The 240254-nt window shown below is 38.3% G+C and overlaps 10 protein-coding genes across 19 annotated transcripts in view; 6 read left to right on the top strand and 4 right to left on the bottom strand.

The window, feature by feature from the left end:
- Window positions 1-23438: 23438 nt before the first annotated feature.
- On the top strand, window positions 23439-28358 carry LOC125778717 (transmembrane protein 134-like). Its single transcript, XM_049457838.1, has 2 exons — window positions 23439-23532; window positions 24697-28358. Exons 1-2 carry the CDS (start codon window positions 23439-23441, stop codon window positions 25182-25184), a joined length of 582 nt encoding a protein of 193 aa, XP_049313795.1. The 3' UTR covers window positions 25185-28358.
- A 4090-nt stretch (window positions 28359-32448) lies between these two features.
- On the top strand, window positions 32449-37426 carry LOC105227117 (uncharacterized). Of its 2 annotated transcripts, none has more exons than XM_049459240.1 (3): window positions 32449-32760; window positions 35167-35329; window positions 35400-37426. In XM_049459240.1, the coding sequence occupies exons 2-3, from the start codon at window positions 35257-35259 to the stop codon at window positions 36944-36946; spliced, it is 1620 nt and encodes a 539-aa protein (XP_049315197.1). In that variant the 5' UTR covers window positions 32449-32760; window positions 35167-35256; the 3' UTR covers window positions 36947-37426. The 2 variants fall into 2 exon arrangements, with proteins under 2 accessions (XP_049315197.1, XP_049315196.1); XM_049459239.1 differs by having other exon boundaries at window positions 32449-33170.
- Window positions 37427-39191: 1765 nt separating this feature from the next.
- LOC105227118 (FACT complex subunit spt16) lies at window positions 39192-44323 on the bottom strand. Of its 3 annotated transcripts, XM_011206324.4 has the most exons (10): window positions 43908-44059; window positions 43652-43835; window positions 43262-43525; window positions 42899-43198; window positions 41666-42843; window positions 40731-41597; window positions 40399-40667; window positions 40195-40342; window positions 39830-39943; window positions 39192-39612 (listed from the first exon to the last, which is right to left on the bottom strand). In XM_011206324.4, exons 2-10 carry the CDS (start codon window positions 43718-43720, stop codon window positions 39441-39443), a joined length of 3381 nt encoding a protein of 1126 aa, XP_011204626.2. In that variant the 5' UTR covers window positions 43721-43835; window positions 43908-44059; the 3' UTR covers window positions 39192-39440. The 3 variants fall into 3 exon arrangements, with proteins under 3 accessions (XP_011204626.2, XP_029406432.2, XP_049315186.1); XM_029550572.2 differs by lacking the exon at window positions 39830-39943 and having other exon boundaries at window positions 43908-44323; XM_049459229.1 differs by lacking the exon at window positions 39830-39943 and having other exon boundaries at window positions 43652-43982.
- Window positions 44324-44877: 554 nt separating this feature from the next.
- Window positions 44878-47894, top strand: LOC105227119 (histone deacetylase HDAC1). The gene is made up of 5 exons (XM_011206325.4): window positions 44878-45069; window positions 45657-45769; window positions 45836-46767; window positions 46825-47126; window positions 47189-47894. Exons 1-5 carry the CDS (start codon window positions 45027-45029, stop codon window positions 47251-47253), a joined length of 1455 nt encoding a protein of 484 aa, XP_011204627.1. The 5' UTR covers window positions 44878-45026; the 3' UTR covers window positions 47254-47894.
- Window positions 47895-51186: 3292 nt separating this feature from the next.
- Window positions 51187-211329, bottom strand: LOC105227121 (axotactin). Of its 7 annotated transcripts, none has more exons than XM_049459219.1 (20): window positions 211097-211329; window positions 170230-170874; window positions 169876-170128; window positions 167046-167265; window positions 163049-163184; window positions 159178-159462; window positions 151773-152303; window positions 148748-148944; window positions 116337-117202; window positions 111033-111247; window positions 110493-110892; window positions 96284-96531; window positions 95708-96178; window positions 93978-94178; window positions 90368-90979; window positions 82769-82950; window positions 82149-82439; window positions 81582-82071; window positions 79953-80125; window positions 51187-52073 (listed from the first exon to the last, which is right to left on the bottom strand). In XM_049459219.1, exons 2-20 carry the CDS (start codon window positions 170855-170857, stop codon window positions 51522-51524), a joined length of 6951 nt encoding a protein of 2316 aa, XP_049315176.1. In that variant the 5' UTR covers window positions 170858-170874; window positions 211097-211329; the 3' UTR covers window positions 51187-51521. The 7 variants fall into 7 exon arrangements, with proteins under 7 accessions (XP_049315176.1, XP_049315177.1, XP_049315175.1 ...); XM_049459220.1 differs by lacking the exon at window positions 211097-211329 and adding an exon at window positions 210912-211062; XM_049459218.1 differs by lacking the exon at window positions 211097-211329 and adding an exon at window positions 187020-187038.
- LOC125779001 (uncharacterized) lies at window positions 105347-106189 on the top strand. Its single transcript, XM_049459271.1, has one exon. It carries the CDS (start codon window positions 105617-105619, stop codon window positions 106121-106123), a length of 507 nt encoding a protein of 168 aa, XP_049315228.1. The 5' UTR covers window positions 105347-105616; the 3' UTR covers window positions 106124-106189.
- LOC125778998 (uncharacterized) lies at window positions 131249-132487 on the top strand. The gene has a single exon (XM_049459264.1). The coding sequence runs from the start codon at window positions 131447-131449 to the stop codon at window positions 132143-132145; it is 699 nt and encodes a 232-aa protein (XP_049315221.1). The 5' UTR covers window positions 131249-131446; the 3' UTR covers window positions 132146-132487.
- On the bottom strand, window positions 154882-156388 carry LOC105227120 (uncharacterized). Its single transcript, XM_029550583.2, has one exon. It carries the CDS (start codon window positions 156146-156148, stop codon window positions 155015-155017), a length of 1134 nt encoding a protein of 377 aa, XP_029406443.2. The 5' UTR covers window positions 156149-156388; the 3' UTR covers window positions 154882-155014.
- Window positions 211330-228489: 17160 nt separating the features above from the next.
- Window positions 228490-240254, top strand: part of LOC105227122 (uncharacterized) — a 266518-nt gene continuing 254753 nt past the window's right edge. Inside the window, exon 1 of the mRNA XM_049459215.1 lies at window positions 228490-229994. The gene's annotated coding sequence lies outside the window, so the exon portion shown is untranslated. The remainder of the gene's footprint in view (window positions 229995-240254) is intronic.
- On the bottom strand, window positions 238516-240248 carry LOC105227161 (uncharacterized). The gene has a single exon (XM_029550560.2). The coding sequence runs from the start codon at window positions 239726-239728 to the stop codon at window positions 239342-239344; it is 387 nt and encodes a 128-aa protein (XP_029406420.2). The 5' UTR covers window positions 239729-240248; the 3' UTR covers window positions 238516-239341.

Here is a 240254-nt window from a genome sequence, read left to right as displayed (position 1 = left end):
TGCCCTCCCTCATAGGTTTAGGTGAATCAAAGGTACTCATTAAGAAAACATGAAACCGGTCAAATCTTCAGTTCCACATATACATAACTCACTTTTTATGGGCGCGAATTAAAAATTATTATTTTATTCAGCTTCCTTAAGTTTAATCGAAATAAATAGCAAATATTGAATTAATACCTAAGGCGCAAATGTTAATTAATAATTTTATTTACATTTCATGCCAATTGTTGTTATTGACTTAAACCAATTGTTAATGATTTGTTCACATCTATATTTTTGCAATCGTACATACATATGTATGTATGTATGTGCAATTGTGGACGTCTCAATAGAAATGTGCTAATTATTGATATTATATGTACATTGATGGAAGAACGTGTTAATGCGCTTAAACTGTTAAACAAACAAACACACGTTAGATCTATATAAATTCGTAAACATACATATATACATACATATGTATATACGTGTTAATTATGAAGAGGCAAACTTGTTTAGCTTACTGCAAATAAACTAGCAGCAGATCGATTCTTAAATAAATATTTGCTGATAACGTTAAGCTCTGGCTCAACTGTTATTTAATGAAGTGCCGATCATTAAATATATCCAATAAATGTGACAGATGACTTACCCTTTCGTTGTATGCATTGTAATTGACAGTAAATAATTACTCAATCGGCTTGATCTCGACTTTCATTGCATGAAAAAAATCGACGGCGATTTGACATATACATTAACGTCAAAATTTCGATTCTAAATATCGAAACAACACTTTTCTTGTAGGCAATTTGCATTCATTTACTGAAATGAGTTCAGAGATGTTAAGACCCAAAAAAGTCTTAGGGTAAATGGAAGGTGGCGTTGATATATACATACAAGACATCGGAATTAGCACATCTCTTTGATGTTTACATACAGCAAAGCAATATGTGAATTTTTACATCAAGCAGAAATGTACTATAGCCTTCAATGTGCGGAGCGCTTCAAGTTTAATGTCTGCAATTGACTCTAAAAGGTTTCCCCGAAGCGGTCGTTTAAATTTGCTAAATAGCTGGAAGTTGCACGAAGGCGTGATATTCCATGGCGCCCAAAAGTGGAGGTCTTCCTCTTCTTTTCCTCTGCTTCTCCGGTGGCTACTGCGTCGAATACTTTCAGAGCTGGAGTGTTTTCGTCCATCCGGACAACATGACCTAGCTAGGGTAGCCGCTGTCTTTTAATTCGCTGAAGTATGTCAATGTCGTACAGCTCATCGTTCCATCGAATGCGATATTCGCCGTGGCCAACGCACAAAGGACCATAAATCTTTCGCAGAACTTTTCTCTCTAAAACTCGCAACGCCGACTCATCCGTTGTTGACAACGTCGAAGCCTCTGCACCATATAGCAGGACGGGAATTATGAGTGACTTATAGAGTTGGGTTTTTGTTTGTCGAGAGAGGACTTTGCTTCTCAATTGCCTACTCAGTCCGAAGTAGCACCAGTTGGCAAGTTGCAACAGTTGCTAAGCTTCAAATTTTAATGTCTGCAATTGACTCTAAAAGGTTTCCCCGAAGCGGTCGTTTGAATTTGCTAAATAGCGTTGCACGGAGCTAAATGAGGCGAACGCGGTGGTTGCGGTATGATATTGCATGGTGCAAAAACCAAAAGTTGTCGGTCCATAATTCCGACTTCTTTTTACGAATATTGTAAAAATCACCGAATTCACTAAATGTACTTCAGAAAGACAAGCGTATACTCAACACTAATGATTATTTTTATGTGACATATGGCTCAGATGTCACTGTTAGTCATACCAGCCTAGCAGTGAATTAAGATACAAAACGGTAATTTAGTACAGGAGATCAGAAGCCAGTGTATGTATACATCTTTCAAGCCACTAAAGCAACTTGCTGAGAAGAAGTATTTTTAGCACCTCTTCAAACTCTGTAAAATTGGGTAAAATCAAATAATAACCACGCCCACTCCCCATATAATCGTAACGTTTAAAATGGCTTAGAGTCCGAGGCAATTTCACAAATAAGATGGTAGGGAACAGCTTCAAAAGCGCCCATGTAAAAATGGACCAATGGGTGTGCCACCGCCCAACTCGGGGCAATTATGTGGACCTGACTGCCTATGACTGACTTTTTACCGAAAATAGCGATCAATCTCTAAGATAAACAATATAACTTCGAAACCGTCTTTTTCTGCTAATTATGTGCCCTGGTGCTAAAACTACTCGTAGATTAAGTCAAGCCATGTGTTCCCCTAGCCTCCATATACCTTATATAAAGATTTTGAGTTATTTTCTTAAAATCAAAAGTTAATGCTGTCAGTCTAGATCTTCCCATAATCCCAATGTACGCGATAAAATGGCGACTTTCTAACAAAAACGCTATTTTAGTTTTGAAAAGGTTTTAAAATAAAATAATATTTTTTCTTCGATTATTACCAAATGAATATATTCTAAAATTTCAAGTTGTTCGGTTTAGCCGTTTCGGCGAAATTTTCCCCTCCAACCCTGAAGATTCGGAAATATTTTAAAAAATATGCAAAAAAATCAATCAAGTTCAGAAATGGATTTAATTTAACTTAAATACGATAATATTCAATATATAAAATTTGTAAAAAGGAGAGTATTTTTGTTTAACTTCTAATACCGCCTTCAAGGACATGGCTTGAATTAACAATTTACAATAATACTTGCATATACCTAAAAGCTAGGGATTTGCAAAGCAAACAAAGCGACAAAATGACGAGAGCCCATGCAGACTGTGAGCTATTGTGTCCAAAATGAATATACAAATACATAAAAAGAGTTATGTTGTGCCGTGGCTAAACTAAATATTTTTTTTACTATATTTATTGCCGCCTGAAAGTGCCTAAATTACTTTTATTACTTACTCACTATACTCGTAAATAAGTAGCAGAGGCTTTTTACGTTATTATATTTTGTTGAATTATTCATTCTCCCCATTCATTGTCATTGGCTTGCCTCAGGTGAATTCATGTAACTATATGTACTATGTGTTGTTGTACACCAGCATAGCGCACTTTTATGTCTTCAGTTTCATTTGTGCACCTTTCGTTTGTTATGTGTACCCCCCTTATATTAAACTGCTCATCAATTGCCCCGGTTATTTGTGGTAAAATGCGACAATATTGCACAATATGTACATACATACATAGATATGTCATTAGTATGAAATAACGCTGGCTTGTCTCGACGAATGAGTTGTCATCTCTCCGTAACCTTATGCCGGTTTTTAAAATTACGTAATTTGTAGCAGCAGCTAATCTGGGGAGAAATCGACTGTACACTTAGTTAAGCGCAGAGTTTGAATGAACCTTTTTATATTTAAAAGGTTGTAGGAATTAGAGTTGGGTAACATTATTCGAGAAGATCTTAGTTATAATATGTGGACTGATTGATTTTATCAATTTAGACACCAGATTTTACTATATCAGTTTTAACATTTTTACTAACTTGCATTGAGCTATCTTCCCCATATATATTCACAGTAGGGCAAAAGTCACATCAAATCAGTAATGCCCACGCAATACAAACCTCTATACCAAACTTTCCAACGAAAAACAGCCATTTGTGTGGGGACAATTCCGTTTCATCCTCAGAGTGGAAAAGAAAATGTGTCCAAGATTTAATGATCATCTCAGTCAATCTCTTTCCAATCATTTTGATATCTCATTATCTATCTTATTTGGTTTAAAGATTTACTAACAATCGATGCTTAAATAAAACTATTACAGTCTGAGCCAAATCTTGTGATAAAACGTTAACGTTGGTTGCACTAAAGCTACAATACTATTTACAAATAGAAAATATTTCTTGCAAGAACCTAATACCGCGCCCGTTCAGTGTATATGGCAGCTATATGCTACAGGGATCCGGTATCGGCGGTTCGGACAAGCTTCTTGAGAAGCAAAAACATCTGCAAAATTTCAGATGGCTATCTGATGGCTAAAAAACTGAGGGAGTATTTCGCATATATACAGATATACCGAGGAACGGACATGGCTAAATCGACTCAGCTCATCTTGCTGATCATCTATACATATTACAGGCACTCTGCCGTTCCTATCTGGATGTTACAAACTTCGTGGCAAACATCTGAGGAAATTGTTCAGGTCACACTGACATAGTATATACATAGATGGCTGATTTGTTAGATAGCTGATCTAGAGAGATAGCACATGGAGTTAGCAAAACGCTTAGTAGCCAATACAAATTTGCAAAGCCGTTTAATTTCCATTCCTGCTGCAGATAGTGGTTCTAGGTTGCCTTTCTTGCTAGCTCATCAGCTATTTCCTGGGATTCCGCTGTGGCCTGGCGCCCTATACCAGTCTTTTCACAAATACACTCGTTGCTATTGATAGCGAGGTTAGGCACTCCTTACCAAGCCTGAACGCACTGTTAATGAGTTGCAGACTAGGATCGCCGGCTGCACTCCAGAGCAGTAAATCTACTACTACCCTAATTACTGCAATCCTGGCTTGGGAAACACTGCAATAGTTAGGAACTCTGAAGCCTGTGTTGATAGAGAGCTCCTGATAGTAAACGCCTACATCATCCTTCCCCCCAATTTTTTACCCATCCGTAAAGAAGCCCACTGCCCCTCTCCTCAAACGGCTCCTTCCCACCCCCAACTCCCTCGCCGGTACATGGGCAGAGAAGGTACCGCCAGAGTTCGGTTTGGCGACTTCATGATCCAAGTGATCCAGTATGAAGTCAAGTGAAGTGTGTGAGGATTTCTAAGTGTTCAGACTTGTGTTCTTTTAGGAACCCAAAGTCTCCGAATCTGATGTCAACTTTCGCAGCCATAGCGATTCTACGATGTCTACTGGCTCTATGTGTAAGATGGCGTTAAGTGCCATGGTTTGAGTGGACCTTTGTGCACCACACATTCGAATGAGCGCCACCCGTTGAACGCCCTCGAGTTTTTTTTCAAGTATGGTCTTTTCTAGAGCTCTCCATCACATAAAGATTCCATAGAACATAATGGGCTTTTGGATGGCGTCGTAGAGCCAGACGACCACTTTCAATGGGAGACCCCACCTACAGCAGTATAAAGCAATCGATGACTTCTTTGCTCTCTCTGCGATATTCTTTATTATTTCTTTCCACGAAAGCTTCCTATCCAAGATGACTCCTAGATTTTTCACAGTATCCCTAAGTTGCAAGCGGATGTCTTCCATTTGCGGCAGCGGTGCCACTGCAAATTTGTATTTTTTGGGTTGATGGCGAGACCACTTCGACTGCTCAATTTGTTACGATGCTGAGATACTCTTGTGTTAACTCGTACACGTTACGTAGGAATTTTACATTGATCATAAGTGCTACATACATCGTCTGCATTCACCCGGTTTCCCTACCCACAATCCGTGTCAAACACTCTGCCACACAGCTGACAAAAAATGAGGTGTATGAGGTTTGATACGACCCGATCGTCTAGAACAGTTACGACTGCTTCCGGCAGCTCCCTCAACATCAAGGAAGATCCCAATAACCAATTTTTTAACCTTAAAACCATGACACATACCTACTTATGTACCAGTCCATCAAACTCTCCAGAGTTTTTAGTAAGAAGGAGGAGAGGCTGATAAGGCTGAAGTCCTTGGCTGTTACATGAGAGCCCCTATCAGCTTTCGGGATGAACGTAACTCTGACTCGTCTCCATAGCCACTGGGATGTAACCCAGACCGCTGGAATGATACCATCTGGTCCCGGGGACTTGAAAGGTTTGAACGAATTGTGCATTGAGCTTATAAGTAGTTGCCATACAAACACCGATAAAAATCAAGATAAAGATATTTTTATACCCTTTATGCTATAAGAAATTCGGTATTAGAGCTTTAATGCAGTCGAAATTAACGTTTTTCATTGTTTTCTAAATATAAACCAGCTATTTGTTTGACACTCTCGTAGAACTTTTGTTGGAGAGCAACAAAATTACCCTCCCAAAAGTTTATAAAAAGTACATTTGTAATATTTCGTAAAATAATAGTTTATTTGAAAAATTTAAATTTACTAAATTTAGAACGGCTAGAATTCCGGACGTGTTTCCTCCCGCTATCACGTTACATAAGTAGTTGGAGAATTCACCGGAAACTTGTGGAAGCATTAAGCCAAATTTAGATGCACACGCCCTTAAAGTATGCGACATCTGCTTTTGACTATTGTATAATGCATATACATACATATGTATATAATATATAAGTTTTTATATTTGAATTAAATATTTACGACGACAATATGGGTTGAGTAACCCTGTGTGAAATACTGAATGTATTGAATGAAATCAAACACACTTGTCATGTAGGGATTGTTTACAGTAAAATTGTTTATCGCCAAATATGTTTCTTCACGTATGTAAATATACATATATATGTACGTGTGTATACTACTTATATAAGAATAGTTCTACGGTTATGACAACAGAATGCGAAATTTCACAGTTTCTATCAAAACTTACAAATTGCGCTTATTTCCGGGCGGGAAAAAGAATACAATAAGAAAACCATATAAATAAAATAATAATAAGGTAAGGTGGCTTCTCGATAAGTAAAATGTTCGAATGCATAAAAAAGCATACAAAGAGTCGCACTTAGCTTAGCAGTCAATCGAGCAACGATTAAGTAGTCAGACTTGCAACTAAATACAAAAGTGTGTGTGCGTGCATTACACAGCGCGGAAGGAAGGTGGAGCGTGCCAAGACGCCGCCACTAGACATCCGATATGTGGAACGTGCGATTATTTATGCGCTTGTCCGTACCGGTGTATGTGACTTTATATCTAAAAATAATAGACTGCTTATTATATATTCATATGTATGTACATACCCTTTAGGAAATGCAACTGATTTCACTGGAGCGCTTCTTCATGCTGGATTTGCCTTGTGCACACCTTTGCCTTCTTTGAATTACATTATTTAAAGCAAAGCTGATAAAATAAACAAACGATAAACGCTTGGCGTAGCTCAACTTATGTAAATTATTTCGCCTTGCGCATTACAGTATCTTTCTTATATACTTTCGTTGTAGAAATTGAAATTTTCCTAAACAATTTAAAATAAATACGAGAGCTATCTATGCGAGGCAAATGCATTTGCTATGCACACTTGCCAAAGTGGCATTTTATTCACCGTCCGTACGACGGGCGCTGCCATCGTTTGATCTGTCATGCATGACGTGTGCTGTATTTATGGCTGCTGGCCAATCAAATAGCCAAGAATGTAAACAATCTGCCAGACAAGTAATCGCAGTATATATGGTATAAATATATGCATATATTAGGGTGGATAAAAAAGACGAATATTTTTTTCGCTTCGTATACTAAAAGTAGGTTCTTACACAGCTCTAAGAAAATCTTTTCTATGCATATAATAGGGTTTTCAATTAGAGCGTTTTTTAAGCAAAACAAAAGTCGATGCTGCTACAATTTCACGTTCGATATTCGTACGAAGTTCATCAATCGTTGCTGGCTTGTTGGCATAGACCATAGACTTGACGTAGCCCCACAGGAAGTAGTCTATCCGCGTCAAATCGCACGACCGAGGGGGACAATTGACTGGGGCATTTCGTGAGACCAAAATTTGGTTTTTCAATAAACCGATTGTGACATTCACTGTGTGGCCTGTGGCGCCGTGCTGTTGGAACCACTTATTGTCCAAGACCATATCATGCAATTCGCAAATATATTAGGTTATCGTTGAGCTGTAGCGATTTCCATTCGCAGTAACGTGCCGATCTTGATCATCACGGAAGAACTACGTTCCAGTGATGCAGCCGGCCCATAAACCGCACCAAACCGTATACCTCACTTAAATTTTTTCGGGATGCAATGCTGACTCATGGAATACGTGTGGATTGTTGCCTGACCAATAACGCATATTTTGGTTATTAACGAAGCCATTCAGCCAGAAATTAGCCTCATCACTGAAGATGATTTTTTGATGAAAATCCGGATAATTTTCAAGTTGTTGCTCAGCTTATTTCACCGACATACGACGATTCTGGTGGTCATGCGACTTCAGGTCTTGCGTCATTGGGTTCTTGTAGACCAAGATCTTTTCGAAAAAATCATCACAGAGTGGTCCAACGCTTGAGAAGGACGTGTGAGAAACTGATTTGGATCTTCCTCAATTGATGTGATAGCGGCAGCAATATTCTCGACACTACGGGCAGTTCTTTGCCTCATTGGCTAGGGAACTTTTTGTAGTGTGCCTGCGGATCCAAATTTCTAAACTAAGCGCTTAATTGTTGATCTGACAGGATGATTATGACGACCATAAATTGAACGTAGCGCTTGTAAAGTTGAGGCCACTGACTCCGGATTTCGGTAGTAAATTTTAATGATTTCGACTCATTATTGGATTGTATATCTCTCCATAATGAAATGGCAAACCTTACTGAAGGGAAATGCTAAAAGAGCGCTAAAGAATATGGCGTCTTTTCCCATCCCTATCGGTCTACTTTTTTTAGCGTCCCTATAAAAAGCCTTTACAATATAAGTGTAAGAGATCTGATGAAATATCGGTCCTTTATATACTATTATCGTTTTTTTAATATATAGTATTATAACGGTTGTTTCTTTTGACGTCTTTTTGATTTTTTTTTCGAGACAACCGCAACGATCACTTGCCAAAATATTTTTTAAAACATATTTTGGAAAATTCTAATTTTTTATTTTAAAACCACATTTTTTATATGAAAACCACACGATTAAAGGAACACCATTTATTTATGTATAATCAATTTTGTACTTACTGTTGTTTCAGGCACTGAATGACTATAATATATACTTGTAGATATGTAAGCACATATACAGATTTGTACGAGATTGTATCGCATTCATGCCTTATAATTAGGGGTATGCGAATCCAGTTCGATTCGAGTCGAATCGAATCCTTAGATTCGATTCGATATTCGAGTCAAATATCGAATAGTTTCGAACTATTCGAATACTTCGAATTATTCGAATAATGCGAATATACGGGTCGAATCTCGGATTGAATAATTTAAATAATAATTTTAAACGAAAATGACAAATGTACGTCAGATGCATGACAGAGATTCAGATTCTACTTGCGCTAATTAAAAAATCATGCAAATAGTCAAATATTAAAATTATTTGAACTATTCGAATAGTTCGAGTAATTCGAATAGTTCGAGTAATTCGAATAGTTCGAGTAATTCGAATAGTTCGAGTAATTCGAATAGTTCGAGTAATTCGAATAGTTCGAATAATTCGAATAATGCGAATATTCGGGTCGAATCTCGAATCGAATAATTCGGTTCGATTCGCGTCGAATAATTCGAAATTTCGAATATTCGCATGCCTTATAATCACTAATCGGCAGGTACGACGCAATACTTGCGAATTCGCTGAAGTCGATAAATGACGTTGACAGCATTGGTAAGCGACGGGAATATTTCAGCAGTTAATCAACACTATTTATGCTATGTGATTCACATCTGTTGCTTAGTTTCCTTTTCTTTGTGCAATTCCGGAAAAGATTAACGAATATTTGGTTTAACGTTAATGAGTTGCTTTATATTTCTTGAAATACCACTAACTTGAAATCTTGAGAATAATAACGAAGTAAGTGTTAGGAGTAAGCAGCAAACAAGCAACTTAAGATTCTTTAAGGTTAGATTTGGAAATAGCTTCACTGATGCACTCTCTTTCGTTTCTTTCTGTTTGGCAACTGAGATCCAGAATCTTAAGATTGCAACTTATTCTCGTATGAAAAATAATAGTATCTTCACATATTCGGATTTAAAATTACGAATATACCAAAACACAACTCTTTGTGAACGATCGACAATTGCTGCTGAGTTTCTAGTCAACTTCCAAGCTCAGGGTTTCGGATCGCTCTCTGCGAGTACTGGTGTACTGTTTTGTGTTTTGGGATAGTATTTCTTGCTGTTTCTACCACCGCTTATGTTTCGTCGGGTTTTGTGTCGTCGAAGTGTTAGCCCATTCATAATCATGGTGGAAGAGCACTTTTTCTTAGTCAAATGTGATCGTTTTATCTGAAATTTGATGTCGAATCGGCCTAATAGTTCGGCATGGTACAAGGTTTATGCCCTCTCCAGGTAGTCAATGTAAATATCAGGTGGAGAAGAATCTGGTCTCAAATAGCGAAATGAAGAAACGACTGTTACGACTATAACCTCGTTAGTGGTGTCTACGCCAGTAAAAAAGTATATACGCTGCTCATTTGTCTAAACCACCGATATCAAACCACTATAGCATATAGCTGACATACAAGGTCTGTCGAAAAAGAAACAGAACTTTTTAAATATAACTGTTTCTGGTGGCGCCACCTATTGGTGGGTATATGAAATAAAAAGTTTGATCTCTTGTTGACATTTCGTAAAAATTTTAAGACAACTGGATAACTACAATCGATGTTATCGATCAAAAAGTAAAAAGTGACAGCAGCTTTTGGTCGTCGATCGTAAAATGCATTTTGAACAAAGAGCAAATATTAAATTTTGTTTTCAACTTGGGAAAACGTTTACTGAAACATTTCAAATGATGAAGTTTATGGTGATCAGTACCTATCCCGTAGTAATGTGCATGAGTGGTTTACGCGATTCCAAGAAAGTCGTGATGACCTCTGTGACGAGTCGAAACATGTCGTCTTCAGAAGTCAAAAATAAAGACAATGCTGACTGTACATGGAGAGTTCGTCACACCTGGCCAAACGATGTTTTACCTTGGTGTTATGAAGCGTCTTTTGCCACGCATTCGTCGTGCTCGACCACAATACCGTGAGGCAGGGTCCAGGCGCCTGTTGCACGATAATGCGCCGTGGTCGACGCTTGTCACTGATTTTTTGACAAAAAACTCCATATTAACCATTAATCACTCACCCTACTCACCTGATCTGGCACCCTGTGATTTTTACCTATTTGGAAAACTTCATTTGCCCATGAAAGGACACTGGTTTCAGGACATTTCAGGTATCCAAAAGGCGACGACTCATATTCTCAAAAGCATTCCGAAAAATGACCTTAAACACTCATTTGAAATGCTAATTGACCGGGCTAAACGCTGTATCGAAGCACAAGGAAACTACTTTGAATAAAAAAATATAACTTTTGAAAAATATTAATTTTTTGTTGTTTTTTTTTTAACAGTCCTGTTTCTTTTGCGACAGACTTGTACAAATTGAACGATGAAATATTTGTCCTTGTGTAGAAAGCAATTTTATTTGACGAAATATCTTTTCGAAATTTGGCACAGTAAAATATCCGAAGAAATTGTTTTGATCGGAATAATATAGTATACTATATAGCTGTCATACTAACTGCCCGAACAAAATCAAGGTCAAAATTTATTATACTCTTTTTGCTGCAAGTAATGCACTTGTTAAGGGTATTCTAATTAACAATTTTTCTGGTTTTGTTTTATATTTATATACATGTGAATACATGGTACATATACTCGTATATACACCGCTAGCTGTATACTTGCATATAAGTAGATTGTATTAAAAATGCCTTGGATTGGAGAGAAAAGTGAAGAAAGTAATTAAACTGATAATGTGAACTTTTAAGGAGGAAAATTTTAGCGGCCGATTAACAAGACCGTCGTCTGAACGCCTGAAATCCTCAGCAACCATATAAGTTCATGTCTAAGAAAAGTCCACAAATAAGAGTACATATAAACTTGCCAGACTGAAAGAGTGCAAGAACTGAACGAAAATTGAACTGAATTTAAAATCAGCAACTGTGCATTCATCAAAAGCGTGTTTGCTGTTGTGTGCTTTTGAGTGTAGGACGCATAATCGCAGAGACGAAACCCACTCGCACAAAAACCTGTCCCATGCCACATGCCACCAAACACCAGCAATACTGTGGAAGCAAGAAAATATGCAACATTTCATTTAGTTAATGCAAACAAACGACCAGCATTGCCTAAATGAAACGATTGCGGGTGTGAAAACACTGCACTGTGAAGATGGGTCTGTGAACAGACTTTCAGAACCCTGTAGTTACCCCTACCATATATGCATACGTATGTATACGAATGTAGTTATGTATATAGCATATGAAATTTTTAAATTTTAATGAAAACCGACCAGGGCAGCTTGCATATATTGAAATGCAGAGCACCAGGCCGCGAAATGCAGGCGAACGACCGAGACGAGTTCGTTTAGCTGTGTGTGGAGCCCAGCGGAAGTCATTTGCGTCGCTATGGTGTGTTGATAGGGAGTGAGCTAAGTGCTCTAGTAAGCAAGGCTGCAAAACGATGAGGCAACGATGTGCAACAGATTTTTCAAGTTGAGCCACAAAGACGGCGCTCGCACGAGTATTTGAGGCGGCACTTACGATCTCGTTGATGTATTCATTGCTTGCTTTGCACGCCCAATATACCATACTGGGGCAATGTCATTATGCGTTTCGGCTGCTACTCGTGTTTTCTCCGTTCTGTTCTGCTGACAATTGTGCTTGGTGTTGCAGCCGCATTCTGTCGTTCGTTAAATACTCGTTATCAGACATGGCGTCTAATATAGCGATATATTTATACACATTGAATGGCTCTGTCAATTTCGTTTTATGATTTTTTTTTGATAAATATTTACACAGCTTATGATGCCTAGGTTTCATCGATATGGGACTTTAACGTTGTATTTCTTTGCTTTAATTAAAATTTGGGCCTTCTAAGCGATTGAGTCTGAGTAAACATTTAGTCCGTTCAGCTGCTTTCCCGGCTTTGCTACCATCGGAATGAATTATAGGATTTGTGAGCGGGCCGAAGCCGTTGGAGAAGAGGAAGAGGTGCAGTGAACTTTTTCAAGGATGGATCAAAGTTAGGGAGGATAGGAGGTGGAGTCTTTTGTGGGGGTTTAGGCTACCAAACCACTATAGTGTAGAACTATAGTAGATGTACTGTTCCGAGGTGCAGCTTCTTTCACACAGCGATTCGCCGGAAACTATAAAGCCGATGAGCTTTTTTTTCCGATGTTCTCAATGGACTTCCAGTAAGTTCGGCAAGCGCTAATTTATAATCGGAACTTGTGCGGCTACGAAATCCTTCTGGCCCAAAGTTAGAAGTGAGAGGCGAGGCTAATTGTTTTGTCGGATACTCTTGGCCAAAAGGGAAAAAAGGAAGGAAAGCTAGAGGAAAACCTCTCGCCACTTTCTCTTTTTCCTTCCGGCTTTTGCAGCCTGAGATTGAAATATCTTGGTAGACAGGACTTCGGACGATGGGCGTGGCACTCCCCATATTTAGGTGAAAATACATACATATCGCGAGACCCACCTGGCCGATTTCAACCAAATTTGTACATGCAATTTTTATAGCATTCTTATATTGCAGTGTGAAAATGGGTGAAATGAGACGTTGGACGCCTATTTCCCTTATAACACAATTTTAAATTCCATTTGAAGCTTTCACTTTGCAGTATTCAAATCAAGAATGAACAGCTATATCAGGTTGAAACGTTATGGCTAAAAATTGACTGAATAGAACCAGAACTGCTCAAGCCCCTAGGAATATGTGGACCCACTGCTTATAGTTGACATTTTACCGAAAATATCGGTCAATGTGTGGGATATATAATCGAAATTCAGAGATAATCCTTTCCTTAGTAGTATATCTGTGTGTCAAAAAGGCCTCGAATCCGGTCAATACTTCTCCCATATACCTTATAAAAAGATTTTCGAACTTTCGGGTGACTTTATACCTCAAATATCGGCCAATATGTGAGTTAGCTTAATAACATTAAGAGAGCATGTTCTTATAACGGTGCACATTTGTGCTTAGAATGAATAAAATCGATTGAAAACTTGCTCTAGACCCCATATATTTAATAAGCCTTTTGTACACGAAGGTATTACCCCAGCTTTGCAAGTTGTGATAAGTTAATTAATTAATTGTTTTTAAATATATGTGTGTTTTCTAAGTGTCGCCTGGGTCGCATAGGTCTTATGATTGTTATACTTTAAGGGAAAGAAATCGGAAATGGGTGTTACCGCTTTGCAGTATATGTATAGTACTTACTTTTAATTGAGAAGAAGTAAACAAAACAGCTGTTAATAACGAAAAAACCCTGAACAATATCTAATCCAAGGAAAGTTTATTGGTAGAAAACGGCCCTATGACTTAAATATTCAAATAAAATTTGAATTAGTAATTGAAAACTTTTAATTATCGTAAAAACGTTATGAAAGCCAAGTTTTTAAGCCTTTGAGTCGGCGTTTAGAAAACACTGGATACATACATACATACAAATGTTCCAAAGCTGTTAATTTAGCCAAATACTGTTTTTACTATTGACGCCATCAACGCTACTAAATGGTCATTAAAACAAGTTTAAACGTGATCATTGGCGGAAATTATTTCTCGTCCGACCACAATAAGCACTGTCATGCATGAATGCGATTATAAGTGCCATAAAGAAAATTAAGATAAACTGTAGAAATGAATAAGAAGCAAGCAAGTTAACACACATGCACTTAATATTGTGTTTGTGTTTGTGTATGTGTGCTTACCGTAGACAATTTTTTGCAAAACGTGTCGAGATGAAATTTCAGCTTTTCGCTCGCCATATTTTTAGACAATAAAAAAACCAAAAAGTGAACCAAAAGTTTAAAAATCATTAACAATTGCAAGAGCTAGTCAAATTCGCTTATTAAACTGATATTATATAAGAGAGAGCAGCTATATTCTATAAGTATAGATAATTTTTAGTTTGCAAAAAAAAAGTTTCGATAAACTCTCTTTTTAGGGCACAATAGACGTATGGTCGCAGTGCATTCCTCAATTATTTATCTTAACTCTCTTTTTATACCCTGAACAGGGTATATTAAGTTTGCCACGATGTTTGTAGCACAAAAAAGGAAACGTCGGAGACCCTAAAAAGTAATATGTACATACATATACTTGTATATATGTATATACATACATAAATAATCAGACTGGCGAGCTAAGACGATTTAGCTTTCTATTCACGAAATTCGGCACGAGTTATTGTTCTGGGCAACGCTTTAATTATCTCAAAAAAAAAAAAAAAACAAATACCACATCCGTCATTCAAACTAAACGAATATCTTTGAGATATCTTCAAGAAATTTGGCATACATTTTTGTTCAAGTAAGCTTTACAACATTTTAAGAAATTTTGCAAATCGGACCACTATACATCTGCGGTCAAATTCTTAGTGTAGTGTGTAGGCGGGAAACTACTAAAAAAATAAGCGATATCGCCTTTATAAAGAAAAAAAAATACACAATAAAAGCCTTAATAAAAAACAAATTACAAAAAAAGCTCATTGTTTAGCTAATTTCAAAAAAATGTATGAGGAATTTCGGCGATGAAAACTTAAATTAAACCCGAAATTTCGACAAAGAGGTTGTAAAATGTATTTTTTTTTTTTCAAATTGGATGTTGTCCTTTTATGAAATTAGTATTTAGTTGTGTGACCTTTATTTTTTAGTATTACAGCACAGCGTTGTGGCTTTGGATCAACAAGTTTTTGGCATCTTTCGATGCAAATAGATTTCCATGCGTACACGGCCGATGTCGGCTTACATCGGGCTACTTGTCATCAGATGGTGTTGACGCCAGGGGACTGTGGCGGTCATTTCATTTCCTTGACATTCCTTTCCTCAAACCACCTTCTAGCAACTTTCATCATTGTCGTGCTGGAACGTCTAAACAAGCGGCATTCCTTCACTGGCATACGGCAACATGGTTCGCTGGAGTGTTTCGAAATGCGAATCACAAGTCATGTCTTCCTAAATCCAATAAATGGGTCGTATACCTTGCCAAGAAAAGCATGCTCAAAGCATGATACTCGCATCTTTATGTTTTTGTTGTATATTTCGGCTGGTATTCGGTTTTGGGTGGATGTCTTACATATTAACGCGATCCCTTTCCGCCATACATAACAACCTTCGATTCGTCCGACCATAAAATGTTCTGCCATTTTGTCGCCAACTAATTTAAATGGTCTTTGGCGAATCGAAGTATTTTTATACTCTTGCAACCAGTTGCTACAGAGTATTATAGTTTTGTTCACCTAACGGTTGTACGTATCACATTAAACTAAACGAGATAGATAGATATAGGGTTATATTTATATAAATGATCAGGATGACGAGAAAAGTTGAAATCCGGTTGACTGTCTGTCTGTTTTTCCGTCCGTGCAAGCTTTAACTTAGGTAAAAATTGAGATATCTTGATGAAACTTGGTATGCAGGTTCCTTACTACAAAAAAAATTCTAGTTCGTAGCTGGGTGTAATCGGATCACTGCCACGCTCACAAATCGCCATTAAACGAAACCTATAAAGTACCATAACTAAGGACTAAATTAAGATATAAAACTGTAATTTGGCACAAGGGGCACCCTTGCCTAAAATTTTTTGGAAAAGTGGGCGTAGCCCCGCCCTCTAATATGTTTAATGTGCATATCTCCTTAAGCACTAAAGCTACAATAACCAAATTCGCCCACCGCGAATATTACAAGAACTCCTACCGATTGTGTGAAAATGGATAAAATCGGATGTAAACCCCGCTCACTCCCCATATAACGGTACTGTTCAAAACTATTGAAAGCGCGATAAATGGATAACTATATGCGCCGGAAACGTAAAAATTTGCCGCCGAGATGGTATGACAAGGCTTTATAGGGACCGTGGTAAAAATTGGACGATTTTTGTGAATTCCCATATCTCGGGACAGGACTGACCGATTTCGATAAAATTTGGAATGTGGCATTTTCATATTATCTAAATCTAACAGATTTTAAAAAGAATCCCAAAAAAAAAAGATGTAATAAAAAAGTATGATCGATCATGTATATGTATTAAAAGAATGACTAGCACTACTAAGAATTTTACCCCAACTGTATTATATAGCTGCCATACGAAGTGAACCATGAAAATCAAGTTCTTGTACGGAAAATTCTTTCTTTGTGAAGGATATTCTAACACATTCCGTACCTCCAATCTTGCTCCGGTCGACACTTAATCACGAAATTTAGTATGTTGAGTAGATTATCTCACTAATTTGATTTCGAAATTGCACTTAGGCTACCGAAAAAAGCGCTTTGAGAAAGCTTAATTATTTTAAATATGATATTCTGTGAAATTAAGCAGTTAAGAACGACTTTATTGACCCAAATAATAATCCAATTTTGCACCGATTTGGAAATTAATTAAACTAATTGTATTCATTAAAATATAATTTCATCAAAATAGATGTGTAAATCCATAACAAAATAGTCGTGTTTTGTTTCCTTTGTTCGAAGCAAGCAAATCTCACAAAGCGATTCAACATCTTTTCCTGATTTCTTTGTCTGTAAATTGAATCGGTGTGCTAACGACCGAATATTGGTGTCATTAACCCCGAAGCTCTTTAATTATCTGTTAAATCAGCAGCAAATAAATAAATAATTTACACTCAAACATACATACATATATTTACGTATCTGTACACATGAATACGTCAAAATTTAGCGCTGACTATGAAGCAATGGCGATAAAACGGAGTCACTGATAGATGAAAAGGTTAATGCGGAATAAATATTTTTGCAGTACATATTCATAAAAATATTTAAACATGCACAAGTAAGCTTTTACTCAGTTATTGTGTAAACTTTAGTTATCAGAATTTTTAACTATATTATATAATACGTAAGCATTTTAATGTAAATACAATTTTTCATTAACGAATCTGCTGAATTTTTCGTCGCTGTTGCATTGGCAAATAACTTTTTTTTAACACAATGTGAAATAAAGAGTGAAGCTTGCATAGACATTTGCCGAAATGTGGCTGGATTATTAGTCATCAGTATATGTCATTATTTTGAATTTTAGTAATTATACCATCAAAAATAATTACCTAACAATGTTGCCAACAAGTAATTTACCAAATTGCTTTTGTTTTACATTATAACATATAAGAGAAGGAAAGAACCCGAGATGTGCTTAGTCATATTGGTATTGAATATGCACTTAATAACCTAACCGCCTATTGCAATTCTGTATAAATTTTGCCTTTCTGCCTACATTACTGTCAATGATGAAATTCATAATCAGCCAACAACTCGAAAGCATCGATTGCGTAGGCTGTGTAACAGTTTTTGTGATCATTGGGATTATGACTAATACTTAGGAAATTATTGTGACTAAGGAAAGACTAAATTCGGGTGGGAAAGAACACTATAAAGTATTTTGCCAATAAAATTCTTAAAGGGTGATTTTTTAAGAGCTTGATAACTTTTTTTAAAAAAAAAACGCATAAAATTTGCAAAATCTCATCGGTTCTTTATTTGAAACGTTAGATTGGTTCATGACATTTACTTTTTGAAGATAATTTCATTTAAATGTTGACCGCGGCTGCGTCTTAGGTGGTCCATTCGGAAAGTCCAATTTTGGGCAACTTTTTCGAGCATTTCGGCCGGAATAGCCCGAATTTCTTCGGAAATGTTGTCTTCCAAAGCTGGAATAGTTGCTGGCTTATTTCTGTAGACTTTAGACTTGACGTAGCCCCACAAAAAATAGTCTAAAGGCGTTAAATCGCATGATCTTGGTGGCCAACTTACGGGTCCATTTCTTGAGATGAATTGTTGTCCGAAGTTTTCCCTCAAAATGGCCATAGAATCGCGAGCTGTGTGGCATGTAGCGCCATCTTGTTGAAACCACATGTCAACCAAGTTCAGTTCTTCCATTTTTGGCAACAAAAAGTTTGTTAGCATCGAACGATAGCGATCGCCATTCACCGTAACGTTGCGTCCAACAGCATCTTTGAAAAAATACGGTCCAATGATTCCACCAGCGTACAAACCACACCAAACAGTGCATTTTTCGGGATGCATGGGCAGTTCTTGAACGGCTTCTGGTTGCTCTTCACCCCAAATGCGGCAATTTTGCTTATTTACGTAGCCATTCAACCAGAAATGAGCCTCATCGCTGAACAAAATTTGTCCGAAAAAAAAAAAAACCGAACACTGATTTTGGTAATAAAATTCAATGATTTGCAAGCGTTGCTCGTTAGTAAGTCTATTCATGATGAAATGTCAAAGCATACTGAGCATCTTTCTCTTTGACACCATGTCTGAAATCCCACGTGATCTGTCAAATACTAATGCATGAAAATCCTAACCTCAAAAAAATCACCCGTTATAACTGAATCCGAAATTCAGCGAAATAGTTTCCCAAAACACGGCTACAAAGAAGCCGAATACCCAAACGGTGATCCATATCGAGGTTCCATACTTTTTTTTTTTAAAGAAAAAACGGTGATCAATTTCGAGGTTCCATATTAAAAAAAAAACACAGAAACACAAAATTTAAAAAAGTTACAAACATACATACATACATACATACATACATACATAAATACATACATACATACATACATACATACATAAATACATACATACATACATGCATACATACAAGTGAAGCTAATAAAAGCGTATTAAAAATACCGCAAGACTTTTTTGACAACCCAATACATGTAAAGATTTTCGAACTTCCAGCTGATTTTATACCGCGTATATCACCCAACATGTGAGTTATCTCAATGAAAATGGGAGAGCGTATTTTGCCCATAACAGTGTATCTTTGTGCCTAAATTGGATAAAATTAGACGAAAACTTGACCTAGCCCCCCTATAACAAACATATACAAGATGCGTTCCAAAGTAAACGGGACTTGAAAAAAACAGAACAAATGTTTTTTTCGACAAAATCAATATATTTTATTCAAAATAGTCTCCTTCTGCTTCAATACAGCTTCTGCGTGGTCCAAAAGCATGTCAATCGAGTGTTTTAGCTGGTTATCAGGTATGGCCGCCAGTATGCCGGTGCAAGCCTTTTGAATGGCCTCTACGTTTGCATAACGCTTTCCTTTCATGCGCAAATGCATTTTTCCGCAAAGGAAGAAGTCGCACGGTATCATAACAGGTGAATACGGAGAGTGGTTAATGGTTAAAATGTGCTTTTTGGTCAAATAATCGTCCTTCGAATGTTGGATTCTGAGCAATTTTTGGTCGTCAGTCAATTTGTGCGGAACAAACCGTGCACACACCTTTCGTAAGCCCAAATGTTCGGTGAAAATGCAATAAACCGGTGTTTTGAAGATGTTCAATTTCATTTCCATGAATTTCAATGATGACTTCGGCTGATTTTTGATGAATTCACGCAGAGTTTCGATGGAGTTTCCGGTGATCACGGATTTTGGTTGGCCCACATGTTGATCGTCATTTATATCCTCACGACCACTTTGAAAACGTTGAAACCACTCGTGCACTCTGCTAGGGAATCATCGCCATAACTTGTTTCATTAATTGAAACGTTTCGGTAAAAGTTTTACCAATTTTGAAACAAAATTTTATTTTGGCTCTTTGTTCGAAGCTCATTTTCGCACCGACAACACAAACATACTGACACTTAAAACGCAATAACTTCACTTCCCATTCAATGAAATGTTATGAAATTCTCACTGGACAATCGAAAAAGATAGCAGATCCTAACGCACCAGTCGACATAGTGTTGGGGCCACCAGGGGGCGCTAGATTCAAAAATTCCTGTTTACTTTGGAACGCACCTTATAGCATTCGGCTGACGTTACTCCATATGATTGGTGATGGTATGTGGGGTACCTTGATAAATATAAAAAAATATTTTATTAGTATATGGTATATTAATAGTATGTAGTATTTGCAAAAATGAATTAAATCGGGTCGATACTATCCCAACTTTCTGAATTGTTCATGTCACGTGACAAGCATAAATGGGAAACAAATATATATAGTATATACATATATAGTTCACGTTGCATTGTTGCAATGTTGTGTTCAGATATCATTTGCATATATGACTAAAGTCAACAAAGTGTATTGCGCTACAACATTTACTATCATCTTCTTTACTTTTTGTAATTTAATAGTTATCAACATTTTCATTTACCTCATTCATCATAATATATGTAATATGTCATAACTAATCGCCTGAAGTTGCTGATTAATGACTGTTGATAATATTGTATCATTAACTGGAGTGGATTTCGAAAATTACATTTAATTATTACTTAATAAGTGTAAAATGAAACTAAGATTAGTTGTTAAGACTTTCAAGACCCTAACCAGAAATGGCACGCACTAACTTTAATGCTCAATCTGCGAGATCTGAGTTCTGAATTATATACCGGAGATAAGTGAAAGAAAAAACATAGGCGGACAAATCCACTGGAATCTCCGTACTTTGATTTTAGAAAAATAACTTTAATAAATTTTGAGGGCAATAGCTTTCACATAGTACATAAGTATATCACTTTTGTTGGTAAAAATATGTCGTGAATGTTCCACGGAAGCATTGCTTATAAAAAAAAGAGATCGTTGTAAACCTGAATTGGCATACAACAAGAAGAAACTTTAACTGAAGCTATATTAACCTTCACAGGTTGAAGTTTTCGTACAAGAACTTGGTTTCGATCGATCACTTTGTATGGTAGCTATATGGTCTATTGATCCCATCTAAACAATTTCCTCACAGATTGTACTAGGATCTTGGAGAATAATTCATGTCGAATTTTCTGAAGATATCTCGTCAAGCAATCCGATTTCCATACTAGAATTTCATTTTGATTGTTTAGTTTGTTTAGTAGCTATGTGCTATACCGGTCCAATATAGGCGCTTGCAACAAGTAGGCAGCTTCTCGGAGAGAAAAGAACGTGTGCAAAATTTCAGATCTATAACTCAAAAACTGGACTAGTTCGCATATGTATAGACAGGCTGATAGGCGGATATGGCACAATCGACTCAGCTCTTAACGGTTATAAGGGATAACGCTTATATAGTATAAGGTATACTATACATTTAGTAGTATTTTATATGGTAGGGATCAAAAGTCTGCCTTTTGGGGTGGTACAAACGTGGCAAATTTCCTTCTGGAGGTTACATTGAACTGGATTTATTTGTTACCGGTACTTATGAATCCTTAATTCTTTTTTCCATACATATAACTTGCTGTTGTTGAGAGCTGCAATTTTCCGCCTAAAGATTTTAATGAACATGTCCGAGTTCATTTTCCGTACCGACTGATAACCTTTATTACACATACTTTAGCTTATATAGCAATTGCAAGGAAGATTGAAAACAACTGCCAGAACAACATCGTTGAACCAGGCAGTGATGCATTACTGCATTCATCGTGTTTTCATGTTCTCTATTTACTTGCCACTGTAAACATTGATTGAGCGTTGCGGCTTTGTAAGCATTACTCGGCGAGTGTGAGTACATCGTGTCGATACGCGCGACTGCATTGCTGCACCATAATAGACCAACAAACCATCATCATATTTAATTATCGCGAAGGTTTGCCATTTAAAGGGGTGCATACTAAAATACCTAACTATAAAGTATATGATATTTTAAGGCTGGAGAGTGTACTATATGTAAATATGTCAGTATATGAACGACGGAGACTTGGCAGCGTACCAGTTGTTATTAAATAAGTATAAATAAATACGAGTTTGGTCGGCAATTGTCACACATTTGGCCCATAAACGGTGAGCTCCAATCAGTTGCATGATATGGTACTTAATCAATTACGCGCTGCAAACTCTGCTATGTGAATAATTTGGCTTCTTTGAGGCAAATTTTTTTTTTTTAGAAAGCACGAAATATTAAGTATAAAATGCAGTTATCCACCTATGGGTTTAATAAACGATTGAAGTTTTGTAGAGTATAGTTCCAACTGACGAAACTTGTTAGAAAGTGGCAGAAAGTAAGGTAAAAACGTCCATGTTTTTTCCTACATTTTCCAGAATAGCAATACTGAAGTTAAAGCATCTCGGCAGTCATCCTTTCGCCAAAGCAAGAAGCCTACCCGAACCGGTATTATCAGTTGTTCTTGTAACTGTTATCTAGTCCCCGTTAGGATAGCAAGGTTCAGATAAGTTGTCATTGAGGTCATCGAACGGCATGCCCAAGAAACGTGCTGTCTCGAAGGGGTCGAACTAGAGAGAGGGGGGGTAACAGATTTGTAGGGTTAGCAGCGCATGCAAAGAGGTGGTTATTGTCATGTGGGTACTCCTTGCATGCTGGATATATAGTATATTTGATATGTCAGGATCGACTCTGAATATGTTGGACCAGCTACAGTATCCAGACGAAGCTGCACAAGGATCACTCTCATACTCGAGTACGCCATTTACTGGGAGGCAGTCGGTGGAGGTGTTAGTGACTCCATTGGGAATGGCGATTAGTGCATGTCTGAAGTTTGCTGCGTCCGAAGACTGGTCGGCTTATTGTTTTATGTCGTCGAAGGATTTAGGAAGCACCTCTTGATGCTGCTAAGAGGCGGTTCGCTCCAAGCAGGTGACTGCACTGATGACTTATATGAAAGCATCCCAGCAGAAACTACTTGGAGAGGCCTTCATTATGGTCCTTAACTAGGAGCATACCGGCCTCACTATGCAGGTGTTCGATGGAAAACATCCTGTCGAGTCCGGAGTGCAGTGTCCTGCAAGTTTGCACCTTCATCGTCTGCATCCAGGTGACCATATTGGTGCGTCGTTGTGCTGCCGGCTAGCGACTTGAGGATTTGGTTGTGGCTATTTTCTTTGTGAGAAGTGAAGAAGCGCAGGCCGTCGAATGTCACACCTAAAAACTTTAGATTATTGACAGTCTGAATTTATATGCCATCGACTGCAATGTTAAGGTCAAGTTTTTACTCCTTCGTCCAGTTAGTGAATATGGCCACTGTGGATTTAGTGGGGGAGAGTGTTAGATTCCGTGGTATCCTGACGTCATCAGTGTACAGTTCCCTCTGGTGGTTGAGGGATTTTCGAGATGTAGAAGTTAAACAGCAACGGAGAGATCACCAGTTTAGAGTTTTTACCACGAAACAGTACGGATTATTGTCGGCCTCTCAGAGAGTGCATAGTCCACCTCTTCAACCCTGGAGGGCGCGTAGATTTTTCGATGTTCTCAAGTAGCGTTATATGTTTAACTGTCTCAAAGACTTTTGACAAGTCCAATGCTACGAAGATCTTCCTCTCGCAGGATGGTTGAGGCCACGAACTATATTGTGGTGCTATGCACTTTTGCGGATGCCATGATGGTGGCTAGCTAGACTCAAGCATTATCCGTCTCAACAATTGACTCAAAACGCCTTGTTTATTTATAAGGGTCTTTATGATCAAATTAGTGTTAGACAACACAAAGGATCGACGTTATAAGTTATTCAAGTGAGATCCCTTTTACAATCGACCTTTTAACCTAACCGAAGCCTATAAAAGTTTGCGAAACGATCATATAGCAGACTATTGAAGAAAAGTTCGCACGGTCGGCGATTTTTGACCTTTTGCTCTTCTTATAGTGATATTGTTATTCAAATGGGCTTTGAGTACGTGCTTGGCATGAGTTAAAAATTTGAAATATGAATTACCTAAAATTTTTTCTAAAAAAAAATATCAACTTGAAAAGTTCAAGCTCAGAAGCTTTCCTCGCATCAATAGACAATGAAAATTGGTAGTAAAATAATATTAAAAGCTAACCATACATTTTTACTCTTTATATAAATATTAACATTATTATTATGTTGTTTTTGGACGTAATTATCTTATTCCTATAATCACACCCCTCACTACAAAAATAGTAACGAGTATAACTTGAAGGCATGGCACGCATACTTTTCTGTGAGCTGTCAGCATTTTGCTATTTAAGTAAGCTGTTCTGCGTTTATTTGTGATATTTGTATGGATATATATACCATTTACACTTATACTATATATATACATATATTTGAGTGCTTATATTTACTTTACGCTAATTAAGACCTTCGTGTTTTGTTTACGTTTTTACAGAAACTACACCAAATACGCAGAGGATACGACATCGCGTGACAGCGACTCGCTGATCCAGGAGTACGGCAACATACCCACAGAGGAGACAAACACATACTGTTGGCGGCATCCGAAGGTGCGCGAAAACTGGCGAACTGTATTAGCGGCTGTCACCTTGCTGATTGTCGGCACTGGACTCTTTGTATTCGGCACATTCGCTGTCGCAGATCCGGCGAACACATCACAGGGTGTGGTGTTCTTTGTTGCCGGCTTAATCTGCTTCATACCGGGCGCCTATCACGTCGTCTACATTTGGCTGGCAGCCAAGGGATACAGAGGGTTCGACTTTTACCACCTGCCGTTGTTTACATAAAACAACGACGAAGCCAACACCGTCAACTACCAAGCTAGATGGGTAGACAACAATGACGATGACGATGACGACGGCGACGAAGACGACAACAACGACTACGACATGGGTGAAGGCATTAATCAAGACGTTGGCCATGGCAATGATAAAACCGATAGTAGAATGGCTTAATACGCAACGAAGTTGCATATGTCTCATATATGTACATGTACGCGTATGTTTATCCAGCATTCAGAGCTTGACATTATCCTTTGCTTACAGCGCTGTTTTGTCGTCTTAGAAATTTGCGTGTTGTGTGTTGACCGGCGGCATAGTCGAAATATACAAACATAGCTAATATTACGGTAGAAATAGTCTTCGCCGCGCTTAAAAAGCAGCTGATTTTTTTGTTACTAACATCACAACATCATCATTACATCTTAACTAATTTGTGGCGCTTGGAGTTTTCAAGGCAAACACACTAAAAAATCGTATTGCCTAGCGGTCGCTCACCACCACCATGCGTACACACGTCATTTTGTCGTTGTGGAGTTTGACTAAACACACACACATATACATACATACATAGTTTACTTCGGCCCGGTGGGCAAAGTGCACGCCAAATTTATATGACTTAGAAGGCTGCGTCTCTAACTCATCTTAGTATCTAGTTAAGATATACTAAAAAAACGCTTCTGATATTACATAAACGGTATACTATAGTAAAACGTAGAAAGCAATGAAACAATAAGTGTCACTCTCTTAGTTTTATTACACGTACGAAATTCTAAATTTCACTATCGCTGGTAAATAGTTTTCTATTTAGTTATGTATATTTAGCTGTGTAACTAAGTGTGAATTTCGATACTACTTGCGTAAGGACGGCTACAAATTGCATATGGAAAATGAACTGAACTAAAGTGAAATACATTAGAAGTTAGGGGGAACCGACAAGCGAAGTCGGCTGCTGTGAAAGGAGTTGGAGCTCTAGACGGGTGTTCGTGGGCATGCTGTAGTGACTGAACAAAGAACAAAACCAACATTTGTCATAAATCGAAGCACGTAGCTGGCATTTAATACAGTCAACTTAATATTTCGCTTATAAACCTGCGAAATGTCTACATAAAAATATAAAAATTAATAAATTAATAGTGTCCAAACGATTCCCTTGTAACATTTTCAAAAAAAAGTAATAAAAAATTAAATGTAAAATATGCAAAAGTTAACAACAACGCCTGCACGCCACTAAAAATTAAGAATTATAATAACAACTAAGCGTTTATGCCAAACTAAAAAGTGCACACACATTTTTAGGAAATTTAAGTAACCAATTTAGCAATACAAAGAACGGGCCGTTTTGAAAGCAATGCTGGCAAGAAATTAAAATCCTTTTTTAGCAAAACCTTATTACGTGTGTGCTTAAAATTACTGATTAGTACTGATTTGAAAAAAAATTTTTGATTCGTTTGAAATCGTTTGGCCCCTGAACAAATCCTATCACTGACCGAAAGCTAACTAAAACTAGTACACGAAAATTGTGCAGAGCATACCAACCCCTGATCTATTCACTGTTAAAGTAAACAAATCGCAAAAAATTGTTGCGAACACCGGTTCTCCATAAGGACTGCAAACCCTTGAGTAATTGGTTCGATCTCCCCCCACTCTCGGTCTCTGATGATGTAACGAAATTCTGTTTTAACGTCTCAATTATTCTATGTATCGTCATCTAAAATGCAAAATAACGAAACATCACTTTTCATAAGTTTCCAGGCGAAGGAAAAACAAAGTAATAATAAACACTCATTTTTGAACAAAATTTTAGTTTTGGTTATATATCCGTTATATATCGGTTATATTTGCTATACATATGTTATATGATATATTATATCGTAAGCAATAAAAAAACTCAACCACTCATATTGAAACAAAATTTGAGTTTCGGTTATAAAATGTTTATATATTGGTTATAAAATGGTTATATCTGCTATACATATGTTATATGATGTAGTATATCATAAACAATAAAAAACTCAACCACTCATATTGAAACAAAATTTGAGTTTCGGTTATAAAATGGTTATATATTGGTTACACATTGGTTTTTATTGGTTATGTCTGACAGCCGACAGTTGACAATAAAACAAAATAAAACTCAATATCGCCTTTTTTCATGATACGTTGTTTTGAATTTTAGCTGACGATATACTCGTAATTCTTCTGGCTTCTTGAAGCATCCCAAGTAATATCAACCGCAATAAAAACGCCCGTTCTTCTTTCAAGTCCATACTTTCGTCAAATTGATAATTATCTACTCGAATTTCGAAATCTCCTTGGTATGCAAATGAGTTCAGAGTGTTATTCATTGTAAGGTTATGTTTGGCAGAATACATAATAATAGAGTGTATTGTTGCGAGTGCATGTGTGTGTATAATGCGAAGACTTTCTTTTTGTAATGCATTTGTATAATTTTGAAAATATTGAAGAAATCAAATAAAATCAAGAGGAACGACATACTTAGCTTTTAAGTCATAATATTTAATTCTAAGTAATAATCAAATAAAACTCGAGCAGGCTTTGTAGCAACCAACTACATATGTATGTATGTACATAAGTGTATGTGCGCTGCAATAGCAGCAAGCCGTTCAATCGAATGTGTTACATAAGCTTAAGAATTAAGAAAACCAAAAAATTTACTTATATTTAAATATATTTTTTTATAAAATTTTTTCCTTTTTCGTTACGCCCCACAAGTTGAGAATTTAATTTTACCATTTTGTTTTATTTACATACATACACATACATACATACATGGTGTAAAAACTGCATTCGCATGCGAAATAAATTGTGGAAAAGTTTAGCTCGCTGCAAAGGCAGTGAAATGTTTGTAGAAAACGAGAAACTATGGCGGCATGCAAAATTTGCGAATTTTAAAACCAAATTTGCTTATTATTGTGTCGAGCACAGTACACTTGCGATATTTACTTTTAAATTATTAATTACTAATTATCATTAGCCTAGTATTTAGGTAATCGATCAATGTCCCTCCACTATTTCTGGCAAATACTTTTTTTATTTCGTTTAAAATTTTTATATCGATTTATATATACATACATATATATATAATGCATAATGTACACTTTTAATGCAGGCAATAAGCGATAATAAATATCTCGATTCTTATTTAAAGTAAAATGAAAATTTTGTTTTCTAATTTCCTCGGCAGAGCACGGGTAAAGTATCGCTTGAATGTTCCAAGTAATCGGTGCAGAGCTTATTAAAATATACGGCGATGAAAACTGTTGAAAAGAAGCTTCCCAATCAACTCTGACGGCGTAAATATTTTATACACCTTTATTGGATGAATCCTTCTCGCAGATTTTATTGAATTGGTAATACGAGTATTGCTAGCTTCATATTGGAATAGTTTACAACTCAACTACATTGCGATTAAAATAAAGAAAATAAAGGAGGTTTCTATTCTAAAAATAAACAATACGTTTAACTATTCAAGAACATGTTTACAAGAGGATTTTTCAAAAAACTATTTGCGGAGATATAGCAATTTTGCTGATCCGGCACCCAAACTGGTTCGGCCGGAATTAATCAAACAAGAGAACTTCAGGCGAACCTTTAAACGCGTTTTTCTCGAAACTATTATTTTAACAAGTAAGGAAGGGCTAAGTTCGGGTGTCACCGAACATTTTATACTCTCGCATGATAAAGTGATAATCGAGATTTCATTATCCGTCATTTACATACTTTTTTATTTTGCTGTAAAATTAATTAGAATTAAATTCTGAGAGATTTACCGATATTTTCGGTGAAAAATTAGGTTAGGTTAGGTTAGGCACTGAGTTCTTCGTGTTCGATATAAGGGACCTTGAAAAGTTATAGTCCGATCACGACAATTTTTCCACAAGGGATACCTCAGCTCAAATACCGTATTTGTGTAAAGTTTTATTCCGCTATCATCATTTGTTCCTAATGTGTATATTATAAAGAGAAGGCATCAGATGGAATTCAAAATAGCGTTATATTGGAAGAAGGCGTGGTTGTGAACCGATTTCACCCATATTTCGTACATGTCATCAGGGTGTTAAGGAAATATTATATACCGAATTTCATTAAAATCGGTAGAGTAGTTCCTGAGATATGGTTTTTGGTCCATAAGTGGGCGACGCCACGCCCATTTTCAATTTTTAAAAAAAGTCTGGGTGCAGCTTCCTTCTGCCATTTCTTCCGTAAAATTTTGTGTTTCTGACGTTTTTTGTTAGTCGGTTAAGGCACTTTTAGTGATTTTCAACATAACCTTTGTATGGGAGGTGGGCGTGGTTATTATCCGATTTCTTCCATTTTTAAACTGTATATGGAGATGCCTGAAGGAAACGATTCTGTAGAGTTTGGTTGACATAGCTATAGTAGTTTCCGAGATATGTACAAAAAACTTTTTAGGGGGCGGGGCCACGCCCACTTTTCCAAAAAAATTACGTCCAAATATGCCCCTCCCTAATGTGATCCTTTGTGCCAAATTTCATTTTAATATCTTTATTTATGGCTTAGTTATGACACTTTATAGGTTTTCGGTTTCCGCCATTTTGTGGGCGTGGCAGTGGGCCGATTTTGCCCATCTTCGAACTTAACCTTCTTATGGAGCCAAGAAATACGTGTACCAAGTTTCATCATGATATCTCAATTTTTACTCAAGTTACAGCTTGCACGGACGGACGGACGGACAGACAGACATCCGAATTTCAACTCTACTCGTCGCCCTGATCACTTTGGTATATATAACCCTATATCTGACTCTTTTCGTTTTAGGACTTACAAACAACCGTTATGTGAACAAAACTATAATACTCTCTTTAGCAACTTTGTTGCGAGAGTATAAAAACGATACCCTGATTTCTCAGGTTTTACCAAATTTTAAAATTTTTAGAGAGCCTTAGTTATAGATGTATGATGTTAGTTATAGATATATAGATCCATATCCTCAAATTCCAATTTTAACATTTTTGTTTTTTAATTCGAAACATACAGAAAAAACGGGACAAAACAAGAAGTCAGGCAGTCACCGTTTAAAAAAAATTCCAACTTTTCCGTAAAACCACACATTGTGACATTGGGTCTAATAATTTAATCAGCATCGAAATTGAATTCGATCATTGATACCGTCGATAGCATACTTACGATAAATAAATTTGCCAATATCGATACGGAACTTTAAATCTGTCCAAACCCGTAAATGAACCTATAATATAAACGCGTGATAATTTTTCGGGGATGTAATGGGGTATATTATATTTCTGGATAAGCAGTTACAGTTGTAGGACAATACCCATTTCGTATTCTTGCTTCCTCGCCCCGCACCCTGGAAGCGTCAGTAACCCTAGTGTAAGATGTGATAGCCAACCGTTGTGGAGCCTTGGTCATGGCTAAAAGAGAGGTATTTTCAGCGAAGTTTAAGGGTTCACAGAAGTCTAATTGCAGCGTCTGTTCATCAGAGGTGCGACTGCGAGTGGGCGTCTGTCTTGAAACAAGCGGTTGCGTATTCGCCACGTAGAAACCACTCCCAATGAAAAGGAAACAACAGTCTTGGATAAAATACCCCACTTTTAATGACGGCCACAGAAAACGTAGTGCATACTCTTCGAATGTCCGGTCTCTAAGTTGGGCAATAAAATCAGTCTTATTACTTAATTGTCAAACCTCGAATGACCAAAGATGTTTTTTATGAGCGGTTGGAGCGCGTTTATGACAACTGCTCCTGGGCAAAGAAGAGAACAGTCGGAAAATTCAGCGTCAATGGTAAAAACTCTTCAAATGGGATGAGCAGGAGCGACTACTAGATACCGGTACAAGAAAATTAATCAAGTTACTTGGCTGTCTCCGAATCGAAAAGCTTGTAACCAGATCGATCTTGTTGTGATAGGTGGATGACACGTCTCTGGTACCCTTGCCGTGCATAGGTTCCGAGGACTTAACATCGTCTCGGACAGTAGTCCGAGGTACGTCCCCGCTTCTGTGCAGCAAAGCTCGCCCGTTAATAAACACAAGTAGGTCAAGAAGCTACTACGAGTATCACAACCGATTAGTGATGGCCACCGCAAGGATGATGATGATCATTAACTTCGGCAAATCGGATAGAGAATATGATTGAACCAAATTCGTATACTTTTACAAAATAGTTGCAACTTTTCTTAACATATGAAACGGATGAAGACAACGAGAGCTTTGATCACTTACTACTACAACAACCATTGATATGCGGATCTTGTAAGCAGCGAAGGGTTCCGTAGGCCTCTTACTATTTATTGCTTTTTGCTGCTTGTAGCTGGTCAACGCTGGTCCAGGTAGTCCACTAGTGAACCACAAGAAGCCATTCTGCTAACCCATTCCCTTTCTGCTGTTAGGACAGACCTGTTCTAACAAGCTCCTCAGCCTTACAGTTTCATAAAATACCCCTATAGCTTGGTACCGAATCCAGTCTAATCGAAAAAAACTCGATGCCTGAGATAAGGAGTACAATCCACCTTTCCCAGGTCTGGAGCGCGTTGTCAGCGAACTCAAGGAATAGTGTACTCATGGCTCGCAGTCATCTAAGTATCTACTTTTTTTTGAGTCTGAGGGTATCTTTTGCAACCATACACATTGAGGCTATATCTACCAAATCATACATCCACCATACAAGTATATCTATGTATATCCATCGTCAATTTTTTCGCGAGTGTGATATTTTCCAGCGCCTTCCACCAAACAAAAACTCATAAGTACACGGTATTCAAAAAATTTCTCCAAGTATGAGAGCTACGTCGACCCCGTAGGCAATCACCAAGGGAAGCTGACATTCTCAAGCTTTTCCAGAAGATCAATAGCAATCGTGATCCAGAAACGTAGCGAAAGAGTTCCCCCTAGAGGGGTGCCCATACTTAAGTAATAAAAGCACATGATTCCATGGAATGTTTCCCTACAGTAGAAGTGGCCATTCAGGTCACATACAAAAAACATCATGATCCCTGTCACCAACGATACGTATTAGCGAATTTGACTAATTTCCCATATCTATTCAAAAATTAGAAATTGACGTTCTGCATGCCATAATTAAATGTAGAAAAAGGTAGACATGTAGGTAAGTGCTCTTTAAAATGAAGAAGCATATGAGTTCACGAGTGCAACAAAATTAAAGTCAACAAATGCCATTGAACTTAAAGGACAAAGGACTTTCTCTTGCAAAACTTAACAGTACCATTTGAATAACTGTATTATTGATTCAACAAAGTAACAATGCTTCCGAGTAACCCAGAACTACAGGACGTATACGTGACAGAGAGAATAACAAATATTTCTCAGCGGTTAATGATAACCAACTCGTTATACCGTTACTTTGGTTTGGGAGAATGGAAAGTTACTAAAGTCGCAAAAGCAATTGGCACGGAACTATCGAATTGCAGACCAAAAAATTGATTTGCACGGTGTTAATTGCAGAAATGCGACGTTATTAACGCAAATCGTAGTTTTGCATGGAGCCGTTAGCTCACCAATTACGGAGCACATCAATTTAAGTGAACAACTGTTGTAATTGATTACGAACGGTACAACTTCGGTACAAATATTGTGGATATAGAAATCTTGTATGGGTGTTTATGTACGATGTACGTTGAACGAATCTACAAATTGACTGAGTAGTATTTCTTATGCCTATGGGCAAGAAAGTGAAAGTTCTGAGTTGCAAAATTCAAGCCATCAACAATTTCAAAATTGAACTAAAAGTGCTAAGGATAAAAATACATTTATATTTATCTGTTGGTTAACAAAGTCCTAGTGTGTTTTGAAGAAATGTATACATAGACATACATATATTGTATAAACATATGTATTTAAGTGTTGTATGTATGGTTTATTTTTACTAAAGATAGTGGTTTTTGTGCTGTCGTTTCATTCGAATGTCAATTAACTTTTGTCTGGACAGGCGCCCTACGCAATTCTATTCTTTATAAATATTTGATGGAATACGTAAGTCACGAGATTGTATCGGTCATTGTTTTATGCCACTAAGGTGATCGGTTTTTGACCTCATTATGTTGTCGGGCTAATCAGCAATCGCTTTTTTTTTGACAATTCGAGAAGCCAAAATAAATTTATCAACACCCGCACTAGTAAAAAAAACGTAGCTAAGAGTCCTAGAAGCATTTGCCACTGAGACATGAAATATTTCGGTATACTAATCACTCAATTTAGCCAAAACATGCATAAGTTCCACCTGCGCTTCGTGCTTTTATGAAGTACCTATGCTTTACATCAATCGTAGGGAATAAATATCATATCCAGAACTGCCAAATTTTTAATTTAGTAGTCCAAATATAATTACTTTCCAAAACTAATTTAATATTGCTTCGATAATTGAAGGGTGAGGTGTAAGAAAGCAGGTAATAATGGCGATCGCTGAGGTGTAGTACTCGTAGTACTCGTATTACTATTTAAATCTAAATCTGAATTGGCATTGAGATGTCTTGGGTGCAGTGACCATATTTCTGTCATTAAAAAGTGTATATTTTAACTGTAAGCCGCTCGTAGGCAGCAGAGTAATTATCTGAGATAAAGCCGCCAATTACAGACGTAATGAGATTTCCAATAGGGATGTTATAAAAATAGACCGACAGGGACAGCAAACGACGCCATATTTTTCCTGTTCTTTTGACATTTCTCTTCAGTAAGGTTTGCCATTTCATAATGAACAAACATACGATCCAACAACGAGTCGAAATGGTTAAAATTTACTACCGAAATTCGGAGTTAGTGGAGTCAACTTTAAAAGCGTTACGTCCAATTTATGGTCGTCATAATCGTCCTGTCAGACGAACAATTGAGCGTCTAGTGGAAAAGTTTAAGTCCACAGCCACGGTAAAAAATGTTCCCGTGTTAGAGAGACAATCAATTGAAGAAGATCCAAACCAGTTTCTCACACGTCGTTGTCAAGCGTTGAACATCACTGTGACGTCGTTGTGGCAAATTTTGTGAAAAGATCTTGGCCTCCATCTTTACAAGATCAAATTGACGCAAGAACTTAAGCCGCTTGACACCAGAATCGTCGTATGTTCGTGAATTGTGCTGAGCAACAGCTTGAAAATGATCCGGAGTTTTATCGAAAAATCATCTTCAGCGATGAGACTCACTTCTGGCTGAATGGCTTCGACAATAAACAACATATGCGTTATTGGTCAAGCAGCAATCCACACGTACTCCATGAGTCACTATTGCATCCCGAAAAAACTACTGAGATTTATGGGTCGGCAGCGTCTTTGTGCAATACTTCCTTCATAATGATCCGCCCCAATTGGATAAAATGGACTTCAAACCTAAGCATATGCCAAGGTCATTTTTGGTCCATACCTAAAAGTTCTGGGCATTCATGGCCTCACTGCAAATCAGCCAATATACCTAACCTAACCTAGACTACGGACCTTATCAAGAATGCTGTCAAAGTTTCATACATTTCATACAATCATTCTCAAGTTATCGGCATCAAAGCTCTTTCGATATTTTTATTTACAAAAAGTGAATTTCGATTTTTGACAAGAAATTGTGTCCCGTTGGGGAAAAACCCCTGAATACACAACTGAGTCCAACCGACAATCTGCTGAATGGTTGTTAACTGATAAAAGTCGGACGACTTCTCCAAAGCGCCCGATAAAACAAACAAGGGTTTAATTAGTTTTTTAGGGAATATGTCATTTTTTTCATCAACAATCTCGATTATTGTAAAACAATCAAGAGACGAAATTCGTTCATTACAGATCGATTGACTGTCGAGGTTAATTTTAAAAGATTTTTCAATGCACGTAGTGCAAATTGAATCCGCCTGAAAAAAGATGGTGTAGGCTCGTAAAGCTTTTCGCTATGAATAGGTCTACGTCGAGAAAGTGTATCGAGATATTTATAATGTTAATGAAAGAACTAACGATCACCCTAAAGCGCAAATACATCCATATTATACTATAAATGTTTTCAGTTTCAGTGGATAGGCGGATATTCTTGTCTGTCTTTTTGCAATAGCTTGGAATATAATCATTAAAAATTTAACGGCCTTGTAAAACACATAATGGCGACAGAGTCAGAGCCAAGCACAGTTGAACATGAATCCAACGAGTCGGATGAAGACTGTGAGGTATACTGTAAGTCATATTTATAAACAAGCTATCACAATAAATTTGATTAGAATTATTGACAGAAATATAATTTTAGTCCTCAAACCAGTCAACGAGTACAACATCGTGGAGAAAATCAAAGAAGCGAACAAGGTTTTATTTGAAGAAACGACCGAAGTTAATGAGAATGCAGTGTGTGCGGATGCCAGCGACATAACTGGAGATTCAGCAACAGAAACAGAGGCGGGAGTTCCACTACGCAAAGTAACTTTCGCGCCTAATTTAGAAACTTACGAACCGGATAACGCGCTCTTGGAAACACTGAAACTTACACGTGAGTTCGAGGAAGCAGTTGCCGAGGCAAAGGAGCTCGATAGAAAATTGGCGACTATTTGTGAATATCAAACGATTACCGAAGAAACAAACGCCAACGCCGAAGAAATAACTAATACAGAAGTTGTTGAAGAAGATATGACAGATCAAAAAGTTGTAGAAACTCTGCCTTTAACAGAGGCAACACAAGAAGGTGACGCAATTATGCCGGAGTCAACAGTTGATGTTCCAAGCGCAATAGCTGCTGAGTCAACCGCTCAGCCAGATGTCGAAGATGATATTATGGAGGAGATTTGTGAAGAAATTGTAGTAATGGATATGGAAAATAAGGAAGTAAAACCCGATACAATGAAGATGCCAGTAGACAACCCGCGACGCATGGTAAAAATGCGTACATTTGATTGCGCCGAAGAAGATCCACCTGATATAAATGAAGACGAGCAAGACAATAAAAGTCTGACCAACCTACTAACTTCTGATGGTGAAGAAGAGTGCTGCAGTGCTGCCACATTCGATATTAACGACGCCAATAGCGACCTAGACGTAGATGATATTGAAGCGGATACGAGTACAAACGAAGCCGAAGGCAAAGTAAATATGCATACCGACGAAGAGCCCAACTCCTCGAACAACGATGTGACAAATACGGAGGGCTATGACCAGGACGATGATGACGATGATCTCTCAATTATAGTTGCCTCTTACCTACCCGATGATTTCGATCAGAAGCGCGTGAGCAGTGGTCGCCGCAAACCCATTAATAAATCACGGCGTTTACTCGCCCCATTAAGTAAGCGCTTTTCTTTCCGCGGTAAGTCACTAGCTCGTAATGCCATCGGCACAACAAGCCATGATGTAGATGGTTGTAGCAGTGGCCACAGCGCTACAGCACGAGCGCGCCGACCTCATTTACCCCCACCGGAAGTGACCGATTTAAAATTGAACTACCGCACCTGCTGCGAATATCGACGTCACTTGTCGCAGCCCGAGAAGCTACCCAAATACACGGGATATCTATCGGAATATGGACTGAGTCGCCAGCAACTCGAGGTGCGCGAAGAGAATTTGCAACGGCAACAGCGTTATGTGTTGCAGCAGGCATTGAAGGCCAACGATGCGGAGATGCGCAAAATGCAGGACAATGAACGGGCCTTCACCACATGGTTGCGCAATAAAATGCGCTTTCCCATCAATAAAACCCGCAACATGTTCGATGTAAAGCACCGTAGTCTAGATGCTGGGTTTGGGAGTGGCGCTGGCGCTTGTGGCGGCAATAGTGCTGTGCGTAATGCCAGCGGAAAACGGAAATGAAATGACTAGTGAAGTAGTTTATTTCAAGCATGAAGGATCTGCCGTGGAATAGTGAACCTATGTTTGAGCTGAGAATATTGAGAGGCAGGATAGCAAACACAACAAAACACCATGAATTTTGCTTTTGTATTTGGTTAATTGATTCGTTAATGTTATATTATCTTTTGTCTTGCTCTGGCCTATGTATTGATTGATTTTTAATTATAGAAAATGTTTTTAGTACTAGTGAAAAATTATTTGTTTTAAACTTTTTGTCCCAATTGGCTGCCGAGGCGAATTTTTCCTCGGCAAAGTCATTCGCCATAGATAGAAACAGGTAGTAATCACTTGCTGCCAGGTTCGGACTATAAAATGGATATATAAGCACCTTTCAACCACGCCCCACGGAGTTTCTGGCGGGGCACTATCCATGTGTGTGTCTTGGCGTTGTCCTGATGGAGCACAATTTCTTTCCTATTGGTCAAAATTGGTACGAATTTACAGTTTGACCGTCGAGGAGCAGCTCAAACTACATGATTTCCTGCTGATCTCATTAGTCACAAATCAAAACCTTCCTGGCCGTTAATTCTAGCTTGGCCTCGTTTTCGCCGGCTCACCGCGTTTCGACCACGACCATTGCTTGACGTTGTCGTCAGTAACGTACTTTTCATCATCAATAACCAACCGCTTCGGAAATGGATCGATTTCGTTACGATTCAGAGGCGATTCGCGGATGAAAATTGAATCCATAAATTTTTTTATGCTAACTCTTGTGAAAACATCAGTTCGGCTTGTTTTAGTACCCAGCCTTAGTGAATTGTATCCGAAAGATTTCATGTGTAATACTAACGTTCGAACCTTCAAAATAGTAGAGATGGTTCTCTGTTGTTGTTGTACAGGGTATATAATCTCCATTAGGATGATAGGGATTAGATAAGTTGTCATCGATGTCATCCAACGGTAAGCCCAGAAAACGTGCTGTTTCGACGGGGTTGGACCAGATGTGTGGGGTTAGCAGGGCATGCAAAGAGGTGGCTGGTGTCATGCGGAGACTCATTGCACGCTGGACATATGTTTGATATGTCAAGGTCTATTCTGGATAAGTAGGGGTTTAACCTGCTACAGCACCCAGCAAAAGCTGCTTTGAGCGTCAGGCAGTAGTTAAGGACCGGCCGGTCGATTGCCTTGTATGCAAGGATTTTGTTGCGGCTCTGTACTTTGGTAATAATCGCAGTCGTGTGAGGAGTGAAGGAGCACAAGCTGTCTTAAGTCACTCCTAAAATCTTAGGGTTATTGACAGTCGGAATCTTAACGCCATCGACCACAGTATTAAGATCAAGTCTATACTCCTTCGTCCAGTTTGTGAATATGGTCGCTGTGGATTTAGTGGGGGAGGATGTTAACTTCCAAGCAGCGAGGAAACGAGAAAGATCGGAGAGATAGCCTTTTACGTTTCAGCACACACCAACGATTCCATTGGCCGACGTCATTATCAAGCAATCATCAGCGTACGAGGTGATAGAAATTCCCTCTCGAGGTTGCAAGTTTCGAGATGTAGAAGTTAAACAGTAACGAGGAGGGGACACCACCCTGCGGAACCCCTTGTTTCTCAGTTTTGATTTTTTAGCTCGAAATAGCACGGATGTTTGACGACCGCTCAGATAGTTCATAGTCCAGCTCTTCAAACCTGAAAGTAGCGTAGATTTTTCGACGTCCTCAAGTAGCATTGTGTGATTAAGTGTGTCAAAGGTTCTCTGTTTCCTGTTCAAAAACAAAAAAGAACGCATTTGATGTTTTACGCTCAATTGAGGTATTCGTTTGCAGCTGTTACCTGCTCTCGAACGTTCTACAGCAAGCCCGAATGTTCTGCTAGCTAACGGAAACGTCGAAAGTGCTGGCCGGATTTACTTAAAATTTTCAGAGAATAATAAGATTATACTTTAAGGAAATGCAAAAAAATTTGGAAAATTCTGGCTACAACTAACACCATGAAGACATCATGAAAGGAACATGGCTGATTTTGACATTATTATGTTTATACATATGTATATTGTATTAACGTCAAATTGTTGGCTTTGTTTTCATCAAAGAAGTTTATATTATTAAACATATATTGATCATAGCCATGCTCGCTACAATAAATATTTGACTTTGCATTGAATATCAAATAGAGTTAACAGCTGAAATTGTGTATATTACACAATATTTCGCCCAAGCGCAGAACTAACGCTTTTATAACCAAAAGTAAAAATGAAAGAATGCAAGATTTACAAATGGAATATTGATTTATATTCAAACTTATTTTTAATGTTTATAAATTTCAATCTCTGTTAATAGCTAAATATACATTCTGCAATAAAACTGGCTGATTTTAGAGACAAACAAAACATACAAAATAATCGGACAGTAAACACTAAACAAACAGTGCATTACATGGTATTCATTCATTCTGTGGGACATTTTGGGCTATTTGTAATTGTATGTGTTACGCCGTTCTTGCGCAGTGTGTGTGGGCTCAGTGACGCGATTTCTTCGATTTGTGGCCATGGTCTCGACTGTCATCGCGCGACCGCTTGTGGCTGCTGCTGCTGCTATGATGACTGCCCTTATCTTTGCTCCTGTCCTTGTGCGACGACGATGAGGAATGATGCTTGTCACGACTGCGATCATGATGTTTATCCTTGGAGCTGTTTTTAGACAAAAAAACAAAAAAATTGATCAATGCAATGTTAAGAAATAAACTGACAGTGTTGGGAGATTAAAAAATTATATAATTTTGATGTTGTTAATCTTATAGATGTTTGAGAAAATCTTGCCAATTCGTAAAGAATGAGAAAATTTTAATTAGAAAAATAAATTTCGAAGTGTGTTTTGTGTAATTTGCATTTGTGGCGAATAACAAACCTATGCCCGCTCGAACTGGCATGCTTGGCAGATTTTGAATGTGATGAGTTTGAAGTTGAGGCAGTACTTTTACTCTTTTTACTTTGTCGAAGTTGCACTTCACGATCTCTGCGACTGCAGTAAAGTGATGTTAGCAAAATATAGAATTAAATATTTATAAGTACTTAAAAAAATGTATGAACATAGATCAGCTGAACAATAAGACATCAGTAAAAGGCAAAAATAATTCAATAATTTCAAATTAATTAATTTAATATTTCACTTGAAGCTTTTTTGAGGATAATTGGCGTTGTAGGAACGCGTCGAAATGACAGGATACATATTCGATTCTAAGTCAAAGCTTAGCCTATATTTCGATTACTCACCTGTGTTTTGAACTTTTCGAGTGTTTCTTTGAATCATAATGTTTGCCATTGGGTTTGTCATCAGTATACTCCTGATTGCGGTCCTCCTCGGCAGCCTCACGCTCCAAATCTGACCAATCCTTACCCGACTCCTCATCAGAGCCAAGTTCTGCGAAACCAAGTTAATATTATTATATATTTTTTATTTGTAAATTTCTTTTTTACCTTCACTATCATCGCTCTCATCCTCAGATGCCTCTGAATATTCTGAATCATCTTCATCTGACTCTTCGTCAGATTCGATGTCAGTAGGCTCATACGCCTCATCCTCTTCAGATTCCTCTTCCTCATTTTCATCTTCACTACCCGAGTCGGCGTCTAAGAACGTCCAACCGCCTTGCTCGAAAAATCCCTCCGGATCATCTGTGATCGTTTTCATAATCTTTGCCCAATTCAAAGACTGGATACCTTCAGAGTAACGGATATCACATGAACTGCGAACAAGATGAGAAGTTTTAAAATTTGTACTCATAGTAATTACAATATTTAAAGCTTACTTCAACCACTCCTTCACGTGATCCAGCAAATTCATTGGAATAGCGTTTACCATAGCAACCTTTCTCTGGTAATCTTTGAAAACGAAAATCATATCGAAATTTCGAAGATGAAACTGTACACGTTCGAAATGTACCAATTCGACATCATCCAGAGTTATAACGAATGGTGGCCACTCTGTTAGGTTCACCAAGCTGCCCGAAGTTGGCTGCAAAGTAACTGTACTGCGAAAAGGTGCACCAGGGAAACCCAATTCACGGAATGGCGTGTCGAATTCAACCTGTTGTTTGGTCATAGACTCGACTTTCTCGCAGAAACTTTTGAATGCCGTTTTCAATTTATGTCGCAATTCGCGCTCCGCCTGTTCAGCTGCCAAATCATCACGATCATGCATGTGCTGATGCTTGCCCAAATCGGTGGTGATCTCGCCAACCTCTGTATAGAATTGGACATCTACATGCTTCTTCTTGCCAAACATAATAGCGTGTTTAAGATGAAAATGCAACAAAATTATCATTTCACCATCACAGGGTTGGAAGAAAGCACTTTTAATGTTGTTATATAATATGTCAACTTTATCACCGCGCACAGAGACGTAGCGAAAGCCATTTGTGTGCGCCTCCAAACTACCAGTCATACGTTTGGTTACAATATTTGGACGTATGTATAAATCTTTCAGTTTAGGATTACCCTTATTCTGCGATAAAATCAGTGTATCTTGCTTGACAAGATCTTCTTTCTCCCGTTCTTCGGCTTCGCGCGTCTTAAATCGTTTCTGAACTTCCTTAATAAGGCGGAAGGTATTGTTTAGATTTGCTGATGGTGCAGTTACTTCGCCGTGTTCTTTCACGTTCGAAGAACGATAGGTGCTGATGAAGAAAGAAATAAATTATTATCAATATTACAAAAGCAAACTTGCTGAAAACTTATAACTTACACTTCCTTAAGGAATGTCGCCTCTGGTTGCGGGTATAGGCCGCCCTCATTGCGACCCATCGTTGCTCCTGGGTGAAAGAAATTGATACGTAGGTATGTGTACTCGCCCTCAACCGACTGAGAAATGTTCTTGATTGTGGAAATGTGGAAGGGAACTGGTATGCCAAAAATTGGCAGTATGACAGTTTCATACTTTTTGTCAACATATAATTTTAGTTCCTTTACTTCAGGTTCTCGTGGCATTTGACTGACAGATTTATAAGAGACGGTGTTCTTTCGCACTTTTTCGACTTCCTTAGACTCTCCCTGCTTAGCCAAACGTTCTTTTGCTTTTTCATTCAGAAGTTGAGCTAACTCTTTTTGATGTTGCTTACGTTTTTCCTCCGTGTTAGTTTCCGTACGTAATTTATTTTCAAGTACAGCATTACGTTTGCTTCGACCCAGTATCTCCGAGCCTTTGTCTTCCTTAACCTCTTCTTTCTCATCACCATCTTCCTCTTCGCTATCATCTTTTATAAATATTCCAATATTTTTTATTTTCTTCTTTGAAGGTGTCATTATATTGGCCGGTGCAGTGTCCCCTACCAGCACAGTATCGCCAACGAATAGGGCGTATGTTTTGCCTTCCTTCTCAGAGGCTTCTGTATTGGTGAGGTTAGCTATACCAACGTTCACATTGAATACCATATTCTTCCGCACTTCAGCGTGACATTTTGGTCCTATAACTATTGAGTTCTCTCGAAACTCAATTCCCATAGCAAATCCAAAAGTTTTAGTAAAGTTGTCCTGCAATTTTGGCTTCTCTTTCTTTATATATTCCACTGTGGTATCGTATATTTCATTCAACTTGGCGCCAGGTTTTAAGAGTTTTAAAATTTCCTCTTGCACATTAACAAGGAAATTGTAATTTTCTTGCATGGTATCGGTGGGGTTCACCAAAAAAGTACGTGAGATATTTGAGCAATAAAATTTGTAACGCGCGCCCAAGGAGCAAACAATAGCTCCAAAATGCAAATAATTCTTGTCACTTAGTGCTGAAAATTTCAAACTGTAAGAGCCCCCAGATTGTATGATAGGAGTATAACACATTTCTAATACTGAAGTGTCTACACCAGAAACGTACTTCTTGTCGGTAAGTGCTGATTCAACACCTTCTGAGAGTTTAGAATGTTTTATTTTCTGTAAAATTAAAAATTAGATTATAATGAATACAAATATATATGTTTATTTGTACCTTATCAGAGTCAATAATATCCATGATTTCGTCTTTCAAATATTTGTTAAATATATCCACAGATACAAGTGATGCTTTTCGAATATTATTAATTTCAGATTCGTCCTTTGTGCACATAATGTACGCTAATGGGGCACCAACATCTGTATTTTCAAAGCTCTCACTCTTTAGAGCAGCTTTCCAAGAATCACAAAATTCACTTGAAGCTAGATCTTTGGCAAAAACTCCCAACGTTTTGCCTTTATTAGATGATTTCATCGCATCTTTCAATTTATCGAAGTTATCCTTGTCTTTGTTATTCTAAAGCAAAATTATATGGATGTTTTATTTCGAATAAAAAATTAAGCTTTTAGTTGTTCTTACCCTATCGCGCAGCAATAGTTTAATATCAGGAACACCATCCTCCTTACAATTTTCAATCTGCTTAAGAAATTCAATCTTTTTCTTACTTGCCAGAAAATATACCGAGTCTTTAGTGAAAATTGATATCGTATCGGTGAGTTCATAGCCCAATAGCCATATCTCCAGCGCCCGTGACTTGGAGTAAACTATATCTTCATCAACTCCCACCACGCACATGATGCAGTCCACTTTTTTCAATATATCATCATGTGCCAATGTTGGTTCCTGTTGTTAAAAATAAATATATTTTTAGTTAATAATTTGTATTTATATATATGTGTACATGAATATATCAACACATATTTTTGTGCCAAATTCACATGGTTTCTATCTATAGCTCTATATACTAACCCGCCATTCCAAATATAATCTTTTAATTCGGCGCAAAAACGTGTCTTTGTCTAAAACGTAATTAGACATTTTGCAGCTGCTGATCCTTCAGGCCAGTCACTGTACCAGCACGTTTGTTTAATAGAAGAAATGAATGTAAAATAAATTGACGATAAACAAAAGTGGTGAAATACACTTTCGCGAACTGCAAGTAAATTCACAGATTATTGCTAACAATTATCTATATATGTATTACTGATTTTAACACTATGCTCACTGCAAAAATGAAGCTAAAATGCCGGTAATTTTATGCAAAAATTCCTCCAGACAACTCGCGTCTGCCAAAAATTGTTGAAAGGAAAACAGCAGCGTGAATCGAAAATTCGCCGCGAATATAAGAGTTGCATGTAATTACACTGAAATAGTAGTTTCTGAAATGTATTCAGTACAACTTTCAGGAATATTTTAAAAGATATAATGTCCTATATTGTTTTATACAGCGTTTTCAAGAGATATGTAGTGAGAAAATAAAACTTTTGCGTAACAGAGACACATTTTTCAATTTGTGACATTAAAATGCTCGTAATATTCTTATAATTTTGCTTCATTACAACCCTGACAAATCAGTTGTATTTGGTGGCGAATTCGATGTGTTTTGTGCGAATATGTGAATTCGCGCCAAATTTCAACCATAAACTGTTTTCGATGGTGATAATTCTTACACTACACTGTTTTTCAAACTGTAATACCAATTATTTGAATAGTGTTAAAGAATCGGTAGATAAATGAATTTGGAAGAGCTTATCGGTGAAGAGTTTCTATTAAAATATCTCATTAGGCAAACATCCGTATTTTGTGCTCTGAGTATGTGATTGGATTGGGATGAATGGGATCCATTATATAAATACTCTCTCTTATTGACATTCAAATTCTTCTGATATGTTTTCAGCTTTGATTAATAAAGAAGTAATTCTAATTCTATGCCTTATAGCAAACCGACCTTATTTATATTAATAAGTACATATGGAAAGTGTATAACATACCTTACATTTGAAAAATTCAATTTTTTTATTATTTTAAATAAATTGATGTTATCTTAAAATAGCCGTAACCTCCGTTCCACACTGCATACCTTGCTTATTGGTACCACTAGCCAAATACATCATCTCTAACTAATTTCGGACGAGTGGCAACGCTGTTGGTAGCTCTCTTTGCCGAGCATTTTGAGGTTTTCGCCGCATAAAGACGCGTTCGCTGTTTCTGTTGCAGTTATTCACTTAACGAAAAAGTTTCAGCAACGCGGTTATAAACAAAAAGGAAAAGTTGTAGTTAATAGTTAATTTTATTAAAATATATTCAATAAGTGTGCGTTAGTTATAGAATATTTGAAAATAACATGCAGTCACACAGCAAAAAGAGGGTTTGCTATTACTACGACAGTAAGTAGCTAAGAAATGTGTGCATTTGTTTGCTTAAGATTAATAAAAGTTACACTTAAAAACTAATTGGATAACAGGTTCAATATTTAAACTTTTAGCGAATACATGTGAAATACAACCTATATTTTTGTCAACAATATATACAATGAATAAAGCAAACTTTTTGCTTTGCGAAATTTTGTAAATCGGCAGTTTTATCTTGACTGTACACTGGCGCTAATTTGGCAGCGAACTTTATGTGAAACGACCATACTTTCGCTGTACATACATATGTATATGCGCTCTGCTAGCGACTGCACGTATTCACCCAACATTGGCCGGTCGTTCTTTGTAATACTGCGGTCGATTTACAGATTGAAAAGTGTGCTCAGCCTTACACGCGCAGACTTTCGTGTTATAGATTAAAATTTACGAGGCAGTAATGTTTTTTGTATCTACATTCAAAAGTATTTAATATTGCGGCTTCGTTAATGTTAATTTTTTAATAATTAATAAATTAAAAATAAAATTAAAAGCAAACAAATGTAATAAAAATAGATGGCTATATATTTTGAAAAATATATGAATGCATTTTCTGTATGTTTTAGGCGATATCGGAAACTATTATTATGGGCAGGGCCATCCAATGAAGCCTCATCGCATACGCATGACCCACAATCTGCTCCTGAACTATGGTCTCTATCGCAAAATGGAAATTTATGTGAGTAGTATACATATATTTTTGATTTTATAATTTTTTTTATACATAATACCGTTTTTATAACAGCGACCGCATAAAGCAACAGCCGATGAAATGACGAAATTTCATTCAGATGAATACGTACGTTTTTTGCGCTCTATACGCCCCGACAATATGTCGGAATATAACAAACAAATGCAGCGATTCAATGTAGGCGAGGATTGTCCTGTATTTGATGGACTCTATGAGTTCTGTCAATTATCTGCAGGTGGATCGGTTGCTGCTGCAGTTAAGCTGAATAAACAAGCGTCGGAGATTTGTATTAACTGGGGCGGTGGTCTTCATCATGCAAAGAAATCTGAGGCTTCCGGCTTTTGTTATGTCAATGATATTGTGCTAGGTATTTTGGAACTTTTAAAATATCATCAGCGCGTATTATACATTGATATCGATGTACATCATGGCGATGGTGTTGAGGAGGCCTTTTACACTACCGATCGCGTGATGACGGTGAGCTTCCATAAATACGGTGAATATTTTCCTGGCACTGGTGACTTGCGAGATATCGGCGCTGGTAAAGGCAAATACTACGCAGTAAATATTCCACTGCGTGACGGCATGGATGACGAGGCGTACGAGTCGATATTTGTACCTATAATATCTAAGGTAATGGAAACCTTCCAACCGGCAGCTGTTGTCCTACAGTGTGGAGCTGATTCCTTAACAGGTGACCGTCTTGGCTGTTTCAATTTGACTGTTAAGGGTCACGGAAAGTGTGTGGAATTTGTGAAAAAATATAATTTGCCTTTCCTCATGGTCGGAGGTGGAGGTTACACCATTCGTAATGTGTCAAGATGTTGGACGTATGAAACATCAGTTGCACTCGGTGTTGAAATAGCTAACGAACTGCCGTACAATGATTACTTTGAATATTTCGGGCCTGATTTCAAATTGCATATTAGTCCGAGTAATATGACAAACCAAAATACATCAGAGTATTTAGAAAAGATCAAAAATAGGTAAATCGTATTTATTTATTTGTTTTATGCACTAATTTTTTAATTAATTGTTTTCAGACTCTTTGAAAACCTGCGTATGCTGCCACATGCTCCTGGGGTACAAATCCAGAGCATACCAGAGGATGCTATAAATGATGAGTCAGAAGATGAAGACAAAGTGAATAAGGATGAACGCATAACTCAGAGCGACAAAGATAAGCGCATTGATCCTGACAATGAGTTCTCAGATTCAGAAGATGAAGGAGAGGGCGGTCGTCGTGACAATCGTTCATATAAAGGCCAACGCAAACGGCCACGTCTTGAAAAGGATGGCAAAACAGCAACAGAAAATTCCGACAATAAAGATGATAAGGATAAAAGTAATAATGCATATTTATATTCACGCAAGGTAATTTTTATTAAATCAACTTGTTTTTTACAGTGGACACAAATGAAGGCGAGGATACTCCTAAAGCTGAAGACTCGAAGAAAGAAAACAACATATGACGTGGCGGTCGCAATTGGTTATAGAAACCAATACAGCGGTCAACGAAATTTAAACCCAAGATCTTCTAACATCTTTAGCAACTTCTTCTTCCATTTATCCTTACAATATGTGGCGGTAGTGATGTGTTCGGTGTGGGAGAAATTCGTTGCTCAGGGATAGTGGAATTGAAAAAGATACGCTGCCGTCAAAAATTAATTTTAGTAACTTCATACTTCTAGTAAGTTAGTTAAGACTATGCACTATTAAAACATCTTACATGCCGAAGCATTTTTACATGAGATACTTACGTTTGCGTTCAATGAGGAGTGGAGATTTTTATTTAAGCTTTGTGACCAGATGACTTATTTTTGCTAGCTGCTTCGAACTTGATAACAGTAATTTACGCTATTTCCTAACGTAAATGTTTGTATTTATGTGTCATTGCTGTGTACACGTGGAATAACACACATATACCCGTTCTCCTGTCACACTGTCACATTAAACTAACAAGAGTGTAAAATATATACTTTTTTGTATAAAATATAAGAATGCGACGTAAAAAGAAAACAACTATGTAAGTAAGTCTGCATGTAACTTGAATTTTCTCAAGTCTAAAATCGTAAAAATAAACTGAGTGTTTTATAAGTGGATACAAACTATACTCAAGACTTTTCATTTTATGGCTGACAACTTTTCGAGTTGAATTTTTGTTCGGCCCTCCTTGAAAGCGATAATTTTAAATATCTTGGTGGAGCTTGGTACACGTTTTCCTTGCCACCAAAGGGAAGTCCGTATCCTCCGTAGGAATTTTTCTGCTGCGTCTTCGCTAAAATGCTACATCCAAACTCCACCTCGGTTAGGTATAATATATGCAATGGAAGAGCCATCTCAAGACTTGCTCAGACCTTAGACGAGTTACATGGCCCCATTCTCCCATTCTGATAATTACAGAACCTGGATGGAAGAAAACGCAGACGAGGAAGCTGCCGACATGTCAAAACACTGCACTATGGACTACAAAGGGATACTTCTTGATGTCTCCCATTGAACATCTGCACAGTTTCGGTCACATGCTCCCAGTTAAGGAGCATAATGAGTCATCTGCTTGAAGCGGAACCGCCTACCAGGGGCATCAAGAGATCCTTTCTTAACTACGTCGACGACATAAGACTATACACCGACAAGACTTCGGACGCAACTAACTTCAGATCTGCACTGACCGCCATTCACTTAAAAACCTTCACCGACTCCATATCAGTGAATGGCGTACTTGGAGACAAACCATCACCCATTGCAGACGACGAGCTTGAGTGGTTGCGAGAATCCAGAGTGACCTTTGCGCACCTTCATTCTGGATACTGCAGTAGGTTAAACTCCTACTCATCTAGAATTGATCCCGTCATATAAAATATATGTTCAGCGTGCAACGAGTCCCTGCATGCACTACCACCTCTTTGCATGCCCAGAAAACCCTACACATCTGACACCCCTTTCGGTATGGTTCGAATCCGTCGAAACAGCACATTTCCTGGGCCTACCGTTGCATGATCTCCATGACAACTTATCTGACCTTTACTATCCTAATGGGGACTAGATAACTGTTACAGCAACAACAATCTGAAAATGGGTGAAATAGGAAAAAGAGTTTGATACTACAGCTAGTGAGGTCAAGCAACAAGGCAATCTTTGAGGTCACTGATCTGCTTGAAAGACACAATAGTCTAGCAGTCTGAAATAAGAGTGTATTGAATGCTCCCGATAGAAAATTACCCTTTTAACCTTACCCTTGAGCTTCGATACATCTGTGAGAACACTCCTGCATATAGTGAAAGCCGTTCTTTGAATACGTTCTAGCTGATGAGAGACCCAAACGCTTCCCAATAGCTGTTATAAGGCGACTAATCCTCTACATTAGGTTTCTTTGCTTCTTTCTGTCAAAGATCAGGGCCAAATACTTAACCTTATCGACAGGGAGAAGTCACGAGCCGCCAATGAGAGAAGGAGAACCAGTTTCGCACCGTTAGCTATCACTTTGAGAAATCCTTGTGTTAACTCGTAACGGTATCTAGAAACCTTTAGCAATGAGAGCAACTTCATCTGCGTACACTGTCACCCGACAGCCTCGTCCTTCGAATTCTTTTAATACATTCATTTAGCACTATGATTCGGAGTAAAGGAAACATAACTCCGTCTTACAGGTTTCTTGCATTGATCTTCCGTAGAGCACGCACACTACCCAACCCCGTCATGACAATTCTCTTGCAGAGAAGACAATATACATTTGAGATGCTTGAGGTTCGACTCGACCTCAGATCTCTCTAGGGCACTAAGTATCGCTTATTACCGCACATTTTTGAATGTTCCCTCAATGTCGAAAAATGTGCCCACCGCATATCCCTTAAGCATGAGGCTTCCTCCAATTATGACACAACGTCAGAGCAATGCCTACCGATCTGCTTTGTTGTATTAATGTTAAGTCCCAATATTATGTCTCTCGGTATAATGCCTACCGATCTCCAAGGTCTTCAACAAAAACGAGGATAAGCTAATTGACCTGAATCTTTGGCATAGAGAGGGGCCAACCAGCTGCTTGTTCGCCAAAGTTGCACAGTTATAATGCCATCAGACACCGGCAACCTGAATTGTTTGAATGGATTTGACAGCGCTCGTCTAGAAGATGTAAAAAAGCTGTACCTTTCCCTGTTGAAAACTACTAAAAGTGCGATAATAAAAAAAAAAAATTCTCAAGGACATTAAATTTTAAACCCGAGTTGGTGCAAAAGGGCTGTACAGAAGTCGGTAACAAAATTAGACAACGGGCGTATAGCTTCCCACATTTAGGTGAAGGTTTTGACGCCAACTTCTCATATATCACAATTTGATATTCCATTGGGTTATTTCACTTTACAGGGAAAGAAATCAAGTACCAAAAATTATATCGGAATCAAAGTTTGTGCAAAGGATGCCCTGAGAGCTGGGCTCTTGCATCAAAAAACGGTCGAAATCGGACGGTAATGTTTGAAGTCAGTAGAATACGAGTAATTTTCGTATGTGGACCCAGGTACCTGAATAATATTTGACCGATAAGACCACGTTCAGTACGCAGTGCAGAAAATATAGCAGCCGTAGCTCAACGTGTACACGAAAGCCGTGGACAGTCGGTTCCGCGACGTTCGCAGCAACTCGGACTGACGTATGGAACGACTTGTCGCATTTACAATACGACTTGTGCAAGAACTGAAGCCGCTTGACCTTCCCACCCGCCATCGCTTCATTCTATGGGCTGCTGAAAAGTTCCAAGAGCATATTTCATGTCCGATATTGAAGCTCGTGATCTCGGCAACATTTAGTTTCAACCAGACGGCGTCACTTCTCACACATTCCATCAATCAATGGATTTATTGACAGAACACTTCGGAAAGTAGATAATTTAACTTTTTGGGCCGGTCGATGGGCCACCAAGATCGTGTGATATCACATGGTTAAATTTTTTTCTGTGGGGATATGTGAAGTCTAAAGTCTATGCGGACAATTCCGCTTCGATTCAGGCCTTGGAGCAAAATATCACGCCTGTCATTCGCCGGTTACCAGTCTAAATGCTCGAACAAGTCATTGATAATTGGGCTCAACGGATGGACCATCTGAGACGTAGCCACGGCCAACAATTGAAAGAGATAATCTCCCAAAAATATATGTCAAAGAATGTTCTTTCGAATGATAATAAAAATTCCTCAATAAATTTGAAGTTTCTGTGTTTTTTCTTTATAAAAAGGAGAGAACCTCGAAATGTATTATTCTTTATAACATAGCTCCCATAATCTATATATTATATATGATTATTCTAACAGACTTTATGCCGAATTGTGTGAGTTATCTTCATAAACTACAATATTTGTTAATAGAATTTTGGAATACTTACTTACCCCTCGAATCATTAAAAAAAAATAAAGCTGAACTTTTCAAAATCTTTCTTTAATATTTCTCTTTAATTTTTACTTACTGCACTAATTAATAACACTACGTACAACAAATTTTTATACACTTTTAGGTAAATTAACAGTAATAACATTTTTAATACTCTAGAAAATAAGAACATCTTTGGTCACCGAATGTTACGTCATGTCGATTAAGTACATACCTGAAACTGTCAGTTTACTTTTGAATAGATTAAATATACACATATCTACAAGTACATTTATAGTTTAGGACTAGGTAAGGCTAACGTAACACCGCACTCAGTTGTGTCTCAAAACAACTAATTTTGCGCAGTTCTCAGAACAGTGCAAGATTAGTCCAGCGATAAGACCGAAATGATGCTATTTCGATCTTTTGGCGGGAGATGAGGTCCGCCCAAATAACTGATTGGATTCCAGAATTGTCGATGTGCGTCGTCTATGAAGGCGGGCTTAACTTGTAGACGGGGATTGGATTTTGTGCGGAAGGGTACCACTGGCACATTATCAATTTCCATGGGAGCGGCAGCTGCTTCGTCATTGCCAGCAGGCAGCAGGGTACTTGGTGCAGCGGCACTATCGGACGTCGTCGCTGGTGTGGTCGGTGTTAGCATCGGACTCGCTTCATCATCGCCATCAAAACTACTTGTGGCACTTGGCTTATCATTCTCATGCGCTCCATTTTTCTTTTTGTTCTCCTTTGGCAAACTGAAACTCACAGATGGCAGTAAACGTCTCTTTGGCTTTGGGCTCATAATGCTGTAGGGCGGCGTCGATTGTGCGCGTTCGTAGGGTAAGGAGGCCTCTTTTGGTGGCGCATCAGGACTGGAGATGCTTGGTAAGCTGTCGCTGTCTTCTGGTGCATTGCTGCGGTGCTCTTGCGGTATCTGGGGGGTGTCGTGGAAAGGGGGTATAGGAAATTAACGTTGCTTTTGAAATTGAATTTTGGAATTTTTTTGTTTTGTATGAATGATAAATTTCGAATTTTACGGGAGTGCGTAAAGAAAAATGTGAAAAAGAGAGAAAATTAAAAAATTGATTAAATAATGAAAATGCACTAACACCAACATTGGCAACAACACAGTGAAGCGATAAATGCATGTAAAAATTATCGGAAAAGCTTTACAAAATAAATGCTTACCTTTCTTTGAATGTTTTTGTAATATAACGGAATTAAGACATACGCAAAAATAATAAAAATATATAAAAATTTGGAAGTATCTGTAAAAGATAATGAGTTTAATTAGCTATTTACAATATCCATATATACTAGGCATTCATGCAAAAAATTTATCCGGACTGGTCCTGCCTTTTATGTTGGAGCGAAGTTTGCTCTCCATATGTAAAATTTCTGTGTTTGGAAGCTGTTCTCATTTGGCCCATTGGGTTTCCTCTGGCACCAACTCAGTACATTTGGTAAAAATACAAATGTTTTTCAGCTCAGCTGCCCAAGTCTCTTAAGTTAGATTCCGTCTCATTCGGTTGAAGTCTGGGCGTCCACAAAAATAATGTTTCAGCCTCTCAGCATTCTCGACTCATGCTCTGAATTCCGCTGAACCCACTTTTTCAATATTTTTAAGGTAGGATCTCCCCTACAAGTGGAGGGTGTTTTCAACAGGACACTACAAAAGTAGACAGATAGGGACATCAAACGACGTCATATTTTTACCCGCTCTTTTGATATTTCTCTTCAGTAATGTTTGCCATTTCATCATAGAAAAATATACGATCCAACAACGAGTCGAAATTATTAAAATTTACTATCGAAATTCGGAGTCAGTGCCCTCAAATTTAAGAGCGCTACGTTTAATTTATGGTCGTCATAATCATCCTATCAGATTGACAATTTATCATCTAGAGAAAAACTTTGAATCCGCAGGCACAATACAAAATGTTCCCCTGCCAGTGAGACAAAGAAGTGCCCGAAGTGTCGAGAAGATGGCTCCCGCTAGCGCATCAATTGAGGAAGACCCCAATTAGTCTTTCACACGTCTTTCTCAAGCGTTGGGCAGCTCTGTGACGTCGTTGTGGAGAATTTTGCGAAAAGATCTTGGCCTACATCCTTACACGATCCAATTGACGTAAGAACTGAAGCCGCTTGACCACGAGAATTATCGTATATTCGTGAATTGGGCTGAGCAGCAACTTTAAAATGATCTGGGTTTTTATCGAAGAATCATCTCAAGCCAGGAGGCTCATTTCTGGCTGAATGGCTTCGTTAATAAGCAAAATATGTATCATAGGTCAGGTAGCAATTCACACGTACTCTATGAGTCACTATTGCATCCTGGAAAAATTACGGTTTGGTGCGGTTTATAGGTCGTACTTCTTCTGTGATGATCGGGTCCGGCACGTTACTGTAAATGGTAATCACTACCGCTCAATGATAGCCGAATATATTTGGCCCGAATTCGATGATATAGACTTGGACAATATGTGGTGACATTAGCTATACAACGAATGCCACAATCGATTTATAGAAAGCCAAGTTTGGTGAACGTGGTATCTCACGAAATGTCCCAGTCCATCGGCCACTTCGGTCCTACGAATTGATGCCGTTAGTCTCCTTCCTGTGGGGCTATGTCAAGACAAAAAGCCAGCGACGATTGATGAGCTTGGTACGACACGTGAAATTGCAGCAGTATCGGCTGATTTATACATGAAACCCGTCGAAAATTGCGTTCAGTGTCTGGGCTTCTGCAAGCGTGCCATGGTGGCCATGCAAAAGAAATCGAGTTCAATATTTAAAAAAAACTTTTGTCGCGCTCTTAGCGAAAAAAAATTTTTTTGGTATACCCTGTATCGCTAGTACTTCAAGACCTGAGGGGTTCCACTGGGGTTCATTGCTTCAAAATACCCTCGAAGAAGTGAAGAAGAAGAATTGTGTTTCTAGCTTCTCCAAGCGGGCCAACTCATTCGCCTTTTTGTTTTCTTCTATTCCTAAAGGAATAGGTACCGGGAGTCTAGTTATTGCCTCCTACATAACCAAATGCAGTGCGATTTTGTATTGGCGCTATGAATAGCCTTAATTGCCGCTAAACAGTTCACTGGAAGATTTATGGACTTGCTTCCTACTTACCACCTTCTTTTAGGCTAACAATTTCGGCTTGAAAATTCTGAATTGTTTTAATTTAAAGCTACCTTCCGCCTACGGATTACTATAGAAGAAACCCACTCTGGTTTCTATTCCACCCTTTCATCCTTCGATGAATGTGTACCTTTCGCCGTTGGAAGTGTCGATCACAGAACAATTGATCCTTTCTTTTCTACTAGGAAATGAAAACGTAGGGGTTTAATTCTTCCAATACATTCTTTTCATAATTACATTGCCAGTTTAGCTCGAGTTGCTTAACAAAGTCAACTATGACACCATACCCGTAATGACTCTGAGTCTGGCTTCAATGGCCTAAAAGCATGAATCGGTTCGCATTGCATCATACTTCACTTGAATACGTATGAGCCGGATGATAATCTCCAGAGCTTTTACTGAGGTAGTTTTCACTGCAGGTCCGTTATCGCCATTTGTCGGAACCGTCGATATCGGACCACTATAACATACAGTTGCCATACAAACCTAGCAATCGGTGGCATGGAAAGCTATTTTTATTTAATTCTATTTATGGAAGTTAACGGCTTTTTTAACGGTGCATCGAATTCAACGTTTTTTCTTGTTTCCCCTTACTTGCAAAATTTTAATTATTCTTTGTGAAAATAAAGTGAATCTTCCACAAAGCAAACGTTTGAGGTGCATTCGAACGTAAGATTGTCAGGAGAATAGCAGTTGGCGCTGCGAAAAGACGCCATTTCACAGTCAATACAACAGATGCGACATGGCTGCAGTCAACAATGCACTTGTTAGTGCAACAAGAGATTTACACATTTACATACATACCATATACAATATGTATGTATATCCATTATAAAAAATGGCGTTAATGCGGATGCCATTATGTCACTTGAGAATCACACAGCCTTTGCCTTTTGAAGGTCAGCTCACTTTTCCTCAGCTGCACGTTGCTTTCATTTCCAAAGATTTATACGAGTAGTACAGTTACAATGCCACCGTTTCAAATATTCTTTGTTTCTGATGGTTGCTCTTTTAACAGTCAAATGCTTGGTGGCATTTTTCCGCTACACATGCTGCAAAAAACAACCGAGCCAACAGTTTCAAGCACCATGAGCAAAGATTTCAAGTGTTTCATGACACTTATGTGTATGTATGTATGTATATATGTTTATACAACTGCGATTACATATATTCATCACCATTTGTTATGGTAAAAGTACTTGCTGTAAGTATACTTATGTAGTATACCATAGTATTTTATATGTCCCAAAATACCGTATATGTATAATACCGGTTAAGCTACTGGAATTTCGTAGCCGAAATTTAACTGGTTTGAAAATAACTGGTTTATACGATGAAACCGAGTTGGTAAGACCAATCATCAAATTTTAAATATTTATAGCTTTATTATACTAAATATAAGTTTATCAGTACAAATTTTGAATTTTTTGGAGTTATGTTTCACTAATATTACGAAATATGTCGACAATTGATAAGAGAAGTACTTTGAGAGACCATGTGAAAATCAAGAGAACACAGCCCATGTTAAGGTTTGCTGTACCGGCTTTTAAGGTAAAAATCTCGCCTCAGCCTAAACAAAAAGCTACTCATACATGTATTAGGCACTTATTAGATCGATCTGGTCATAAGGAATTCCAACCTGAAGTAGCTGAGCTGATTCTAATTTCAAAGTTTTTAAAGGTTTTCAAAATAAAGTTCTCTGTCCTTTAGTAGTAGCACCTTTTTATGTTAGAGATAGTCTCTTACATCGAGATAAATACCCCTTGTAAAAGAAGCTATAAAAGAATTTAGCAGTCGTTACCTCTATCGCTTGGAGAACCAACGTACTTGCCATCCTGCTGGATAATAGTCAACAATTTAGGTGAATAAAGAGTTTTCATCCATTAGAACTCCCTTTTCGATTTAATAGTTCTCACCTTCATTTTTGGAAAATATTCTTCATTGTACTTCAACATCATTGTTTTTGTTGGTATATTGTATTATTATCGTTTTAATAATAAGACAGATTTTAAATAAAACTGAAGACATTATTATGTAAAACAAGAAAAAACGTTAACTTCGGTTGCACCGAAGCTAAATACCTTTCACAAGTGCATTTCTGTTCGTAACTATGTGTTCAGTTTGTATGGAAGCTATATGCTATAGTTAACCGATCTGAACAATTTCTTCGGAGATTACATTGTTGCTTTAGAAAATAATATGTACCAAATTTCGTGAATATATCTTGTCAAATTTGAAAGTTTTCCATACAAGCATTTGATTCCGATCGTTCAGTTTTTATGGCAGCTATATGTTTTAGTGTCCGATATCAGCTGTTTCGACAAATGAGCAGCTTCTTGAAAAGAAAATGACGTTTGCAAAATTTCAAAACGATATCTTAAAAACTGAGGGACTAGTTCGTATATATACAGACAGACGGACATGGCTAAATCGACTCAGCTCGACATACTGATTATTTATATATATACTTTATAGGGTCTCCGACGATTCCTTATGGGTGTTACAAACTTCGTGACAAACTTAATATACCCTGTTCAGGGTATAAAAAGTACAAGTACAGTAAGCTGGGTCCGCTTACCGCGTAAGATGTGTTCCATCAAAGCGAAACAGTCCTAAACGAGACCATTTCAATATGTAAGCAATGGGGTAGGGAGGCGGGTAGAAAATTGGTTAGATGTCGATTATATGTAATTATTATTTTTCAAAAATATAATTTTTTAAAAAAATTAAACGAATATACTTATAGAAACAAATGTAATTATAAGTCAGATCATATTGTCTATTTTGGGTTTCCAATTTTCTGCCTTTTGTAAGAAGACATCTACATATGTTAATGTACTTGTAGTTGGCGTTCTGTTAAAAGTTTTTGATAAGTGGGTACAGCCTCTATAAAAACCCGTAGTGCTTTTGGACACCTGTCAAAATTCTGATCTTTTTCATTAAATTGGTTCATAATTTCAGTTACAAGGTTCAAAACACCTTAGAAAGTTTTGTTTCCTCTTCTTTAAATGACTACTGTCAAAATTTTTGTTTTCTTCTTGGTTAGCTAAGGCCTTGAGCTCATCATTACAAATATTAATTTCTTGAACTACAAGTATGTCTTCGACGTCTTCTACATTTACCCTATCTAAACCGGGTTTGCTTTGATAATATCACTGTTTCTTACATTATTTCACGCATATCGACCAAATGGCTTCGCTCTTAGGTAAATGTTTCCAAATGTTCTTCCATAATCCGTTTAAAGACCTATCTGTTATTTTATTCCAAGAGATGTTTATATATTCTACAGCAATCATGATATTGCAGTTTTTCCCCAGTTCTCTTATTGACTGCTTCTCTTCTCCGGCTATTTTTTCAAACATCTGATTTATTTACTTTTAATAGTATCTTACATTACCATTGTTTGAAAGGGCTAAATAATTTCCCTGAACAGAGGCGGATGGAAGACTCGCTTCACTTCTATAATTTTATGACCTTCACAGAATGCTTTGTGGCACTCATATAACACGTGATCTAAGTAGGGGTTCTTTTTCCAATAGCCTGTTTTTGACAGATATCGCGTGAGTCGTGTCAAGCTGTCATCTTATTTTTGTTCAGTATTATATATTTGGAATTCCACCATGAAAAGACTTACGGCTGAACTATGTTTACAAATCGTTTAACTTTATTACGAGAATACACGTTTTCTAAAGAATGTGTTTCGCGTTTTTCACTCAACTTATAGTCAACATAATCGCTCTACTAAGCGTACTATTCGCATCGCCTTAATCAATTCTGAGATCCAGATTTGCAAGAACTGAAGCCAATTGACCTTTCCAAGCGCTATCGCTTCACTTTACGGGCTCTTGAAAAGTTCCAAGAAGATTCGAGTCAAACTTTGTTCAGCGATGAGGCCTATTTCTGGTTCAATGGATATGTAAACAAGCAAAATTGCTGCATTTGGAACGAAGAGCAATCGGGAGAGATTCAAGTACTAGCAGAAAAAAACAACGGTTTGGTATGGTTTGTGAACCGGTGGAATCATCGGTCCATATTTCTTCAAAAATGACGCCGGTAAAAACATAACTGTCTATGCTGACCGTTATCGCACTATGATAACCTACTATTTGATGCCTGAAAGTGAAGTTCGTGATCTCGGCGACATTTGATTTTAACAAGACGATGCCACTTCCCACACATCGCATCAATCAATGCATTTATTGAGAGAATACTTCGTTGCGCAGATAATTTCACGTCTTGGGCCGGTCGATTGACCACCAAGATCGTGTGATATCACGGTTAAAATTTTTTCTGTAGGGATATATAAAGTTTAAAGTCTATGCGGACAATCCCACTTCGATTCAGGCCTTGAAGCAAAACATCACGCATGTCAATCGCCAGTTATCAGTCGAATGAGTCATCGAAAATTTGACTCAACGGATGGACCAGCCGCAGCCAACGGTTGAAAGAGATAACCTTCAAAAAATAAATGCCAAAGAATGTTTTTTCGAGTAATAATCAACATTCCCCATTAAATCCGAAGTTTATGTGTTCTTTCTTTACAAAATTGGGAAACCTCGAAATGGATTATTATTTATCTTCTTGGAATTTGGCATGGATTATTCACCAAGACAACGCTACAATCGTCTAAGAAACTTTTCAGATCGAATTAATGTAGTATATATGTAGCTGACATAAAGCTGACTGATCAAAATCAAGATCTTGTAATGAATTCCTTGTATTTGTTGTTGGAAGCCAAGCGGAGCGGAGAACTACATATGTCGTGAGCACCTTTGTTCAATACTTGTTTGGAAGTTACAGTAAGGCTTAAACAAGGTCTTTATTCTAACATTTACCATGACATGCATACATAAGTCCACGCATTTTACTGTCTTTGTAGGTGTCAACTTGCGGCAATCGTAGAGGGTGCGATAAAACAATAAAACAATGTTTGCCAGAAATAAAAAATGTTAATAGCCATTAAAACAAAAACTTTTGCCGTTGAAATATTTAGAGGGATTTTGAAAATTTTAAGGGTCCCGTTGAATGGACACGAGGCGAGGCAAGTAGGAAATCGGTTTATTTATGTGTGTGTTTCACGAGTATTTATGATTTTGGCACTAAAGTAGTAAATTCGTAAACAAAAATGATAATACAATAGCAAAAGTTTCCGCAATGCACTTATATATAATAAGTGTAAGTGTATGTGTGTGTGTTTGGCTGTGAAGCCCTGGTAACCAACTTTGTTGTTCAATTATTTGCAAAAAGTTAAAGTGGTGCTAGTTAAATTTCCGCTGCTGTGACCTTTAAAACTTTGCGCATCCACAAGCACGTGGTGCAAGCAATGTTGCAGTTTTTCATTTGGAAATGCATGTAATTAAGTTTAAGTTGCCAAACAACGTTTTTGATTTACTTCTTTTACAGTTACGCTACGATAAAATGCAGTGTCTGTAGTTATTTTTCCCTTTCTTATTCAATTTTACATTTTTGGGAGCCAGGGAAACGACTCAGAATACGTGTTGACAAGAAAGCATTTGTTGGTAGCGCCGTATCTGACAGCAGTTACAACAAAAGAAGCGTTTGTGTGTGTACACATTTGGATGTGTATGTGCGCGCTTACAGCCACACAGTTGCTGTGGCATGTTGCATGCTACTTATGGTATAAATTCGTCACACTTGCAACCGAGCAAATAATGAAAACCAACTCACAACAAATTTCTGTTTATTTAAATATATGTACATATATACAGTCATGTACTTACATACAAGTATATACACATATGTATATATAATATATTAAATATACATGCAAAACACTTACGATCAACGATGTGGTTACAGTGTCTAGGATAATGGACTTCACATTTCATATATTTCACATTGAATAATTAGATAGTGAGTATGATAAAAGGAGGATGGATGGACACTATTTGGCGCCAACTGAAGATTCCAAACGTAGCCAGGTCGTTTTCCAACTAATCTTTCCAATAGAGTGGAGGCTTTTCTCTCACTTTACTTCCCCGGCGGGTACTGCCTCGAATACTCTCAGAGCTGGAGTGTTTTCAACCATACGGACGACGTGACGTAGTCAGAGTAGTTGCTGTCTCTTAATCCGCTGAACAATGTCAATGTTGTCGTATATCTCATACAGCTCATCGTCCCATCAAATGCAATATTCGCTATGGTCCAATGCGCAAAGGACCATAAATCTTACGCAGAACCTTTCTCTTGAAAACTCGTAACCCCGACTCATCAAATGATGCCATCGTAAATACCTCTGCACCATATAGCAGGACGGGGTTGATGAGTGACTTGTAGAGTTTGGTCTTTGTTCCTCGAGAGAGCACTTTACTTCGCCTTGTCTGAAGCTTTGTTTGGTATCGAATGGCTCGGAGGATTTTCGCCGGTTTTGAGGAAGCTTTTGGTACTGTTCAACTTCAGTTTACACAGCCATATTAGTACTAGGATACCAAATTCAGACATCGCGGCAGAAAGGCAACATAAAGACAGTACAAAATGTCAAAGGCAGCTTTGAAATCGACGAAAAGGTGGTGTGTGTCCAATCTGTTTTCACGGATCTTTTCCAAGATTTGGCGCATGGTGAATATCTGGTGGGTTTTTGATTTTCCAGTTCTAAAGCCACACTGATAAGGTCCAATCAGACAGAACCTTATATGTGATGGTAAGAAGTCTTATCCCACGGTACTTGGCGCAAATTGAGGGGTCTCCCTTTTTGGGGATTGGTAAGAGCACACTTAAATTCCAATCGTTGGGGTTGCTTTCGTTCGACCATATTCTACAAAGAAGCTGATGTATGTTCCTTATCATTTCTTCGCCGCCGTATATAAATAGCTTGGCCGGCAATACCTCAGCTTGTTTGTTGTTCAGACGGGTAATTGCTATTCTAACTTTTTCATAGACGGGCAATGAAACGTCCGCTCCAGCGTTATCGATTCCACCTCCTGGTGCTGTGCTTTCATTGCAATTCAGCAGGCTGTAGAAGTGTTGCCTCCTTGCCGGCGCAAGCTTGCCAGCCAGGCTTGACTGTCAGAAATATTTTGCTGTGAACTGCCTGCTATGAACTGCCCTTACAACGAAACTCTTAATTCGGATCTGTTCTGTCAACAATTGGACAACCTGAAATAATAAATCACCCAAAAGTGGCCAGCTGTAGTCTGTAGAAGGAGAATTATGTTCCATTAGAACAACGCTAGAACACGAATATCGATAGTGACTGGCCTAAAGTTCTGTGAGATTACGTGGGATGTTTTTATGATTGTACCTTATAGTTCTGACATGCCGCCAAGTTATTACTATCTGTTTCTGTTAATGCCTAGTCATTTTGCACTTGAAAAATTTGCCTCAAGGGAAGCTTATGAAAAATGTCTGTCCCAGAGTTTAGCCAATAGAAGTGGTACTATGAAATCACCTTAAAAATTTCACCGAGTTATCAAATAATACGGTGAAAATAAAATTCTATGAAGATATATATGACTATATCCTATGAATCCATTAAGAGCGTATCTTTTGTTTAAATTTGGCTCGAACTGGTCCAACATATTTTTTTTTTTAATTTTTAATTTTCGGTACGAGTACAATGATTTTTATGTTCCTGCGACGTCCAATTTATCACGATCCTAAGTATTTAAGTGGCAAAAAGGTTTCAGTGAAGATTGTGAAGGCATCGGAATCTAGGGTAATGACATTCAACTATCAATCTTTGTTAAGAACGATAATAACGAAAACATTAAATAAACAGTGAAGGAGAGTTTTCAATCCCCGTGTTGACATGAGAGGAATAAAAACGAGTCTCAACATTTCTTATGGATCGACTTAACCGATTTAGGTTCAAGTTTTGGGTATGAAGTGTTTTGGATTTTACGAAATTTTTACGGCATCGCTTTGACTTTAGACGCATATTTCTCAGAATTGTTTACTCTACAAAACTGCCCAGCACAACAAAGTCGTATCTCACACCGGCGAGATAGTACGGGACTCTAAACCTCACTTTTACACGAAACTCGCATTTTTTTGTATATATCTCGTAAATGATAAGAGCTATAGAAAAAGTTTATATAACAAACTTGTCGGAAATTTTATTTGCTACAAAAAAGATCCAAAGTCAAAACCGCTATAATTAATACTTCTCGAGATATTCGACTTTTTAAGTAAGGCTGTATGGAATTTTCAAAAGCTTTTTTATTACATACCATCTGAAATTTTTAGGTAATGATTTTGACTGACTTTATGGTCAAACACAAAACGAGAGTCATCGCTCAGAAACAGAAACTGAAAAATTGGCTTTGAGGAATTAGCAAGTTGAGGCCATACAGGCCGAGGCTTATACTAAAATTGAGGTTTATACCGTATTGGCACAAAAAGAGTCGAATTGGAAGGCGATAATAAAGAGTCATTATAAAAGGAGGAGATAGTAGTTTTGCGCCGAAAATGGAATATTAATTCACATCTTGACTGTCATTATAATCGTTGAGTTTTGAAATATTCTCAAAGTTTTTCAAATACCAGTGGCCATGCAGCGCAGCAACAATTACAAAAGGCATTATCTGAGTTTGGTTGGAACACGGAACATATCAAGCTGCGATTTTGTAGATTTATTTTTTTATTATGAAAAAAATATAATGTTTTCGAAAATTGTGTTCCTATGATTTTGGAAATTAGTGTACACATACAATCAGATGACTGTGTATTCTTCATATCTGAGCTCTTCACATATCAGTGTACTTAAGTACTTGTATGCAATTATAAAAATAAACTTACATTAATGTTGGCTAATGCAAGAGATGTCTCTTAGAACTCTGTTTGTGGTTCTTATTGGAATGCGTTGTAACACAAATATTCTTTAGTAGATGCGTTTTATGTTAATCTTCAAGTAGAGAATCATAATATTCTTAACATAATTACATATTTAAAATGCAAGAAAATCACATGCTCTGCAATATTTTACAATTAATATTCAACAAATGTTCCATGATGAACATTGAACCGCCTTAATGTTTTGCCATATTCACACTTCGCACACACATTTTGTACGGCATGGCGTATGAGTGACATTTAATTAAAATTTATGTGGCGAGTCTAGAGGAAAATCGCTCCGCACTTAATTTTTTATTTGCGCATTGAATGCAACAACGCAATAATGTTGCTGAGTGGCAAGCAAGTGAGTTAAATTTTATTATGCACATATGTACATTCACCTACGCACACATGCGCACTAAAAGGTTACGTTCTCGGAAAGGCGTGCATTATAAGTCTTTTTCGTCCAAAAAACATACAAGTATAAAGTGCAAATTTGCTTAGCTCCGTTCCCGCACGCTACGTGACGCCTTCCGTTGAGGTGTTGATGCGTTTCGTCCTTCGTCTCGGCAGGTTCTAGCTGTGCGTGTGTGTGTGCGTCATGAAGTGATGATTGCTGTGCGAGTGCATCATGAATGGATGTGGCTTGAGTGACATTTAATTACGGAGACTCGCGAGTGTGTGTGTATGCGTGTGAGCATTTTTAAATGTTATTTACGAAAAATTCCATAAATGAGCAGCATTACCGGCAGTAAATTTAAAAACCACTGAAATCATTGTTTTATCTTTTATACTCTCGTATTATGTGGCTCAGTTGAATTCCAGATGTCTGTCTGCTCGACCATGTGTGCGTGATGTCTTTATTAAACTTCCACGCACATATGTATGTTCGTCAGCACTCTAAGAAGGCTGTCATTGTAAAAAGGGCAGAAAAAATTCAATCTATCGAAAGAGTTCTTCAAGGAGTACATATGTCCACGATCGAAAGACATTAGTGACTTCAAGAAGCTAATCTTAAAATCATATCTAGAAGGAGATGCCAGACTAATGATTAGTCACCTGATAACGGGATCAGATGAAAACTACAATAAGGTCTGGCTATGGTAACATGCGTAACATGGACCGAACGGCTTAATTTTCGACTTGACCTTCTCCGATATATTTTTCAGGTAATGGTAAAAGGAATAAGATTTCTGATAACGATTCTGATTTCTTATGTCGCTCTGAAATCTAATTCTTTTCACAGAACGACCGTTCTATTCGAAATGTCAAAAATCACAATTTTGTCTAGTCCTTCCATCATTACCTGTATTCATCTATATCTCTTTTGATGTGAAGGATATTATTACTTCGTTTGAAGGTTTTTTCTTGTTAATATATGCACCAACTTAGCATAAATTAATAAAATATAAATAACACAGATATTACTTGTGCAATTTTAAGCACCACTGCTCATTCTGTTAGCGATTCCATTGGAATACGCCGAATTTTAATTAATGTCCAGTGTCCTTTCACTTTATCTTCACATTTGATGACAAACTGCTGTTCACACAGACATGACAGTAAATTCAATTATCGTGGCTTGGTTAAGCGGTCTGCTTTGACTTAATGTTTGCTTCATATCTTTTGGCTGCTGCAAATCAAAAGCAATGCTTCGAAAATTAATGTTTTCCAAGTTTCGCTTTGTGGTTTGAGTTCATTGACGATTATGCACTTTTTATCTATAATGAGACTTGAGTTTTTCTATAATCTTAATGCCAATTAATATAGAGCAGAGCTAAGCCAGAGTAGCTATTTCTGCTAAAATGTACTCATTTGGTAATTAAAACAATGCGATTGGGCAATATTACTTGCTCATCGGCTACCAACTGACTAGTATACGGCTCCGTGTTAGTGATATCAGACGATACTTTCTTAGAGTAACTGTAATTAGAAAGTAATGCACTACACTTTGGTATCATATTAACCTTTCTGTAACATATAGCAGTGAATAAATAAGGCATATTTGGCAATAGAATACTTAGGAGGAACCTTAGGAGGCCTTAAACCCAATACAGTCATGTGGAAGTTGTACCGGATTACAGAGGCTATTAAGTCATGTCCGACTGGTGCGCTTAATATGGTACTGCATTAACAGTACACGTCTTTACTCGGAAAGTATCAGCTAGTGCTGATCAATGTTAAAAGAATTATGATAAACCATTTCAAGGTTAGATTTTAAAAGTCACTTTTGATGTAGACGTGAAGGAGGAGAGGAGGTTACCACCTCCATCAATATTGACGGGGCTTAAGTGGACTGCGGAGCAGGTATAAGTATTGCGGGGGATAATCTAATGATCTTGACATCTCTCTCTATCCAGCTACCAAACTCAGCCAGCATCTTCCAAGCGGAAGAACTAGGCATTGAGAAGTCCAGTGAACTACAGATTAATTTCAGCGTAGTCAACAATTGCAGGAAGGCTTTAAGCTCACCGACAGGTCGACTCCTCGTCTTGCCCATAATTTGAGTCCCTAGAAAAGAAGGCGGAAACTGGTTTTCATTTTCTATGTGAATGTTCAGCTTTATCACAAACCTGACACAAACTACTTGGTAACCATCAGGCATTCCATTGAAAGAACCAAATGGCTTGAGCGTAACGATGAAAGGGATTGGCAGGTTTGTTAGGTCATACGATTGTGCATCAAACTATTAATTGAGGCCATGATGACAGCCGTTATATGTAGTTACCTATACCAGACGGATTTATGTTGTGGCGATTTTATTTCAAGGGTACAGCACACGGTTCATAATATGCGGTCAATAAACAATACTCACAAAATATAATTTATTACTGAAAAATCCAAGTTCAAATACCAAATAATTAAATTATAACGAAGGAACTTCTTAGAGACTTTAATAATATTTATTTAAAATGTATGAAAGAATGCTAAATGTTTACAATGCGATTAATTCATCTTTACTTTTCGTTTATTAAAGTCAAATATCACAAAAAATATATTATTTACAAACGGTCACACTTTGAAATGCATGCGAAATTTAAGGAAAATAATGTGATTTGAAAAATAAACTAACCTAGGAGGAAAGGAGTCAAATAGGATATTCTTTATAGTAATTAATGTTGAAAAAATAATTTCTACCCCTGAAAAAAATTATAAACGTAGTTTATGGAGTCCACACCGGTTATAATCGTGCAAGCAGGTGTCGACTGGGCAATGATTGTCGCTGCTTACAATGTCATGATCTTAAGCTGCCTCCTATCAGAGTCAGTACATTGCAGACCGGCGGTAGATTGGAAGTACATAAAATTCCTATTGGCACTCGATAGAAGAGAGTGTAGGAACATGATGGGAATACTAGCTGGTCCCTGTTTGGTGGCGATACAAGCCCGCAGGATGGGGCTGGGACAGAAAATGTCTAGAGCAAGACATCAGGGAAACAATGGAGTATCTCTTGTGCAGTTGTCCCGCAGTAGCGGGACGTTGTAATCGTCTGGGTCCGCCCCGTATGATGCACTGGAGGAGGTATCGATAGCGAGATCGCACGTGAACTCCATCCATTATCCTAAAGGACGAAAACTGGGCTATACGTGGCTTATTGGCCTACAAGATTAAGGGCTCAGTAGGGTAATCTGGCCTATTTTTGGCCATTTTTTTTATAGAAATTTTTATTCTACAATAGAACTTTTTACACATATCATGAGGTATATCGTGGAGTGTATAAATAAATTTTTTCGGAATTTTTTGATGATATCTGTCGGAGAAATGGCTGGTGAATGAGATGCGTTTTTTCATTGGCGGCCACGATTTCTCATGTTTGAATCATCTAAAACACAAAAACCCAATTTATTTGTCAATAAATTATAAAATAAATAAGGACGATAGCCAGGCGTTTTGTGAACATTTAAAAAGGGAATTAACCAAATCGGTTGAGTAGTTCGACCGGAATCGTATTCGCCATTTTAAAAAAGTGTGTTTTGAAAAAAACGCGTTTAAAATTTGAGGGGTGCACGTCGCGCTCCCAACGTTGAGCGGTATTATTATTTTTGGGCCCTTTTCGAAACCTTCCAATAGTAAAGTGGGTCTCTATATTAATTCTAAGGGTATAAGGGAACAGAAAATGGAAAAAAATTGAAAAAAGATTACCCTACTGACCCCTTCACCCAATCTAACCTGATGTGGACGCACTTGGGTTCAAATAAAATAGAGCTACATGCGCTACAGGATTATGGAAGGAAATTTTCAAACTCGCCACCAAGATTGTGCGTTTTAATACAGATTTTTTGTGAGATTATGTGAAGTTGCTTGCTTACGATGATAATCCTGAGGTCCTTGACGTCAGCAGAGAGATGATTTGGGTTTTATTGGAATTTATTGGGACAACCGCGGCACTCATTTCCCGAAATCCTTTTTAAAATAGATTACAGAAAAGTAATCTTTATAATAAAGCTAAATTCTTGACCGTAACATTAAATTATATGCGTTTTTTTTCTTCTTGAAAACCACAAGTCTCCATTTACTAACTTATCGGGATAAAGAAATGTGGATAATCCATTTCATTCTCTCAGTTTTCGATATTATATACTCATATCTGTATTCTTATACTTTTGCATCTATATATCTATATATATATATGTATGTGTGTATGTATCCCTATGTCTTATTGTGTATAAGTTGTGTTATTGTTATTAAAATACAAACCAAAGTCAAATTTAAAACTACTTTTTGTTGTAAAAAATCGAGCATAATCATCTTTATGCTAGTTAACACATTTTTCGAAGTGCGCCAGTTATCCGGCAGCTATATTAATTATCTTAAACCATATAATATCTCTATGACTTTCTGCGTCCACTTGTTTGCCTTATATAAATGTACGATGATGCGATTGTATGAAACTATTTATAGAGCAGTTTACTTAATGTCTTTATGTATTTTTTGAAATTGTTTGCTTGTATTGTTTTTGTGTATGCGAGTGCGTGGCTCTCGCACCAATTTCATGTCATTGTCGCGCAATTTGCATTGTTTTTGTTGTTGCTTGTGTTGGCGCTGCCGCCGTAATAGCCGTTTTGTTTGTAGACGGGTGCTGTGATGGTAAGTTTGAGCGTTTCCGCATCCGCTTCTGCCACTGTCGGTGGTCCCCAGGACACTTGCCGTTTAACCGACGGCTTGCGTTCGACGCGTGTTGCGTTGGCTTGCAGTGACTGTTGCTGTTGTTGTTGCTGCAGCGGGGTTTTTTGCTGTCAATACATATGTATGTAAATAACTTTAGTGACATAAAGACATTTGCTGTTGTTGTATCGATAAAATGTCATTCCTTTTTGTGCAAATCATGCTTTGAATGCAAGTTAACTTATCGGGGCTTCAATCTCTTTTGAGATAAACATTATTATGTTCCGTTTCTTTTGCCCAACAATAACGGTAAAATAACATTTGTGCGAGTTTACGTATTTATAGTTGTGCGTTATGCCGTTAATTGGCTGTCATGCATTGCGATAGACTTATTCGATATACATATAACTGACGGTCCCGATTTGCTGAGAAAATATTTGTGTTTGCAGTAAATACACTTAAAGGTTATATTTGAATAGTAAAATATTTACAATGTAATAATAAATATTTATTGGTTATTTTCATGCCCTCATTCATCTTATCCTAAAGTGTTATCGAACATACGATATACTTCCATGCAAAAGTTAAAATGATATAATATTCCGAAATTCGATTTAGAAATTGTATTATATTTTAATAAGTTTCAGGTAAACTTTAGGGCATTAAACGCTTAATTTCAATTATATTAAGTTATGTTGTCTAAAAGACACTCGCGCTCAAACAAGTGAGTTCAATATGCAAAAAATGATTATTAAATTTTTAAGTATATTCGAAACTTTAAATGTTAAAATTCTATCTATACAAAATAGGTGTCGGTTGTTTCCCAAATTTATTGATTTTGTTTTTACAAACGCCTCTTGAAGTTTCATATTTGTCCTATAAATATGGCTCCAACTTAAAAAAAACTCTTTATTTTCAGTTTAATCCGTATTTAAAACATATTCCTTATCCCATATATTGAGCATAGTATTTTTTGATATTTTGCATTAAACAACTAAATTTTTCTTTTGAAAAGGTTTAATTACAATACAAAATTTTCCACTCTACAAAAAAGGTCTTAATAATTTTTTTCATAAAATCCTTCGTTTAAAAGTTATATGTCATTAAAGTTATACATCAAATAGAACACAACATGATGTACCACTTTTGTTCTCTTTGATGTTGTACACCTCAGCATTCTGTGTTGCTCATACGACATGGTGTAACTCTTTGTAGAGCGGAAAATTATGTACTACAATATAATTTTTTCCACGTAGGATTGTTAGTGATAAAATTTATTTTTACAGCGATGTTTAAGATTCTGTGCACATTTCATTTCATACCAATACTCCTTACCGAAAATATAATATACGAAAAGTTATGCGGAAAGTTTTATTAAAAGTCAAACGCAGAGTTATCTAGACTTACAGTTTACAAAATGTTCTGTTTTGTTGAAATTTTAATACCACAAAAGCTTTCAGGGAGAGTTTCGAGGGTAATAAACAACTGCTAAAGTCAAGAACATTGAACACGCGGTGAAAATTGTCTTTGAAAATAGTCATTAAAAATAGAGGATTATCGTTTCTGTTGCTGTATTGAGTGTGAAATGCATTGCCGACAGAAGATTATATGTCAATATGCCTATCAAGGAACACATAAAGAAAAGGAATAAGTTAATTGAAGTAGTTTTGGAAATTCGCTAATATGATTAATGGCAATCCCGGTCGGTTAGGTCGTACAAAAGTATACGGGAAAACGAGGAAACCCCATGAGAGCTTGTAGCCTTTTTTCGCAGCAATATTGAATATTAGTTTTAACTTTGAAAATACTTCATTTTATCAAACTGTCCAACCAAAACTTGCTCGGATATTCTGTCAAATATTATTTGATTTTTTCTCTGATTTAGAGTAAAATGGAATTTATTTAGCTAAATTTTTAAATTATAATATATATGTATATAAGTAACATATATCGTTATATATGAAAATTACGTATCACGTTCTTTGCCCACGATGGGCTTCTAAACTACTGACCCGATTTTAGTAAAATTTAGCACACTGTGTCCAGTTTGAACCAACTTAGAAGGTGGGTTAATAAAGTGAAAGCTCTATTAAATGAACGCTCTATTAAGCGGACATATCCATTAACGATGCACATTGTCCGATCCCACAATTTGTTGTAGTTATTTAGAAAGCAGCCTAAATTTTGTTATATTGTATTTTCCAATGAAATTTATTAACATGGACATACATATTTAAAACTAAACCTCAAGTACAATCCCTCGGATTCTTATACCAGCAAAATCGTTTTGGCCTTTATTCGTAAATCAAATTTTCACTGTATTAAATAGGTTTTTAAATGAATAATTTTATAAAATATATACCACAGCAACACGTGGCCGGACCCACTAGTATATGTAACGGGTGATTTTTTTGAGGTTAGGATTTTCATGCATTAGTATTTGACAGATCACGTGGGATTTCAGACATGGTGTCAAAGAGAAAGATGCTCAGTATGCTTTGACATTTCATCATGAATAGACTTACTAACGAGCAACGCTTGCAAATCATTGAATTTTATTACCAAAATCAGTGTTCGGTTCGAAATGTGTTTTATCGACAAATTTTGTTCAGCGATGAGGCTCATTTCTGGTTGAATGGCTACGTAAATAAGCAAAATTGCCGCATTTGGGGTGAAGAGCAACCAGAAGCCGTTCAAGAACTGCCCATGCATCCCGAAAAATGCACTGTTTGGTGTGGTTTGTACGCTGGTGGAATCATTGGACCGTATTTTTTCAAAAGATGCTGTTGGACGCAACGTTACGGTGAATGGCGATCGCTATCGTTCGATACTAACAAACTTTTTGTTGCCAAAAATGGAAGAACTGAAACTTGGTTGACATGTGGTTTCAACAAGATGGCGCTACATGCCACACAGCTCGCGATTCTATGGCCATTTTGAGGGAAAACTTCGGACAACAATTCATCTCAAGAAATGGACCCGTAAGTTGGCCACCAAGATCATGCGATTTAACGCCTTTAGACAATTTTTTGTGGGGCTACGTCAAGTCTAAAGTCTACAGAAATAAGCCAGCAACTATTCCAGCTTTGGAAGACAACATTTCCGAAGAAATTCGGGCTATTCCGGCCGAAATGCTCGAAAAAGTTGCCCAAAATTGGACTTTCCGAATGGACCACCTAAGACGCAGCCGCGGTCAACATTTAAATGAAATTATCTTCAAAAAGTAAATGTCATGAACCAATCTAACGTTTCAAATAAAGAACCGATGAGATTTTGCAAATTTTATGCGTTTTTTTTTAAAAAAAAGTTATCAAGCTCTTAAAAAATCACCCTTTATGTATACAAATTACGTGTCACATTTTGATCGGCACATTATGTTCAGTTTGATTCAATTTGCATTAAATTTTGTTTACGGAATCAATTTTCTGCTGCGGATACGTTGAGGATGGTACAGAAAGCCTTTGGTGATGAGGCTATGTCTAAAAAAATGTTTACAAGTGGTATAGTGAGTTCCAAGCTGGCCGTGAACGTGTCGAAGACGAAGAACGTCCAGGGCGACCATCAACCTCAACCGACGAAGCTCACGGTCAACAAATCAAAGATTTGGTGTTGAAAAACCGTCGATTAACAATTAGAGACCTTGCTGATGAAGTTGGCATATCGAAAGGCTCAGCCAATACCATTTTGAGGGATCTTTTGGGCCTCAAACGCGTCAAATCTCGACTGGTACCGAAAACATTGAGTTTTTTGGAAAAAAAGGCGTCGCGTTGAAGTGTGTGAAACGATGCTTTCCGACAACCAGGGTGTCATGAAATGCATTATAACTGGCGATGAGACTTGGATCTATGCTTACGACCACGAAACAACCGTTCAATCGAGCGAATATCGTGCCAAAAGAGAGCCGAGACCAAAAAAATCGAGCCAAAGTCGCTCAAAAATCAAAGTCATGTTGACTGTTTTCTTCAATTATCGCGGTGTTGTGCATTATGAATTCCTTCCAACTGGTCAAACAGTCAACAAGGAATATTATTTGAACGTTATGCGTCGTTTGCGTAACGCTATCCGCCTAAAATGGCCGGAATTGTGGAAAGACACGATAATGCACCATCCCATACTGCCCTCGTAATTCGTGATCATTTCGCCAAACACTCAACCCATATCGTGCCGCAACCACCCTCCCTCGGATTATTATACTGAAAATAACATACCCACTTTTATTTGTGAAGACTATTTTCACTGCAATGAATAGTTTATTATAATAGCATTAAAATATACCAGCAAAGCCTGGCCGGATCTACTAGTAAGTATTATATTACGAAAGTAAATACTAAATATTTAATTAACGTAACGAAATTCTCCTAATTTTCCCAGAACAGAATTAAATACGGAAACCGCAACTGAAATCCAAAACAGAAGCCATTTCGCTGTTTCACAGGAAAGTTTTGTTTTTGTAAACAAACTGAAATTAGCACATCATTAGCTTGTTTTGGAGTTTTAGGGGTGGCATATTATTTTTATACCTAAAATATATACATACATATATACGAAAATATATACCTCGTATACATCTATGTATATATTTTCGGTATTAAAACAATATGGTATATGGTTATATTTTTGGAGCAATTCAACATAAAATACTTACTCGTATACAAAAAAAATGTATATATTGGAATAGCATAAGTTGACAGATGGTATTTTACAGCAATAATCAGTAAACTACGTACATATGTATTAGCTTCAGCTTTCATTTATTTTAAGCTCTCGCTTTTCGGTTAATGTTTTAGGGGAAGTCCAGGTCTAATTAAACTAAGTTTGTTAGGGTACTAAATCGTCAACCTATGAATGTACATATATTTGCTGATTTAAAAGCGCGAAAATTGGGCGCTAAGAAAGTAAATATATGTTCGAACCAAATTCTAATATCACAGCTACATTTTATTGTGCCCATTATTTAGGACTCTCTTATACATAGGGACTAATGTTATTTATTTGTTAAAATTATAACAAAGAATTATAGAGTTATTAGTACGTATAAAGAGGACAGTTATATTTAAAAACGGAAGTTTTTCATAAAAGTTGGTCAGACTTAAACCTGAAATCCTTGAAGAACCATAATTTTGTAAAATACATTCTAAAAAATTTACCAGTTTAGGTCACCTATCTTATCAAGTTGAAAAAATGTTTTTCCGGATTGCTTCCAAAATGACAATGAACATATATTTTTTATACACATGTTAAGTGGAAAGTGTCAGATAGTGTCCATATGGTTATAAAAAGTGAAGTTTCGTTCTCCCAAGATATGGTACTCTGTCGGAGAAATACCTCTGAAGAACGAAGTTGGCGGCAAAAAGCATTTGATACTGACGTTTTTGAAAGCGTCTGGAGTGCGGCAAAGGGACTTGGCGAAGACGCCGTCCACTTAGTATCCGCTGTGCGGAACGAACATGCGACACAACTATGCACAGGACGAGATATAATAAAAATTGAAATTCACTGGTGGAATGAAAAAATCGCAAAGCTGAGGAAGCTCTGTCACTCAAAACGAAATCCGCCTCAGAGAAGCATTTGAATGCCAAAAAAAGCTCCAGAAGTCAGCCATTACCCGCAGCAAAAGGAGCTGTTTTGAAAAGCTCTATGAAGAAGCAAACATAGACTCGAAGGGAGCGGAATACAGAATTTGTATGTCGAAGTTTTAAAATAAGTCGCAGAAATGTTTTCGAAGCATTATTCCCGAAATATTCTTATATTAACCCATATTAGTCACAGAAGAAGAACTATTGGCTGTTGGTGGAAAATAAAAAACTCCAAAGCGCCTGAAATAGATGGTGTACCAAATAGAGCCCTAAAAGAAGCCATGTCTCTAAGACAGAGTGTGTTTGTTAACATGTATAAGGCGTGTATATTAGAAGAGGTGTTCCCCGATCCGTGGAAAGCACTGCGTTTGATGCTACTCCCAAAATCAAAAAAGCCACCAAAAGAACTTGCATTATATCGATCTCTATGCACGCTCGACACGATTAATAACTGTACGAAAGCATTGTAAGAAATTGCCTGGGGTTAGCAATCCAAAAAGCTGACGGCTTATCAAAGAGCAATGGAGCTTTATAAAAACGAGGTATTGACGTACTAAAAGAAGTAGTTGATACTGCGAAATGTACAGTAAGTGCGGAAAAAAAAACAAGTACAAAAAATATTGCGCGCTATTAACCCAGGATCTGAAGAATGCATTCAACTCCGCAAAGTGGGCAAACATGAAAAAGCTCTACACGAATTATGCGCCCCTCTTTATCTGTTACATTTTATAGTGAGTTATTTCCAAAATTGAAGATTGTTATTCGATACGGACGAGGACACTCAGAGCTACATTATCTCTAGTTGAGTACCGCAAGGCTCGGTTTTAAGCCCACTACTATGAAAAGTGATGTACGACGGGTTGCTAAGAATACCGCAACCAAAAATATGGAAACAATCACATACCGGATAACCTCATAGTGGTATTAGTAGCTGGATGACCTCTGGATCAAATGCAATACCTATGCATAGTTTGCTACCATGAGTTTAGAGCTGGCTAAATAGAAAACAGAAGCCTTGCTCATAAGCTCCAGGAAAATTGGAGAAAAGATATCGTTCATCATGGGAGAATGTGAGAATACTTCACAGCCATAGTTGAAGTATCTTGGTGTAACAGTGATCAAAAGACTCAAATTCAAGGAGCACTTGACAAATACGGCATGTAAAGCAAATAAAATCTATAGCAGATAAAGGCTGAGCTGACGATTTTTAATCTCTAAGGTAATAAGTTAAGTTATACTGTATGCGGTGGATAAAGGTACTAGACATAAAATCATATGCTAGACCAATTAACGCAGTGCATAGGCTTTCTGCAATACGCGTGATCCGAACCATTTCAATTGACGCTGCTGAGGTATTAGTCAGTATGGCGCCGATTGACAACCAGAGAGACGAATTTGCGCGAATATATAACTTATCAGAGACATCTACCGCAGTAAAAAGAGAGGAGAGAAGCAAAAGCATCGCAAAGGTAGCAACGGTGGCAAACTTCATCAAAGGACGGTGGACACACAGACTGATATATATTCGTGGATAGGTAGACAATATGAGGACCTGGATTTCCACCTGACCCAAAAACTAAGTGGCCATGGCTATCTATACAAGCATCGTCATGACTTAAGTCCATATCATACATAAGTGAAGTAGCAAAATAAGATATAACAGTGAATTCAACAGTTAAGTTGTCAATAGTAGTTAATACCTTGCTCTGGAAACATGGATAGGGAACGTTACAGAGACATCCAAAGGTTTATCAGCAATTAAAACTACAAACTGGCCAATCAAACTCAAGCCTTTGTAGGAAAAATTTTGACAAGGTATATTCATAAAATTTGGCAACGATTATTACTCGTAGCATCGCTAATATCTCCGAAGAAATTGTTCAGAGTAAACAATCTCCAGTTCTTTTCTGGATATGTAAAAATTGGCATAGATTTGTACCTAGGCCTGTACTGCAATCTGCGAACACTTTTATTCGCATTAAAACAGACCGGTAAATTTAAGAACCATGAAATCAAAACTTCAAAACCATTAAAGCGGATCACGAAAAAAATATAATTTCACTTATCCAGATTACATTAAGTCCTCTACAAATGAAGACACTACGCAACAAAGGATTGCATCCAAACACGTAAGCAGCTGGGTGAAGCGAGGAAGACATTGTAATTTTGTTAATGCGAAAGTGTCCAAAATTTGAACAAAAGGTGGCCATAATAAAGACGACACAAGAAATGACACAACGAAATGCACAACAAAAAGCAAATGAGTCCATTTTTCCAGAGCAATACGTAAAAAGAGCAACAACTTAAATAGATGACAACCAAATAATAGCGGAATGCATTTTCTTTCGAAGTTTTTTGTTTATTTACTTAAGTTTGCATTTTCATTTGTGTGCGCTGAAATACTGCTGAGAGAAACGGTAACAAAAAGTAAATGAAAGATAATTCAATGAGTTTAGAACGCAACACCGTGAAGACGTGCACTCAACTAAAGAGTGGCTGCAGAAAGGTAGGTATGAGACATAAGAAGAAAGTTATCGAAGTGCGACCTTGTTGTGCATGAAGTATTTGGACATTTTACTAAGTAAAATTACAATACAATTGTGGCATTGTACTACAGAAAACAGCGTACGCGTAGAGCTAACAATCGATTGTAGAAAATAGTGATTACAGAGAATGAAGAAAAAAGATCTTTTGTTCTAGACAAATGAAGAGCATATAAACTTGAAGGCATAATGCGCAATAAATTGAATTACTACAAGCACATCTGCTGAATAATTAAAGCTAGGATGTGCCTAAGGGTTAGGAAAAGATCTTGTCAGAAACGACAGAAATAAATACTACGACAGTTTTGTCTCGTTAGTTATTTTAGAGTTCGTTTGACAAAAAAGTACTGGCTCTTAACGTCATGGATAAAATAAGATTAAGTCTTTGTTTATAACTACTATAGAAGTTTGACAGTTAGTCTTGTTTATGTCATATTGAATGACAATCTTTTTTATGTCTTGTTTTTATTATCTTTACCTTAGTGAATAATGTGCATCTTCAGAGATGCTGTACAGTGTGTACCGAAGATGAAGACGCAGTCTCGAATAAGACCTGTATAAGTGCAACCACCGTTGCGCGCAACTTTGAGCTGTGCTCATCCACTTCTTGGACGGATCTTATAATAGTTAGCGGGCTTATAAAATCCAACTCGCGCAGGAATTGAAGGGCGACGCCCGTTTGGTGAATGGGTTCAAAAAGTTGTGAAGTTGCTTATCTACGCAGATAACGTCCTGCAAAGAGTGGTTGAAAATTAGGCCTCTCGGTTAGAATTATTCGAGCAAGTTCTGCCGATCACTTGCACGAAGTCGTATTTAAAACATAAGGGCAAACTCCTATAATAATGCTAAATTTTTGACTTTAAAAAGAAATTATATACGTCAAAACCTCATGTCAAAAAACAATACCCTTTATTTAGCGTGATGGGTAATGCACGAAAATTCTACGAAAAGATGAGGTGACTAACAAAAGATTTCAAGACCGCAGCTTCTTTTTGAAGAACCCCTAGAGATGAGCAGACGTTCCATTCGATCCATGATTCGTTTGCATATGTTGTTGTTGAGGACTAGATAACCGCTACAACTACATTTTTCGCAGGAATCATCCTAGCATTTATCTGCTTGAAGCGGAACCGTCTCTTAGGAACAACAAGAAAACATTCCTACAATATGTCGACGAGCTTCCTAAATACGAACGTCATTCCCAGCGAAGCTGTAAACACCTTAATCGATTCGCTCCCAAAGGATGGCGTCCTCGGCGTCGGAACACCACTCATCGCAGAACTTGAGCTCGAGCTGCCGAGTGAAACCGGCGTAATCTAGCGCGACGAAGAAGTTCGAATAGCAATTACCCATCTGAAGAACAACAAAGCAGCAAGGGCCGATAGATTGCTGGCCAAGCTATTCAAACACGGGAGTTTAAGTGTATTCAGCCTCTTCAACCTTGCATATAAGGTTTTATCGAGCGTATTGTGTGAAAGCACACCATCAACAAACTATCTGGGCCTTATCAGTGTGGCCTTAGACCTGGAAATCAGCAACTGACCTGATATTCACAATGCGCCAAGTCTTGGAAAATGTCTGTAGGATGAGAATCGATAGACATTACTCATTGTCGATTTCAAAGCTGGTGTTAACAGCACAAAAGCAGCTTTCTTTATGCCGCGATGTCTGAATTTGTTATCTCCGCAGAACTAATACGGCTGTGTTAACTGACATCGAGCAATATCAAAAGTTCCGTCAGGATCGTGAAGGACTCCCTCGACCAGTTCGATACCAAACGAAGTTTCAGACAAGGCGATTCCCAGTATTAACAGGCGATGGAACCTGTGTTAACAGCAGCAACAATGCCAGCCTCGAAGTCAAATGCAGAATTACTCTTGCCAACAGGTGCTAGTTCGAGCTGAGTCGAGTTGTGGTACTTTATGCATTGACCGTGGCTAATATCACATTTGATGGAACGGTGAACTGTACGAGTTATTCAGTGATATTGACATAGTTCAGCGAATTAAAAGACAGCGGCTACGGAACGGACGAAACACTCCAGCTCTAGAAGTATTCGACGAAGTAGCCATCGGGGGAAGCATAGGAAGAGGAAGACCTTCACCCCGCTGGAAAGAACACAGTTCACGAATTAAAAAAAATCAGGAAAAATTGGATAAGATGTTTACATATTATCTGGAGAGTTTTAGACGATTTCTCATTCTTTGTAAGAACAGTTATCCTCGCGTAGTTTCAGAAAGATCCAAAAAAGGAATGCCATAAAGCTTAAGTAAATTATTTACATACAATTTTTTACGAAATGGCAGTTTACTTTCAATATTTTCTATATTTGTTAAAGGAGGTTAATACATTTCAGAAGATTAAGGCATTAATTAAATAAATTTTTGAGTTCAGTCAAGCTTAAATGATTTCTTTCATATTCTGCAAGTAATCCTTGAAGCTGCGCAGAAGTTTTCTTAGTTTTAAGTATTCTTCATAGCTTAAAGTTATGAATATTTTTAATTCAATAAGTATATAGTAGAACTTATTTGTAATATTGCTGGGCTTAAAATTACAACAACATGCGTTTTAAGTAATATTTATTGTGTAAAACATATTAATTTACAGCAAAGCAAAATCCATCTATATGCATATATACAATATAACTTACCTCGTAAAAATATAAATTCTCACTACCATAATAAACAATACAGAAATGAATAAGAAATTGAAAGCACAGCAATGATGAAAGCCATTTAGAAATATGTATGTCGGTATGTATATTTAATCCATTTCCTTTATTTTATGCAAATAAATTTCAATTTACACAAATTTCAATATAAATATTTTCAAAATAGGTGCTTAGAAATGGCCATTGACTAAAAATTATGCGCAAGGCTTAGTGAGAAAAGTTTCAGAGCTGATTTTTCAACAAATTTGGTATCGATTAATTTGTTGTTGGCTTGGATTTCTTTGGTTGGTAATTTGCTCAAATTCGTTTTTAGTACCAATTAAGAAATGGATTAAATTCGTTCAATGGCACAAGCACAAACCGGATGCAACGGTAATTTTATATCTACAAAAATATCGATGAATGCGTGTACGAATATTTACGAGTGTTCGAAATTCTGCTATGTACATATGTGTGTGTATTTCCATTTTGTGCGATGTAGTTCGAAAGCAAAAGCAGCAGAGAGCTTTTAATAATTTATTTCACTTTAAAGTGAAAGTTTGTGGGGGAAAAGTGCGTATCGAAATTATGAAATATATATATATGCATACATATACATATATTTGTATTTAAATTTATATGATGGAAAACATATACCTTAATTATGACTATTTTAGCCAACTCCTGCTGTATTTGCTTTCTTTTGTATGTGAGAGCACATATGTGGTCATAAGAAGTACTATATACATATGTATGTATGCTTATACCATAGACAATAACTCTAGCAAAAAATGCGCAAGAAAATCAACATGCGTGATATGTATATGTATGTATATGTATGCTTGTATTTACATAAATATGTGTAGTGATATGTACAGTTGTGCATGTAAAGCTTAGCTAAGCTATGGCTCAAGCAATAAATCGACTTCACTGATGGAGCAAAGCGGTGCCAAACCGATTTGCCTAACACCCGCACCGTCCTTAGAATCAGAACTATAGCGCTTGCTTACCGTGCCATGGCCGTTCGCTGTTGCACCATTTGTGGCCGCTGGTTTCTTCTGTTGCGGTGTTCCGTCCACCAAATCAACATCTATTTGGGCAGGTGTTTGCGTCTCTTTCTCTAGATTTTGCTGCTGTGCTGGAGAAGGAGACTCGGTGCTTTTTGGCGTCACTTGGCTGGCTTCTAAGTTAAGAAAGGAAGAAAAAGAAAAATGGATTAAAATTTTTTTTTTTTATCAAAAGGTAATAAGCAAAACTTTAAGCATATATTATATTGAATATTAAAAAAAACGTTAATACTCTTTACACATAAGAGTTTCCATAAAAGAACTAGATTCGGATCCTTTAGTTTGCATGACAGATCTATAGTGGTCCGATTTTGACGATTCTAACAAATAAGTAGCTGACGAATGCAAAATTTCTTTATCTCAAGAACTGAAGGACTCGAGTGTATGCCGACAGACGGACATGACTAAATCGACTCAGCTCGTCCTGTTGATGATTGGGTTAGGTTAGGTTAGGATAGATGGCTGATCAAAGATCGCACATAGACTGCTATATGTGGTCCTTTGTGAAACCATAGAAAAGAACAACTCTAGTGTTCGAACTTATAAATTAGCAAAATACTTAGCAGATACAGCTTTGCACAAGTGTTTAATTTCAATTTCTGCCAGTTCTGTTGGATATCTGGTATGTGCTCATAGTAAGTTTTTAGTCTTTGCCACCCAAGCGCGGGACAGTCTGGAAACAACGCCGGTAGGGCAATGGCCTGTTAAAATCCTCTCAACTAAGATAAGGCCAGCCTTACTGAGGGCAAAGTGATTACAAGATCTCTTGCGATCGATCGCATGAAACGACGGTGACCCAGCGCTGACTAAGCTTCAGCGAAGCCCAGTTATCTGGGCGTAGAACACAAGAGGACACGGGAACACTGACACGCATCCATTCTACTGATAGCCATTCCTTTCTAGCTCAGTAGCTTTACAATTTCCTGTGATTCCGCTGTGGCCTGGCACCGAAACCAAACATATCACAAAGAGTCTCTATGTTATTGGTAGTGAGGTTAGGCGCTCTTTTATGGCTAGTAAATCTACTGCTACCTAAATGGCTGCAAAATCGGCTTGGAAAGCACTGAAATAGTCAGGAAACCTGAAGCTAGGTAAGATAGAGAACTCCTGACAGTAAAACCCTCCAAAAACCTTAACCCCAAGCCTTGACCCGTCCGTAAAGAAGTTCAGTGCGCCTCTCCTCCAACGGCTTCTTCCCATCCACAATTCACTCGTCGATATATGGGCAGAGAAATAGCCGCCAGAGTTCGGTTTGGCGAGCCCATGATCCAAGTGATCCGATATGAAGTCAAAGTGTGTTAGGATATCCATGTCAGATCTTGGAACATGAGCAACACTCACATACTCGTACCACAAATTTACTTTGGGGTAGTGTTGATAAAAGATCAAAAGGCTCCTACTTTTAGGCGAAATGGAGCTTGCAATATTGTAGGTGCACGGGCACCAACCCTTAAGGTCCCACCTTCCAAAAAAAAACATATACCGGCAAAATATTTAAATAGTCAGCTCTTTATATGCTACGTTCTAGAATTTAAGTTTTTATCAAAAATTTGTCGTAAGTTTTGTACATACCTTCATTTTGCTTCGGCGCCGTTGTGTTGGGTTTATCTTGTTTTGCCGATTCGATACTTTCATCTTTAGCTTTTGTTTCCTCTTTACCTTTCACGTTGTTCGGTTTTTCGTTTGGACTCTTATTTGCATCAGCTTTGCCTACAGGTTTTTCTTCGTTTGCGTTTGCAGTTTTCTTCTCATGTGTGTCCTCAGCGCCTTTCTGACTAATCTCTTTTTCATCCGTTTGTTTCTCAGGCTGGGCTGCCTCCAAGGCTTCATCTAAGCTTTTGTCTACCTCTGCTTTTGCGGCATCCTCATCATCATCTTCATCCTCTTCTTCGATGCGCGCGTCAATCTGACCCAATGGTATATCTCCGTTTTTCTTTGTGCTACCATTCTCTTTAGCCGGCGTTGCTGCACCTGCAACTGTTGCGGCACCAGCTGCGCTGCCATTTTTCAAAATACCCACCAGCGGAGCGCCATTTCCCGACTTCTTTTCATCTTGTGGCAACTGCAAGTGGCAAGGGTTATAAATTTCGGTTTAATTACAGTTAATGGTGTTCGCCTCCGTTGCATTGTTGTACTCACCACTTTGTAGGCGTAAGACTGTGTTCCCGCCACAGCTGGCGATTCATGCATTTTCGTCGCTTGTTCCTTTGACCATATGATGTCCTCGTCGGTCTGGCGTTCGATGCGTTTCTTATAGGCACGATGACTGCGGTACACCTCTATTAGGCAGCAAATGATTATGATCACGAAGAGCGACGTCAGCGTTATGAATACCACTTGCGTGGAGTCCTCCTTCTCGGAAACGTCGTAACCGAATTTGGCTACATAAAGGACGCGTTGCGGTGGATCTTCAACCCAAGTCTCGACGCTCTGCAAAAGGTAATATATTTTCATGAGTACCTACATAGGCCTCTGGAAATAAGCTACGCAATCAGACATTAGCAGGCTTTCACATATGCAAATCAACGCGCCAATCTACTACACGCCAAGGTAAGAACGAAGCAGAGCAACTGCAACTGGCCACCACGGTCCATTACAATTATGCAATTTTGATACCTTGGTGTAGTTGTTGGCTTTTGTTTGTGTTATTGTCATTTTGGTAATCTCGTTAAAGTGCCGTTACTGTTGCTTATACTTCAATGACTGCTGTGCATGCGGGGTGTCTACTACCATTTCCCTCTGCACTGGCTATTACTTACCGAGCTCACGTTGACCATTGGTTCCTGTGATGGCTGCTCCGAAATATCGAATTTGGCTATACACTGTGCACTGCGCAGACCCTGTGGGTGAATAACAGTTATGTTGTCGGCGCCTGATTTGGTGAAGAGCATATATTCCTCCAGCGGTTTCATCACATAATTATTCACTTGTATGTAAATATCTGTTGGCGATAATGGGAAATTGCATTAGTAAACCCCACACTTCCATGTACATTTGTATTTATGTGGTTATTACATAATTACATGCATTCAGTAAAATCACCTGAGGAGAGCAAGTCATTTAATTGAAAGTTGGTATCAGCAGTACATATGATGTATATATATATATATATTATACTTAATTTACTGCTGGAAATCAATATTGCTCTAATTTACAGTCTGTCAAGTAAGAGCGTGGTCGTGTTAATTAATATAAAAAATAAAAAAAAAAAAATTATATTAATAAAAATTATTTTATGAAACTTTCATATTTATATATACATTGTACACATTACAAACAATGATGCAATGTGGTCAATAATGTGTCCAGTCACCACCGGCGTCGATAATTCCCTGGCATCTCCGAGGCTTCTCCCAGGCTTGCGTGAGGACAGAACGTGCCCATATAGAACATTCATCAGTAAAAATGGCATTGCTATCAATATTCTCATGCGCCCAAGTGAGTTGCTTTGTTATAAGTTTTTCAGTCAGCAGAAGCTTCTTCGTTGTGTTGCGCCATTTCAGTTCATGAGTATGAAGAAGGGTTCGGATAGTTTCGTAGGATATATCTAAACCTTTTGCCATTAATTTTGCTTGTCCTTGCCGCAGTGTTAAAGCAGGATTCCGCGAACACATTTTTTTTTCACTATTATTTTTTCATATTTTTTGTTCACTTTTCCTATCGAACCACTTTCTGGTAAATCATGGACATTTTTAGCCACTATATATCGTTGTATCCACTTCTGTACAAATCCCTTCGATTTTCTCATATATTTATCAGCCGCGATTGCGACATTTTGGGACCTTTCGGGTGGATGCAAAGGAACACAGGTTCGTAGCGCGACGCATACTTTGCACTCATGGCGTTTAAAGTGATTCTCTTTCAAAAGATCAACGACAACTGAACCTTTGTTGACAATGCATCAAGGACAAACCTTCCCTCTATCGGCTCGCGAAAGAATTGGAGCGAAATCTTTCATTAACTGTCGGTAAAATCGCTCCACGCTCCTACTTGACAGACTGTATGTTAGTATTAAATTCTGGTATATTTCAAAAAATCTCTCGCTATTTTCATATAAGGAAAAAATATTTGTGAAATAGTTATATTGGGGATCGTGAAATTCCTAAATCGCATATTGGGCTTAAATACCGTTACAGATCTAGATTGGGTTAGTCTGATACGCTAAACAAGTGAAGGCAAGTTTTGGTTCTTAGCGCTACCAGATAGAGTGCCGCCACGCATCCATAATATTGTCTTGTATTTCTGGTGCCTTGCTCTTGGCATTTTTTCTTCGACAAGTTAGCCTTCCATAGCCATATTCCACAGTCCCTTCCATCAAATCTAGTAGGAAAACTGTGAATTTCTGCTGTACCGCTTTACACATGACTTTTGTACCCTAGTAGATCGTTTTATGGCATTTTGATCTTCCTTGCCGCGCTCCTGTCCAGATCGATGTGAAATCTTATGTCCTTAAGCAATCAAGACATAATCCCAAAGAGCAACATCTAGAGGAAACAGAAAATGTATGTACATACGAATTTTGATCGAAAAGATGAAAGTACTTTTGTCCAAAATGTTTTTAACGTCCTATTTTGAGCTGAAAGTTCTCCCATTCAAAAAATTTTGCAGAGACCGGGACATGTAATAGTCCGAAGGTGCCAAGTCTGGAGGATATGGTAGGTGTGGTAGCACATTCCACTCAAGTAACAAAAACTTGAGGTCAGATGATCAATGTAGAGAGTGAAAAAGGAGTGCCTTTGCTCTTCTCGGCATTTGCCTGATTTACCTTCATGCAACTTCTAGCTATTCACCAAATTCACATGACCACTCCGAGGACACCGTTTTGACTCAATTGGGAATGTAAAAGCTGAATCGAAGCAGGCTCTGATGGCCATCACGACGCAGGATTTTTCCAAGTGTTATGATAACTGGAAAATTCGTTGGTATAAGTGTATTCCAGCGGGAGGGGATTACTTTGAATGGAGATAAAATGGACAAAATTCCCTTTCTATTTGATCACAGTAGTATACCGGCTGAATTTCGCCTTTTCAATTTTACATATAAAGAGTGTTTTTTTAGACGCCTGGGTTTTAATGAGACAATATTTTGTCAGACTTGGTTTTCTTGACAATTGTTTGATTTATACGGTGGACTAATTTGTATAAATGTCTTATCAAAATGAAACTCATATTTTAATTTTCATAAGAAAATTGTATTCATAGATGAAGCTTATTTTTATTTGAATGGGTACGTTAATAACTTATCTCATTTAATGTCATTGTCGAAAGACTATTATGTTCTAAAAAACATTGTCTTGTGTGTTCTATGGGCAGAGGAAATAATCGGTCCATATTTTTTCATAAATGAAATGAAATAATGTTAGTCATTGAGGAACGCTATAGAGCCATGATTAATGACTTTGTCGTGTCTGAATTCAAGAATGCTGATGTGGACGACCTTTCGTTCCAACAATACGGCGAGAAAAGAAGGGAAAATTAAGGTTAACGTGTTCGGCGCGTTATTGTTGATATACGGTTCCAATTGCTGCAAAATTTGGTAGAAAAACATGCTCCTTGGCTAGCATTTAATTCAGCCAGTCGCGGTAGTCACATGCCCGAAATCAGTTTTAAAATACAAGTGCAAACCCTTATCTTTATAATAAGGCTTAATTTCTGGCCATAACATTAAATTCTACGTTTTTTATTTCTTCTTGAAAACTACGTGTCTAAAAACACCGTTATGTATGTACTTGCTAGTATGAACAAAGTATTGTAAGACTTTTTCATAATTTTAAAGTAAATTTCGTCTTCAATGCGCGTAGCGTTTCACGTTTAATGTCTTTAATTGACTCAAAACGATTTCGACGGAGTGATCATTTGAGTTTCCTGAATAGTCACAGGTGAGGAGCACAGGTGAATCGGTGTTTGCGGTACGATATGGGTTGAAAATTTGGCGAAAACTTTACGACAAATCTTCGGGACGGTGCATTGTCGTTGTGCAAAAACCAAGAGTTGTCGGCCCACAATTCCGCCCTCTTTTTACGAATAGCTTCTCGCAAACAACGCATAACACTCAAATACTGTTCTTTGTTGACAGTTTGGCCCATCAAAAGAATTCGGAGTTCACCACACTTCGATAATCAAAGAAAACTGTCAACATAACGTTTGTTTTTGACAGCTTCGACATGGTTTTTTTCGGCTTCGGTTCACCTTTGCAATGATATTTTGTCGATTGATGGTCGCAAGCATAGATCCGAGACTCATCGCCAAGCATAATACGTTTCGTGACATACTGGTAGTCGGAAAGCATTGTTTCACAGTCGTTGAGGCGACCAATCGTGCTTTCAATTTTATTAGGCCCAAATAATCTTTTAAAATGGTTTTCACTAATCCTTCTGATATTCCAACGATGCCAGTAAGATCTCTTACTGATAGTCGTCGATTCTCAAGCATCAATTCCTTAATTTTATTGACGTGTTTATCATCAATTGATGCTGATGACCTTCCTGGACGTGGTTCGTCGTCAATGTTTTCGCGATCCTCTTTGAATAATTTGTAACAATCAAAAACACTTGCTCGCGACAAACAATTACCACTGAAGGCTTTTTCCGACATTTTAAATGTTTCGACACCAGAAATTTGATTCCGCACACAAAATTTAATGGAGCTTCTTTGTTGAATAATTTCACTCAACGTAAAAATCGCCGAATGCACTTGATGTACTTCAGAAATACAAGCGTATACTACACACTAATGATTATTTTGATGTGATGTTTGGCACTGAGGTCACTGACATAGTTGTCAAATATAAATTTATTAGCTTAATCTCTATGTTTTAAATGAAATTCTACTACTAATTTTTAAATTACTTAATAGAAAAAGGGTTTTCAAGATTCCATTAAACCAGTCATTAAAAACGGCAGTGTTGACAATAAATTCAATAGCGAGACAGCGTTTCTTTATTTACGCTAACGACACTGTTTTGCTCATTTTGTGTCTTTACACTCTTGGAGACCATTTTTTATAGCCTTGAAGTTTTTTTGTTAACGATTTTGGTAATAAACGTACATCATGATGTAGCAGTAAATCTAAGAAGGCTGGTTGGTGTCGGAGAGCGGATATGAAGGAAGAAGTGCGAGAAAATCCATCGCTTTAAACTTGTCTGAAGTGCTTTTATTTCTTTTTGAACTAGTATCTGTGTATACACAAGCACACACAGACCTATGTGCTTTATTTACTCAGCCAGCCCGTCGATGGACGTTTAGTATTGACTTTTTCCTATTTTGGCCGCGCTGATGACCCTCAAAAGTTGTAAAAACTCTAGATAAAGCAGTTTGCGCTTCGATTCCGCTTATGTGCACAACAGTATATACATACATGAAAGCTTCTGTGGATGCGCTACGTCAGAATGAAGTGCAGCGCCGCCATGCGTATTCTCAAGTTTCTGATGTGTTTGTTGTTTTTGGCATGTGCATATGCGTAAATGGATATCAAGTACTAGCAACACAACAACAACATCGTTTAGCAAAGCACTGCTAAAAGCGGTCATGACTCAATGGAACTGCGCTTGTGGTTTGTATTGTGCGTTAGGCGTAACAGGACGCAACAACTTTAGTCCGTCAAGTGGACCCTCATCAAGAGTTTAGCGAAGCTTCAAGAATTAATAGCGCATTGCTGGGAAATTTATACCCGGTCTCTTGGCATACATAGTCAGCAGTTAAACCTATGTGTATATGTGTATATAAATACGTATATAATTACATATGTATAATTGAAACATATGTGCTTTGGCTGAGACTTAAAACAGTGAAGGAGAAACACAAAATTCTGCCAAAGACAACATGCATTAACAAATAATTTTGACGTTTGAGAGTTGTCTACATACCAAAGGATATACAAGTATATAAACACTGAATATTAACTGAAGTTGTTGAATAATGTGTAACTTATGGTCATGTAACTCAAAGGTTCTTCTCAACGGGTGGCCGTTTCCTTCAAACACGCTTCCTTCATGTGCTATTTATATTTTTGTTAATGACGAAAAGTACGGAATTGGGTTATATAAGCCCATTCAGTAAAGACAAATCAATAAGAAGCCTTTGTCGTACTTGACCTATAAGTAGTGCTTAGTTCTTAGTTACTCAACTGAAACACTAAACTTGAACATTTGACACACGTGGTCAATGAAGAGACGGCAAGTGTCTAGTATACAACAGCTGCTACAGGATGTTGAGCATCATAGAAATTGAAATTGAAAATATTTTGATGAGAAACTCTTCCACACTTCTCCCAGTTCACTCTGCGCTGTAAATAAAACAATGAAGTGCTTTTAGAAGTTAAAACTTCAAGGCCTGATATCATTCTCAACGAGCCCTAATAGAAAGTGATAAGGCTCTACCTTAACTTGTTCTCTGATATGTCCAAGGAAGAATATTCATCTGAATTATCTAATTATTCATCAATATTTATTTTGTCGCCTTCAAAGTTATCCCCACCAGATGTAATACACTTGTGTCAACGAGTCCAGTCCTCGAAAAACTTTTTGCAAGCACTTTTTGGGATGACCTTCAGCGACTTTAGCGAATTTTGTTTTATCTTTTCGATCGACTGAAAATAATCAAAAAAAAGTAATACGGAGCCAAATCGAAAATAAATCGTTCTTCCACAATGTCTATAGATCTTCTCACGCAAACGCCAAATAGAGCGGCTTTGGAGTGGTATTTTTGGTTTCGGGTCGTTTTTTCTCTCCATTCCGATGATTGTTGACTTGTTCAAACTCATAAATCTATGTCTCATCGGTAAATATAATGCTCTCCATGAAAGTAAAATCGGAATTCGCAGATCAAGCAATCCAAAAAGAACAGTTTTCGGTACACTTTTTGGAAAAAAAAAATCAGATGTATCGGGACGAGTCGAGCAAGAACCCGTTTTATACCCAAACGAACCACCAAAGTCATACGAGCGGATTCTCGAGAGATTTCGAGATTTCTTGTCATCTCCCTAACACTTGCCCGATGATTTTCAAGCACCTTATCCTTAATATTTTTTAATATTTGCATCAGTTGAAGAGAAAAGGTCGAACGATGTCTTGAACGATCTCTCGACCGTTTTTGAAGGCTTTGTGCCACTCGTTGGCTTGTGTCTCTGATAAAACTGATTTAACGTAAACCTTGTCCAACATTCCGGGTATTTTGACAAAAATTCATATCGGCGATTCCGAGAAAAAATACGCATTTCTTCGTGAGAAAAGGACGTATGCGAAATTTTACGGATATCTTAAAAACTGAGGGTTTGGCTTATCTACATAGAGGCAGACAGGCAGACGTATATCGCTAAATAGACTTGCCTTATGGAGTCTCCGGCGTTTTATTTTGGCTGTTAAAACATCATGGCAAACTAAAAATAAGTCCATTCAGAATATAAAAAGTCGAAATTAAAGCAATTACTCTAACGAAGTACAAATCAGAAATCAAGTTTTCAAGTCCCCAGTTTATTAGGTATAGCCGCTAAGTCAACTTCAGTGCCCATGGCTGCATTTTTATAGAAAATATTGTTTAATATGTAAAGATTATTGGAATAAAAAGAGCATCTTTTTCTAATAATAATGTGCCCTCGTATCAAAACTGGGTAAAATCTGGTCAATAATTCTCCTAACTAGTTAACCTAGCGATCTATACGTGAGAATATGGTATTTGTATAATTTTTTATGTGTCATACTGTAGATTGATGGTAGAAATTGATGAAGTCGGCCCATGAATTGAATATGGATGACATCGGTCGAGTCTAACCTCCATGCAATATATTGAATTTTGACATTTTTGGTTTCGTGATGGAGCTATATACATATATTTACAATGTCAGCGGAGAATATTTCTGAAAAAATTGTTTTTGCTAAAATTTAGGTTACTAAAGAAATGGGTTCTAGTGTAGATAAAACGAATCGGATAAGAATTATAAACGAAAAGAGAAGTGAAGCGGAGAAGATACGTCGATGACAAAAGAAAAAACTTAGGATGTAGAAATGCCGCCGTTGTTAAAGAGATAAAGGATTTTCGGAGACGTATAGGTTAAACTCTCGTATAGAGGATTATGAACATTATTTCCATAAGGAACTGTGGGTCATTTCTCATGGAGCATTATTAGTGTTTGATAACAAAACGCTGGTTAAACCATACCTACCTGATAGTCTCACTTAATTTGAACACTTAGTTAAATTTAACTTTCACGACTTTCACCTTACCAAATTCACCAACAAAATGTATGACTGGCCAATCATTATAAGCGGCAAGAAAATAGGCATTTTATGAGCCACTTATTTGTACTTACCAATCAATGCATGTGCCTGTGTTATAACAGAGAAGCCACAAAATAGCTACTTACTCGACAGACAGCCACTATAACTCTTGAACACAGCAAATCTCGCATCTGTTGTATTGATGCCACCAATTTGTACACGATTTCCACCCACATCACTCGTCGGCACCGGCGCACGTGTCTGTATCTTTGTCAATGGCACTTTTTCGCGGTCAATATACAGAGTGGCCTCACTGCCGTTGCGTATGTAGTAGATGGAGTGGCGTGCATTATTCAGAAAACTTCGATCGATGTGCGCCCCAACGGCCGGCCCTTCACGGTCCTCTTCGAATAGTAGATGGCCATCAGCGTTAATGGCTACCATCAGGTAATAACTGCGATCACCGGTCGGCTGCAATAACAACATCACACGGTTGGCACGCCGCAAATCGAACGAGGAGAATGCCAATTGCAGTCGCACGTAGTCCACTTTGCCGGTAAGCTCGAATTTACGCAACAACGTTGATTCGCCGCTAAAGTCCGCACCCTTCTCCTCCATGCAAAATTCACCCAGAAAACTGGTGTGTTCACAGTCGCATGTGGACTCCTGTTTGGCGAAATTCTCTTTACATATGCCGCCATTTTTGCAGGGCTCGGCGTCACATTTGATTTGGCAGTTGGGCAGCACACCTTCCATGGCTGTGGGGGAAGAAAGAGAATGGATGACAATGCGAAATATGCTATAGGTTATCTTTAAAACTATGCTTTAGTACACAGTTATTGTAGTTGTTAGTGATTAAGCGATGCGAATGCTATGATAAAGATGTTTTTATGCCAGCCATTGTCTAACTAATTGGTGATGATTGTTTTACTCAAAAATAAGTTGTCTCTAAAGGAGTCGGGGATGGCGTTTTATTGTATTATTTCATTAAAAAGTTAATTCGATAGCTCAGATTTAGGTATACCTATTTTTTGAGCTTCTGATTTCATGCGGTTCATCGCCTAACTTTCAAAGATCTCACTGATAGCTACACTATTTAAGCCCTGTATTGGATCCGGCATATCGGAACTTAGAATCCCAAAAGCCAAATAATTCGTAAGTCTCATAGAATGCTTTTCATTTCTTATATTTTTTCATTATTACGGAGACAACTTGCAGGTCGTGTGCATCTCTGAAACTGCGTTACCCTGATTCAATATTCGGCTTATACTGAAACCTAACTTACTCGCATTGGTATATTGAAAATCTATGTGCTGTTGCTCAGCGCCTTTGCGGCTACTCGCTACTTCGGCTTATCCGATTGACATTAATCTTTGGCAGTAATGACCATAAAGCGGACACACGCATATGTTTGTAAACATACCAAAAGGCTAACCGACATGCGCTTGGGAGCATGCTAACTAAGCAGCATAGAAAAATATGTAATATATGGTATATGTTAACATTAAGTTAGGTCGGGTTCTGGTCGGTTAGTGTAATATTTGATAGAGTTTTGTAGCGCTTACAGAAGACGCTTGACAGAAAACTAATTCTCAAAAGTAAAAACATTGAATTCTTTAAATTGCTCACTGACTTTTGTGCAAAATTTTTTTGGGGAATTGGATCTTATATATTTGAATCTAATTGTATTAGCGTAAGAATGCGCACTGGGGAAAGAAATAATAGGTTTAATATCTGATGACAAAGAATTATTTTATTTCGGCCGACCTCTTCAACTTCGAGATAATAGTCTAGAGTGCTTCACTTCTTAGCAGTTATTAACATCGTTGAAGTTTATTATTACCTATATATAGGATTTTGTTCGGGAAGGTAATATGACTGAGTCGATTTAAAAAAATTTACTAAGCAATCGTTACAATTATTTAAAATCTTTCCAAAATAGGCTTTTTCTGCCTGTATGCCGCGCTGCCAGCGCGATTTCGAAGCATTAAAGGCGTCACAGAAAGCATTCTCCAGAATAGCCTTGAGAGCCGTGGTGTATGCTGCTTGGATCCCTTCGCCATTTTTCAGGCAAGGAAACAAAAAAAGTTCAGGAGCGGGCCATATCTGGGCTGTAGGGCAGGTGCGAAAGCGTTGGGATGCCGGTCTTGGTTAGGTTGCTGTTCACAAAAAGGCGGTGTGAGACGGGGCATTGTCGTGGTGGAACTTCCAATCGGCTGCAATGTGTTGTCGGACCCGGTTAAACCCTTCGTTCAAGCCTCCTGAGAACTTCCACGTAAAACTTGGCGTTGACGGTTTGACCAGGAGGAACTCATTCATGAGGACGATGCCTTTGATGTCAAAAAATACAATGAGCATCGTTTTCACTTTGGATTTGCTCATTCTTTTCCGGTCTTCATCAGCGACCGAATCGAGTCGGTGCGCGCATACTCCAAAGTACAGTCGCGACGGAAGAAAAATCAGTCTTATTACTTTCCGGACAAGGTCAGAAGCGATGTTAGACTATCCGGGCTAATGGTTACCTTCTGTTTAGTATTAGTACCGCGTTTGGTAATTAGTCCTAGTCTCTAAGCCTGGCTCATTTAATTGGAAAAATATGTGGATTTGTTTCTCAGAGATATTACCGTCTTAATATGACTTTTTATATAGATTGCTCCATATGTCAGGATTAGTGAATGATTACCATATACATTCATATACCTATCTTTTCTAATTACCAGTTTTCTTCTGAATAAAAACTCATCCGCTCAGTGCCGTCAGTGATCGTCATTAAAATTTATCTTCCGTTTTAGTCACACATATGTACATCTCTATAAATGCTGGTTTTTGATACGTGTGGTTTTCAATGGGCAATGCTTTTTTCGGAGCTGGTCTTTTCGACAGGTGTTTGCCATTTAATAATTTGTAAATTGTGCAAATTTATTACCAATATTCGGTCGACATAATCGTCCAGCACAGTCATGGCTCGGCCTTGCACCACCTTTACTCTAGTGGGTAATGCGCAACCTCAGAGATGTCGTACATTACACACTGAATACGCTATAGCTGCTGTGGAGCAGAGTATCGAGGAAGACCCGAATGAGTTCAACCGTATTCGCGCACAACAATTGAAGCTGTGCCCTTTTGTTGAAGAAGCTTGGTTTGTGAACTTACAAAACCAACTCCAAGAACTACAAGAACTGAAGTCGAATGATCATCAAGAGCGTCGCACGTTCGGTGAATGAGCTCAAAACGAAATTCCTTTTTCACAAAATTGAGCCGTCCATAATGTTACAATCAATAGGAAATCACACAGAGCGAAATTTGATCAAATGTTTTCTATACCCGTTTTTAATTGCAAGTTCTTCTCTCAGAATTGTAGTCTGCGAAGTGGAGAATAATATATTATATTAATATTATTTTACCTTTTTTCAATTTCTAAACCCACCCTAACTTTCTAATTCGTACACTAATTCCTAGCGTTATATTTCCACATGTATACCACGAGCATAAGCATTAGAAACATATATATGTACGAGTATGTTTGCCATAAACGCATGCTCCCAATATGTCCTTGCACGATTTCACCAAAACCGATGCTGCAGTCACACACAAGTGCAAATCTCTTCCGCTTAGCTTCGTATGTGACTTTTTAAAATTGAATTTCCTCACCAAAGCGCCAAGTGTAATTTGTGTTAGTTTTACAGTTGCACATATACACACATACATACTATATATACGTAGAGTTGTGTTGCAATTGCATTTCTGTGTACTTACTGGGCGAAATATTCCGTTCGTTGATGTCAGCCAAGTCGATTAGATTTGTGCCAATTTTCAGGCCACGCACACAGCCAATATATCCCTGCAGCGCAGGAGCGTCCAGATTGGGCTTTAGCAAATTCGCAGGATCATAACCGCCAATATTAAATTGGAAGTACTCAGTTGGCGGTGCGGGTGGACGGTGTGGTGAGAGAACCTCTGTAAAATAGGAATGCGTTAGGAAATATGTTAAATGAAAATTTCCGGCTCATAAAATGGATGTTGTTGAAAAATAGAAAAATATTTTTTTAAATTTTTGATGATTTTTTAAATACTAAAAACATTGGATTTCGAAAATGGATTATTTTATTTTTTAGTTTTGGTATCAGTTTTCTGTTTCAGAATTATTTTCAAAATCGTTATTATTTTCAAAATCGTTCAAATACTGTTGCTGCTGATCATCACTTTTATCCTGAATCAGCTGTCAAGATTCTTTTAGCTCTATTTCGGTATCAGTGGAGGGTGCGAGTAAGATTATAAGGAAGATTAAATAGACGATTGAAAGTGATCCCTAGTAAGGTTTTTGCTTACGAAAATAAAATTACAGTTGAAACATGTAATAATCCTATAATTAGAGTGGGTTAGGCTAGGTAAAATAATTGTTCGAAGATCCCATGTAGACTGCTATATATTTTTGTGTCTTTAATTTCCACTCTCGTCAGTTCTGTGGGATGTCTGAAAGTATGCGCTCCCAAGTGCTTAAGCCTTGACCTCTCAAACGCAGGAAAATCAAGAAGGAAGTGTTGAGTTATTTTCACGTGATCTACTTCCATACAGCTTCTGCAAATAGTGTCCGGTAATATTCTCAACTTTACAGCAAGGACGCCAATAAGGCAATGACCTGTTACCGGCCTCACAACTAGGGAGAGGATAGGACTGAGGGCGAAGAGATCACTAGAACTTCAGCGATCGATCTTGGGCCAAAAGGCTTTAGTGAAAGCGCATGTATGGATGATAGCCCAAAACTGGCCAAGCTTCCACGAAGCCCAGATATCTAATAATAAAACTCCGACCCCCTCCAAATCTCTTGGAAGGGTTATGGAGTACCTTTCCTTGCTAGCTCATCAGCAATTTCTTGTGAGTTCGCTATTGCCCGGCACCCATGCCAGTCTTATTACGAGGTTGACAATTAAGTAATGAGACTGATTCCACAAAAACCGTATATTTGAAAACTATTCTACAACTCTGCCATCCCCTTCAAAGTAGTGCCCTTGAACAGCTATACAGCGATTCCAGCGCGTTTTCCATGCTTCGTAAGATTTCTGGAACGCTTCGACTGAGATGTCTGTAATCGACTCAAAATGGATTTCTTTGACCACCGATTTTATTGTGTGCATTGAATGTCACTTCTTTGAAGGGTAGAATGGTGAATTATTTCATTTCGTTTCAAATTAGCTGGTTGATTTATATTAAATAAAGCTGTTAGAGTTGATCCAAAATATCGGTGGATCTCTTTGGACAGATATACGTCAGTGGTGTTACCCAAAGACTTCTATAAAGTGCATCAGCTGATATATCGACGAATCGTTTTAAGCTCATCACAAATCTATTAAGGCTATGATTTTAAGAAACTTTAGTGTTTCCCTCTGCCACTGGTTCCTCTAATATTATGTATAAAACTTGATACCATTTTTGAAAAATGGACCAGTCTCAATTAAGTCAAAATCTACACTAGTTTTCATAATTACCCTTCTCCGGATTGACCCACGGTTTGTTGCTGTATTCATCCAATAGCATCATGCCTCTCTCCACGCTCACGCTCTGCTCGTTCACATGCATCGTGGTGCGCTGCTCCTCCCGCTCAATGGCCACCTGAATGCTGTTCAGGCTACTCACGGACACATCAACTATCGTCAAATTAACAATTGCATCGCCATAATTATAGAGGAAGACAATTTCGCGACCGGAGCTAATATACAAGTGCACGAAATTGTTGTAATGATCGTTTGCATACAAGACTAGCGCATTCGCATCGTAAGTGCGTAAGTTGATGAGTATGTCTTGTGCGAGTATGCCTTTGATAATGTCCCGTTCCTCATTGATGCCATAGATAGAGTAGGCGGCCGGTAGGAAGGGCGGTGTAGCAGCGGGTGTGCTAATGTAATTGCGCATCAAGAACGACTCACGTGTGATGAAAGTGAGTGCCTTCTCGTTGATGTCTGCAAAATGGAGAAGTTGAAATGAGAGAAAGATTTCAAATAAGCGTTTAGATTTCGTAAAGATTGAAATTCAAGTGAGCAAAGTTGCAAAGTGAGCGCACTTACTTGTTTCGCAGAATTCACCGATGTGCGCCCAGGGGTTGCTGCACACACACTGGAAGGTACTCCATAGTTCCTTGCATTGTGCGCCATTTTTACACGGCGACGGCACACACGACGGCTTGCAGTCTTTAATTATCTCCGAAAGATGTACGGACATATAGCTGTAAATGTCGAGTATCTCGCCGTTGACGACTAGGCCGCGGAAGCAACCAATTAGGCCAGCTTTAACAGATAGCTTCTTCAGCAGGTCACTGACGTGTCGAGTGGTTGTGTATTGGTAGTGTTGTTGGCATGAAACGAAAGCAGATAAAATGCAGGAAAATGTAAGAGTGTTTAAAGTGTTCTATATTAAAGCAATTTTATGTCGCTTGTAGTCAGGTCTAAAAGTTTTGGATTTCTTTTTTATTATGTAGCTTAAATGTATGCTTACACTGTACACTTGTCAAACTAACAAAAGATTGACAATTTATCAAGAATTGTATCAAGTCCACAGCTTTTTGTTATTCTGAGTCAAGCTTGATAAAATGTTAATCCTCAAAATGCAGCGCTTTTCTACACATACACAATTTTAAAGTTGCCAGAGTCTTATACAAGTAGATACAAGCAGTGAGGTTTTTTGTTTATCTTGTAGGGCTAGCTCATCAATATGATGAGGAGTTAAATAAGATTTTTGACTAACATCGCCATACTGTTTTTTGAAATCTTCCTCTTAATCTAACATAAACAATAAAATTCTAAAAAAAATTTATTTTCACAAATATTTTATTAGTGAAAAGCGATGTCGAGAGCATTTGACATGTTGCTAATTTATCAAGAAAAGAACTTTTTAGTTATGGCTGAATAGAAAAATATTGAAATTTTGACAATCGTGACAAATTAGCAAGATGATGAATTTGTGAAATGCACAAAATATCATACAGGCAAATCTCTCTAGCAAAGTATTGAAATAATTTTGCGGTATTAAGGCGACCTAGACCGCAACGGCATCTCTGCAATGGATTAAAATGGCCCAAGTATTAAATCTTGGCGCGAAACAAATCGCTTTGATCACAGAAGTAGAAAATCATGGACGAGTCGAGATGAAAGCTAGGCAAGGCCTTATTAAAGAGTTAATGAATAGAACATCAGATAATTAAATTGAATTGGTATTACCAGGCCTATTAAGTCATGTCTTACTGGTGCGCTTAACATGGTCCTACATTTACTACCCACAGAAGTTTTTACTTGGAAATTAGTTACCTTAACCAGCAGGTTCAGATTACATCCACCGAAGATTAACTTTCGGATGGTAATCTCTAGACTTGATTGGAGAAGAGGTTTAGTAGGGGAGGAGGATACTACCTCTATTTATACTGACGAAGTTAAAATGAGCTGCGAAATAGAGACGGAGTTACATTGACATCTCTATCTATCTCTCTATCAGGCTACCAAACTCACTCAGCATTTTACAAGTGGAACTACTAGGTATTGAGAAGACTACGGGAGTTCTATTGAATAACTACGGGAGGATACCGCAAGCTTCCATATACATCGATAGCCAAGCGGCATTGCTGTCCTTGAGAAGACCACAGATTAATTTTACAGTAGTTAACAAATAAAAAAAGGCAGATCAACTCCAATTGTTCAAAATATAGGCAATCAAAAAAGTAGAGAAGATGGCCAAGCTACATAGGTGCCTGTTTAGACGAGTTAATTCCATGCCCACAGAGAACGATCAAAAGCCGTTCCCACAACATTCGGGTTTACGTAACCGGAATGGACTCGGATTTTTTAACTTGTCACGGACTGTCAACTCAGCAGAACAAAGAATCAATAACAAGTTGGAAGAAAACAAAGCAGAAGTCCAAGTATGACAAGACTTGAACTAATTACTAAATAGGTTCTGGGATAGTATATGTATATAGACTTACAACTACTACATATAACGGAGCACTGGCTTTTTGAAGAGCATGCACTAAAAAGGGGTCTGCCTTATAATAATATTTGAATCAGCTGCAAAATAGAAGGAAATACGGAAATTTGTTTCCACTTATTCTGTGAATGCTTAACTCTTATCACAAACCCCAACACAGAACTTGGAGCCCACCAGACACCTTATGGCTGTCCACAAAAAGCATAACAGGTATATCATAACTAGATTCATTGCGAGCACAAATGGTTTGAGAGCAAGAATAAAATGAAATAGAGAGATTATAAAGATCATACTATATTGCATCAAAATGGCGCATCCAGCGTTTAGTGATCTCAGAGTACCTACCTTAGGTTAGGTTAGATGGCTGGTCAAAGATCACACGTAGACTAATAATGTAGTCCTTTGTGATGCCATTGAAAAAGAACTCCCGTGTTCGCACTTACAGATTGGCGAAGCGCTTTGTAGCCAATACATAATTACCTACCTTACTGAACAAGTTTTGGAAAAAGATATTTTTTTTATTCATAAATATTTTTCTTGGTGAATTCGGAAGAATCGGTAAGAATCATGGCTCTAATACCATTTTTAATCCCTTGTAAGGACTGAAGTATGAATCTTGGACAGTATTTCTCATATCTATTACCAATACATTTAACACTTGTGAAAATTTTAAATTCAAAGCAGTACAAATTTCTCTAGTAGCATATAGATTACCAAACATGTCTTGACTATAAATATGGAATTTATAATAACTTGTTTTCTGAAAACAAAGTTCAATGAAAAAGTTTGGTGAAAAAATCGATATTAAACACAAACTCTGAAGGTTATGTAAGCATAAAATGCAGATTACACTAAAGAAAATTACAATTCCATTAACTGTACTGTTTCGGCGATTTACTGAAACACAAGCCACACGAAGAGTTCACAGCAAATAGTAATAGAAAAAGAAGCTTTACAGACGCAAAAACTACAAATAAACAGTGGAAGTAAATAAATTTAAGCTGCCATCAAATTGCTGTCAACGATTTAACTTGAGAATGTAGCTCCATAAGCAAATATGGCATATATAGAGGGTGATCCATTTCGAGATTCTCTATTTTTTTGTAAGAAAAACACGCAGAAAATTCGATTTTAATGGGGAGTGTTTATTATAAATGTTATCATGCGCAAGACCATTCTTTGAAATTTATTTTTTTGAAGATTATCTCTTTCAAATGTTGGCCGCGACTACGTTTCAGACGGTCCATTCGTTGAGTCCAATTTTGGATCACTCGTTCGAGCATTTCGACTGGAAACTAACGAAAGACACGCGTTTTGCCAAAGCGCCAAAGTGCTTAATAGTTTCAATGGAATGCAAAAAACCCGGAAATAATCCTTGTACTTAAAGAAACTTTTGATGAGCGAAGATCGTGGTGAGTCGATTCGGCGCCGTTCGCAGCAAATCGGATTGACGTATGGGACGACTTGGGGCATTTTACGTCGAGATCTTAAATTGAAAGCGAAAATACAGCTCGTGCAAGGACTGAATCCGCTCGACCTACCCTAGCATCATCGCTTGGTTCTATGGTTTCTTGAAAAATTCCAAGAAGATTAGACGTTTTCGAGCAAAATTTTATTCAGCGATGAGGGCCATTTCTGGCTCATACCCATAAATAAAGAAAATTGCCGCATTTGGGACGAAGAGCAACCTGAAGAGATTCAATAACTGCCATTTCAACTAGAAAAAACATCGGTCCATATTTCTTCAAAAATGATGCCGGTGAGAACGTAACCGACCTTTGTTGCGCCATGATAACCGACTATTTGATGCCTGAAATTGAAGCTCGTGATCTTGGCGAATTTTGTTTGATCAAGATTCATTACTTTTACTATTTCAAGTAACTTTTGTTATACATCTAAAAGCAACACCCTATATAAAACCGTTGGAAAAGCAATTTTCGTTTTATTTGTGATTGTGAGTAAATATATTTGCACACATGTTCGAGTAGTTTTTCGCAAAGATCGTGTGTATAAAAAGTAGCAACAACTTTCGACAGTCTGCTCAGCCAAAGCCAACTGACCGTAGCGGCAACATCCTATTAAGTCATTAGCAACAGCCTGACTCCTCTATGCAAACACAGCTCCATGTACGTATGTACACATGTTTGAGTGCTGACAAGAAGAGCAAATACTTGCTTGTTTAGTTGAGTATTTCTCGTCATTTATGCAAAGCGGTATAAAAGCAAGTGGCGATGAAAATTATTCCAAAACAATAGGAGAAAGAATACACGAAAGACAAAGCGTCCATGTGGATGATAATGTTTTAAAAGCACACAATATTTGCTTAGTTGATTGGATTCAAGTTAAGTCGCATACTCCTGCAGTCAGTTTGATTGGGTTTGGTTGGAGTGAAAGGTGAGGCAAAGTACAGATTCTCAATTTTTTCCAACCAAATTCAAAAGTCATTGCTAAAGGAATGTTGGTTGTCTACATATTCAAGTGTGATTGAATGCCACATGCAACAAAAGAGTATAACACGGATTTTTTTCTAAATTATTTGGTAAATGCATATTTGGAGACTTTTTAACCACTGTTAAAGAGTGATTAATTTCAGGCGTTACAATTTATACTTCATGATACTTGATTAACCTCTTACTTGTGAAAATAAGCATAGAATATGATAGTAAAAGCTTTATAGAAAGATTTTTTGGAATATTTGGATGCCATTTGGTCTAATAACTATCCACATTATCTTAAAGTTATTTTGTAGTTTGCTTGCATCTTCCTCTAACATCCATTGCCTTAAGCAACTTTTATTCCATCCATTTTACCTCAATGCTGTTACGTGGTTCGCGAGTAAATTATTCTAACATCCATTGCGTCAAATAACACTTGTTTGAGCTGAATGGTTTGAAACAAATTATATGGACAGTGCGTTCACGGCTGCACTAATCATATTTTTCAATTCTTTCAATACCGCTCAGATAATGTTGACTGAGTTCTTCACATTTTGCAGTGAGAGATCGTGTTGGTGCAACGAATCACCTCACCTTGAGAACTTAGTACAGGAAAATTGTAAGCTAGATTGAACTTTTAAGAGCAACGAAGTCCATTTTCAATCGAAATTGCCGTATTTAGTTTACAGAAAACTGATTCGAAATTCAAGAAATATCATAGAATGACCGAAAAAAAACTATTTCGGACTGATTGGTCACCCAAATCTCCTTATTTGATTCTCCTTTAAATATTTTGGTGTTCATAATTGAACAGTATAGTCTAAGTCATGGAGGATGGAGCCATTAGTAGAAGTTCACGCAAGTGAGGAAAGTTCTCTGAACGTCATGCCGTGGGAGTGGCCTGAAACGATTATTTTACGTATGGCACAAGCAGCTTACGACTTCCGGTCTTAGACCAAGTATCCTTTAGAAAATAGACAATAGAATTAATCGAGGTATGCACTGCGACCTTGGGTCTATTGTGCCCTCTCCTAACTCACAGGGACTCACCAAGCCCCAACAAATCGATAAATTCTAGTATTTTGCTGGGAGCTAGTGAGTTGATGTGATCCCTATCCGGAAATGTAATTCCAAGGGCCTTAGACCAGCGTCTGCAGACTGCGATGCAGTCGATTAGCAGGTGCTCCGGGTTTTCAGGTTTCCTGTCGCAGAACCGGCAGTTAGAGCAAGAGGCAAGTCCTAGGTTGAACAGGTGCCTTTTCAACTTGCAGTGGCCGGTGTAGAATGCGACCAAGAGCCTGAGTTTGATCCTTGGGAGTTAAAGTATCCTTTTAGCAGCCAAAAGACATCTGTTTGAAGCCGAGTTAAAGTGAGAAGGCGAAACATTCCATTTCCAGGTTTGCGCGCTGGATTTGGGACCAAGTGGGTTCAGGCTGATCGATTTCGCCGGGGCCCGTAATATGGTTATCTGTAGTACTAGATTTCAGCATAAGAAAATTCGACAAGCTGTCTCCGGGTCGAAAAGTTCGTAACCAGATCGGGCATGTTGTGGTAGGTGGAAGATACGTCTCCAGTGTTTTAGACATGCGTATGCTTTGAGGCCCTAACAATGGCTAGGACCAACTATCTTGTTGCAGCCAAGCCAAACGCACCTCAACAAATGAAACTAAGGTTCGAAGGTCGAACAGCTGCAATCCCAACAGACAGCCGAGCGATTTCCTACTCGACTTACACTAATTGATGAGCTGAACACATAGCAGATCGTCCAGCTTAAATTATCGACGTTAATTATAGCTTTCCGGCTGCATGTGATGTCAGTAGGCCTAAAGTAGTTTTGCAGTTCTTTGAAGACCGTATGAATGAAAAGATTGTGTATTCGTTTTCTTCGGGGCTCTTGCACATGGTCTTAGCGATCTTACAAGTCTTTAAGGCATTCCTTCTCGCCTTGTTTCGTCTGTCAGGCCTTTTACAAATTTCATTCTATAACATTTTCAGTGACATACGTATCTCCTGTACTGGTTCGGTACCCAGACGGATAGCGGTTTTCGTATTCTCAACAGTTATTTCGTTTAGGCGAACACTTTCGGAGGTTTGAAGGGCCGCCTAATATCCAGATCCGAGAATGGATCAGGACGCCCACTCTATTGGGTATATTTGATCCGTTCGTTTATAAAAGTTTCGTTGAAGGGTCGCGTCTCTCTCTCTTTTTGTGAAACCTTCTCTCCCAAATAAAAGATGAGAGTAGGTAGTCTATTTTATCCATCAATCCTTTGCTTATTGAACTATAGTATGTCCGAAGATTATTGTAGAGAATTCATCAAACGCTATAAGTTTTGCAGTAGACACACGACACTCTGATTTTTTTGCAGTAAGCCAGCTATTCTTAAGAACTTCAACATTTAAGAATAACCTTAGTCCAAGCTGTTTATTAAATGATAAAATGGGGCAACGATTAACCTCTTCTACTCATATACGAAATAAAGCCGTCTTTATAAAATCAAATTACTCGAGCGAAATAAATTGTATGCATATGAAGGAGTGCTTACACAGTTCCTCCGGAGCGTATAAGTAACCTTCGGAAATGGAGAAATTTCGATATGCAAACGCACACACTCATACATACAAATAGATTCGGTGCATGATGTTAAGTGACACAACAGCAATCAAGTGCGAACACAAAAAGAATCGCACAAGTAAAGCACACAATGGCGGCCAACGATCGACTCATCAAGGAGCAGCATAAAAGAGCAGTAAAAGGCACTCATACACACACATATACTTATATATGTAGGGTATATGGTGTTTGCCATCCAAAAGTGTGCATGTGTAAGAAGTGGTCGTCGTTACGGCGCCCATGGGAGCGTCGGAAGCGTGAATGAAAAGTGCGAAGCAATTAAAAATTTATTTAATGCCATCACAAGCAATTAAGCGCTTTCATGCTGTGACAGCTATTGGCATGGCGCTAACGACAATGACGTTGTCGTCAAAGCTGGCAACAGCAACAGCAACAACAACAGCTACAACAAAATGGCACTTATAGGATGTTACAAAGCGGAAGCGCTAGTAGGTCTGTGCCGCATTGCAGCAGGTCTGCGCCATACCCGCGTAACGCGTGACCAACGTTATACACACACACGCGTGTGCATGCATTCACCTCAACTTCCGCTCGCAACGCATGCCGTGTCGTTGCTGCATTCGCATAAACGACTATTTTATTTAAAAGCCCCGCTGTCGTTGCCAAAAAGTGTTTGCGCTTTTTGCACTGACAGCAACATGTGGCGACACGCTTCATTTAACTTTGTTGCTCGGCCATTGTGCTGCGGCTCTGAAGCGGCCATTTTCGCGTACATTAAGAGCCTTCGCTAATATGTGCATTTAAATTGCTGCAACAACAAATGGTATGCTCAGAATTAGCATTGCAACAAAATCGCTTACTTTTGTTGGACTTCAATTCAGGAGTCATGCGATGCGACGGCTTATTGGTGTTGAAGCAAACAGTAACGGTAAACCTTTAAAACCACTATATTCAACAAAAATGTTGTTGGTTTGTGCACTTACCACTATTTCGTTGAAGACCTTCTAAATAAATGCATATATATATATATTCCTCTACTTCCCTCGGCGGGTACTCGTCGAATACTCTCAGAGCTGGAGTGTTTTCATCCATTCGGACGATTCGCTGAACTACGTCAATGTCATCGTTCTATCAACTGTCGTATTCGCCTTTGCCAATGAACAGAGGGCCATACATCTTCCGCAGAACCTTTTGATGATGAGCGACTTGTAGAGTTTGGTCTTTGTTCGTCAAGAGAGGTCTTTACTTCTCAGTTGCTTACTCAGTCCGAAGTAGCACCTGTTGGCACGAATTATTTCTGTGTTGACTTCTAAGGCTGACGTTGTTGTTTATGTAAATGTTGGTTCCAACATAGACGAAATTATCTACGGACGTCGGAGCCAAGTCGAATGCGACGACAGGAGATATTCTGTTTTGCCCTCGTTCACTATCAAGCCCATTTGCTTCGCTTTTACAGTTCGAATTATTTTCTGCAGGAGTATATTGAAGAAGTCATACGATAGGGAGTCGCCTTGGCTTCGATTGGTATTGAATGGTTCGAGAGGTGCTTCCTGATCCTGATGGAGTCGCCTTGGCTTCGATTGGTATTGAATGGTTCGAGAGGTGCTTCCTGATCCTGATGGAGCTTTTGCTCAACGTCCGCTTATGTAGTCATATTAGCTTTGCGGGCTTCTTTTCGTGCTGTCAAAATCGGCTTTAAAGTAGACAAATAGGTGATGTTTGTTGATATTCCTCTCACGGCTCTTTTCCAAGACTTGGTGTATGATGAAAATCTGTTCGATTATGGATATTCCTGGTCTAAAGCCACTCTGATAAGATCCAATCAGTTTGTTGACGGTGGGCTTCAGTCTTTCTGACGGTACGCTCTATAGAATCATTATATTCGGATGTTGAGATGTTGGCGCAGATTGTAGGATCTACATTTTTCTAGATTGGGCAGAGCACACTTAAATTACAATCATTGGGCATTCTGTCATCCGACCATATTCTAAAATTCGATCTACAGTAGCATTTACCTGCCATATAAACTGAACCATCGAAATTAATTTCTTGTATGAGAGTCTCTTTATATGTGAAGGGTGTTCTAGTTTCATTAAAACTGAAGGTACCGTTTTTTTTTTAATTTTTCGAAATAAAATAGATTATTGTATAATATTTTTTTCAAAAGGCTATTTTCTTTTATAATATAATCTTTTTCTATTGATTATTATTATCAACCATTCACTTGTTTACAATAAGTCCCCTAGAGCAGGTTCGTGCACGTCTACCTGCTTTTGTTTTAAGAAAATATATTTGTACCTGCGCATTTACATTGCATCCTTTTTACCTGCACCCTTTTCCATAAATTCTGCAGCATTTCAACCGACTAAACATTCACTTCGAAATCTTAGAGACGAAAGCACACAAAAATCAAAATGTCCAGCAATAAAAGTTTTGACAAGAGCGGCAAACCCACACTGGGGTACACACTATTTCTGCACTTGAGTGAGTTGAAATATCGTAAGAAAGGCATATCTGTAGTTCCCTGCTTGCCATTGATAAAATCGAAACTTTTAGTCACTGACACACTAATCGCACGCACCAAAGAGCAAGAAAATTTTACAGACTTAGAAGCTCTCCAAAAGGAACAAATATTCCGCCAACGCTTAAGACTCTCCATGCTGCGTATATTGCGCCAATGTCGATCAGGTCTGTCACATCAGAAGGATGTCATGGTAAAAACCACAACGGAAAAAGCGATAAAGAGAAGCCGAGATGATGAAAAGGAGGATGTCAAGCAACAGGAGCCAGAAGTAAAAACCACAGCGGCAAAGAGGCTCAGAGAGGATGTAAAGGCGGAACTTGATGTTAAGCTAGAGAAACCAGAAGATACACCAATTAATCAGAGGAAACGGACTCAGAGAGCTTTGTTTTTTAATTAGAATTTAATTTATTTAAATTTTTCTTATTGCTAATACCATATTATATGTAAAATATTGTAAATAATAAATAAGTATCAAGATAGTAACTAAAAGTTTTACCATTATTAAAAGTAGGGATTTAAGAAATATATTTATTATGGAAGGGATTTTTCCTATGTTCGTACTTTGAGGAACGAGTGTGATTTATGAGAATTTGCTTAGGGGGAAATTGTCATGAATATAAAAAAGTCATTAGAGAGAGTGTGCCTAGGTATCCCTTTTTATCTAAAGACGAACGAAAAGGGATTCAAAGTCTTACTGACAATATAAATCACGGTTCAATTGAGATTACGTACAAAACTGTCTGTGTCCATGGGCAGGTTTCCAATGCATTTTCAAGCTGTGGATGCAGATGTATTATTTTAGAGAAAAACTGCCATTCTCACTGGTAGTCAAACGTTTTTTCAACATCAATTGGATTGCATAAGAAGGTTTAAAAGCTTTGCCACGGAAAACAATATCTTATTAGCGAGATCCTTGGGCTTAGAGGCATCAAGTGATGTGAACTAGCCGAAAATGTCAGTGGCAGCGAGTGCCTGGGATAAACAGGCGCGTTTAGTTTTGAAAGAGCTCGATACAAAAGGATTCAAGAAACTAAACGTTCTTCTCAAGGTGTTATATGCACAGATTTGGGAACAGCGCCATGGATATGTGTTGCTTCTGTGACCAAAGAGGAGATACACCAGAGCACATAATGCTTGAAGACGAAGCGAAAGTCAGGCTATTGGGTAAACAAATCCGTTGAATGGAAATAGTGTAACCATTAACATAGGAGCTCTACTAAGCCCCTTTGATTTCACTGGTTTCAACTTGATAACAGAGAGGGCACAATGGATCACAGCTTGCAATAAAATCCTCAAATTTGAATCAAGAGAGGGTTATTTATTCGGTAATATTGGGGCCAAGGTCGATTTTTTTGAGGGGGACGATATAGATTTTGAAGAATAAAAAGAATCACTATTTTTTGCTCACATTAAACCTTCTCATCTTTAGTACATCTTCATTTTTAGCATAGTTATAGCTTACAACAACATACAGATGTATAAATGAACGGATTGAGAAATTTCCATAGATCAATTTGAGTCGCCATTCCTATATTTTAGATATATAATTCTAAACTTATTTTGGTGAACTGTCAGGAGAAAAAACATTTTGTACTTTTAGAAAATTCAAACGTTGCAAATTTTAACCTTAAACGAGTACTTAAGGGTATTACATTGACCTACTCTGCACATGCAGTTGTGCGCGGAAATTACTTGCAACACACTTAAATGCGCATTATTGCATTACTATTTCTCACTTTATTTCAATGTGATTGAAATGTTCTCCTTACCCTTCACTCCATCTTTCATTCACTGAACAAGTCAGTGAGTTTTATTGCTTATGCATTGATTGGCTCACTTATTTACACGTTGTCGGAATTAAAACACCACATGGAGGGCCAAAGAAGAGCATGCCAATTAAGCGCGAACGCCCATTCCTACATACATATATGCTTGGGTAAACAGCTGTGAAAATAAATACACCCAGCGGGAAAATGTTATTTCTGACGTGTTCTCGAGGGTTATATCTTATATTCTACAATTCTTACAACCAAAGGATATAATTAGTTGAAATATTCTCGGTTGATTGTTTTAAGACGTCTTCTATAGCGATAAATATAAAAAGGTGGATGATTTCATTCATATGAACAAAAAATATCTACATAATTTCACAATTCTCGGTATAAGGTCACTCAATAAGGGTCTAAGTTGACTGAATTCCCGAAGAAATAAAAAAATACAAATCGATAGACACCGTGACTAATATCGACGACGCAGTCCATTATCCCCAGGAGTTTTTAATTTTATTAAACGCTTCTGAACTGCCACCACATTTTGACTTTTAAAATTGGAATTCCAATTATGCTTCTGAGGAATTTAAGTCCTTCAAGCATGTGCAACGGGACGAGACTGCTTGTTAAGGAATTGAAGGACAATTTAATTGTAGCAACCATTATCACCGGCCTGGCAGCAGGTCAATCAGCTCATATACCGAGGACTCCCATGATCCCAAGTGATCTGCCAACCTCATTTAAATGACATAAATTTCCGGTGAAAACATCTTTCGCTCTAACTACAAGCAAGTTCCAAGGCCAAACTTTCGAATTAGTAGGGATTGACCCACGAAAAGAATATTTTACTAATGGCCAACTGTATTTTAGTTTATCGCGGGTCGGAGGTCATAAAAACCATTAACGCAGAGGTTCCCATATTTGTTATCTGGGGTTTGAAAAGTTATTGCCAGATTTTGATCATTTTTAGATAAGAGCACGCATTCCTCCAAGGTTATTTTTGTGCTTAATATATTGCACTGTATTGATTTATATTCTGTAAAGTGAAATTTGAAAATAATCGTGGAAAGAGGATAAACACACTCCTCCTCTTCGTCGAATTTAAATCTGCTTCTGACAGTGCGAAAAGGAACTGCCTAAATCTAGTACGGAAGTGTAAACTGACTAGTAGCTCCATCAGGATCGGTAAGGACTTCTCCGAACCGTTTGATCTCAAGCGAGGTTTCACACAAGGCGACCACCTATCGTGCGATTTTTCTAACCTGCTGCTGGAGAAAAATGGCAGAGCTGAATAGAGATGGTACAATCTTCTACAAGAGTGTACAATCGATAACATTAGCCATAAAAATCGAGCCGTTAGTAGTGCTTTCTTCAGGTTGGACGAAGAAGTGAAGGAAATGGGTTTGGTAGTGAATGAGGGCAAGCCGAAATATCTCCTGTCATCAAACAAACAGTCGTCGCATTCGCGACTTGGCTCCCACGTCACTGTTGACAGTCATTACTTCGAAGTCGTAGATAATTTCGTCTATCTTGGAATCAGCATTAACACCAACAACAATGTCAGCCTCGAAATCCAACGCAGAATAACTCTTGCAAACAGGTGCTACTTCGGACTTAGTAGGCAATTGAGTAGTAAAGTCCTTTATCGACGAACGAAGACCAAATTCTTAAAACTACGCATAATCCCTGCCCTGCTATACGGTACAGAGGCATGGACGATGACAACATCTGATGAGTGGCGTTACGAGTTTTCGAGAAAAAGGTGCGAATGAATGAAAACACTTCAGGTCTGAGAGTATTCGATGCAGTACCCGCTTGGCGAGGCAGAGGCAAAGACCAGGTGAAGAAAGACCATGCTGCACCTGAAATCTTCAGTTGGCGCCGAATAGAAAAGAAAGGAAGAACGACTGGCGCGCTGTTATAAACTCGTCAATAACCACGTAAGTGGTGCCTACGCCAATAAAGATTTTTTCGACTTGCATCCTTAGTTTTTAAGTGTAAACCAGGGTTCTTCCTTTCAGTCAACTGCAGAATGCTTTTACCTACAGGGTACTCATATGGTAAATATGGTATGTGTAGGCATTTAAGCATACCCTTTAAACATATACGGCTATAGCCGTAAATAACACCGTAGCTGCAGCTTAAGTTTGAAGTGGATTATGCGTGAATGCAAATACTCTCGAATATTCAAGTTCGTAGCAATGTGCGTAGCGTGAAGTTGCCGCCGCCGCCATCGCAAATGAGTGCTATTAATAAAAATTAAGGTAGTGAAAAGTCGAGCTGATTAATTGTAAAAAGATTGTAAAAGTGTTCGCTGTTAATTAAGGAGCCGTTAAGGTGATTGATTTGCGCCTTTTCCCCAGGCGCTTGAGAGAAATGCCAGAAATGCGCTGGATGTACTGAATGTGCACTTCAGGCCGCAACAAGCTAGTCCACACACATATCATATGCATGCATGTAAATTTGCTAGCGTTACGTCGCGCAGCTCGTAGTTTGCCTATAAATTTGCAGCCGGAGTGCCTGCCTGCCACATTTGCGTAAATCAGTTTTGACTGAATGGGCTCACAGTTAATGGCATACATTATAACTCCAATTAAATCGATAAATCCAAATTGGCATGGCATGATGTGCTCAACGGCAAGGGTAACGTCTACGTTGTCGCAGTATGCCATTTGTGGTCGCTTTCTTTATATACATACATGTAAATATGTAAGAACAAAGTGTTGCCTCGAGATGTGTGCGCCATATTTACATTTCCTGCGCGTCTGTTTTCCTTTCCGGTTTTCTTTTCCTTCGCAATAATAATTAAATAAAAATTGCTATAATAAATCAATGGAAGCATAATAATTGCAGTCGCCAGTGAAAAATTTCGTCGTAGAAGGAGTGAGCTGCAAGCGCTGGAGCTCTACCGTTTAAGTTTTTATCGTTGGTCAATATTTCGGAAATAGTAATATGCGGAACAAAGTTTATTTAAGCAATACGTGCATTTTTACTTACGCTGTGGCGCCGCCGATATACATGCTGCCCTCGAATGGTCCGAATTCCTCCTCTGGCAGCAGATCAACCATTTGATAGTCGGTATTTATCATAAAGCGCACGTGATACTCATTGTAGTCGATCCAAATCTTATGCCACTCACCGCCATTCAGTTTGCGATGCGAGTTAATTACCAGCTCTCTTGTTGTGCCGGTGCTGAGGGTGAAATTGAATGTCAGCTGATAGTCGCCGGTGAGTGCGACCATAAAGGATGGATGGTTCGGACGAATGGGTGGCTGAAAGAGCAGTATGGCTTTTTCGCCGGTAGTGCGGAATGAGAAGGCAATATCGCCCTTGCGCCAGCCGGGCACTTCGATGTACGACTGTGAAGTGGTAAAGGTGACAACATACTTCTGGGTGTCTGTGAGGAAATGTGAAAAAGTAAAGAAATAAAGCGAGGAGAGTGAGTAAATTCGGTTTTCGAAAAAATACAGTTTCCATAGCACATAAAATATAAATTAAACTGCGTTATTTAAAGCTCTCCTTTCTCCTTCAACTTACTTGTTTCAACACACTCTAATGGCCCCAGCGTAATGCGTCCTTGTGAGTCCTCCTCCAAGTCCTTTTGCTGCAAGAAGTACATATTCGTTATGCCAAGGCTGTGCGGTTCATTGTAGAAGCCCTCGTCAGAGTACCATTTGTTTTCCTTCACATCACAGTTGCATGATTGATTTGGGTCCACACATGTTTTATTGATGGAGCAAGGGCAAGCACCACTGTCGTCCCAAGTGTGCAATAACCATGTAAATTTCAAAAATAAACATAAAATTAGTTAACAATAGAAAAGTTTGGCTGCCTTGTGTGTTTTTGGAGTTAGAGACTTAATTTTGCTGAGTTCTTAGCGCAGCGCCACAACAAGAGCGTAGCCAGGGCACTGGAGACGGAAAGAGACTGTAATGCGCACCAGAATAGCTGTAACCACAGTAGTAAATACCAGTATTCATCTTGGCACTACAAGAGGCTGCCCACACTGTGGAGTGCTATTCTCCTTGTTATGGAGCATTGCCGTGGACGACGTGCTAGTTTTGCTAACTGACAATGGGATTCACTGACCATAATATAGGGATGGCATTGTTATTAGAGCCAGAGACAAATTCGAGGACACTCTCTGCGACTTAATACAAAAGATTGAAAAGGTCGGTGCAGTGAGGTTGAATTGAAAATGAACCCCTCTGAGACGACCCGGCTTCATGAATCTAACCTTTGCAGGCAGTGAGGTAAAGAGTACCAAGACGGTGAAGTATCTTGGTCTTACGCCAGATTCCACTTTGCGGTGGAAGCAGCATGTTGACCTGACCATGTTCAAAGTGACTAAAGCACTAATGGTGTGCAATCGACTAGCAGATAAATTCTAAGGCTGTAAGTCAAGGATTGTTAGGCGGTTACACACCATGATCTAGCGGCCGATAATCACGTATGGGATGCTGGCTCGGGCCTTAAAAGCTTCGCAGACTTCGATAGGACTCCAACTATCGAAACAGCAACGAATTGTATGCATCTGCATGTCGAGTGCAATGCGCACATGACCGACGGCAGCACTTGAGTCATGCTTGAGATCACACTACTTCACCTAGTAATCTGTCAGGTAGCCAAACACATTCTGCTCCAAATCCCAGCGGATGAAAGAATTAATAAATGAAATAACATTGGCTCTTCCCCCAAAGAGACATCATTACCAAAAGGGTGAACTTTACTAAGAAGTACAAGGTTATCCTTAACAGCAAGGCTGAATGGAACGATTCCACTGGTTAAGGATAGTTCAATCAAGTGGTACACCGACGTCTCAAAAACGTCGGAAGGAATCGGTGCAGGAGTCGCAGGGCCACACACCAAATTCTGCATACCTTTGGAAAGTTTTGCATTAAGATAAAACTCCAACGAATAACCATACTTAGCGGCACTTGAAGCAATCTCTGCATATGAGATCAAATCGCTACTGTTGCAGGAATGTGGAGAACGGCTGAAAAGTCTAGCGGAACCAAACCACGGTCACAAACGTATAGCCAGGAATGAACTGGCTGATGAGCTCGCCCGCTCCGCAGCATCCACTAACATGGTAAGACCTAAACCCTTCATCGCGGTGGGTCCTCATACCATTAAGGAGCTGTTCCGCAAGGAAGAAGGAGTAGACCGAGAGCGATATTGTCAACAACTTTATGACATGCGCCATGCCAAGTATCTAATGGATAGTTATAACCTCATCGGGTTCAAATATGTAATTAACATCCCTAGGAACAAATGCAGGCTACTTGTTGCATTCTACAATGGCCACAGCAAGCTGAAGAAGCTCTTATATAACATGGACCTAACTTCTTGAGCACATTGTAAGTTCTGCGATATGGCGCCTAAAACCCCACAATACCTGCTAGTTGACTGCAGGATAAAGGCCCTGGGATTCATGTTTCCAAACAGGGATGACATTGCGTCACTAGCAAGAGAGCACAATAGCCCAAGGTCGCGGTGCAATCCTTGCCTATATGACATAGTAATGACTATATAGTAGTATAATTAATCTTGCCACGAAGTCTGTAACACCCAGAAGAAAACGTAAAAGGTTTTAGAATTTGTATAAAAAAGATCAGCATGACGAGCTGAGTTGACTTTGCCAAGATCGTCTGTCTGTATATACGCTAGTTCAGGTCCTCAGTTTTTAAGACATTTTGTTCACGTTTTTTCTCTCTAAGAAACTGTAATTTAAAATGAACGTTCGGTATCAAGTGCCTGTATGGAGAATTAATTCATCCGACAAAATATCGCCATCAAATTTGGCAAGGAGTATTGTCTACATAAGTGATAATAGTGCAATCTCCGAAGAAATTTTCTTTGGTCCGGCTTGCTATGGCATATAGCTGCTATACAAACTGACCGATTAAACTTTTAAGAAATCTTTTGTACTTTTGAAGAGTATTATTATTATATCTTCGGTTCAACTGATGTTTTTTCTTGTTTTTAGTTCAATTTATTCCTCAACCCTTCAACCCTTAAAGCTCGAATACCACATTTAAGTAACTGTGTTGTACATTTCCCCAACTAATATCGTAATTTCCTTATGCAATTTTACAATGTCTGTCAAGTGTCACGTTATTATTCCCGCTGTCATTCTCTTACATACTCTCCCAGCCACTTTCTATGTTGGCATTACAATTGTGATTACGACTGTTGTCATTATCCAATAGAGTTGTGTGTTTATTAGTGTTGTTGCGTGTTGAGTCAGTACACAAATCATCTCTAGTTGGCATCATTGCTGACAGAAATTACTCGCTCGTATTCATAGACTACTGCAGACGATGACCAACGACGGAGACAACTGAGTGAATGGAAAAGTGTTGGCACTACTTGTGGCATTCTGCTGTTGATAGCTCACTGCTGCTTGACACATGAATTCGCATGCAATTACATATGCATACATATTCATGTAAGTATGTAAACATAATGCGAGTGAAATGAAGAAACGAGTGCAGTCACTCGCCGGTCGGTTGTTCATATGCGGGAAGGGGATGCGGGCATGAGGTTGAGCGCGTTCACAAAGTCAAGTCAAATTGTCGCTCAGTGCCTTACAATTTGCTTGCCGGGCATTGCAGCATGAGTGACAAGACGCAAATTGGAGCGCAGTCAGTTTATATTAATAATCAAGTGCTAGCGCTTAAGGTCTGTGCGACTGTCTATGCTACTGTCTGTGTTAATGTCAGTCAGCGTGACTGTGCAGTGTTTGTTTTCCTACAAATGTCAAGCAAACATTAAATTACGACTTCTGCTGGTAGTGAAATGTTGTGGCAGCCAACTGTACTATTGTCAATATTGTTGAAATGGTCATGTGAACGCTGATATGTGGGGCCAAGTTTGTTGATCACTCGCGCACTACAAGTATTCAGTTGATTTAAGTCTTGAAATGAAAAGTGGAGCAGATGTTTTAGGTTATTACTTTTGGAATTTCAATATTCTTAAGGAAAGGTAACGGTATGAGAGTAGTTTAATTCCTTGGAACATTTCTAGAACACTGCAATAGAATATACTATCCATCCCCGGAATATGGTTATTTTGAGCTATGAATTTTGATGCCTCCAATCCAATCAATAAGTATACAGATATCACGATTTTGACAATTTAATCTTGAACAACGCTTATAACAGTATTTATGACGTTGCTAGAGAAATTCTTTAACAATGTTACCATCACTTGCTAATTGTAGATGCCCAATTTCTATGTGAATATTGACGAAGTCTTGATTAATTGGTATTAGATTATGTATTAGGTGGCTGATGTCTCGAGCGGAAGATCACACTTGGACTGTTAAATCCTTTGTGAAGTAATATGGAAAAGCTCGTGTTGGTGGATATCACCTATCAACAAGAACGCCCTGAACTTACAATACTCAGATCTACTTAGGTATTTTATATATACACACTACTTTACATGGTTGTCGAAAAATTTGTGATCCAAGGTGTTTTTAATTTGGTTTGGCAAGAGCGGAACACTCGCGACTTGGCTCTCTCGTCACTGTTGGCAGTCATAACTTCGAAGTTGTAGCTAATTTCGTCTATCTTGGAACCAAAATTAACATCAACAACAACGTCAGCCTCGAATGCAAACGCAGAATAACTTTTGCCAACAGGTGCTACATTGGACTGAGTAGGCAATTGAGAAATAAAGTCCGCTCTCGACGAACAAAAACAAAACTTTATAAGTCACTCATTATTCCCGTCCTGCTATATGATGGTCAGGCATGGATGATGACAACATCTGATGAGTCAACGTTACGAGTTTTCGAGAGAAAGTTCTGCGAAAGATTTATTGTCCTTTGCATGTTGGAAAGGGCGAAAACCGCAGTCGATGGAGCGATGAGCTGTTCGAGTTATACGACGTCATTGACATAATTAAGCGAATTAAGAGACAGTGAATACACTGACTAGGTCATGTCGTTCAAATGGATGGACTTCAGCTATGAGGGTATTCGACGCAGTACCCGCCGGGGGAAGTAAAAGAATAAGGAGACATCCACTCTGTTGGAATGATCAGGTGAAAAGGACCTAGCTAAACTTAAAATATCCAATTGGCGCCATACAGCGAAGAGTAAGAACGACAATAAATAAGTTGAAGAAGGAAGGTGTTTTTTTAACTTGATCTGGCAAAAGGAGTATATTCGAGATGGAAAAGTTAAGATAATTCTATCTCATCTGCTTCCAAACAGCCAAGATAGATGGATTGTCATCCGGTAAAATATTCAGTCTTACTGCATGTGTCCTGAACGGACAACGTCCTGTTAGAATTACTACAATCATTGAAAGATGGATCTTGATCGATGGCGAAGAGTTCCCTAGACTTTTACCCCGATTTACCCTGGACCAGAAAGATCTGTGAACACTGTTGTTGATAGTTGATCAGTTATGGCAACTACATGCCGTAGTGGGTTGATTGGCGGTTCCGACAATAGTTCCTTGTGGAAAAAAGAACGTGTGCAAAATTATAGATCGAAATCTCAAAAACTGAGGAACTAGTTTACATACATATATACAAACAGACGGACTTGGCTATATCGACTCAGCTCGTCAAGGAAAGTTAATATAACTTGCTCAGGGTACAAAAATCGGACCGGAAAATAAATCATCGAAACTCAGTCGAAACTGTTAACATTTTGTAATGAAAGCTTCCTGTTTCCTTAAAAACCTACGATGATTAATTCCTTGCCCTCTTTATATACTAAATTATCACTATGTGGAGATATGACTTCTTCCGCACCTGGCACAAGGTAATCACTATTCTATTAAAATTTATTGTATACGAGTATATTGATTATATAATACATACCGTTTTGCATTGCCGAGAAAATCCACAGTCAGATTCTTGGCGGACGAAGTGAACCAAGTTGCCGAGTGCAGCTCCAATGGCGCCTTATAACAGTCATACTTGATGTACTGCGTACAATATAATGAATGTGAGATCAATTCCTGTAACATGTCTGGTGAAAATTCGCGATAACGAATATTGTAGCTAAAATCACTTTCGCTCGCCGAACGCACATCAACTTGACTCGGCAGATTGTGTTCGACAATAGTTTTTGTAGCATTCTCCAAGCTTTGGAAGTCGCACTTAACATGCGCCGGTGGAAATACACCATTGCCATCAATATCGATGAGATAAACATCAGATTTGGTGTATCCAAGCAGTGCCAGTTCCTCACAAGTCTTGCGATATTTCGTAAAGTGACAGTTCTTGCCGATGTAGCCGGTGTGTTTGCAGTCACACGTGACACGATCATCTTTCACGAAACACTTGCCGCCATGTTCGCAAGTATTCGGCCGTTTGCACGGATCAATGTAATTACAGTTATCCAACGCCACCTCGCCTACCACACGTTCCGTCTTCACAACGTGACGTGGCTCGATGAGATGACCATTTATTTCGATGTCACGTATGCAGCCGACCAGCCCAGAGGCGGCCGACTTAAGACTGCTGCCAATAATTAACTTGTCACCGATATTAAAAGTCAAGCCGAACATTTGACTTTGACGCAGATGGTAGTCGACGGTGAAAGTGATTTCGCCCGCTTTGTAGTCCAGCTCAACGGAATGCCAAGAGGTGGCTCTATTCACTTTGATCACCGTTGAGTGGGTGAGGTTGCTGCCCAAATCGGGCACTAGATCAAAACTCAGTTTGTCCGAGGAGAGGCGTATCTGTGCGCAAGCATATATTTTGAAAATCAGCGAGCATGTGTTGTTGTGCCGTTGCAATTTGGCACGCGAGCACAGTTGGTGGCGGTGTTGACGGAGGTGGTTGTGGTGGTGCATTTTCCAATTTTGTGTTTTTCAATTTCCGACACAGCAGTAGGGGCGTTGCGGAAAGTTGGGTCGGCGGATATTTAGTTTGGCATTTCCGTTGCCATTATCATCGTTTGGTAGCATTTCCGCGTGAACGGATGTCGAACGTTTAATAGAGTGGTGTGTGGGTTCGGTAATGGTGCATAACGAGAGGGTAGCATGAAATTAAAAAGGAAAATTCGTTTTTTTTAATAATTGTATATATTTAAAAATTATTTTATGTTACTTGAACTTAGTTTTAATTATATTTGTAGGCGAATACAAGTAAATAATAATAACAAAACATATCCACGCCATGCACAAACTGCATCCAATTCATACCGAATTTCACAATTGACACCTTAATACTAGGCCTTCCATTTGGGCCATAAAAGAACTCTGCTTCTAATGCTTCCAGCACATTTTGCAATATTTTTGAGCTTAACCTTGATATAAAGTTTTCTTGTAAACCAAATATTACGAAGAGAATAAAGAAGACATCGCATGCCTCATTCTGTTGTAGAGACGCTATAGCGAAGAGGTGGGGACCCTAACCAAAGGTGGTGTTGAAGCTCTACGAAACCGCCAATAATCTTCGAAAATGTATAAGTGAGGTGTAGGGCGATCGAAAAGGTCACACTCGCTAAGAAGCTTGAACGTATCCGAAGAGCGGCTCTCATCGGTATCAGCGGTTCACTGTGGACCATACCGAAAACACACTTACCGTGCGATTCTGTAACGTGAGACAGTCTCAAGTCTCTAAATTTGAGATTTTGAGTTAGAGTCAATTTTTGAGACTTGAGATGATTTTGCTATTCTGTAAGTGACAGTCTCAAAATCTATTACATTTCATTATTCAGAGATGTTTTTACACTTGAATGAAAATAAATATGTCGATAACATATATTAATTTTTCTATAACATTGTCAAAAAACATATTTATCAATAAAAATGAAAATATATGTTGACTTTGTTTCATAATATTTACGAAATTTATGTAAAATTTATTCATTTTTAACTTTTTCGTGTTTGAGTTGCTTACAAAATATAAAAATACGACAATCGATTAATATCTATGATGATCTCTATTCAGTATATTCAAAATGGCAGACAAGAGCTCTTTTTAGTTTTGTGACCGGCTAACTACCAGGTCTCAATATTTTGAGACTAACGCTAGAGACTGTTTAGTGAATAGTAACTAGTCTCAAATTGAGACTTTGCCTCAAAATGTCTCAAATAGAGACTAGAGACTGGTTACAGAATCCCGCTATTAATGCCATTTGGACACAGGTGCATTACTGCGAAGATCAATCTAAGGGTCAAAAAAGCTCCGTATAAGAAAGGGTTGTGGTGAAATTTTCTCCTCCTTCAATTGCATCTTTTGAAACTTGGACAATTTATTAAGAGATTACTACTGGTAGCTCATTCGCCGGTCACATACCGACGAACGATGTGTGATCGGGATGAAATTGTGGGAGAAGAGGCGCAGTGAGTTTTCACGCGCATTAATCAAATGGGGAAACTAGAAGAGAGAGTCTTCCATAAGGAGCTCTCCCAAATACTGTAATGTTTTTTAGATAGAACTGACTCCTGTTAAGGAAGCAGTAAGCTTACTGCTCCGGAGGGCAACCGTTTTCAGGGAGGTGAGCATACACTCCAACAGCAGAGCGGCAACATGAGTGCTCACCTTGCGATTTGTGGGCTTAAAATTAGTCAATGAATATTTTTCCTCACTAGAAAGGACATCAAGTTACTTTATCACCCTTACACCGCTAATATAAAAATAGGAATGAGCTTGATGTCCGTTGGCATCTTGCGTTCTAGCACTGCCTTGTGGACTTCGTGTGCGCATAAAATATATTAATAGACGATCAGCTCTTGTGCGACTGCGATCTCTTTCTGGTCTAAAGTAATACGTAAGAAATCGATTGAACTTCTAGTCGTAGGGGTTCTACTAAAAAACTCGAACACAAATAGTCAAACTTGTATGGAAGAAGGAGAGGTGGAAAATTCAGAAACGTTCTTCTCTATTGTCCAGCATTAACAAAGACCAAGGTCGAAACTTCTCGGCAGTCATAGCTTCAGAGAACAAGGAGACACGGTTGAAACTGGAATTACCGCCAATATACCTTATACTTATATATACACAAATACCCAGGAACCCAATTGAAAATCCAAATTAAAACCTAATTTTTTCAAAGCAGAAAATACTAAAAAGTGATATTTGAACTCAATTACTTATTATTTTATATTATTAGTCAATATTTAATATTTATTACTTGTAATTTTACAAATGACATGTATAACAAAATTTTCCTTAAATACTAGTTAAAATAAAATAGTGAGCAAAAAAGATTAGGCGCTCCGTGAACTTTTTCTATCCTCAGTACTTTTTCTCGTCACTTCGTTACTTGTTAATCTCTGTCGCTTAGGGTTGTTTACTTCATCGTCATCTTCCCTTCCTCGTATTACTGCTTTTGAATTGTTTCTACTTTCTCGATTACTCAAGCTCCGAACTATACATAATTTCAAAAAATCGCTGAAAATCTGTTCCTGCTTGAGAGCTTCATAGTCCATATCACTTTGAACCTTTGTTTGCGAGATTAGTGTGTCTGTGACTAAGAGTTTCGATTTGAGCATAGGCAAACAGCGACCGAAAGAGCGTTTTTTCGATTTCCTCAACTCCGTCTGGTGCATAAATAGCGTGTAGCCCAGTGAGGGTTTATGACTCTTCACAAAACTTTTATCGGCGGACGTTTGTATTTTCTTCTTAATATCAGTCATTTCTCTCATTGCTACGTTATTGGTTAATTTCTGTCGTTTAGGGTTGTTTACTTCATCGTCATTCTCCCTTCCTCGTGTTACTGCTACTCTGAAGTCTTTCTCTTTTTTCTGCATTAATAGCGAATTATTTTGCGACAAGACCCGGAATAAGGCCAATTTTAAACGATTGCTGTAAATCTTTTCCTTCATGAGATCTTCAAAGTCCCAATCATTTTGAACTTTTGTTTGTGATATTAATGTGTCTGTGACTAAGAGTTTCGATTTTATCAATGGCAAACCGCGACCGACCAATCGTTTCTTCCTGATCTTTAACTGCGTCTCGTGCAAAAATAGCGCGTAGCTCAATGTGGGCTTAAGACTCTTTGCAACACTTTTATTCGTGGACATTTTATATTTGTTATGCTTTCGTCTCTAAAGATAAGGTGTGATTGATGGTGATCTAGTAGAATGGCCAAACTTTATGGAGATCTAACAGGTATAAAATATTATTCTAAGTATTGCGCAGGTACCGCCTAACCTTAATTTGTTCGCAGGTTCACGACTAAAGCAGGTACGCGAAAGTTATTTACGGAAAATAATAGTTTTATTGTGGGCGGGGAAACCATAAGCACTAATAATACTATTTAGAGTAAGCTCATATCTTTCCATTGAGCACAAAAGGTATTGTGCAACACCTGAGCCTTGAAAAAGGAACAATGGAAAATGTTTAATTTAAATAATGTTTGTTTACACGTTCGAATTTCTCACATTAATAATTAAACTTTATTTATTTTGAGCGAGACATTATCAAATTTTGCAGATCCTTTGTGAAGGTTACATTTAGATAATCTATGTTTACAGGAGCACAGTAGATTTACTCGTAAATAGATTGTCGACATTATCATTCGCCGAGTTTACCTAAACATTTTAGTAATTTGAGGCGTGAGATTACCTGAGACATTCTGAACAACATAAGGATCTGACCTTCGCAATGTTTCCATAAATAGTGAAATTCGTTGCTAAAAAATATTATTTAGCTTTCAACTCTACTACGGAGGAGACGTCTCATACTTTAGCTAACCTCACTTTAGTAAGATCTAAAAATGTTCTCAAACAAAGTGCTGCCACTTTCTCCAAACAAAGTTAATGGAACTGACCAAGCGCCAACATTGAGTTACATGTTGTTTGTATACCGTCATAAATTGAAAAGTCGTGACAAACGATTCGAACAAAAAATAAGTTTGGCGCAATCGAAGTTGTTCGTAACCGATACACTCATCACTGAAAAGAAAAAGCATCTCTATCAACAAGGGGGCTTGCGCGATTTAGCTATCCTTAACCGGGAGCAGTTATTTTGTAATCATTTAAAAAATAAAGTCAAACATATGCTAGCTTGGAAAGAGATGAGCCCCGAAGAGAGAATGAAAATTAAGCAGGCAGCTTTAGCTATTAGAAAAGCAATGGAATCCCAAAACAATGAAGATGACAATAGTGCCAAACGACAAAAAATAGACGATTGAAGGGAGTTGAGGAAAATCGAGAGGGTCGAGCATACTAAACCAGATGGTCATCAGCATTTGTGTAATATTTAAATTTTACTAAAAATGTATCTAAATAAATTTAATTATTGTAAGCGAATTAAACAAAAACAAAAAATCCAAATTTTACTTTACTTGTCAGTTTATTATAATTCTAGATTTCTAGAAGCAATTATAGGATTGTGGTTCTTCACTTGTGATGTTGTTACAAAATTAAATTTGAAAACTAAATTGTTTCTTCGAAAATAACGAAATATTCTTCATTCATCCAATTCTCAAAATCCACAAAAGTTTTTCGATGTTATCAGCTAATAAATCAATGTTCAAAAAGCCCAGATATCGGTACAGGCTACCAGCGGAACTGAAGTATAAAGTATGATTTATTATCAAGTTAAGCTATCTCCGCAATAATCTGGGTAATTCGGATATTCTTTGGAATTTATAGTTAGGACAGTGAAAATTGTACAACGGATCACATGATGGCAGACTACTACTCGTTCTTAAAACAGTATTGACTGGAAAATTATAAAAGAGAAATATGCCATCTTATTTTTCAAAACAAAACTGATATTAAAAAGATCGCAGGTATTTAGTTTCATGTTTTCTGATAAAGGAAAAATAAAATAAAGTTTAAAAATTAAAGGAGAGCAAATCTTACATGAACACTATCATCACAAATAAATCCAAAATCGATTTTATACCTAAGGCAACAAAACCACTGTTGAAATTCATGGAAATGGAACTCATTTCGAACTCATCTTATAGCATCAGATGGCTCAGCGAAACGAACAAGCCATATAAGTAGAGGTGCTCCTTAGGGAGATGTCATTTCCTAGGATTTATATTTATGCGTGGGCCTGTCCGACTGATGCGCTCAATATATTCTTTCATCAGTATCAGCATGGGTTGAAAATAAGCTGCGGCATGGGAACGAGTGTGTATTCCATTGATCAGGAAGCCTCTATTTCTATCCGACTACCAAACTCAGGCAGAATTTTCCGAGCGGTAGTATTAGTCAGCAACTGCAGAAAGGCTTCAAGCTCACTGACAGGTCAGCTCCACTTATCTAAATTATTCAAATGTATTATTCAATTTGAAGTTATTTTATTTGCCGTCATCACGGCTTAGTTGTCAAGTATAAAGTGCTATTTTAAATTATTCCTAACTTAGCTCAAGCCACCAACCCGCATCGCGTTGTAGCTCCTCTGCTGACGTATTGCTGACCTTGCGCCTCGTGCATGGTGTTTGTTTACTTAGATGTCTGGCCAATGTTCTCACGCAAAATGTGCTGACTTAGCGACATGTGCAGAGTGGTAGGCTCTTATTACGACGGGAATTAGGGTGTGTCGTTTCTTCGCGATAACTCCTCCCCTTCTAAATGGGGAACGTCCTCGGTCCTCAAAGAAGCGGTTTTAATTGCAGTTTCAACGGACCTGGCTATGATAATCTCTCTCTTGGTCCTCCTTATCCTGAGAAGGACGTAAACAGTGAATGCCATGATTAATAAGACACCAATGGCTGAGAAACCTGTAACGTGGCCATAATGGATTGATCGCTGCAGGTGATTGATCCTTTGAACATTCTCTAGATTCACATGGTGAAGGTAAGAAGCGCTTAATATTTCTGTGTGCTGCGTCAAGTTGATTGTAGAAGCCCATGGAGTTTCAGGTTTTAGAGGCAATGTAGAATTTTCGTTATAAAAAGTCGTACCATTAATTTTTACGTTGTTTTTGAAGACCACGAGGTATGTTCCGTTGACCGTAATAGGGACCTCATTATTTTCCTCGATGACAGCCAATTGGTCATTGATGACAACAAGGCCGTCACTTATCGGTGAAATTGGTGTGAGGTTGTTAAATGTTGTACTGCAATTAGCGGTGTTGCGAGTCAGTAGTTGCAGAGCGCATGATGTAGTCGGAGATGGTAAGCAAAACGTTGGTGTTGTGTCGCTGCAGTTCTTTACGGCTACGGTATGGTTATAACACTTGGCTAAGATGGATTCTTCTAGGTGCAGGATTTGGTGGCCATGAGCTACCGGTAAAATAGTAATTTTCTTACATCTAAACATAGGAATCGGATATCTTATTAAAAAGTAAATTATGTTATTATACTGTAATATCTTAATTCTAGCTACTGCCATAACATCGGCCACGGTAAGGTCAGTGAAGTGCTCGTCTCCTGTTATGAAATTTATTTCGTTACTGTCTAAGAGAATGGGACTTAAGACCCCAATTTTGGCGAAAGTGACAGCTGTTATAATGTTATTTAATTCTGTAATAATTGCTCTGTTTCTAGCCAGTAGTATGTCATAAAGGTGACCGGTGTTTATTTCTCTTTCTTTTGTTAATTTCAGGATTTTATTTACTGTAATGGTAAGGTTATTGATTTCTTTCTGTACTTGAGTGTTTATGGTAAACTGTCTGTCCTGCGAGTTAATTAGCTGTTCTTCTGTGCTCATTAATCTATTGAAGTCGTCATGGTCAGGAGTTCCAGCAATGTATTTCAGGACTGTCCCTAGGGCATTCAGGCTTCTCGCCTGTCTGTGGTGAGCGTTTATCATTTGTATCAGTCGACTTATCTGGTTTATGTCCGCGTCTAGTAACTTCCTCATATGTGACTGAGGAAAGTGGTCTGTGGCATTAATTGTCTCGTCTCTCAGTAATTCGTAAAGTGTCAAGTTGGTAACATGCTTGATGTGTCCTGAATTTTCCCAAATTACAAGGTCCTCACCGACCACCGGAATGTACCTTGCATTGGTATAGTCGATTAACCTTCCTGTCGTTACCGATATTGATATGGCCAAAATTATGAAAATCCTAAAAACATATATGAAATTTTTTGTTAATTGTTTATCATTAGAAACGCCTAGGTTCTAGATTAAGTTTAACGAAGGTTGTCCTTATGGACCCTTCTCCCTTTTATTAAAACTGTTGTACCCATGTCTTTTTCCACCTCTTCCTCAGTATAAAGAGGCGTAAGCTTATTGCCTAGTCTCCTGTTATTTTTAACAAGTACTTTTTCTCCAACAGGGAACTCCCTATCCTGCCTGTTCTTATTATGAGTTGTTAGTTCTCTTTCCTGTGCGTTTCTTAAGCGGCATGGTATTTGGTTGTCATCTTTAATTGAACGAAATACGGTAAGGGGCTTCATCCCCGTTACTGTGTGAATGGACCTGTTATACTCAATCGTAGCTAAAAGGACAATTTCCTCAACATCATCAAGATTTTTGTCAAGTTTAAGGCATCGTGCTATTTCCATTAGTGTGCTATGAAATCGCTCCACCTGACCATTTGATGTACTATGTAGTGGTGGAGCATTCGCAATGTCGATATTGAAGTGATTCTTTAATGTAGCTTTGATGCTGTGTGAATTCAGCGACTTCTCATTGTCGCAATAAACTATTCGAGTACCGAAAAACATGTTGAGTAACTGAAGGAGCTGTGGTTTGACATCTACTATCGTTCTTGATTTCAACGACTGTACTATCGCAAATTTTGAAAACTTGTCGATGCACGTCAAGAAGAACTTGGACCCGGTAGAAAATATGTCAATGTGAAGAATTTCTCCACAATATGTTGGTATGGGCGTTTGAGCAATAAGCTGCTTCTTTGGGTGCCGATCATACTTCGCCCGCGAGCAGGTTCGACAATTTCCCACAAATTGTTTAACTTTTTTCTCCATTTTTGGAAAGAAGTAATCCTCTAGAATTTGTTTTGTGTTCTCCTGCGCTGCTCGATGCGCTCTGTTATGTTCTGCAGCGATAATTTCCTGCTGCTCATTCGGATTCGAAATGTCGTTAACGAATTTCTCCGTATGTCTGAATTTAACTGTTGGAAACATTTCGACCAGTTCGTGCTGAAACTGTGCAAGTGCATGCAGATCGCAGTGTATTGCGTTTACTGCTGTTGTGTTTACGGCCTCCTGTAAAAGTTCTAATAAATCCTTTTTTTCTCGGTAAGAAATGATATGCCTTGTCTTTTTTCCAAAAATTATAAAAGTTTTTCTTTGAGGTTCTGTACCTACCTCCACAATAATCTGGTTGCGGAAGCAATTTACCGGTTTTTCCGATCTTTCAATTGTATGGGTTGATGATTCCTCGCTATGAATTGTCTCGATGCTCGTGTTATCTAAAGCATTTATATGTTGCCTAGATAGAGCGTCTGCCACCACATTTTCCTTTCCTGGTTTGTAGATTAGCTTTGCGTTGCATTCGTCTATGAAGGCTTTCCATCTTTTAATTTTCGAATTAGGATTCCTATCCGAAACCGCAAAGGTCAGCGGCTGGTGGTCAGTATAAACATTAAGTTTTGTTACGCCGTACAGGTAGTTTCTAAGAGCTTTCAATGCCCATACAATAGCTAACAATTCCCTTTCATTGGTAGCGTAATGCTCCTCGCTCCCGGACAGAGTGCGAGAAATCATGGTAATCGGTTTGCCCTCCTGAGAGAGGACGGCGCCTATAGCATGAGCCGACGCGTCAGTAGTTAGGTCGAATTGTTTGTTAAAATCTGGATACGTCAGGGTTACATCCTCTGACGCTAAAATTTCTTTAATTGTTTCGAAGGTCTTTTTCTGTTCGTCCGTCAAATCAATTCTGATTTTTTTTGATTGGGACGCAGTAACTCGACCGTATTCGCCTCTCATGATGCTCGACAATGGTTTTGATATTCTAGCGAAATCCCTTATAAAACATCTATAATAACCCGCTAGACCTAGGAATGATCTGAGTCCCCTTAGAGTGGTGGGCTCAGGGAAACTTCGTATTGTGTCGACTTTGTCTGGACACGTTTTTATTCCTCCTTGTGAAACTAAGAACCCCAGGTATTCGACCTCAGTCCTAAAAAATTTGGATTTTTCAACTGACACTCTCATGTTGGCCCTAAATAATTCATTTAAAATTGATTCTATATCTTTCAGATGCTGCTGTTTGTTTTCCGAAAAAATAATAACATCGTCTACATAGACAAAACAGCTTTTCCCAATATGCTCTCTTAATACGTCGTCTATGGCGCGTTGAAAGATGCTCGGCGCGTTTTTTAATCCAAAAGGTAACCGGCAAAATTCATACTTGCCATTCTTGACAGAGAAAGCTGTTTTTTCCCTATCACGCTCCAATAGTTTAATCTGATGGAAACCAGATTTTAAGTCCAAAGTGGTGAAGTATTTACTACCACCCAAATTGGAAAGAATTCCTGTTATGTCGGGAATTGGGTATTTATCACCGATAGTTTTTTCATTGAGTTTCCGAAAATCTATAACTAATCTCTGCTTCGCCTGTCCGTTTTCGTCTACCCCCTTTTTCTTTACCACCCATATAGGGTTGTTAAAGGGTGATCTTGATGGCCGGATAACTCCATTTGCTAACAAATCCTTGATTTCTTTGTCCACGAAATCCGCTACACTCAGTGGGTACGGGTATAATCTTGAGTAAACTGGTGTTTCGTCCTCCGTGCGAATTGTTGCTATCACCTTTGTATTGTACGGTAGTGCCTCATTGGGGTCAGCAAAAACCCTATTCATCCTTTTGATCATTCTAGAAAAATCTTCCCTAACGTCTGTTGGTACTAGATTTGTTTGAAGCCTAAGATGGCTTACGTCATGACTGGAAATGAAGAAGATTTCCTCCTCACCAAAATCATGATTTATTGTATTCGATTTAAGGTCAATGTTCGCATGGACCCTGTTTAGTATGTCGAGCCCAATCACGCCATCAAATGATGTTAAGTCCGGTAAGATGAAAAATTCTGCCACTACGCCAAATATTTTCATGTAGCATTTTTCCCTTGATAGAAGTAACCCCGTGAATAGATTTTACAGAGAATGTGTCCCTGAAATGTTGTGTCCTTAAAGCCGGTGTTGGTTTCATATAACTCCTCGACGCACCAGTATCGATAAGGAGTTTCACTTCTTTCCCTCCTAGGAACTTTGAAATCCAGGGTAGGAGGGACCTTCCCCTAAAAAATTAAGTTGATCTAAACTTACGTCATCCGCCGCTTGTTCGGCTTCTGCACCGTACACTGATTCACTCTGTAGCTCAACTTCCTCCTCCAGATGATTAACACGTTGGATCTTTGGTCCTGTGTAACGTCCAGAATTTGCTGGACGTTTTTGTTGATAGCCCTGTTGCATTCTATTACTGTTTCCTTGATAGGCACCTCGGTCTCTGTCAAACGATTGGTGTTTAAATTTCGATAAGGATGGATCAATGTCCATTGGTTCCGCTCTGACTAGTCTGTCGTTGTCACGTCCGTTATTTACCCTTTGATTTTCCGTAAAATGAGGTGCATGTCCGGGTTTGTACTGCCTATTACTATAGTAGTGTGGGCTCTTATGAGCTGAGGGTGGATCATAAGTGTTTGTCCTATGGTTGTTCTGGCTTGAAATTATATTATTATTTTTTTTAATGTGGTTGCCCTCGACGTTCCTGGCAGCAAAATTGGCCGCGAACGCATACCGCTCATGGTTTGAGTCTACCTCCTGTGCTAAAGCAAGAGCAGACGGAAGGTCAGACGGCCATGAGGCGAAAAGAATGTCGCATAAGGGCTTCCTTAAGCCGGAAATGAAAACTCTTAGGGCATCTGCCCTATATTTCTCGTTTATAATTTCTGCCACGCTACTCTCGTAAGACATTATAGTCTTATTAGCTAGTAACGTTAGCTTCTTTTCTACCTCATCGTAGAATTCCAGACAGGACCTAGAACCCTGTCTTAAGGTAGATAATTCCTGCTCTATAAGATATACGGGACGTTTGTCCGCGTACGTAAAGTCTAAACGTGCTATAATGGCATTAAAGTTCAGCACAGTACTAAACGATGAGAGGACCGCATCGGCAGCCCCTCTTATTTTGTTCCTCAAAATGGTAACTGCTTGGTAGTGTCGTTCACTGCCATCGTACCTTTTGAACAGTTCATAAGCGTTATGCGCCGCCTCGCGCCATGACACATATGTGCCTATGTGACCATGAAATTCTGGAAGTGATTTGATAGCATCAAGCGTTATGTCACATGTCACTAGTGGATTTACAGATACCTTTAGATATTTTTCTACCTTTGGCCTGCTGCCTGTCACCTGGTTTTGGATTGCTCCTAACTTCCTATCGAACTCCAACCTTTGTGCTGCCAAAGCACTTCTAACTTCCGCCTTAATTAACTCGGTTATTTGTTCCGTGTTCATATTTGCTTTCTGACTTCCTAACTTTAAATTTCTAAAAAGGTCTTCCAGACCTTCACTCATTAATTTTTGTTCTGTCACTTTCCTTTATTTTATTCACAATTATTGCTATATTTATTCCAGGAAACGAGCATCTCACTTACCCTTCCATTGGATTTGAATAGATTAAAATTAGGTTCAGGTTCTTCCGGTTAATTGATCGGGCCAAAGGTTGTCTCTTCTTTAAGTCCACGCTGAGTCCAAGTAGTTGATTGTTGTCGATTTTAAGTGAGCCAACTGTCGTAGTTACACGAGTCGAGTTAAGAACTTTATATTTTTCTATTAAACTTTTCACTCGCGAGCCCCACGTTGGGCGCCAATTATTCAAATGTATTATTCAATTTGAAGTTATTTTATTTGCCGTCATCACGGCTTAGTTGTCAAGTATAAAGTGCCATTTTAAATTATTCCTAACTTAGCTCAAGCCACCAACCCGCATCGCGTTGTAGCTCCTCTGCTGACGTTTTGCTGACCTTGCGCCTCGTGCATGGTGTTTGTTTACTTAGATGTCTGGCCAATGTTCTCACGCAAAATGTGCTGACTTAGCGACATGTGCAGAGTGGTAGGCTCTTATTACGACGGGAATTAGGGTGTGTCGTTTCTTCGCGATAACTTCTATAATTTGGGTTCGCAGTTACAAAAATATTTTCGGAAACGAGTTGGATGAGTTGGCAAAGTCAGGAGCCTCTTTAGACGAATAGACGAGCGAAGCCAGTATTATGCCCGCTAGAAACGATAAAAAGGGAACAAATCGCAGAGAACAGATGGAACAGATTAACAAGTTGCAATAACAAAACTGACAGAAATTCAACAAAGGACTATCTAAGTCCAGAAATCGCATATGCAAGCTTACAGCATCACGTGACATTGTACTTTCGAATAACAAGCGCTAAAAATGTGCTGCCCCATAATAGTAGTTTCCGCAGCTCCAAGCAAGAAGGGAATGCGCAAATACTTTCCCATTTCTTATACGAATGCATTGCTTTATTATGAATCCGCAAAAAAATACTTAGAACCAATCAGGTATCAAACCTTTAATGGTTGTCCACAAACCTCTTAACGGACATAAGTAGTTTCATTGCGAGCACCAAATGGTTCGAGCACAACAATGAAATGGAATAGCAAGGCTATGAGATCCTAACTGGCCCCTGGTAGCGGCACACCTTTCTACTTAACTAGAACGTAAGAGATCGATTGAACTGCTCGTCCTTAGAAAAAAATTATTTTGTTGTATGAGTTCCACTAAATTGACGGTTGAGTTCAAATTACCAAAGTTGCATGGAAGAAGGAGAGATGGAATCTTCGGCCACTTCTCAACTATTGATCAGCCTTAACAAGACAGCTACAACAATTCTTTCATCACATCGTTATTGGTTAATTTTTGTCTCTTCTTCTTCGTCATCCTCCCTTCCTCGAATTACTGCTCCTCTACAATCTTTCTCTTTTCTCGAATCGAAGATCCGGACCATACACAATATCAAAAAATCGCTGAAAATCTGCTCCTGTTGGAGAGTTTCAAAGTCCAAATCACTTTGAACCTTGCGAGGTTAATATGTCAGTGACTAAGAATTTCGATTTTATCAGTGACAAACAGATTTTTAGAAGCAAATATGGGATGATGGTTCATGTAAAGTTCTTCACTTGTGGTGTTGCCACAAAAACAAATTTGAAACAAGAGCAAATCTTACACAACCATTGATCAATGTAAGCATAAATAAGTCGACCACTTTTGCAGCAATTGAGGTCGTATGACAGGAATAACACACCTACAAAAAATACGAAAACGATCTTGGAAGCCACATCGTAGGACCACTGCGCGAGATAATGGGTTCCTCAGCAGTTTTTTCAATAAATTGTTTGCTTCGTTGGCTGTTAGGGCATATTGCGCCATCTTCTTGGAACCAAAGGTCGTCAACGTGAACATCCTTCAATTCAGGTTCCAAAAAATCATTAATCATGGCCCTATAGCGTTCCACTGTGACTGTACTATTATAGCCGACAACATTTTTGAATGATTTCTTCTGCCACAGAGCACAAGAAACAGTGACTCCAAATGTGACAATATTGTTTATTATTTATTTTATGAAAATCAGTATCAGTGATCATCTCCTACTGAAAGTGCGATGTTGGTGGGTGCTGACACCAGTTCCTGCACTTTGTAAAATTTTGTAAGCGCGCAATTCAAAATCCTGGCAAATCTTCCAAAAGGTGGATGGACACAGCTCTACTTGTTACCCGCGGTGGCGGATCAACTCATTTAAGTCTCTTTCGATGCACAACGAACTCTCCGGCTACCTGTGCCGTTTGAGAAGTGCATAATAAATTAAAAAAAAAAACAGTTCTGGAAGTTTCGTATAAAAAATGAATGACCAAAATATGAATGAATATTTAAATTGCAAAATACCAAATATAAGGGAGCCTGTAATAGGTCTTCCTCTAGGACACGCCCACTATTATTTAGAGTAGTACGGAACCTTTTTACCTGAACCCAACAGGTAGGCAGAAAATATTACCAGTGACCCTCAGTGCAAAAGCTATAAAAACTAGAACAAATTACGAAACAACTATCATTATCCGATAATCGTTGCAATTGAACAGTCTATCACTCGAAATGCTTAAAAAACAAATTAAACATATCACAGTACCGGAAATGTTTACACCAACGCATCCAGGAACTCTCAGCTATACTCTGTTCTTACATCGTAACGAAATGAAGAGACACGGTGATCAATTTAACCGTTGTTTACGATTAACCAGGTCAAAATTTTTCGTCACAGAAAAGCTGATTACCCAGGTGACAGCACAGATGTATCGTCCAAGTGCTCGTGAAATCCAAATACTTCATCGGGAGCAATTTTTCTGCGAACGTTTGAGGCAACAAATGCAGCATATGATGAGTTGGCAGCAAATGAGCGAATCACTGAAAAAGGAAATTGTAGAGGCCGCCTCTGTTAAAAGAGAGGAAGAAGAACGAAAGCGAAACGAACATGTCAGGCGAATGAATCTCAAAGACAACAACGTTAATGCAAAACCAAACAGTACTTCTAATAACAAAATGATGGCAAAGGGAGCTGCACATTATGGACACATGACGAACCCATCAAGACTAAACTATGGCAAGACAAGCAGAACACCAAACGGAAAAGTGCAGTTCAAAAATTTGGCAAAAGCGACTCCGCAAAATCCGCATAAGCACGCAGTTGGAAACGGGGTTTCACAATTAATGGAGTTACCAGGAAATCGGCACCAAATAACGGAATACCGCAGAAAAATGCGTCAAAGGATGGCGCAACGTAAAAACTTTATTTGAATTGTTATTGTTCTTTTAAGTTCAAGGAATAGATGTTATAGACACTTTGTATAATAAACTATTTATTTAAAAAAATATATAAATTTTCTTCGTCTAACATATGTATATATTTTGGATAGTTTGAACTGATGCATCTACGTCTACATATTTAAGGAAATGTTCTAGAATCAATTCTTATTTCTTATAAATTACATGTGGTTTTCAATGAAGCAATAATTTTCTCAGAATTGGTCTTCTTGACAATTGTTCGATTTATACTCATTTCATAATACAAGTATAACTCTGGAGCAAAGTTTGCAAACGGGCCAAAATTAGAACATTCCTGCTTCGTAAAATCGTCACCGTCAATGTTAAATAAGCACTTACAATGGCCACTGTAGAATGTGACAAGTACAGTAAAGTTTTAAAAAAAAAATACTCATAGGTATGGAGAGTTTGATACGCGGATCTGCAGCAGCAGTAGGTCGAGAGTGGATTCATTCCATAGAGCTTTACTGGAAACGGTAACTTTAAAATCTATTCCTTGTAAGAAGAGCCATGTAGTATTTCAACACTATGGGCTTTCATTTGCTAGAACGACCGAAAACCTATAAATGCCATAGCTAAGGCCTGAATTAAGATATGAGCTTCAAAGTTGGTACAGGAGATCGTAGTAGCAAGCAGCAGCAGTGAGCAAATAAATTTTGAAAAAGTAGGCGTGGCCCCGTCTTCTAATAAGTTTAATGTAAATATCTCCTAAACTACCAAAGCTAAAACAACCAAATTTGCTCACTGCAAATATTTTAAAACCTCTTACCAACAGTGTAGTAATGAATGAGACCAGAAGACTCGACCTCGCTCACTCCCCATATAACGGTACTCTTCGAAACTGTTAAAAACGCATTAAGTTAACATCAAGTACGCCAGAAAAATTAATTTTTACCTCCGAGATGGTATGAGAGGGCTTTGTGGGAGTCGATGTGAAACGATGGGCGGGGTACCGCTTACGTTTTAAAGAAATCATACATATGTATGTATTTTGGGACCCTACCGACCGTGCCAAGTTACCAATAGCTAAAAATACTTAGTATCATTGTATATAAATTTTTTACATCTTTAAAATCATTGAGGAACTAATTAACAAAATTTTCCTTAAATATTAACATTCTAATACAACACGTCAGGATTTCTTATATTCTTATAACCAAGCTTTTAGGTCAGCAACCAGAAATAAACAAAATATACGCAAAATTCCTCAACTGCCAACTTGGGAATACTTGGTTCAAACTTTCTCGAAAGTTTTCTTCTAAGTACAGGTAGAATAGTCCCTAATATCATTTTTACCCTTGAAACATTGGTAATTAAGTATTTATAGATAGTGATTTGAGGCGTGCGCCTACCTGAGACATACTGAACAACATAAGGATCTGACCTTCGCAATATTTCTATAAATATTGAGACTCGTTGGTAAAAAATATTATTTAGCTTACAACTCTACTACTGAGCAGACGTGTCGTATTTTAGCTATCCTCACTTTACTAATATCTAAAAATGTCCTCAAATAAAGTTAGCGGAACTGACCAAGCGCCAACATTAAGTTATATGTTGTTCGTACACCGTCATAAATTGCGAACTCGTGCCAAAGTATTTACCAAAGAGTTAAGTCTGACCCAATCAAAGTTGTACATAACCGATACACTTATCTCTGAAACGAAAAAGCAGCAATATCAACATAGAGACTTGGACTTGGACAATTCAGGTATCCTCAACCGGGAGCAGTTATTTTGCAATTATTTGAAGAACAAAATCAATAAAATGCTAGCTTGGAAAAAGATGAGCCCAGAAGAGAGAATGCAGACGATTCAGGCAGCTAGAGCTACAAGAAAAGCAATGGAATCCCAAGGCAATGAAGAAGAAAATAGTGCCAAACGAAAAAAATTAGATGATAGTAGCTTCATGAAAACCGAGCAGGTCCAGCATTCTAAACCAGATGATCATAGTTGTTAAATCACAAATCAGCGTTTATTTAATATTTAAGTTTGATTAAAAATTCATGTAAATAAAATAAGTTATTTAAGTTAAGTATTTGTGTAAAATAATTAAAGAAAAACAAAGAAAATTGCATTCTTTCTATTTCACTTGTCTCCTAAATATCATAAATTTTCATTCTAAATATCCACAAAAAATGTCTCAAAGTTCTATGACTGATCAACTTGACGCTCAACTAGGCGCAAGGTGGCTTCCGATGTTTTTTGCTGTCAATTTTTTAAAAAATGAAAAACGTGCTTGTGGATTATGTTTATTTGTTCCGGCTTCAAAAAGCCCTACAAAAAGAAGCCTGGAGCGGTCAAATTAGGCGATCTTCCTGGCCAATGCAAATCGCCAAAAAAAAAATCGCGCTCAGGAGCAGTGTAGCGTACTATTGTTTATTTATGTGTATATCGCACGTGTTTACTACACAAATGTCAAAACAGAACTGACATTAGAGATCAATTGCAAAATTTATAGCATCTTCTGATAGGAGGATTACTTTTGCGCCACCCTGTACTTGGTATAATCTCTAATATGCTGTCCGTAAAAGGTAGACATCGATATAGCTTAATCGAGGTCGAGAGCGTTTCATTGGAGTTTAATGCTTATAAATGGAAGCAGAGTATTACCTAAGACCAGGGTTTCCCGGTTTTTGGTCATCCCAAAAATGTGTGGCCGGTTGAAAAATTATGTTATTTTAACAAGTGTAATTTAATATTGTACTCGTGCTCATGAATTTAGCTTTATTAAAAGTATAAGGTTTTGCCTTTGTGGCTTAAAAATGATTTTAAGGAAGCACTACAGCTGGTTCGAAAAAATTCCATACGTGAAGATGCAATATTTTGCAACAATAGGACCGTTGAACAGTAATAACTCGCCTCATAACATCATATGAATAATTCAGCGGTGTTAAATTACATGATTTGGAGGCCACGCCATGATGCGAGATATGCGTCCCAAAAAATTTCCTTTCTCTTGACCATACCTATTTCATGGCGCCGTCTGAAGGTTGTACATATAAACATTCTCCAATTCAGGCACAAAGAAGCACACTTTTGGTTGAATGGGTAGGTTAATACTAACTGTTTGGTGTTCTATGGACAGATGGAAGGATTGGTTCATATTGCTTTGTGGACGTCCTTTCCTACAAATAGCATGCGGTGGCGCATGCTAAACCACCAACGAAACCAAGATCGCGCGATTAACATTTTTGTGATTTTGCCCGAGCCGATTGACATCTTGAAAGAGAAGGTGCCTTACTGATGACACAAATTTTACCTTCACGGCGGTATTTGACCGAGATCATTTTTAAAACATAATGATGAATCGTGCTTTTATGAAAAAAAAAACTAAACTCTTGACCATAACATTACATTGTATGAGTTGTATATATTTGAAAACATCCTTTATAAGCTTTTATTTCGAAAATGTCTGGAAAGTAATGGGACCTATTTTCTTCGGCCGCGACTGTATTTCGCAGCGTGCGGGCACCGACTGGATTCGGTAGAGGGTATTCCTAGCTAATGAACGAGCGTTGTCTCCGATCACCTGAAGAGTCAGAACAAACATTTTCGCGCGACGTGTTTCTGCGAGTGGTGCCATCTGAAAGTGCAGCGAACGTTAGAGGAGAGGTACGCTATTAAATTCTGTGTGAAACTCGGTAAAACTGTGACCGTGCAGCTTACGCCCCGGCTTACCCAGTTGTTGCTTTAGCAAGAAGTGGTGTGTTTCGGAGGGCCGGGAAGAGGTCGCTGTTGCATGGGAAAATCCAAAGTGATAACGATGTTCATTGCCTTTTTGACATCAAAGGCATCGTCCATTATAAATTTGCCCCTTTTGGACAAACCGTAAACGGCAAGTTTTACGTGAAAGTCCTCAAAAGAAGAATAAATCGCGTCCGACAAGACATCACAGCCGCTTGGAAGTGCCAACACGACAACGCCCTGGCTCACACTGCTTTTCTTGTGTACAGCTACCTATCCAAGGCCGGCATCCTAACGCTTCCGCAGCCTGAAAAGGCCGATGAAAGGCAAATAATTATAAAATTATGTGAAGACCAAGGCGAATTTTTAGCAATTTTCTACTCAATTTACCCATTTCAGGATTTTCATTTACAACAGACCAAAATTATTAAATATATTTACCCTTTTATTTTTTGAATCTTCAGTTGATTTATAAAATAATACTAAGTCATTCGTAAATATCTAACATATCTAAAGCTTGTAAAGTTACCGGAGAAATGTGTTTAAAGCTACTATATTTAAAATTTATTATATTATTGTATATTAAATTTGTACATTTTTCAAAATCAGAAAATTTTCCTTAAATACTAATAGTTTAATACATATAATGAGAAAAATTAGGCTCTCCATGGACTTCTCTTGAAGTCAGTACTTTCTATCTCCCCCACGTAATTGTTAATTTCTGTCGCTTAGCTGTGTTTACTTCATCGTCATCCTCTCTACCTCGTACTGCTGCTACCCTGAATTCTTTCTCCTTTCTACGTAATAATCTCGCATTCCTTAGCGACGCCATCCTTAAAATAGACAATTTCAAACGATTGCTGAACATCTGTTCCTGTCTGAGAAATGCCATGTCCAATTCACTTTGAATCTTTGTTTGCGAGATTAGTGTGTCAGTGACTAAGAGTTTCGATTTTATCAGAGGCAAAATGGTACGTCTGCCGCGTCGTCGTCCGATCGTTCGTTTCTTACGGTATCTTAATTGCGTCAGATGCAAAAATACCGTGTAGCTCAACGTGGGCTTAGGAATCTCCGCAAAACTTGTATCCGTGGACATTTTATATTACTGATGCTTTCGTCTCTAAGGATAAGATGTGACTGATACTGATCTAGTAGAACGGCCCAACTTTTAAAGAGGTCTGACAGGTAACAAATAAATTGGATTATTTACGCAACTGATCTACCTCTTTCCTTCAGCTTGCGCGCAGGTAGGACGTTCTCCCTGGTTCACAACTAAGGCAGGTAAGCAAGGTTCCGTTATTTAGGCATAAATAGTAAAGATATTATCTAATTGTGATTGTGTAAACAATAACGTTAGTAATAATTAGGATAAACGATGATGAAACTTCGTATATGAGTTTCTTGGCCTGGTCTGTTACCACGCCCACAAGATGTCGTTAATCGAAAACTTATGAAGTGTTATAACAAAGACTTAGAATAAGCTGCTTTTGTAACCCGCCTTCTATGTTTAAAGTAGCAATCTCCTAAACCACTTAAGCTAAACAGTATAAACTCGTCAAGAACTTTGTAGCATTACATCACTTTCTATCATAATACCTCCTCGTATACTTTAAAATTTTGTGGAAGAGTATTAAAAGTGCGATAGCTAGGTAGAATGACTGTCTGCAAACATCTAGACCTTTAGGAATCCCATTGTGATACCGCCACAACTCACTCCATTGTCTCCTTTCTGAGCCTCCTGTGTTACTAATGAAGTTATCAGTGCAAAAAGTCTTATTTGATATAGTGTCAGAAAGCAATATATTATATATTAGGGGACAGGAAATTTATAGGTTTTTTCGAATCGCCGGGACTACACGGTTTATTCCCATCTCAATTACAGCTGTCCCAGAACTACAGTCTGGTTAGTAACTATTATTAAGGAGGCACTGTAATTAAACTGTGTTCCTTCGTTATGGAGAAAAGTCAAAGTTATATGTGTCCCAAAGTCGGACAAAAGCTCAAATACAAGACCCAAGGATTTCAGACCAATTAGTCTCTCCTCATAACTAAACCCAGAAAAATGAAACTGTTTCTAGCATGTGGATTCTAAAGAAAAAAAAAACCCTAATTTTCGTGGTACAGATATTGAGGTTAAAGAATAAACCCTAGTTGCCTTCTTAGACATAAATACCTGTAACTACCAGTCTGAGCGTACTGAGCGCGATTAAAAATCAGCACTTAAGACCTGCAAAAGAGTGGTGGCGCCCAGAAGAGGATTAACGCCTCGGGTGGTAGATCTTTGGCTTTACACAGTAGTTGTTAGTAGTGGTTAGATCGATTATGACATACGGTATATTGGTATGGTTGCCAATAAAGGAAAAGAAATACACGATACGACGTATGAAAGGATTACAAAGAGCAGCTAGTACAAGTATATGCATCAGTAGAGCTCTTTTTAATAAAAAGTTCGATATAAATTTCTAATCGAAAACTTGGTATAAAACACCACAAATTTCAGAGAAAAAAATACTTTAAACTACGATTTTTTTTTTTATTTTCTGTCATCAAAATAGAAGGGAATAATTTGGAGGCATATTATTGTGCAGTAGCAAAGTTTAACCAATGGTGACATCTATTTTACAATTATTTATGTATGTATGTACCCAAATGCGAGCATAAATGGGTAAGAGTTGTAATAATTGTGTAATTTTGATCGTATGTAAGTAAGTATTTATATCACAATTTTCATTTGAAGACTATTAAGCCTGCTGTTGCATATTTGGGTCATTTGCAAGTCGAAAGGTACTAACGTAAACATATACATGTAGATTATATACAAAATACAAACACACACGAGTACATGCAATTACATGTATGCCAATTTACGTTTATAACTGCTGAATTTTCACAAAATTCACGATAAATTGGTGAGATAATTATGATTTGGGAAAATATGCAGTTTCGGTTGAAATTGTGACATTAGCGAATTTCCAGCTATTTGTTGTGGATTTTTTTGTTATTTGTGTAAAAATTGTGTATTTTCGGTGACACTTTGACGTGCGCGATATATAAAAAAGCATCGATATATATGTAGGTAATACAAGTGAAGAGCTTTTTCGGATATACCACAGTTTCCTTTATGTATTTTCAGTTAATTTTTCAATACTTTCAAATTTGCTTTGAATTGGAAAATGCAAAAATATATGGAATGTGTATTAAAAGAGTGCAAAACATAAATTTAATATTTATTAAACTTGCTGCTGTAGTAGTAGTAGGTATATATGTCTAAGAAGGCAACTAGGGTGTATTCTTTAACCTCAATCTCTGCTACCACGAAAATTAGGGCCTTTTCCTTTAGAATCTACATGCTGGAAAAACAACCCTTTTCTCGGTTTAGTTATGAGGAGAGACTAATTGATCTGAAATCCTTTGGTCTTGTATTTGACCTTTTGTCCGACTTTGGACTTGGCAAGTTTGGCTAAACTATAAGTGGTTTGGGAAATAGCCACTTCAAACGTATTAGGAGGCGAAAATACGAACACTTAAAAAAATAAAACCACAGCTAAGGGTTACAAAAGCAGCTTATTCAATGGTGTTCACATGAGCTAGGAGCATTCTGCAACATCACAACACCTCATCACACGTCACATCACATCACGTCACGTCACAACACCTCATCACACAACAGTTCAGCACACACCACTACACACACACGCATCAAACACAGTACCTGACACCGCTCACTATTACAACACAACAACCACACGATCATTGGCGAGACGACTCGGATTAATTTAATATTCACCACCCAAACTATCAAAAGGGATAGATCCGAACGGGATCACTCTTTTTCTCGTTTCATCCGCAAAGTAAGTCGGTCGACCCGCAACGATACATTTATTTCTAACCGCAACCTCCGCATTTTTCCTTTTTTGTGACTTCCCGCCAAAGTGACGTTGTGACGTGAGTTCCGGATTTCGCCGCAGTGTCAGTGTGTGACAACAAATATAGAAATAATTAAATTGTTATACAAATAGAAAGAAAAAATACAAAATTAAAGTGAAAAATTAAATACAGTGTGAAATAAAGTGTTTTTATTTGGAATAAGTATACTACAAGTGTACAAGTAAGTATACTAGTATTACACGTCAACAAATGGGTACCAAGAAACACATATACGAAGTTTAATCTTCATTTATCCAAATTATTGCTAAAGTTATTGTTTACACAATCACAATTAGATAATATTTTTACTAATTATGCCTGAATAACGGAACCTTGTTTACCTAAGCATACCACCTTAGTTGTGAATCTGGGAGAAAGTCATACCTGCGCCCAAGCTGAAGGAAAGAGGTACCTGATCAGTTCCGTAAATAATCCTAGGTATTTGTTACCTGTCAGACCCCTATAAAAGTTGGGCCGTTCTACTAGATCAGTATCAGTCACATCTTATCCTTAGATACGAAAGCATAAGTAATATAAAATGTCCACGGATGCAAGTTTTATGGAGATTCCTAAGCCCACATTGAGCTATACGGTATTTTTGCATCTGACGCAGTTAAGGTACCGTAAAAAACGAACGATCGGACGACGACGCGGCAGACGTACCATTTTGCCTCTGATAAAATCGAAACTCTTAGTCACTGACACACTAATCTCGCAAACAAAGATTCAAAGTGAATTGGACATGGCATCTCTCCAACAGGAACAGATATTCAGCAATCGTTTGAAATTGTCTATCTTACGGTTATCGTCGCTAAGGAATTCGAGATTATTACGTAGAAAGGAGAAAGAATTCAGGGTAGCAGCAGTACGAGGTAGAGAGGATGACGATGAAGTAAACACAGCTAAGCGACAGAAATTAACAATTACGTAGGGGAGATAAAAAGTACTGACTTCAAGAGGAATCCATGTAGAGCCTAATTTTTCTCATTATATGTATTAAACTATTAGTATTTAAGAAAAATTTTCTGATTTTGAAAAATGTACAAATTTAATATACAATAAAATAATAAATTTTAAATATAATAGCTTTAAACACATTTCTCTGGTAACTTCACAAGCTTTAGATATTTACGATTGATTTAGTATTGTTTTAAAAATCTTACAAAAAGAAGAGTGAGAGAGAGAATATATAATATTTGATAGTTTTGGTCTGTTCCAAATCTGACAATAGTAAATTGAGTAGAAAATTGCTAAAAATTCGCCTTGGTCTTCACTCTATTTTATAATTATTTGCCTTTCATCGGCCTTTTCAGGCTGCGGAAGCGTTAGGATGTCGGCCTTGGTTAGGTAGCTGTTCACAAGAAAAGCAGTGTGAGCCAGGGCGTTGTCGTGTTGGCACTTCCAAGCGGCTGTGATGTCTTGTCGGACCCGATTGATTCTTCTTTTGAGTCTTTTGAGGACTTTCACGTAAAACTTGCCGTTTATGGTTTGTCCAAAAGGAACAAATTTAAAGTGGACGATGCCTTTGATGTCAAAAAAGGCAATGAACATCGTCGAGCCAAACTGTTAGGAACACCCTCCGCAGAATCCAGTCGGTACGCACACGCTCCGAAGTACAGTCGCGGTGGAAGAAAATCAGTCCTATTACTTTCCAGACATTTTAGAAATAAAAGCTTATAAAGGATGTTTTCAAGAAGAAATAAAACTCATATAATATAATGTTATGGTCAAGAGTTTAGTTTTTTTTTCATAAAAGTACGATTTCATCATTGTCAAAAATGATCTCGATCAAATGACGACCGTGAAGGTAAATTTTATGTCATCAGTAAGACACCTTCTCTTTCAAGATGTCAATCGGCTCGGACAAAATCACAAAAATGTTAATCGCACGATCTTGGTTTCATTGGCTGTGTAGCATTCGCCACCAAATACTATTTGTAGGAAAGGACATCCACAAAGCAATATGGGCCAATCCTTCTATCTGTCCATAGAACACCAAACAGTTAGTATTAACGAACCCATTCAATCAAAAGTGTGCGTCTTCGTGCCTGAATTGGAGAATGTTTATATGTACAACCTTTAGACGACGCTCAAGCCAATGAAATAAAAAATTTATTTCTACCTTTTACGGACAGCATTTTAGAGGTTGTACCAAGTACAGGGTGGCTCAAAAGTAATCCTCCTATAAGAAGATGCTGTTTTCGCTGGAGGAGTCATTTTCGTCGCGGGCCAAACGGTTACTGTAAATGGTGAGCAAAGATCAACGAGTTTTTTTGCCGCAACTTGCTGAAGTAGGATTGAAAACCATGTGGTTTTAACAGGACGGCCGAAAGGTCTGTCCCAAGTGATGGGAAATGCCATAAAATGGGATCAAATGATAATCAACTGTAGTAGCGGCCATTTACAAGATATCATATTCTCGACTTAATGTAAAGAAATTAAAAGACCAAATAAAAATAATCCACAAGCAGAATCAAAGTTTTTAATTTTTTTTTAAATTACAGGCAAAAAACATCGGAAGGTTATTTTTGCGCCACCTTGCGCCTAATTAAACGTTAAGTTGATCAGTCATCAAACTGTGGGACATATTTTGTGGATATTTAGAATGACAATTTATGATATTTAGGAGACAATTGAAATGAAAGGGATGTAATTTTCTTTGTTTTTCTTTAATTATTTTACACAAGTACTTAACTTATTTTATTTACATGAATTTTTAATCAAACTTAAATACTAAACAAATGCTTACTCGTTTAAATTTTACAACTATGATCATCTGGCTTAGAATGCTGGTTCTCGGTTTTCATGAAGCTTCCATCATCTAATTTTTGTCGTTTGGCACCATTTTCTTCTTCATTGCCTTGGGATTCCATTGCTTTTCTTGTAGCTCTAGCTGCCTGAATCGTCTGCATTCTCTGTTCGGGGCTCATCTTTTTCCAAGCTAGCATTTTATTGATTTTGTTCTTCAAATAATTGCAAAATAACTGCTCCCGGTTGAGGATACCTGAATTGTCCAAGTGCTGCTTTTTCGTTTCAGAGATAAGTGTATCGGTTAGGTACAACTTTGATTGGGTCAGACTTAACTCTTTGGTAAATAGTTTGGCACGAGTTCGCAATTTATGACGGTGTACGAACAACATATAACTTAATGTTGGGGCTTGGTCAGTTCCGCTAACTTCGTTTGAGGACATTTTTAGATCTTACTAAAGTGAGGAAAGCTAAAGTATGACACGTCTGCTCAGTAGTAGAGTTGTAAGCTAAATAATATTTTTTGGCAACCAGTCTCAATATTTATAGAAATTGCGAAGGTCAGATCCTTATGTTGTTCAGTATGTCTCAGGTAGGCGCACGCCTCAAATCACTAAATGTTTAGATAAACTCGGCGGGTAACAATGTCGGCAATCTATTGAAACTACCTACTATCTATAAATGCATAATTACCAATGTTTTCATCACTTTTCAAGGGTAAAAATGATGTTAAGGACTATTCTACCTGTGCTTAGAAGAAAACTTTCGAGAAAGTTTGAACCAAGTATTCCCAGGTTGGCAGTTGAGGAATTTTGCGTATATTTTGTTTATTTCTGGCTGCTGACCTAACAGCTTGGTTATAAGAATATAAGAAATCCTGACGTGTTGTATTAGAATGTTAATATTAAAGGAAAATTTTGTTAATTAGTTCCTCAATGATTTTAAAGATGCAAAAAATCTATTTACAATGATACTAAATATGTTTAACTATTGATAACTTGGCACGGTCGGTCGGGTCCCAAAATAGATACATATGTATGATTTCTTTAAAACGTAAACGGTACCCCGCCCATCGTTTCACACCGGCTCCCACAAAGCCCTCTCATACCATCTCGGAGGTAAAAATTAATTTTTCTGGCGTACTTAGATGTTGATATAATGCGTTTTTAACAGTTTACAAAAGTACCGTTATATGGGGAGTGAGCGAGGTCGAGTCTTCTGGTCTCATTCATTACTCCGCTGTTGGTGAGAGGTATTAAAATATTTGCGGTGAGCAAATTTGGTTGTTTTAGCTTTGGTAGTTTAGGAGATATTTACATTAAACTTATTAGAAGACGGGGCCACGCCTACTTTTTCAAAATTTATTTGCTCCCTGCTGCTGCTTGCTACTACGATCTCCTGTGCCAATTTTGAGGCTCATATCCTAATTCAGGCCTTCTTTATGGCATTTTATAGGTTTTCGGTTAATGGTATTTTATGGGCGTGGCAGTGGTCCGATTACGTCTATCTACGAACTCGTATTTTTTACTTCGGAACGAGCACACAAAGTTTCATATAGGTATCAGCTTGCATGGACGGACAGGAAAATTACTACAAACGCATCGCTGACTTCGGTACCAACTAACGCGAAAACTTTATTTGAATTGTTATCGTTCTTGAAGGTTTAAAAATTTTATATATTCGCTTAAATATATTGGCATATATAGATCCATTTTTTATAATAAACTATTGGTGCGAATAATAAATTGCGTTCGTCTAACATTCTGCAACTAGCTGGCTGCATCTGCGCGTCGAGTGCAATGCGTACATGACTGAAGGCAGCACTTGGAGTTATGCCGCAACTTACATCGCTTAAGTTAATAATCAAACCGGCAAACGTACTTTGCTTCAAATGACAGCAGAAGGGTTTGGTTACGGAAATGTAATCTCGTTCTAGCAAATGAAAGTACCCAGTGTTGAAATACTACTGGTGCTTCTTACAAGGGATATATTTTAAAGTTACCCTTTTCAGTAAAGCTCTATGGAATGAATCCACTCTCGACCTACTGCTGCTGCAGATCCGCTTATCAAACTCTCCATACCTTTGAGTATTTTCCAAGCAGAAGTCCTTGCTATAAGTCGGTGTAAAGAGATAACTGGCGCAGCTGTGCATAGAACGGCTGAACAGCATATCAGTTCGTAAGCAAGTGCACCTTATATGGTTGCTCGCTCACAAGGGTATAGCTGGGAACGAACTAGCTGACGAGCTCGCCAACTCAAGAGCTTCCACAAGAATAGGACAGGAACTCTGTTTTGCTACTGGTTCTCCTACCATAAAGGAGGAAAGTGTAGGCAGGGAAAAATATTGCCAACAACTCCAAAGCATTCGACAGGCTAAGTTGCTAATGAGTGGTTACTTGTCACATTCTACAATGGCCATTGTAAGTGCTTATTTAACATGGTTTTGACGGTCATCGGTTATAAAATGAGTATAAATCGAACAATTGTCAAGAAGACCAATTCTGAGAAATTTATTCCTTCATTGAAAACCACATGTAATTTGTAAGAAATACGATTTTATTCCAGAACATTTGCTTAAACATGTAGACGTAAAGTCAGTTCAAACTATCCAAAATATATATGTTAGACGAACAATATTTACATATTTTTTTAAATTTATTCGCACCAATAGTTTATTACACAAAGTGTCTATAACATCTATTCCTTGAACCTAAAAGAACAATAACAATTCAAATAAAGTGTTTACGTTGCGCCATCCTTTGGTGCATTTTTTTGCGGTATTCCGTTATTTGGTGCCGATTTCCTGGTAACTCCATTAATTGTGAAACCCCGTTTCCAACTGCGTGCTTATGCCGATCTTGTGGAATCGCTTTTGCCAAATTTTTGAACTGCATTTTTCCGTTTGGCGTTCTGCTTGCCTTGTCATAGCTTAGTCCTGATTGGTCCGTCATGTGTCCATAATGTGCAGCTCCCTTTGCCATCATTTTATTATTAGAAGTAACTTTTGGTTCCATTTTAATGTTGCCGCTGTTGTCTTTGAGACACATTCGCCTAGCATGTTCGTTTCGCTTTCGTTGTTCTGCCTCTCTTTTAACAGAGGCAGCTGTTACAATTTCCTTTCTCTGTGATTTGCTCATTTGCTGCCAACTCATCATATGTTGCATTTGCTGCCTCAAATGTTCGCAGAAAAATTGTTCCCGATTAAGTATTTGGATTTCACGAGCACTTGGACGATACATCTGTGCTGTCACCTGGGTAATCAGCTTTTCTGTGACGAAAAATTTTGACCTGGTTAATCGTAAACAACGGTTAAATTGATCACCGTGTCTCTTCATTTCGTTACGATGTAAGAATAGGGTATAGCTGAGAGTTCCTGGATGCGTTGGTGTAAACATTTCCGATACTGAGATATGAGTTATTTGTTTTTTAAGCATTTCGAGTGGTAGACTGCTCAATTGCAACGATTATCGGATAATGATAGTTGTTTCGTAATTAGTTCTAGCTTTTATAGCTTTTGCACTGGGGGTCTCTGGTAATATTTTCTTCCTACCTGATGGGCACAGGTAAAAAGTTTCCTTGTTACGCTAAATTACCGTGGGCTGACTTTGAGAAAGAAAGACCTATTACAGCCTCCCTTATATGTATATTGCCCTGTGTTATTGTATTGCAAATAGGTTAGAGTTAAATATTCAATCAGTTTTCTTATCCATTAATTTTTTATCCGAAACTTCCAGAACTATTTTAATTTTTTTATAATTTATTGTGTACTATTGCACTTTTTGAACTGCTCAGGTAGGCGGAGAGTTCAGCCTGCATTGAAAGAGACTTAAATGAGTTCATCCACCACCGCGGATAACAATTGGAGCTGTGTCCATTCACATTTTGGAAGATTTGCGTACAAAATTCAACTCGTGCAAGAATTAGATTCAGTCAGTAAGAGATGATCACCGATACCGATTTTCATAAAATAAATAATAAACAAAATTGTCGCATTTGGAGTTATGATAAGCCATATACATTGTTGGGACTCTGTTATGCCTTCAAAAGTCACTGTTTGGTGTGTTCAATGCCAGAAGGAATCATTTCACCACATTTCTTCAAAAATGTTGTCGGTTGTAATAATACAGTCAGAGTGGAACGCTATAGAGCCATGATTAATGATTTTTTGGAATTTGGAACAACAATATCAGCCTTGAAATACGACGCAGAATCACTCTTGTCAAGAGGTGCTTCGTGGTTTTGAATAGGCAATTGAACAGTAAAATCCTCTCTCGGCGAACAAAGATCAAATTCATGGCATGGACGACAGCAATATTTGATGAGTCGTTGTCACGAGTTTTCTAGAGAAAGTTTCTGCGGAAAATTTTTAGTTCTTTGCGTATTGACAACGGTGAATACCGCAGTCGATGTAACGATGAGCTGTACGAGAAATATGGCGACATTGACATAGTTCGGCGAATCAAGAGGCAGCGGCTGCGCCGTCTGGTTCATGTTGTCCGGATTGAATAAAACGCTCCAGCTTTGAAAGTTTTCGATTCAGTATACGCCGGTGGAAGTAAAAGACGAGAAAGACCTCCATTCCGTTGGATATATCAGGTGGAGAAGGACCTGGTATTTCGAATTGGCGCCAAATAGTGAAGAGAAGAAACGGCTGGCGTGCTTTTGCTAACTCGATTGTAAACGCATAGCGGTGTCTACGCCAGTTAAGAAGATGAAGAAGATTCTTCTCATGAATGTTTCCAGGTTTCAGCCTTCTTTATGTGAATGTGCAACATTACAATATATCGAAAGGGTTTTTATTTTGAAATGCGGTCGTGATAGATTTTCGAAACTGATTTACTTTTTATCACCCCTGTAGCATTATTCGACAGACTTTACTTTGAGAATGGGCGGAAAGGATAATCTTCATAATGGATGTATTTTCATTAATTTTTGATATACGGTAACTCTTCTCCTTCAATGTGAACTGTTAAAAATTGAATTAACGATTTTAACGAGATCGCACGTCAGTTTTTATTGAAGCAGGTTAGCTGCTCTGAAAATGACTATCGTAGGAGTTTCGACGTCATTTCTAGCTTCTAGACGAAACGTTATTCCACTGGTGTACACGCAAATCTAAGGAATATTCAGAATAGTATCAGGCGAAACTGTTCCAAGAAGACACTGCTATCGACTCTAAAGATGATGACAATTCGACTATATGGGGAAGAGGAAAACGGTCACAGGCTCTACCATACCAGGTCCGTTTCGGATTAAGTGGTAATTCCTCTTGAAGTAATTTCGCGGAATGGTGCGAGCTGACAGTTCTGGACTAAATAAAATTCCATGTCCGTTTCGGTTACTCAGACCCTACTGTCGCGGGAACGATCTTTTCTAAATTTTATCAGTTATACATTAACGGGGAATATTTAGCTTTCTTGACAAAATGAAATCACAGCGCAGCTTTACTAAGTTGTCAAATGTGTCCTTCGCCTTATTGCCTGCAATTTGATTTAACCCATTTAATTTGGATAAAAATCACACTGAAGCTCTGCGCCAAATCAAAAATGCTCACTCATTTCGCTCCATTTTTATTGCTGTAATTTTTCGATTACTACAGCCGATGAAGTATGCGAGCGAGCAATGAATGGAATTCCTGTAATATTTCAAAGGGATGGCGCTGGCACATTGCAAACGCCTCGACGATTTCTCTCCGCAATATCGACAGCATAGCAATTTCGTCTTGCAGTTGACAGCGGCATTATTAAGCTAGGCAACAACAACGACGACAACAGCAAAGCGTTCGATGTAATGCAAAAACTGCTGTGAACTGCAATTGTCACTGACGCTCAGGCGCTTATCCGAGCGACGCAAGCCAAATTCATGAACACGCACGCCATTATGCGCCCAAGCCCCGCTACACCGCTTTATATTTATGTATATGCATACATGTATAGGTGTATGTTTGGCATACATATGTATGTGCTCATGTATGTAGCTCTTAAGAATTCATATTAACGAAGGTTAGCAAATTTTGTTGTTGGCTGCTGCTGCTGCACTGCTCTAAAAGTCAGCACCCACATGCAGCCTCACACACACATATACATACTTACATTAACATATGCACGCACACTAAACGCTCTTAGAAATCATATAACGTTGAAATGTTCTCTCTGCTGTCTCATGCACGCACGCCCACACATACTTGTACGAGTATAGATGCACTGACACTTACCTCCCAAAATCCATTTCCGGATGCTGTTGTCACATCACTATACGCCAATACGGCTGCTGTACGACTACTCCGGAAATCGAATTTAATATTAAATTCTTCGGCGTGATTTATGGGCCACCAAATGTGAGATGTTGCGAAGGGATACGTAATGGGTATGACGTTGACTTCGTTCTCTAGAAATTCGGCCTCGAGGACACCTAGAAAATAGCAATAGTCATTGGCAATTTCACAAATATATCACTGCCTGCCTCCGTATACAGTTACATACTACTAAATATGCGCATAGGAAATTGTATATTAGACTTTTCAGCGAGCAATTTTCATATTGGCCCAGTACGTTTGTGCATATGTTCGCAATTAAAGTATGATTTATGCGAGGCTGCCGACAAACGCGTGTGAAATAAGCACGTTTTGTGATTGATCTGTGAGTTCCGTTGTAGATAATCAAATGCAATATGGTACTCAGATATAACACATAAATATATCAAACTCTTCTTTGTTTTGAGTGTGGTTAGGTCAGAGAGAGAGAGAGGGAGGAAGAGAGAGATGGAGGGAGAGAGCAAATATGACCCACTTTCAACGTGCCCATTTTCATTTTTCAAGAAAGCCAAAGAGCAAAGTATATATTGGTCCATATGTAAGGTATGTAAAAAAAAACTCAAAAAGCACCTAGTAACGGTATGCAGAGGGGGGATGGAGTCATGAGTAGAAGTTCAAGCAAGTGAGGAAAGTTCTCTGATTGCCATTTACTTGGGAGTGACCAGAAACGATTCTTTTACATAAAGATCAAGCAGTTCACGACTTCTGGTCTTTGGCCAAGTATCCTCTGGGTAGCCTAAGAACATCCGTTTGAAGGCAAAACGCCCCCAATTAATAATAACATCAGCCTCCATCAGAGAAGCCACCCTTTTGATGAGGACCACAGCAAAGGAAATAAGGACTATGATTTAAGTGCATGCTGCCTGGAATGTCCAGTCCCAGAATTGTGAAGGTGCCACTCCTTAGCTGTGTGAAGCCCTCGTGATAAAGATAAAGGCTGATGTCAGCGCCGTCAAAGAAGGGCAATGGGCGGGACAAGGACTGAGACGAGTACGACATTGTGGAATTTACTACAGTGGCTATACAAACGAGACCAAATTTGGTGTGGCATTCGTGGTGGGAAAGAGACTCCGTCGCCGAGTGCAGGCATTCACTGCGGTGGATGAACGTCACTTATGAAAGCTGCCTTCACTACGTTGTAAAAATCTTGCTTGGCGACTTTACCGCTAGAGTGGGTAAAGAAGGTATCTTTGGCACAACGGTCGGTAAATTCAGACGCCATGCTGAAATACCCCGAAATTGTTTGAGGCTTATCGACTTCGACGGGGTCCGAAATAAGGTTATCTATACTACCAGATTCCAGCATAGAAAAATACATTCAGATATATAGCTGTTTTCGAATATAAAGCTACCAACCAGTCGATAAATTTGAGATAAACGGAAAGCACGTCTTCAGTGTTTTAGATATGCGTACACCCCGAGGTTCTAACATTGAATCGGATCATTATCTTATTGTAGTCAAGATACGCACCCGTTTCTGTGCAGCAAAAAACGCATGTCAACAAACACAAGAAAGGTTCGACGTAGAGAAGCTGCAATCACAACAGACAGCCGAATGATTTTCAACTCAACTAGCTCTCCTTCTCTCTGAGAGAGTAAAGCTGTAAAGTGGTTTTCGGAGCTGGTACGATGAGGAGGGTTGTGTTGCAGTAGAGAGAAAACAGACTGCTTACCTCGCAACGTTACAATCGACCACATTACGTGCGGAATGGGATAGGTATTGACAGTTGAAAAGGGAAGCGAGACGCATTTGCAGATAAAAAAGAGAGAGGCCGATATGCATGAGTAACAAGAGCTTGACAAGCTGGCCGACAGGGATAATGGTTGAAAATTCTACGAGAAGATGCGGCGACTAACAGAAGGTTTCAGGACCGAAGCTTATTCTTGTAGAACCCCCAGAAGTAACCTAGTGAGTGATGCCCAGAGTATACCGAAAACATGGAGGGAACACTTCTCCAGCCTGCTGAATGACAGTGAAAGCTTAACACCAGGAGATGGTGAACTCGATTCCCCAATTGATGGCGATCAAACAGATCGGCGGGGCTGATGGGTTGCCGGTCGAGCGATTCAAATACCGAAACTGACTTTAAACTGTTTATGTTGCTATGTTTATTTTACCACATACTCGTATATGTACCTCCATTATGAATCAAAATTTAGTGAGTTTATGTTTCGGTCTGGGCAATTTTCTCCTAACGACCATTCTATTGATTGAAACCGAAGTTTGACCTATTGTCCGTTGGAATTTACACTTATATTGTTTGGAAATTATATAAAGGGGTTTGTAAATAGGATAGTATAATTTATAAGTGTCGTATCGGGCATTTTTACTCCCCTCTCTCGTGTCATGAATTGACATACGACTTGATTTAGTAGTAAAAGTACTTGAAAATCGGGTTCATCGAATTCGTTTCTGCGTAAAAAGTCGTGGAGGCCAATTGAATGATGTTATATTCAGAACATAATTGTATTGATTTTACTTCACATTAAATAAAAAACACTTGAATTTCCTTAGCAATTGGATTTTTTTTTAAAGAAATCATATAACTCTTATTGGAAAACCCTGTACAGTTTATGTAGATCTCAAAGATTTAACCGAAAATACGAAGATTCCGAAGTCTACATAACTTTTACATTAGTAATGGCAATGATCAGTGAAAACCAGCAACTGTAATGGACGTCTAACGTCGACTAATCAAATTCGAACTCTATATTGGGAAAAGCAGGTGAGTTAGTGACATGAATTCATATGTAAATGACATAAGCGAAGAGTAAATTTTGTATTCACGACTACAGTACCATACACAAGTAATGTGAGACCAAAATAAACTGGTTTGGAAATGCTCGATAAAAAGCTGAATTCTTGCGATATAAACATAAAATTCTTGTAATAATTTAATTTAAAACATTTTTGTCGTTTACTCACCGTGATAGTGCACTTTAGGATTACTCTTTTGTAGTTCATATAAAATCGATACATCATTATAGTAGACATACTTAAGGCTGCCAACAAAATTGTTTTGCGATAGCAAGCCCTTCTTCTTGTGTAAATCGGGACCGCCACCGAAGTAAATTTCGGGATCGAATAGCAGATTGGCGCTTGATGTAGCCGGTATATCGAGCACTTTCATTTGCTGATCAAGTATGATGCGCACTGTGCGTCGCTCATGGTGAATGGTTAAATTATGCCAATTACTACGTGTCAACTCATCAGTGAGCACTGTCGACAGCACGTTATCACCGAAATCCATTTCCACATGAATTGATTGATTTTTTATCGAGGCGGCGATGTATTGATGTTTGAGTGATTCGCCGCTGGCATAGAAAAGCGCTGAATCGTCGAACTGTGTGCGGAACATGAGGCTGATGCGGGTGTTCGAGGAGTGCACTCGGTCCTTCCAGTCGTAAATGCGATACGAGACATAGCTGGAGCCACGTAAAGTCATTATCGTTGCCGCTGTGTTGGTGGAGGAAATATAAAAATTAATAAAGTTTAGTTAAATGATTATTATAGTACAAATAAAGGGGAAAGACTTAAATATATGTATAGTATTTAGCCGTTCCCATTAAAAAATTAGGGTCAACAGCTCGATAGCCATCAATTTTTTTTATTAGGATTGACAGGAGCTGCATGTTCGATGCTATATCTACATTTGGTATCCCTGTAAAACTTATTTTATGGAGAATGACGTTGGGCACAACCATCAGATCCGCCAAAACCGAGAAGCACCTCTCTTTCCTTAATAACAGATACACCACAGTGGCACTATCTAGTCAAAGAGAACAGGGTGCGCAGATGATACTGACATGGTAAATATCAACCTGGAGAAAGAAGCGAAATAATTTGGTGTTGTTGTGAACGAGACGCAAGACAAAGTATAGGGAGTCCACATACAAAGATTTCTCGCGTCTTGTGAACTACGTCGTTGATGTTATAACGTTTTGATGTTATAACGTGTACAGGGTCCGGCACTCGAAGTGCTTCACCTACTTCTGGAATCAGCTGTTCATACATTTGCTGAATGATAGTTCGGAGTATTGTTCACAAGTGTACAAAAGCGTTTTGCCAAAAGTGAACGAAAAAAAAGTGACCACCGATGGAATTCAAACGTAATAGTCTGATTGCTTTATATTTAGCTGGAAAATCACAGCCAGCAAATGTTCGTGAGCTCAAACTCCTTAATATGAATAAAGTTTTTGTTTATCGCACCATCACTCGTTACAATGATACTGGCACCATCGCAAATTCCATGGAGGTGGTCATAAAAAGACTGCAACGTCACGTGAGATGGTTCGGAAAGTGAAGAAGCGACTTGAGCGAAATTTACGACGAAGTGCCAATGGAATGGCTAAAGAACTGAAAATATCCGACCACAGCGTCCGACGCATATTGAAAAATGAGCTCAAGTTCAAGCTTTACAAGTTCCAAAAGGCCCATGATCTCACATCGAAGCAGCAATAAGTAAGACTTGAGAGAGCGAACCAGTTGCTTCGCTTGGCCGAAAGCGGTCAAATCCCAAACATTGTGTTTTCTGACGAAAAAATTTTTCTAATTGAGTAATTCGTAAACTCTCAAAACGATAGGGTTTACTTGACCGACCGTTCATACGAGAATCTAAGTCATCGGTTGGTCACCAGGAGGCAACACCCGCCACAAATAATGGTTTGGGCCGCTATCATCGCAGATGGGCGCTCTCCAATTGTTTTCATCGAGCCTGGCGTCAAAGTAAATGCGACAAATTATCGGGAAAGTGTTCTGGAGGCTGCTTTGAAGCCGTGGAAAAACGAACATTTCGGTCGTAAACCACGAACATTTCAACAATACTCAGCACCGTTTCACAAAGCACGAGTGAACCAAGAATGGCTGAAAAACAACGTTCCGAACTTCTTTACGACCACACAATGACTCTCGAGTTCGCCAGATGCGAATCCAATGGATTATTCTCTCTGGGCCATTTTGGAGAGCAAAGTCCGAAGTAAAAAATACACCAGTCTCGAGATGCTAACGGAAGCCATTATCCCTGAGTGGGCAAAAATACCGGCAAGTCACATTCGGGCAGCTTGCGATTCGGTTTTTGACCGTCTCAAGGCCATAGTTAAGGCAAAAGGTGGTCATACCGAGCAAAAATGAATTGGAATAAAAATAATTTTCCAAACCGAATCGGTAGTTTTTTTAATTGGTTGCACTTCGAGTGCCCTGTGCCAGCTCCGTAAGGATGGTAAGGATTAGATAAGTGGTCATCGACGTCATCCAACGGAAGGCCTAGGAAATGTGCTGTTTCGACGGGTTTGGACCAAAAGGAGAAGGGTGTCAGATGTATGGGATTAGCAAGGCATACAAAGAGGTGGCTCGTGTCATGCGGGGACTCATTGCTTGCTAAACATATAATATGTTTTATATGTCGGGGTCTATTCTAGATAAGTAGGAGTTTAACCTGCTACATTATATAAAACGAAGCTGCGCAATTCTCACAACAGCCGGTTCTACGTTACCGGAATTGATCCGAATTTTAGCCGGCCTAGGGTTGTTATTTCGAATATCTACCCCGTTTAGATCTGTAAGTCTTGTGAACTACGTCGTTGTTGGCAGCTAAGAATTTTAACGACTTTGTCTATTTTAGGATCAGCATAAGCACCACCAATAAGCTTAGCTTGCAGATCAATTGCAAAATAACTCTTGTCTATAGGAGCTACTTTGGAATTTGTAAGAAATTGAGCAGCAGATCCCTCTCCCCACAAACAAAAATTATGCTCTATAAGACTCTTATGGTTCCCGTCGGAACGGTGGACGATAACGAACCGAGTTCAAAAGGCATTCGAAACCACAACTGTTTTTCGCAAGGTGTGCGGAGCCATTCGTGTGAGCGATGTGTAGCAAAGCGGAACGAATGAACTGTATGAGCTCAAGAGCGACCTGGATAAAGTTGAGCGCATTAAAATCCAACGAATGCCATTACCTGTACTATCATTTAATCTCTTTCATCTCTCTAAATTTAAATCTCTCGAGAAGTCGATTGAAAAACCTTCAATTTCGTTACTTTTTATTTCTATGTTTTAAAAGTATATAAAAACCACAAAGATAAGGGTTGGAGGACAGCAGAGTACAAACAATAATATTTTTTTTTACAAATTGTTTTAAATTTTCAAATTATTAATTTGAATTATATTTCAGACGGCAATATAAGCTTTGAGACCGCTGTTTACGACAACAATCTCCTTTTTGACTTTCCCATTTTTTGTGCCATAGTCCTGAGTGCACTCCAATACTCGATGGCCAGCAATTAACTCACCGAAGGCTATACGCTCGCCATTGAGCACGGGCATGGGTTTAAAGCTAATCGTAAAATTGAGCAAACCATATGGAAAGCCATTAGTTAGATAACATTTGGCAAACGAAAGAATGCAGGAACCGGAGTCGTGTCTTATCATGCTCATTTCATGCTGGAAATTTGATTTGCTCAAAACGCGATTTTTGACAGCGATCTCTCCCTCGAGCCACAAACCGGGAAAAATGCGTATAAACTTGAATAAGTCTGACTTGTTTTCAGAGCATGTGCGTGCAAACTCCAAAACCATTTCGGGGCATGCCTCCGTGTAGAGTTGTATGACAACGCGCCCTAATGGCCGGATGTTTTTCACTTCCAAGTCTAAGAAAATTTTTGGATGCAGTAATTGGTCCATGAGCAATTTCTCACGAATTTTCAGACTAACATGCGATCGCTCAAACTTCAAGCGGCTGCTGCTGCGTGCCGAAACTGGTATGCCAGACTTCGATAGCATCGGCTTGACATTCAAGAGGCGGCAGCCCAGAAACTGATTCTCCGTTTCAATGTCATCAATGCGACGCAAGAAATGATGCAGCTTGGTCTGTGAAATACGCTTGTGCGTGTTGTAGCTATTGCTCAAGCCGTGCGTACGTCGTATTTGATTGAGTCTCTCCAGCAGCTCTATATTTTCTTTAATGATACGCCGCAAAGCGTACTTGTCGTTACGCATGCCTCTTATATTTAGGTAGACATCCTTTTTGATATGAGGTGGACCAATATCGACGGCGCTGGAAATTTTACTGAGCGCTGCCTTGTGTTGCTTGTACATGAGTTTTTGCATGAAAGAGCCGCGAAAGAGACTACGCTGTCGTTTTCCCATTTTGTGCATATGTATGTGAGGATTTGTGGCGTCTGACTTCGTTGTTGACTGTTGATGATTTTCAAGTGAGGCTTGTTTTGGTTTAACGCGACAAAATTTGACTTCGAATATTCCAAATCCGTGAAACAATTTAGCGAAACAGGGATGCAGGCACATAAAGCTTTCGAAATCAAAGCGCCGCAATCATATTGTTTTTGGCGATTAATTCTTTCGATTATATGTAAGCCGGTGTTTTTTTTGTTGTGTGTGGCGATTTGAGCTTCTGATGGAATTTATGGAACAGAAATTTGTTTGTTTTTAATTTGATCCATTAACTGAATTTTTTAAAAATGTTTTCTGACACTTGATATAATTGACAATTTTCGAAATACTCTTCAATTTTTGTTTTACAGTTTTAGTTTTTTTTGGGACAAGCACGTCAGCACTGCCAGAGTTTAAGTTTAAGCCTACAATTTTACCAGAAGATTGAGTAAAATATTTGAGAATTGAGCTATTTACATGGAAGATAAACGTTCATATACAAATTAATCCATCAGCTTTACCATTCGGGTATTATTGAACTGCAGCAGGCACATAAATGCTTTACATTTATCGAATTTCTTTTATGCACTTGTCCCGCATTGGCAAGACTACGCTGTAAGCATCTGGAATCCCCACGGAATGATGCACGGAACAAGGTATCAATCGTGAGGCCACAGAATCTGTTGAAATTCGCGTCAAGTGCAGGCAACCTGAAGCATGATTTATTATCATGGATTATCTGGTATCCCAAAGAACCAAAACTAGTCTAAGCGTGGCCTACCAGGGCGACCAAATAATAATATTCATATCTGTTTTCAATATTTTTCTACAGATCAAATTATTCCTATTAAATGTTGAGTTAAATGGCCAATTTGTATACGCTCAAGGTTATGTTTAGTGATTTGTTCGCATAGACTTTAAATTCGATATTCTATCACTATAATTATGTGGAATGTCTTTCAAGAAAAATGTCAAGGAATCATAAAATTATGATTATAAAAATTACTACCGGAAACCGCAAGTTTGTTTGGATATACTTAAAGCTGAGTTTTTTTTTATCAAAATCATAAATATATAAGTAGTAGACTATTTGGCTCATTTGATAATTTAAACGCAATTGAAGTGATATTTGCTTTCAGAATATAATAGATGAAAAAACATTAACCTTGCTTGCACCGAAGATAGAATAGCCTTCACATAAAAAGAAGTTTCCAGACAAGAAGAATTTGATCGTTCAGTTTGTATGGCAGCTATATGCTATAGTGGTTCGATCTAAAAGATTTATTCGCAATTATACCGTTACCCCGAAAAATAACGGGTGATCCAAGTGAAGGTATTTTATTTAATAGCCTTTTTTTTGATAGATCGTGTGTGAGTGGTGTCAAGCTGCCATGTTTTTTTCAGTATTTTTTGGCATTTCATTGTGGAAAGACTTTCGCTTAAACAACGTTCACAAATTGTTCAACTTTATTACGAAAATTTACGTGTGAGTGCTTCTCTCAACTTATGGTCAACATAATCGACTTATTGGGAGCACTATTCACAACACCATCACCCATATTGAGACCCAGCATTCATTATTGCATAATATTCGACCAAATAAACCACGTCAAGCACGCAGTCTAGAAAATATAGCAGCCGTAGTTGAAAGTGTACACGAAGACCGTGGAGAATCGATTCGGCGCCGTTCGCAGCAACACGGAGTGAAGTAAGCAAGGGTTTGATGCATTTCGTCGAGATCTTAAATTGAGGGCGTGCAGCTTGTGCAAGAACTGAAGCCACTGGATCTTTCCAAGCGACATTGCTTTGCTCTAAGGGCTCTTGACAAGTTCCATGAAGATCCGACGTTTTCGAGCCAAATTTTGTTTATAGATGAGGTCCATTTCTGGCTCAATGGGTATGTAAACAAACAAAATAGCCGCTTTTGGGACAAAGATCAATCTGAAGAGATTTAAGAGCTGTCATTTCACCCATAAAAAACAACGGTTTGTTGTCGTTTGTGAACCGGTGGAATCATAGGTCCATATTTCTTCAAAAATGATGCCAGTGAGAACAAAACGTTCAATGGGGTCCGTCATTGCGCCATGCTAACCGACTATTTGATGCTTGAAATTGAAGCTCGTGATCTTGGCGACATTTACATTCAACAGGAAATTTCGCATCAACCGAATTGATAGAATACTTCGGTGAGCAGATAATTTCACGTTTTGGGCCGGTCGATTGGTCACCAAGAGGGTGTGATATCCCACTGTTAGATTTTTTCCTATAGGGATATGTAAAGTCTAAAGTTTATGCGAACAATCCCGCTTTGATTCAGGCTTTGGAGTAGCACATCACGCCTGTCATCCGCCTGTTACCAGTCGGAATGCTCGAACTAGTCATCGAAAATTGCACTCAACGGATGGACCGCGGCCAACATTTGAAAGCGATAATGCTATAGTGAGCGCGTCTGAAAAATGTCTTTACATACATAGACGTCATAGCCTTGCTTTGAGCAATATTTCATGTAAAGTCTTGTGAAGATATCTCGTCAAGTAAACAAGTTTTCCCTACAAAAAAACAATTTAGTTAAATGTCCGATCTGATCTGGACCCGTGGGATGGAGTCATGTGTAGAAGTTCAAGCAAGTGAGAAAAGTTTTCTGAGCACCATTAACTTGGGAAGGATCAGAAACGATTATTTTACCTAAGGCTCAAGCAGCTCACGACTTCCGATCTTGAACGTAGTATCCTCTTTAAGAAAACTATTAGAAGCTTTGCTAATAATAAGTTCAAAAGGATGATTTGATGCATATTGAGTCAAAATGGAAGGCGATCATAAATGCACTGAAGCGAAACACTTGCAATAAGCAAAATTTAAATTTATATTTGAAATTTGCAATTCCGTCTAAATTTTTTAACCACTTCTGGCAGACTTGTCGTAAAAATTATACGAAATATTGAATTTAAATGACCAAAGAACTGTTACTACATTCATTAAAAGTTTCGGACGCATATGTTGCTAACATTTTCCTAGCGGGTTTGTTCATACAAATGGTGCATCCACCGCAGTTATTCATGTAAACCATTTTCATTTAACAAACTCCTTGCTGTGATTTGTTTTCATGGTTTTTGAGCGGTTTTTATTTCTAACTGTTCTGTTCTAACTAATATTTAGATACTTACTGTAAATATCGCAGTGCTCGCCTTCGTAGGGAGTGCCAAAGCAATCGCATGAAATGTCATAATAGTGATTAATACAACGGGAGCCCACAAAACACAAATTGTGTCTGGAATAGCATTTGTCGGAGCAGCCCTCATTGACGTTCTCGTGCTTGGTGGCCACCAGCGGGGCGATGGGCAGCAAATCGGATGCTGCCTTACCCGAACTCAGCACCACATTTCGGATGCAGCCCACAAATGATTCAATGATATACTTGACGCCATGCAGTTTCTCCTCCGATGAAAGACCTGCGGTGCGGTGTTCACACAGTTCGTGTGTGTGTTCGTTCATTTGCAGGCAGGCGTTTGCGTGTGTGTTACGTATACGCCAGCGTGCACCACACATGGCCGGTGTTGAGCGAAAGAACGCAGCAGGTTATAACGTTTTGTGTTTGGTTAGTTGTGGTTATGGCATTGGTTTTTGTTATTGGTGTTGGTGTTTTACAAAGTTTTGGCCATTTTGTGCCATCGTTGTTTTGCGTTTAAAGTTGATTGCATATAGTTGTTGTTGTTTTCGTTTTTATTGTTGCGGTTGCGTTTTCCAGGTCCATAATGAAGATTAATTAACATGTAAGAGTAAAATAAAATGTTATAAATAAATTGTTTTACAATTCACTGAGTTTGAAACACATGAAATCGTGTGTTTGTGGGTGTATGTGTAAGTGTATATACAGGTGTGTGTAAGTGTAAATAAATCGGCGTGAGTTTGACTTGCAGATATTAAATTGGACTAGAGCGAAACCCCAGCAATACTAACACTATTGTAGACTTTTTGTTACCAACAAGGGCATTAAGTTTTGGTAAATAGAAGGACCCATCGCAACCGATATCAGCTCACAACCTATTACATGCTATATGGATGAAGCTTCCAAGATTCTTCTAGAGTAAATAGAATGGAAAAAGTTTGGGTTCTAAAACTTTTCTAACTTTATTGAAATTATCAATTTAAAATGTAATAAAAATGTAAAATATACTAGAGAAATCAACGGCTCGTAATCTTGGATTTGGATTAAGTTGTTTGACAGCTATATGCTATAGTGTTCCGATTTGAACTATTTCTACAAAATTTATTTTGGCGTAAATATTCTTAAAAAAATGTTTATTCCAATTGACATTCATTCAAAATATAGCTAAAAGGCTTGCAAACCAATCTGTTGAGATGTAGATAATACAAATTGTGTTCCAAAGTAAAGAGGACTTTTTGAATCTACTACCTTCTGGTGGTGCCATCTATATGTCGACTGGTGTGTTAGAATCTGCTATATTAATCGATTATCCAGTGATAATTTCATGACATTTCATCGATTGGAAGTGAAGTTGCGTTTTAAGAGTCAGTATGTTTTGTGTTATCGGTGCGAAAATGAGTTTCGAACAAAGAGCAAACATTAAATTTTGTTTTAAAATTGGTAAAACTTTTATCGAAACGTTTCAATTAATGAAACAAGTTTGTGGCGATAATTGCCTATCCCGTAGCAGAGTGCACGAGTGATTTCAACGTTTTCAAAGTGGTCGTGGGGACATAAATGACAATCAATATGTGGGCCAATCAAAATACGTGATCACCGGAAACTCCATCGAAACTGTGCGTGAATTCATCAAAAATCAGCCGAAGCCATCATTGAAATTCATGGAAGTGGAATTAAACATCTCCAAGACATCGATTTATCGCATTTTCACTGAACATTTGGGCTTACCTAATGTGTGTGCACGGTTTGTTCCGCACATATTGACTGACGACCAAAAATTTCTCAGAATTCAACATTCGAAGGACGATTATTTGACTAAAACTCACATTATAACCATTAACTACTTCCCGTATTCAGCTGATATGGCACCGTGTGATTTTTTCCTTTTCGGAAAAATGCATTTGCCCATGAAAAGAAAGCGTTATACAGATGAGAGGTCATTGAAAAGGCTTGCACCGGCATACTGGCGGCCATACCAGCCAACGAGTTAAAACACTCGTTCGACAAGCTTTTGGACCCTGCAAGAAGCTATGTATATTGAAGTAGAAGGAGACTATTTTGAATAAAATAAATTGATTTTGCCAAAATACCATTTGTTCGTTTCTTTTTTAAGTCCTTTTTACTTTGGAACGCACCTTGCAAATTTGATTAGTTGTAAAATAAGAAGTAAGTCCTTGAGGTCTTTGAAGAGATTTTTTATCCCGTAGGATTGGAAAATTGAGTACTGCCTTCATCTTATAATCCGATCTTCAATAATGTATGGTAAAATTGAATTCTTTGAATCAAAAATTGGCACTTTTGCCACTTAAGCTTCACAACTCTTGGTTCTCTGTAAAACGACGTTAAGTTTATGCGCTGCATGATGCTGGAATAAGTATGTCGTCCATATAATGCACCAAATCTTGGGAAATGGCTGTATAAAACGCAAAATATGGCTAGAGAATTACAAATTCCGAAAGGTAAATGGGTTTTGAGTTTTGAGTTTGGATCGAACGGCACATTGTAAAATCTATTTGCCAGATCGAGAGTAGAGAATATCTCTATACGACATGCTTTGTGGAATATGAATGATTTTCATTGCAACTAGTGATTGGATAAAGCGGTATGAAAGACTTTAGACAAAAATATTTTTGAAAAGTTTTATTTGAAAAACGGTATACTGTAAAAAAATCCCATTAAAGAGTTGTTCGGATGACGCACAGTGTAGGATACTCGTTGGAAAAAAATACCCAAGATTATCTGAAAAAATAGTTTTATATTTCACAAATAGGACCAAAGGTGGCAAACGTATTTAGAAATTGCGTAGAATGCATTATCGGGGAAGCAAAGGCAGGAAAAAGAAGCGCTCACTCTGTCCTATATACATATAAGGAGGACAGACCGCTATTGACCTGACCTTTAAAAAATGTAACCGTTTGTTGGAGTGATAGATGCTCTTAGAAAATTCGTGTGCTTATACCCAACAAGGAGTATGGATTCAGCTTCGATAATGGACCGAACACAAAAACGGGTGTCTGTGTTCGAGAATCCAAAAAGGATAAACACTGATAGGGGAACAGCATTTACAGCTAGGAGTTTTGAACAATATTGCGCTAAGGAGGGTATTCAGTATCTTCTTATTGCAACCGGCGTGCCACGTGGAAACGGACAAGTCGAGCGTACCAAACGTATTATACTACTATGAACTTTTGAACAATACCAACCAGTACCAAGTTCCCCACTTTTCGAATTCTAACTGGGTTAGATATGCGCACATCTAATAACATCGAACAACGAAATATGCTAAAAGATACATTTCTTTGGGAACTAGATGAGGAACGGGAAAGTATTAGAAAGAAGACTGCAGAGAAAATATTCAAGATTCAGGAAAAGTTTAGTATAGCTTTTAATTCAAAACGGAAACTAGAAAAAGAATACAATATTGAGTGGTGATAAAAAGGACACAGTATGACTCAGGTCTTAAACTTAAGGCAACATTTTTGAGCCGTATTCAGTGAAGAAACTACTTCCACATGGAACTGTTTCATGAACTTTGAGGATATTTTTAATTCCGTTTGCTACTAACATATTTTTTTACCTAATAAAAATTTAATTCTTTTAAATAAATTTTGGTATTATTATGAATGAAAATCGAGACCCACAGCGATAGTCAGTCTCACTATCTAGCCTAATTGAACCTAGTAACCATTTTCTTTCATATTTAAGTTCAAGTGAAGAGTTAGTCTCACATTTGAGTAGAGCCTTTCCCTTAAAATATACAACATTTCTATATACTACTTATTTTAAATTCTGCATAGCTCTATTCTGCGCCATGTCGATATTAGTAGGATATAATTCTGTATATATGCATCAAAAGGCTAAGTACTCACCTCCGACCAGCACCACAGACGGCAGATTCGTCGATACTCCATAGTTGGTGTCGTGGTTCAAGCCCTTCAGGTAAACTTCCTCTTGACTGTTGTCAACGCGTGCAATCAATCTTGCGCCATGGACATCGATGCGTACCTATATTGATCGATGGACAGCAAAGAAGAAACATTAGTTTGCTGAATGACCTGAGACAATCAAGGCACACACACACACACTCTCATTCAAACTCTTGGCACCACTTTTTACTGCAGTTAGGAGACCTTTATTGTATGTTTGGCTCATTGCGAGCTTTGGCGAAAGCCGTATGTGGGCATGCAAATATGTATGTATGTATATGAAATTTCTAAGATAAATGGAATCGACTGACATAGAAAGAAATTGATTTGTGGTTAAGAGGATGCATCAAAAAGGGTTAAACCTGAATAGAGTGAGGTTGTATTAATTATTTCATTTCAGATTTCTGAAACTGCGTAGCTAACTTGCAAGTGCCGCTTTGGCTATGGCAGCAAGAGGTTAGGAATCAATGAAAATTTAGATGTAGGGAAGGTATTTTGTATTGTTATATGTGATATGGAAAGTGCTTTTCGATTCATTTTGCTGTTAAAAACTGTTTTTCTTTGTGTAAACAACAGAACTGTGGTTTGGGAAAGTACTAAGTATTCAACGTTGGCACCAAACCGGACCAAAGGGAGAAGGGTGTCAGATGTGTAGGGTTAGCAGGGCACGCAAACAGGTGGCTAGTGTCATGTGAGGACTCATATCACTCTGGAATTTTGTTTGATATGTCAGGGTCTATTCAGGATAAGTAGGAGTTTAACGTGCTACAGTATCCAGAACGAAGCTGCACAAATTTCACTCTCGTTTCTCGTGGTAACTCGAGCCCATCGTCTTTAATTGGTGGTCGTTTGACTCCAAGTACGCCAGTTACTGAGACGAAGTCGGTAAAGGTGTTGATGGTGCCACGGTGAATGGCGGTCAGTGCTTGCCGGAAGTTAGTTGCGTCCGACGTCTGGTCGGCGTATTGTTTGACGTCGTCGACATAGTTGCGGAATAACCTCTTGATACTCCTGGTTGGCGGTTCCGCTCCAAACAGCTACCTAAAAGGATGATTTCTGCGAAAGCACCCCAGTAGGAACTGCTTGGAGAGGAGTTCATTAGCTCCTTAACTGGGAGCATTTGAGCCTCACAATGCAGGTGTTCGATGGCAGACATCAAGAGGCTTCCTTTCATAGTCCGGAGTGCAGTGTTCTGACAAGTTTGCGGCTTCCTCGCCTGCGTTTCACTCCCTCCACGCGACCGGATTAGTGCGGCATAATAAAGACCATTCCATTTTCGAACTTCATCAGATTTAAGCTGAAAGTACTTTCAACTTGCAATGTCTGACGCCTGCTTAAGTGCATTTTGCGGTAGAAGCAGCATCAACGTAAGTTGGCAATGCGCACACTTGTACACAGACACACACACACAAGACTTTTGTTTTCGATTCACAACTGTGAATGATTGAACTCGCATCAATGGTAGATAAATTCCTAAATTGCATTCATTTGTATTTGATTTTCTTCGCACACGGCAAAAGCAGGTTCAGAGAACAATAAAAAGATTGAAAGCAAAATTAAAATAAACGAAATAGAAGAAATGCAACAAGAAAATGCATTGAACGGGAGCATTATTAATGACTATCGTCGGCATTTTTCAAGAGTTCACCGAGTAGAACTTGATGAAAGCTATACTCATAAATTCCCCGACCTTTATGTGAATGGATATGAGTGAATAGGTAAATATGTATGTATATATGTTATGCTGGACGTTGAGTAATGTTGTTGCCACACATTGGTGCTTGATCGTACGGGACTGTGGGGTTTTTGTCACTTTCAACAATCAATGCCAAAATGTGTGATTGATAAGTAGGAGACAGTAGCCAGCAAAGGACTGTGATGCTTTTGCAAGAGATAGTGATTTGAGTACTCAGACAATAAGAGAAATATGTGCGAACTATTTGAAATGCATACGAATTTGTAAGCCACTGGATTTAGGCATGACTGGCAGGCCTCTATAGAGAGTGAATGTACTACATAAAATATTTTTTTGAATTGGATTCGTGAATGAAACTCATTTTCGAAGATTGTTGAGTTTAAGTGTACTTAGTCGGTTGGAGGCCCATAGTTCTACCGGGTGGTAATGAAATTAATTATTATTCTAACTCAGAGGATGTGGTAAAAGACCTGATTATTTTCCACGCCACCTGTTTAATGATTAAAGGATTGGTTGCCGTGGAATATATATGTCCAGTCAACTACCACTATCCAAGCTGCATGATGGGTGCATTACGCACTTGTCTAACGGCAGCACTTGAAGTCATGCTTGAGCTCACACAACTTCATCTAGTAATCGGTCAGGCAGCCAAACACACACTGCTACAAATGACAGCAGAAGGGTGTACCAGAGGTAAGGTAACCTGGTCCCAGCTGATGAAAGAGTTAAATGGTGTAATCATTGGCCTTATCCCAAGGGAGAGCATTACAAAAAGGTTAAGCTTCACCAAGAAGTTTAAGCCATAGCAGCTAAGCTGAATATAATGATTCCACTCTCGAGCTACTGCTTAAGGATAATACAATCAAGTGGTGCACTGATGGTTCGAAAACGTTGGAGAGAATCATTGCAGGAGTCACAGGATCACGCACCAAACTCTCCATATCTATGGGAAGTTTTTAGGCAGAAATTTTTGGCATAAGTCGGTGGTACGGTACATTCCTCGTCTATCAATCATCAATCCAGTCTCATCCGGCAGAGGGTTGGGTATTCGCAATGATAATGTTCCAGCTTCTCATCATCCTCCGCACCTGCTCTGCATTCCGCCGACGTCACCTTTTCCATTTTCTGATTTTCTGAAGGTGGGATCTTGAGGGTAGGTGCCCAGGCATGAGCCCTAGACTATTACTAAATTCCCTGTTGCATAGAAGTCGGAGGTTTTTGGTCTGTCTACCATCCACACTACCCAAAAGTAAGTTTGTGGTATGCCCTGTGTTGCTAGTGTGATTGATATGTGGTGACCCTCTTGGTTTCATTGCTTTAAACAAGCTGAATGGTCTGGATCAACTTAGGGGTATCGTGCTTCCAGCAGTACATGAGCGGGACAACTGGTCTATCTTTTCGTATGGTATTTCATATTATGACTGAATACTCAGATGAGTTACATGCTAAGAGTCTAGTTATTGTTTGTTTGTAGAATCTAATAAGGTTAGACTTGGTACTGGTACTGGTAAAGAACCTTAATTGACACTGTGAACTAGAAGGTTTATGGACTTGCTGGTTAAAGCAAAAGTCCCACTTTTGTCATGCCAACAATTTCGGGCTGCAAGACTGAATTGTAGTCATTTAGTTTGAAGCTATCTTATGCAGAAGAAGATAGAGAAGAAACGCGCTCTTGTTCTATTTTATCTTATGGAAACCATTGGAATTATTGATCCCAGAACTTTCGGTATATTCTTCTCTACTGGGGAGTGTGTTCCTTATTAATTACCTTTTCTTGGTCACATCACCAATCCGAATTCATTAACAAGATCGAATATGATATCATATCCGTGGGGACGCCGAGTCTGGCTCCAATGGCCTATAAGCATTGCATCTTGCTTAACTTGAATATGTATTGGACGGATATGGAGGATAACCTCGAAGGTTATGTCATTTTCATTCCGCCTATGATTCACAGCAGCACCTATCCCAGTGGTTTATGGCTGCATTTTTTCGATACTGCCATCCACCATAACACACCATAAGTTCATATGGTATGAATGATGCTTGAGTAGAGGCAATAGACTAGTAGGGGTCGTAAACCCCACTAAGGTTACTAAATTTAGTTAGAGTTATGAAAAAAAATGTTTACCTACACCCACACTTTTTACTTTATCAGCAAGAAAAGGTTTAAAGAAAGCTACCTACATTAAATACAATATCGTATAAATTAACAGATTGAAATAATGTATATAATAATTTTACCATCACACTGTGCCATTCGTCACGATTGAGTCCTTCGCCCACGGTAACGCTTGTCGAGTGCTTTCCAAAAACATGCACGACCTTCAGTTGCCCCTTCTCGACAATCACATACAGCGCATATGGATCCAAGTTAATGCGATCCGGATTTTTTACGTTATGATAAACGAGTAGACCGTGTGGTAGACGCGTTCGAAATTGAAATGAGATCTCTCGGCAAAGTCTAAAAATATATGCAAATGGAAATTTCGTAAATTATAAGCTTGAGTATTGGCTTTATTAAATATTACTTAAACAATATATACATATAAGGTTAAATAGGTCAGCTCAAAATTTTATACAAGTTTCTTACACTTGTTTGTAAATCAATTTCATCTCGCTGACTATACTGGGGTATTTGTTCGGTGCAACCATATTCGAGTTTTTTCTTGTTCTTAAAATCAATACTACATAGTATATATGTATGTAGATTTGAATAATTATATGTTTATAGAGCCAGTGTTGAATTCGGTATCGACTTTCGATGTACCTGGAGAGTAAACTTATTCAAGACCGCAGTAGACTGAGAAGTTTGGAGTTACTTCCTAAGGGAAAACTTTGTCTATGTTTCGGAAATCACTTTAGTAAATGGCCAGATTTGATCAAATTTTATTAAACCAGACAATAATATAAAAAAATATATATATCATTCTGTAACATAATAATTCTTACATTTTTGAAATGTATCCAAATTTACCAAGGGGTTTGAGTAAATACTTATTAATCTACGCATTTCGCAAACACATGTTGTACACAGGAGAGGCTAAAATTCATGATTAGTTGTGCAAACGCTAGCTGATTGCTGATTGATTGCCAGCTGGTTTTTGCATTTGAGTAAATAAAATGTATTTGGCATACTTGATAAAGATTTGTGTGCGTGTGTTTTTTAGTCAATTTCAAAGCTCTCAAGCACACGCTGCACAAGGCCCATCACAATGCAAGGCAAGCAATCAAGGAACTCATGCTGTAATCACTCATTATGAATGCTCTTGGAAGCAGCCTGGTCTGCCATTTAAAGTTGAAGGCTGCAGCCTGCCGCTTGCCTCAAATCCATAAGAACCAACAGCAATTTATAATATTTGCAACTCGATTCATTTGCATGTGCTCATCCATGAACATAGATATGTAGATATGTAGATGCTGCGTTTATATCTTATTCATATTGCTGATTTATGTACGTATGCATTTATAAATTCTGAATTCAACTTCTATGTACTCGTATGTATGTAGAACGTTTTTACTTAAATAATTTAGGTTAGGATATTTTAGTTACGATCAATGATGAGAGAAACAGAGTTTGCAATAAAAATGCCTAAACAAAATGAGTGATACTGTTAATTTTTAAATTTTTTGGAAAATGCTGGGGTAGTCAATATTTTGAAATACTCTATATTCTCTATATTCAATATTTGTTCTGTTTCGATCATTTTTAAAACCCCATAACTTTATTAAAAAGGATGATCCATTAATAATGATAAAATTAGAAGTTTAATAAATTTAGTAAGGTTAAATCAGGTTAGGTCCTGAGATCTATTTTAATGGGAATCTCACATGGACAGCTTAGAAGGCCGGTTCGTTATGATACCTAAATCTCGGAAATAATAGATCTTAAGACCCTTACCAAACGCCAAAGCGCTTTGATATCCTCAAACAATTTAGTGAGATGACAAAAAATAGCAGGCTATGTTTCCTGATTCGTAGAAGGTAAGACCGCCGTGTTTTAATCTCAGTCTTGCAAAAGCTGACAATAGAAAATAAAATGCCTTGATTTTTCCTTCCTTCTACACAACTATGACAGCTAGCGGCAGAAAAGATTTAAGCCTATGGGACAGCGTTCAGTAAGAACCTTTACGATTTGAGCAAGATAAACTTTGCTGAAGGCATGCAGTTTAGAACATCTCCTGGGTCGCGGTCGCACCGGAGCGAGTCTGATTATGAAGTAATTTGATATTATTTCTATATGTTATTCTATTGAGGCACTTCTTGATAAGTTTTGAGCCCACATTTAGCGAGCTCAGCGCCAGTATTACCGTACTATTTTTGGAACGAATGTTCTACACCCGAAAAGAAGCTGCACTTCGGAACAGTACATACATCTATAGCACCCTTGATAGCAGCCACTACTGTTTGAAAAATACTACAGTGGTTCAGTAGCCTAAAGCTAACTTTGACAAAGAGCTCCTTACAGAAAACTACTCTCCTATTTCCTCCTAGCTTCGAATATCCGTAAAAAAGCTCACTTTTCCAACGATTCCTCCTCATCTACATATCCCTTGTTGGTACGTGAGTAAAGAAAAAGCTGCCACGAGTAGCCTCTGCTTTGCAGAGATCCAAGCATTCTGGAACGTAGTAGGAGAAGAGAATTTTGACGTGCATTTATTAGGACCCATTTATACTCGTATGTTCAGCTTCCCTGAGCCTTGGAACACACTGGCCAAGAAGGATTGCATGCGTAAAAATTCGGAAACTTGAAAAGCAAATATTTTCGTCTATTGATGCACAGTGGTTTGGAATGAAACGTCCTAGTCTTTTGTTCCTTTTTCGGATTCTGGACATATATTTTGCTAAACACTTAAAAGGCTACAATCCTTCGTTTCTGAAAATATTACACATTGGTGTTTTTATGGACAAATCTCATATTATTATATTGACAACATTCCAAACTCCTTCACTTTCGATGTTGTGGATCTGGACAAGATAATACTGGCCTATATCTTCCAAGAAAATATTATCACTTTCTTCAAACATTATTTTCTATAAACTACATTTGTATTTTTTGCTTTGCCAATCTTACCTTAATTGAAATGTTTGTATAATGTCACCGTCCATTTGGATGAATGTGTTATTCTTGGCAAAGACGAATGTTTTCTCCTGACCCGTTTCGGCAAACGTTAGCTCTGGGCCACGCTGATCGAAAGGCACAGGGCTGGAGTCGGAAGCATCACCGCCGCCATATACAGGTCCCGCAGTGTTAGATGACAACTGCTGTGTTGACTCGGTGGTGCTGGGTTCACTGGTGGTAGAACGTAGAAAAGGAGGCAATGTGTCTACAAAAAAAAAAAACAAAAATAAAAATATAAATAAAATAAATGTAATATTTTTTAATAAAAATGTTTTGTTCGATTTTTTTCGTTTATTTTTTACTTACGCGGTCCTCCAATGCAATGATACAAGCACTCGGCCTCTGTGTTGAAACGATTCTGCGGATTGCCATCACAGCCGCCCCAAATGAAAGTGGTGCACTCGTTGGAGAGCGGCTCGTAACGCCATTTGTAAATGTATTGCTTGCAAGGACCCGGATCACCTGGCCCAGTGCACTTTTCGTACAACTTCTCCCTCGGCAATACGATAATGTTACTGCTGTTGCCACTGCCGCCGCCAGGCACACTGATACCGACCGCACTTGTGCCAGCTGCGCTGAGCAAATCGATATTGTTGCCGCCCGTGCCGACGGCTAGGCCGCCGCTACCGCTGCTGCTTATAGCGCTGCCGCTCACAGTGACGTTGCTCGCAATATTGCTGCCACTATTTATGCTCACATTGGGATTTCCTACGGCATTGTTGTTGCTATTGCTATTTGTATTACTATTGCTAACGGCACTGTTGCCACTGACATTGTTGTTGCTGCTAGTGGAGCTTAATCCAGCACCACTTTGTGCGGCAAGCGTATTGGATGCGGCGGGTAGCGCCGAGCAGATTAGGAACGCTTGCGTGAGGAGTAAAAGCAATAGGAGACAATGATGGTGCCGCCGCGCCATCACTATGTTGGACCGCATTGTGCTGAGTTTATTTGCTAAAAGGGTGAAAACTCATTAATAACATCACTGAATAGGGAAATGTCGAGCTAATGAAGGAACACATACGAACTAGTGAGGTTTCTGAAAATTTCAAATTTCTCAGTTAACGTTGAATCTTAAACTTAATTAATTAATGATTACTGTAAAGTACAACCCAAAATAATTTGTTGTTGAATCACAGTACAGTTTTTTTGTTCAACTAACAACATCAGGGCTATCCTCAACTTGAATCCAATCTATAGAGCTGTATGTATTAAAATCATTAGAAAGATGAATTGATGAGTATTATATTTCTGTCTGTCCGTTCGTCCGCCATAAGTTCTGATTTAGCTGCAACCGTCTGTCTGTCCATCTATCTGTATATATGCGAACTGGTCCTTCAGTTTTTGAGATAACGATCTGAAACTTTAGGCGCCATTTTCTTCTATAAAAGCTGCTCATTTGTCTGAACCGCCGATATCGGTACAGTATAGCATATAGCAGCCATACAAACTTAAAGATCGGAAGATGGGTAGAGTAACTGCGATTTAGAGGCTCTACTTTTCAACCAGACAGAATGAAGTACTTGGCGCTTATCCATCGGCTACCTTATGCAAGTAGTACTATTGTACAGAAGCAATTGAGAATGGGTGAAGCTCCTCACTACAAATGATGTTCTGGCTCTATGAAGCAGTAGTGAAGTCAATATCGTTTTGTGTGGTTCGTTGTCTGGCGCTAGGAAAAACCTCACTAGCTAAGCAGCTGAAACGGGTTCAAAGTAGGACAACACCAACAATGGCACTAATGCCATTCTAGACGTTGCACCTGGTAGGTGCTTGGCAGCGAAGGCCGCTATAAGACTTAGGGAAGCTGAGTATATGAGAAGCCTTAGGTAGGGAACTGCTTCGATTGAATTCCTCCGAATCTACATCACATCACCGCAGAACCTTTTCCTGGCGGTTCCTTCTAAGCTTAAATGCCTCTGAGAGAGATTGGAGAAGGGATGAAGTGAGCCTTACATGAATGGACAAAAGTTAAGAGGGAGACTAGGTAATGGAGTTTTTAGTCGGGAGCTCTCCATAAACTCTAGTTTATGACTACTAAAAAATGTATTTTAAGCGGAGATGGCTGCCAGCAGTAGATGTTCTGTTACGAAGTGTAGCTTCCTTCGGAAAGGTTTGCATTCACTCTGATAGCCGAGCGGCTATATGGGCTTTGCGTTCGCGGACTACACATTCACAGCGGAATCGCCGGAAACCTCAAAACCGATGAGCTTTGGAGGGGGCAACCTTTCCGAAAATTCTTCCGATTGAAAGCTAGTAATTTTTCTGATATCTTCTTGCGTCTGGCGTTGAACCTTTGGACCACCAGTCAGCTTAGCAAGCGCTGGTAAAAACCAGAGCTTGTGCGGATGCGAGATCTTTCAGGTCCACAGCGAACCGTAAGAGATCTCCCAAACTACTGGCTCTTAGCAAAGTCAATCTCGCCACGTTTTTAGGTATTATTTCTTCAAACACGATGCCGGTAAGAACGTAATGTTCGATGGCGACCGAAAGCTCGTGATCTCGGCGACATTTGGTTTCAACAAAACGGCGCCATTTCCGCACATCACATCAAAGAATGGATTTATTGAGAGATCACTTCGGTGAGCAGGTAATTTCATTTTTCGGGGCCGGTCGATTGGCTACCAAAATCGTGTGGTATCACACCGTTAGACTTTTTTTCTGTGGGGATATGTAAACTCCAAAATCTTTGCGGACATTCCCGCTTCGATTCAGGCCTTCGAGCAAAACATCACACGCATCATTCGTCAGTTACCAGACGGACGAAATACTCGCATAAGTCATCAAAAATTGTACTCAACGGAACAACCATCTGAGACGCAGCCGCGACAAAAAATATATGCCACAGGATGTTCTTTCGGATGATAACAAACATCCCCATTAAATGTGAAGTTTCTGCGTTTTTCTTTAAAAAAAAGTAGGGAACCTAGAAATGGATCACCCTTTACATATCTTTCTTGCTATAGCTATTGAATATTTGTTCTTAAGTATACTCGTACATATCTCAGCGCTAAGGTTTCTTAATTTTCTGAAATCATCATTAAAATGATGCAGTGAGCTATTAAAGCGCGGTCGGCACTCACGCGTGTAGAGTTTACGTGAGGGAATGACTGCACTTAGACGCAGATTCGCAAATCGTTTGGATGCTACATGCTGGAGGTCTGTGTATGACACTAATGAGACAATGTATATATATGTACATATATATGTATGTATATATGTATATATCCATTACTATAATCTCTTCATAACCCTGCCAAAGGCAGGAGAGAAGATTGCATAAGACTGAGACTGAGTGACATAAGCATTTGAATTTCTTTGTACATAGTAACGGTATACTATATACACGCAAGCATATTTAACAAAAGTTTGCCGAATTCTTATTAGTATAATTAAAAGGAAATTAAAATCTGAGTGAAGTTTCTAACTAGGGCGTTCAATGCTTGAGTGATTTATGTGGCAAAAATTACTTAATGTATGTGCTCCCAGCAAAGTATTTTAGTTATTACTTTACTTTGGCATACAAAACTCTCTCGTGGACCCACCACTGCTGGAGGGTAGTAACCCTTTCAAATAGTAACGAAGAGGCATGGGAGAGAACGACTCCCGTCCTGAACACTGCAGCGTCTTCAAAGCGAAGGTGACTGCCATAAAGGTAGCAGCAGCTCTCCAGCTTTGGAGCGCGACCTCTTTCACAGTAGTGAATGTCAAAGCCGATATTTAGGCAGCTATACCATAATATAGGCACAACTTTGCTGACCCTTTTCTCTAGCATGGATTAATTTTTTGATTATACTAGTTTAGATACAGCGGTATTGCAGATATAACTGTAAGGTTAATGAGCTTGATAGGATAGGTATGGTATTTCAGCCTCAATGACTGCGCAAGGGGAATGGGTAGGAAGGAGCTCCGTTGGCTACTTGTGGTTCACTACTGTCCTCACTTCAGCTCATCAAGCGTTGGTCAACTACCAGCAGTTGTGTAGTTACAAAACTCTGCTGGGTCTCTAGGTAAAGTGCATGGGATCTAATGAACTTTTTGCAAGGTCCTCCTTTCGAAGATCATCTTACCGAATGTCAGTCGTTTCGGTTGCTTGAAGGAAGATAAGATGGCATCATCTTAACACTTCTTCCTCGAAAGTTCTGCTTTTGTCAGATCAAGGTGAAAACAACTCGCATCTCACACTTTTAAACATCCAGCTGAAATTGTAAAAATGTATATAAAACACCTAAGCGGATTTCTGATAAGTTCAGAGCGTTTTGCCGATAACTGTTATCCTACTATAGGGGTGTTTTCTGCTGGCTGTTGAAGTACTGAAAGTACTGTGTATGAGAGTGTAAGTGTCTAAGTATATCAGCCATCTAACCTAACCTAACTCTCCCAAGTTTTATTACAAAAGTCTTTGGTTCTACAGATCCTCTACATCTTTTATGGAAAGAAGCAGTTCAGACTTCAATTCGAAAATTTGGTTTTGATTTCACAAACAAATTTTCAAAACAGAAGCAGACGCTTGATTTTAGACGAAGTTCGCCCAATTCACCGGCGACTATGGAAAAAGCAATGATGAGATCAACGAATTTGCGAATTCATGAGGTGAGACGGCTTAAACAAAGGATACTGGACTATTGTAAAACTGGAAGATACTATACTTTTGAAGTTTTCGAGTCGCCACATCGATCTATAGACTTAAGTCTACCGAATTCTTGTGTCAATAAGCTAACCCCAATTTCAAAAAAGGTGGTGGTTACAAGAAGTGTAGGAGTAAATTACAGCAGAACGTAAGTTTGTTTTAATCGCTATATATGCTTGAAAATTCTATAAAAAGATGCGGCGACTAACAGAAGGCTTCAAGACCGGAGCATACTCTTGTAAATATTCCATTGTTGGACCATGAAGAAGTTCGAACAGCTATTACCCATCTGAAGCACAACAAAGCGGCGGTGGCCGATAGATTGCCGTCTGAGCCTTTCAAATACGACGGTGAAGAACTGATAAGAGTTAGGCATCAGCTTCTTTGTAGAATATGGTCTGACGAAACATCGGATATAAGGCTCTAACGAGCGTGCTGTTTGCACTATCAAAGCCCACCTTCAAAAAACTGATTGGGCATTATCAGTGTGCTCTGGGCTTGGCAAATAAATAACTGTCCAAATATTTACCATGCGCTAAATCTGGCAAAAGACTCATGAAAAGGAGGTCGACACACACTACCTCTTCGCCGATTTCAAAGCAGCTTTTGACATCACGAAAAGGAGAATAACTCTTGTAAACAAGTGCTACTTCGAACTGAGTAGGCAATTGGACGATTACAACATCTGATGAGTCGACGTTATGAGTTACCAAGAGAAATGTTCTGCGGAAGATATATGATTCTTTGAGCTTTGGCAACGGCGAATATCGTGTTCGATGGAACGATGAGCTGTATATACGACGATATTGACAAAGCTCAGAGAATTAAGAGACAGCGACTACGCTGGCTACGTCATGTCGTCCGAATGGATGAAAACGCTCCAGCTCTGAAAGTATTCGACGCAGTATACGCCGAGGGAAGCAGAGGAAGACGGCGAAAACAGAGAAAGAAGAAGATTACCTGAGGCAATAATGCATTCTCCGAAGAAAGTGAACGATTGGAATCAATCTTTTGTATTTGTAAGTTGTATTATAGCTTCCGTGCGGCCGTAGTTAAGGTTTTTTGCTTTTTTCTTGATAATTGCTATATATCCTAACTCTGATACACGTTTATTTGTCAAGTGCTTTTCTTCACAAATACTCTCAAAAAGCATCATTGCATGAATCTTTGCTGGATGAAGCACCAAATTGAACTGACAGTTTTGTTGGAGCAGTGTAATTTATACTCGTATCACTGCCAACACAGGAGAACATTCCGTTTAATGTCATTCATGCCAAAATCACCGAATGCTTTCATCAACTTCCCAGGTAATTGAGTTGTAAGTTTTCGTAGAATTCGCTCATTTCGTGTGGCATTTTATACGAGTTAGCAAGCAGCAAACATTAGTTATTCTCAATTTTTGACATTTTTCTATTAAAATTGCATTACGGTTATTTAGGGCAAATATATGTCTGTGATATATATTATACATATGTTGAAATTATATCATCAGAGCTCGTTTGAAATTGGAAATATATACATACATATGTACATATATGGATATGTTTGTGGGACTTTCGCAAGATATTTTTGGAAAGTTTCGCTTGGCAACCGCAAAGGTGGAAAGAGTAAAATCCTTTATGTGTGCAACACTTGGTACTTTCATTGCAATCATGAGGTGGCGTTGAGTTGAATTTAGTTCTTGATGGCCATGAGATGAGTGAAGCTGAGTTTGCAAGTTGCTGATGATGATGTGAATCGGCAGCGAAGTTCGTAAACCACAAGTAATGCGGCCAAGAGCAGGAGCAAGTTGATGATTTTGATTTTGAGTAGGAAAGCTTTTCTAGTGGTAGGTAGCATTACTCAAGATGACTGGCATATTGCATGCTGCTTATAGCATGTGGCATGTTACAAGAGTTGCATCGATAATTGTTCATTTCGATGAAATGCATACACTTCCGTTTCCATTGGAGCTTGTTTCTTTTTCAAAGTGCTAAATTCACTGACCTTGACCATATCAGTGATAATAGCCAGGTAATGAGAGGACATTTTTCTTAGAAAATGAGAAAATGTTTTCAAATAGGGTGATATGAGTTATAACCGTAATATAGTTGTTGAAGACTTGTTCCAAATGAGTGAACTTAAGGAAGAACCCAAATTGACGGAAAAATGTTCAGAATGTTCAGGAAAAGGCCTTCAGTGATAATTATTTGTAGTCAGCAAGTATTTTTGATTGATAAAATTTATTCAAAGAGGGTCAAGTACGCGTTGACAACGAACCACATCAGAAAGGCCATCAACAATAAACATAACAACATAAAATATAAAAAATCGAGGTTATGTTGACAGTTTTCTTTGATTATGGAGGTTTGGTGAATTCCGAACTCCTTCCGACCGACCAAACTGTCAACAAGGAGGCTATTACAATACTATGCGGCATTTGGCGAAGCTGATCGTACAAAGAGGAAGGATCTATGGGCCGACAATTCTGGTGCTTGCACCACGATTATGCATCCTCGAATACGGCATTGATTCTTCCCGAATTTTTCACCAATATCGAGCCACAAATTTTGGCTATTCAGCAAACTCAAACGACTGCTCCGGGAAACCGTTTTAAGACAGTTGAAAACATTAAAAGTGAAAGCTGTTCCGGAAATTGACTTTAAGAGCTGTTTCGAGGATTGGAAAAAGTGTTGGAACAACTGTATTGCGGCAATGGGGTTTATTTTTAGTGGGACGACATAGATTTTGATAAATTAAGAATTTTAAAGTTATGAACAAAGACAAAGTTCAGGAATACGTGTTTTTAATTTTATCAGTTACCGACACTTTTGAATTATTTGGATATAATTATTTTAGAAACCTTCTTGTTTGTTCTTAATTGTAATGTTTGTTATCTTTATACTAGTAAAGATCTATATTTTATGCCTATATATCGATGTGATTATATTTGAAAGTTTCTTCGAAATTTTAAAGTTATTCTGGGCATTCGTTTCGGAGTTACAGCGTATTTGTAAGAATTCTTAATTAAGTCGCTTCGCAAATTTGAAATGTTTTTTTTATAGCAACGCTATTTTTTAAGTTACTGAGAAAAGCTTTTCCAAAACAGCTGGATCGATGGACTTTGAATTTTTACACAATAACAGATTTTAAATACAAATTCCTTTCTTAAGCAGCTTTGAAGTTGAAATTTCTTTTAAGAAAAAATAAATTTTTTACGAGTCTCTCTGTTATTATCATCAAAATCATCATCAAGTTTTACTTGGATTTCGGATTTGAGAAAATTTTAAGCATAGAAGTTTTCCTCACCAACAAACATTTTTTTGCGTAGATCGTCCTAGAGATTACGGATTAAGGGAATACCAAATTTTTCAAAATAAATAGCCGTTTAGTAAAGCAAATCACATTTTTCTATTGCACGTTGTTATATTCTCGCAAGATGTTGTTGGAGAGTATAATAATTTTGTTCGCCTAACGGTTGGTTGTATTAACTCAAAATAACCGAGATATAAATATATAAATGATCAGGATGATGTTACGATTTGAAATCCGAATAACAGTCTGTCCATCCGTCCATCCGTTGGTCTATTCGTGCAAACGACAAGTTGAGTCAAAATTGAGATACATACCTTTATGTATCTTCTTAAATATATTCCTTAGTACTCTTGTGAGATCGGTACTGTAGATGGGCGTATTATTTAATGGGCTAAAAATTGTTAAACACGGTTTAGTTTACATATTTTTAGCATTTAGCATACCGTGTGAGAGTAAAATTTGGTAATAACCACACACACTATTGAAGGGCTTTGTGAAATCAGTTGTACAAATTGGATAAAGGGCCTATCTCTTCCCATCTTTATATGAAATCGTATATCTCTTGAACAACTTAATCGATTTTAACGAAATCCAGCGCTTAACATTCTATGTTATTGTACGAAATTGGATACAGGAACAGCATAACCATGCCTTCTTCCCATATAACACAACTTCATATTCCTTTAGATTCTTTCACTTTCCAGTGTGCATATCCAACATCATTGAGTTATCAGTTACAAAGTTCGGAACTTACAAGTTCCAAAAGGCCCATGATCTCACACCGAAGCAGCAACAAGTAAGACTTGAGAGAGCGAAGCAGTTGCTTCGCTTGGCCGAAAGCGGTCAAATTCCAAACATTGTGTTTTCTGACGACGAAAAAATTTTTCCAATTGAGCAATTCGTAAACTCTTAAAACGATAGCGTTTACTTTACCGACCGTTCATACGACAGTCGAAGTCAACGGTTGGCCACCGGCCACAAATAATGGTTTGGGCCACTGTCACCGCAAATGGGCGCACCCAATTATCTTCATCGAGCCTGGCGTCAAAGTAAATGCGACAAATTATCGGGAAAGTGTTCTGGAGGCTGCTTTGAAGCCGTGGGCAAATAAACATTTCGGTCGCAAACCATGGACGTTTCAACAAGACTCAGCACCGTCTCACAAAGGGCGAGTGAACCAAGAATAGCTGAAAAACAACGTTCCAAACTTCATTACGACCACACAATGGCTCTAAAATTCACCAGATGCGAATCCAATGGATTATTCTCTCTGGGCCATTTTGGAGAGCAACGCTCGAAGTAAAAAATACACCAGTCTTGAGATGCTGAAAAAAGTTAGTCCGTGAATGGGCCAAAATACCGGCAAGTCAAATTCTTACGTCGAGAGAGACGTCGTGTTCCTACTTGCTTTATTAATAAATTTTTTAGTTCTTTTAAACCATGATAATTAATATTTTTTTTTGTGTTGATAGAAAAATGTTTACATCTACTCCTACTCCCGATTTAGGGCAATATTAGATTGGTGCCCGATTTATGATCACAATTTTACTATCCGACGAGTTGAATTCAATGTATAAAGATAGTTTAAACAAGTAAGGAAGGGCTAAGTTCGGGTGTCACCAAACATTTTATACTCTCGCATGATAAAGTGATAATCGAGATTTCATTATCCGTCATTTACATATTTTTTTATTTTCCTGCAAAATTAATTAAAATTAAATTCTGAGAGATTTACCGATATTTTCGGGGAAAAATTATGTTAGGTTAGGTTAGGCACTGAGTTCTTCGTGTTCGATATCAGGGACCTTGAAAAGTTATAGTCCGATCACGACAATTTTTCCACAAAAATTCGTACATGTCATCAGGGTGCTCAGAAAATATTATATACCGAATTTCATTAAAATCAGTAGAGTAGTTCCTGAGATATGGTTTTTGGTCCATAAGTGGGCGACGCCACGCCCATTTTCAATTTTTAAAAAAAGTCTGGGTGCAGCTTCCTTCTGCCATTTCTTCCGTAAAATTTAGTGTTCCTGACGTTTTTTGTTAGTCGGTTAACGCACTTTTAGTGATTTTAAACATAACCTTTGTATGGGAGGTGGGCGTGGTTATTATCCGATTTCTTCCATTTTTGAACTGTATATGGAAATGCCTGAAGGAAACGACTCTGTAGTGTTTGGTTGACATAGCTATAGTAGTTTCCGAGATATGTACAAAAAACTTAGTATATGCCCCTCCCTAATGCGATCCTTTGTGCAAAATTTCACTTTAATATCTTAATTTATGGCTTAGTTATGACACTTTATAGGTTTTCGGTTTCCGCCATTTTGTGGGCGTGGCAGTGGGCCGATTTTGCCCATCTTCGAACTTAACCTTCTTATGGAGCCAGTAAATACGTGTACCAAGTTTCATCATGATATCTCAATTTTTACTCAAGTTACAGCTTGCACGGACGGACGGACGGACAGACGGACGAACAGAGAGACACCCGGATTTCACCTCTACTCGTCACCCTGATCAGTTTGGTATATATAACCCTATATCTGACTCTTTTAGTTTTAGGACTTACAAACAACCGTTATGTGAACAAAACTATAATACTCTCCTTAGCAACTTTGTTGCGAGAGTATAAAAAAATGTACTTAGTCCTGTCGCTTGATGGGCTTAAAGTACACTAAAACCAAATCACTAAAGTTAAATCAGCCACACTAGCTGAGAACAAATGCTTTTAGCATTCATGCAGTTTGAAAATGCGCAATATTGAATGATAATGTCATCTACCCTTCATAAAGCGCTTTTTCGAAAACTACTAAAAATGCGATAACTCACGAAATAAATAACGAAGATATCATAATTGGACATTGGATGTGGCACTGGAGACTCTGTGACGAAATTTAATACCTCAGAAACTACTACAACCAATCAATCAACCAAATTTGATATATACATTAACCCGGAATTCTTATGTTTTACTGTGAAAATGCAAAATCGTAGTGTATACCATATATCAGAATTTTAAATTCCGTATGATTTTTAGTTCACTTTATAGTTTATAAATCGAAAGGCAAAGATGATATCGAAACAATATAGTCCTTTCCTTTTAAGGTATGCCTTATTGTCTAAAAACCGCATTTGTGTACACAAAAGTTGCTGGGATATACGAAGGTTACTCATACGTCCTGCTGTCCATCACAAGCAAGCAGTATTTGAAAGTTACTCATACGCCCTGAAGTATATGACAACCGAACAGTTTTGGGTACAAGGATTTTATATTTCTTGTTAACTTTCAACAAAGAAGTTGATTGAAGCCGATTCGATTTTATTGATAGACTATGTTTAAAGAGGACTCCCAGAAGGAAACGTCGAACGGAGACCCTATAAAATATGCAGCGTCTACCCGAAGGAATGACGTGATTTTGACAGCTTGTGACGGCCATGTTTGCTTACGGATTTGTTTACAATTTTGTCACTGTGTTCAGTAAGGTTTGCCTTCTCATCAAGTCACGTTTCACTTTCGTGCAACGCATAGAAATTGTCCAAGATTACTATGCGAATTCAGGTTCTCCGAAAAATTGATAAATCCACGTGCATAGTAAAAATTATTTTCTCAGATGCGGCCCATTTTCGGCTCAATGGCTTCATCAACAAATAAAATTACACATATTGCGGTGAGTCAAATCCCTGTGTGGTTTGGGAAACGCAATTTCATTCCTAAAAAAGCGCCCAGAAATGCCGTTACGATCATTTTGACCGACTTTTTTCCCATGAATTTGATGAAATCGACGCTGAGGATCTCTCTTTCAAACAACCCGGTGCGTCGCCTCATGTTTCCTGTCTAACCATGGACACATTGCGTGTAAAGTTTGGCGACTCTTTAGTATGGAGAAATGACTCAGTCAAATGGTCGCGAAGATCATGCGATTTAACGCCCCTATAGTTCATGTAGCACAACAATGGTTCGCTCGCTTCCGTAATGGAAATTTCGATTTACACTGATGGAATTATGTCTCCAGCGAGCAAACTGCTACATATTTGTTTATTTATTTATTATTATAAATATAAAAAAATAAGTTGAAGTTTGATTAGAAATACGAAAAAACTTTTTCGACTACACAAGATATTTTTATGCAATCAAAATTAGTGTCCTTTCTCCTACTTTTAGTTAAAAAGGTTATAATAACTTTTCCTTGAATTCACTTTACATAACCCATCGTCAAATAGCGGTGGCGTACTCAACGCTTTTTTGCACGTTTGCGGCTTTTCAAGCACATGTTCATACACGAGTACTCAATCGAATATCAGATTTAAAGCAAAGGACACTAGACTCACCGCAAATTAGAATTGTTGCGTTTTTCTGAAATAACCACTTGTTTACATTTATTATTTGCTGAGGCATTTCAAATTCTTGTAAAAACATAACATTTGCGTTACTAATTGAGAGCACATACATACATACATATACGTAGTTTGTACGAGTATAACCATGAACTAGTCACTGATGTATAAAATATATTAAAATATTCGCCATTTTCCCCTACATGATTTTGCTTTTATTCTTTTTTCACATACATATGTAGAGGTATTTAGACATAAATTTCTACGAAATGATTATCATATTTGTATTTAGGCACTTTTTGTTTATTTCTGGTATTTTTTAGGTATTTTTAAGTTATTTACAATTTTAATTTTTTAATATGCTTGAGAGCGATCAAAATTTGCACGTACGTTTTAGAAATACATGTACTATTAACTGCTCAGATTGCAAAACTTTTCTACACAGCACCTTTTTGAATTTATTTTGTTTTTGATGTATTTATTTCAAATTATGTTATATTTGTGTCTGTGAATGTTTTATTGTTTCACACAATAGCAAATAATTCCAAGGTTTGTATAAATACATAGTACCGCGAATTTTGAATTTTCATGCACAATATTATCAGGAAGGCATGCTACATTTTTTTTAGTTTGGTAGGACTATATGTAATAATTGCTAAGCGTCTGTATGTCTTATCGGATGGGGATTACTTTGAAAAGAACAATAGAGATATTCATGAACTAATAAACACTTATTTAAGAAATACAAAATTATAGTTTTTGAACAAACCTCTCAGATATTTTCATAATGATAAAGAAAGCAACTTATGACAAAGAATATCTTCTACCTATCTTCCAAACTTAATTTTTCTAACTTTGCTTTGCTCGTACTTCAATTTCCCCATCTCAAACTCCCATATGAGCTTTTAATTCAAAGTCTCTCTTATGCATTTAATTTTCGACGAAAAGGCAACATATGAAGTTAATGTTCAAAACCTAAAGTGATTAAACCAATATTGAATCCAATATACCAGATATTTAACTTGAGCATAAATAGTCAACCAAATTGATAGTTTCATACAAAAATTTTTAACTTAGTTCTTAAATTTTCTCGAATAATATCTTAAAAATGAATATGAAATTTCAAAGTGATTGGATTGATTGGAGCAAAGTGAATAAGTTTTGAGTATTTTGGTAATTGTCCCATGAATGCTTTACATTCGATATTTTTTCCCACAATGCACGATTTTAATTCACTTTTTCGAGTTTTGAAATTTTGAACACTATCCACTAACACCACAGATGAAGTTGTTTTCCAAAATTGTTATTTTTTTCATTTTATTCATTATTCATTTTATTTCATAATTTTTCCTCAAAAAATCACGTCTTTCCTCTCAAAGTATTTCCAAAAATGGGGAAATTGAAATTTCGAAAAAAAAATACTTGCTCTCCCCCCAAGCGGTGGATAAGTGCGTCGAAGTCTTCAGCACTGTTTATAAAGCTTCCCTAGAGAGCTCGTGACCAACGAAATAGCAATGGTAGTTGGACTTTAAGCTGTCACGACAACCTTAAACTAATCCTCGATGATAAGTTTCACCTTTCGAGTAATACTTCAACTGGTTCTACTTGGGGTGCCTAAGTTGGACTGCTCATTATTTTCGAGCCTTCAATGTATTCAAGTGCCCTGGGCCTGATGAAATTACATCAGCATTCCACCGAGCTGTCACTCTGTCATGCAATTAGCCATCTGTGTGAACTGCATTCGATTGGGATATATTCCTGCGGCTGGGAACTGACCAGGGTTACGTTCAAATCGATGGCCGTTATGAGATCGTAGCTCAATTGTGCATACACAATACAAATCAAACATCAACGAAGTTATCAGAATAAAACCTAGCACAAATAGTGCCTTCAAGTTATTTCGTCTAACGCGCAAATGGGTAGAAATCGGTACCCAATACAATTTACCATGGAAAGACTTAAAATCGTTTCATTTTATTTCGAAAATTTACATTCGGTACAAAATGTGTTTCGCGCTTCGCTCAACTTATGGGCAACATAATCGACCTACTGAGCGTACTATTCGCAACACCATCACCCATCTTGAGACCCGGCATTCATTACTGGTTAATATTTAACCGAGTAGACTACGTCTAGCACGCAGTGAAGAAAATATACCAGCCGTAGCTAAGAGTGTACACAAAAACCGTGGAGAGTCGATTCGGCGCCGTTCGCAGCAACTCCGACTGACGTATGAAACGACTTAGCGCATTTTACGTGGAGATCTTAAATTGAAAGCATACAAAACACAACTTGTGCGAGAACTGAAATGGTTCTTGAAAAGTTCCAAGAATATCCGACGTTTTCGAACCAAATTTTTTTCAGCGATGAGACCCATTCCTGGCTAAAGAGGTATGTATACAAGAATAATAACCGCATTTGGGACTAAGAGTAACCTGAAGAAATTCAAAAGAAGTCATTTTATCAAGAAAAAATCACAGTTTGGATGGGTGGAATCATCAAAAATGATGCGGGTGAGAACGCAACCGTCAATGGCGACTGTTATTTCAATTTGATAACCGACTATTTAATGACTCAAATTGAATCTCGTGATCTCGGCGATATTTGGTTTCAACAAGACCACACGTCTGGTGGCAGCATTCAGTGGATTTATTGAGGCAACACCTCTGTGAGCAGATAATTTCAAGCTTTAGGCCGGTCGTTTGGTCACCAAGATCGTGTGATGTAGTTAGATTTTTTGCTATGGGGATATGTAAAGTATAAAGCCTGTGCTTACAATTCCGCGTCGATTCAGATCTTAGAGCAAAACATTCGCCAGTTACCAGACGAAATGCTCATGGAAAATTGAACTCAACGTATGCACCATCTGAGACGAAGCCGCGGCAAACATTTCAAAGAGATAATCTTCAAAAAATAAATGCCAAAGAATATTCTTTCGAATGATAATAAAAATTCTGCATCAAATTTGAAGCTTCTGTATTTTTTCCTTAAAAAAACAGGGAACAGGGAATGGATCATCCTTTATATTTTACCAAATCACGCTCTTTATAAGTTTTTATCTTCGAGTAAAGCATATTATTGAGATAAACATCCGCGCATATATGTACATATGGAGGCACATATTTTTTAGGAAGCAGAATTTAAAATATGGGCAAAAAGAAAAAAGGAAAACGTATTTTCATATATTTGTTGCTACCTACTTATTATGTCGGCAGTTCCCTTCAAATCTACACTTTATACTTATTATTAAATTTGATGTAGATAACTTTTGACAAATAACAGAAAGAATAAATTTTCATTTGAAGATTTCGGAAGAAATTTTTCAGATGAAACACTAAAGCATATAGTCGCCATACAAATCGGCAAATCAAAATCAAGTTAAAAAAAAATCTTTGTATACTTTTTTAAGCTATAAATAATGCGTCTGTGGAGAGTAATATTAATCATAATTTTATTTCTTTGTTTGAAGAATATCCTAGTCTCAAAAATTTATCCTAAACAAATTGTATATAAATAATTTATATAAATTCTGAATTTTCCTGTACGAAAAGAAAAAGAATAATGTCGCCTGATAGAAGATCTCTCTCACTAAACAGGTATCGTGACCCTTCAACACACATGTCATCGTTTTCACTCTGCTTATAGAAGCTTGAACTCTAAGTCTTGTTGTTAATAGACAAAAATTTCAAAAAAGTTCCTTTAAAGAAGCCTAAAAAGGTCCCTTGCACTTCCTTACTTCTTTCGAATATTTTCACATTAATGGGTCTCATTACTCTGCATTTTATTATTTATAGTTTTCCAATAACTTTTTATAACGGCACCAATGTTTTATTACTTTCCCGGAACATTCACCGCAAACTAATTGCAGTGTTTGCATACTTCACGGCACATGACAAGTAAAGGTAGACACTTTATTGCAAAACTCTTTGACACATTTTGTACACACACATATATGTATAAAATATTTATACACTTTCAAGGATTGCGCCAGTGGCGCCAAGCAAAGCTTTATTTTTAGCGCAGAAGCGTCCTTAAGCGTTTGCCGCATTCATATGCTGCCACGTAACATACACACAAACACCAACGCAATAACGGCGAACGGCAAAAACGTTGAAAAGTGGGCACGGCATATAAATGGCATATAAATACAGGGTGTCACGCCGGCATTTACACACGCGTAGCAATGCTCATATGCAGTGGCGTATTCCAAACGCGTGTCCCAGGACGCAGGACATGAGTAAAAAACGAAAATAACGCAATTTAATTTGTGTTTGATTAGGCATTTAATGCTGCAAGGACTCAGCGGCGGCGATGACAGTGCAGGCGATGACACTTGGCAACACTAATGGATTTATTATTTTTTTGCTTCACTTCTTCACTGCTTTTGCTTTCATTTTTTTATTGGCTACGCACACGCATTCAAGCTTATTGATCCAAAAGAAATTGCGAAGAAAACAGCATGAAGTGTGGCAACATGCAAAACTTTTGCGCATATCCTGGCCACATATAACACATAGACATACACATACATATATAAAGGCAAACTTGACTTTGCTTGGCGAATTTCAAGGCAAACGAAGGCACCGATGGTAGGAGACGAAACTTTTTTGCGAAATATTTACTTACACACACAGCACTCTAATATTTTTACATATATGTATGTATGTTTATTACTGTTGGATTGGGTTACTCGAGTTTAACGTGCCACATTAGCGACATTGCATTAAATTTTCATACACTTTAGACGCCTTGGCAGCGCTTAGCCACCAGTTGGCAAATGCACACTTTCACACACATGGTCACATATATATTTCGAGACATACATATATATTTAGCGACATACACATTCACATGCACAAGGACTCGGCCTTGCTGTCGCGTTTGCTTTGCGCGTTGTCCTTGCTGTGCGCGCGCAAATCGCATGACATCACAGCAACACTTTATTTTTATTCTCACTCACTTGCCAGCTAGCGTGCTCACTGCCTTTTCGCTTTGCTATTTCTTTCACTTTTTATTTTGTATTTAATTTTATTTCATTTTAATGCACTTGTTTCTGTTATTGCTAAGCATTTCATTTTTACTTTTTAATTCACATTGGATTTTATGGCACAGCAGACATTAATTGCCTGCCTGCTGTATGCATATATACATATATATATAAATATGTACGTGTGCGCCACAACACAACAGCTGGCATATCCTTTAAGGACACTCTACGCTCAGCACTTGGCGCTCTCACACACACACTTTACACCGTGGCCTGTGTTGCTTTGTGCCGTTTTGCGCGTTCCCGTTCGTTTAGTTTGCTCAAGTGCCGCTTTCTGCTCCGTTTGACCTCCGACATACGACTAAATTTGTCGGAATTGGAAAAGTGGTGCCTGAGTGGCTCGATGGTTAAATAGCTGAATGCATCAGTGTTTACTACTTGAATGTGGTTAAGGAGCTAAGTGGTGCGGCAGCGGTTTAATTCAGCTGTTGCGCCATACCGTTACTTTGCGCGCACGCCGCTGTGCTCATTTGCATGTGTGCGTGTGTTTGTTCGTGTGTAGTTAATGTCTATGTGTGTATCGGTGAGTTAGTTTACTAGCTAGTTAGTTAGTGCGGCCGTTGGTTGGCTAGCGTGTCTAGTATTTATAAGCTAATGCTATAATTTCAGTACCATAAGCCGCCAGCAACGACAGTGACACCAACAAAAGCATAAAACAATGCAGCGCTGAAACAAACACATTAGCAATTCTCATGAACGACGGCGAAAGCACGAACTATCATACATACGGTGCACCTTGCTCATGAATAGTTGGCAACGCAGTGGATATCCGGGTGCGTGTGGCGTAGGCGGGTGCGCCACTGTTCCAACAAGGCGCACACACACGCAAAAATACTTACATATATAGAATACCCAGTCAACATTGAGCTTTTTCTTGATGAGACTCATAGGTTGTCGTGCCTTAGCGGCATCGCTGGATATTGTAGCATAGATGAGCTTGCAAGGGAGGCAACCTCGTTTCGTAATTATCAGGGTGAGTTGTCTTATTACCTTACGTTGCACTGCCGAAGTGTAGCCTCAAGAAAGTTTAGTCATCACTGGACAGCCGGCAGTATTTGCGCTTTCACAATATCATTCTGTTTTTGCATAAATGGTAGGGGAGTTTCTTGAGCTCAGGAGGAGCACATTTTATTAGTAACACGAGTTCTATTTCGCCATTTTTCCTTTGCTGTCCATTCGGTAAGTATAATAAGCTGCCGATTTCTGACTGTTATTTGATGATATTGATTTAATTTTGTGAAATAACGCGTGAGTCGTATAGCCTGACAGGCCTAAACAGCTGGGTGACAGAGGAAATCTTCCAAAACTCTGCAAAAAACTGTTGCGACTAACAGAAGATTTCAAGACCAGAGCATACTTTTGTAGAACCCGCAGAGGTGATCTAGTGCCTGATGCATGCTGAAATTTTGTAGGAAACACTTCTCCAGCTTGCTGCATGGCAGTGAAAGCAAGCCAGGAAAAGGTGAACCCGATTGCCCAATCGCTGACGATGGAGCGGACGTTTAATTGACCGACCGTGAAAAAGTTCGAATTCGAAATACACGTCTGAGGAACAAAAAAGCCGCCGAGGTCGAAGGTTTGTCGGCCGAGCTATTCAAATTCGCTATGTCTGGATTTTGTATCCCCGTGTGTAAACTGACGTTGAGCAATACCAAGAGCTGCGTCGCGATCAGGAAGAACCTTTCCGAGCCGTTCGACACCAAATAAGGTTTCAGATAAGGCCGCTCCCTAACATGTGACTTTTCAATATATTCTAGGAGAAAATAATTCGAGCTGGAGAGCTGAGTTACAATACTCTACAAAAATGTACAACTGCTGGCGTACGCCGATGATATTGATTTCATTGGCTTCAACACGCGTCTATCCTGTCATCAAACAAACAGTCGTCGCACTCGCGACTAGGTTCCCACGTCACTGTTGACAGTCATAACTTTGAACTCGTAGGTAATTTGATCTATTTGAACAATGTCAGCCTCAAAATCAACGCATAATAACTGTTGCCAACAGATCCTACTTCGGACTGAGTAGGCAATTGAAAAGTAAAGTCCTCTCTCGACGAACAAAAGCCAAACTCTATAAGACGCTCATAATTCCCGTCCTGCTATATGGTGCAGAGGCTTGGACGATGACAACAACCGATGAGTCGACGTTGCGAGTTTTCGAGAGAAAAGTTCTGCGAAAGATTTATGGTCCTTTGCGCGTTGGCCACGGCGAATATCGCATTCGATGGAACGATGAGCTGTACGAGATATACGACGACATTGACATAGTTCAGCGAATTAAAAGACAGCGGCTACGCTGGCTAGGTCATGTTGTCCGGATGGATGAAAACACTCCAGCTCTGAAAGTATTCGACGCAGTACCCGCCGCGGGAAGCAGAGGAAGAGGAAGACCTCCACTCCGTTGGAAGGACCAAGTGGAGAAGGACCTGGCCTCGCTTGGAATATCCAATTGGCGCCACGTAGCGAAGAGAAGAAACGACTGGCGCGCTGTTGTTGACTCGGCTATAATCGCGTAAGCGGTGTCTACGCCAGTAAAGAAGAAGAAGAACAGGTACAACTTCGAACTGATTAAGTAATTGAGAAGTAAAGTCCTCTCTCCACGAACAAAGCCCAAGCTTTACGAAACACTTATCATCCCCGTGGTGCAGAGGCATGGACAATGACAAAATCTGATTGGTTGGTATTACTAGTTTTCCAGAAAAAGGTTCTGTAGAAGATTAATGATTTTTTGCGCATTGGCAACGGCGAATACCGCATTCGATGGAACAATGAGCTGCACGAGATATACGACGGCATTGACATAGTTCAACGAATTAAGTGACAGCGACTATCATTCGCATATTTAAAAAACAGCAAAGAAATTTTTATAATCCCTAAAAAACTTCACCTTAAAAATCACTGGCTCGAAACCGGTTTAAGACGCATTGTGCCGCAGACAAAGTTGTACAGCAAGGTCCATAGAACGTTTTCCTACAATAGGACTTTTCCATTTTGTTTGGCTCCCTCTAAATCAATCCGCTTTAGTGTGTAATCTGAAGAATTAACCCCAAACCCCCCAATATCCAAACAAGTTTCCAAATCAGCACAAGCCCTTGCTACCAGAGGTCATAATTCATTAAAGTGCCTATCGTCGCAATTCGCGCAAGACTTGCTTTAGGGCATCGACAAGTTAAGCAGCGCACATACAATTTAAGAGAAGTGTAGATTTCAGTATCATGGGTTTGGTGGGAATTGTGAAATCTTCTCTCCCATAACGGTCAACGTATTTGTAGCGTCCATTACTGTATGTGTGTGTGTGTGTGTGTATTTAAGTGGTAAATTGTTTATTATCTAGTTTAAGTAGTCTGGACTTGGGTCACTGCTACCGTTTAGTAGCCCATTGCTGCTAATTCATATTACACACATACACACACCAAACATACATAAAACACACACACGCTAGCATTTGGTATTATCTTTATAGGTGCTCGGTTGGTTTATGAATTAAATGGATTGAAATTGGAAAATTACACCCACTTTAATGTCGCCATAAATTGTATATGAACACACTAACACAGGCACGCTGCTGGACACAAACACATGTACAATTCCATTGAAGTAAATAGAGGGAATATTCATTGTTTTTGCGGGTTCATTAAACGTTCGTGACTATGGTGCTCGTCTGTAATGTATTCGCATCAAATTTGATCAATGCTGGCAATAAGAAACTTTCTTGAAAGTGTCACAAATAAATTTCTTAAATTATTAATATCACTCAACACTCGTTTGAAGGTGGCTACAGAAGACTTTCCAAGCCAGTGTAGCTTGGTGAGGAGTATCAAGATAGCTGTAGTAATAAAAATGAGCTTTGGTAACTGAAAGTCCGGTTATGTCTAAATTTTAGCGGGAACGATAAGCACTAAATTCCATGCTAAGTTGAACCTCGAGTCTTTTAAGGCTATTTTGAGCACTACAAGTTTGAAAACATAAACCAGTTTTCCGACGAGAACTTGATTTTGATTGATCAGTTTGAGTGGCAGCTTTAAGCAATAGCGATCTGATCTGAACAATTTCCTGGGAGATTATACCATTGTGCGAGTCGAAGATCTGTGATAAATTACGTGAGGCTATCTTGCGCTCTAAAAAAGTATTTCTTGCAAGGACTTGATATGTATGATAGCTATAAGCAATAGTGGTCCGATATTAGCAGTTTCGAAGAAGAGCAACTTCTTTGGGTGAAAAATGTGCTATCGATATCTCAAAAACTGGTAGAAGAGTGCGCGAACATGGCTTAATATAATCATTTTTAGTATATATGTATATTTTTTAGGATCTCCGTCGTTTCCTTTTAGGCTTTTTAAACTTCATGACGAACTTAATGAACTGTTTGTGCTCACAGTAAAGCACAAAATTCTTCTATGGAGGTTCCCTTCGATAAATGGGACACAACTCTATTTCAAGAACCGCACCAAGTATCTTGGGGTAGTCTTGGACAGCAAACTGCTGTGGAATCACAACGTGAAAGAAAGAGTGAGAAAAGCCAGCAATGCTTTATGTACCTGGCGGCAGATGATCGGCACCACCTGGGGACTCTCTTTCTCTCTCATGCATTGGTGTTACACAGCTATTGAGACCAATTCTGCTTTACCGTGCAGTAGTATGGCGGAGAAGAATACGGAAATACAAATACAATGCAAAGAGTTTAGAAGCTCGCTGGAGCTTTAAGAACAACTCCAACGGCGGCTGTTGAAATGGTACTAAACCTGCCACCTATAGATCTCTTCGCTAAAAACTGCCTAACGGCGGACGACTACTGGTTGCAGGAGACTTTATATATGTATATTACATATAAAACTGACGACATGACCCCACTTTTCAACAGGAAAGAATGTTCAAAGTAAACAGAGAAAATGTTCGCTGGCGTAAAGGTGTTTTAGGTGCACGGAACACTAGAAACATTTATACGGATGGCTCGAAAATGGATGATGGAGTTTGTGCGAGAACATATTGTCCAAAGTTGGGAATAAGGTAACCTTTTAAGTTTCCGGACCACTGCAGTATATTTTCGAGTTGATGTCTTTGGTATTGCGAGAGCGGCGAAACTGTCCTCTAATGCATCTGCAGGAAATTCCAGAGTCAACATCTACGTAGACAGCCAAGCAGCAATCAAGGCAGTAACCTCGTATCGCCTATCGGCCAGAAGCGTCTTGAGAAAGAGGACAGCAGTGGAAAGAGTTGCCAGAATCAAGCAACTTCACTTCGACTGGGTGTCAGGTTATAAAGGCATTGAGAACACTAAAATAGTGGACAAGATTGACAAGAATGGGGTAAAGCTAACATCCAAAAACGTAATCAACTTTGGGAAACCCATGCATTGTCTTTACGAAGATCTCGACAGAAGCACGGTAAAGAAAATCAAAACCCGATGTAACGAGCTACTTGAGTGTAAAACTGCAAAAGTCAGGTGCAAAACGATAGTTCGGAAGTACACAAAACTCGTATTGGCACTCGATAGAAGCGATTGTAGGAGCTTGATGGCGACACACGTCCGCAGAATGGGACTGACATATTGAGAAGACTACAGGAAGTGTCTAGAGCAGGACATAAGGGAAACAAAGGAGCATCTCTTGTCCATTTAGCCCGCATTAACAAGACTACGCTTTAAGCATCTGGGATCCTCACGGTATGATATAATGGAGGGAGTATCGCTACTAACGGATGACTACTCCTTTTGAACTTAGTAAGTGTACTCCATTTGGTATCACAAAGTACAACTGGTCTATGCGTGGCTTATTGGCCTAATAGATCCACCTAACCTAACCTCACTTAATGTACTCTCTTCAGGTTATAACATATTTGTGCGGCAGTTTACAATTGGATCGTCTAATTTCGACTATTTTTTATGGATGCCAACTCCATTTTGGGAATGTATGTTATGACTTAGGTTTTGTAATCATCAAGCGCAGTTTCGATAGAAAAAATAAGCATTTTCATTAGTAGGAAATCAACTTTTAGTTGTGTTTTTCCCATTGAATAGAGAAATGTAGGAATCTCTCAAACCACCAGCGATACGTCGGACAAAAAAACGTGCAAAGATCACGCTTTGAAACAAAACTTCGCGCCTCAATATTTTTAAAATTAAACCATTGCTTTCGTTAAAAAAATTAATTATTTATGTCTAAAACTAAACTTCACAAAACGCAACAAGCTTATCTTTGTTTAATCGAATGATTATTCGTATATAGTATATATCATTTTGACATTCCGCGACAGCACTCATAGAGTCGAGCGAGTGTGCAATACATACACGACGTCGCTTGAAATTTCGACGTTTGCAAAATGTTCATTACTTCTTTTTAATGCTTGAGTAATGCTTGAACTTTGATCTGAGTAATTGAAAGAATTTTTGTGCGCCAAGACATGGCAGCCGTAAAATGCACTTAATTTTGAAGAAGCTTTCGCGAATGTATATAACGAAATATCATCAATAAATGTGTGCTTTGAAAGCGTGTGGGAGGTTGTCGGCGAATTTCAATCGCTGTCCAATTAATAATCATTTTAATAAAGATAATTAAGCGCACACAAAAGCTATCAGCAGTTGTTAACGCGAATTTGTTTTTTTATGCCGGAGGAAGTGAAGCGTCAATGATTAATTGAATTAGAAACGCTGATCGGACGACAGACAGCAGCAGGCACAAGCAATCTTTCGCGATTAATTGGATTGTCTGTTAGTTGAAATTATCAAATACTTTAAAAGTTGAATAATCTGCGAAGCTTTTGATTTAATGCCCAGCGTTGAGTAGAAGAAAAGCTATGCGTATTAAAATACGCTGAAGTGGACGGGGGCATAAGCGCTTAACAGTGAGACATTCTGGCATTTTGTACTTAGTATTTGAAACAGTAATTAAGTGGGTGGATGGAAAACAGATTATAGCGTACAAAATTATATTATTAATTCCTTGAAGGCTTTTAGTAGCTTCTACAAAATATGTGCCTGATATTGGACGTTTATAGCTTGCTGATAGTTGATATTGGTGTTGTTATAAAATCGAAAAAGATTTTGCGCTTTTAGACGCTTTCGAATTTAGATACAAAAAATCAGAGACTGTAGAGTAATTCGACAAAAAGGTGCGTGTCGGAATGACACTTGGATATAGAGTTTGCACTACGTGACCGATGTTGACTTTGCGCTGACCTATTTATAGATCGTTACGACACGAGTCGGCAAAATGTTGTTGTCAATTGTGAGGTAAAGATATCTTGGAAGTCTTTTGATAGAATTCTTAACTTCAGGTGGAGTAGAATAAGTCATGTTCAGTATTAGCAACGTAGCGAATTGAAGAAGCTACGAGCTTCAGCTTAACCAACGATTATTAAAATGTAAAAATAACGAATGCTTTTACCTCGAAATTTGTAACATGCAGAATGAGGCGTCAGAGACCCTGTAAAACATATATGCACAAGTATAAAACGGAAGTTTTTTAAGACTACAAACGTTAGTCTTTTGACAGCTGTTACTTGATTTGTACTCAATTTAGTTTGCCATTTCATAATAAATAGACTTACTCCGGAACCACGCTTAGGTTAGGTTAGGTTAGATGACTGATCTAGAGAGATCGCATGTGGACTTCTATAAGTAGTCCTTTGTGCAGCCATAGAAAAGAATAATTCCTGGATTCGAAAGTTAACAAAACGCTTGGTCTCCAATACAAATTTGCACAGACGTTTAATTTCCATTTCCGTCAGTTCGGTGGGATGTCTGAAAGCTTGCGCTCCTAAGTGTTTAAGCCTGCCAAACGCGGGACAGTCAAGAAGGAAATTTTGAGTTGTTTCCACCGCATCTTCTTCCATATACCTTCTGCAGATGGCGTCTGGTAAGATTCCTAATCTTACAGCATGGACGCCAATAGGGCAATGGCTTGTTAAAAGTCCCACAACTAGGGAGAGCTAGCCTTACTGAGTGCAAAGAGATCACTATATCTCTTCGGATCGATCAAAAGGCCTTTGCGACTGCGTATGTACCGATGGTGGCCCCGCGCTGATCAAGCTTCCATGACGCCCAGCTATCTAGCTTCAGCTCATTAGCTTTAAAATTTCTTGCGATTCCACTGAGGCCTGGACCTCTACCAGTTTTATCAGGAAGACACTCCGTAATATTGATAGCAAGGTTTGGCACTCCTTGATCAACCCTGAACGCACTTTTAATGAGCTCAAGGTTGGTGTCGCTGCTCTGCTATCTGAGTGGATGGTCACTTCTCTGAAGGAGGCTGCACTCCGAAGCAAAAAATCTACTGCTACCTTAACTGTTGCAATCTCAGCTTGGAAGACACTGCAATAGTCAGGAAGTCTGAAGATGAATTTGCCGCACTTCCTACCCACTACTCCCTCGTCGGTATATGGGCAGAGAAGGAGCCGCCAGAGTTCAATTTGGCGACTCCATGATTCGGTATGAAGTCAAATTGTGAAACTTTATTATCAAAATAATAGCTCGGTTCGCGTGACACATCGCCCACTGCGTTCAATGTTCGGGCATTACATGAAATTATATGTGGTTTAAGAATATCTACATTTGTCAGAACTACCGATATGGGAATACTACAGCAAATAGCTGTTATACAAATGGAACGATCAAAATCAAGTTCTTGTATGGAAACTTTTCGTTCCCATGACATTTGGGAGAATCATAACTGTTCCCGAACTTAGATTTACTCTGCTAAGGGCTAACAGTTCGGCTATATAAACTAAATTATTTGGAAATTTTTTAACATGGACTACCAATAAAGGGATTTATAAAATATATTTTTATTTATTGGCTTCAATTTCGAAAGCGCTAAAATAAAGCTTTTTTGACCCTTCAAAAAATAAAAATTTATTATGAATTTTCTATTTGTAGCGTTTTCTGTTGGTACAAATTTCACTTAGTCAACACGCTCGCCTTCACTGAAAGCGCAGCCGTCAATAAAAAAATCACAAATATTTGTATATATCTACTTTGCTATTTTCAGATCTCAAATTTAAATTTAGCCGTCAATGTCAAAGCATCGCTGACAGTGAAATGTGTTAGCAGCAATCAACAAGTAGCAACAACAATAGATAAGCCTTTTCTTGTTTTCATAGAAAACAGCTGACCAAAACAAAGGCCTCGCGTGTACATAGTTCGCATACCGCCACATTAACTCAGGCTTTTTTTACAGATGATTGCCATCACATGTGGCTGAATCGTGAGGGAGTTTCACGGCCACACTCTGCCGCTTAACCAACTCCGTTTTGTTTGCAATTACAAAAACAAAAAAAAACACTAAGTACTGGGAGTCTATAATGCGATGCTTCAGCCAACCAGTTGGCTGTGAGTTTCATTACCTCTGTCACGTACGAACTTGCCGGCGCGCGAAATGTGCCGGTGAATGTGTGTTGCTATGCTGCCGGCAGTGACGAGCACCTTTGATGACGACAGCGCTGTTTGTTGTTCCAGCATGTGGAGGTGTTTATGTGGCGCGCGCTCATGTGATCGGCTTGACAATCGACGCCGAGTCAACAGCGAATGTTAACCGTGGAAATGACGAAAAGAGCTGTGTGTGTATGTTCGTATCAGCTTTGGCGCGAATAGAAAATACTTCACAATCAATGGTTTTTTGTATGGCCTGTGTACTTACAGACCTACTCGTGTGCGTAAATATGTATAAATTAGTTCATTTCGTTCTTTTGTTTGTATTGTTTGCTTTTGTTGTGCCTCTCTGCTAATCGCCATTTGTTTTGATTACGTTTTCTAGCTATTGAGAAGTAAAAATTCAACCTTCATATGAAAGTATGTACACACATATTTATGTATGCATATATATATACAAGTACATACGTCTGCAGATATGAGGTGTAATCTGTTTCCGCGTTGAAAGATAGGTAGAAAGCCGGCATGTGAGCAGTTAAGTAGTTTTCGTTTGGCAAACAAGTTCAAGAGATAACTTCAGAAGTTTTTTGTTGGTTTTTGTACATGAAAACAAAAACAACAATATTTGCCGAATATCAGTTTTATCGTAAACAAGTTTGCAATAAATAATTCAATAGCTAACACGGCAATCTGCGTTTTAAATTCAGTTGATATTATGAAGAATTGACATCTGCCAAAAAATGATCCAATTTAGCTGGGAACTTTCTTATGAATTTTAAGTATGTACATATGCAGAGCTTAAATAACTATATTATATTATTACATTTAATGATAGAGTAATTGAGATTTTTTAAATGGGCTTCAAAGATTCCTCTCGGTGTCATTACTTATGAAAATATAACGGATCCAAGTAGAGGTACTTTTTTCAATAGCCCTTTATGACAGCTAACGCGTGAGTCATGTCAAGCTGTCATGTTATTTTTGTTCAGTATTGTTTGGCATTTCATCTTTCACAAAATTTAGTTCATGGTACTCTCTTGACATTATATCACAGTGCGAAAATCAGACTACAACCATGCCTACTTCCCATATGTCACAACTTTAAATTCCATCCGACTCTTTCCTTTCAAGTGTACTAAGATGCAATTGATATAACGGAATAAAACTTTGCACAAATAATGCCTTTAGAGTATTACGCTTTATGATCAATATTCATGACAACCTGTTCCGGCTTTTAGATACCGAATATGTGGACCCCAATTTCTACAGTTGGCTTTCGACTGAAAATGTCGGTCAATGTATGGGATTGAAATTCAGAGAGTATACTTTCCTGAGCCCCCATTTACCTAATATATAGATTTCCGAACTTCCGCGTGACTTGATGCTGTCTATATATTGCAAAAGGCATTTACTCATAAGAGTATATCATTTTGCTTAAAATAGATAAAATTGGGTGAAAACTAGACTTAGCTCCCATACAAGGTCTGTCGCAAAAGAAACAAGACTGTTAAAAAAAAACAACAACAAAAAATTCATATTTTTCAAAAGTTATATTTTTTTATTCAAAGAAGTTTCCTTGTGCATCGATACAGCGTTTAGCCTGGTCAATTAGCATTTCAAATGAGTGTTTAAGGTCATTTTTCGGAATGCTCTTGAGAATATCGGACTCTCGGTGTACAATACCCTCGGAATAGTAAAAAGAAATCAGCATTGTCTTTATTTTTGACTTCTGAGGACGACTTTTTTTCGGTGATGGCTCTCGTCCTCACGACCTTCTTGGAATCGCGTAAACCACTCATGCACATTACTACGGGATAAGCACTGATCACCATAAACTTTTTTCATCATTTGAAATGTTTCAGTAAACGTTTTCCCAAGTTTAAAACAAAATTTAATATTTGCTTTTTGTTCAAAATGCATTTTACGACCGATGAAAGCTGCTGTCACTTTTTGATCGATAACATCGATTGTAGTTATCCAATAGTCTTAAAATTTTTGCGAAATGTCAACAAGAGATCAAACTTTTTATTTCATATACCCACCAATAGGTGGCTCCACTAGAAACAGTTATATTTATAAAGTTCTGTTTCTTTTGCGACAGACCTTGAACAACTATTACCAGGATTTTCGAACATTCGGTTGATTGGTGATTTTATGTGAGGTATCTCAATGAAACCCAGAGAACATTATTTTAGTGTGTGGCATGATAATAGTAAATGGATAAAATCGGGTCAGTACTACTTCCAACTTCCATATATTGTATAGACATGTACCATATAATGATTTTCGTTTTTCTAACAAACATTATACATATATTTGTCAGTATATGAGTTAAATATAGTATGTGTATATATAAAATTGCTTGTATTCCAATCTTTTGGTTGAAATTTTACACCTTAAGGTATTTCTCTGGCTTTGATTCCAGCGAGGTGCTAGAATATGGAATGTCCGGTTGCACACAAACTTAACCCTTCCTTACTTGATTTATTTGCATTGCGCCGCGCACAGCTGCTGAAAACAACTATTATATGATCACGTGAGACTTGTCAATTACTTCATCATGATTTTCTTTATGTGTTTGTTTTAATTAAAAGCTTTGCTTTGCATATACGACTGACTATGTGTCATAAACCGCGGTTCGTAACACAATATGAGAGGTTACTCAAATCAAGTCTTTTCTATTTCATTTTAAATCGACGTAGACATATTTATAAAGAAAGAGCTGAAATAAAGAAAATTGCGTTTGTTTGATGTTTAAAGAAAATTTAAGAAATTCCAAATATTTACTAAAATGAAGTTCTTATTAAAATGGAATGTCCTTTTTTGGTATACGAAGTATGAAAAAACGTTGTTGTAATTAACTTTATTTTAATTGTATATAAACGAACTAGTAAACAGCATCTACTCTCTCACTAGCAATGAAATCATCAAATGTCCATTTGTTACGAAGTCACTGCGGACCAGTACTATGCCATAAAACACTAGTTTAACATGTATTCGAGCGGTGGTAGCCTGGCATTAAGTTACAAGTGAGTGCACGCTGAAGTATTCTAATGAGTTCGGCAAATATGAATGGGAAAGAGTTTACAATACATTGTACCAACAACTGTTCACATGCACGAATGCTTCCCATTTCCAGTTATGTGATCATAACTCATTTGACATTTGGGAAATATTTACGACAGTTATTTGTTCTTTACTACCGCCTCGGCCACTGTCATGTGTATCAACAAATACTTGCCTCTACATTCGTAAGTTTATTTGCATTGTATTTGGATGTGTAATTAACGAGCGCTAATGACAATTGTTACACCAATGACAATCGGTTTAAAATACGCACGCGGGCGGGGAGCAATTGCCAGTGAAGCTCGCTTACTGGAGTATACGATACACTGACAGCGGCAGCGACAATGACAGAGTGCACGACTAGCCATTAATATAGGTATCACATGAATATGACAAATTAAAAAGATAGCCAATTATAATGTTGTGTTTACGAATGGAAATACACTTTTATTGCTTGCGAAATAAGCTTAAACTCGCTTGAGTTAAAATGTGAGTAGTTGAGCTGGAGGTGATGACACTTTTATTAGGGCAACATTATATTATTTAGCTGAAAATGTATAAGATAGCAAGTGAAATAGTAGATGACAAAGTATTTTTAATTTGAGGTGAAATTTTGCATGAAGTTGTCTGCTCTCATCTACTTATATGCATGTATATAGATAGGAAAAAATCGTCTACGTTAGCCGCGGCAGTTGAAGTGCACTCCGAGAAAGTTGACTTGGTAAATTTAAATATTTTTTACAAATGTAATATTATAGGAACAAATGCGGGGAATTTCACAACAATCATTTCCCACATACTCTTTGCTAATAACATTTCGTTACTAAACAAGTAGAATCGTTGTTTGTGGTAAAACAGTGGTTAACTCAGAAGAAATTTCTCTGAAGGCATTTATAAAATATTTGCTAAATTCTTTATACCATCGCATTTATAGATGATATAGGGTATAATAATTTTGTTCACCAAACAGCTGTTTGTTTCACCTAAAATTCATAGAGACGAATATGGAGTTAAATATATGTATATGAGTTGAAACCCGAGTGACTGTTTATTTTCCCGCTCAAGCGATAACTTCATACAAATTGGTATTGCAGATAGGCAGAATCGGTTGATTACCAAACCCACAAAATGTTGTTAAGCGAAAACATATAAAGACGCAAATGTAAGCTCTAAATTAAGACACAAAATCATAAAATAGAGATTAAACCTATTTCTCACAAAACACTACGATAACCATACCCACTCCAGTCAAATCAATGTGAAATCCGTCAAAAGCATTAAATTCTACACCTGTGATAATTTGGGAGAGCTCTACAAGAGTCATTGTCAAAATTGGACAGTGGTCGTGGAGCCGCATAGCTTTAGATTGAATCCTACATCTCGGGAATTAATCGATTAATTTTCGAATTTTCTTGAAAGTGATCGAAATCAAAATACAAGCATGTCTACTTCCCATATATACAATTTTTAAATGAAACTTGCAGTTTACAACCTTGAGCATGTAGTGCCTCGAAACGGGATCATAATTTTTCCAGTATTTAATTACCGAACATGTGGACCTCAGTGCCTATGGCTGATTTTTATTACATAGGTAAAACTCTGAGGTGTATTTATAAATAAATGTAAGAGTAATTTGTTTCTTATAATAGTGTGATCTTAAGTCAAAACAGTGCAAAATCGGGTCAAAATAAAAATTTTCGAACTTCTGCATGACTTTATATCTAATATAAAACATCAGTATTAAGTGAACGTATAATTTTGGATATATTGTGTTTTAATGCTGAAGATGGGTACAATTAATCAACGAATAATCCAGCATATGATTTTCGTTATTTTAGCAGGCAATAAGCCAGTTCAGAGTATGTGTTAACTTCATAAAATGGCGTAAAGACATATTTTCGAATAAACTTGAGTATTGCTACAAGTTAACTCAGTCAGTCCCAATCTGATCCAGCACAAATACTCCCGATATAATGTGTTCGGCTTTCTTGGTGACTTTAAGCCGTTTTTGATATTTTAATCTTAAATAATGTGGTTTAGTGCTCACTATGAAAGAAATCGGTTTAGACCGTAAGCTCCTTATCCTTATTTATATGATATCTGTTTCACTGATCGATTTTTTCCTCATATACCCAATCTTTAGTTTCTTCGGGTGAGTTTAAATCACATACAAGGTCTGTCGCAAAAGAAACAGAACTTTTTAAATATAACTGTTTCTGATAGCGCCACCTATTGGTGGGTATATGAAATAACAAGTTTGATCTCTTGTTGACATTTCGCAAAAATTTTAAGACAATTGGATAACTACAATCGATGTTATCGATCAAAAAGTGACAGCAGCTTTTGGTCATCGGCCGTAAAATGCATTTTGAACAAAGAGCAAATATTAAATTTTGTTTTAAACTTGGGAAAACGTTTACTGAAACATTTCAAATTTTGAAAAAAGTTTATGGTGATCAGTGTAGGCACTGATAATGTAGTAATATAATATGAGTGGTTTAAGCGATTCCAAGAAGGTCGTGTGGACGAGAGCCATCACCGAAAAAAGTCGTCTTCAGAAGTCAAAAATAAAGACAATGCTGATTTGTTTTTACAATTCCGAGGGTATTGTACACCGAGAGTCCGATATTCTCAAGAGCATTCCGAAAAATGACCATAAACACTCATTTGAAATGCTAATTGACCGGGCTAAACACTGTATCGAAGCACAAGGAAACTACTTTGAATAAAAAAATATAACTTTTGAAAAATATGAATTTGTTGTTGTTTTTTTTTAACAGTCCTGTTTTTTTGTGACAGACCTTGTAAACATATAGTATATCTAATTTGAGTTGATTTCAGTACCAATATCCCGAACATGAAGTAAAATATGGTAATGAGATTAAGTGAGTCTACGATCTATAATATAGCTTAAAACGAGTAAGAAACAGCTAAGGCCTGAATTTGGAATTGGACGAGTATTATCGATAAACTATACATATAAAATGATGAGTTTGAAGCTTGACAAATAAATGTTTGCTGTTTTCTAGAAAAACTGGAATTCCGATATTTTGAATAGGCTTTAAAGTCATCGACTAAAGTTAATAAGTTTTTATGTTTCTATCTCCGCCTGACATTTTATTTTTTCTAACAGGATTATGTAAATAATTTACTAAAATGTTGCTATATACAACAATTAAGATCAAAATGTATTTCAAATATTTAAAATATAACCGAATATGTATGATTGTATGTATTGTCGTTTCGAAGGGAAGGGCACCAGCAACAGATCAGTCATCGTAATAAAACACTGAATGAATATGCAAATATATGTGCATTTAATAATTAACCCAAATGTTATCGATTGAAATTGTACATATCATTACTATGATTATTATTATTCGACATCGAAGTGCGGCAATTAACCGTTGTATAATCATATTAAAAGTCAACAATATCAAGAGCATGAGTTTGACATAAAAATATCTGTATTTGTGATTTTGTTAGCAGTGAGAGCTCACATTCAAGTCTCTACAAGTATTAATAATATTGTAAAATGCATAACAGTCTATAAAAGTAGCTACTTATATGGTATATGTATACATATGTATGCATAAACTTCTGTGAATATACGGGATTTTTAATAAAGACTTGTTGAGATAAGAAAGTGACGTTGCAATATGGCTTTGCTATGGCTGACGTAATAAATAAATTGATCTATGAAATTTGGTTGTCGAACATTATCTCTTTTGGTGTTTCTAATTTGCCATCAGCTGATTTTTATACCACCACAACAGGTTGACCATTGTCCAAATAATGGTGTTTGTAACATTTCAAATTGAACGAGGTAGATATATAGTTGTATAATTGACTAAAATGACATGGCAAGTTGAGCTCCGAGTGACTATCTCTCTGTCGGTTCATTGGCGCGTGCAAGCGATAACTTGAGTAAAAATTAAGTTATCTTGCTTACTATATCATATAAGTTCCCTGGCACCCACGTGCCAAGCCTACAAAATTAATATACAATGCTATAACTAAGTCACTAATAAAGATAAAAAATTGTAACGGGTAATCCAAGTAGAGGTACCTTTTTCAATAGCCAGTGCCTTTTTTTGTAAACTCATGACCTCTGAAGACCAAGTATGCGTTTATAGATACTGCCGATCTTTGTCTGATTTATTGAACCCGCTGGTAATGTTCATTTGAGTATTTCATCTGCACTCCCCAATCGATGGAGCAAATGTTCCATTGCCCGATCAAGAGGAAGTTCGAATAATAATTATTCGTCTGAAGAACAACCAAGCGGCGGGGGTCAATGGATTACCGACTATGCTATTCAAATACCGCGGCGAAGAACTGATAAGGAATATGCATTAGCTTCCTTGCAGAATATGGTCGGATGAAGGTTCTATTGGGCGTACTGTGCGAGAGACTGAAGCCTACCGTCAACAAGCTAACTGGACCTTCTTAGTGTGACTTTAGACGTGGAAAATGTACATTTGCCAAGATTTATAATATGCGCCAAATCTTGGAAAAAAACCCGTGACATGAAGATCATGCTTGGCAAATCTGTAGTTATTTTTAGCAACAACAATAAAGCACCGATTTGACTCCAAATTAAAGAAAAAATATTTGTGTTCGCAAATTGATTCAAAATGCCAATTCGGAATTTGCGTATGCAAATTAATCTCAAAATGTATGCGTAAATTTTCCCGAAACTAATAACTTGAATAAATGAAAGCAATCGGCAAAAATTCAAAGAACAAACAATACGCAGAAATTCTCATAAAAAAGTTGGTGTTATTGGCCTACTTGGTCTACGCGGTGCAGTCGGCCAACGTAGTCGTTGTAAGCACCTAAGTATGTGTGCCGAGGCATTATGCCAAATTCGTGCCGAAGCAAAGTCAACATGCAAACAAGACCAGAAGTGTAAATACTTGTTCATTTTTTGTCAATAATGCTAGAGATAGGAAAGCCAGGCAGCATTATCAGCATTTATGACATGCTGCGGCAGATGGGGGGCGGAAGCAAAAAAGCGCAATATAAATACTACAAATGAAAGCAAAAATATGTAAATATTGTGTGAGTATTACTTTTAATTAACCTGTTGTCAGGCTGCGCTAAGTACCTATTTGTTGTACCGTTATATAATCGAGAAGATAAGCGATGGATTGCAATGCGTTGGGTATTTTCCAAGTGCTTTTTCTACGTTCATGAACCATGCGAACATCCCGCATTTTTGGAGTGAAAACACAAGCATAACTTCAAGTATTAACCAGACTTAATTTTTTTATATTTTGCGTGGTAAAATTTGTTCCTTATCTTTTGCCATTCTTTACTTTATCTCTGTCTATACAATAGATTTAGATTTAGCAAAAAGCGAAATTAACTGTAAATATATTCATATGTATTAAAACTACGTGCATGTGCTGAATACGTCACATTCGCATAAAATATTGCGGCTAGCCGTGCAATTAAGGCGGCATATAAATTATTCAGAAATTCTCTATCATTATGTAAGCGAGCGTTTGTTATCTAAAATTAATTGGGCTCGTTGTTAAATTTCTACAATATTTGTTCATATAGAGTGAAATATGAAATAGATAAGATGGTTTATATAGGCACTTTTGTGGTACTTGTTACATCATAAATATGGTCTAAACTTTAATGACGGAATCAGATATTGTGTTGTATACTATGAGGCTACTTCAGTGCTAGAAACTTTTTTCCTTGTTTTACTATTTAAGGCGCCGCTAAGTGGTTTTTGGAGATTGCCACGCCCCTAGTAAGAATATCTGGGTGATTTAAGTCTCTAAATAATGGGCTACTTACGGAATTCGATAAGTCGCGTCGTCGAGGTTGGGCACTAATGGATGCCAAAGGATGATCGACATAAACTTCGAATGATGCATCTGTTTTTAATGAGAATCCGATAATAAACGAAAACTATTTTCACAGAGAAAAAAACTAGAAAAAATTTTAACTTCGGCTGCACCAATAATATTGCTTTTATACCCTTAACAGCGGCCTTATTTATAGCAGAAAAGGACAAACAATATTTATGTCCCAATTTTCATCGATCACTTTGTTGGTCAGCGACATAAGGTAAGTCCAACATGAACAATTTCTTCGGATACTCTAGTGATGTTTTGGATTACAACGGGTGATCCAGTAAAGGTACTTTTTCCAATAGCCTTTTCTTCAGATCACATGTGAGTCGTGTCAAGCTGTCATGCTGTTTTTGTTCTGTATTGTCCGGTATGTCATCATGAAAAGACTTACGCCTGAATAACGTATACAAAGCGTTCAACTTTATTACGAAAACTCGCGTTCTGTAAAAATTGTGTCTCGCGGGCTTTGCTCAACTTATGGTCAACATAATCGGCCTATTGAGCGTACTATTCGCAACGAAGTCACCCATCTCGGGACCCATTATACATTATTGGATAATATTCGACGGAATAGACCAAGTCCAACACGCAGTGAAGAAAATATAGCAGCCGTAGCTGAGAGTGTACACGAAGGCTGTGGAGAGTCGATTCGGCGCCGTTCGCAGCAACTTGAACTGACGTAAGCAACGACTTAGCAAATTTTACATCGATAATCTTAAATGGAAAGCGTACCAAATACAGCTTGTAGAAGAACTGAGGCCACTCGATCTTCCCAAACGACAACGCTTCGCTCTATGGGCTCTTGAAAAGTTTTCGACCCAAATTTTATTCAACGATGTGACTCATTTCTGGCTCAATGATTATGTAAACAAGGAAAATTGTCATCTTTGGGACGAAAAGCTACCTGAAGAGGTTCATGAGCTGCCATTTCCTTTAGAAAAAAGAACGGTTTGGTGTGTTTTGTGGGCCGCTGGAATCATTGGTTTGTATTTCTTCAAAAATGATGTCGGTGGGAACGTATCTGTCAATGGCGACCCTTATTACGCCATGATAACCGACTACTTGATGCCTGACATTGAAGCTCGTGATCTTGGAGACATTTGGTTTTAACAAGACGGCGCCACTTCCCACACATCGCATCAATCAATTTATTTATTGAGAGAACACTTAGGTAAGTAGATAATTTCTCGTTTTTGGCCGGTCAATTGGTCACCAAAATCGTATGATATCACACCGCTAGACTTTTTCCTGTGGAGATATGTAAAGACTAAAGTCTATGTGGACAATTCCGCTTCTATTCCGGCTTTGCAGCAAATCCACACGATGGATATCTCAAAAACTTGTTATAACAAGGACGGGTCAGCGCAATCGAAATCGAAAATGCGTCATATATGTATATGTATATGTATATGAAAGCTTGTTTCAAGAGAACTAGTTAGAAAAAATTGTTCGAAATATGCTAATATGTTAATAATAATTAATATCTCTAAGTACCATTTCATTTCATTTCCACTTGTAAACCACCCTGACAATATGAATTCTCAATTTAAAGTAATATTTTGTAGCGCCAACTCTGTGTTGTGATTTAAATCCAATTACTGACGCTACTTTCAATCTGAACTTTTACACATTTCGCAATTTGAAAAAAAGTGCGCTTTAATTAACACTTCCTCTGACTTACAGAGGCACAATGAGTCAAGTGAGCGGCTCGAGTTAAGGAAACTGTCATGTCACATGACACAAGTGGAGGTGTGCACATCGAGCACATAGCATTCAAATACCGATTCTTTTGTGGGCTTTCAAGAATTTCCTTGCTTCATGAATGTACTCACTTAAGCGTTTGTATGTATGTGTATGCGTGTGCATACAGCCGCGCTGTGTACTTGCAAGCGGCTGATTTGGATAAAGACATTAATCTTGATTGCAAATAATAACACTTGCTTCCTCACTATTCGACTTATATGGTATAACGAGCGGTTGCAATATGATGTACTTTAGTCCGGAGACATGTGAAAATCTCAGTATGATACTTAGCATGCTAACAACAAACCTTTCGATATATAATATTTTGATAAAACTAAAATTTTATCAAAACACAGCTCAAGTAGTAAGGCCGCGGGAGCTCCGCCGTCGCGTTGACGATATAGCTTGTAAATTTGTGCCACATTCGCTTTTGTGATGTATGTCGAAACTTAATACACTTGTGCAGTCATCTTGCAGGCGTTGATTGATCTAAAATGCGCCGCCATATTCGCATTAGTGAGGATCAGCTACCTTTATGCCGCTATGTCTGAATTTGTTATGCCCGCAAAACTACTACGGTTGCTTAAACTGACGTTGAGCAATACCAAAAGCTCCATCAGGATCAGGAAGGATCTTTCCGAGCCGTCCGATACCAAACGAGATTTTAGACAAGGCGACTCTCTGTCATGCGGCTTCTTCAATCTACTCCTGGAGAAAATAATTCGACATTGATATCATTGGATTTAGATAAGGAACGAGGGCAAAACGAAATGTCTCCTGTCGTCGAACGTCTCTGTTGACAGTCATAACTTTGAAGTCGTAGATAATTTCGTCTATCTTGGAACCAGTATTATCACCAACAACAATGTCAGCCCCGATATCCAAAGCAGAATAACTCTTGCCAACAAATCCTACTTCGGACTGAGTAGACAATTGTGAAGTAAAGTCATCTCTAAACGAATAAAGACTTCCTCTGACGACGAGTCCCTCATCACCTCCGTCCTGCTATATGGTGCAGTGGAATGGACGCTGATGAGTCGGCGTTACGAGTTTTCGAAAGAAAGGTCCTGTGGAAAATTTATGATCTTTTGCGCATTGGTAACGGCGAATATCGCCGTCGATAGAACGATGAACTGCGCGAGAAATACGATGCCATTAAAATAGTTCAGGGAATTAAGAGATAGCGGCTACGCTGGCTAGGTCATGTTGTTCGAATGGATTAAACCTATTCTAACTGTAGTCAAAACCATAATATATAATAATACTGATTTTGCTAGGCATACTAATAGTATAAAGCCATCCTTATTCTAATGTTGTCATACTTTGGCCTAAGCGTTGACAGTTCTTACTGTATTTTTGTCTTGCGCTGTAACGCTATTTCTTAAAAACACATTCAGATAAAAGCAACTCTTCGTTGCTCTTAGTAAGCAACCGCTGTAGGCATCGACCCACCTTAATTTATCATTTCGTTGCATTTGAATTGTCATCAGCACAGCTTGAAGAGGAATTGTAGGCATGCGATAAATTGCGTTTGAGAAGGCGTTTCATTGTTTTTTTATCCTTAAATAGAAGACAATTGTCCAGTTGAAACCAATTTGATAAAATCATGCAAATTTTCAATGAAATTCATTCACAGATGAAATCACTTATGTGTCAAACATATTCAAACAATTATTTACTTTCTATAAACAGAGTTGCTTAAAGCGCGCGGTAGATATTTTAATACGGTTCCAAATATACGGAATACTTATATGATTAAGAACAATTCTAGCTTATAGTCGTCATACAAACTGTTAGATCAAACTCAAGTTTTTTATTTAAGTATGTATTTAGGTATTGTGGTTCTTAATTGGGAAGGTGTTGCTGTCCAGCTGGGTAATGTCCTCGTGAGACTAAAGGCTGACATCACCGCCATCCAAGAAGTGCGATGGACAAGGACTGAGACGAGTAGATGCTTGTAGCATTTTCTGAAGTTGCTATATAAAGGAGTTCAAATTCGATGTGGGATTCGCGAATCAAAACGAATTTCTTCAATATATCGCTGACTTGCGCCCATGCCTCGACGGAAAAGAAGGACGATGTGTTCAAAGATGCCTTCTATGAACGTTTGGAGCGGACCTATGAAAGCTACCCCCCACGATGTCAAAAATTGTGCTTGGTTTAATTGTAGTATTAGATTCCAGCATACTCGGACCATTATTTCGTTGCAGCGAAGATACGCTCCCGTCACTGTGCTGCAAAACAAATCGCGGTTCGATGTGAAGGACTCGACTTGCACTCTTGCTCTCTGAGTGCACCTCGGTATAAGGCTCCTTAAGTACAGCTACAAACGAAACCATTGGTTTTCGAAAAAAAAAGAAGATCAACTGGTCCACTTCGCAACGGTTCTATCAACTTCAACATGTTCGGTATGGAAGAGATACCTACAATTGAAGAGGGAAGCGAAACGCATTTGCAGACAAACAAAGAGGGGCTAAAATGTGTGAGTACGAACACCTTGACAAGCTGGCCAACAGGGGTAATGCTCGAAAATTCTACGAAAAGATGCGGCGACTAACAGATGCTCTCAAGACCAGAGCTTACTCTTGTAGAACCCCCAGAGATGATCTAGTGACTGATGCCCAGAGCATGCTAAAATTATGGAGGGAACACTAATCCAGCCTGCTGAATCTTCATTTTCCCTTCTTATCTCCCGCTTATATGGAAGATAGGTACATTTTTTTTCTTGGTTGGTACAACTCTACTACTGAGGTCAACTGACATAAACAGCTGCTGTAAACATACTGGTTCTCAGATCGCGCTAATTTTTGGCATCATAATTCAAGACAGTTTTACCAACCTAAGAAAAAATTTACATGTCTTCCATATATGCGGCAGATTTTAATGAAGAATTCCCGATAATTTCTGGACAGGGTGTAGATCTAAAGCTATTGTAACCAAAAAATATTTCAGCATTTCTTTTGTTGTAAGTTGTGACATTACAAAGGTCGAGTTCAGGGAGGTCTTTCGAAGTAGTGTAAATAATAAGAAAGTTGTTCAAAATGTCTTTGTAGATACTTGACTTCGTTTCTTTGTAAGCAGTCACGACTGCACTTCATTAGGAGTATATGAAAAATTAGGTTAGTGCTCAGTTTCCCTTGCATTACAGCTGTGTATGACTCCAAAAAGAATAACGAATTCTTTGTAAGTGTTGTGCAAATATTCAGAGAGATCAGATAAGCTGGAATATAAGTTGAACATCGCGTGGTTGATGAAAGCAATTTCGGCTTCGAAAATGTTTATTTTTCGAAATTATAGAATGAGCTTATGTTTGTTGGAAATTATTAAGTGTCATTTAATATAAAAATAATAATCCTAATTTATTTTAGCAAAAATAAATATTGCATAAAATATTCTTTATAGAATAGAGGTAAAGAAGTAATCAATCATGTTGACAGCTACGAGACTCCACTTTCATTATAAATGTTAAAAAATAAAACATAAACAAATAATACATTTTATTGTGCAAACTAAATTAATAATTCCATTGGATAATTAGCTGACATCACACTGTTGAATGACACACACAGCCGCCGTTATATTTTCATACTTTAATTCGCAGAACTGTGAACTATTTCTATTTAGAGCTCAGCGCACTTACTGCGATCTTCAGACACCAGACACTACTTATTTCAGCGCTGTGCACTAAACTCGCATTCAAATTAATGGAATATAAAAAATATTTAGACTCTAAGCACAATTATTCCATTTATTAAATATTTAATGTGACACCAATGTCAAGCTGCATGACAGTTTGTAAGAACACAAACACCGTTAGATACACACTTTTACTTAAACTGCTGCGGAGCGTCGTGTGATTGATAGAATATTTGCTGCCTCCAAGTGCATTTACACTGTAATTTAGAATAGACACAACAACAACAATATTTATTTTTGTATGTATGTATTTTGATATATTTTTATCAAACTATAAAGGAACTTGAGTGCCCGAAACACCTGTGGCTATAAGATAAGCACAACGAACCACACGAACGCAGCGCAGAACCGCAACTGATAATACGCGGACCGTCCGATCGCGCTGGATCCCCAAAAAAACAGTCCAACTTTACTGAAATCGAGCTGCATTGTACACACACACATATATATGTGTATATGTATGTACGTATGCATGCGTGAGAGCGGTTGACTATGCGGAGCGCAAATGGCAAGCCGGCAAAAGCTAGCTGGAGCTACGCTAGTAGTTTGCGACACTCGCCGGTTTCTCGCATGCGATAAAAATGTTGGCGTTTCATGAATGAACGAGCTAAGTGAATCACATGCTGATTGTGAATATTAATAAATTACCTTTGCTTTCACACACACACATACATAAACTTTGAATATTATTTGTTAGTGTATGGTAATGAATACTTATTTGTATACTGTGAATGTACTCTTATTCGTATATGTGAGTATCATACATACATACATCTATGCAGCGGCAGTTTACAGCGATAAGCGCAGACTAACACTTGCAATATAGCACACGTGTGGCTTATTTTAGCAGACGCAGACATAAGGGAGATATTAATGAAATCAGTTGGTTGGTGATCCCCAGTACGTCATCACTGCCAACAGTTGCTACACTGAAAAAAATTAAATATATGAATTGTTAGTTTTTTCGTAATATGATCTGTTGTACTTAAACCGATCATAGGTTAAGTTCAGTGTCGGATGCTCAAGATGAGGGTCGCACTTGGCCTACTAGTTGTAGCATTTTTGCAGTCAAAAAATAAAATTCTTGTTGTGAGATATTATAGTCGTTGAGATCACTCTAAATATCATTGGTGGGATGTCTGAAAGTGTGAGCTTCCAGTTGTTTAAACCTTCATCTTGCAAAGGTGGGACTGTCAAGAGGAAAGTGTTGTGATATTTCAAACTCGCCTTCTTACAAACAGTTTCTACAACTGGTTTCCGGTAATATTCTCAATCCTAACGTGTGTACATCGATAGGGTAATAACTAGTTAGAACCCCTTTAAACAGAATAATTTTCTGACCTTACAGCATCAACTACTAACTATCCAGAAGTAGAACGCATAAAGAGACCGCAGCTCTGATATGTTCCCATACTTCTTATAGCAGTCATTGGTATCTATGCAAGTTTTACTAGAGCCAAGTGTAGAAGTTCAGTGAGGAAAGTTCCCTGAGCGTCATTCACTTGGGAGTGGCCAGAAACGATTCTTTTACATATGGCTCAATCAGCTCCCGATCCAAGTATCCTCTGGGTTGTCAAAAAACATCCGTTTGAAGGCGAGCTTAAGTGAGAAGGCAAATCATCCCTCCAAAGGGTTGTGTGCTGCGTTCGAGTCCTGCGACGTAAAAAAAACACCACAAATGCAGAGGACGCAACAGCCTCGAATAAAAGACCCCCTCTTGATTTCGAAAAAGGCAAAAGAACAGCTGGTACGATGAGGAGTGCCGTGTCGCAATGGAGAGAACACAGACTGCCTACCTCGCAACGTTACAATCGACCACACGTACGGGATGGGATAGATACCGAGAGCTGAAGAGGGTAGCGAGGTAAATTTCTTCTTCTTCTTCTTCTTTACTGGTGTGAAAAATCGCTTACGCGTTTATAGCCGAGTTAACAACAGCGCGCCTGTCGTTTCTTCTTTTCGTAAGGTGGCGCCAATTGGAGTTTCCAAGCAAAGCCAGGTCCTTCTCCTCTTGATCTTTCCAACGGAGTGGAGGTCTTCTCTTCCTCTGCTTCCCCCGGCGAGTATTGCGTCGAATACTTTCAGAGCTAGAGTGTTTTCGTCCATTGGGACGACATGACCTAGCCAGCGTAGCCGGTGTCTTTTAATTCGCTGAACTATATCAATGTGGTCGTTCCATCGAATGAGACATTTCGCAAAACTTTTCTCTCGAAAACTCGTAACGCCGACTCATCCGTTGTTGTCATCGTCCAAGCCTCTGCACCATATAGCAGGACGGGAATTATGAGTGACTTACAGAATTCGGTTTTTGTTCGTCGAGAGAAAACTTTACTTCTCAATTGCCTACTCAGTCCGAAATAGCACCTGTTGGCAAGAATTATCCTGCGTTGGATTTCTAGGCTGACATTGTTGGTGGTGTTTACGCTGGTTCCAAGATAGACGAAATTATCTATGTCTCCGAAGTTATTACTGTCAACTGTGACTTGATTGCCTAGTCGCGAGTGCAACGACTGTTTGTTTGATGATTAAAGATATTTCGTCTTGCCCTCGTTCACCACTAGATCCATTTGCTTCGCTGGGTTATCCATTGCGGAGAAAGCAGAACTAACGATGACGACTGAGCTAACTTTACATTGTCCGACCATGAAGAAGTTCGAATACTCTGGTGACTTTATACCCAGAATTTTCAAACACCTAGCTGTCTTTACTCCATATGATTGGTGATTGTATGTGAGTGCCTTAATAAAACCCAGGGATAACGATATTTTGTACATCACATTTTAATAGGATGTGCTACTGGCAAAAATAGATAAAATCGGATAATTTTCCCCTAACTGTCATATTTTTCTGAAGGAATTTCTTGGAATTTGCCCTTTCTTACTTATTTTTAATAAGTTCTTTGTTTCGATGGCTGTATGGCATGTAGCGCCATCGTTTTCAAACCAAAGGTCGTCCAAGTAAACATCCTCCAATTCAGGTACGGAAAGGTCATTAATCATAGCTTCGCATCATTTAAAATTGAATGTAACATTACAGTCGGTTTAATTTTTCAAGAAATGTGGACTAATAATTCCCTCTAGCCGTAGATAGAGTACCAAACGATGACAATGACGTTTCAACAATGGCTTGTGGATTATCATCATTCCAAATGCAAACATTTTAGTTATTAAAGTAACGGATGATTTTTTTGAGGTTTTCATGCATTAGTATTTGACAGATCACGTGGGATTTCAGACATGGTGTCAAAGAGAAAGATGCTCAGTATGCTTTGACATTTCATCATGAATAGACTTACTAACGAGCAACGCTTGCAAATCATTGAATTTTATTACCAAAATCAGTGTTCGGTTCGAAATGTGTTTCGCGCGCGTGTTTTGTTCAGCGATGAGGCTCATTTCTGGTTGAATGGCTACGTAAATAAGCAAAATTGCCGCATTTGGGGTGAAGAGCAACCAGAAGCCGTTCAAGAACTGCCCATGCATCCCGAAAAATGCACTGTTTGGTGTGGTTTGTACGCTGGTGGAATCATTGGACCGTATTTTTTCAAAGATGCTGTTGGACGCAACGTTACGGTGAATGGCGATCGCTATCGTTCGATGCTAACAAACTTTTTGTTGCCAAAAATGGAAGAACTGAACTTGGTTGACATGTGGTTTCAACAAGATGGCGCTACATGCCACACAGCTCGCGATTCTATGGCCATTTTGAGGGAAAACTTCGGACAACAATTCATCTCAAGAAATGGACCCGTAAGTTGGCCACCAAGATCATGCGATTTAACGCCTTTAGACTATTTTTTGTGGGGCTACGTCAAGTCTAAAGTCTACAGAAATAAGCCAGCAACTATTCCAGCTTTGGAAGACAACATTTCCGAAGAAATTCGGGCTATTCCGGCCGAAATGCTCGAAAAAGTTGCCCAAAATTGGACTTTCCGAATGGACCACCTAAGACGCAGCCGCGGTCAACATTTAAATGAAATTATCTTCAAAAAGTAAATGTCATGAACCAATCTAACGTTTCAAATAAAGAACCGATGAGATTTTGCAAATTTTATGCGTTTTTTTTTTTTAAAAAGTTATCAAGCTCTTAAAAAATCACCCTTTACATGGTTTATCCGGAAAGTAATAGGACTGATTTTTTTCTGCCGCGACTTCGTAGATCCTGGCTAACAAACGTGCGTCTGGTCAGAGTCGTTTGATATGATCAAGGAGGCTTACCCGTATGTTGCATTAGCAAGAAGTGCAGTGTTTTGGCGACACCGGGCCTTATTGGAGGGCCGGGAAGACGTCGCTGATGAAGACCGTTAGAATGAGCAAACCCAAAGCCCAAATTGTCTTTTTTGACATTAAAAGCATGAATTTGTTCCTCCTGGACAAACCGTCAACGCTAAGTTTTACGTGGAAGTCCTCAAGAGAGTCAAAGGAAGAGTCAATCGAGTCCTACAAGACATCGCGGTCGATTGGAAGTTGCACTACGACAATGCCTATTTACCAACCATGCAACGCGTTTGGTGGTCTTTCGGCTACAATTCATGCACGAGTTGGAAAAATCCTTCCGAGGATCTTCTGCGATGCTCAGCTCCACACCAGCTAAAACGTATTCAGTGCGTAATGTACGACGTCTCTGAGGATGCACATTATCCGCTAAGGTAAACGTGGTGCGAAAACGTTCTACAAGTATGGTTGATTGAAGTACTGACTCTACTGAGCGATTATGCCGACCAAATATTGGACGCAGCGAGCAATGCTTCGTCCGATCTGAACTCATATTTATACCTTGAACAGGGTATACTAAGTTTGCCGCGAATTTATTAAGACCCAGAAGGAAATGGCGGCTCCGAACATAGGAACTCTTCTGTTCTATGGCTTCACAAAGTACTGCATATAGCAGTTCACGTGCGATCTCTTCAGATCAGCCATCGGACGCACGGCCAGACAGACCTTGTAGACGCAAAAGATTGTAAGATAAACATTATGTTTTGATTTTCTTAATAATTAAATTTTTTTAGAGGAACAAGATATTGTTATTTTGTTTGACTTTTCACATAATAAAAGCTTGAATTTTACTACAACAACAGCACTTAGCTAAATGCTTAAGTTATCGGCAAAGTATCGCTAATTAGTCTTACACGCGCGCCAACTCTAAAGTATTTGTTGGCAGGTGGCAGCAGAAACTGTACCACAGAGGCTGGGGAAGTGGCTTATTAGCGTTCGCATCTTAGCAACTGAGAGCACGCTGCCTCGGCAATTGTTGGCATCCTCATAATTTTTACATCTGCACTTCTCGACTCGCCAGCGACACAGATTTGCATGCGAGCAGCGACGGCACTCGATTTAGCTGTGAAAAGGCAGCCGAAGCGTTTGCTTTAATTTTCATCGGTTTGGTAATTGAGTTCGACCTTGAATGTAGTTGCATTTTGGTGCATTTGCTGCTGTCGAATTCGAAATGTAATTAACGCTTTTCATGTTGGCCTCATTACATCATTACATATCGGCAAGTGCTATCCAATTACAGTATTTTCGCGTTTTGCAGGGTAATCACTGGCCGCCACCTTCCCTCTTATGTCAATGCTGACATTGCCAATTAATTTCCAGTTGATTGTGTTTATGAAAAAAACGAAGGTGTAATTGTGAAAAATTTTAATTCTAGCGTTGACATAATTTGTAATTGGCATTCCAATTACCGTCTGCGGCTTGCGTCTCCAACCCCTCTCCTGGACCCTATAATCCTGCTCGTTGGCGTTATTTAACATTTGGCGGCCCATCGACGAACTAAAGTGCACATACGAGATTTATTTGTCATTGTTTTGTGGTTTTGCGCAAACGACAATTAATTGTCAAACTGAAATGCGAAATTTAATTAAATTTAAAATGCAATTGTTCATTCATTGGTGGTATATCTTTTGTATAATGTGTGAATATTTAAATAAGGCGGAAATCGATAGTTATTTAATTACTTCCATTTTAAGCGAATGACATTCTATATGTAGTTACTACCTCTTCGTATACTCTAGAGTGAACTAACGGAATTAAGGAGAGAGAGAGAAAGAGAGAGAGAGAGAGAGAAAATCTTAACTTCGGCTATACCGAAGCTATAATACGAGCTATTCAGAATCGGTGGCGAAGAACTAATAAGGAGCATGCATAAGCTTTTTTTGTAGAATATAGTCGGACAAAATCATGCCCAACGATTGGAATTTAATTGTGCTCTGCTCAATCCACAAAAGGGGAGACCCCAACTACCGTGGGAGAAGGCTTCTTAACATTGTGTGTAAGGTTCTATCGAGCGTATTGTGTGAAAGATTAAAGCCCACAGTCAACAAACTGATTGGATATTATCAGTGTGGCGGCAGGCCTGAAAAATCAACAACTGACCAGATATTCACCATTGCGCCAAATTTTGAGAAAAAAGACCCGTGAAAAGAGGATCGACAAACATCACCTCTTTGTTAATTTTTAAGGTGCCTTTGTCAGCACGAAAGGGGGCATCCCCGCAAAACTAGCACGTCTGTGTAAACTGACCAAAAACTTCATCAGGATCGGGAAGGACCTCTCCGAGCCGGTTGATACAATACGAGGTTTCAGACAAGGCGACTCCCTATTGTGGGACTTTTTTAATCTACTCCTGGAGAAAATAATTCGAACTGCAGAACTGAATGGAAAAGGTACAATCTATTTACTACGAGAGTATACAACTACAGGCGTATGCCGATGATATCGATATCATTGGTCATAACAACCGTGCTGCTAGTTCTGCTTTCTCCAGATTGGACAAGGAAGCAAGGCAAATGGGTCTGGCAGTGAACGAGGTCATGACGAAATATCTCCTGCCATCAAACAAACAGCCGTCGCAATCGCGAATTGGCTCCTACGGCACTGTTGACAGTCATAACTTCGAAGTCGAACAACAATGTTAGACTTGATATCCAACGCAGAAAAACTCTTGAAAACCGGTGCTACTTTGGATTGAGCAGGCAAAGTCCTCTCTCGACGAACAATGCGGAAGATATATTAAGTTGTCAAATATGTCTTTTCGTTCTTCATGCAATGCTTTATAAAAAGTATTACAGTATTCGGATTTAGTTTAAATATGCGCCGTTCAGTTCGTTAATCTGTTTCCATCTAGACGGCAACTTCAGAATACCCCCCTCGTAGAAGCCTCCCTCCTTATTTGCGAAGAACTGGGACATCCACTTTTTACAAGCCTCTTTTGAGTTCAACTTTACACCAACAAGGGCGTTCGTCATGGACAGGAACAAGTGGTAATCACTTGGCGCTATGTCCGGGCTATCTGGTGGATGCGATAAAACCTCCCATCTGAACTCCCGTAACTTCTGACGAGCCATCAAGGAAGGCTGTGGTCTGGCGTTGTCCTAGTGGAACACTACACCCTTCCTGTTGGTCACCCTTCCTTTTCTGGACACTTCTGATCGATCGCCTGCTTCAAGCGGTCCAGTTGTTCACAGCAGAAGACAGATTTAAGCGTCTGGCCATATGGGAGCAGCTCATAGTAGATGATTCCCTTCCAATCCCACCAAAAACACAGCAAAACCTTCTTGGCCGTCAATCCCGACTTGGCCACTGTTTGGGACGATTCATCGGCCTTCGACCACAACCGCTTTCGCGTGATATTGTCGTATGTGATCCATTTTTCGTCGCCAGTCACCATCCGCTTCAAAAATTGGTCGAGTTCGTTCGTTTCAGCAGCATATCTTAGGCGTTGATTTGGTTCAGAAGGCTTTTTTGCATCAAATCATGCGGCACCCAAACATCAAGCTTTTTTGTGTATCCAGCCTTCTGCAGATGGTTTAAAATGGTTTGGTGACTAACTTCCATCTTCTGGGCGATGTCATAAGGTGCCACATGCCGGTCTAACACGATGTTTTCCATGATTTGATCGGTATTCGTCGTCACAGGTCTTCCGCCGGGTGGCTTATCCATGGTGTCGTTTTCACCTGCTCTGAATCGTCGAAACCATTGCCAAAAATGCGGAAGGGAGATATTTGACAACCAATATGATACTTTACGCTTTTGGCAACGGTGAATATATAAGACGACGTTGACATAATTCAGCAAATTAAGAGACAGCGGCTACGCTGGCTAGATCATGTCGTCCGAATGGATAAAAACACTCCAACTCAGAGAGTAATAGACGCAGTACCCACCGAGGAAAGCAGAAGAAGGAGAAGACTCAACTCCGTTAGAAAGACCATGTGGAGAAGAACATCACTACACTTGGGATCTCCAATTGGTGCCAAACAGGAAAAAGGAGGAACGACTGGCGCGCTTTTGTAAACACGACTATAACCGCGTAAGCATTTTCTACGCTAAAAAAGATGAAAAATATCTCATATCGCCGGTTCCGACAAATAAGCAGTAAATACAAATGGACAGACAGCCAAACATGGCTAAATCGACTCAACTCATCGCGCATCATTTTATAGGATCTCCGACGATTCCTTCTGCTTTAGACCCATAATTGCGTAGGCAAAGTTGTTCAGGATGTTCCGTGCAACACTCTCTAGAAAAGCTCTGTTCAAAGTGGCAGCAAGGCGCCACAAAAGCTATTATAGATTTGAGAAAGCACTTCCGGACTCTTAAATTGGAGTTCTTATGTTCATACAAAATTTATGTGTTAACTTGTTAACATGCAATTAATTACAAGTCGATCTGAATAACACTCAACTAAACAAAGTTTACATTGTTATACTCGTATGCTGTCAGATTCGCTATCGATTGCTGGATCGAATGCTTGACTAATGAACTGTCAAGCCTGTATTATGGAGATAAGAGGTTTCACATAAGTAAATACGCTAATACCCAGTTTTATGCTATGGCACGTTCAAGAAATGTTGTTATTTGTATAGGAGATGCCTACTTTATTAAAAAGTAAGGCTCAAACACAGCAACAGTTAAAAATGTGCAAGATGTGAGGAAAATAGTTTTGGTTTGTTGCGACTTGCTTTGTGAAGCTGCTTCAAAGATACACATTTTACTTGATATGGGTATACGAGTACAACACTTTCACTTCAAAATTACGATCCGATAGCCCTAACAGTGGAAATATCCAGCGGTTAAAATAAAATTTAATTTTAATATTTTTTATGAATGCAGCTGTTATTATATTTTTCTTAAGTAACGGGACTCAGTTCGTAATAGATTTTTACACATTTTTAAGAGTACTAAGACAATATTTGCCTTGAGAACACATATCTCCAGGCGGGATTCTTGTTTCGTCTATAATGTACCATAATCACTGAAATGTGTACCTACTCACTGATGCAAAAAAAAAAAAATATTGACTAACAACAACCGAAGACGAATATCGGTTATATAGTTATCATTACAGTCTTTGCTCACAAATTATAATACTTAGTAGTTAAAATTTCTATAAATTTGATTCAGAGTTTTTGTACAATACCTGAGATTATTTTTATTGTTTGATACTGTTATTTAAGGGTAGTAAGTGGTTGGTACTCTTTTTTCAAAATTTTGTTTTTGCATTTCCCTTAGAATTAATGTAGAAACCCACTTTACCATTGGAAGGTTTCAAAAAGGGCCCAAACTTAATAATACCGCTCGACGTTCGGAGCGCTCCTCAAACTTTAAACGTGTTTTTCTCAAAACACACTTTTTTAAACTGGCGGTCATGGTCGAACTACTCAACCGATTTGCTTAGTTTTTTTTAAAATGTTCACAAGACGCCTGGCTATCCCATATATATTCATAATTTTTTATAATTTATTGACAATGTTATCATAAAATTTATGTAAAAAAAACATGAGAAAAATTAAAAAAAACAAACGTTTATTACTTTTTTATTTATCAGCATTTTTTCATGATTCTAGTAGGGAAGATAACCATTCACGTATTATTTTTTTAAAGAATAAATTGAGTTTTTGTGTTTCAGATGATTAAAACATGAAAAATCGTGGCAGTGCCAGTGAAAAACCACATCACCCTGCCATTTTTCCGACAGATGTTATCAAAAAATTCCGAAAAATTTTGTTTATACACTCTCTTATGATATGTGAAAAAAGTTCTATTGTAGGATAAAAAAACTCTATGAAAAAAATGTCAAAAAACAGGCCAGATTCCCTTACTGACCTTTAAAACAAAAAGAAATCATCATCATTTTTGTCCCATCTTGAGCTTGCCGGCTTTATACTCCCAACGCTTCAGCGTTCTGATTCACACCATCAATAAATCTACAAGTATGTTTTGGTCTGTCTGCCTCTGCTTTTGTCATTTCTGTATCTGTCTATGAAAATTTTAGAATTTAGGAGAATAGTTTTTGTCGGCGCGAATAATTTGCCATTCCACTGTAGCCTGAATAATCTAATTATTGTTACAATATTTCGAGGTGGCTTAAGGGGAGAGTCACTATTTCCTTTCTAGCTTCAAAAATATTTCAAATTCCCATCTGAAACTTTGGGGACGTATTCTTGATTATTTTTAAAGAGATTTAAGTAAAAAAAATCGATTTTTTGAAGCTTCTAAATCAGGCTCCCCCCTTAAACAAAGTCTAAAGCCCTTGGTTATACCGCTGCTTTCATATACTACCATCATCACAAATAAGTCCGAAAATTCTGCGCAGCCTTTCGTTCAAATACTTCTAGCTTGTTTTCTTCAGCTTTGTATAACGTCTCGGTTTCGCTGGCATAGTTAGCACAGGGGCAGTCAGTGTGCTGCAGATTGAAATTTTCGCTGATCCCATGAAGGGTATGATGCTGTAGGTGTCACACTAAAGTAATATTTGTTAGCGGTTATGTAAGGAAATAAACTAATAAACTAAACTTCCGAAGATATTATTTATTACTCCTATTTCTTCTCACTACCCTCAAAGTTTTTGCAATTTTTCATTTAATTTTTCTTTTGATAAAATTTCTTTAAATTCCTTTATTAAAGAAATAGGTTACCTGCATAGGTTACCTGCATAGGTTACCTATAAAAAATGTAAAAATATCAAAATAACATAACAGTGTATACCTAACTCAGTAGCGGCTACTGTATTCCTTTAGTGTATTTCTTTAGTGCATAACTATTTCTTTAGCATACTTTTAGGCGCAAGAAAAGTTTAAGGCTTACTGTATTAATTTCAGATACACATTCGTATTGCTATGCTTAATTTTTATTTGCTACAAACTGATTATCATAACACGATGTTAAAACTCTATTTTAACTAACTTTTCTGGCATTATGGATACTTTGTAAGAGTTTTATAAATTTCAAATAAAACATAAATTTCAACTTAATTATATTATTGAGTATATTAAGGTGTTAGTTAGGGGTAGTCAGAATTTTCAAAAAATTATTTTTTTTTTTGCATTTTCGTTAAGTGTAATATCTTAAAAATAAAATAACTGTTATATCTTAAAAATAACTAACTGTTGATTTTTTCCCAAAAATTTAGACAACAATTTTCTGAGGCCGCCACTTTGTTATTTTTTGAAAAAAAAAATCCTTCGTCAGGCCCGAGTTCATCTATTTATATTGATTTTCGTGACTGCAAGTCAACACATTATATAATAATGCTATATTACCACTAAATACTGAAAATTCTCATTTTTTCGTGCCTCTGACTACCCCTAACCCCTTAAGTCTGCACCGAAGTTTGTAACACCGTCGTATAATCGGAAACGTCGGAATCTCCATTAAAAAGTATATGTAGATATCAGCACAACGAGCTGTGTCGTTATTGCCATTCTTGTCTGTCCTACATCTATCTGTATATACGAGAAATGTTGCATTTTTGCACACGCCTTTTTCTCCCCAAGAAACCACTTATTTTTTCGGAAGCGCCGAATCGGATCATTGTAGCATATAGATGCCATACAAACTAAAGCAGAAAATTAATATCAAATGACATGGATTTCCGTCCAAGGCAACGCTATAATCTCAAAATATACTTATTTATAGTACCCGCTAATCATTGGGACAAAGTACCCGAAAATTGTAAATAAAACGCATACAAATTTATTTCGTAGCTTTCAAAGTAATGCCTACCAGATGAAATAAACCTATGCCAACGATTTTTCCAAACGAAACACTTTTTTTAAACACCTCTTGGGACATAATTCAGCTTCTTCAGCGAATTTAGTTTTACGGAGCGGCAATTTCAGTTTAGGGAAAAAGAAAAAAATACACGAAAAAACTCTGCTTAATAAGGTGGTTGATCGATGGTATTCATTGCGTTTTAAATCCGGTACATTCGTGTCTCAATGCGATGGTGCATTATCATCGTGAAATCCATGAATTGTTCTTCCGCAATTCCGGCCGTTTTCGTACGGATGTTCTCACGCAAATGCCTCAATACGGCCAAATAGAACTCCTCATTGACCGCATGTCCCTCCGGAACAAGTTCTTGACGCACTAAAACACGAAAATCGATAAAAGAAATGAGCACTAATTTGATTTTTGAGCGGCTTTGGCCTAGTTTTTTGGTTTAAACTCGTTTTTTCTCTCCATTCTCATGCCTCATCGGTTGTTATTATGCTCTCCATGAATATGGAATTGGAATTCGATATTTCAGGCATGTCCAAAGCGACCTGTTTACGGTACTCTATTTAAAAAAAACCATTTCTCGCGAAACGAGTCGAGCAAAAACGCGTTTCGTACCCAAAATATTCATCTAAATCATATAAACGGACTCGCGAGAGATGTCGAGCTCTCTTGCCATCTCTCTAACATGTGCCTGACTATTCTCAAACACCATATCCTTCACTTTTTATATTTTCATCAGTTAAAAAGGTCGAAGGACGTCCAGAACGAGGCATGATTCAACGATCTCTCGTTCGCCTTTGAAGGCTTTATAACAGCCGTTGACTTGGGTCTTTGATACAACTGAATCACCGTAAGCCTTTTCCAATATTCGCAATGATTTCGCGAACGAAACTTGGTTAGAAATTCAAGATTTGAGACAAAGTCCTTGTTCGATATTTTTATCCATCGCAATACGCTACTGAGATGTACCAACTTAAGCAGCTGCTGTAAACAAACTGATTGACAGATCGCGTTCATATCTGGTATAGTAATTAAGAACAGTCCTACCTCCTAACTTAGCAAAAAACATTTTTGTGAAATATCATTTACCCGGAGAATTTAAATACAATTTCCGGGTGCTATTTTGTCACAATGTAAATTAAACGAACCAAATTACGTCCTTGTATGGAAAACTTTATTTTATTTGAAAAGGATGGATGGAACAACGGGACAGTCTCTGAAAAAATAATTCAGATCAGAACACTATACATACATATATTATATTTGCCATACAAACTGAACGATCAGAATACTCTTCTTGTATGAAAAACTTTTTAATTTGAGGTAATATCTGCACGATATACGAATTTGACATATGTAGATTATTGCCTAATGCAATAAAGCAATTTCCGAATGTATTACTTAGATCAGACCACTTTAACATATAGCTGCCTTACAAATTGACAAAGTCCATGATTAAGTCCAAACAAGAGCACTCATATAAACATATATCAAATGATAATTCGGATATTTTACAATTTTTACTTACATATGTATAAACATATGAATATTTTTTTGAATAACAATCGTGCTAACAACCGGGCTTTTCTTTACCGCAAAGTAGGTCGCAGCTAGCTAGAGTAAGCGCTAATAGCTAAAAGTAAGAACGTCAACAAGCGTATAACAAATAAATAACAGATAACGTATAGCAACCAAGAAATCATTTTCACATTTCACTCTTTAGTCCACTTACTAACCGACTAACAAAGCGGCAGCCAATTGTGAAATTGACAATGAAAGCAAAACACCAGTTAGCGAATCGATTGAGACTAGCGACGCAGACATTCGCTTTTGCGGCTGCCATTTCTTCATCAACTTTTGGCGTATTGGTTTTGTTACGGTTTCACACACCACAAAATAGGTGATATATATCACCACATAAATAAACTTATATACATATACATAAATGTATATATGCAAGTGTATATATGTATATGTGTATATTATGCAAATTTAGTTAGTAACTATGTACATATATTACCGTAAGAAAATTTATGAACTCTGCAGCGCATGAATACTGCGAAAAAGTGCTTGTTAAAATGTGACGAATACTGGCATGGCCCTCCCATTAACTTAACATAACTAACATAATGAGAGTTCTTATGAGTATTGAGGTTTCTCAGGTTCCGCATGTTTTACAAATAGTAACGGGTGATTTTTTTGAGGTTAGGATTTTCATGCATTAGTATTTGACAGATCACGTGGGATTTCAGACATGGTGTCAAAGAGAAAGATGCTCAGTATGCTTTGACATTTCATCATGAATAGACTTACTAACGAGCAACGCTTGCAAATCATTGAATTTTATTACCAAAATCAGTGTTCGGTTCGAAATGTGTTTCGCGCGACAAATTTTGTTCAGCGATGAGGCTCATTTCTGGTTGAATGGCTACGTAAATAAGCAAAATTGCCGCATTTGGGGTGAAGAGCAACCAGAAGCCGTTCAAGAACTGCCCATGCATCCCGAAAAATGCACTGTTTGGTGTGGTTTGTACGCTGGTGGAATCATTGGACCGTATTTTTTCAAAGATGCTGTTGGACGCAACGTTACGGTGAATGGCGATCGCTATCGTTCGATGCTAACAAACTTTTTGTTGCCAAAAATGGAAGAACTGAACTTGGTTGACATGTGGTTTCAACAAGATGGCGCTACATGCCACACAGCTCGCGATTCTATGGCCATTTTGAGGGAAAACTTCGGACAACAATTCATCTCAAGAAATGGACCCGTAAGTTGGCCACCAAGATCATGCGATTTAACGCCTTTAGACTATTTTTTGTGGGGCTACGTCAAGTCTAAAGTCTACAGAAATAAGCCAGCAACTATTCCAGCTTTGGAAGACAACATTTCCGAAGAAATTCGGGCTATTCCGGCCGAAATGCTCGAAAAAGTTGCCCAAAATTGGACTTTCCGAATGGACCACCTAAGACGCAGCCGCGGTCAACATTTAAATGAAATTATCTTCAAAAAGTAAATGTCATGAACCAATCTAACGTTTCAAATAAAGAACCGATGAGATTTTGCAAATTTTATGCGTTTTTTTTTAAAAAAAAGTTATCAAGCTCTTAAAAAATCACCCTTTATAATATCCATCTTCTAGAATTTTGTACCATGGAGCTTATATAATACGAGGTATGACAATTAAGTAATGAGACTGATTCCATAAAAACCGTATATTTGAAAATTATTCTACAACTCATCCCCTTCAAAGTAGTCCCCTTGGGCAGCTATACAGCGATTCCAGCGCGTTTTCCATGCTTCCTAACATTTCTGGAACGCTTCGACTGGGGTGTCCGCGAGTACCCTCGTCACGGCCGCCTGGATGTCCGTAATCGACTCAAAATGGGTTCCTTTGACCACCGATTTTGGTTTAGGAAACAAAAAAAGTCACAGGGTAACATATCGGGCAAATAAGGCGGCTGTTGCAACACGGCGATCCCTTTAGAGGCCAAATACTGGGACACGCTGAGGACGGTGTGGCACGGCGCGTTGTCGTGATGAAGGATCCAGTTACGAGCGATGTCTGGGCGCACCCTGTTGACTCGTTTTCGCAATCTTTCGAGTACTTGGCAATAGTAGACTTGATTCACAGTCTTCCCCGGTGGAACGAATTCTTTGTGGACGATTCCACGGCTATCAAAAAAGGCAATAATAATCGTTTTCACCTTCGACTTGTTCATGGGAGCTTTTTTCAGGCAGGGGGCGCGCGGAGACAACCATTGTGAGCGAGTAAGAGCACTATCACCATACACGACGATTACCTGAAATTGGTTAAGTAGTTCCTAAGCTACTGCTACTGCCTACTGCTATATGTATATAGTCCTTTGTAAAGCTTTAGAAAATAAGAACTTGTAAATTAACAAAACGCTTAATAACCAATACAAATTTACGCAGGCGTTAAATTGGCTTCCCTAGACCTCCTTAACGTCAAGAAGGAAATGTTGAGTTGTTTCCACCTAATCCCCCTAGCTCTGACCAAGCCGGCCGCTTGTAGTAGGATACGGCAGCACCGAACTGCTTCCATATTACTTATAACTTTTCTGAGGCGCCTTTCTTTGCTAGGCCATCAGCTTTACAAAGGCTTGCGAGTCCGATGTGGCCTGGCACCCATACTAGCCTTTTAACAAAGACATTCGATGCTATTAATACCAATATTAGGCATTCCTTGGCCAACACTGAACCCACTGTTCATGAGTTGAAGGCTAGTATAGCCGCTCTGCCAACTAAGTGAATGATTACTTCTTTGAAGGAGGATGCAGTCCGTAGCAGTAGTCTATTGTTACCTTAATGGCTGCAACATCGGCTTGGAAAACACTACAATAGTCAGGAAGTCTGAAGCTGGAGTTGATAGAGAGCTCCTAACAGCAAAACCTCTCCACCAACCTTTCCTCAACTCCCTCGTCGGTACATGGGCAGAAAGGAGCCGCCAGAGTTTAGTTTGCCGACTCCAAGATCCAAGTGATCCGGCGTGAAATCAAAGTGTTTTAGGATTTTCGAGGCATGTGTACTTTTAAGAACCCAGATTTGAGTCTGATAGCAACTTTCGCATACCATACATCTTTCGATGTGCAAGATCGCATTAAATGCCGTCGTTGGAGTGGACTTTAGTGCACCACACTTGCTGATGAGCGCCATTCGTCGAACAATTTCTTTTCAAGTGTGGTCTTTTATAGAGCGCTCCACTACATAAAGACTCCATAGAACATAATGGGCTTGACTGTGGTATCATAGAGCCAGCGGACCATTTTCGGTGAAAGACACCACCCCTTGCATAACATAAAACCATTAAGTTTATCTTATGTAAATATTGTTGGGTCCACAAAATCCATGCCTAACGCCTTAAAACTTAAAAGCATATCTGTGAGTCACAATTGGCTCAAAATAAAGTGGATACACAATAAAGTTGCAAAAAGTGGAAAGATATTTCTTGTCTCTTATTTAATTTACACTGTAAATAAAATTTGTCAATAGACTAGTTAGCAACTTAGTGCAGTCGCTTGCGATCAAAGTCACGAGTTGAAATGGAAAAACTTTGCTATTTTACAGTTAGCGAGAGAAAGAAACATTATACACACTCACACACACAGCAGTGTGTGTAAAGTCCGAAAAAAAGTGTTTGCAAACAAACGAGAATTATAAACTGCACACTTAATATACGAGTACGCGCTCTCATTTTCCATATTATCTCTCTCTCACTCTCTTTCTCTCTGCCTTACGCTCCACAAACACGCCAAAGAGACGAAAGACTCAAGCTACAAACTCGCCGTCCCAATCGGAACAAACAAATACCCACAGTCTCACTGCTTTTAGCCTTTCTCTTGGCCATTTACGCTTTTTTGGCTTTATCTGCGCCAACAACAGCAACAGCTACACTCGGCGGCGTGCACATTCGCTTTTGTATACGAATTTGGAGTATGCCAACCAACTGGTTCCGATTGTATCTGCGAGCGACGCTTTGTGTGTGGCGATCGTCGTTTCGTATGCGGCTGTGCCAGAACTTAGGGCAGCCAAAGCATTCGTTAGTTAACCGTTGTGACGGCTGAACGTGCAGAACGCGTGCACATCGTAAGCTCCGGATCGAGTTAGTTGTGTACCATATCGGGCCTTGAGTTGCTTGCAAAAGTGTAACGGTGGCTGAGCAAGTGGACGCAAACTGTGAATTTGACTCGAAGCGGTGTCTTTTGCCGACAGATTATTACACGCCGTCGCAGCTGTGCGTTGTGCCCCATTTTCGAGTGTGTGAGCCATTTAAAAGTTTTCCACTTTTCATCATTAAATATATTCAACCGAATTGAAATCGAACGTGTGTTGTGTGCAGTGCAAGAAAATTACAGCTTTGTGGTGTACTCGCGTATGCATGATCGCTGATCGCGTGTGGTTAAAGACGCCAGTAATTGCAGCCTATGGCGAACCAACTGACCAACTTTAACCCAGAAAAAGTGCATTGCTGACTGCAAGAAAAAAAAAGAAAAAAAAAACAAGAAAATAACCTCAGAGTCGCCATCGTCGTGTCCGCACACACACATTCGCTCGCACAGTGAAAACCCCAGCTCGAACTTGATTTCGGCAATTCTTCATTCTGCATTCTGCATTTCATTTTCGTTTTCGGTTTCGCGTCGCACCTCGAACGTCGAGCGTCGTCGTCACCCCGTTTGGGTTGGAAATTGTCGGATTGTTGGATTGTCGGCTGGCTGGGCCGCTCGCTTGCATTCTAGCTGCTGCAACCGGCTGGTGATGCTGGCCACATTAGTCTTCGCATTGCGCTTATTGGTGTCGTGCGCTGTCTTGGCCAATCTGCACAAATACCAACGTCCGCTGGATTTCGCCTGCCTGGCGATTGTGCTCGGCGCAGGCGCATACTACATTGACGCGCAGCTGCGCGAGTGGTTCTTTAGCGAGATCACACGCCTGTGCTAGCGTCTGCACGGACCGCGCGCAAGAAGCGAAAGAAGGGCAAGCATAAATGCCAATCAGTGAGGCAAAAGCATCAAAATCTATTTGCAATTCTAATTCAACTCAATTCAACTCAACGCGGTGTTGTATATAGTGTGTGCGCGTTTCTGTTTTGCAAGCATAAATAAATTATGCAATGGAGTTTTGAAAAAGTAATGCCATTAAAATGTCTATCGGCCGCAAAAGTGGAAGTGTTGCAGCAAAATTGTACAAGAAAAAAACGAATTGGAAAAAAATATTGAAATAGTTGTGCAAAAGTGCTGATTGTATTTGAGAACTCAAGCCATAAAAGTGTACGAAAAATTGTGTACTCACCTTTATAATTCACAATTGTTACACAATATATGATATTTCTTACGAAAAAATTTATAAAACCGTGAGATTGTTAGTGAAGTGGTACAAAAATATAAAGTAAACATATTTTTTGTGGATATTGTGCAAATATTTGTTGTGCTTTGTAACATTCTTTGTGTAAAATATTCAATACACGAATTGTGTCATCCAGCAGGAGATTGGATTAACTTGAAATAAGGTGAGTGAGCTATATAAAAATAATGCAATAAGAAATTTCTGTAATAAACTCTACATCGAGGTAGTAAATGGTGCCGAATTCGGATAAAATGTCGCTGCAAAAAGTCGAACTAAAGGACAAAGATCAAAGTAACCTAAAGAAAATACCTCGAAGAGGTATTATGATCGCCAAGAATCCATAAATATTTTTGCTATACTTGTAAGTTTCGTGTCCAGGGTTATGCATAAGTATTTCGCAGTATTGTGATATGGTATTTGCGCACCGCTTAAGTACATATATGGCCACTTGAAAACATAAAAATTTTCTTTAGAAAAGATAAAAATTAACATCTTTTTGAAGAGCTGTATATTTTTTCTTTCAAACTAATTGCATTTTCTTTGGTTCAAAAGTTTTCCTTTATCTGATTTCTTAAGAAAAATCCACACAAACACTTATAATCGATTAACTTTTGGAAAAAGAATATAGTTTTCCATTGCACACAAAAATAATGACTGAACTGAATTTTATTTTTGGCTCGGAAAATCATAATAGTTTATCGATTATTTCATTCCACAAACCTTAAAAGCCCAAAATATAATTTTTTCTATCGATTTATGTTATAAGGGGAAGTACTATTAGGATGACTGGGTTCCCAGCTCTAAGCTTAATGCTTTTCAAATCAAATGTATGGCCACTTCTTTATGAGATAAGGACGCCTGTTAAAATTCAGATCGATATCTCAAAAACTGGCAGACTTGTTTGCGTATATAAAGACGGATATGGCTAAATCTACTCAGCTCGGCATGCTAATCATTTATATATATACTTTATAATGGTTGATCCAAGTAGAGATAGGTACTTCTTTCAATAATATTCTTTTGACAGATCACGCGTGATTCATGTCATGTTATTTTTAGTATTTATTATATATATTTTTGGTATTTCATAATGGAAAGACTTACGTCTAAAAAGCGCTTATAAATCGTTCCACTTTATTACGAAAATTCATGTTCAATTTATAGTCAACATAAACGGTCTGCTGAGCGCAGTACTAATCGCAACACCATCATCTTGAGACCCAGCATTCATTGTTAGATAATATTCGACCAAATAAGCGACGTCCAGTACGCTGTGAAAAAAATATAGCAGCCGTTGCTGAGAATGTACGCGAAGACCGTGGAGAGTCGATTCGGCGCCGCTCACAGCAACACAGACTGACTTATGGAATGACTTGACGCGTTTTACGTCGAGATCTTAAATTGAATGCTTACAAAATACAGCTTGTGCACGAACTGAAGCCACTCGACCTTTCCAAGGGACATCGTTCCGACGTTTTCGAGCCAAGTTTTGCTCAGTGATGAAGCTCGTTTCTAACTCAATGCGTATGTAAACAAGCATAATTGGCGGATTTGGGACGAAGAGCAACCTAAAGGTTTGGCGTGATTTGTGGGGCGGTGAAATCATCGGTTTATATATTTTCAAAAACAATGCTATAATAACCGACTATTTGATGCGTGGAATTGAAGCTCGTGATTTGGCTCGAAATTCGGTTTCAGCAGAACGGCGATACTTCCCACACATCATTAATCGATCGATTTCATAAAAATTTGACGTTTTGGGCCGGTCGATGGCCACCAAGAACGTGTGATATCACACCGCTATACTTTTTCCTCTGAGGATATGTAAAGTATAAGGCCTATGCGGTCAATCTCGCTCCGATTCAGGGCTTCAGGGCTTCAGAGCAAAACAGCACGCGTGTCATTCGCCAGTTATCAATCGAAATGCTCCAACAAGTCATTGAAAATTAGATTCAATGGATGTAACATCTGAGAAGTAGCCGCGGCCAATATTTCAAAGAGATAATCTTTAAAAAATAAATGCCAAAGCATGTTCTTTCGAATGATATTAGAAATTACTTATTAGATTTGAAGTTTCAGTGTTTTTGCTTTTAAAAAATAGGGAACTTGAAATAGATCACCCTTAAAGACCTCTGACGTTACCGTTTGTATCTTATAATTATCTTGGCAAACTTAATATAAATAAATAACCGGTGATTTTTTTGAGGTTAGGATTTTCATGCATTAGTATTTGACAGATCACGTGGGATTTCAGACATGGTGTCAAAGAGAAAGATGCTCAGTATGCTTTGACATTTCATCATGAATAGACTTACTAACGAGCAACGCTTGCAAATCATTGAATTTTATTACCAAAATCAGTGTTCGGTTCGAAATGTGTTTCGCGCTTTACGTCCGACAAATTTTGTTCAGCGATGAGGCTCATTTCTGGTTGAATGGCTACGTAAATAAGCAAAATTGCCGCATTTGGGGTGAAGAGCAACCAGAAGCCGTTCAAGAACTGCCCATGCATCCCGAAAAATGCACTGTTTGGTGTGGTTTGTACGCTGGTGGAATCATTGGACCGTATTTTTTCAAAGATGCTGTTGGACGCAACGTTACGGTGAATGGCGATCGCTATCGTTCGATGCTAACAAACTTTTTGTTGCCAAAAATGGAAGAACTGAACTTGGTTGACATGTGGTTTCAACAAGATGGCGCTACATGCCACACAGCTCGCGATTCTATGGCCATTTTGAGGGAAAACTTCGGACAACAATTCATCTCAAGAAATGGACCCGTAAGTTGGCCACCAAGATCATGCGATTTAACGCCTTTAGACTATTTTTTGTGGGGCTACGTCAAGTCTAAAGTCTACAGAAATAAGCCAGCAATTATTCCAGCTTTGGAAGACAACATTTCCGAAGAAATTCGGGCTATTCCGGCCGAAATGCTCGAAAAAGTTGCCCAAAATTGGACTTTCCGAATGGACCACCTAAGACGCAGCCGCGGTCAACATTTAAATGAAATTATCTTCAAAAAGTAAATGTCATGAACCAATCTAACGTTTCAAATAAAGAACCGATGAGATTTTGCAAATTTTATGCGTTTTTTTTTTTTAAAAAGTTATCAAGCTCTTAAAAAATCACCCTTTATAAATGTTGCAGTTTTAAAGTAGTCTAAACAAAAATAAGATCGTTAGGTCACATGGTCATTGGAAAATCAGAAAAACTCACCACAACGGTACTTTTTGAATTATTGATTGTATATCATATTGAGATTATCACATACAAAATTTTTTCCCTTACTTTAGGGCATATGGGAAAAGCACGCTTTTGGCAGCGCTAACTTTGACTTTAATGGCTCAGATCTTTATAAAATTTACTAGAATTAATCTCAAAAGTATAAAGAAGAAAAAATTTCAAAAAATTTTCGAGTTTTCGACAAACACAAGTGTATGCATATAATCCCTTAACTTTCTTCGTTCAAAGCTTCCAAATTATTAATTTAGTTCTTATTTACTTCTTAGGTAAGTTAAAAGCACACCATTCCTTACTTTTTTCCAATGCATTTGCCTGCTGGCTTAATATGAAGGTATGCTTTAGGTACTATTTTTGAGTTAGGTGGAATATTCCGAAATTTAAAACACAACTAGTATGTCGTACACTTGAACACTTTGCATAGTGAGACAAAATTTTACTATATTTATATACTTTTGCTAAATTTTCCATTGAACTTAACATATGGTCGACACATTAAACATAAGTGATATATACTAAACTCTTAACGGAAAATTTTCAACGTATTGGAATAACTAGAAAAACTGTTAGTTTTCAAAATATTTCCCGCTAACATCAAAATTTACTCGCAGGCACCTAAAGCCGCGCCTCTTTCACAATGCAATGATTTTGTAGAAGCTTCAACCGTCAGCAGAAATCTTAGGCCAAAACGAATGCAGTCAAACAGCTTGCCGCACGTAAATGCACACTTGTGCAAAATTGAACTTTAAGCTGTACTCTAGCGACGGCAAGCCTGTAACGCAGCGTTGCCGAGACGGTCTGCTCAACTTAATGTCAGACGCGCACAAATAGTCGCAAATAAGCGACCGCTTGACTGTGACGCCCCAGCACCAGCACCCAACGACGATGACGTCGGTGAAGGTGATGGTGATGGTGCCGAGCTATAAATGCCAAGCGAATTTTTTCACAAAATACCAATGTAAAATAGAAGATAGAAAAGAGAAGGACAAACAGCCAGCAAACACTGAAAAAATGGTAATAAGAAACAAATAGAAGCAACAACAGCAACAATGCAAGTAGATTTTTTGCTGCAGCAGCACAGCAACAATGCTGATGGAAAAACCATATTAATATTATACGATAGCAACAACAATAACAGCAATGCGCCCAACGACAACTATCAACACGAACGAACACAAATCACGTTTCGTGGGAATTGGACGCTTGAGCACTCACTCGCTGCCTTCTCATCGCGCCAACGTGCGCTTTGGCAGCTTGGCTGGCTGCTCCAATGCCGGTCTCCAATCAACCGAAATCGGTATTTACCCACAGCGTCCATTGCAGTCGCAGCGCTGCGTTGCAATGCGATTTTTGTTGTTGTTGTTGTTACTGTTGCGTCCTCCATTGCCACTGCGGTGGCTTCAGTTTAGGTTTTTGGTTTGCATCTCGTCTTTGCTTGCAACAGAATGTTGCACTTCTACAGCTTCGCCTAGTTTTGCATTGGTTATGTATTGCCAACTGGATAGTATTACCAGATTTCTACCTTCATGGTGTCTTTATGGTGTGTATACCAGAGCTTTTTGTACCATATTTTAAATCTAGCTGAGATCACTTGCATTGCCTAGTGCGGGTATAGTCAGCATTCACACTCTAAGTTTGAGTTATGATGGTTCAAGCGGTGCTTATTATACTGAGATTCAGATTTCCCATGCCTATTTTTATTTACATTGCGACATTGCTCAATAGAGGTTAGGGGATCTTAAAGCAGCCATGTTTCGGAAAAAGACCATGAGTCGTTTATGTTTGAGCTTCCTCCGAAAATAGGCGACGTTTAGGAATGGTTGCGTTTACAAATGAAAAAAGTAGATATTTCAATATATGACAGCTATCCATAACTTTCAAAGAAAGATTCTATTACTTTGAAGGTGAGTTCTTTTCTTAATTTGCCTACAAGGCTGGATGGAATGTAGGTTATTTCATTGAGTTTTCGTTGCCCCTGAGAAACATTAACCATTTCTGGTCTTTTTCGGATTTTCGGAAAAGTCTTTATAAGAAATGAAGTCTCATTACTTTTGTTTTTATAACTTGAACAGCATATTAAGCTTGCCACCAACTTTGCAACACTCAGATGGTGGCTTCGGACTTGACGTAGCCTCAACGGAAATAGTCGAACGGCGTCAAATCGCACGACCGAGGCGGTCAATTGACTGGGCATTTTGTGAGATAACACATTCACCAAACTTCCTTTTCAATAAATCAATTGTGACGTTCGCTGTGTGGTTTGTGGTGCCATCGTTTTGAAACAACATATTGTCCAAGTCCATATCATGCATTTCGTGCCAAAAAAATTCGGTTATCATTGAGCGAAAGCGATTCCTCGTTACAGTAATGAGCCGGTCTTGATCATCACGTAAGAAACGCACCAAACCGTAATTTTTTTCGGAATGCAATTATGACTCATGGAATACGTGTGGATTGCTACGCCATGACCAATAACGCATATTTTGGTTATTGACGAAGCCATTTCAGCCAGAAATGAGTCTCATCGCTGAAGATGATTTTTCGATGAAAATCCGGATCATTTTCAAGCTGTTGTTCATCCCAATTCACGAACATACGACGATTCTGTTGATCAGACGACTTCAGTTCTTTCATCGATTTGATCTTGTAAGGATGTAGGCCAAGCTCTTTTACAAAATTCGCCACAACGACGTCACAGAGATGCCCAACGCTTGAGAACGACGTGTGAGAAACTGATTTGGGTCTTCCTCAATTGATGCGCTAGCGGCAGCAATATTCTCGACACTACGGGCACTTCTTTGTCTCACTGGCACGGGAATATTTTGTACTGTGCCTGTGGATTCAAATTTTTCCACTAGACGCTCAATTTTTGATCTGAAAGGACGGTTATGACCACCAAAAATTGAACGTAGCGCTCCTAAAGTTGAGGCCACTGACTCCGAATTTCGGTAGTAAATTTTAATAATTTGGAGTCGTTGTTGGATCGTATGCCTTTTTATGAAGAAAGGACAAACCTTACTGGAGAGAAATGTCAAAAGAGCGGGAAAAAATGAGGGTCGTTTACTGTCCATATTGTTCTACTTTTATAGCATCGTTTTAAAAGAAAACCCGTTTTATACAAATAATCATCTTGACAAGCTCAGTCGACAAACTACGAAAAGACTTTATCGACTACCCAATAATAAACCGTTTGTGCTAGTCTAGTGAAATCATCTCTAAAACTCCCAACTCTCCCAATTTTGTCCAACTCGCTTTTTGTCATAACTGTGAATTATTTCAAAAATCTGTATGAACATGTCAGTTGACAATCGAAGTGTGGGTTAGTAACCAACTCTGAATGCAGCGCAAAAATTAGCATATCAATTATTTTATTAAAAAGCAATGCATTAATAAATTATTTGCATAATTACTGCGAAGAAATTGCATTTCAAAATTTAAACACTCAACAAGTACAGCTTTCTGCTAATCTTCAGCGCCACACCTGATGGCAGTACAATGTGCCATTTACATTCTTACACACACACACACATACATATGTATATGCCCATATGACTTGATCAGCAGTGCCAGTCACCTAAAACTCTACCACCACTTTACCGGTTATTTGGCTTGTTCGCAATCTCTCGCAGGCATTTATGACCAACTCAAGCCATACGAACGACTGACGGATGTCTTTACTACGCCAGCTTGGCTTGTTTAAATGTGGCGGCAGCATTGCGATAAGAACAGGAATTTCCACTCCTACATTTTATGTATGTCATTATCTGCAAATAAATTTCTATTTATTTTTGTTTTTATTTGCGAATACTCGTCCACTCGTCCACTCGTCTATAGATAGCTGGAGCTGGAGCTATTGCCATAATGAGTAAATGTGACAGTACCTAAGCGTCATTAAATGTACCGCTTTGGTCGCTGTGGTCGCAGTGGAAGCTGTACGCGTGATTATCGCAAAAGTTACCGGTTGTGGCGATCGTTTAGTCGATTTAGTTGGCGTTGCTTAGTTCGTGCCTTAAAAGTAATTGTAAAGAAGACCTGTAGATACTTTAATTAGTATCGTAGTATGGAGAAACCCACATTGTTGCTCGATATAAAGTGCAATAAATATTTGGGTATAAATACTTTGAAAGTGCTGTTAGAAACTCTCATTGTACGATTCTCAATTTCAGCGGAAATTAGCAATAAGAAACTTTCTAACTTGTAGTATGAACATTGCCAAAAGCAATGCGGAGAACTTGATTGATGTTATATGCCACTTAGACCAAATCTAAATCACTTGACCAACACGTGGAATGCACTAACTCATTTAATTATTAAGATTTTGTAAAATTTTCTGCTTGAAATTTGTTACTTCATTGTTAATTAATGAGTTCACGCCATCAATAGGTGAGTTTCGCAAAATCATTCAGGTACCTAGGTCAGGTTAGGCTGTATGGCTTAGAGCTCCGCATGGCGGAGTATTATTTTTGAACTTTTATGAACTGTACTGTGTGATGTCAGACGTAAAAATAGGATAGTTTGATATCAACTATCGACAAAACGGCTTATCAAAACTTTGCTTATATGCTTCATTTCTGTTATCGCTATTCAACTTGAATGTCTAAAAGTACGAGATCGGAGGTGTTTTCTGCCTTGATCTACTAAAAGTCGTACAATCGAGAAGGAAGTTTTGAGTTGAACCCATCTCAACTTCTTTCAAACAGTTGATACAGCTGGCATCCGGTAACATCTTCTATTTTTGCATGCATGAATCCCGATCGGATTATGTTCAACTAGAACTCCTACAAACTTTGGAAGGTAGACCTTTCTGAAAGCGCAAAAACGGCCTTCCGACAGTAAAGTGGTTGGTAGTTGGTCAATGCTTGCTGAACTGGTCTGAGGCTCATCAGTCCAGTAGTGAACCACAAGCAGCCAATGGAGCTTCTACTCGTACCGACTCCAAGTTGAATTACAATCGTGTGCCGGACCCAAAATATGGCAGAAAAGAATGGGCCTCGAGCCTTACCAAGGTGGTTGGTGTGTCAGTTCCAAACTGTCAGTTGGTACTGAAAATGTCTGACATGTTTGATCACCTGTGCTTTTGAGCGCCGTGAGGTAAGGTTGTCGTCAGCAGGAACCTACGTTAAACATGCCGTAATTATTATGCAGTACCTCTCCTAGCAAACTCATCAGCTCTACCGCTGAGGCCAAGCACCCTAACCATTATTGATGCTAAAGATATGGAGTTTAAGCATCCCTTCCTAGACTTGATCACACAGTTAACGAACTCAAAATATTTATTACTCTTCCAGTGCAAACAAGCGGCGATTATTATTTCTCAAAAAAAAATTATATAAAAAACAGTTTTTAAAGTTAAGCCTTTCCTATTTCTCTTGCAATTACTTGTTAGTATACTCATACTCTATCTTTCTATTACTCTATTGCCTGAGCTAATGGTGCAAAGAATAGACCTCCATCATTTTGGTTAGTAAAGGGTAATCCATCGGACCACAAACCACATCAAACTATTGTTTTCTCTTGAATCTCTTCAGGTTGCTCTTCATCCCAAATGCGGCAATTTTGCTTGTTTACATACTCATTGAGCTAGAAATGAGCCGAAGCGAAGCAATGTCGCTTTGGAAGGTCGAGCAGCTTCAGTTCTTATACAAAGTGTATTTTGTATGCTTTCAATTTAAGATCTCGACGTAAAACGACTCATGATCTGACAAAAAAAAGATCTCTTGTTGGATCACTCGTTATTATATATTCTTTAAAGTCAAGATGCTCTCACAACTGATTGTGCTTTTGTATTTTTTTTTACAAATTCAGGTAATACAACATTGCCTATATGCTTTCAATTTGACAGATGTGAATTTTTCTTGGAACATGGACTGTCAGTTGACGTGAATTATGATGTAAAGTTAGTACAGACGCGAGACAGCAGCTGTTGGTTCGGGTCTATGCTATTAACTTTATTAGCAGAAAGTAATGTACGTTATTTGCAATGACAAAGTCTATCTATATTAGAGTTAGACGAGTTAGTTAAACACATTGTGAGCATAATTTTACCAAGAAAGTAACCATATGAATAAAAAATCAGTTCAAAGACACACTTTGGTATTTCAACTTGATGCAAGTTATATTTTTTCAGTTTTTATACAAGCTTTTAACACTACAAACTAATACACTAACCTACATATAATAAATTAATAAATATACAATTTAAAACTAGTTAACTTTACAATTAATCACAGCGGTACGAAGTTAACAGAGATGCTTAAACATTAGACGACGACTACTTCACGCGCGAATGTGCCGCTGTACTGCTTATATACGTAGAATCTTTAATGGCCTTCTGCTCCACGCCCATTGCCAATTTGATAAGCTTTGAATAACGCGAGACTTGCGTCTGCAGATGCTTCTTGAATGACATTTCTCGGCTTATGATACGCAAATCTTCGTCGCTGCGGTTGCTTAAATTCTGCACGTTCTCGCGTATTAGGCACTCAGTGAGAGAGATCTTCGATTTGGCGACGCTTAGACTACGTGTATTGCCGCGGCGCAGCTCCTCCTGATACATAAAGAGTTGATAGCCAACAGATGTTTTGCTTTTACTCTTATTTGCGTTGCTGCTGCTGTTGTTGCTGTTGCTGGTGGTGCACTTGCGCATTAAGGAACCCATTTGGTGTGGTGTGTGGACGGTGCTCGTTTAAGTTCGGTTGTTAAGTTTAAGTAGCTGGTCGGACAAATGTTATTTATTGTCAGTTGAAGACTTGACTTGAGCGGCAAATATTCTATTTTAAGTATAATATTTGAGTCAGACAGTGAACCAATGGCACACGTTAGCAGCTAACACACAAATGATGAGTCCTTGTTAGCATGCTGTGCGCTTTTATACTCGCGTCTTGGCCGCAGCTAGCTTCGCGACTGTACCCATGATTGTGTGTATCAAGGTGTATTTGGCATGGCCATAGGCCGTTTTTGTTGCATTGTTTCACACCTGTGTTTTCCGCGCTCACCGAGTCAGCCGCGCGCTCCTCTCTCGCGGGTGCGCGTATCCTTCCGCGTATCTTTGCGCATATCTTTGCGCGTATCTTTACGCGAAAGGACCGTTTAATCCGCAAATACCTTTTTGCTGGGCGTTTCTAGAGCGCAGCATCGTCTCCGCCGCCGAAAATCACTTTAGCAAACAAAAGACTTCACGCAAA

Source organism: Bactrocera dorsalis, chromosome 5 (genome assembly GCF_023373825.1).
Source record: "Bactrocera dorsalis isolate Fly_Bdor chromosome 5, ASM2337382v1, whole genome shotgun sequence".
Lineage (NCBI taxonomy): Eukaryota > Metazoa > Arthropoda > Insecta > Diptera > Tephritidae > Bactrocera > Bactrocera dorsalis.
The sequence above is the reverse complement of the archived record's forward strand: the minus strand, read 5'-3'. Positions and strand labels throughout refer to the sequence as shown.

Excerpts from the sequence above, each read along its gene's own strand:
- LOC125778717 (XM_049457838.1), top strand. The coding sequence starts at position 23,439 with ATGCAGGTGTTCGATGGAAAACATCCTGTCGAGTCCGGAGTGCAGTGT. Across the intron at positions 23,533-24,696 it reads GCATCCAGGTGACCATATTG|CTGTTCTGCGTTTATTTGTG; the intron begins GTGCGTCGTTGT and ends TATTTAAGTAAG.
- LOC125778998 (XM_049459264.1), top strand. The coding sequence starts at position 131,447 with ATGCTTAAAAAACAAATTAAACATATCACAGTACCGGAAATGTTTACA.
- LOC105227118 (XM_011206324.4), bottom strand. The coding sequence starts at position 43,720 with ATGTCTAATTACGTTTTAGACAAAGACACGTTTTTGCGCCGAATTAAA. Across the intron at positions 42,844-42,898 it reads ATATTATTGACTCTGATAAG|AAAATAAAACATTCTAAACT; the intron begins GTACAAATAAAC and ends TTAATTTTACAG. Across the intron at positions 41,598-41,665 it reads GCGACATTCCTTAAGGAAGT|CACCTATCGTTCTTCGAACG; the intron begins GTAAGTTATAAG and ends TTTCTTCATCAG.
- LOC105227161 (XM_029550560.2), bottom strand. The coding sequence starts at position 239,728 with ATGGGTTCCTTAATGCGCAAGTGCACCACCAGCAACAGCAACAACAGC.
- LOC105227120 (XM_029550583.2), bottom strand. The coding sequence starts at position 156,148 with ATGTGCCTGCATCCCTGTTTCGCTAAATTGTTTCACGGATTTGGAATA.
- LOC105227117 (XM_049459240.1), top strand. The coding sequence starts at position 35,257 with ATGGCGACAGAGTCAGAGCCAAGCACAGTTGAACATGAATCCAACGAG. Across the intron at positions 35,330-35,399 it reads TGAAGACTGTGAGGTATACT|TCCTCAAACCAGTCAACGAG; the intron begins GTAAGTCATATT and ends ATATAATTTTAG.
- LOC105227121 (XM_049459216.1), bottom strand. The coding sequence starts at position 182,291 with ATGTATGTGCTCTCAATTAGTAACGCAAATGTTATGTTTTTACAAGAA. Across the intron at positions 148,945-151,772 it reads TCCTAAAGTGCACTATCACG|GTGTCCTCGAGGCCGAATTT; the intron begins GTGAGTAAACGA and ends GCTATTTTCTAG. Across the intron at positions 82,440-82,768 it reads CAATGGTCAACGTGAGCTCG|AGCGTCGAGACTTGGGTTGA; the intron begins GTAAGTAATAGC and ends TACCTTTTGCAG.
- LOC105227119 (XM_011206325.4), top strand. The coding sequence starts at position 45,027 with ATGCAGTCACACAGCAAAAAGAGGGTTTGCTATTACTACGACA. Across the intron at positions 45,070-45,656 it reads GGTTTGCTATTACTACGACA|GCGATATCGGAAACTATTAT; the intron begins GTAAGTAGCTAA and ends TGTATGTTTTAG. Across the intron at positions 45,770-45,835 it reads ATCGCAAAATGGAAATTTAT|CGACCGCATAAAGCAACAGC; the intron begins GTGAGTAGTATA and ends TTTTTATAACAG.
- LOC125779001 (XM_049459271.1), top strand. The coding sequence starts at position 105,617 with ATGTCCAGCAATAAAAGTTTTGACAAGAGCGGCAAACCCACACTGGGG.